The 237,049-nt window shown below is 36.9% G+C and overlaps 46 protein-coding genes, 3 long non-coding RNA genes, 1 other non-coding gene and 3 pseudogenes across 60 annotated transcripts; 26 read left to right on the forward strand and 27 right to left on the reverse strand.

Annotated features, from left to right (window-relative positions):
* Window positions 1-9,642: 9,642 nt before the first annotated feature.
* LOC106357276 (mini zinc finger protein 1) lies at window positions 9,643-10,264 on the reverse strand. Its single transcript, XM_013796959.3, has one exon. It carries the CDS (start codon window positions 10,149-10,151, stop codon window positions 9,867-9,869), a length of 285 nt encoding a protein of 94 aa, XP_013652413.2. The 5' UTR covers window positions 10,152-10,264; the 3' UTR covers window positions 9,643-9,866.
* Window positions 10,265-16,623: 6,359 nt separating this feature from the next.
* On the forward strand, window positions 16,624-21,424 carry LOC106404451 (isochorismate synthase 1, chloroplastic). The gene is made up of 15 exons (XM_013845172.3): window positions 16,624-16,870; window positions 16,971-17,159; window positions 18,656-18,903; window positions 18,987-19,104; window positions 19,180-19,296; window positions 19,380-19,526; window positions 19,600-19,674; window positions 19,751-19,819; window positions 19,917-20,035; window positions 20,142-20,199; window positions 20,297-20,407; window positions 20,550-20,634; window positions 20,746-20,843; window positions 20,945-21,037; window positions 21,131-21,424. The coding sequence occupies exons 1-15, from the start codon at window positions 16,754-16,756 to the stop codon at window positions 21,185-21,187; spliced, it is 1,701 nt and encodes a 566-aa protein (XP_013700626.2). The 5' UTR covers window positions 16,624-16,753; the 3' UTR covers window positions 21,188-21,424.
* Window positions 21,425-21,523: 99 nt separating this feature from the next.
* Window positions 21,524-22,559, forward strand: BNAC06G35550D. The gene is made up of 2 exons (XM_013845185.3): window positions 21,524-21,949; window positions 22,068-22,559. Exons 1-2 carry the CDS (start codon window positions 21,806-21,808, stop codon window positions 22,509-22,511), a joined length of 588 nt encoding a protein of 195 aa, XP_013700639.2. The 5' UTR covers window positions 21,524-21,805; the 3' UTR covers window positions 22,512-22,559.
* A 314-nt stretch (window positions 22,560-22,873) lies between these two features.
* On the reverse strand, window positions 22,874-25,695 carry LOC106404454 (calcium-dependent protein kinase 30). Its single transcript, XM_013845174.3, has 7 exons — window positions 24,739-25,695; window positions 24,516-24,659; window positions 24,141-24,293; window positions 23,944-24,059; window positions 23,695-23,862; window positions 23,383-23,613; window positions 22,874-23,309 (listed from the first exon to the last, which is right to left on the reverse strand). The coding sequence occupies exons 1-7, from the start codon at window positions 25,394-25,396 to the stop codon at window positions 23,136-23,138; spliced, it is 1,644 nt and encodes a 547-aa protein (XP_013700628.1). The 5' UTR covers window positions 25,397-25,695; the 3' UTR covers window positions 22,874-23,135.
* A 4,451-nt stretch (window positions 25,696-30,146) lies between these two features.
* On the forward strand, window positions 30,147-33,592 carry LOC106404448 (annotated as a pseudogene).
* On the reverse strand, window positions 33,532-39,344 carry LOC106404444 (zinc finger protein BRUTUS-like At1g74770). The gene is made up of 12 exons (XM_013845162.3): window positions 38,729-39,344; window positions 38,154-38,372; window positions 37,893-38,087; window positions 37,487-37,812; window positions 37,173-37,401; window positions 35,157-36,838; window positions 34,783-35,004; window positions 34,554-34,688; window positions 34,249-34,483; window positions 34,100-34,159; window positions 33,884-33,955; window positions 33,532-33,778 (listed from the first exon to the last, which is right to left on the reverse strand). The coding sequence occupies exons 1-12, from the start codon at window positions 38,993-38,995 to the stop codon at window positions 33,677-33,679; spliced, it is 3,744 nt and encodes a 1,247-aa protein (XP_013700616.2). The 5' UTR covers window positions 38,996-39,344; the 3' UTR covers window positions 33,532-33,676.
* A 1,424-nt stretch (window positions 39,345-40,768) lies between these two features.
* On the reverse strand, window positions 40,769-43,319 carry LOC106410111. Its single transcript, XR_001282264.3, has 3 exons — window positions 42,760-43,319; window positions 42,515-42,681; window positions 40,769-42,386 (listed from the first exon to the last, which is right to left on the reverse strand). It is a non-coding gene; the product is annotated as an uncharacterized LOC106410111 (long non-coding RNA).
* Window positions 43,320-43,575: 256 nt separating this feature from the next.
* Window positions 43,576-45,017, forward strand: LOC106404466 (HIPL1 protein-like). Its single transcript, XM_013845187.3, has 3 exons — window positions 43,576-43,803; window positions 43,889-44,046; window positions 44,190-45,017. Exons 1-3 carry the CDS (start codon window positions 43,710-43,712, stop codon window positions 44,298-44,300), a joined length of 363 nt encoding a protein of 120 aa, XP_013700641.1. The 5' UTR covers window positions 43,576-43,709; the 3' UTR covers window positions 44,301-45,017.
* Window positions 45,018-51,889: 6,872 nt separating this feature from the next.
* On the forward strand, window positions 51,890-55,174 carry LOC106404449 (HIPL1 protein). Its single transcript, XM_013845170.3, has 6 exons — window positions 51,890-52,315; window positions 52,406-52,563; window positions 52,701-53,474; window positions 53,792-54,187; window positions 54,257-54,498; window positions 54,588-55,174. Exons 1-6 carry the CDS (start codon window positions 52,222-52,224, stop codon window positions 54,991-54,993), a joined length of 2,070 nt encoding a protein of 689 aa, XP_013700624.1. The 5' UTR covers window positions 51,890-52,221; the 3' UTR covers window positions 54,994-55,174.
* An 85-nt stretch (window positions 55,175-55,259) lies between these two features.
* On the reverse strand, window positions 55,260-58,754 carry LOC106404450 (hydroxyproline O-galactosyltransferase GALT5). The gene is made up of 7 exons (XM_013845171.3): window positions 57,763-58,754; window positions 56,834-57,066; window positions 56,474-56,764; window positions 56,270-56,398; window positions 56,019-56,192; window positions 55,829-55,936; window positions 55,260-55,733 (listed from the first exon to the last, which is right to left on the reverse strand). The coding sequence occupies exons 1-7, from the start codon at window positions 58,595-58,597 to the stop codon at window positions 55,521-55,523; spliced, it is 1,983 nt and encodes a 660-aa protein (XP_013700625.1). The 5' UTR covers window positions 58,598-58,754; the 3' UTR covers window positions 55,260-55,520.
* A 115-nt stretch (window positions 58,755-58,869) lies between these two features.
* Window positions 58,870-62,180, reverse strand: LOC106404453 (probable myosin-binding protein 6). Its single transcript, XM_013845173.3, has 2 exons — window positions 60,040-62,180; window positions 58,870-59,943 (listed from the first exon to the last, which is right to left on the reverse strand). Exons 1-2 carry the CDS (start codon window positions 61,526-61,528, stop codon window positions 59,753-59,755), a joined length of 1,680 nt encoding a protein of 559 aa, XP_013700627.2. The 5' UTR covers window positions 61,529-62,180; the 3' UTR covers window positions 58,870-59,752.
* A 250-nt stretch (window positions 62,181-62,430) lies between these two features.
* Window positions 62,431-63,840, reverse strand: LOC125589144 (transcription factor MYB1R1-like). The gene is made up of 3 exons (XM_048761452.1): window positions 63,481-63,840; window positions 63,140-63,348; window positions 62,431-62,999 (listed from the first exon to the last, which is right to left on the reverse strand). Exons 1-3 carry the CDS (start codon window positions 63,725-63,727, stop codon window positions 62,724-62,726), a joined length of 732 nt encoding a protein of 243 aa, XP_048617409.1. The 5' UTR covers window positions 63,728-63,840; the 3' UTR covers window positions 62,431-62,723.
* A 1,212-nt stretch (window positions 63,841-65,052) lies between these two features.
* Window positions 65,053-68,484, reverse strand: LOC106404446 (pentatricopeptide repeat-containing protein At1g74850, chloroplastic). Its single transcript, XM_013845166.3, has 4 exons — window positions 66,489-68,484; window positions 66,026-66,340; window positions 65,842-65,949; window positions 65,053-65,765 (listed from the first exon to the last, which is right to left on the reverse strand). The coding sequence occupies exons 1-4, from the start codon at window positions 68,315-68,317 to the stop codon at window positions 65,429-65,431; spliced, it is 2,589 nt and encodes an 862-aa protein (XP_013700620.1). The 5' UTR covers window positions 68,318-68,484; the 3' UTR covers window positions 65,053-65,428.
* A 2,964-nt stretch (window positions 68,485-71,448) lies between these two features.
* On the forward strand, window positions 71,449-73,993 carry LOC106404458. Its single transcript, XM_013845182.3, has 4 exons — window positions 71,449-71,628; window positions 71,836-72,012; window positions 72,605-73,408; window positions 73,660-73,993. Exons 1-4 carry the CDS (start codon window positions 71,614-71,616, stop codon window positions 73,711-73,713), a joined length of 1,050 nt encoding a protein of 349 aa, XP_013700636.1. The 5' UTR covers window positions 71,449-71,613; the 3' UTR covers window positions 73,714-73,993.
* A 998-nt stretch (window positions 73,994-74,991) lies between these two features.
* On the forward strand, window positions 74,992-76,673 carry LOC106404460. The gene is made up of 3 exons (XM_013845184.3): window positions 74,992-75,235; window positions 75,565-75,631; window positions 75,714-76,673. The coding sequence occupies exons 1-3, from the start codon at window positions 75,158-75,160 to the stop codon at window positions 76,454-76,456; spliced, it is 888 nt and encodes a 295-aa protein (XP_013700638.2). The 5' UTR covers window positions 74,992-75,157; the 3' UTR covers window positions 76,457-76,673.
* LOC106404467 (NAD(P)H-quinone oxidoreductase subunit O, chloroplastic) lies at window positions 76,597-77,675 on the reverse strand. Its single transcript, XM_013845188.3, has 6 exons — window positions 77,396-77,675; window positions 77,266-77,321; window positions 77,136-77,201; window positions 77,028-77,069; window positions 76,863-76,922; window positions 76,597-76,768 (listed from the first exon to the last, which is right to left on the reverse strand). The coding sequence occupies exons 1-6, from the start codon at window positions 77,610-77,612 to the stop codon at window positions 76,739-76,741; spliced, it is 471 nt and encodes a 156-aa protein (XP_013700642.1). The 5' UTR covers window positions 77,613-77,675; the 3' UTR covers window positions 76,597-76,738.
* A 234-nt stretch (window positions 77,676-77,909) lies between these two features.
* LOC106404464 lies at window positions 77,910-79,744 on the reverse strand (annotated as a pseudogene).
* Window positions 79,745-80,440: 696 nt separating this feature from the next.
* LOC106404455 (pentatricopeptide repeat-containing protein At1g74900, mitochondrial-like) lies at window positions 80,441-83,789 on the forward strand. The gene has a single exon (XM_013845175.3). The coding sequence runs from the start codon at window positions 80,718-80,720 to the stop codon at window positions 82,149-82,151; it is 1,434 nt and encodes a 477-aa protein (XP_013700629.2). The 5' UTR covers window positions 80,441-80,717; the 3' UTR covers window positions 82,152-83,789.
* On the reverse strand, window positions 82,192-85,294 carry LOC106404456 (mannose-1-phosphate guanyltransferase alpha). 3 transcript variants are annotated; one of them, XM_013845177.3, is made up of 15 exons: window positions 84,869-85,294; window positions 84,602-84,699; window positions 84,417-84,517; window positions 84,262-84,340; window positions 84,107-84,167; window positions 83,987-84,033; window positions 83,812-83,904; window positions 83,632-83,722; window positions 83,478-83,526; window positions 83,287-83,400; window positions 83,033-83,180; window positions 82,875-82,967; window positions 82,726-82,794; window positions 82,590-82,632; window positions 82,192-82,498 (listed from the first exon to the last, which is right to left on the reverse strand). In XM_013845177.3, the coding sequence occupies exons 1-15, from the start codon at window positions 84,927-84,929 to the stop codon at window positions 82,398-82,400; spliced, it is 1,248 nt and encodes a 415-aa protein (XP_013700631.1). In that variant the 5' UTR covers window positions 84,930-85,294; the 3' UTR covers window positions 82,192-82,397. The 3 variants fall into 3 exon arrangements, with proteins under 3 accessions (XP_013700631.1, XP_048617408.1, XP_013700632.1); XM_013845178.2 differs by having other exon boundaries at window positions 82,202-82,498; window positions 82,590-82,626; window positions 82,722-82,794; window positions 84,869-85,234; XM_048761451.1 differs by having other exon boundaries at window positions 82,590-82,794; window positions 84,869-85,234.
* A 2,053-nt stretch (window positions 85,295-87,347) lies between these two features.
* Window positions 87,348-88,244, forward strand: LOC106404646 (ethylene-responsive transcription factor ERF018-like). The gene has a single exon (XM_013845348.3). The coding sequence runs from the start codon at window positions 87,473-87,475 to the stop codon at window positions 88,064-88,066; it is 594 nt and encodes a 197-aa protein (XP_013700802.1). The 5' UTR covers window positions 87,348-87,472; the 3' UTR covers window positions 88,067-88,244.
* A 1,009-nt stretch (window positions 88,245-89,253) lies between these two features.
* On the forward strand, window positions 89,254-90,516 carry BNAC06G35740D (FCS-Like Zinc finger 13). Its single transcript, XM_013847617.2, has 2 exons — window positions 89,254-89,955; window positions 90,127-90,516. The coding sequence occupies exons 1-2, from the start codon at window positions 89,453-89,455 to the stop codon at window positions 90,284-90,286; spliced, it is 663 nt and encodes a 220-aa protein (XP_013703071.1). The 5' UTR covers window positions 89,254-89,452; the 3' UTR covers window positions 90,287-90,516.
* On the reverse strand, window positions 90,112-92,667 carry LOC125589145. The gene is made up of 2 exons (XR_007325324.1): window positions 90,741-92,667; window positions 90,112-90,703 (listed from the first exon to the last, which is right to left on the reverse strand). It is a non-coding gene; the product is annotated as an uncharacterized LOC125589145 (long non-coding RNA).
* Window positions 92,668-94,948: 2,281 nt separating this feature from the next.
* LOC106406454 (protein TIFY 10B) lies at window positions 94,949-96,790 on the reverse strand. 3 transcript variants are annotated; one of them, XM_048761453.1, is made up of 6 exons: window positions 96,682-96,790; window positions 96,291-96,571; window positions 95,945-96,113; window positions 95,571-95,845; window positions 95,425-95,482; window positions 94,949-95,329 (listed from the first exon to the last, which is right to left on the reverse strand). In XM_048761453.1, exons 2-6 carry the CDS (start codon window positions 96,442-96,444, stop codon window positions 95,245-95,247), a joined length of 741 nt encoding a protein of 246 aa, XP_048617410.1. In that variant the 5' UTR covers window positions 96,445-96,571; window positions 96,682-96,790; the 3' UTR covers window positions 94,949-95,244. The 3 variants fall into 3 exon arrangements, with proteins under 3 accessions (XP_048617410.1, XP_013702581.1, XP_013702580.1); XM_013847127.3 differs by lacking the exon at window positions 96,682-96,790 and having other exon boundaries at window positions 96,291-96,572; XM_013847126.3 differs by lacking the exon at window positions 96,682-96,790 and having other exon boundaries at window positions 95,945-96,119; window positions 96,291-96,572.
* A 1,436-nt stretch (window positions 96,791-98,226) lies between these two features.
* On the reverse strand, window positions 98,227-102,282 carry LOC106406010 (3-oxoacyl-[acyl-carrier-protein] synthase II, chloroplastic). The gene is made up of 14 exons (XM_013846588.3): window positions 101,675-102,282; window positions 101,046-101,254; window positions 100,749-100,952; window positions 100,557-100,667; window positions 100,365-100,460; window positions 100,240-100,285; window positions 100,064-100,143; window positions 99,810-99,878; window positions 99,575-99,659; window positions 99,338-99,492; window positions 99,147-99,227; window positions 98,973-99,032; window positions 98,663-98,828; window positions 98,227-98,518 (listed from the first exon to the last, which is right to left on the reverse strand). The coding sequence occupies exons 1-13, from the start codon at window positions 101,994-101,996 to the stop codon at window positions 98,712-98,714; spliced, it is 1,635 nt and encodes a 544-aa protein (XP_013702042.1). The 5' UTR covers window positions 101,997-102,282; the 3' UTR covers window positions 98,227-98,518; window positions 98,663-98,711.
* A 2,182-nt stretch (window positions 102,283-104,464) lies between these two features.
* On the reverse strand, window positions 104,465-105,460 carry LOC106406295 (30S ribosomal protein S9, chloroplastic). Its single transcript, XM_013846921.3, has 2 exons — window positions 105,021-105,460; window positions 104,465-104,876 (listed from the first exon to the last, which is right to left on the reverse strand). The coding sequence occupies exons 1-2, from the start codon at window positions 105,366-105,368 to the stop codon at window positions 104,589-104,591; spliced, it is 636 nt and encodes a 211-aa protein (XP_013702375.1). The 5' UTR covers window positions 105,369-105,460; the 3' UTR covers window positions 104,465-104,588.
* Window positions 105,461-105,680: 220 nt separating this feature from the next.
* LOC106405457 (E3 ubiquitin-protein ligase RMA1H1) lies at window positions 105,681-107,593 on the reverse strand. Its single transcript, XM_013845996.3, has 2 exons — window positions 107,205-107,593; window positions 105,681-107,076 (listed from the first exon to the last, which is right to left on the reverse strand). Exon 2 carries the CDS (start codon window positions 107,066-107,068, stop codon window positions 106,679-106,681), a length of 390 nt encoding a protein of 129 aa, XP_013701450.1. The 5' UTR covers window positions 107,069-107,076; window positions 107,205-107,593; the 3' UTR covers window positions 105,681-106,678.
* A 3,155-nt stretch (window positions 107,594-110,748) lies between these two features.
* LOC106403132 (elongation of fatty acids protein 3-like) lies at window positions 110,749-112,041 on the forward strand. The gene is made up of 2 exons (XM_013843977.3): window positions 110,749-111,426; window positions 111,500-112,041. The coding sequence occupies exons 1-2, from the start codon at window positions 110,893-110,895 to the stop codon at window positions 111,791-111,793; spliced, it is 828 nt and encodes a 275-aa protein (XP_013699431.1). The 5' UTR covers window positions 110,749-110,892; the 3' UTR covers window positions 111,794-112,041.
* A 43-nt stretch (window positions 112,042-112,084) lies between these two features.
* On the reverse strand, window positions 112,085-116,383 carry LOC106403224 (protein ACCUMULATION AND REPLICATION OF CHLOROPLASTS 3, chloroplastic). 2 transcript variants are annotated; one of them, XM_022705006.2, is made up of 15 exons: window positions 115,921-116,383; window positions 115,764-115,822; window positions 115,516-115,580; window positions 115,097-115,231; window positions 114,899-114,947; window positions 114,693-114,805; window positions 114,546-114,617; window positions 114,321-114,431; window positions 114,033-114,226; window positions 113,640-113,953; window positions 113,220-113,557; window positions 113,012-113,116; window positions 112,787-112,924; window positions 112,442-112,608; window positions 112,085-112,356 (listed from the first exon to the last, which is right to left on the reverse strand). In XM_022705006.2, exons 1-15 carry the CDS (start codon window positions 116,316-116,318, stop codon window positions 112,293-112,295), a joined length of 2,322 nt encoding a protein of 773 aa, XP_022560727.2. In that variant the 5' UTR covers window positions 116,319-116,383; the 3' UTR covers window positions 112,085-112,292. The 2 variants fall into 2 exon arrangements, with proteins under 2 accessions (XP_022560727.2, XP_022560728.2); XM_022705007.2 differs by having other exon boundaries at window positions 114,033-114,211; window positions 115,921-116,382.
* Window positions 116,384-118,965: 2,582 nt separating this feature from the next.
* LOC106406764 (pathogenesis-related protein 5) lies at window positions 118,966-120,324 on the forward strand. The gene is made up of 2 exons (XM_013847493.3): window positions 118,966-119,089; window positions 119,449-120,324. Exons 1-2 carry the CDS (start codon window positions 119,041-119,043, stop codon window positions 120,129-120,131), a joined length of 732 nt encoding a protein of 243 aa, XP_013702947.1. The 5' UTR covers window positions 118,966-119,040; the 3' UTR covers window positions 120,132-120,324.
* Window positions 120,325-120,823: 499 nt separating this feature from the next.
* On the forward strand, window positions 120,824-124,345 carry LOC106403056 (pathogenesis-related protein 5-like). The gene is made up of 3 exons (XM_013843897.3): window positions 120,824-121,304; window positions 121,600-121,998; window positions 123,406-124,345. Exons 1-3 carry the CDS (start codon window positions 121,256-121,258, stop codon window positions 124,086-124,088), a joined length of 1,131 nt encoding a protein of 376 aa, XP_013699351.1. The 5' UTR covers window positions 120,824-121,255; the 3' UTR covers window positions 124,089-124,345.
* An 8,130-nt stretch (window positions 124,346-132,475) lies between these two features.
* LOC106405229 (pathogenesis-related protein 5) lies at window positions 132,476-133,960 on the forward strand. Its single transcript, XM_013845808.3, has 2 exons — window positions 132,476-132,982; window positions 133,110-133,960. The coding sequence occupies exons 1-2, from the start codon at window positions 132,934-132,936 to the stop codon at window positions 133,799-133,801; spliced, it is 741 nt and encodes a 246-aa protein (XP_013701262.1). The 5' UTR covers window positions 132,476-132,933; the 3' UTR covers window positions 133,802-133,960.
* A 38-nt stretch (window positions 133,961-133,998) lies between these two features.
* LOC106404750 lies at window positions 133,999-136,228 on the reverse strand (annotated as a pseudogene).
* Window positions 136,229-137,505: 1,277 nt separating this feature from the next.
* Window positions 137,506-138,861, forward strand: LOC106402664 (protein BRASSINAZOLE-RESISTANT 1-like). The gene is made up of 2 exons (XM_013843443.3): window positions 137,506-137,955; window positions 138,065-138,861. The coding sequence occupies exons 1-2, from the start codon at window positions 137,611-137,613 to the stop codon at window positions 138,719-138,721; spliced, it is 1,002 nt and encodes a 333-aa protein (XP_013698897.1). The 5' UTR covers window positions 137,506-137,610; the 3' UTR covers window positions 138,722-138,861.
* A 130-nt stretch (window positions 138,862-138,991) lies between these two features.
* Window positions 138,992-141,665, reverse strand: LOC106402665 (DNA-3-methyladenine glycosylase-like). Its single transcript, XM_013843444.3, has 4 exons — window positions 141,208-141,665; window positions 139,786-139,927; window positions 139,571-139,712; window positions 138,992-139,499 (listed from the first exon to the last, which is right to left on the reverse strand). Exons 1-4 carry the CDS (start codon window positions 141,569-141,571, stop codon window positions 139,212-139,214), a joined length of 936 nt encoding a protein of 311 aa, XP_013698898.1. The 5' UTR covers window positions 141,572-141,665; the 3' UTR covers window positions 138,992-139,211.
* A 980-nt stretch (window positions 141,666-142,645) lies between these two features.
* Window positions 142,646-145,739, reverse strand: LOC106406718 (J domain-containing protein required for chloroplast accumulation response 1-like). Its single transcript, XM_013847441.3, has 9 exons — window positions 145,179-145,739; window positions 144,348-144,820; window positions 143,886-144,277; window positions 143,696-143,798; window positions 143,545-143,594; window positions 143,377-143,442; window positions 143,209-143,286; window positions 142,957-143,133; window positions 142,646-142,863 (listed from the first exon to the last, which is right to left on the reverse strand). The coding sequence occupies exons 1-9, from the start codon at window positions 145,616-145,618 to the stop codon at window positions 142,825-142,827; spliced, it is 1,818 nt and encodes a 605-aa protein (XP_013702895.2). The 5' UTR covers window positions 145,619-145,739; the 3' UTR covers window positions 142,646-142,824.
* Window positions 145,740-145,988: 249 nt separating this feature from the next.
* LOC106402606 (cytochrome P450 734A6) lies at window positions 145,989-148,385 on the reverse strand. The gene is made up of 4 exons (XM_013843380.3): window positions 147,707-148,385; window positions 147,082-147,326; window positions 146,639-147,005; window positions 145,989-146,577 (listed from the first exon to the last, which is right to left on the reverse strand). Exons 1-4 carry the CDS (start codon window positions 148,193-148,195, stop codon window positions 146,164-146,166), a joined length of 1,515 nt encoding a protein of 504 aa, XP_013698834.1. The 5' UTR covers window positions 148,196-148,385; the 3' UTR covers window positions 145,989-146,163.
* A 340-nt stretch (window positions 148,386-148,725) lies between these two features.
* LOC106402866 (FK506-binding protein 5) lies at window positions 148,726-152,962 on the reverse strand. Of its 5 annotated transcripts, none has more exons than XM_013843678.3 (11): window positions 152,018-152,962; window positions 151,881-151,935; window positions 151,697-151,796; window positions 151,353-151,599; window positions 150,957-151,099; window positions 150,100-150,700; window positions 149,880-149,979; window positions 149,740-149,792; window positions 149,486-149,638; window positions 149,138-149,401; window positions 148,726-149,037 (listed from the first exon to the last, which is right to left on the reverse strand). In XM_013843678.3, the coding sequence occupies exons 1-11, from the start codon at window positions 152,834-152,836 to the stop codon at window positions 149,032-149,034; spliced, it is 2,541 nt and encodes an 846-aa protein (XP_013699132.1). In that variant the 5' UTR covers window positions 152,837-152,962; the 3' UTR covers window positions 148,726-149,031. The 5 variants fall into 5 exon arrangements, with proteins under 5 accessions (XP_013699132.1, XP_013699134.1, XP_022560586.1 ...); XM_013843680.3 differs by having other exon boundaries at window positions 151,368-151,599; window positions 152,018-152,961; XM_022704865.2 differs by having other exon boundaries at window positions 149,156-149,407; window positions 152,018-152,961.
* Window positions 152,963-153,482: 520 nt separating this feature from the next.
* Window positions 153,483-153,570, forward strand: LOC125589476. The gene has a single exon (XR_007325663.1). It is a non-coding gene; the product is annotated as a small nucleolar RNA R16 (small nucleolar RNA).
* Window positions 153,571-161,223: 7,653 nt separating this feature from the next.
* Window positions 161,224-161,826, forward strand: LOC106404558 (mitochondrial import inner membrane translocase subunit TIM13). Its single transcript, XM_013845272.3, has 2 exons — window positions 161,224-161,278; window positions 161,367-161,826. Exon 2 carries the CDS (start codon window positions 161,388-161,390, stop codon window positions 161,646-161,648), a length of 261 nt encoding a protein of 86 aa, XP_013700726.1. The 5' UTR covers window positions 161,224-161,278; window positions 161,367-161,387; the 3' UTR covers window positions 161,649-161,826.
* Window positions 161,827-164,098: 2,272 nt separating this feature from the next.
* LOC106406226 (phosphatidylinositol transfer protein 3) lies at window positions 164,099-165,997 on the forward strand. Of its 2 annotated transcripts, none has more exons than XM_013846847.3 (5): window positions 164,099-164,296; window positions 164,722-164,819; window positions 164,895-165,071; window positions 165,151-165,495; window positions 165,569-165,997. In XM_013846847.3, the coding sequence occupies exons 2-5, from the start codon at window positions 164,751-164,753 to the stop codon at window positions 165,845-165,847; spliced, it is 870 nt and encodes a 289-aa protein (XP_013702301.1). In that variant the 5' UTR covers window positions 164,099-164,296; window positions 164,722-164,750; the 3' UTR covers window positions 165,848-165,997. The 2 variants fall into 2 exon arrangements, with proteins under 2 accessions (XP_013702301.1, XP_013702302.1); XM_013846848.3 differs by having other exon boundaries at window positions 164,144-164,296; window positions 164,742-164,819.
* A 17-nt stretch (window positions 165,998-166,014) lies between these two features.
* On the reverse strand, window positions 166,015-167,792 carry LOC125574897 (uncharacterized protein At1g01500-like). The gene is made up of 2 exons (XM_048761455.1): window positions 167,178-167,792; window positions 166,015-166,533 (listed from the first exon to the last, which is right to left on the reverse strand). The coding sequence occupies exons 1-2, from the start codon at window positions 167,775-167,777 to the stop codon at window positions 166,303-166,305; spliced, it is 831 nt and encodes a 276-aa protein (XP_048617412.1). The 5' UTR covers window positions 167,778-167,792; the 3' UTR covers window positions 166,015-166,302.
* A 984-nt stretch (window positions 167,793-168,776) lies between these two features.
* On the reverse strand, window positions 168,777-170,616 carry LOC106402759. The gene is made up of 4 exons (XR_007325325.1): window positions 170,377-170,616; window positions 170,224-170,293; window positions 169,231-169,322; window positions 168,777-169,062 (listed from the first exon to the last, which is right to left on the reverse strand). It is a non-coding gene; the product is annotated as an uncharacterized LOC106402759 (long non-coding RNA).
* A 356-nt stretch (window positions 170,617-170,972) lies between these two features.
* On the forward strand, window positions 170,973-173,622 carry LOC111206972. The gene is made up of 2 exons (XM_022704481.2): window positions 170,973-171,263; window positions 173,347-173,622. Exons 1-2 carry the CDS (start codon window positions 170,973-170,975, stop codon window positions 173,605-173,607), a joined length of 552 nt encoding a protein of 183 aa, XP_022560202.2. The 3' UTR covers window positions 173,608-173,622.
* A 2,778-nt stretch (window positions 173,623-176,400) lies between these two features.
* LOC106406197 (cilia- and flagella-associated protein 251) lies at window positions 176,401-177,285 on the forward strand. The gene has a single exon (XM_013846818.3). The coding sequence runs from the start codon at window positions 176,631-176,633 to the stop codon at window positions 177,030-177,032; it is 402 nt and encodes a 133-aa protein (XP_013702272.1). The 5' UTR covers window positions 176,401-176,630; the 3' UTR covers window positions 177,033-177,285.
* A 336-nt stretch (window positions 177,286-177,621) lies between these two features.
* On the reverse strand, window positions 177,622-180,610 carry LOC106406196 (S-adenosyl-L-methionine-dependent tRNA 4-demethylwyosine synthase). Its single transcript, XM_013846817.2, has 8 exons — window positions 179,675-180,610; window positions 179,476-179,591; window positions 179,195-179,370; window positions 178,743-178,933; window positions 178,559-178,645; window positions 178,303-178,460; window positions 177,999-178,209; window positions 177,622-177,910 (listed from the first exon to the last, which is right to left on the reverse strand). The coding sequence occupies exons 1-8, from the start codon at window positions 180,503-180,505 to the stop codon at window positions 177,755-177,757; spliced, it is 1,926 nt and encodes a 641-aa protein (XP_013702271.1). The 5' UTR covers window positions 180,506-180,610; the 3' UTR covers window positions 177,622-177,754.
* A 1,581-nt stretch (window positions 180,611-182,191) lies between these two features.
* Window positions 182,192-186,339, forward strand: LOC106405142 (5'-nucleotidase domain-containing protein 4). The gene is made up of 16 exons (XM_013845740.3): window positions 182,192-182,276; window positions 182,944-183,263; window positions 183,353-183,430; window positions 183,509-183,729; window positions 183,823-183,915; window positions 183,998-184,081; window positions 184,377-184,493; window positions 184,664-184,769; window positions 184,860-184,976; window positions 185,060-185,117; window positions 185,209-185,285; window positions 185,379-185,449; window positions 185,515-185,575; window positions 185,668-185,727; window positions 185,814-185,876; window positions 185,965-186,339. Exons 1-16 carry the CDS (start codon window positions 182,192-182,194, stop codon window positions 186,085-186,087), a joined length of 1,734 nt encoding a protein of 577 aa, XP_013701194.3. The 3' UTR covers window positions 186,088-186,339.
* Window positions 186,340-186,576: 237 nt separating this feature from the next.
* LOC106406666 (sugar transporter ERD6-like 6) lies at window positions 186,577-189,875 on the reverse strand. Its single transcript, XM_013847365.3, has 17 exons — window positions 189,405-189,875; window positions 189,256-189,318; window positions 189,096-189,185; window positions 188,940-188,999; window positions 188,793-188,858; window positions 188,656-188,721; window positions 188,485-188,560; window positions 188,345-188,409; window positions 188,171-188,263; window positions 187,999-188,082; window positions 187,841-187,925; window positions 187,653-187,762; window positions 187,510-187,569; window positions 187,358-187,423; window positions 187,220-187,279; window positions 187,017-187,131; window positions 186,577-186,935 (listed from the first exon to the last, which is right to left on the reverse strand). The coding sequence occupies exons 1-17, from the start codon at window positions 189,591-189,593 to the stop codon at window positions 186,823-186,825; spliced, it is 1,461 nt and encodes a 486-aa protein (XP_013702819.1). The 5' UTR covers window positions 189,594-189,875; the 3' UTR covers window positions 186,577-186,822.
* An 8,745-nt stretch (window positions 189,876-198,620) lies between these two features.
* LOC106403030 (zinc-finger homeodomain protein 5-like) lies at window positions 198,621-200,402 on the forward strand. The gene is made up of 2 exons (XM_013843869.3): window positions 198,621-198,997; window positions 199,202-200,402. Exon 2 carries the CDS (start codon window positions 199,242-199,244, stop codon window positions 200,139-200,141), a length of 900 nt encoding a protein of 299 aa, XP_013699323.1. The 5' UTR covers window positions 198,621-198,997; window positions 199,202-199,241; the 3' UTR covers window positions 200,142-200,402.
* A 2,731-nt stretch (window positions 200,403-203,133) lies between these two features.
* Window positions 203,134-204,411, reverse strand: LOC106404734 (protein RADIALIS-like 6). Its single transcript, XM_013845417.3, has 2 exons — window positions 204,115-204,411; window positions 203,134-203,322 (listed from the first exon to the last, which is right to left on the reverse strand). The coding sequence occupies exons 1-2, from the start codon at window positions 204,375-204,377 to the stop codon at window positions 203,298-203,300; spliced, it is 288 nt and encodes a 95-aa protein (XP_013700871.1). The 5' UTR covers window positions 204,378-204,411; the 3' UTR covers window positions 203,134-203,297.
* A 3,490-nt stretch (window positions 204,412-207,901) lies between these two features.
* Window positions 207,902-209,920, forward strand: LOC106404653 (caldesmon). Its single transcript, XM_013845355.3, has one exon. The coding sequence runs from the start codon at window positions 208,082-208,084 to the stop codon at window positions 209,714-209,716; it is 1,635 nt and encodes a 544-aa protein (XP_013700809.2). The 5' UTR covers window positions 207,902-208,081; the 3' UTR covers window positions 209,717-209,920.
* A 383-nt stretch (window positions 209,921-210,303) lies between these two features.
* On the forward strand, window positions 210,304-211,827 carry LOC106402809 (isoflavone reductase homolog P3). Its single transcript, XM_013843605.3, has 5 exons — window positions 210,304-210,562; window positions 210,640-210,777; window positions 210,858-211,101; window positions 211,260-211,463; window positions 211,560-211,827. Exons 1-5 carry the CDS (start codon window positions 210,377-210,379, stop codon window positions 211,724-211,726), a joined length of 939 nt encoding a protein of 312 aa, XP_013699059.1. The 5' UTR covers window positions 210,304-210,376; the 3' UTR covers window positions 211,727-211,827.
* A 5,697-nt stretch (window positions 211,828-217,524) lies between these two features.
* On the forward strand, window positions 217,525-219,318 carry LOC106406400 (isoflavone reductase homolog P3). The gene is made up of 5 exons (XM_013847058.3): window positions 217,525-217,823; window positions 217,921-218,055; window positions 218,195-218,438; window positions 218,538-218,741; window positions 218,833-219,318. Exons 1-5 carry the CDS (start codon window positions 217,638-217,640, stop codon window positions 218,997-218,999), a joined length of 936 nt encoding a protein of 311 aa, XP_013702512.1. The 5' UTR covers window positions 217,525-217,637; the 3' UTR covers window positions 219,000-219,318.
* Window positions 219,319-219,782: 464 nt separating this feature from the next.
* LOC106406791 (isoflavone reductase homolog P3) lies at window positions 219,783-221,669 on the forward strand. The gene is made up of 5 exons (XM_013847523.2): window positions 219,783-220,157; window positions 220,243-220,377; window positions 220,450-220,696; window positions 221,055-221,258; window positions 221,349-221,669. Exons 1-5 carry the CDS (start codon window positions 219,972-219,974, stop codon window positions 221,516-221,518), a joined length of 942 nt encoding a protein of 313 aa, XP_013702977.1. The 5' UTR covers window positions 219,783-219,971; the 3' UTR covers window positions 221,519-221,669.
* Window positions 221,670-237,049: the final 15,380 nt, after the last annotated feature.

A 237,049-nucleotide genomic window follows, 5' to 3' on the forward strand; every position in this document is an offset into this window, starting at 1 on the left:
GATCTCTATTTGCTGAAATATATAGGATTTGGTCCCACACATATCCTCTTTTCGACACATTTGGTTCACCATAGATGAATGAACCAAAGAAGAAGTTGCCTTTATGAGTAATTTCAGTATCAATTACATTCTTATTAGAGCTGAGAACTGTGAGATTTAGATCATTCTTCCAAAAGAGAGCCAAGCCACCACTATTTGGTCTCTCGGGGAAACAAGAATGCGCTTATACTGATCTAGGAAGTCCAATTCTTTCAGCATGAAATCATCTGGGTTCTTGGTTTCCATCAAGAAGAAGACATCAGGAGATATTTGTTTGTGAATCTCCCTGATGCGCTGGACTGTTTCGGTGTTCTCCAGTCCGAAACAGTTCCAGCTGAACGTCACTAAGGTAGATGGGGGGGTTCCTCGGGAAAATCCAACTGAGGACGTTTATTTGCGTCCGCATTTGTATTGCTTGATGGCCCTGCAATTGACTTTCCGGTTTGCCTTTGTTGTGACTGTGCTCGCGACGCTTGCCTTGTAGTTCTTGGAGTGTTTCGAGTATGGGTACTAGGAGATGATCTTACAACATTCAGAGTCCACCTCCTGGAAGATAGACTTGTAAATACTCGAGGACTGTTCTGAATAGCTCGCGTGGATCGGGGTTTTGGTGGTCGTCCTCTCTTTTTTGGTACATTGGTGCTTTGTGTAGTCGGACCCTTGTCTTGATCCTCCGAGGGGGCTAGCACAGACGGAACAGATAGACTTGGCATGAGATTTACAGTATCCACTGAGTGTTGGATGATGCCAGCGACTGTAGCTTCAACTGATCCATTTATTTCACTTTGAAGGATGCGATGTTGTCTTGCTGCTCTTTCAATAGGATCATCCACATTTAAGTAGCGTAGAGTCGCTTCATTTATGTCATCTAAAACCTCTGCAGCTGTAGGGACTTGTCTTACCGGAAAGTCCACCTCGTCAAGGTTGCGCTCAAGAGGTCTTTGTGTAGGTGTTATCTGCGACGATGGGCCTATAACTTGGTCTTCCACCTGATTAACCATATTTTGTTCTTGTAGTTTTGAAGTAGCTTCGTCGTTTGCATACGGGTGGTCACCAATGCGGGAACCTCTACGGCCTGAATGGGGAGAGTTGGTGTTCTGTGGTAGAGTCATTTTTGGACGATATTCCATGTTCCCATACTTTACGTATTGGGGGTTCGAGTGTGCCGCAATCTTGTTCTTGGGACCTTGAGCTCTATTTGCGTGAGAAACTCTGTTACCGAAAGGATTGCCATATCTGTCCCTCCTGCCATTAAAGTTTGTTTGCTTTCCAGCGATATCCTCTCGGTCTCTTGTAGTTCTCATATCGTCGTGGCGGGTGGGAGGCGTGCCGGCGCGGGTTGTACTCTTAGCATTTTCTTCTTTTGGCTTCTCGGGACATTGAGACTGGAGGTGTGTCAGGCGATAGCAGTAAGAGCAGTGATTACCTAGCTTCTCATATTCTAGGGTTATCAAGCTCTCCTCGCCAGAGTCAAACTCAAGAATTGATTCCATTATCAGCGGTTTGAGACCATCGACAACACAACGTATATGTGCACTAGACTTTGTGACTTCATATGTCTCCAGTTCACCAAACTCGAGACCAATGTTGCTAACCACCTTTTCATGCCAGTAGTGAAGGGGAATTCCTCTTAGGGAGATCCGGAATGGTATTTGTGACGGAAATGATGCAGAGATTATCGGCTCCCATCTCTGGATGAGCACCATCCACCGTCCATAGTTGTATGGTCGATTGTGAAGTACCGTTTGGAGGTCACCTTCCTCCTGGAAACGGAAGTGGAAAACATCGTTTCCAAGTTCTGCACCGACTGTTTTTCCCACGAGGTTCCATACTTTAGGTAACGCCGATAGAACTACTGACATCCTCTGTTCTTTGGGGTCGTCCTACCAACGTGAGCAGGTTATCTTTGATGAGCTCTGAGGGATCAAAGTCTGGGGCTCTTATGCGGATTCGGGGTTTGCTTGGGTCTCTAGTAATCAATCCTTTCCCCTTTTCTTCGGCTGTAAATCTCCTCATCTGGAAGACTTGAGGGAGAAGTAATTGATAATAATAGATAGCGGGCAAACTTTTGAGTTGGAGAAGAGCACTTGGATCAGAAAGTAACTGTTGCAGGCGTAACAAGCGTGTACCTAGAGGAGTACCGTCGACTCTAGGTTCTCTGTTCAGCGGAGGGTGTCTGATCTCAGACTACGGGGAAGGAGGAGGTGTATCTGAACCAAGGCAACAGCACTCATGGTGGTATACCGACCGGAGTCGCGGAGGACCGACGATGCTCGCCAATCGAGGTAGTTTGAGATTTGAAAATTGACTAAAAAGGGAAAGTGAGGCAAGGTTGGTGAGATGTTCAGAACAGGAGCAGAAGGTCAACCATCATAAAAACGGAAATAACTGATGGTTCAAAGGAAACCAGGGGCCACTACTGAAAAGATCAGAAAACTCTCTTGAGAAACGTGTCTGGGAGAGAATATCCTTTTGCTAGAAAACCAAAAACGATTTTATAATGGTTAATCCACTAATTTAGGGAGTATATGAAATTTTACTAAATTAATTTCAAACAAAATTTAACGAGACTCATATATCATGAAAGAGAGTTTAGCATGCATTAATAAAAATGTAGAATGTGGTTAGAAATTTTAAAACAACACTAAAGATTATATGGTTCAGTATATAAAGCGTTTACTGAAATTCAATATTTTTGTGAGGTTTGCACGTAGATTTTGAGAAAATTTCAAAAAATATGAAAATATTGTTTTAATGTGTAGTTGCATCATGCACTAACATATGATGATGTTGAAAGAGGTTTGGAGCCTTTGTTGTCTCCGTTTTTCAAGAAAATAAGAATTTTATAGTGGTTATTCCACCGATTTAGGGAGTATTATGAAGTTTTACTAAATTAATTGATAAAAAAATTATAACGATTCTCATATACCATAAAAGGGTGTTTAACATACATTAATACAAATGTAGAATGTGGTTTGAAATTTTAAAACAACACTAAAAAATTTAGGCTTCAGTGTATAGAGCATTTAACGTAAAACGTTTTATTTTCGTAGGAGTTAACACATAGATTTTGTGAAAAATTCAAAAAATATAACAATATTGCTTTAATACGTAGTTGCCTCCTGTACTAATATATGGTGATAGTCAAAGAGGTTTGGAACATTTGTTGTCTCAATTTCTCTAGAAAATAGCGATTTTATAATAGTTAAACCACTAATTTAGGGAATATATGAAATTTTACTATTTTAATTTTAGAAAAAATAAACGATGCTCATGTACCATGAAAGAGAGTTTATCATACATTAATACAAATGTAGAATGTGGTTAGAAATTTAAAACAACACTAAAGATTATGGGGTTCAGTATATAAAACATTTACCAAAATTCAATATTTTTGTCGGGCTTAGCACATAGATTTTGAAAAAAATTCAAAAAATATGAAAATATTGTTTTAATGCATAGTTGCATCCTACACTAACGTATGATGATGTCGAAATAGGTGTGGAGCCTTTGTTGTCTTTGTCTTTCAAGAAAGTAGGAATTCTATAGTGGTTATTCCACCGATTTAAAGAGTATTATGAAGTTTTACTAAATTAATTGATAAAAAATTATAACAATTCTCATATACCATAAAAGAGTGTTTAACATACACTAACATAAATGTAGAATATGGTTAGCAATTTTAAAACAACACTAAAAAGTCTAAGCTTCAGTGTATAGAGCGTTAAACGTAAAATTCAATATTTTCGTATGGGGTTAACATAGATTTTGAGAAAAAATTAAAAAATATAACAATATTGCTTTAATGCATAGTTGTCTCATGTACTAATATACGATGATGGTCAAAGATGTTTGGAACCTTTGTTGTCTCCATTTCTCTAGAGAATAGCGATTTTATAATGGTTAGTCCACTAATTTAGGGAGTATATGAAATTTTACTAAATTTTTTTTTTTTAAATTGAACGATGCTCATGTACCTTGAAAGAGAGTTTAGCATCATTAACACAAATTTAGAATGTGGTTATGAATTTTAAAACAACACTAAAAATTATAGGATTCAATATATAAAGTATTTACTGAAATTCAATATTTTTGTAGGAGTTAACACGTAAATTTTTTAAAAAAATCAAAAAATATGATAATATTGTTTTAATTCATAGATTAACACACGGTGATGTTGAAAGGTTCCAAACTTCCTCTGACTACGAGCATTTAAAGAATAAATGGTCTCGCGTTTCCTCGTGAGACATATACAATCGTGAAAAGAAATTAGACTAGTAGAGTAGGGAACTTTTTTGACTTATTAGAATAGAATCTAGTGTTGGCAAACAGAATTTTCAATATGATTTAATAGGTACAACTTGATAATATTATTTGTTAAATTAGAACCAAGTAATCTTTGTGTTAACGTAGAACTTAATAATCTTTAGTTATCTTATATAAACCTTGTCAATATATCACAATTTCGAATAGATTTTAGTTTTGTAGAAGTTGCTCCGATAAACAACGAGACCTTTTTTATATTCATGTAGACTTATGAAATTGATAGAACAAAACCTGTCCCAATATCAAATTAAATTGATCAGCAAAGTCATAAATCATAATCACTGATAGTCCGTATCTAACGTGTTGGTCATATTATGGTACACAAAATCAGCGTCATTGACTTTGTAAACAACAAAATACTCTTTAGTTACTAAAGCCCATTTAAACGCAAGCCTCTCTTTAGTTTTTTTTTTTTTGATTAAACCAACTTGTATTGAATTTAGAAGAGTTTACGTCTCCATGAAAGGAGAGTACAACAAAGCTACAAAGAGCCCAATGGAATACGAAACAGGTAAACCTAAGATAGAATGAAAATACAAATCACAACAAGTAAACATTAGAAATCGCATCACAACGGTTTCATGAGTTTCTTGAACGATTGCATCTCGGGTAACTCTGAGAATCACAACCACTGCACTAAAGGCAGGGAAGAGCGTTAGCCGGGAGGAGAATCCTTGCAATACCAGCCACACATGTTCATCCAATTCACTCCATACATGAAGAAATATTGGGAAAAGAGACTGCTCCAAACAGGAGCCAAGCGGACAATCAATACCCGCCATAACCATATTCACCAAGCAACAAATCACAATGATTGTCTCTTTCAACTGCCACCAAGAAGAGAAACACGCAGAAACTGCACCACAAACCAGGTTGAATACAATAATAGGACTGCATACTGCAGTAGAGAGTTGCATCAACGCAACATAAAAACCACTAAGAGGCACAAAGATATAACCAAAGGACACTGAGTCCATCAGTACACTACCAAATAAAGCCAGAACCCACAAATCCAAAGTCACCCACACATCTAGCATTGCATCCTTTCCAAAAGAATAGGAGTAAACAGAGAGTAAGGAGCTAAGGTGGACCTGGACGTCTATAAGCGGATTGATAAAATGAAAGTTGGAATAAGAGCCGGGAGAAGACCCATTCCCGAACTGACAAAGATACAACCTGTATACCACAGGAAAAGAACGCCAGTTGACAAAGATGGTGTCACCAGTGAACACAAGAACAACACCATCATCACTGAGCTTACTTGAAACCCTTGAAAAATTAAACATCAGATCTATGACTTGAGTAGCTTGTGGAGAAGGGCTGGAGGAAGTGAAAAGAACGAGGCTGACGGAGACGTCTGGTGGGTCTGGAGGTTCTGGTGGCTTGACGGGAGGAGTTTCAATCGGAAGATGCTTGTTCCGCGCCGGATCTGAAGGAGGCCTGGGCTGTGAAAGAGGAGGAAGGCCTGTCACCATCATCTTCAAGGAGGAAGAGCAGTGCTGCATCAGGAACGACGAGGGCGGCGGATCTGGAGGGGAGTGGAGCCACGACGGAGGAATAGTCACCATCATGTCCATGGAGAGGAGCATGGCTGTTTCAGAGAGAGGAGGAAAGAGCGTCGTGGTTGGAGCAAGGAAGATCCATCGAAACGGCGCCTTGGGATGCGGGCTCGAGAGAGTTTCTCTCTAGGCAGATTTCTTTTATATAATTATTTAGCTATTGCCTCTCTTTAGTAAGCATCAAGAATAAACATCAAATTAGAGAGTTTAGAATGATGTTGTGTCGAGAATCAAGATGATAGTTTGGTAGCCTAGGAGGTGCTAAGCCGTGGCCTCCACCAGAACCGTTCCAACGTTTAAGATTGCCGGAAGCGATAAAAGTTTACAAGTCTGAGTTCTTTAGAAATGTTCAACAGTAAAAGAAACCATCTTAATCGAACATGATAAAAACATAGAGAGCAAACCTATTTTCTTTTGTTAACCAACATACTGTATTATATAGAGAAAATCTCTTTGTTTATCTATATCTTTAGTAATTAGCAATTGTCTCCATGTTTTGTTTGGTTATTTAAAAACCTATGCTTTGCTTACACTTAAAGCTAACGAGTCAAAATTTTATGGTTTTAATTTGTAAGTAAATGAAACTAAAAATAACCTTTAACTTTTCTTTTTTAAAAAATAGATGCATTAGGCAGATGTTTTTTTTATTAGTTAAGCACGATCCTGGCCTCCACATTCGCGTCTTTCGCTTCCGCCGACCATTTGAAAGGTAGACATCACCTCTTGAACTTTTTGCAAAGGTTTAACAAGCCGATTTTGTAAGATTTTCTACATTGACATTTGCAGTCATACTCATATCCACATATTTCTGAGGAGACTTTTTGACTGAAACAGCTGAAGATGATGCCAACAACTTGAGATTTTAAAACGAAAAATCAATCGATTGTTATCATTGACCGAAATCATACAGAATAGAACCATTTACAGCAATAGATGTGAGATTATTTTGTGGTGCAGTATCAGCAATATCGACCAATCATCTACAATATCCCTAGTTGTTAACTTGTAAAGATAATATATTGTATAAATGTTTTAATGTAACTAGTTAAGCTATCATCAACTTTTAGTGTTCATATATATGCATGACCGGTTTTACTAGGTAAGAGTAAACTGAAAATCGAAAGTCCAATGTTACATTGAATTTCTCTTTATTTTTTGTCTTCTATAAGAAAATCATTCTTTCCATGCTTCAAGCATTTTTGATGAATTGAATAGAGATTTTTAGAAAGGAAGAAAGAATGTTAATGGAGGATCCTAAGGACAGAAGCATGTGATCTTTTAAGTGCGGGCCTTTGGAAATCACATCCATCGGTTCGATCCTATGTATCTAAAGAACGACCATCTTCACTTCAATCATTTTGGCAGCACACATCTAAGCACACATCTCTCCATTGTTATATAAGCCAAAGGTTTCTTTTCGTTGTCTTGGTCCACTGGTTTTGTCATTTTTGGCGCCTTTTGTTTATTCTTCAATAGGGATTGATTCTTTCTTTTTAAAAGTAATTGCATTGTCATTCCACAATATATCTTTAACTTCATTCAGCATGTCCACCTTTTGTTTTGTAAGTTTTGTACCTAAGTTAACGCTAGAACTGAAGTTGAGTTACGTTAGAACTTGAGTGATACCCTTATTTTAATGAACAAAAAATATAAAGAAAAGTCATCAACCATGGGCCTAATAGCTTTTGAATGGGCACTAGAGATCTCCACATCAGTCCATCAGTAACAAAAATAAACAACCAACACAAAGAAAAAGAAAGTCCTTAAAGATAATCATATTAATTAGTGAGTGGGTCTTCTAACCGTTGCACATTTACGAAAGAGCCAATCATCAACCAAAAATGCCTATTGTTCACCCCAAATAAAACAACTTTGACTAGCTTTAATATTGGTGTTTGAGTGACGGATTGATTTGCCAATAATGGGCCTTCACCAGTCACAACTTAGCTCTCCATGACAATTGCATGCCACCTAATTGAAAAGATGTTCCGATACTTTGACACACTCCAGAGCTTTAATTTCTAATGTGTATTTTCTCCGGTTTCGAATGGTAACAACGGATTTAGTGGTACGGGATAAGCGGTACAACTGCGGTGCAGTTCTAACAATTATAAAAACGTATAGATATATGGTATATGTAAAGATTTTTGTTATTGTTGACTGCGGAGCGGATTAAAACATTCGAAACCTTAGTTTCACACGCTTCAAGCTCTCTGTTAAAGTAGAAAGAGAAGACATTTGGCAAATTAATTTACTTAAGCTTTTATTTGATTAATAGTCATTCTTTCATATATGCTACTGAAGTACATTACCTAGACGAGTCAAGTACTTACTTTGTTGAGAGATCCATAACCATAATACACAAACCTTTCGTATATAATACATACGTGTAACATAATGCCTGTATATATACTCCGGTAATCCAAATTTTTCTTTATTTATATGATACTCTCTCTGTTCCTGAAAGTAAAATTTTCTAGAGTATACACGTTTATTAAGAATTTAATAAATGTTTATAATTTAATTTATTTTTTATTTTATTATACACTTTCCAATAACTTTTCACCAATGAAATTTAATCAATTCAAATATTTTCAATTAATGTTTCTTAAAAGTATAAAAAAGTACCTTAACAATATAGAAAATTTATCTTTTTAAAACAATAAAAAAATCTAAAACATGTTACTTTCAAAAATATATTAAAAAAAACTGTATACAGTTTTGAGATTCACGATAGGCTCTAGTTTTAAAGGTTCGAATATTAAAAAAATAAAGCTCTTTCCGTTTCAGATAATATACATATTAAACTACAGTGGTCTTTTCCAACAAATTCGAGTGGCTAGATAATGGAAAAAGCAGCCATTACGTAATATTTTAATCACAAACCAAATCTTTTTTCCATGGCCATAGATTTACATTAATATTTTGTTGTAGTTGCTTCTGCCTCTTCTTTTGATTCTATAGAGTTTAATAAATAAACAAAACCCATTAACCTAGACGATAGAATACATGATTAGATATGTGGACCGTGTGTGATATTAAAAAGTTGCGTACATTATTCTACAAAGAAACTTCACGCTTTCAAACACACGTATTATATCATAAATGTAATTAGATTCAAGAAGCCAACAAAAATGGAATAGATTCAAGTCATTCAACTACTTTCGAGTTAAATGGCTTATTCCTCCAGCTACTATCATCAACTTTCTCATATTTCCAACTCATTTAGTCTTTTGTGTTATAGGTCGTGGTTACATATAGTACGACTCCAGAATGAATGCTAAAAGTACAACAATATTTTTCTTTTGTAGAATTATTACATGTAACATGGCTTTTTAACATTCTTTGAAACTTGTCATTTTTTTCTTCTAAACTTCTCTCTGAAACTTAATTAAATAGAAACGTCTCATATTTTCCTTTTTGTTGTCGAATGTAAATATCTAATGCATGTTATACATTTTCCTTGTCAAAATAAAAACTATATACACATTTCTACAATCTTTTTATTTACACATTTAAGCTTCAATCATAGGTTCAATATTCAAAGAAAAAGAAGAGATCAGAAGGCTACACATATGTATTGGAACTTGTATTTGATTTTTAGACATGATAAAACTAAGTTCCGTCCCTTCACAAATTATTCCATATCTCGTGTGATATTCTGATCATATGCTTCTTACCTGTGATATACTGAATTGTGATCCTATAAGCTCGATGAACGAACAAAATAAAATCAAATATCATTCTCCAAATCAAAAACAAATCTACTTTCGATCCAACAATACTTTAAATATCACAAACAGAACCATTTATATACAATTTTTTTAATATGCAATACACATCAATAATCATATACAAATATATATATAGATATATATATATCACTTCTCCTTTGAAAATCAATCGATAAATCCAAATACAGAGAAACAAATCCTCGAAAAATCAAGCGTTAGGTGGAGAGTACTCACAAACAACCTCCGTATCGACTTCCTTCCGGTGAAAATTCCGATGACAACCACAAGCGGCGCATCTCAAAGCTTCAACGGTTCCTTCATTGCCAGAGGCCATAAACTCACGGCAACCGTCGACGGCGTAGCCTCCGATGTTAGCAGCGTGATTCTTTTGACACTCCACGTAACGGATGTTACTGATCGCCGATGAAGTAGTTGTCCAAGATGACGTGTTAGATTTTCTTGATTTTTGTTTAATTACCATCTGTCTCTTCATCACGATCTGTGTGAAACCCTAGTATTTATCGATTATAATGATCCTTGAAAATGAAAGTGGCTCTTTGGTCATACAAAAGACTCTTTATGAAAACGAAGTGAAGACTAGAAGGTGTGTACTTGCCCCCTTTATAGATTAGTTAGGCTTGTTTATTATCTAACCCTAGAGGGGACCTACGGTGTCGACAAAGTAGCTTAAAACGTGGGTTACTTTTTTTTTCTTCCCTATAACTCTATAAGTTATTTTTGTAATTAAATATTTATTTATACCCTAATAAATTTTTATATATACATGGGAATATACTGTATAATTTATGTCTAACGGACTTGTTCCCAGCAATAGACAATGACAGGTTAAATTGGAATGCAATCACATTTCCAATCACCTTCACTTATTCGGATTTGATTAAATGTTCATTTGATATCTCGTTAGCATTATTTGTTCGTGGGTTATACATTTCCTCGCTAGATTTCGTTACTACGTAATTCTTTTAAATTCTATCGATTTAAAAGCTCTAAAAAAAGACCTTAAAAATAATAAAGATGAATTCATACGAGAAAGGGCACACAATGATTATTAAACAACTAAGAATAATGGTTATCCAAAGTTAATTAATATTTAAGAAGCTAAACATCGAATCTACTTTTCCGAATGTCTCTCTGTCTGCACTTGCTTCTGAATTTTTTTCTCCTTAGGGCTCCGAATGGTGACGAACCGCCTCACACCACACCGCCGTGAATAGTAACAAAAATATCTATATATACCTATATATCTATATATTTTTGTTACTAATACAACCGCACCGCACTTGTTCCGCAGTTGTCCTGAAAGTTGTCCCGCACCTCATCATTCGAAGCCAAAATATAGCAACCTTATTTAATTTAAGACAACCTTACTCGAGATTTGGAGTACTTTACTTTGTGGTTTTTCAAAAACAACCTTATTATTCATTAAAAATGTTGTATCTTAATGAACTAAATATGAAAATCACAGAAGTAACCAAACTTAAAAAAATTATTTAGTTGATTATGCTACTCTCTTTTTTTTTTTATCATCTGAAATATGTATTGCAATAGGATGGGACAATTACATTGGGGACCTTCAAAGGGAAGGATCAAAAACAATACCAGGCAAAGCAAATTGCAGCCAGCCTATATAACCACCATGATCAAGGGACATACTCTCGATCATATAAAAGCTAGTCTAAACAGAGGCCACCAATTTCTCAGAATCAAAAAAATTAGATAGCCAACGAGTACAGCCCGAAGCTACGTAGGATCTCCAATTACGAGGATTGAGAGCACTTTGCAAATGAGAAAACGAATATTAAGGCTTCTAGTGGAAAAGGTTAACTGTTATAGGCCTATAAGCCCAATCATGAAAAGATAACTAATTTATTTGCCATGGAAGCAAAAGGCTTATAAGACTTATCCAACACACTTTCTGCTCAATTTCTAAAGAGAGGTTTAAAGTCAGCAGAACGAAAAAAATCTCTAAGGAAACTAAAGTGTTCATATATTTTGCTAGTGTGGATTGCCAATGTATGTTGCGACTAGAGACGTATACAAAATGAATCCTCCAACGATTGTAGTGCCTAAATCCATTAATGAATGTGTCGAGAGTTTGTTCGAGGTTCATAGAATATTAGATTATTCAGAGCTAAGCACAATCTTGTTGGCTTGGACATAGGTAGTACAACCTCTAGCATCCATTTCAGCCCAATATTTGGGGTTTCTTTGTGGGGTTTTGTTTTAACCTTGGGTTTATTTGAGTAAATTCACATGGAGTTTTCTATATCTTCCTGCTATTCTTTGTCTTCATTGAATTGACATTCTTGTGGGGGAGAATGTAGGGTACATTATGTAGTTTATTCAACTAAAGACAAACTCCAGAGTACATTGGCCTTTTCTGGATATAAGCTTCAAGGCTTCAGGTGCTGAAGAGTTCGTCTCTAGTTTCTCTTAAATTGTTTGTCAGATGTTTAATCTTACGTAGGTCTACACAGAGAGAGTAGTTGTGCAATAGTCTGTCCAAAATATAAGCATGTTTAAGATAAACGTTGTATTACGCATGTTAACATTGTGTACCCTTGTTGTTGAGTTTTTATTATGTGATTTGCTAAATAACTATATCCGTACTAGTTTTAGTATTGTTGTTCACGTGCTCAACATGATTCAATAAGGTACTGATTTTAATTATGTGAGACATACAGTAGTATATTTTCGGTTTGTGCCGCGTAAAGTGAGTTTTTTTTGGTTAATTGAATTCATATTTCCATGCAAATCTCTTCTTTTTTTTTTGCTTACCACCTATATTAAACTGGCATGTGTACAATTATTTAGTACTTGACAATGACCATTCAGGACTTGTTTATGTAACCCAGTTCAATTTTTTTCAATGGAAGTGTGAACATTTGAATTTTAGGTTTCAGTCTTACAGTCATGCTTATAGCCTTCTGCTTTCGACGTATTCTGTTAGCTCTTCAGTCTTCACTAGTGGGTATACTATCATTAATATTTTTGACGTTGTTAAAAGTATTTGCATAAAGTAAACAAAGTATTGATAAAACTAGGTTTTAGACATTTTAAGAACGTGATTATGACATCATCGTGAGACACGTGATTTCGTAAAAACTGTTTAGCTACGCGTAGTATCATCATCAAATGTGTTTAAAATTTCGATCTATAGCATATGCGGCATGAACCTTAGGAAAAAGTGAAAACAAGTCAACAAAACTGACGAAATAAGGATGAATCTGTAGCATCGGCAACAACAATTCAAAGTCTTGAATAATAGAAAACAACTATGGCCGCGTCCAACAGTTCATGACTGCCTTAAAGTCACTATACTTTAGTATCGCAGGACCGTGTGTATTACTCGCAGTTTATTCAGTTTTACATCAACCAATTATGCTACTTGAATAATTATTGGTTGCTTTCATGATTTGAAAGACTTCCTATAGGTTTTAATAGTGCAGCATGCCATAAATTATTAAGATATTAAAAAGCAACCGAAAATAAATATACACATATATAGTATATAATGTTTTATACTTTTACTGTAGCAATGTCCTAAGATTAAATTTCAAATCCTAAATTTTTTTAAAGCAGTTGTTTGCAACCTTATGTAGAAAGGTTTTGTATTTTTGTAAAGAATCTTAAAATTTGTGATTTAGTAAATATTATATATAGCTAATTACTTTTATTTTGGTGAGTGTAGGCTTCTTTTTTTTTGGAAACGGGTGAGTGTAGGCTAACAGAAGGGTATAAGCTAATTGTAGAATATATAAGGTTCAGACACTTTTAAGGTTAATATAAAATAACTTAGCTAGTTAATTTCATGCAATTTTTTGACATAAATTAATATTTTTAAAATCGAAATTTTCAAATACTAAACTTTGGAAAATTAGAGATTTAACCAAGGTTCAGAATTTTTAAGGTTAATAAAAAACAACTTAGCTAGTTAATTTCATGCAATTTTTTTTAATTCCTAACCACCTTTAATGAATTGGCACGCGTACAATTATTTAGAACTTGACAATAACCATTAAAGACTTGTTTATGTAACGATTACTAAGTTTAATATTTTTTAAAAAATGGGAGTGTGAACATTTGAATTTTAGGTTTTATAATCTTACAGTACGGCTTAATTATAACCTGTTGCTCTAGACCTATATTTGTTTTTTTCTTTCTCTTGGCTCTTGATTAAGATGTATAATATCATTAAAAAATTTGACGTTGTTAAAATATATTTGCATTAAGTAAACAAAGTACACTAAACCCCAGGTTGTAGATATTTTTAAACAGGTTTTAGACACTTTTATAACGTGACTAGGACATCATCGTGAGACACGTGATTTCATAGAAATTGTTTAGCTTGGCGTAGCATCATCATCAAATGTGTTTAAAATTTCGATATATAGCATATATATGGGACATTAACCTTAGGGTAAAATGAAAACAAGTTCATAAAATTGACAAAATACGGATGAATCCGTAGCATCTTCGACAACTATTCAAAGTCTTTTGTTCAAAAGAAAATAGAACACAACTGAACAGCTCGTGACTGCCTTAAAGTCACACTATAGTATAATATCGTAGGACAGTGTATATTCGTTCCAGTTTATTCAGTTTTACATCAATCAATGCTAGTTGGATTATGGTTTTGTTTCATTATAATTGGCTTATTTGAAATTCTTCCCTAGTTTGAATAGTTCTTTTTTTTAAATGAATGTAAAATTTTATTCAGTCAAAACTTTGTACATCTAGTGCATCTGATTTTGTAGAGAGATGAATCTATACTCTAAGAGCTAAAAGAAAAAAAATTCCTCATGGTGATTACTCTCGAGTAGCAAACCAAGTGGTCAAACTCTCTTCAAGGTATTTATGTCCCAGCTCCTTCACCGATAGCAGCTTTAGTTTGATAGTTTTATCTACAAACTTGATGAGGACATTAGCAGGCTGCCACTGCTCTCCATGTCCGCGGGCATTCATCTCTCTCTACAGCGGGTGAACCGTCGCTTGGAAAGTGTAGCGAATAAAAAACTGCTTCGTGGGTGGCATTCTTGCATTCGAGATAATCTCAATTTGACTTTTATAATCTTATAACGTTATTAAGCTATTCGTTTTGACCACGAGGACTCCATTTGATAGAAAAATAATCGGTCTCTCAAAGTAGCTGGTGAGCCGTCGCAATCATCGTATGGACTTGGACTCAAATGTGTGTGTTTGGTTATTTCAGGGAAATTTTGGGGAAGTTGCTACACCTCTGCACTGTCCATTCTCCTCTCATCATAACGACATGGTGATACTCCACATGGAAAATAAAATGAAAACAATCCCTTTTTTGTCATCATGAAAACAATTTTTATATTAGGTTATGTTACCTTTTACCAGTGTTTTGAAAACCGGATCGGACAGGCCGGTCGAACCGGTCGGACCGTGACTCAGTCTTCTAACCGATTCCGAATTGTACTAAAAATCGGATTTGAGTTAAACCGGCAAACCCGGTAAAAAACCGGTCAAACTCGGTAAAACTGGTGATCCGGTTCAATATTAAAATCCGATTTTCTCAATTAAAATTAAAAAAAATTAAAAAAAAATTACAAATTTATAAATATTTCATTTAAAATCATACTTTTAAAAGTATATTTCCAAATAAATTAGTTTTCATTATATTTTTATATATTTTTAAGTTTTTATTTATTTATGTATCAATTTTAGTTAGATTCTAGAAATGATATAAATTTTTATAAAAATAATTGTATATATATATATATTTAATTGTTTAAATTTGATTATAATTTAAAACCCGGTTGAACCGGTCCGACCATTGACCCAGTTACAATACCGAGTCAATGTCCGGTCCGGTTTTCAAAACATTGCCTTTTACCTAAAACAGCACCATTGTGTTACATGTTCTTTCCTACCGTGAATCTCAATGGGTTTTAAAGAGCGGTGGTGTTCCTACCAAATAAGATGATTCTATTGAATTGAATCCTCAAATAATCTAAGAAGGGTCTGAACGGGTTTTAAATTCTAATTAAAACATCGATAAAACAATTATGTAATTATTTCTTTCATTTTATATTTAATATATTTCATGTTTTTACACATATAAAATATATTTTAATAATTGTTAATTTTAATTTACAATAAATAAATAATAATTTAATGAAATGAATTATGTTATTTATAATTCCTTATAATTTATGTAATTAAATTTATGAAACATAAATTTTATTTTATAAAACAATTCTATATATATATTATCTTCAAAAATAGAGAAAATACTATTTAAGGATCTCTATTATTTTTGTTATTAGTAGAAAAAGGATCTCTATATGTTCAGCCTATATCCATATATCCCTTCAAAAACACTGACCTAGTTGCAATAGATGAACGGTATGATCCGTACTCCGTAGTGCATGATGGTATACAAGACTTTTTTGACATTTTCTTTGATTTACGAAGACATCTCCCGCAATAGTTGTCAATTTGTCATAAATCAAATTTATTTGATAACCTTAATTTTATTTCTGTAAATCCTTAGCTCAGCAGTGTACTATTAAAGTTTCATTAGTCCTAATCTAACTTATTGAATTGCAGATCAAATGAAACAAAGTGCACCAATTATCTGGAGAAAAAAATTCTTCTGTGGACTGCATTTTCTATTGAAAATTACTTTCAGATCTTTAATATGTACAGAATAACGCCAAGTTAATAGAAAACTATAACAATTACCATCAATCATTACGTACCTATAACTTATCTATGAAATAAAATGACAAGTTAAGATAATAAACTGTTATTTGGATAAAGAAAATAGAATGAAAGAAAAGTAGTAACAAGAAAGGTAACGAACATTTCTGAGCAGTTTACAAGAAATTCTGAGAAATTTAAGTTTATAGGTGAAAGGAATATTCAATTTTAATGGGCCCCAATCCCATCTTATTTAAGACGTGCCCATAATCACATTTCTGCAGATAACAAGAAAAAACAAGAAAGCATCTATAATCTCTTGCTACGAACCCCAGCTAAAACAAAATATTTTTACAAACTCACTCACCATATCCCTTTGATACGTTCTCTAAGCTATCTCCAATGGCCTCACTTCAACTTTCTTCTCATTTTCTGGGCACAAACACTACAAAACACAACTCCATTTCCATCTCTCATAACTATTCCCAAACCCCATTCACCAGATTATTCTCCTGCAAGGTTTGTTTTCTCTCTGTCTCTTTTTTTTGTTGTGTTCTTATCTTTTCCGAAGGACATCATTGTTTGATTATCTGAGAAATGTCTTTGGACAAAATTGTAGAAGTTTATGTCGTGTTCCATGTCTATGAATGGATGCGAGGGCGATTTCAAGACGCCACTTGGTACGATTGAGACAAGAACTATGGCGGCTGTTTTATCTCCGACAGCAGCCACTGAGAGACTAATCTCCGCCGTCTCTGATCTAAAATCTCAACCTCCGCCGTTTTCCTTCGGCGTTGTCAGGTTACAGGTACATGACTTTCCTCTGTTTCTGTCAGTGAAAGATCAGATATCGCCACGTGGTCCTTCCGGATTGGGTTATGATGATATCGTTCTCTAGATCGTTCCTCAACGTATCGTTATGCCTAATCATTTAAATTTATTTTTTATAAGAGTGGAATCATTTCGTTTTTAAATAAGAATGCACATATCATTTTCCACTCGCTTTAGCTCAGTAATTACGTAGTTTCTTTTTTCCATTTTCATTGACGGGTAGTGTCAAATGACATCGGTTTTAACCTCATCATTAGTACAAATTCTGGTTGATTCTGGTTATGAATCATAAACAATCTCTTAAAGACAGTCGCTAATAATAACCAAGAACGAAAAAGATATAACTACTATTCCGTCTGTTCCTAAATATAAGATGTTTAGAAAGAAACATACATATTAAGAAAACTAATTTTTGTCTATAAAATATCATTAAAATTATAAATTAATGGTATTCAACCAATTATGAAATAGACTATTAAAATATGATTGAATACACAGTTTTTAATAAAGTAAAAGTTATCTAGAAAAATGAAAACATCTTATATATTCGAACATAAAAGTTTTGTAAAACATTCTACATTTATGAACAAAGGAGTATTAAACACGAACTCTAAAGTTGAGTCGTACCTTTCCTTTTTAAGTCAATTAAATGTTGACCAAGTACAGAGTTGACCTTAAGCAGTCTCATAAGTAACAAGGACATTCGAGAAAAGATTAACGGACTGTTCTAATCAAAGTTCAACACTGTGTAATTAGATTTGATGACTACTTATGGACAAATCTCCAAAATAGCATATTTCTTAGTTTATATCACAAAAATAGCATTCAAAAACTAAAATGACCAAAATAGCACCTTTCTAAGTTTATCTTTTGAAAATTTTAATTTTTTTTATTTTTCAAAATTTGAAATCTTATCCCCAAAACCTCATTTCCCAACCCTAAACCCTAAACCCTTAACTCTAAACTCTAAACCCTAAACCCTAAACTCTAAACCCTAAACCCTAAACCATAAAACCTAAACTCTAAACCCTAAACTCTAAACCCTAAACCCTAAACTCTAAATCCTAAACCCACCATTTAACTCTAAACCCTAAGTTTGTGACTTTTGATAAAACATTAAATGCTATTTTTGTGACTTTTGACTCTGAGTGTTAGTTTGAGAACATAAACTTGATTTAGTGTTATTTTTGTCTTTTTCTCACTACTTATCGTCTAAAAATATTAAGCGGGAGGAAAAGTAACGGATAATGATTATGAGGGAAAAAGAAAAAAAGGAAATTAACGATTAAAGACTCATTCACACATTAATTAAGACCATAATTAAACTCAATCTCTTAATTGAGATTCTTAGTCTCGGTTAAAAGACGGTTCTTGATAAAAACTAAGAACTGTCTCTTATAAACGGTCATATATTTTTCCCGCGCAAATTTTAAGGAACCTTAATTTAATTTGGTTTGGTTCGGTTCGGTTCAGGTGCCAATTGACCAGCAAATCGGAGCAATCGATTGGCTTCAATCCCAGAACGAGATCCACCCTCGCTGCTTCTTCTCTCGCCGCAGCGACGTTGGTCGTCCCGATCTTCTCCTCGACTTGGCCAGCGATAACGGTAACGGAAGAGGCTCATCGGATAATGATCTGGTTAGCGTCGCCGGAATCGGATCCGCAGTGTTCTTCCGTGACCTAGATCCCTTCTCTCACGATGACTGGAGATCCATCCGAAGGTAAAGTAACAAACTTTATACGAATCTTCTCGTTTCGCTTATCGGTTATCTGATTGGTTGAGTGGTTTAACCATTTTTTGAAGGTTTCTGTCGTCTTCGTCGCCTCTGATCCGCGCCTATGGAGGCATGCGGTTTGATCCCAACGGCAAGATCTCTGTGGAATGGGAACCCTTTGGCGCATTTTACTTTGCAGTGCCTCAGGTAACTAAAGTTTTGATTTCTTTTTTTGTCAAGAGAGTGTATGGAGCATTGACTAATTGGTTACTTCACGCTCAGGTTGAGTTTAATGAGTTTGGGGGAAGCTCGATGTTGGCTGCAACTCTTGCTTGGGATGATGAGCTCTCTTGGACGCTGGAGGATGCTATTGAAGCACTTGAAGAGACTATGCTTCAGGTTATCATTAAACAAAGTCTGCTTTTGAGTTATTGAATGGTGTCTTTAACTCTTTATGCTAATGAGAATTTTGTTTGTGTCAGGTTTCTTCTGTTGTGATGAGGTTACGAAGGGAGTCTCTAGGAGTATCTGTTCTTAGCAAGAATCATGTTCCAACAAAAGGAGCGTATTACCCTGCTGTTGAGAAGGCTTTGGAGATGATTAAGCAGAAGAGTTCATCGCTTAACAAGGTAGTTTAGTGACTAATGTCTGTATCTATTTATGGTTTCCAGCTTAACTGGTGCTTTCTGTTTGCGAAACCAGGTTGTGCTTGCTCGCAACAGCAGGATTATAACGGATACTGACATTGATCCCATCGCTTGGCTTGCACAGTTACAGGTGTGTTTTTGTCTGTGGATACTATATTTAGTTTTGGAGTAAAGACTTGAATCTCACTCAACTTATTGTTTGACAGAGTGAAGGGCATGATGCTTATCAGTTCTGTCTGCAACCACCTGGTGCACCAGCTTTTATCGGCAACACGGTATGTTATATAAGTAGCATGTTGGTGCATTTTATTCTATTTGACATATCTGGAAGAAACTGTTTGTAAAGTTATGGCACACCTCTTTGTGAACCAGCCTGAGAGACTTTTCCAAAGGAATCAGTTAGGTGTCTGCAGTGAAGCTTTGGCTGCAACTAGGCCTCGTTCTGCTTCAACGGCACGTGATATGGAGATAGAGCGTGACTTACTAACAAGGTCATTTTTTTTTTTACTTCACTGTTTTGAACAATCGTAAAGTCCATTTTTTTTGCATTGTAATTTTCGGATATGCATACTGACTTGGTTTACTAAACTGCTGCAGCCCCAAAGATGACCTTGAGTTCTCAATTGTAAGAGAGAATATAAGAGAAAAGTTAAACGTAAGTTTCAATTTTTACTCTTTAACAAAAATGTATTAAACAGTTACAACAGTTATGATTGACATGTGTTCTTGTTATGCTTTCGTCTGCTCTGCAGTCTATATGTGACAAGGTGGTTGTTAAGCCCCAAAAAACTGTGAGGAAGCTTGCAAGAGTGCAGCATCTATATTCTCAATTGGCAGGGAGGCTCAGGAGAGAAGATGACGAGGTGAGATAATAGTATATGAATAATTTCACATCACATGATCATCTAGATAGCTTGAAGTTAAGGGTGGTTGCAAATGTTTATCTCCAGGCTATTCTTTTCTTCACATTAGGTTTGACTCTTTTGTGTTATGTAATATCTACAGTTTGACATCTTGGCTGCTCTGCATCCAACTCCAGCTGTTTGTGGGCTTCCAGCTGAAGAAGCCAGGCTTTTGATTAAGGAAATAGGTAAAGATAATCTACATTTTTCTTTGCTTCTTTCAACCATCTCCTAGTAACTATAGATGTCTATGCATTGTTTTTCAATTTATCCGTATTTAAACCTTTCTCGTCTCCCAGAATCTTTCGATAGAGGAATGTACGCTGGACCTATTGGATTTTTTGGTGGTAAAGAGAGTGAGTTTGCAGTTGGGATCAGATCAGCTCTAGTCGAAAAGGTAAAAGCTTTGTTTGCTCTCGCTCCCTAGCACAAAAAAAAAAAACACAATTTCCTAAGTTATACAAACAGGTCTAAATCATTTCTTTTGAATGATTACAGGGTCTTGGAGCATTGATTTATGCTGGGACAGGGATAGTAGCAGGAAGCAACCCAACCTCAGAGTGGAATGAACTTGATCTAAAGATATCTCAGGTGTGACTTGTTTAGAAAAAATTTATCTAACACTGCGCTTCTTCTGTTTCAAAAAAGCCTTAACTTTATTTATTTGTGTGGTTGTATTTGCAGTTCACCAAGTCAATCGAGTATGAGGCAACAACAACAACGCTGCAGACAATTAATTGAAGAAAGAGTAACAACATTTGTTTCTTTTTTTTATTCTTCTTTTAATTGTATGGGAATGGGTTCAGGTTACAATAGAAAATCAGTGTGTTTGTTTGTTAACGTTGTAAATTAAAAAGGAAGAAGAATAATTGCTGAAATTTATAGGCTTTTTCTTGATTGTTATTAGGCTGGCCTGAGTCTTTCTTGGTTGTAATTAAACCGGGCCTAATCCGATTATTAATCGACTGTCTTTTATTATGATCTTCATCCATTAACCTTCCTCGCAAAATCTTTTCACGCACTGGTCTACCAGAACAAATAAACAACCGGATAGAGTACAATAATAAAATCTGAGATAATTTTGTCTTTGTTGTTTTAATTTTGACAAATCCTTTAACCATTATGAAATTCTTGAATTGTTATTACATGCTTTAGTCACGAGTCTGATTATTTAAAACAAGTGAACACCCAAGATAAAGCGCTAACGAATATGATTGGCTGAAGCCACAAAGACATCATCTGACGTGGCACTTTCTCTGTCTCCAGAGATTCCACATAGTGTGCTGAGGGGGAAGAAACAACAACACACGAAGACATCTCCAAAGAGTTTTGCCTTTTCATCGCTTCGATCTTTTTCCAATGGCTGTCAACGCTCCTATATCGTCTCACCCGCGAACACAGTTCCTCTCCAATCCCGTTCTCCCCCGCTTTCAACGATCATACTCCACCGTAAAAGCACCAGCATCAGCCTTCTCCGTCGTCTCAATGGCTCCTCAGAAGAAGGTAACTTTAAAAACTAATCTCTTCATTTTCATTACATGCCTTAGTGAACAGTTTAATAGACACCACAGATTCTCAAATTCTTCAAAGGAGTAAACAGATCTTTGTATATGTATATTAGGTGAACAAATATGATGCCAAGTGGAAGAAACAATGGTACGGAGCGGGGCTATTCTTCGAAGGAAGCGAAGAAGTAAACGTCGACGTTTTCAAGAAGCTTGAGAAGCGGAAAGTGCTCAGCAACGTCGAGAAATCTGGCTTGCTCTCGAAGGCAGAGGACTTGGGACTCACGTTGTCATCTCTCGAGAAGCTTGGTGTCTTCTCCAAAGCAGAGGAGCTCGGTCTTCTCAGTCTCCTTGAAACTTTAGCAAGTACATCCCCTGCTGTCTTAGCCTCGGCCGCACTCCCGGCTCTGACGGCTGCTATTGTAGCTATAGTGCTGATTCCTGATGACTCAACTACTCTGGTGGTTGCTCAATCGGTTTTGGCAGGTGCTCTTGCTCTTGGAGCTGTTGTTTTGTTGGTTGGTTCTGTTGTTTTGGATGGACTTCAAGAAGCTGATTGATTCTTTCCATATGTAAACTAAACATAAATAAACCTTTTGTCCAATTGATTTATGTTAGTTTGCTGAAATCATCATAACTGTAAGGTTGAGTGATTTTGTAACATCCATGTTTGTGATATATCGTAGGGTAAATGTTAAAAAAAATTGATTTCGCTATATATGTCATCAAAGTGCACTTATTTTTTTAGTCACACATCTAAAAAACTCTATAGTTAAGTATGTTTGAGCTGAAGCGATGTAATGATGGATGAACTATCGTGAATGATATTGACCGCTTGCACGAGATGGAGTCCACGAGGCCGAGTAAACATATGAGGTCCATTAGACGTGGGTGTCTTATAAATTCATGGTAGACTATGTCATAAGCAAGTCAGAAAGAAGCTTTATAACAATTAAACAAACATTACATACAAAATACATTCATTCTCCAGTGAAGAAAAAGTCTAACTAAGCCCATAAATTACAAATTTTCAACTTCCCAAACCAAAAGAATCACTAGAAGCAAAGTGAAGTAATACAAAATTACACATGAAAAAGCTCAGAAAAGAAAAACCTTCTTCTTGAACAGAGGAAAACAAAGCCATCAGATTGCTTCTTGTTTTGGTAGATAAACAAGTGTAAAGATCAAACAGCAACAGATTGTCCAGTGAGTGCATCGTGTAGATGCAATGATCCATCTTTCATCAAGTTTATACTTAAGCTCTTGAATCTCTCTCTTGAGTATTGTCTTGATGCCTTTCTCCAGTCAGTTCCAGCTTTCATCATCACCACAAACTCATCATAGTTTATACGCCCATCCTGAAAAATCAAATATTAGTATGTAACATCTTTCTATAAGAACAGCCTTTAAGGGTCAAAGAGATTATGTGACCTTGTCAGTGTCAACTTCACGCATTATGTCAATTAGAACACTGTTGTCTGGTTCACCTAACTCATCTGTTAAAGCTCTTCTTAGTTCATCTGATTCAATGTATCCACTTCCATCTTTGTCAAAGAACATAAAAGCTTGTCTGAAATGTTCATCATTCTCCATCTTCTGCAAGTGTATTATCACTGCTACAAACTCTCCATAGTCCAGGCATCCATTTCCATTAACATCCGCCTGCATCAAAGAAAATACATGAATGTTAGTACTAGAGAAGACGACCATTGTTGAATCTTTTGATTAAGAAAAAAAAGTTACCACTTCCATCAACATTTTGATCTCTGGTTCACCTAGTTGTGAACCGACTTTCTTTAGTCCAGCTCTGAGTTCTGGATACGTTATTTTACCGTCATTGTCATCATCCATCAGTGTAAACATGTCTCTAATGACCTCAACTTCTTGAATAGACAAGTGCTCAGCTATCACCTGGAAGCATCACATAGAATAAGTATTAAGTGACGAAACCAAACAAAAATATAAACTCAAAAGAATGAGAGGAACACTTACACGTAGAGCTTTCTTTTTCAATCTATTCATCATGGAGAATTGCTTCAACCTTGACCTAACGATATCCCCTAAAGGAACATTTGGAGCTTTCTTCGCATTCTGTATCCAAGGGTGATCTATAAAAAGAGGTAACAACAAAGACCGTCAAGTAGAGCAGAGAGAACATGAAAAGATCACAAGATCCATCCTTCATTTACCAAGAACTTGCTGAGCAGTCAAACGCTTAGTTGGGTCAGGGTTCAGCATCTGCTTCACAAGGCTCTTTGCGCTTTCAGATATCTGAGACCAAGGATCTCTCTTAAAATCAAGAACTCCCCTCAAGATTGCAAGAGCCACACCTTGTTCAGTCTCTGCATTCAAAACCATGAATCACTAAGTTACTCTTCATCAGTACAGATCTACGTAGGGCCGGATCTGAGATTTTAGCGGTTATAAACATTTTTTAAGAACTTTGGTAAAATATATATTTATTTCATAATTTGGAAGCTAATATCTGTGTAAATTTTCTTTAAAAAAAAAAACAAAACCAATATTTCATATCCGGATCTTAGAGGAAACAGAACAGCTATTACCAGCCCAAAACGGAGGAACACCACAGAGCAAGATGTAGAGGATAACTCCAGCACTCCACACATCAACCTCTGGTCCATAATCTCTCTTCAACACTTCTGGTGCCATATAATATGGACTGCCCACAATCTCTGTAAACCTCTCTCCTGCAAAAATTTCTAGATTCAACCACATTCTAGAACAATGTGATCTGAATCTCAAAAGTTTCTATTTTAGGAAAGTTACCAGGCTTGAAGAGCACGGATAAGCCAAAGTCAATGGCCTTAAGCGCAGAGTTCTCCTTCTTATTAGCAAACAAGAAATTCTCAGGCTTCAAGTCTCTATGCATCACACCATTCATATGACACATCTTCACGACCTCCGCGATGGTCCTAGCCACGGTGGCCGCCGCGCGCTCCGTGTAATGCCCTCTGGCGACGATCCGGTCAAAAAGCTCGCCTCCTTCGCAAAGCTCCATCACAAGATGCACGTTCTCGTTGTCCTCGTACGTCGCCTTGAGTTTCACCACGTTGGGATGATCGGGTATGGTGGACATGATCGTGACCTCGCGGCGGACGTCCTCCACGTCGACGGCGGTCCGGAGCTTCCTCTTGGAGATCGACTTGCAAGCTAAGGCTTCGCGTGTCTCGCGGTCCGTGCAGAGGTATGTGATGCCGAACTCTCCGCGGCCGAGCTCTCGTCCTAGGATGTACTTGTCGCTGATCTGAGTCCGGTGGCTCATGGGGACGTCGGGGAGGACGCGGATGGGACCGTGGGATCTCAGACCGTCGGGATCGTGGTTATACGCGTTTTGTTTCCGGACATGTCGTTTCTTGGTTTGGTTCTTGGTTTGTTTTGAGTCTGCTTCAGGGTCAAAGTTGACGCAGGCGATGCAGTTACCCATGTCTGAGTTTTCGAACTCAGTAAACCGAAGTTGGTTAGTTTCTGGAGATTTGACGGCAACGGCTGTGTTTTTCCGGCGAACGGTGAGTTTGTAGTCTTTGGGGGAGAAGATGAAGAAAGGTTCGTCGACCTTTTGTGTAAATTTCAGTTTGGTGATGATATTTGATATTTAAAAAGTTGTATCTATATAGTTTAAATATTAAGGGGAAAAAAGCAACTTGATTTGTATCTGCAAATACAAAAAAAAAATGCAAAGAAACTGTATTTTGAGCGGTTTTGGATTTAAAATAGATTTTTCTATATGAATTATAAAATATTTTTTCAGTGATTCAGGTTAGTTATACTTACAACATCTTTTATTACTCTTTCGTGTATTTAAAAGATGAAAAAAGATGAGTAGGAAAAATACTAGCCGTCGATTTGTTGAGGTGGAGAGATGAGATGAAGTCAGGTGGAGTTGTTGACCATGGAAGTGGATATGGTGACATACTGACATTGTCAAAAAAGTGTGACGTTGGTTTCATTTGAGTTGTTGGTATTAACCAAAATCATTGTCTGTTTGAAATCAATAGAATTGATTAATGTAATTAAACTTGTGAGAGTTGTTTTGTCGTCTTGTCCCTCTGATTACTTTACCTAATAAGTTACTAGCTTTGGATTTACAGAAACATTATAGTGTATTTTGGGTACCATATATATATTTTATAGTCTTTCCGTATGAAAACAATCTCACGTTGTCAGAACATTGAAATTTAATTTTTTCTCGAAATAGGGATATACTTTTGTATATGGTTGATTTGAAAGTTTCTGCAACAAAAAAATATTTGGTGAAGATTATTTCAAAACCTATCAGATAATGTAATCAGGATAGGAGAGATTAGGTGTAGACTTTGTCAATACAACTATACAAGGATCAATCAATCGTACTTTATTTGTGACATAAGGAAAATAAAACGAAGAGTAAATATGAAGATTCCACTGATCAAAGTCAACAAAAATGCAAACAAATGGTAACGTCTTCTTCTTCTTCTTTTCTCTATAGTAAATAATTCAATTCCCATTCAGTTGTCGCCATGTCGTATCCTTATTCGTTTGCTTACAACAATTTAGGTTTACATTGTAGAGATAAATAACCTAACATATGTCATTTTTCGCAAACAACATTGTCATATTGTGTGCATATTATATAGTCATCAAATTCATACTGTAATAGGTGAAAAAAGGTCTTAAATTTATTTCCCGGTTGTAATTCCAACCGACAATTATTGCAATTGGCAAAAAGAGAGTGAAAAAGTAGAAAGTCACGCAATGGGTCTCCTTTGTAAAAAAAATAATATGATGTAGAAGCCCCAACAAATTATGTTCTCGTACTCTAATTTATACATTAGCTTCCATAATATATATATATATATAGAGAGAGAGAGAGAGACTAATGTGGTATTAATTTAGTTCTACAAATCCATGAAAATGAAGAAATTATGAGTGGGCTGATGCCAATGAAATTGATTGTTATATTTTTTTAAAAGGAAATGATGGACCATGTTTTATCTTGTGCAACTTTTAAGCTGGCAAATTATTAATTTTTTTTTTTTTAATTATTAAATTTTTTTGAAAAGGGACTTTGTTTGATGAGAGGAAAAACATGAGATTGTGTATGAAATGATGGGCTCAACTCAAATGCTTGAGATTGCATGTGTATGTGGCGTTGTCATGCCAACTATTCAATTTATTGTAGCCCCATCACTTTTTTGCATAGCACTCCCTTATCTATAACCTAAAACTGTATATTTAGAATATGAATGAATTGAATCCCAAGTGATTGTGTTTCAACCAGAGAAGACTGTAATTATTTATTGTCTGCGTTCGGTGTGGTTGTTTACCATCCGTAGAATTTGATTGATGATCTCTTGAATTTAGTCTTTTTTTCCTTTTACCATTGTAAACGTTTTAAACTTCTACCTAATAAAATAATTAAAGTTTTTAATGATCAAAAGTATCTAAACCAAAACCTAGTTAATCCACATTAGGATTAGTACTAACAATTATAGTTTTACCCCCTAATTTTTGATGAGACTTAAAACAATATCGTATATTTGTTCAGCCAAGCAACATTAACTTAGTATTGTCATAAACGAGTTTACACTCAAGTCTAAGCTAACATTTATTAGTCTGGCTTGGTTGGAAACAACAACTAAAGTTTGTCTAAGTTTATCGAGTAGTCTAGTTCTGATATATTTTGTTTCTCTAAAGCACAAGAAGACAGCAAAATAAATGTGAGTATACACGGATCAAATGATATGTTTTCTTTTGAACCGCAATGAGTCAATGACTAACTTTGCACTGCCTATGTTACAGAATTTCAAACTATCGCAACTATTCTTAATAGTATAAATCATTATGTCTTAGTAGATCATCTCGATCATTTTGGAAGAAAAAATTGAATTTTACATCAGCTCTAAGGATCGTATAAACGAACAGGAGAATTATACTCCTCGTTGGGCTCACAAAAAGATAAAAAGAGCTAGAAGGCCTAACTATTACAAAAGGCCCATTAGCATATACAGAGACATCCGAGGAGGGCAAAACCCAAACGTTGCACAAAGGGGAACCAAAGTAAAGACGAAGAAGTTATTAAACCCTGCCGTTTTATAGTTTTCTTATTATTACAAATCTACCACTAACTTTAAAAAATAACAAATTCCCACTACATGTACACTACTCCAAAGTTGACAACGAAAATCGATTTATATTACAAAGATGCTACTTTTAATAAATGACTGCTAGCTTGAACATGCATCTTCTATATTATTTATTATTAAAAGAGAAGTACCCATTAAAAAATACTCCTAAATTTTCTAACTTATTTACACTTTCGTGTCACTGAAAATTAAATTAAACTATATATTTTAATATTTGTCTTTTCCAGTTAAATTAATGAGTTTTCCTTAATCAAATTTAATTTAGTGTCATTAAATGAACCTACCTATTTTAATGTTTGTCTTTTCCAGTTAAATTAATGAGTTTTCCTTAATGAAATTTAAACTTAATGTCATTAAATGAACCTAAAAATACATCATATTTAATGTAGCTTATTACCAACGAGTACGGCCCAATAATGAACTTGAATTTTATTTTTACGAAAACGTGAATCACTTGACTTATGTAATATTTAAAATATATTAATTACAATATAACAATAACCTACCTATACTTTAGTTTGAAATGATCATGCTCAAGTTTTATATAGTCAACTTACATCATGCATCGATCGATGTACAATAGTCAAACCACCTATAGTTTTCGTTTTCTTTATAGGATGTATCAACCAACCAATCATCCCACTGATTTTCTAAGCTTTATAAAAAAACAAATCAATAAATACAAACTCAAAATCCAATATCTTCTATTAATCAAAACAGAATATCTTCAAAGTCGTATCTTTAATGTACCTATTAAATATAAAAACTGTAATCATAATTACACTAATTATAAGAATAGATTTGATTCCAACCAATTGATCTCGGTAATTGATTTGCTTGCAGAAGAGGAAACAATAAATTTAAAATTTATAAGAATATAAAGATATAGAGATTCCAACCAATTGCCTATATTTGCTTATGATTTTCGCATAATAAGCTTCAAATTGAACATTGAAAAAGATAGAAAGATTTTTTTTAATCTTTTACCGACACAGAACTTAAACAAAAAGAAGAGTTAAAGGTAATTTTTTTTTGTTACACTTCCCGGAAAAAACGGTTACAACATGTGCTTTCATAATATGACCTTTTAACATATTAATGCTATGAACATTTAATAATTATCTTGTCGAAAAACAAAGACTATAAATAATTTATTATTAACAAAAGTATGAAATTATTAACAATTTGATGACTAATTCATCACCCTTTTTTATATGTTAAATTTTTCATAGAAGTTTAAAAATCATTTTATTTTCTTTAAACATGTATAACTAATTTATAATCTTTTATGCCATACTAAGTCATGATATAATATTTCTTCATATTTTACGTTAATAACCATTGTTTTTATATATCATCTACAATTCTCTAATTACGTCTATTTGTTCAATTTTTTATATGATATCGAATATTCATCGTAAATAGATGGTTTAAGATACCAAAAAAATTATTTACTTGGTGAATATAATACATCAAATATTACAAATACATTATTTAGTTAAATAAATAACCAAAAACCGAAAATTTAAACTCGCACTGGCGCGCGGATCAGGGTCTAGTATATATTAAAACAGAAATCACAATTTTGATTTATGTGTGTTTTTTTTTTTAAAATGGACTTAATGGACTTATTCCTAGAAAGTCATGTTACATTTAATCTCTAATCTTATCATTTAATTTTTGGGCCTAACATAAATTTTTATTGGGCTATCAATAATTGGATTTAAACAATAGATGATCCATTGAATGTATAAATAGTATAAATTAAATAGATATAATTTAATGTTGTAATACTATACCTCCATATGCTAATTATTTAAATATTTATCGATGTTAACTTTTAAAATTATAAAGATTTTTTTTTAATAACAACAATCTTTATATATATAGTTACAATTATAATAATGAAATAATAATCCAAAAATATATATATACAGAAGAAGATACAAATACATATGAAAGTTTGAAACAATTTATTCAATGAAAAAACTTATTATGTTTTAAAAATTGATAGATATATATATATTATAATATATACCAATTTAGAATTGAAAACAAAATATTTATATAAAAATAAATGAAAATAAAAACATGCGCGGTTACGCGGATCGAGATCTAGTTAACATAAATTAAAACACTTTTTATGGAATAGTTCAGACAAGATCTTGAATGGCCTAGCTATCCTAGGAAAGCATGGATCTTGATGTCACATATACTAAATAATAATTATACAGAGGTATATGCTTAGGTAGGTTAAACGAAAACTGAATAAAAATCAATAAAAATATAAAGAAAAAGAGACAATAAAAGCAAGAAGTCGTTAGCTTTGCAAAGTTGTAAGCTTCTGACCAAATTTGCTTGGATAGCAAAACAAGCTCGAAGCTTTCCTACATTTGACGGCCAGCCAAAACAAGCTTGAAGAAGGAAGTCAAGCTACACGCCATTTTTAAAGGTAACTTCGTTGTTATTGTTGTTTCCGGTTTATGAGAGTTAGTTCTATAGCTACTTGTTTGATTACTGTAGTTGATCAATTTGTTAAGGTTTGAATGTGTGGAAACTCTTAACAATGCACAATGCGTTTGAGAAGCTGATACTTTCTGGGTGATTCTGGAGAAAAGCTGAAATGAAAAATGAAAGGCTCAGATTTTTTTTTTTTTGTTTCTTTGAAATTATTATATAAAAGGGTGACTTTGAATAAGTAATGTACATTACATAGTTTCATTTAAGGGACAGAGAGGTATACATGATTTTGGGAGAAAGGAGCTAGATGAGATGGCTGATACAATCTATTTTTGTTGAACTTGTGGCTTGGTTACACGACCCAAGCGTTGAACCTAGTTACTGCATTGGTGAGAGAACTCAGGTAGTGTATTAGGTTGCCAATTTAGTCTAAGGTAACACTCTCTTTTGTTTTATTTTTTCTTTGCTTTATATTTAAATCTTTTAAGCCTTCTCTGAGGAGCTTATGATTCTTTTGCCAATATAGTATAAGGGAACACTCTCTTTTGTTTTTGCTTTATATTTTGAATCTTTTGAGCCTTCTCTGAGCTTGTGATTCATGTTGTTTTCTTTGCAGACAGACAATGATTCGTGCAAAGCAGATCAGTAATCTTTCAAGTTCAGCAAGATCCTTCTTTCTTGGTGGAACAAGATCTAGTGCAGCTGATGGAAACTCTTGCACATCATCCGCAGAGGATGAAAGCTCCGTCTTGAGACGCCACCAAGCTAGGCCTGAAGCTGTACACACTGGGAACAGAGTTTTCACCCGACCATCTCCTCTTCCTCTCCATGTTTCTCCTCCTGTTTTGCCTGTGAAACCAGATCCTGCTAATAATCATAAGATCCCACTATCTGATGGAACTGAACTCTCTATGGTCGATCCTACTCTTCCTATTACTAGTGTCAAAGCCATTGGGAGAGAGCATCTCGGTAAAGTCTACACTACCTCTGCTTCCAAAGATTCATCAGAGGAAGCTCCAAGAAACGCCTCTCCAGGGACTAAGCAAGCTTCAAATGATGTGTCTCATGATTTAACCAAAACTACCGTCTCTGGAAAGAGGAAGTGTGGCTATTACCCCTCAGGGGAAATGATGAGAGTGACACCAGCACCTAGACACGTCATAGAAAAAGTTTCTAGCATATTGCGGAGATTCAAATGGGGCCCTGCTGCTGAAGAGGCTCTTCACAACTCCGGTTTCAAGATGGACGCATACCAAGCAAACCAAGTCCTTAAGCAGATAGATAACTACGCAAACTCTCTTGGCTTCTTCTATTGGCTGAAAACACAACCTGGTTTTAAACATGATGAACACACTTACACCACTATGGTTGGTAACCTCGGCCGTGCAAAGCAGTTCGGCGAGATAAACAACCTTCTCAACGAGATGGTTAGAGACGGTTGTCAGCCAAACACCGTCACTTACAACCGACTTATCCACAGCTACGGCCGTGCGAACTACCTCAAAGAAGCTATGAATGTTTTCAACCAAATGCAAGAAGCTGGATGTGAGCCTGACCGTGTAACGTACTGTACACTCATAGACATCCACGCTAAAGCTGGCTTTCTTGACGTTGCCATGGACATGTATCATAGAATGCAAGTGGCGGGGCTCTCTCCTGATACTTTCACTTACAGTGTGATAATAAACTGTCTTGGCAAAGCTGGTCATTTAGTTTCTGCTCATAGGCTCTTTTGTGAGATGGTTGGTCAAGGCTGTACGCCTAGTTTGGTGACGTTCAACATCATGATAGCTTTGCACGCAAAGGCGAGGAACTACCGGAGCGCGTTGAAGCTATACCGAGAGATGAAAGGTTTCGGTTTCGACCTGATAAAGTGACTTACAGTATAGTCATGGAGGTGCTTGGACAGTGTGGGTTTCTTGAGGAGGCAGAGGGTGTATTCACTGAGATGGAACGTGAGAATTGGGTTCCTGATGAACATGTGTACGGTCTTATTGTGGACTTGTGGGGCAAAGCTGGTGACGTGGAGAAAGCTTGGCGGTGGTATCAAGCAATGCTTCACGCTGGTGTGAGACCTAATGTACCTACGTGCAATTCTCTTCTCAGTACTTTGCTTAGGGGTCATAGGCTCTCTGAAGCTTATAATCTATTGCAAAGCATGATGGCGTTTGGTTTGCAGTCTTCCCTGCAGACATACACATTGCTGTTGAGTTGCTGCACAGAAGCTCGTTCAAACTTTGACTTGGGATTCTGTGGGCAGCTAATGGCGGTCTCAGGCCATCCTGCACACACCTTTCTCCTCAAAATGCCGCCTGCAGGTTCAGATAATGGCCAAAAGGTGCGTGACCACGTCAGCAGCTTTCTTGATTACATGCACAGCGAGGACAGAGAGAGCAAGAGGGGACTCATTGATGCAATAGTGGAGTTTCTCCACAAGTCAGGGCTTAAAGAAGAGGCTGGCTCGGTCTGGGAAGTGGCTGCAGTCAAGAATGTGTATCCAGATGCATTGAGGGAGAAAAGCTGCAGCTATTGGCTTATAAATCTCCATGTGATGTCAGAAGGAACTGCAGTGACGGCACTGTCTAGGACGCTTGCGTGGTTTCGTAAGCAGATGTTGGTTTCAGGAGAGTGTCCTTCACGGATTGATATAGTAACTGGTTGGGGAAGAAGAAGTAGAGTCACAGGCAGTTCAATGGTGAGACAAGCAGTTGAGGAGCTGCTCAACGTCTTCAACTTCCCGTTTTTCACTGAGAATGGTAACTCAGGCTGTTTTGTTGGATGCGGAGAGCCTCTCAAGAATTGGTTAAGTGAATCATATGTTGAGAGGATGCATTTGCTTTAGTTTTTAGATTAGTAGTCTTGTTATTATTCTTTGGCTGAAGCTCAGTCACTTGGTTTTGTATGAGATAATAAGTTTTAAGGTTTTAAGCCTTAAAGGTTAGTGAGGACTGGAGTGGAGTGTCCAGCTCAAGATTTTTGTTGTCAAACATTATCTCCTCTTGCAATGGGGAGTATATAAATCAATATTGACATTTGTTTTATTTTTGTACAACATCAAATGTTACAAAACTGTTTCCTTACCACAGGCCATGTGAATATAAAACTAAAAATTGGAGGAAGGTCTAAAGGAGCCTTGAATTGTAGGAGCCACAAGATGAGCATTTGTGGTATAGCCAATGGTAAGGAGCCTCTCCTTTTCTTCCACAGTCATTACACAGTATCACCTGCACCAAACCATATTTTCATTCAGTTTATTCATGGATCAGTTGAGAGAGAGAGAGGTCCTTTCCCCTATGTAAACAATATGGAGACAGAGAGACATCTATTACCTGAGTTTTGTTGGTGTATTCATCAGGCATCTTTTCTTCTGCAAGCAATGCGTCTAACATACTAAAGTAGACCTGTTTGAAAAAAATCCTTTGTTTAGTGATTGAGAAGTGTTCATTGCTTCAATAAAGACTCAAAACACTTTTGGCTTCAGACGAAAATCAGAACTATATGTGGTCTAGGAACACAATATTCTGTCTGAAATTGATGAAACTGACCTGCATATCTCCTAGAGACTTGCTGCAGACAGGACATGTGTAATGTGAACAAGTGTAATCCTACCACCAGAATCAAAGAACAAAATCTTAGCAACTTATATAAAGTTTTCATTAGTACCCCAAAAAGATTAAAAGAGGTAAGTAAGTACCTTAAAGCATTTAGAGTGCATCAAGTGACCGCATGGAAGAGCCTTCACCGGGGAGCTGGAGGTGAAGATGTACTCATGGCAAATCGGACAATTATCTTCTAAGCATTTTTCTCTGCAAACATGCTCTTTTAAGGAACGTGCCATACAAGCATTGCATTTCATGCAATGGAAGTAGTCAATGCCCAGTCCTTTCCCTACCCGGCAGAGATTGCAGTAGGGACAATGATAAATTTTCCTGTTAAGAAAACATTGGCTTGTTAGTCTAAGAGACACACTTTAAGCATCAAAGTAGAGGAATAGTTTACCTTTCATCGTCATACAATTTGCATATCTTGCAGAAGTACTTTCCCATTGACGACTTGCACAGAATATTTGAGCAGTTTGCACCAATTGGTTGAATCAGGAGACATTTCATGCACATCATCTTTTTGATCTGTTTCCTGCATAAGAAGTCAAGAGAATCAGAAAAACATTTGAGTGTCAAACAAGATTTTGTTGAAGTTTCTCATATGAAAGTAGAGGATGCTACACTACCTATCCACTGAGTGATCAGTCTCCTCATCATGACATCTTATACAAGTGAAGAGCTGGTCACAGCAAGGAGCAAGAAGCTTGCAGTTCCTCTTGTAGTGCTTGCAGCCAAAGACCAAACTGTGAGGATCTCGATAAGATGGATGCTGACCTTGAATTGTTTCTGTATTTCTTGAGACAATAGATGGTTCTTGATTATATATCCGCTGTGAAATAATCCAACGGCTGAAAAAAGGAACATGACATAATATTAGTCTTGGCATAACAAAGGAAAAATTTAATAAATGATCTTAACCATCTGTGGTCACTCTTGTAAGCTTATCTGGATATGTTACAACAAGATGTTTTCATAGAAAAAGAGAGGTGACATGGCTTACCTCATTAACAAGTTCTGCTTGAGGTATGATTTCTTCTGAGGATCAAGGGAAGAGTCCCATGATATTTTTCTAATCATAGCAGCCATTTCTTCTTGACTCATTGTTAGCAAGTGTTGATATTTATTGGATTGACCAAACTGGTTAGCCTTCTGAGACATTGTGATATGACAATTGCAGTCAGTTTGTTCTTTGTCCTCCTTTTTGTCAGCTCCTCTACGTATCTTTTTAGTATCTGGAAGTTCCTGATCTTTGTCCTCTTTGTTATTAGGAGCTGTCTTTCCAAGTGGCTTATCCACTTCCATGTCTGTATCTGAAAGCTCCACAAGTTTGCCACCAATGCTCTCTCTGTCCCCATCAGAAGCTCCTTCAAATAGATACTTCCAAACAGTCTCCAGTGGATCTGAATCCCCAAATGGATCATTGTGTGCTTCTCCTGCTTCCTCTTGTACAATATGACCGTTGTACCATTCTGTTAGCCACTCCACAAACATTGTTTTCCTTGTTGCTTGTCGCCACAAGGACATTACAACATGTTGTTCATCAGATTTCAAGGAATCCATCAACCAAGGAATCATATCCTGCAATATCTCCCCACTTATTCTCCCAAGCATGCATCCTATGATCTTCTCCTGTTCTTCAATAGCAAAACAGTCCCTGAACAGACCCCAGAGCTCAGTTTCTTCGTGTTGGAAATGCTCTGACAGTATCTTGTGCATGGATTTGCATATCTCCTGGAGACTCAGACACAACCGCTCATACTTCATCTTTCTGTGGTGGTCGGCTGCACTTGAGACAAACATGTTCAGTTCTAACATCTCATTCAAAATGAATGATACTTTATCAAAGTGCTTGATCTCTAGCTCATGATCAATACTGAATGAGTGGCTAATATTCTGCAGCTTTCCCTTTGCCTCCAGTGCTGGAAAAGCAATCTCATCCTCTGCATCAGAGTGTATCTGATACAAAAACTTTATAAGATGGAATCTCTGTTGAAACTCCCCAAGGAACCGAAAGTCAGTTGCTAATCTAGCTGATCCGCTAACAAGGTAGTCCAAATCTGCTTTCATTGCCTTGTGGAAGAAGAAAAGAAGATCAATTGGTTTAACATCCATCATGAATGGCTCATCAACATTCTTCTCACCAAAAAACTCTGGAAGATGGAGAGGAGGAGGAGGTTTAAGTTTTCCAGAGAATAGCATTTGCTGATTCATCCTACTAGAGTAAGGTGTCTGGTACATGTCTCCAGCAGCTGGCAAGAGGAAACATGTTGAAGACTTGTTCCTTTTCCCAGGACATATAAACAAATCAGCTTCAGTTTCTTTGCATAGTTGGAGCTGTGATTGATGGGAGAAGGATCCAGAAGCTTCTTCAGTGGGTTCCTTTTTACAGAAACATCTTATTTTGAACATTACAGACAGTTGTTTCCAGAAACTCTCAACAGATGTTTTGCCTGAGTAGCCAAAGCGTAGCCATTGCAACAAGAGGCGTGGAAATGATTTTTGAGGAGAAGAATCTTCCAATGTTAAGAACTGAAGAATTGACTGAGACTCCTCTTCTGATAGATGAGCTGAGAACCAGAGAATGACACACTTTAGCAATCCAAGAGGTAAGACATGCATGCTTGTGTACAGGAGCTGCCTCTGCATTTCATGGTTACAGTTCTTACTGATGATTGGGAATACCTAGAGAAACAACAATGAATGGTGAATACATTAGTTCTTGAAATGCTTCCATTAAGTTTTAAAAGTATCAAATATTCTCTATGTATACGAAAGATTGATATTATTAAAATTTTCAAGCATAATAAGAAAAGTTAAATACATTCTTTTGTTTATTATTTTGGGGTATATCAATAAATTTTCACCACTTGTATTTTTACATTTTAGTTTATGTTTTAATTTAAAAACAAAACATTAATTATACTTTAAACCGTCAATTTTTCAAATGCAAAAAAAAAAAAAAAAAAGAAAAATCTAAAACATCAACCATTCAAATATGGAGGGAGTAGTTGTTTACCTCTCTTCTCTGTATGGAAAATTGCTTTGTTACTTGAACTATAAGAGACTCAAGTTCCTCCTGAAGTTTCAGTATAAAACCTTCTGTCCTCATCTTAGGATCAGCACTCGAGTATAACCGTCTCTGAAAAGTCTCAAGACATCCATCTATGGTGAACTGATTGGCACTTGAATAGCATCCATCTGCTATTTCTTCCAACACCGGGTGAAAGAACTTCTTAAATGCATTGCTGCAACAAACAAAAAAAAACAAAGTATTCATGTAACCTACTCAGAGAACAGACATGTTTCAAGAGACCTTAACAAATGATTTACCTATAAGAAACAAGAACATCAGCAAGAAAGTTAAGCCGAGCCATGAGTACATCAAGGTCCAGAAGAAGGCTTGGGAAGCTCGCTTGGCACAATCCTTCTTGAATGTTTCTCAAATCTTTTTCAACTGCATTTTGAAAAATCTGAAGACCATGGATAGGGCTGTGTCCTACATTTGGAATAAAAACTGGCTTTTTACTCCACTGCCAAAGCCGTTGAAAACATCCACTCCGAGATAAGTTCTTGGTATCTTTAGACACATCTTCATACTCTACTTGTTTCAAGATCTTTGTAGAAGCCCCACAATCCATCAGCCAAGAGCTTATGACCTTGAGAAAGTCTTTTATCTTATCAGAAACTACCAAAGATTAAATAGAAAACAGAAATGAGAAAAGGATATTATTTATACCTGTTGTGATGAGTCTTCAGTTGGGACAACATCTTTCATGCAGTTCACAACTTCAGTTCTCTCCTTGTGAGAGAGATAAGACATCATCCATGGCAAGAAGTCTTCCAACACCATCACTGGAACACTACAAATGAATTGCCATACAAGTGATGCTTGTTCTTGGAAAGTGAACTTCTCAATTAACAAAGGAAAGACCTGCGTGGAGGAAGCATGGCAGGTTAAGACATACAGAATGTCTTTTTAACTGAAAAAATGATATACCTGCCGCTCTTCTTTAAGCATATGCTGACATACGGATGACTGAATGGTGCCTATGCATAGTATAACTTCACGGAGTACATCAGATATGTTCCCTAACTCATGTTCAAGAACATTTAGCCAATGGAAAATTGAGGTGAAGAGATCATCTGTGCCATCATGCTCTAGCGAATAGTTAGAAACAATGTTCTTCACACGTGAATCAAGCGCCAAAAAAATAACCTGCCAGTACAAAAATAATCATTTCAAACACTTTCTTCCAGAAACTGGTTAGCACCAATCTTAAACTATGATCAAGAATCTTGATTCAAGATCATTCTGGCTAACCTCGACATGTACTAAATCTATTCCAAGAAGATTATTAATACTACAACATCCAGCTAATAATTTGAAACAAGAAATGTAAGACGTAACACGCAAGTAATAGGGTTTCTAGAACTGTTATTGTATTTGCGCAAAAAGAGAAGTAACGTGACATATAAGGCATGAGTTACCAAAACTATCAACAAAGAACACTTTTATGGAAAGTTTCCTACTTTAAAAAGTTGGGACCACTATATGTAAAAGACGAATCTAACCTCATCTTCAGCTGCGCTGTGATACTTATAGACAAGTTTCAAGAACTCAAACTTCCGGCATAGCTCACCGGCGAGGTCGCCGCTAAACGAACCGGCTTCAGCGGAGTCTGTAGCTAAACGACGGAGCTCCACCAGCTGAGCACGGAAAGCCTTGTGGAAGTAAACGAAGAACAGAACCGGAGCATCTGCAAGCTTGGTGTTTTCGACGGTAGCCACCTCAGAAGCATTTTCCGGCGGGAGATGATGAAGATGACCTCCGTCTGCCATTTACAGGCAGCAATGAAGGAGAAAACGAGGAAAGTGTTGGAGAAAAGGGAAAGAAGGACACGAGTTGACGAATAAAGAAGGTTTTGTAAGGCATTGATCATCATCATCTTCGTAGTCGTCACTCTCTGCTGAATCTACACAGCTTTATTTAATCAATTTGGGTTTAACGCTTAATTAATCATTTTAATCCCTTTGTTATATCAGAAGTGACAGAGACGTTGGAGCTGAAAACCAACAAAACTTATATCATACTTGTTGTGGCGGGATTTATTTATTCGTCTCTATTATTTGTTAACTAGCTATTTTTTGCATGTTATAGTAAGAAAAAAACTAATTTCTTTTAATATCTTGTCTTGAGAGTTACTTTCCCCGTTTTTAATTTCTTAGAGAAATTTCATTTATAATCATCTTTTTATGGTCAAAACTATAATCATCTTAAAACATTAATATTAATATATACACGAGTGGATATTTCAAATATCAAATAACAACTGCTGGCAAATTTGGCAGTACTGACACCTTCTAATATATAAATAAATAAAATTCTCAACATTAGAATTATTCATTCACTTTTGTATTATGATTATTTTGTTAGATACGTACAAATACAAAATAAAGATACTCATAAAATGTATGAAAACGTATCTATTTTCATTACTAATATTTTTTTTAAAAAAACAAAGTTTACAATTCAGAAAGCTTTTAATTAGTACCTTCAAAAATTGACTTCCTGGTATTAAGATTAATTATTTAACACGAATGGAGATAAGTTATCATATTGCTAAGTACGATTCAATCAACATTAATACTACTACTTAAGAAAAAAAGAAACAATTAACCTTTTCGTCAGCTGTTCAAAAACTAGCTTATTTCTCCAAGGTCGTCGTTGATGATGATACACACACAGTATGGAGCCGAACACACATTAATTACAAGTTTAAGTACAATGCGTGATCAGAGAATAACATTTAGATTTAAGAGAGATCAATACTAAACACAAATGATTTGATAGTACTAGATTTGTTAATGATTTGATGATGTCTTTTAATAATGTTGAGTTTATTTGTATATATTATCGATAATTTTTTATATTTGATCATGTTATTTATACATATATAAATTTTTTTCTGTTATTATATAATTTTATAATTTTTTTTCTGATGGGCCAGATCAATTTTTATTAAAATTGTCGAACTAAACTATAATTAATATATCATAGATTGATCGAATTGGACATTAAATAAATTATGATAAAAAATCTTATTTTTTTCCACCGAACTCATTCTTGAAAAAAAATGAACAGTATTATTTCCACAGTTGAATTAATTTTGACATTTATCTTCCATATGGTTTCAGATACATGTCATTTTAATGCTTTTAGTCGTATGCTTAACAAAAACTTACATTTTTGTAATTGAAAGTCTTTTAAAAAAATTTAAATATCATATAAGAAAAATCTAACATATAAGAAAAATATAACATATAAAGTTTCCTCATTTTTGTAATTTAAAGTAATTTTAAAAAATTTAAAATACAACATATTAAAAAAATCTAATTTTTTTTATTATAAGGTTAATGTAATTGTTTAATTTTTTTGATAAAATAAAATTAAACAAAAATAAAGAATGATGCAAAAATTGTTATCAAATCTTTATTAATCATAATCATTAATTGCCATATATTCCCTCTGTTTCTTAAAGTTACATATTCTAGAGAAAAAAATTGTTTAAAAAAAAATCTATTTTTTACATTTTCAATGCATATTTTATTAACTTATTGCAAACTTCAAAAAACTTAATTGCTCTAGTTGAATTTTTATTGGCTTAAAATTATGGAAAAAAATAAACACAAAAAATATGTAAATTTAATGTGTTTTATTAAAACGTGTGAAAAATCTATAATATGTAACTTTAAGGAACGAAGGGAGTATATGTCAATCATATTAGATAATTTCGTAATTTTTTTTAAGGAAAGAATACACGCTTTTATATTTTGGGTTAATATAATGTTTTCTACTAATTGGATTTGGACCAACATTTTTTACGATTGATTTTTAAGCTGCCACATAATCTAAATTGTCATTCTAATTAAGTGACACCTGATGATTTCTTTTTAATCAGTACAAACAGTTACAGGGGATTACGTCCGAATATGAAAATTATCATGATTTGCGGGCGATTAAGTTGAGTCAGCCTCGTGATATTAAAACGATTGGTCGATTTTCACATACGTTATGAATAAATGGCATGACTATGGCCGGCCGTACAGTTGTCTCCACCCCGGAGACCAGTCAACGCTGACTCCGTTAGTTTATTCCGTTGTGGGACATCCCGTTCCATCTTGTCTTCTCCACGAGCCGCAGTGTGCCTGTCGTGTGCTCTCCTGTGACTCCACGTGACTCGCCACTTTTTCTCAGTTAATTGGGCTTATTGAATCAATACTACGCGTTCTTAAAAGACATGGGCATAGCCCAAAATATTCGGCCCATTAATAATAAAATAATATTAGGAAAGGCCCATTAACAACAGAGTTCGGTGTAGGTTCTGTGATATAGTTGGCGTTTGTTATGGTTCACTGATGCGGTGATCACCTCTGAACTATTCGGGTTCGCCACATGGGAAGCATCTTCAACAACTTATCTGTTGGTAGTCCCATTGGTTCATATATCTTCTGTAGGAAGGGGAACAAATGGTATTGGCTCTCACTGCTTCAAACTTTCCTTTGTTATTATGGGGCCTGCCAGGCTGTCACCTGTGTCGTCTTCTTTGGGTTTCTTATGGCTATTTGTACCACGTTCAAATCTAACACTAGTTTCATGGACTTTATCCTAGAGCTGGCAAAACGTTGCATCGTCTGGTGAATATGATACTTAGGAAAATGAATACCCGAGCTCATGAATACTAGAGAGACATCTCCTCCCAATGAGTGTTGAAATTATTTAATTCATATTTGTTGTTAATTATGCATTCAAATAATAATTGCAGGCCATAAGTCTGTCTCATTCATTCATTGTTCAGACTAATCACAAACCAATCACCATTCGAGAAAGGAGGCTGCTTACCTAAGAGAAAAAGGGAGCACAGGAACCGGAGAAGACGTGATGAAGATCACGCACAGCACAAGATGGGAAACGGTTATAGAGATAACCGAAGAAGACGATGGAGGGAACATCGCAACAAATGATTCCTATATTCGATAGGGATGAGTACGATAACCTATTCATGGGGATTCCGTAAATATTCCATTCAAAAAAAAAAAAAAATTGGTTTTTCTGGCGTACAGATGACGAGCATCTCCACACCAGCAAACTGGGAACGGTGGTGGAACAAAGGATTCAGATCGACCGTTGATGTGATGTATGTGAGAAAATACACAATCACGTGAAAGCCTACTGTTGAAAAAAGACAAAATAAGGCGAATCAGCACTAATGAGAGTGGTGTGGAGTCTTTCGTTAAAGACGACTAGACGGGAGAGGCCGCATGTTGGAAGAAACAGAGCAAGCCTAAGGATATGCTTACCTATAAGTGAAAGGAAGCATTAGCGGTTGTAGAGACAACACCGGAGAGGACGTGAAAAAGATTCACGCACAACAGAGAAAAGAATTTAAGGAGGTGTGAAGATAGAGTCACATGAAACTCGAAGGAGACATGTAGAAGACTAGCGGGAAAAAGGATCCTAAGAGTCACTACATCAAGAACAAAAAAAAAAAACAATTGACAAGAGAGTGTCAGTGGTGCAACAAACAAGAAGGTAAGAGAATTACCTGTATGGTGAACGAGAGTCATCAAAGAAAGTGTAGAGGCTGAGTAGGATGGACAGAGTTTCCATTCGCAACCATCTGCACAAAAAAAAAAAAAAAAACGTTGGTTATGAAAGCGATGCTCAAGGATTTGGCTAAGGAGAATTCAAGATCAAATTTGTGCTAGATGATATTGAGAAACCAAAGAGACTACGGTTTAGGCCAAGTTGATGGTTATGTAAAACCATACAAACACAGGCAACGAAGACCAAGGTAAGGTTCGGAAAACCAAGAAGACCAAGGTTTAGAGAAGACCGAGTTAATGGTCAAGAGAAGACAAAAGAACTAGGGTGAAAAAGGCCGAGGTGATGGTTCAAAATTCGTGTGGTACAAATTGATATCAAAGAAGATTAAAACCAAAGAAAGAGTAGAAGAAAAGAAGCGATACGACGAAGAAGAAAGGCAAAAGCATGAAGTTGAAAATTAGAGCACCAAGTTATGAAGAGCAAAAAATGATCATTGGTTTAAGACCGAAACTCAATTAAGGGGGGGGGGTGTTAGTTTATAATTGAGTTTGGTATGATAACATAATTAAATTATAAAGTAACTGTAAACCCAATGGATGCGTTTGTAAAGACGTGACGTGTGGGAAAAGTCACAAGTAGTTTTTTACGGTTACATAAAGTGACAATGTTGTCTTATGTAAATTTTTTCAATAATTAAAAGAGAAATTTTTCAAATGTATTTTGTTCTCTTTATTTTGTTCAACAGATATGGTTGTTGGTAGTCATTGGAAGACAGTTAAAGCCATCGCAACTGCATTTATTCTGTCCGCAGAGCCAAACAAACTAAGCTGTATTATTTGCCTGGCTATCTCTTGGTCCTGTCCTGAGAATCAGATGTATAAAATACAGACTTCTTTTCTTTTCCACTGTCATTATCCATACCTCAAGATCTGTCTCTTGTGAGACTAGATGATGTCTCTTCACCGATCTCTTGTGCTCTTCTTCTTGTTCATCTCATGCTTAACTCTTTCTTCATTGGCTCTTCCTCTTTGTTCTGATTCAAGTGAGTTCCCTTCTTTTTTTGGTATCTTCTCATGGTTTTGACTTTTAGTTTTCTTTGTTAATGTTTGATTTTTTTTGTTTTTCAGGAGCTCCTTTAGAGGGGAATTCAACATTGAGCTTTTGTCCTTACAAAGGCAAAACATGCTGCGATACAAAGGAAGATTCAAATCTGAACAAGCAGTTTCAGTATATGAACATTTCAGACATGGGCTGTGCTTCTGTTGTAAAGTCTATTCTTTGTTCTGTAAGTACAATCTGTCTTTTTTTTGTCTCTAAAGATTCTGTAATGATCTTTCTTTGACTGCTTGGAACCGTATGTGCTGTTCTATTTTTGGAAAGAATCAATAAGAGATGAATTGTGTTTTAAGTTTTCCCTTTTTGTTACAGAGATGTGATATTTTTTCATCAGAGTTATTCAGAGACCATTCAGATCAGCTATCTGTTCCACTAAGGACTTCTGCTCTGAAACATGGGAGACATGTCAGAACATCTCCATAACAAGCTCTCTTTTCGCTCCCTCGTTACAAGGCCAAGCTGGAGCGCCAATGAACACCAACGCCTCCAAGCTTTCTGATCTATGGCAGTCCAAAACCGATTTCTGCAGCGCCTTTGCTAGCTCCAATGAAACCATTTGCTTCAGCGGAGAGCCAGTTACTCTTAATGACACTACTCCAGAAAAGCCTCCTCCTGGTCTATGCCTACAGAAAATCGGAAACGGATCTTACCTAAACATGGTTCCTCACCCTGATGGCTCAACCCGCGCCTTCTTCTCTACACAACCTGGAGTAGTGTTCTTGGCTGGTTTACCAGATCATGACTCGGGTGGGGTGTTGGATGTGGATCCATCTAGCCCCTTTGTTAATTTGACTGATGAAGTTCATTTTGATATTTCCTTTGGAGTGATGGGTATGGCTTTTCATCCCAAGTTTGCTCAGAACGGGCGGTTCTTCGCTTCTTTCAACTGTGACAAGTCCAAGTGGCCTGGCTGTACTGGAAGATGCTCTTGTAACTCTGATGTGTGATAATTTGTGGGATTATGAGAGCTTCTAAGTGTTTTAACCGTGATGAAGCACACGAACAAAGTAAAAAAGGAGTGAAGTAACCGTAAGTATTTGAGAGAGAAGAGAAATTTGAGAATTTAAGAGAATGAGAGGATTTGTGAGATTGAGAAAATGAAAGAAATGTTTGTATTGAATTGTATGTTTAATTGTGTAACATACATTGTGTATTTAAAGGAAACAAAAGCAATAAGCACTCAATGGTGGAAGAATAAATAACTAGTAGTGGACTAGCCACTCCTCCCCATTTGGTAAGTGATATGGCCACTCCTCCCACTTCATCCACTAACTAGTAGTGGACTAGCCACTCCTCCCCATTTGGTAAGTGATATGGCCACTTCTCCCACTTCCTCCACTACTTCCCTTTGTTTAATTCTTCATGTTAACACTCCCCCTCAAGCTTGACAGTAGTGAGTGTCAAGCTTGGAAAGCCATGAAGTATTCCCTCATTAAAACCTTTTCTTGAAAAAACCACTTGGGATAAAAACCAAGCAAAGGAAAAAGAGTAGAATACTCCACGGTGAGGAGATCATTGACATGGAAGGTTTATGAGTCCAAGTCTTGGAAGAATGGACTCACAAACTTTGCTACTGGCCGCCTTGGTGAAGATGTCAGCCAGCTGATCCGCACTTCTTGTATAACATGGGAGAATCACTTGCTGCTCCACTGCTTGTCTGACCTTGTGGCAGTCTACTTCTATGTGCTTTGTCCTTTCATGAAAGACTGAGTTGGATGCAATGTGTATTGCGGCTTGGTTGTCACAGTGCATGGTCATGGGAGAGGTGATCTCAATTCCCAAGTCGCCTAAAAGCTCCTTTATCCAGATAAGCTCACTGGTTAGCTTCCTCATTGATCTGTACTCTGCTTCTGCGCTTGAACAAGATACTACTTTCTGTTTTTTGCTCTTCCAAGTGACAAGATTCCCTCCAATGAATGTACAATAACCGGTGGTTGACCTTCTGTCTACTCTATCTCCAGCCCAATCTGCATCACAGTATCCTATCACCTCAGTGTTCTTGTTGCAAGCCATCCATACACCTTGTCCTGGCGCTTCTCTTAAGTATCTTAGAATCCTCTCCACCATGTTCCAGTGATGAACCTTGGGAGTTTGCATGTGCTGGCTCACTTGATTAACTGCGAAACACACATCTGGCCGAGTGATGGTTAGATAGATCAGCTTCCCAACCATCCGTCTATACTGCTTGACATCTTCAAATGGAGTGTCTTCATACTCCCCCTCTCGCAATACCTTGTAACCTTCTTCAAGTGGTGTCTTGGCATGTCTTCCTCCAAGATCTCCTGCCTCCTTTAATATGTCCAGGGTATACTTTCTTTGGGACATGAATAATCCTTCCTTTGATCTGCACATCTCAATGCCAAGGAAGTACTTCAGTTCTCCCAGGTCTTTGATGTCAAATGCGGCCTTGAGAAATGTCTTGGTTAAACTGATCCCCTCCTTGTCACTACCCGTGATGATGATGTCATCCACATAGACTAGAATTACCGTAATTCCTTGCTTGCTGGTGAGAGTGAAGAGTGTGTGATCCGCTTGAGACTTCACAAATCCCCTTCCATTCAATGTAGTGCTTAGCTTGTGGTACCAAGCTCTTGGTGATTGCTTCAAGCCATAGATTGCCTTTCTGAGTCTAAGGACATTCCCTGGTTTCACCATTTCTTCCATCCCCGGAGGTGGTTTCATATACACTTCATCTTCTAGTTCTCCTTGCAGGAAAGCATTCTTCACATCCATTTGCCAAAGGTCCCATTCTAGGTTCACTGCTAATGAGAGTAGAATCCGGATTGTATGAAGCTTGGCCACTGGTGCAAAGGTGTCTAGATAGTCCTCTCCATACACTTGTGTGTATCCTCTTGCCACCAGTCTGGTCTTCTTTCTTTCTGGCTTCCCATTTGCAAGATACTTAATGGTATGTATGAGTCTGCTGGTCACGGCTTTCTTCCCTTTTGGAAGTTCTGTCTCATACCAGGTGTTGTTCTTCTCCATGGCCCTCATTTCATCATCCACCGATTTCCTCCATTCATCATCTTCCATAGCTTCTGCATATGTTCTTGGTATCCATTCCAGGTCCAATGAACTCATAAAGACTTGATGTTCTTCTGGATAGTGAGCTAGGGAGCATAATCCACTTTCTGGATGTGCCACAGCTTGAGCATTGTAGTAAACAAAATCATTTTTAACCCAATCTGAGGCTGGTCTTCTGATCCTTGTACTTCTCCTTAGGACTTGTGTCTGCTCAGGTTCATTACTGCTGCTTGGTTCTCCTTCTTGAGCTTCAGTGTCTGGTTGTCCCATCTCATCTTGATCATGAGATAATACTGGGTTTTCTTCAGGTTGAGCTTGCGCCGGTTGATCTTCATTCCCCCCTTCATGGTCAGGATGAGAGTCTTCAGTGTTATGAACCATGGTCTCTTTATAAGGAGTAGTGTCCCGGCCTTTCTCTGGTTCCTTTTCTAGGTTAATGCCGAGTCTTTCCATAAGAATCTTCAGGTTGTTAGCTCTGTCCGAGGCAGAATGAGATAGATCTTTGAGTTCCTCCCAACTCTTCTCATCATAATAGGCCTTGGATTCCATGAACTTAACATCTCTGGATACTAGGACTCTCCTTGTCTCTGGTACATAGCATTTGTACCCCTTTTGGTGCGTAGAGTATCCAATGAACATTGCCTTTGTGCTCTTTGCCTCCAGTTTGTTTCTTAGTTCTCCTGGAATCAAAACAAAGCACACACACCCAAACACACGCAAATGATCAATTGATGGTCTAGATTTGTTTAGTACCTCATATGGGGTGGCATCAAAGAGGACTCTTGTAGGTGTGCGGTTGATTAGGTAGGTGGCTGTGACTACTGCATCCCCCCAAAACCGCTTGGGTACATTTGTATGGAACATCATACTCCTTGCCACTTCCATCAAGTGTCTATTCTTTCTTTCAGCCACACCATTTTGTTGGGGTGTGTAAGGACAGCTGGTTTGTTGAATGATTCCATGTGAGGCTAGATGTTGTTTGAAGGTTGTGCTAGTATATTCACCACCATTATCTGATCTAAGAATTTTAATCTTAACATTGAAATGGTTAGTAATATAGTTCTGAAAATTTTTAAATGCTTCTAGCACCCTATCCTTAGATTGCAACAAAGTGATCCATGTGTATTTAGATTTTTCATCAATGAATGTCACAAAATATTTATGTTGTTCTCTAGATACACATGGAGCAGTCCACACATCAGAGTGAATCAAATCAAAGCAGTTTTCATATTGGGTTTTTGATTTAGGAAACACAGTTCTGCAATGTTTTCCTAATATACACGCTTCACACTCATTTTTAAAAGAAATACTAGGCAACAGGATGTTCAAGGCACGAGAATGGGGATGTCCTAGTCTAGCATGCCAGATTTCATCTTTAGGGAATTCAGAAACAGAATGAAACACACACGATAATTGAGATACAGGTCTTGTGTCCTCAAGTAAGTACAAGTCTCCCTTGGTAACACCTTTGCCAAGCAACTTACTAGAATCAATATCCTGAAAGTATACACTGTTAGGCGTGAAAGTAACTTGACAATTGAGATCATTAGTTACTTTTTTAACAGACAGTAGGTTTGAGGCAAATGTAGGCATATAGAAAGCTTTAGATTCTTTATCAAACAATCTAAGTTCACCTACACCTTTTATTGGAATTTTATCTCCATTTGCTATCATCACATTTCCTAAAGCCGGTTCTATGTTCTTAATCAGTTCTAAATCACTTATCATGTGATGAGAAGCACCAGAGTCTATAACTAAGGGCTTAGCCGATTTAAAATTATTCATAGAACCATTTGCATTGTGAGAAGCATTAAGGGAGATACCAAGAGTTTTAGATATACCAGATTCCTTGAGAGCCTTGATGAGAGCGGTTAAGTCAGACTTCTTGATGGTCTCATCTAGATTGGCTCTTGGCGTGGCATAGCCTGATGTGGAGGCAGTAGCTCTTCCCACACCTAGGTTGCTTATACCCATGGTGATTGGTGTTGTTGGCTCAGCACCATCAGTTGAGAAGTTGGCTCTTGCATCTTGGTATTGAGGGCGGTTGTCCCTAAATTTGTTGGGCTTGAGGTGCGGATGTAGTATCCAGCATTTGTCCTTCATGTGGCCCTTCTTCTTGCAGTGATCGCAGGTCAAGTTTTTCTTCTCATCTAGCTTGTAAGCTGCCTTGTTTGACACGGCTCGTTCAGCTTGATGTGCCATGTTTAAGTCTCCCTTGCCTCCAAATAAGCCCACAGAGCCTTCTTCCTTCTGAATTTGAGCGCATACTTCATCCAGGTCAGGTAACTTGTCAGCTCTCAGGATGTGCTTGATTAAGCTCCCATAAGATGGATTAAGCGTGAGCAGTAGTCCAAACACTCTGTCCTCTTCACGCCTGGTTAAGAGAGTGGCGGGGTCGGTAGTATGTGGTCTGAGTAGTTCCATCTCTGCCCAAAGAGACCGGAACTTGCCAAAGTGAGGCTGGAACTCCATATCTCCTTGGTTGAGGGTATTGATAGCTCTTTTTACTTCAAAGACCCTTGTAAGGTTGGAGGTATTTCCATACACTTTGTAGAGTGTATCCCACAGCTGCTTGGTAGTTTCACAGTAGGAGTAAGACTCCATGATGGCGGGTTCTAGGGAGCTAAGGAGCACTGTGAGAACCATGAGATCTTCCTGAGCCCATTTGTCTTCATCAGTAGCTACCACAATCTCCTGTCCATCTTCTCCTTGGGTGGTTTGTTTTGGAGCTGCTTCTGCTGAGACATGACTCCACAAACCCTTTCCTCCAAGGGCAATCTTCACCATCCTGGCCCACAAGAGGTAGTTAATCCCCTTCAGGGTCACAGGTATGCTGATGCGGTTGTTGTTATTGTTGTTGTTGTTCTCCATCTTGGGGATTTACTTGGTCAGAGGTAGAGTTTAAGAACTAGAAACAGAGTTTTGATTTTGCGGAATTTAGAAAGGTTTCAAGATTGTTGCTGCTCTGATACCATGATAATTTGTGGGATTATGAGAGCTTCTAAGTGTTTAAACCGTGATGAAGCACACGAACAAAGTAAAAAAGGAGTGAAGTAACCGTAAGTATTTGAGAGAGAAGAGAAATTTGAGAATTTAAGAGAATGAGAGGATTTGTGAGATTGAGAGAATGAAAGAAATGTTTGTATTGAATTGTATGTTTAATTGTGTAACATACATTGTGTATTTAAAGGAAACAAAAGCAATAAGCACTCAATGGTGGAAGAATAAATAACTAGTAGTGGACTAGCCACTCCTCCCCATTTGGTAAATGATATGACCACTCCTCCCACTTCCTCCACTAACTAGTAGTGGACTAGCCACTCCTCCCCATTTGGTAAGTGATATGGCCACTTCTCCCACTTCCTCCACTACTTCCCTTTGTTTAATTCTTCATATCAACAATGTGAACTGTGATCTTTCCAAGATAACTCCTGACAGTGGATCTCAACCGTGCCAGTTCCAAACTGTAATAGCCGAGTACTCAGCCAATGGTACCTCTTCAGACCCTTCTAAGGTATTTTACTACTCCAACCCTTTCATTTTAATTGTCGTTTTAGATTTGGGTACAGATTAAGAAAACATTTAATTTTTTTTATTTACTAAATAAAAACATCATTAATAATACACATAACCACATTTCAACCAACAGAAAAATAGATTAAAATATAAACTCAATAAATTTTGCATTGAAATTATAAAACGACAAGACAACTAAACTGAAACAGATGAAGTAAAATTAACTTTTTTCCAACGTTGTACTAAACCAAAAAGAACATGTTCACTGTCTTTGATCCTAGCATGTGTAGCTATGGAGAATCCTTATAAAGGCCATAAAATGTTTCATTTCTATGAAGAGAGAACAAAAATTTCCATTTATATGAAGAAATTGGTTTTATACATATGAAAATAAATTATCTGATTGAAGTGAATAAACAGTAAGACTAAAATAATATTATGAAAGGCCCATTAACAACAGAGTTCGGTGATCAAGGAAGGAAACCTCTATGTAGGTTCTGTGATATAGTTGGAGTTTGTTATGGTTCACTGATGCAGTGATGCCTACAATCACCTCTGAACTATTCGGGCTCGCCACATGGGAAGCATCTTCGACACCATATCCGTTGCTAGTCCCATTGGTTCATATATCTTCTGTAGGGAGGGGAACAAATGGTATTGGCTCTCACTGCTTCAGACTTTCCTTTGTTATTAATTATGGGGGCTGTCAGGCTGTCACCTGTGTCGTCTTCTTTGGGTTTCCTGTGGCTATTTGTACCACGTTCAGTTCTCTAACAGTTAGTTCTTTAAATAATATCCTACAAATATAGATGTACTTTGGCTCCTAAAACACTAGTTTCATGAACTTTATCCTAGAGCTGGCAAAAGGTTGCATCGTCGGTAGAGTTCTGGTGAATATGATACTTAGGAAAATGAATGCATGAGCTCATGTACATCAACTACTTTACCTGTAAGATTTTTGTTAACTTATGTTTGTATCAGTTATCTGGGTTTAGAGATGGGAACCAAAAACAGCTGAGATCTTTGTCTCCTTTATTTGTAGTTTGTGTATAGAGAGACTAGAGAGACATCTCCTCCCAATGAGTGTTGAAATTATTTAATTCATAAGTATTTGTTTTTAATTATGCATTCAAATAATAATTGCAGGCTATAAGTCTGTCTCATTCATTCATTGTTCAGACTAATCACAAACCAATCACCATTCACCAGTATCTTTTCATTGCCTTTTATAGTTGACAATTTTCAAATTATTTTGATAAAAAAAAAGTTTTGGCTTTTTGTAGCCGTAAAGAGAGAACTTGTACAATGTTCTCTGTCATCTTTTGTTTTATTAACTTATAACCTACCTTTTTCTTTTAAACGGTAATAAACTTCCTAGAAATCGCCAAACCAGGCATAAAATGTCAACTACTTTGACTTTCTTACCTCAAGAGGATAAGCTCGTGAAGGAGAGAAAAAAAGAATCAAAAGCTAGCAAAGCAAAAGAAAAAGAAAAGACAGGAACTTATTGTTCAGTGTCTCTCTGACACGAGAAAGTTGAAAAAATCAACGCAACATGATGATAGTATTCATTAAATAATATCAGAGGAGAGATTTCTGGGGATATGGTTGTTGGTAGTCATGGGAAGACAGTAAACGCCATCGCAACTGCATTTATTCTGTCCGCAAAGTCAAACAAACTAAACTAGTTCTCTATTATTTTGATTCCTTGTCCTGTCCTGAGAATCAGATGTATAAGATACAGACTGCTTTTCTTTTCCACTGTCATTATCCATACCTCAAGATCTGTCTCTTGTGAGACTAGATGATGATGCTTCATCGATCTCTTGTGATCTTCTTCTTGTTCATCTCATGTTTGACTCTTTCTTCATTGGCTCTTCCTCTTTGTTCTGATTCAAGTAAGTTTTTTTTTTTTTTGTATCTTCTCATGGTTTTGACTTTTTAAGTTTTCTTTGTTTTATGTTTGTTTTTTTGGTTTTTTTTTTCAGGAGCTCCCTTAGAGAGGAATTCAACATTGAGCTTTTGTCCTTACAAAGGCAAAACATGCTGCGATACAAAGGAAGATTCAAATCTGAACAAGCAGTTTCAGTCTATGAACATTTCAGACAAGGCTTGTGCTTCTGTTGTAAAGTCAATCCTTTGTTCTGTAAGTACAATCTCTCCTTTTTTTTATCTCTAAAAGATTCTGAAATGTTTGTGCTGTTCTATTTTTGGAAAGAATCTATAAAAGATGAATTATGTTTTAAATTTTCCTTTTTTTTCTTTGTCACTGTGATGTTACAGAGATGTGATCCTTTTTCATCAGAGTTATTCAGAGACCATTCAGATCAGCTATCTGTTCCAATCCTCTGCAGCAATACCAGTTCAGCTAATTCCACTAAGGACTTCTGCTCTGAAACATGGGAGACATGTCAAAACATCTCCATATCAGGCTCTCTTTTTGCTCCCTCGTTACAAGGCCAAGCGGGAGCCCCAGTGAATACCAATGCCTCCAAGCTTGCTGATCTATGGCAGTCCAAAACCGATTTCTGCAGCGCCTTTGCTAGCTCCAACGAAACCATTTGCTTCAGCGGTGAGCCAGTTACACTTAATGACACTACTCCTGACAAGCCACCTCCTGGTCTATGCCTTGAGAAAATCGGAAACGGATCTTACCTCAACATGGTTCCTCACCCTGATGGCTCAAACCGCGCCTTCTTCTCTACACAACCTGGAGTAGTGTTCTTGGCTGGTTTACCGGATCATGACTCGGGTGGGGTGTTGGATGTGGATCCATCTAGTCCCTTTGTTGATTTGACTGATGAAGTTCATTTTGATACTTCTTTTGGAATGATGGGTATGGCTTTTCATCCCAAGTTTGCTCAGAACGGGCGATTTTTCGCTTCTTTCAACTGTGACAAGTCCAAGTGGCCTGGCTGTACTGGAAGATGCTCTTGTAACTCTGATGTGAACTGTGATCCTTCCAAGATAACTCCTGATAGTGGATCTCAACCATGCCAGTTCCAAACTGTAATAGCTGAATACTCAGCCAATGGTACCTCTTCAGACCCTTCTAAGGTATTTTTACTATTCCCTCCGTTTCATTTTAACTGTCGTTTTAGACTTGGCCACACAGATTAAAAAAATATTTAATTTTTGTATATTTACTAAATAAAAACATCGTTACCAATACATCTAACCAAACTTCAACCAATAAAAAATATATTAGAATAGAAAGTCAATAAATTTTGCATTGAAATTATAAAACTACATTTATTTTGAAACGAGAAATGTTACTCTACAACAACAACGGAACTGAAAGGGAGGGAGTATTCTTGACTGGCTTCTCTGCATCTAAAGATCTTTGTTGTTAAGAGCCTCTACTTGTTGTTTAGGCCAAGAACGCTAAGCCAACAGAAGTGAGGAGGATATTCACAATGGGACTTCCTTTCACATCACACCATGCTGGACAGATTCTCTTTGGTCCTTCAGATGGGTACTTATACTTTATGATGGGAGATGGAGGTGGAGGAGCAGACCCTTATAACTTCTCACAGAACAAGAAGTCTTTGCTAGGGAAGATCATGAGGGTTGATGTGGATAACATTCCTAGCGCTTCCGATATCTCCAAAAGGGGTCTGTGGGGAAACTACTCTATCCCTAAAGACAACCCTTTCCGTGAAGACAAAGAGCTTGAACCTGAGATATGGGCTGTTGGATTGAGAAACCCTTGGAGATGTAGCTTTGATTCTTCTAGGCCTTCTTACTTCATGTGTGCTGATGTTGGACAGGTAAATGAATGGTTTGTTTCGTCTGTTTGTTCTGTTTGCAATATTCTTGATATGTTTTGTTGTTGATAGGACACATATGAAGAGGTGGATCTTATTACCAAAGGAGGAAACTACGGTTGGCGTGTGTTTGAAGGCCCTGAACTTTTCCAACCTGAGTCATCTCCTGGTGGAAACACATCTGCTGAATCAATAAACACTATATTTCCTGTGATGGGTTACAACCACTCTGAAGTTGACTCAAGTGGAAAATCAGCTTCAATCACTGGAGGATACTTTTATAGATCAGAGACAGATCCTTGCATAGATGGAATGTGAGGCCAACAACACACACACTCTTCTTTTTTTCTCTGCTTTCTCATATCTTTGTAGCTACATTGCAACTATAATGTTTCTTTTGCAGGTACTTGTATGCTGATCTTTATGGAAATGGAGTGTGGGCGGGGATTGAAACGCCTTCTAATAGCGGGAACTTTGTGTCCCACAGAATAACCTTCAGCTGCGCCAGTGACTCACCAATGAAATGTGATGATTCTCCTGGAACTTCAGGGTTGTCTTTAGGATATATCTTCTCATTTGGTGAGGACAACAACAAAGACATCTACTTGTTAACAAGCAATGGTGTCTATAGAGTGGTTAGGCCAAGCCGCTGCAATTTGACTTGCTCCAAGGAGAACTCCACAGTAGCTAGAAGAAACCCTGGTCCCTCGGTTTCTCCTTCTTCGTCGTCTTCTTATTATATGCATATGAATGGTTTCCATGGAATCTTGGTGTCTTTGTCTTTGATTCTACTGGCTTTGTTAGTGTAAGTGTATGTGGAGAAGGTCTATCTTTTTTTTTCATATGTTTTAAAGAATATTTGTGAGTTCTGTTATTCAATTTGTATGATCAGGATGTTCTGAGAGACTGCACACATACATGTATCAGAAATGAGACAGGTTGAAGAGATTTTTACAAATGTATGTTATTTGACATTGTGAATGTTGTTAATCTCAGTGTACAATTAACTCTTTTCCAACGTTGTAGCTATGGAGAATCCTTATAAAGGCCATAAAGTGTTTCTTGTTCTATGAAGAGGTGAACAAAAATTTCCATTTATATGAAGAAATTGGTTTTATACATATGAAAATAAATGAACTGATTGAAGTGAATAAACAGTAAGACTAATTTTCTCTCCCCTACTCTTCTCTGCATTTTCTGAAGGCTTGAAGCTTGCAGACCAATCAAAGTGAAGTCCAGAGTCTCTCTATGGTGAGCTTGCAAAATTGGCTTTCTACAGCACGCTTGAAAGGCACATTATACTCGGAAAACGTTAAACTGTTTCCCTCGAGAATCATCATCTCATATTACAACACTCTGGTTTGTTCTGTCTTAAGAGCTTGTCCCATAAGCATATCATCTGTCTTGGAGACTGGTAATGAGCTGTGTAGTAGTTCTCAACACAACCGAACTGGCAAAATCTAAGACTGTGTCTGTAGTCCACTGGGTTTGATGTGTTTTTGAAATGCTCCACCCACATTCCTACACTCACGTCCTCCATCTTGAACAGCTGGTGTTACCACAAAACAAAAATAAATTGGATATACAACTGAGAATAAACAAGAGGTGTTTCACAGTTAGTTATAATTCCTCTCTTCTGCTTACCCGTAGTTTGTGTCTCTCAAACTCTTCAACAATGAAGCGTGCAATGTCAGAAGACAGAACATATCCAGGTCCATTTGCATAGGGTGGATAGTCTTCCTCTGGCCATTCCTGATATATAACAACCACTCAAACACCATTTCACTATATCAAACAACACAGAGATGGAGTGTGATGCAGAAGTATGTTATACCTCGTAAGTGACAGCCCATTTACCACCACGGAGAGGTTTGTGGTAATAATTCATGTTACCAATATACAAGCTTCTACCTTCGGGTACTTTCTTCACTTCATTGATCACTGCGCCAAGTTTCACAAATGTATCATCGTCACACTTCATTATATACTTTGCAGAGTATGCAAGAGCCTGCACCAGTCAACTCCTCATCAGAAACATTTCATCAAAGAACGATTCATGTGGAAACATGTCCTAATATAACTCACTCCGTGTTCACATATGGCAACAGTTTTGAGGACGACAAGATCATAGCTATCCATGTAAGGAACAAGCACAATGTCCCCAAAATACTCTGCTTCTTTCTTCAGTTCCACATTCACCTCTTTCCTCCCATGCTGTGAAACGCACACGAGTGCCCCTCAGTTATCTATCGTTCAAAGAGTTATACTTGATGAAAAAATGTAACTTACGAGTGCCACAAAGAAACGAGCAACAACTTTTGAAGATGTGATAAGAACATGCTGCATCCACGACTTCCTCACAGCCATCCGTTCTCCGAAATGATTCCCTGCCGAAAGAATACCGATAAAAAGCTCCACAGGCCCATCGGGTACTAAAGGAGCCTGCCATCTTTTCGACAACTCGAGATGCCTCTGGGGAGCGAAGCTGGGATGCGATGTTGGCAGAGAGGCAACAACCACAGAGTGAACATCAATGTCTCCGTTCACAGTCAGTCCTGTTGCATCCTCTAGTGTGAAACCCTACAAAGAATTCATTGGTACTTATCTGAACACAATGATGTAGAAATGGAGTAAGGTATATATACTCACGGTGCGGTAAGGGAAAGATGTAACGTGCTGTCCATCAACATTGATATGGTAACCTTCTAAACCAGCGCTGAGAGTGAGAACAAAGAGCTTCTCTTCCACAAAAGGAAACGGCCATTCTACTTTGACTCTTTTCCTCCTTCCTATGAGTCTGTTCAGCCACCATCTCGCCCTCGACCCTTCTGAGTAGTTATCATCATCACGGATCCACTTCTCACACTTCACATGACTATCAACTGCAAACAACACACTAAAGTATTACTCCCTCTGTTTCTCAAAAGTGTCACCGTTAGAGAATTTCAACGCAGTTTCTACTTACTTTCAGCTGAATTTTAATTGTAAAATGCATTGATCTTTATTTATCTCAAATACTATTGGTTAAAGAAACTTAGTTAATGAAAAAATAAAAGCATTTCCATCATTTTCTTCATAGGTGCGAAAAGCAAGGTTCTAAAACTCGGTCTAGGTGGCGCCTAGACCCCTCCTTAGGTGGTAACTCGGTCCTATCCGAAACGATTTCCCAAAAATCCTATTTATACTGATTTTTATGATTTGTATCGGTTTAAGTTGTTCTAAATCGGTTAAAATCGATCTAAATTGGTCTAAATATGTCAAATTAAACAATAAAGTTAGTATAAATCCACAAAACTTTCTAATTTCTTTTGTTTTGTATATCTATTTTAATAATTCATCACAATAATTTTATAACTAAAAATCAAAAACTAAAATATCTCATATAAATGTAAAATATATATAAAATAAATCAATAATTCGTTAAAGCCTCAGGCGCCTAGGCTCCAAATAATCCGCCTAGGCTAGTTACCGCGTACCAATTTCTTGAACATTGGTGAAATGTGTCCAAATGACACACTCTGTGAAACCCAGGAAGTACTAAAGAGATACCAAATCAGAAAAGAATAAACCTCACTCACCAGTCTCTTCCTCAGCTCTTGACCTCCACCCTTCGCACCGCTGCGAAGAACCCCACTGCATCCTATAACAAGTGTTCTGCTCAATCACCGGCCTTCTGCTCCAATCCCCCTTAAGCCTCGGGTTAAAATGCAAGATCCGAGGAGGATCCTCTCCATCAACAGTCTTCAAACCCTGAAGCTCAATCACAAACTGAGAAACCAACATAGACCCGTCTCCATCTCCTCCTTTAGGATAACTCTTCCTCGGCCTCCCGACCAAAGTGATATGCGAGCCCAACGTCAAACCACAGGGAAGCTCCATCAGCTTATTCTCCCGGTTCATGAACTCAGACCCGGTTAACGAAACAGAGTGCGGACAAGAATCTGTCTTATTCTCGGGCTTCTCCACTGACTTCTCAAGCCTCCCTGACTCGAGCTCCTTCCACAGCTTCCTCCCTAGCTGCCAAGCCTCCTTGGCTGACTTGTGAAGCTCCACTGACCCGTCTTTGCTACTCGGGTCGAACGTTTCCGAGTCGAATCTAAGGCTCGAGAGGAGACCTCTGTGGTGTTCACGGTTAAGGGTCGGTTTAGAATCCGGTTTAGGAGGTGGATTAGAGATGATCTCGATTTGGGGCGGGTCTTGCTCTGTTTCGAGCTTCTCGGGTCTGGAGAGAGAATCGATGGAGACGGAGGTGGAGGACCAGGATTTGAACACGAGGGGTATCTCGACAGTGACCATTAGGAGATAGAGGAGCCCTATTGCTATGATTACGCGGAAAGATCTCTGCTTCCATAGTGATGAGAAGAGATCGAGCTTGTCGATTTTTTCGGGTTTTGACGATTTGGGTTTCTTCATTTTTAAATGAATTGGATAAAAAACCTAACTTTGCATCCGAAAGTGATGGAAAGTTGGAAACTTTGTTCACTGGACAAAGAATGAAAGTGAATAAAAAAGCAGAGACGGTGATGATGATGACGAGAGATGGAGAAAAGATATCTTGGTTCTTAAGATACGCATAAGTTGTATATTCTTTTAAGGCGTAAGTTAGTATAAATCTTTTCTTTTTAATTAATTATTTTTCAAATCTCTCTTTTTTTTTTTTTAAGATAAATACATAACTATTTTATTGTTGTGTTATATTATACGAATTTAAATAAATCTAATGTAAGTGTATGTGTCTCAAATGTGACGTAAGACCATGATTAACCTAGGGTTCTTAGATTGAGGTTCTTAGCGGACTGTTTCTTAACTTTTAACTAAAAAAAAGTAAGAACCGGTTTTTAAAATCCTTATTTAAAAACCGGTTTTTATCATTTTTAGTTAAAAATTAAAAAACAACTGCTAAGAACCTCATCTTAAGAATTCGGATTAATCATGCTCTAAGCCCATAATGTCTGACAAGTAATCTATTTATATGTAGTAGTGGACATATATGTCAAAGTTTCTATTTATATGTCCGAGTATCATAAGCAAGCTCTACTATATTTATTTCTACAGGTTCAGACACACGTAATGGGACTGCATGATTGGAAAGAGGCTGTGAGCCTGTGATGCAGTGTGTAAGGAGGATTAAAACAGTACTCGAGAGAGAGAAGAAGGTTTTGTGGACGATGTTGTTGTTGATGATAAGTCACCATGCTTATTGTTAGATTATATAGCCTTAGAAAACTGGGTTGTCTTGGATCAACCCTATGACTAGATTGGATAAGGTAAGACGTGTCTGAGGAAGACACATGAAAGATTGAATTGGGTACAAATTGGTGTAATACTATTGGTTTTCATTTAGGCCGAGTAAGTTAGGTTTGAATGTAACTAAATTTTTGGTTTCATGGACAAAAAGAAAACAAATTTGCGTTTCAACCAATCAGGCCTCAATTTACGTTCATGGAGAAACTTTAAAAAAATTTAGTAACTAATAATAATAAAAGAAATGTTTTCAAGTTAATACAAGGGGGTTTTAGAAGCTGTCTTGTTATGCAAGAAACAACAAATGATGTTATTATTACAAGTTCATGATTCTGAAGGCATGGCAACAAAACTACTACGAAGCATGTGCAAGTTCTGAGATATTTGCAATATCATTGCTTCTCCTTCACTAACATCTGCAATATGTTTCAACAGTTCACCATCTGACTGAAGTGCACTTAGCCTCTCTGTGATCTCTGATAGCTCTTTTACTATCCCTTCTTTGCTTACACTTCCTGCTCAATTTCACCACAACAACACAAACATAAAGAAAAAGGTTTTCTAATCAGAATAAATAAAGAACACAAAGTAAAATTCTTATAAACTCATACCTTTCTCTTCCTCTCCAGATGCACCATTTACTTCAGTAGACTCTTCTGAGCTTTTTTTCATTTGTACCAAAAGTCCAGATTCTTCGGATCTACAAGACCTATTTTGATCAATGTTTTCTACATCCTCCTCATGATTTGAAGAACAATCTTCAAAGTCAGAGTCTGGTTTGGTTTCTTGGCAGTCGTCATCTGCTCTAGCATTACCGTGTTCCTCAAGAAACTCATCTCCTGAGGCTCCATCATCTGCTCTAGCGTTACCTTGTTCCTCAAGAAACTCATCTCCCGAGGCTTCATCATCAGTTAAACATCCATATCTCTCTCTGTAAGCCTCAAACTCAGCTTCAAGTTCCTTAAATTCCTCTTCCTTCTTCGCCAAGTCACTACTCATAGACTGCAAAGCCTCTTGGTCATACTCAGCCTGTTCATCCATCATTCTTTGGTACTGCAAAGCCTCCATTTGAATAGCCGATTTTTCGGCTTGCAGCTTTGTGATCATAGCCATCGCGTTGTAGGCTGCAACAGCTGAAGCACTCCTCTCTTCATCTAACTCCATGTACAGATCTATCAGTGACTTCTTGTCCAAGCGAACCTCTTTCTTGAGCTGATTAAGGATGGATTCACCGTTGGAATCAGGTATCTCAATCTTATCCAAAGAGGGTTTCCTGAGAGATCGAACGGACCATCTTGGACTGTTTTGCGCTGAATCAGACAGAGGGACCCCAAAGAACTTGTTGCCTCCTCTTACAAAACTCGGTGTTCTCTCCTCCACATCAAAGTCCTTAAACTCGGACTCATTAATTTCAGACAGCTTGTTGTACGAAACCCTAGGAGAAGGAGCAGGAGCAAGGAAAGAATTGTTCTTCTTTAGAAACTTTTCAGATTTCGTCTTCAATAATTCTCCACAACACGAACAATGTTGTTTCAAGCTATCTGTCTTGTAATCTATCAGATGTGTTGTTGTCTGAACAAGATCGTCCTGTTTCTTGAGCCCCAAGGGAAGATCTCTTTCATCGTCTATAAGAACCTCAAGATCTTTATGTAAGATCCCAATGAGAGACTTATACGTATCACAATCAGATTCTTTCTCTGTGGCGAAAGAGAGAAGACATCCTTCGCACATGTGTTTGATCTCGGAGAGTTTCTTGTGGACGTGGCAATAAGCAAGGGAAGAGACTTTCTTCTTGTGAGAGTCGCAGATCGAGTCGTTGTAATAGAAATGAGGATCCCTAGGGACGAGAACGTGGTCGATTCTGGTGCAGAGGAGACAAGGAGCGTTGAGATCGAAGAATCTGGCGTATTGGTTTGATAGAAAGGCGAGAACGCCGTCGACGAAGAGGGCGGTGATGAGGATCCATTCGAGGACGGTGTAGATGAGGAATTTAGGGAAAGATCCGAGTTCTTGTTCAACGAAGGTCTTAAAAGAGCGTTTAAACATCATGGTTGCTTGTAATAGAAGAAACAAGAAGAAACAGAGCAATTGTGTGATCATGCATGTGAGATCAAATTGGTTAAATAAATCAACAAGAAACAGAGATGGTGATCTCTATCTGTCCCTCTTTTGTGACTTGTGTTTCTATTTATGGGTTGTGAGACTCTAAAACAGAGTAGATTAGACTGGAACGATGGATTGAAATTGACAAGTTTAGAGATACAAGTGTCAAGACAAGAACTTTACAACCATACACGACCAAAACAGAGGATATGCCAACACACACATGAGACCATCTATACTACTATTTACCAAAGAATTTTTTTGTCATATATAGAAAATTAATATTTAATTAATATTAATTATTTCAAACGCATGAATATTTCCAAGTTTATTTACGCAATAATTATTTATACTGTGCTGGAAAAAATATTATATATTAAAATTTTGATGTTTAAAATTTATTTTAAAATATTTTAACCTTATCAACAATAATTTATTTTGATGGTCTTTGAATTGGTGATACATCTACTTATAAATATTTTAAAAAATATTATGAATGTATGCGCATGCAAAACATCTAGCGAATATGAATATGATGTTGTTTGATTGGTTGGTTAATGAATGGGGATCATGTTCTGTGATTGGAAGATTATTGCTTACGAAACAGGTAATGTACCTAATCATCCCACACCAAAATTTTTTTTTAAAAAGAATCTGGATTTTGATGGGACAACAAAAAGCTCCACTATAATGGAGGCAACCAATAACATGAGACATTATTGGAATCATTAAAGATAATGACATTATTCCACGAACCCTACAACACCTTGTCTCTGTATGGACATTAGATATTATAATATAACCCTGAAACCCCCCATGAATCACCAAGTATTGATAGAGATGGCCACCACATGAGAAGCAAGTACGACTCTGTTTTTAATATATATTGCAAGAACATGAATGAAACATAACGTTAATATAGTTTTTATAAGTTTTGATATAGATCCACACGAATGACCAGGTAAGTAGTATTACAACAACTTCCAAGCATGGAAGGAAAAAAAGATGATGATGATGATGAGACCCTAAAAACCAAACTTAGAAACTATTCTCCAAACTCCTCTGTCTATTATTCTTCTTTTGACACAGGTCTCTTCAGCCAAATACATAATAAAATCTCAAGACCTATCTGTACAACAGAGAAACAAACAAGGTGTGTTGTGTTGCAGATTCAACCTTTTGGGGGGTTTCTCTAAGCAACTCCAATCGTGTTGAATGCTGAGTGCCTTGAGGAAGACGGCTCATTAAGATTAGATGAGGCTAGTGTGAGGCTGAGAGAGATGGGTTCAGGCCTTGCTTGAAAAGTAAATGGTACCAGATGGTTCCTCGATGCATTATCACCAGATGTTGGTACCGGAAACTCAGGAAAGATTTGCATAACCGGGTGTATCTTGATTTCAGGTACAAGAGAAGATGGTTGTGACATGTTCTCATGCATAAGCATCTGATCTTTTTCCATGGGCATGACCTGATGATCAAACAAATCAATGTTTGTTTGTTATGCTTAATATTTTATTAACCAATAGTCACCATATATAGATTCTCTGTCTTCAAGACTTCTTTAACTAAGTTTTGTTTTAAACATGACTTAATCAGTAGAGAAGTTACCGTGTCAGTTGTCATGTCAAAGAGGCTAGATCTTCGCCGGCGACGGTTGAGATTACTTCGCCGGAGGAAGTATTTCTGAGCGTGACTAGCTACTTGCGTAGACGTCCTGCTCTTGACAAAGTTTTTAGATATTCCTTTCCAATCTCCTTTCCCTACTTTCTTCAGCCCAAGCAAGAACAGCTTGTGCTCTTCCTCTGTCCATGGAACTCCTGTTTCAAAAAAACAAGACAAAAGTCAACATTAAGACAAATCTCTAATCAATATAATCAGACAAAAGCATGTTTTCTTTTTTTTTTCTTTGACAAAAGCATGTTAAGTTACATCTAAATCTAAGACAGTACCTCGTTTCCTCTCTCGGCTAGAAGAGATCGGAACAGCGTCGTCCGCGGAGGCGTAACCAGAGGAGGTTTTGTTCTTTTCATCCTCGGCGATGATGATCTTTGGGATCTCCTCCGTCTGCTCGTACTCAGACAAGTTGTTCAAACTCACACTCTTTCTCATCGGATCAAGAACCACCCTGACACCAAAAAGCATGATCTCTCTACTGATGCAGCCTGAATCCGACGAACAACTACTACCATCCGCCATGTTATTACCCCGGAGCTGGTGGTGTTTTCCTTCTTACAACGTTAAGGAATCAAAAAGTACAGAGCAAATGGTAATGGAGTGGTGGTGGTGTTGAGTAGATCTGTGCTTTGCATTTTATAAGCCAAAAACCACGTGCTTCTTTCTTAAATTATTGCATGTTGTGGTTGCTGGTGCTGGTATCATATGACACGTGTTCAATTATTATTCGTCTGTATTATCTCTCTATCTTAACCTGCCTGTCTCTCTACCTATTTTTCGTTCGGATAGACTTTTTTTATTTCGTTGCTGACTAGATATCATAGGTTTATTAAGGTCTCCAGCTATTCTTTTAGCTCAGGATATCTTATTCTATGTATCAAAAAATGTTACAATATGCAACTTTTTATGTAATATATTACCCTTGTAAATTATTTATGATAAAAATGTAGGGTTGTAATTGTACTATACGAATCTGGTCAACTCAATGTCCCTTCCTAAGCGCATGCAACTTGATGTTAGAAAAATAGTCAGCTTCTGAATGATTCTGTACTCTCTTCTCTTATAATATCAAGTTACAGCTACAACCTAGTACTTTATTTTATAAACAACTATATCTTGTCTATCCTTGAGTAGATCTCTAAAAAGACCGTGGAGACAGGTAAATCCTTTCTGAATTTATAATAACCTATACAGAGTACAAATATAACAAACATTATTTCATCTAACTAAATTTTTTTGATAGTTTAGTTGATTGTAAGATTAATTTTTAAAATGGAGTTTGGACCTAATTTGACTATAAACATCAAGAGCATCATAAGGTGTTTGATCATCATTCATTGATCATTCACAACTGCAAGTTTGCAACATTAACTAAAGAGGTGATACTTAAAGAATGTTAGGATAAGCGAAATGATCACAATAATATAATGTTGTTTATTTTTTGAGATTTATAGGGGAAAAGAAACTAAAAAGTATACAGATAATTTTGGTAAATAGTTTTGGAAGACAGCAAAAACACAGAAGGCACTAGCATCGGATAGAAAGCAAAGACACCATTATTTTTATGCACACAAAGTGCAGACCTAAGAGTAGTGTGTAAAGCACTAAAGAAGAGCTTTCCTTTCTCCTTTATTTTTCTTCTTTTTTTACCATTTCGATGAGAAGCCTGTTGTGACTTGCCTGAATCAGAAAGAAAGCAGATGAATCACACAGACGGAGAATCTTGCACATCAACTAGTTAATTCTTTATCTTGGGTGGAGTTGTTGTGTTCCAACTTAAACTCAGACCACTTGGTCATGGTGTGTAATAAGTTAGATTTGGAGATAGTGACGGACCATCACAGATGTGACAAGCAAACACTAGATCTTTGATATATTACAACAGCATTTAGCTTCACAGTAGTAACCAGAAAGACATGAAAGAAAAACATAAATCTATGGCTGCAAAATCATGGATCTGACTAACAATTCCATCAAAAGTATGGTTTGCTACGTACTTCTACATTTTGTAGCATCACTTCTGCATATAAACTAAGACAACCACTTATCTTCTTCCTATATGGACTCTTCTGTCTATCAGAGGCTGACACTACTGTTTGGCACGACAACATATTAGCATGGACGTGGAGTGCAGGTGAATGACTAGAAGCACGGTTTTCACCAACCAGTCAAGATCGAGAAAGACTGAAGAGGCCTTTGGTTGCTGGAAATTACCAAAACCGGTTAAGCTGGGCTTCCCGCTAGTTCTTTTTTCATCTTAGTTCTTCTTTGGGAAGGGTTACCGCTGCTGTTGTTCGTGTCACTGCTTGTTGAAGTTCTTGTTCCAGCAGAAAAGATTGGCGAGTTTGTTAAAGCGACTAGGCTACTTTTTTGGGACTCTTCTGAAGTTGGTTCTTGAGTAGAAAGTAACTGCTTGAGCTGAGATCGCTGGCACATAATGCGACCTCCGTTCCATCCCGTGAAGGAAAACGACGACGAGACATTATCCTGCAAGAAGGAGAAAGCAGCTTTCGTGATGGGAGATTCTCTTGCAGCGGAGCTTTTCTCCAATTGTCCTCGTCTGCTAATTTCAGAAAGTAAAATAAGTTACAGAAGGAAGCATCCTGCAATGAGCTAGCCAACATCAAAGTACTTACACTGAAACAACAACAGCTAGTTGAGGAAGATCTTGTCCCTTTACAAGCATATCACTCAGATCATTTAGCCAAACAGATAGCGCCGTGTACATGCCACCCTCTGACATTCTGCAGAACATCGAAAACTAATAATTAGATTGACTGGAACTCAACCAACGAGGCCAGCGTAGGGATCTTAACCTACCTATGCACATCAACAGACCACACAAGTTTGTTTCTCCGGAATAACTCAGGGAAAATTCCACGTTTTGTTGCCTCATTGAGTACCCTTGCAGCTCGCTCTTTCTGGCCCAGCCACCACAAAGCATCTAGAAGAGCATTGTAGAACCTTATTCCCAAACCACATCCTTCTGAACTGAGTTTGTCTAAGACATATTCCACTATCTGCCAATTTGAATCATCATCATAATCTCCCTTGATCATTTGCCCGATAACTTGATGAATATTTGATACTCTGTTTGAAAGCATCTCCTCCAGCAACTCATTGGCATCGTCCCACCTGAAAACAAAAAAGTGGAAAACGCAAGTTAGTTGCAAGAAAAGCAACAAGGGTGCTATGTTACAGTGGCATGTCTCTCCCATGCCTGGCCATGTAGGAACACAAAAGACAACATAAGATAGAGCGTCATACTGGTGAAGGCACTAACCTCTCCGTTTTTCCATAAACAGACAACATCATACAGTAGCACATGATACTGGGTAATATATCAGAAGCTTTCATCTCCTCGAACTGCTCCCTGCACTCATCAACAAGTCTTGCACAAGAATACACATTCAAAACAGCCTCAAGCGTCCTTTCATCAGGATCACATCTTGACTTCTCCATATCTACATATGTCTTCACGGCCTCTTCAAATTTGCCTCCTTGTTTGTAGGCTTCTATTGTCGCATTGAAGGTATCTCTGTTCCTGGGAATACCAGAATCCACCAACCTAGACAAAATCACCTCCGACTCCTTGAACAGCCCTCCCCTTGCAAAAGAATATAACAGCGAGTGGAACGTCTCGATACTTGGATTGCTTCCCACTTCATGCATAGTGTTAAAAGCAACAATCGCTTCTTCATACAAAGCAGCCTGCCCAAACGCTTCAATAACCCCAGTGTACGCCTTGGAACTTGGCACCACATCCTTAGCCGTCATATACTGCAAAATCTTCCTCGCATCTTCGTGTAATCCTCCCTTCCCACAAGCAAATATAATACCCTCGTATGTCTCCATATCAGGTTCAATATTCTCCTCCACCATGTCATGGAACAAAGTCACCACCTCCTTGAAATACCCACCTTCCCCAAAAACATCTATCAAAATGTTGTACGTAGCGGCATCAGGATCCGTATTGCTAGATTTCATCTCGAGAAAAAGCTGCCGAACATCATCATACCTCCCACTCTGTCCAAACAAATTCAGCAAAACACTGTAAGTATTCGCGTTCGGCGTACACCCTGCCGCCTGCATCTGATGGAACACCCCCATCGCCTCCTTAATAGAACCAGACTTAGCATACGCCTCCAACAACACATTGTAAGAAGTGATATCCGGCAAATTCCCCCCTGAAGCCATCTCATTCAATAAATCACACACTTTCTCTAACCTCCCCAGCTTCCCAAACGTCTCAACGAGATGACTGTAAGTCGTTAAATCCGGAACAATCCCACCGTCATTCATCGTCCTAAACACCATCTCAGACTCATCCCCCAATCCTCTAATAGCACAAGCGCCAAGCAGCGTGTTGTAAGTCACGATATCAGGTTGTACCCCTTCATGTCTCATCTCCGCAAACAAACCTAACAACCCTTCCCAACCCAAACCCCCTCTAGCACAAGCATTTATCACAGTGTTATAAGTCAATATACTAGGCGATATCTTCTCGCTCTTCATCCTCTCGAGAAGCTCGAGAGACGTCTCGTAACGTCCGTTTCTACCGTAAGCGTTAATCAACGCCGTGTAAGAGAACACGCTCCTCGCCACGCCTTGGCTAGGCATTTCGTCGAACACCTCGAGGCACTTGTCGAGCAAGCCTTCTCTTCCCAGCAGCGAGATCATGATGGTGTAGATGTGCTCGTTGGGCTTGCACCAGATCTGCCGCTGCATGTACTTGAAGAGGCGGAGGGACCTCTGCCAGTCGCCGCGGCCGGCGAACTCCTTGAAGACGAGCGCGAAGTCGTTGAGTGAGAGCTTGTTTTTGAATATGTCGAGGCACCGAGCGATGCTGCCGCGCGGCGGGAGGCTGCTGAGTTTGTTGATTAGGGATTCGACGTCGTAGGTGTATTTTCCCTTCTCGACGGACACGGAGGGGTTCCCGAGGACGAGATCCTTCGTCTTCGCGTTGATTTTGGCGACGGAGGAGGGCTTTTTCGCGGCGGAGAGGAAGCTGAGGCGGTTGGGGTTGGGGAATCTGCGGTTTCCGGTGAAGGTGGGGTTTTGGATGAGGAAGGAGAGGTGGTGGGAGTTGGGATTGGGGATTGCGAGGTTCATTTTCGAAGTCTGTGGAGTTGCTTGGAGATTTGAGATTAACGGCTTGCTCAGTAAGTTATTAGATGAAGAGAGGTTTTTTTGAAAGACGAGTTTTCCTTTCTCACCCCAGAAGAGGTTTCTTCTCTCGGTGAAATGGCGGACGAAATGGAAGGAGGGGGAGGGCGCGCTTGAAGAAGACACGTGGATTCTTATTGTGGATAACAGTCTCGAGGAACCAACTGGTTATTTACTCGGTTTATATGATGCTTGCCGGTTTACATTTGGTTAGATCGAAATTGGGTTGACAAATTTGGCGCTTAAGTTAAGTATCCACAATAAAATACTTAATGTTTTAACCCATGATTCACCTTGTTATAAATTATAAAAAACTAGGACGATAAGCATATCACAGTCTCTTTATTATATATCAAGACGGATACCTGAAGACCTCATTCATATGACAGATAACGAGAGTGGACTAAATTGATACTATAGTTCAAGGTCTCTTCATAGGATGGCTACATCCATGGTGACATTGTGCAGCGACTCATTAGACATGTAGTTATAAAGAAGAAGCTTATCTTCTTCCACAAAGAAGAAGCCAAGAAGTGGCGCTAAGTTAGGTGATGCAGCTCCCACAAGTGCTTCACCGCAAGTGCCGAACCATCAAGAAGAAGCGCCTTATATCTTGTCCATGTCCTAGTGTAAAAGATGACGTTCTCAGAGCTGAAACCATTTGGTGCAGCCATCAAATCCCCATGTCTAACCTTAACCAAAGGCTTCTGAGACAAAGAAACTTGAGCAAGCTTATGGCTACTAATTTCTCCTTACGTTAATATACTTCTCTTTCTCTTTGTCTACTATGTTCTCCTTATTGTTCCAACAAGACAAAATTGCAGAGGAACCCAAGAGTGATGTTTGCAAAGTTCCATGATTTAAGAACTCCCTGAGGATCAGTGATAAAGGTCTGGGTTCCTCGTAAGCATCTTATGTCATCTTCATCAGCAACCATCGCAGGACAGCAACAGAGGAAGAAGATGAACATAGTAGTGATGATTAATAAAGGTAAAAGCTTTGTTAATCTATTTTGAATGAGATCTAGACCTATAGACTTGTTGATTGTTTTGTTTGAACATCCTAGATTGAACCTTGATCACCTTATATCAATTTTCTTTGCCCGTGGATCCATCCTTAGCATTTGATTGAATTCTTGCACTTATTTCTTGATTGGATTTGATATCACCTTGTTTATATTCGTAGGATATTAGCTTGTTACAAATCATCAATCTTCTTGTTTGCTTAGATTAGGAAAGTTTGTGTATTCTTGGTGTTATAGATCACTAGTTCCTTGTGGATTCGATCCTAAAATGCTACAATGACATACCATTCGATTGTGGTATTGTTGGTACATTAGGTTAATTGGTGTGTGCTTAAACGCGTAATCATTCAACTTATTGTATTCGATCATATTCATCAATAAAGTCCATTTTTGCCTACTGGAAACTGTTAACATCGTTGTGTTCTAAAGATATCGTTGCCTACATCTTTTGTCTTCCCTAGATCAAGCTCCCGATCACTATCAAATACTTAGTGTAGATTTTAGGTTCTACACATTTCACAAAAGGCCTCTAATGTTATCATAAGAGAAAAAAGTTTGTTTATCCGCTATAATGGATTAACTGGGGTCTTTTATTGTGTTGCAGCTTACACTCATGAAGCATCTCCAACCAAAAGTTGTGCAGGACTGTATATATGTCACTCTTCTCTGAATGAAGAACGTCCTCAGCGAAGAATATATGCATGATGCATCTAACCTATTACAAAGCTTAAAATGTTACAGAGCTGAATACAAAAAATCACATGTACTAAACTTTATTAAGGAGAAAGGGTATTACCAGGCAATTTTGACATTAAATTGAACCCATGCTCAGGCCCGGCTCTGGCCCTGTGCTAGAGGTGCATTTGAACAGGGCCCACATTTTTTTTACTTTTTTCAGCTAAGCTTAGGGTCCTAAATTTAAAAAAAAATATTGTATGAAGAAATGGACCTCAAAATTTTTCTAGCACAAGACCCAATTTATGTTTGAGACGGGTATGCCCATGCTAAGAACGTCCTAACCAAAGAATGAACATATGTATTTTACCCGTAACTTCAATCCAGCTCTGTCCCCGAAGCTTTTTAACATCATGTCTTTTCATGGAGCTCCTCAACAACGCAGAATCTTCCTAAGTTCCAGAAGAAGTATGTATGCCACAAAGCAGTACATGAATTGTAGAGTTAAAAAGGATCAATCTTTGGAATGATATGCACAACTTTTTGAGTAAGATCAATATTTCCTTGATTTTTACAGACATAGAGTAGAGTCTTCCACACGACTACATCAGGTTCCAACTTCATTTCATTGATGAATTTATCAGCTTCATCTAAATTTCCATCACGAGCTAGCAAGTCGACTAAGCAAGAGAAATGTTCTTTTGTCGGTGCAGTCCCGTGTTCACTTTGCATGAATGATCAAGCCAGCTTCCACTAATCCAACATGATTACATGTAATAGGAAAACCGAGAAAGGTTACATGGTTTTGGTTCCATGCCTGAACTTTTCATTTTCTTGATAAATGTGAGAGCTTCTTCTCCAAATCCAAATTGTGCATATCCAGTTAACAAATTGCTCCACGAAACTATATCTTTAAAAAATTAAGACGGCCATATAATTACATAATCTAAAAAAAATATATTTAACAACAGTACGAACCGCAGACGTGCCCCTAGTTGAATATATACTGAAATATCACATCCCAACCCAAACAAGACCCAAATAGTCACATTTTCTTTCATGTAGTTAGTTGATGATGCAACAAATTGTTGGAGTGTTTTCAGGTGAAATAGAAGGTTTAAAAAATCAAACGATGCCATTACATGTCAAAATAAATTTAATGAGGTAATAAATTGAACTGTGGGCAAGTAAAAAAAGCATTAAAAACATATATAAAAATAGTTATCGCCTAAAATGTGATAGCGATTACGAACAGATTGGCGCAAAAAACGGGAAACCGCACCGCCGTTTGCAGTTTACAAAAGCAGAGGGGGTGACGTGACGTTTCCGTGGCGTTTGAGTAATAAAGTGGACTTTGTCATGGGTAAATTCGTCATTTTAGACTTTCTGTTCCTAACAGACAGACGCTTCAAGTAAAAGAGAGAAAAAAAAAAAAAGAACCAACCTTTTTCGCCTTTCTTTCTTCTTGGCGAGTCTTCGACCTTGGTCGGAAAACAAAAAAAAATCTCATAATCGCTTCTCCGCAACCGCATTATCGGCTCTAATGGGCGACTCCGAGGTATAATTACCTCTTTACCCCTCAATCTCCTCCCTCTCTCGAGCTCCTTCTTTCGATTCCCTGTGATTTTTGTCTTCTTCTCGTTGAGTTTCGTCTGACAGACATAACCTTTGTCTCTTGCTCTAAGCTCCGTGTTTGGTTGATTTTTTTTTATTTATAGGTTTGCGTTGATTTTGTTTTTCTTTGTTTGTTGGTTGGGGTTGGCAGACCTTAGCGGCGTTGAAGAGAGCCTACGCGGATACGATACTCAACACGACGAAGGAGGCGGCGGCGCGTGTGTTGTCTTCTGAGAAGAAGACGCGCATGTATCAGCAAGAGATTGTGACTGTTAAAGACGAAGCTATTACTACGTTGCTTAGGCTTAAACAGATGTATGATTCAAAGGTACGACAACTGTGTAGACCTTTTCTTGATTCTCATGTTTGCTTTCTTGCCTGATTATGTTTTTGGACTTAAAGAAGATGGTTCCCTTCGACTCCGAGCTCCATTGAGAGAAGCATTGCATGATGATACTTGAGTATTTTGATTTGTTTTGTTGCTTAATGTTAGATCGATTTTGAAAGCAAGTTTCTTAGCCTAGCTAACATGGTGTTGATGCATAGCGAGTGTTGGCTATGTGTGTGATTGTGAGTTTGGTTTATTCAATCTTTCATATTTCAAGTAGCTAGAAGATGTTCTTTGAGCAGATTGAGCTGTGTTCTTCATCCACTAACTATAATATTTGATGAAGCTGATTGTAAGTGAAACCAATTGAGTAGCTTAGCGTTAAATAGATGATCTCTTAGCAACATGTTCTGTGTATCCACCACTCATTTTGAGTTGATTCTTTTACAATTGTGGGGTTGTAGCTGTTTTTATTTTATCTTAGAGACTTGAGGAAGACCTTCCTCATTGTGTTCTATCTTTCTGTTGTGGGTGACTTTGCATTTGCGCCTCAACTCTTTAGTTACCAAACTACTCTTTGTGGTTTGTATAGGTGAAGGAGACAGAAGAGATGTCCTTGAAGCAGCAACAAAAGGTTGAGGAACTTGAAGCTCAGCTTGGAGAAGCTGAAGATATTGTAGGGGAGCTGAGGATGGAACTTCGAGCACTTCATGATGAGCTCAACAAAGTTACCAATGGTAACACATCATATCTTAAAGGTGACCAGGAAGTCTCTTGTCGAAAAGCAAGTGATGCAGCAGTTTCTAGCAGTCAGGAGCGATCAGGAGCTGTCCCAGTTGAACAAAGTGGTTCGGTGGTGGCTAACGGGATCACAAACCAATCTTTGGCTCGCATAAGTAGTATCAAACGGTGTTCTTCTAAAGATAGCATGGATCGTTGTCACCACACTCTTCCGTCTATATTGACAAAGCGCAGGGAGGTTGAAGGATGTACACAGATGATTCACGCAGTAGATAAGAAGAGTATGGCCAATGGAGATGGAAAAGACCCAATGGTGTCTCAAAACACATCTCCGAAGGAACATGAAGAGAACATAAGGACTGTGATTAGCGCAACAGGGGCAAGGAAGGAAGAAAAAGAGATTTTGGCATCTTCTATGTGTGAAGAAACTCCAGTTTTGGCTGCTAGCAAGAACCGGTGTATCAAGTACACATTCAAGAGGAAGAGAAAGAAGGAGGCTTTAAGCAATCTTGAAGGAGATTCCACCTCTGAGGAGAGCAGGAACATTAAACAGAAGACTGGGGAGAAAGACGATGGTTATTTGGAATCTCTGAAGCCTAGCTTCACCGGTGAATCATCTAGGGATAGTCTCTGCGTAGCACAGGTGGCTCGGCAGGTTAGTAAATATTAGCAATGCATCTAGTTCTCTATATACATACTAAGTTAATTATTGTTTTTTGGACAACTTGTGAAGAATCTGGTTTGTTACTTTTCCCTCTTGACATGCAAGTGTTTGGTCTGAAAACTGATTTTCACTAGTAATGGCCCTTCATTGTTAAACTCTTGTCCCTTTTGGTGGGTGGTTTATTATTTATATGATGATGACATCTCACTGTCTCTTAATTGATTTTGTTTTCTTGACCGCAGCTTGTACCATTCTCGAAGAAGAATAGTTTTGCAGCAGAACTAGTCAACCAGTAGGATGCTTCAAGTGCAGTTTTATCTGTCCATGGTTGATCAAAAGAATGCCAGCTTTAGCGTTACTAGTAAAGTATTATTGCTCTAATATATATATAAAATGTTACTTTTGATTTTGAGTCAAATTAAAGTTTTATGTGATAACTGATAAGGATAGATGGGAAGTCTGAATTCTTACGCCTGGATTGGTCAAAGAGGTATCATTGTATGATATCTCAAAACCATTTTTATGTTTTACTTATACGTGAATAATAATATCTAACGAAGAAGTCTTTATCCCTCACTTGGTCAAAGTTATTTATTGGAAATATGGACTGAGAGACCATGGACCATCGTCTGCCTAAAAGAGGCAACCTTTATGTGACTTGTCATCAGTCGTCTGTTTTAAAACTAGTGAATAAATTGACCATTCAAAATTCTACCGGCTTCAATAAGAGAAGATTTATTTTCCCATGCTGTAATTACTCCAAGGAAGACTTGTTCAATCAAATATTTAGATTCGAGTTTTATTAATTAATAATAATTATAGACTCATAGTAGTGTTATTCTTAAAAAAAAATATTCCCTCTGTATCACTTTAAGTGGTTTTTAAAGATTTTGCACATGGATTAAGAAAACACAATAATAAAAAAAAAAATTAAGTATTTTGTAATTGTTCATAAAGTTCAAATGATATTAAATTCTACATAAAATGATGAGAACATCAATTATTTTGAAACAAATTTTTTTTTCTAAACACCAGTTAAACTGAAATGGAGGGAGTAATGGTTTTCATTGTACTTTAATTTCTAACTCTTTAGTTAAAATAAAATTTAAATCCATGATCATAAACAACATGTATGGATGAATTAAGAAAACTGCTTATTTGCTAAGAAATCCAAAATATATGAAATATATCAATTTAAGAATCACAAATCTTAAGTTGACCTAAAATAAATTGTTGAGTTATACACTATACTAAATCTTTGATTAAAAATTTATTCACATATATTGAAAATGTGTTCAAATGTAGTACCTAGCAATTAATAATTTAGACCAAAAATATATAGGTATTGCTTTACCTGGTCCACCCATCCATCTTTTGCTAGTTTTGTTTATGGAAACAAAATAATAATAATTTATGGCAAAGTTGAATAATATGCCTTGCAGTCCAAGGTTCAAACTCAGCACTCTCAGCGACTCGTCATAATAGTGACCAATCAAAAAAAAAACACCAGGGGTAACGTGGTAATTTAACTGAACGAGCATTAAGCGTATTTAAACACACACACACAGGCTTGGGTTCTTCGGAGAGTGAGAAATACAAGGAACGTTGCAGAGCAGTTTCCGATTCTCATCTCTCTCTCTCCCCCCACCGATTACGGTTTGCTCTCTCTCTTCTTACATTACTCCCCCGTGTGTGCGTGAGTGTCTTCCTTGACCTTGCTTCCACGAAGAGAGATTAGTCATGGTTGCTGATTCCGTCACAGACTCTCAACTCTTCCATGAGTCTCCGATTTCGAGAGATTTCGTCAAGAAACGTAAGGTGAGCTTTCTTCGAATCCACTCCGTCTCGATCCGATTACGTTCGTTTCTTATATCAATTAACAATGCGTGATTCCGTATAACAACCATGCGTGATTAATATAGACAATAGATCTCAGATTATGACTGTGATTGTGGATAACGTTTAGGCATGTTAGATTCGGGTTTATTTTATTAATGGCTTTCAATTTAAAACTAATCGGTGATTAGTGGATTGACCATAACCCTTTATATATTAGATGAAGGCAAACTCTTGCTGATGAATCGTCACGGATGTGTATATAACCTATGTAACGTTTATTTACGTATACGTTGAATCTATGTTTGCAGGCGAATTGGTTTTGGAAGCTGAAGCAGTGGAAGATCGATGCTCGTCGCAGGCAATGGATTTACCAATGTACAACACGTGGCATCTTCTCTTTTTCAGTTTTTTTTTTAATCAATTTTATTAATGATGAATTTTTGTGAAAAATGGTCAGGGAAGAGAGCAAGCGTAGGTGAAGCAGGGATGAGATCTTTGCGTGACAAGCTGACTGATAGAAAAACAGTAAATGATAGAGTTTCTTACCTTGAATCTTGGAGTATTGATGATCATCATGATGGACTACGATGCTATGATGATAGTGATGACGATGAGACTGATCTCTCTGCTAGTAGCCCCACTAGTGTCCTCAAGAACAAAGATTCCGATACTAATAAGAGCGTGCACGGCTGCTTCTGCTGTTCTAATCAGATCACCGAGGAAGAGGAAGAAGACGCTTTTGATGATGCGTATGACAACTGGGAAGACTTTAGCGATGCCTTGAACAGCTTTGAGAGCGACGAAGATAGCCAGAGGAAGAAGAAGTCTTCTCCTCGTAAAGGCAAGTGCAAGCAAGAAGCTTCACCAGAGAAGGCGATTCATCACAAAAAGAAGAATAAGAAGAAGAAAAAGTCTGATCAGAAGAAAGAAGGTGACGGTGGTGATGAAGAGATAAGTGAATGTCCTATTTGCTCTGAAGAGATGGATGTAACGGATCTAAGCTTCTTACCATGTCCTTGCGGGTTTCGGCTGTGTCTCTTCTGCCATAAGCAGATCAATGAGAACGATGGACGTTGCCCAGCTTGCAGGAACAAGTATGAGCAGACGAGTAGTCACAACAGCAGGGAAGTTAGTTTCCAGCAGCGTGGCCGTGGCACAGTTCGTTTGTCTCCATCGTTTAAAGGACTTGACATAGCTTAAGAGAGAAAGAGTTTTCATGAAACGTTGACAAGCCTTTTCTTTTACTTTTTGTTTACTTTAGTATCTCAGTTTCTCATCAGGAACAACAGTTTTGTTTTAGATTGTCATCTCAGGGAATAAAGGAGTGTTAGACTGGTATAGGGATGCAACTACGGTAGATGCATTATTGTAAAACTCAAGTCTCATTACATTTTTTACATTACACAACAGTTTTTTTTTTTTTGACTATGGTAACATTATGATACTTGTTAAACTCTTGAAGACATGATCTTCTTGAAGACTCTATAGTCTCTCGTAAACAAGTTTCTCAGACTGCACAAGGAACCAACAACACATAAAACAATCATGATTTTGTTATAAGGACAGTGTGACTTTTTGTTGATGTGCTCTCATAAATTTTAAGTACCTTGATGAGCATATCTGTTGGTAGCCAAGCCGGTGCGGTTGGGATACCAACCCATCCAACCTAATATCACCCATAAAAAAATTCGTGATTCATTAGCTTATAAAACTATTTATGTGTATGGCTAATGAAACAGAACAAACAATGTGTGTGGCCAAAGCAACTTACAAGTGCATACTCTCCTGTCTCAAAGACACGAATGTCTAGTACCTGCAAGATTTAGCAAGACTGAGTTAAAACTTCTTGGCGATAAAGGGGATTGGATTCGAGTTATACCTCGCCGCGATCTTCGTAGATGTAATCAAGTCCTTTGTAGAAAGGAGGATGACCAACTGATAAGTACTGTGACAACAACAAATGAACAAAACATGATTTCGATCAAAACAGAGAAAAAATTAGACCCTACATTGATGCTGTTGAGGTACTTCTCCTTGTCTACACGAACGATTTGACCCTTCTTCACTGTTTCAAAAATTCAAAAACAAATATCAATGTTTATTGGATTCAACATTTGAAATACAAGTGAAGAAACTGACTCGAGTAAACCGGTTTCTTGGGAAGAGTTTTAGGGGTTTTGGTTGCAGCTGGTGAAGCTTCCCCTTCGGATTTAGCCTGCGTGCTCTGTTTCTCTGCCTCTGCTTTGACTCTGAAATGAGTCTGAGATCGAAGAGGGAAGATTCTAGAAGAAAGTGGGAGTGAGGAGGAGATTGTCGAAAGAGAAGAAAGCTGAGACAGAGTTGCTGAGAATGCCATTGGAGAGACCACCAAGAAAATTTCTCTGTGTGTTGTTGTTAAGAGTTTGGGGATAAGACCGCAGTGGTCTATTATAAGATGCTCAACGGTCTAAAAAAGACATAACTGAACCAATCATAAGATGCCACGTAAGTGCCACAAACAAGCTTCCTCTGCTTGAGGATTATGTTTTGTTGATTAGTGGATTATCTTTCCAGTAAAGTTATTTTTATATAATGTTTTTTCTCGTCTGATGTTTGATTTTTTTTATTTATTTAATGAAATACAAGTGAACGCGTGTATGGCATGGAAGCTCAATCATATAGAAATCTTCCACGTTTACTTGATTGATTAAAATAACAAAGAGAGTCATATGGTGAGAATCAGGATCTAAACATTGCATATACCCAAAACAAAAACTTATCTAACCAAGAAAAAAAAAGAGAGGAATCTTAGCTCAATCATGAACTCTAGATTCTCATTTCACCGTTTTGGAAGATGAGTGTTATCTTCCGGATAAGAAACAATATTAGGCGATGAAGATGACGATGATAGTGATAATAAAGAAGATGTTGAAGAAGAAATTGTTTTGAAGGATTCTCTTAGGACTACTAATAATAAGGTTACTGGTTTTCTCTTGTTCAGCTTCACCACCTCTCATTATGAGTTCTTTAAGCCGCTTCACATCTGCTAATTTCACCGGTTTTAGCAGAAAATCCTCTGCTCCTTCTGTCATGCATCTGCCATACACAAAAAATTCTCAAAGTCAAATAACAACGTTTGAGATTTATTATTGTAATATCATAATTAACTAACAGCCACTTACTGTTCTATACGAGGTTGTATGTTCTCAGACGACATTATCACTACTGGTATTTCTCTGAATGCTGAAGACTCCTTGGTTATAAAATATTTAACATAGTTTGTGTTAAGTAAAGCTTTATTCAATATCTTCTCTCGTATAATGAAAAAAAAAAATTGGAAAAAGAATAATGGTTTACTTTGATCTTTTTGAGTAGTTCATATCCTGTTAGTCCCGGCATAGAGTAATCTGTCACTATCAAGTTCACCTTCAAATCCTGCAATCAAAATTTTGCAAGAACTGGTCATATAAACCATACATCAAAAGCGCAAACCCTTAATGATACACACAGGCTCATTTTTTAAATAAACTGATCTTTCATTTAGACAGGTTAAATCCTGTGATCCTGATTGTTTCAACTATTAGATTTCTTGGGAGCCAAACCACCAGGGAAGAAAACACCAAATATTTCAATCTTGAGTTTGTTTGGTCAGAAAACTGAGAGGTTTTGAAGAAAGAAAAATAGAAAACATTACCTTAAGACCAGAAGATCCTTTGTCTCCATCTAGACCAAGATACTGAAGAGCCCTCGTCCCACTCTCAACAGTCGTCACTGTATATATATATATATATATATATATATAAACAAAACCCGTAATTTTTCAATCAGAAACCGAACCAGAGACCAAACAAAGAGAAACAAAAGAAAGAGAATGAGTTAGTACCTTTACAAGCAGAGATCCTAAGTAACCTCTCAATAACCTTACGATCAACAATACTATCATCCACAGCGAGAACATGTAACTCCGAGGTAGAAGAAGAAGATAAATCTCCTAGTGCCATTGTTTACTCTTGAGGAAATTGAAAGAAGCGTTGCGGATGGATATTTAACAAGAAGGACACAATAAATCAATGTGAGGGTTAAGACAAGGAGTTACATAAATAAGAGAGAGAGAAGGGAGGTGATGGACTCTTTTTTTGATCAACTAGAGGATCTAGAGGATCGGATTTTGTTTTGTGAAGAGAATCTAATAGATCTATGAGTGTGATGTGTTCATGTGTTGTCAGGTAACGTAATCTGGTGTCATCACGGTCGAAAATCTTTTTTGAGGGACCTTTCCATTATATTTACAATCTCTTTGTCTGCTCTTTTTCTCTCTTATCCGACAACGACAACTCTCCTCTCTGTAGTAGTCAGTCAGTAAATTTACAACTACTGTTGTCTATTGATTTCTTTTTTACTTGTCTTTTCTATTAATGTTGATATGAGCAATTAGTGGTTACTAATGTGTGTTTATGTCTTGATAAAGACAAAAAACATTAATGTCGTTATCGTATCGGGGGGCTCCATAAGACTCTTTCTCTCCATCCGACAACGACTCTTCTCGTATATTACTTGCTTCTACTTACCTTTCCTCTTAAACATCTAAAAAATTTTGACAGAAAATCCAGTAAATATTTGAGAAGAAAATTTAGTTACTCTCATAAACCACCAATAAGGTGAGAACATGTTTTTCTTTTATTCCCTTGAAATGGAGAAAAAGTGTACACACATATTTACTCTAGTATGCACATGAGTAAACTTGTTTACCCCAGTTTTCTCTCTTTCCCATTTCCACATTTTCACTCTTTTTCACTTTTATAAATTTTCCTCTCATTTACTCTAAAAATACCAATCACAGCAATAGTGTATTATTACAAAGTATTACATATTCTTGGAACAAAATCTTGATGGAGCTTAGATGTACTTTTGTAAATGATGTATCCCAGTTTGATTGATTCATTGACAAAACAAGGATACGAACTCTACACCCTTAACCATCAGCCTTTTAAATTTATTTTTACTTCCTCTGTTTTAACATGTATGATGTTTTATGAAATATCCAACCAAAACTAAGTAACCTCTAAATCTGAAACTACATCATTTGAATTTTAGATTTCTGCAATATAGTATTTTCTCAGCTCAACTAACAACGCTTAATCTCGAGCTCCATTTATGTCCACAAACAAAAAAAAAAACTCAGAACTCATTTCTTTGTTTAAATTTGTTATGTTTCTCTCCACTTTTTTTTTTTGTAAATGTTTCTTAATTTTTCACTTTCAAACCTTCTATTAAACACCCAAAGATCCTAAAAGAGAGAGACGTTTAACGGGTATATAGATCATATCACATTAAACTCGGAGTGAAATTAGTAAATACGAAAAACTTCATAGCTATTTCCGTAATTATTTGAAATCTACTAGTAGTCACTGAGAAACTGGTAAGCGAACCAAAACCACTCACGTGTGAGAGAAAAAAAAATAAACCAAACCGAACCGAACCAATGAATCGTCTCTTCATCAAATCGCTCTGCACTTCCTCCGCCGCCGCCGCCAACCTAAAACCCCCACCGCCCGATCCCGCCGCCATCTCCAACCTCATCCTCTCTTCCCCCATCCAATCCCCACTCCCCTCAAACACCCCATGGACACCACACCTCGTGAACTCAATCCTAAAACGCCTCTGGAACCACGGCCCGAAGGCCCTCCACTTCTTCCACCTCCTCGACCGCCGCCACCGCAACTACATCCACTCCCCCTCCTCCTTCAACCTCGCGATCGACATCGCCGCCCGCCTCCACCTCCACACCACCGTCTGGTCCCTGATCCGCCGCATGCGCTCCCTCCGCATCGGCCCCTCCCCGAAAACCTTCGCGATCGTCGCCGAGAGGTTTGCCTCCTCCGGGAAGCCCGATAAAGCCGTGAACCTCTTCCTCAACATGCACGAGCACGGCTGCTCTCAAGATCTCGCTTCCTTCAACACGATCCTCGATGTCCTCTGCAAATCCAAACGCGTGGAGAAAGCTTACGAGCTCTTTAAGGATCTTAGAGGAAGGTTTAGTGCTGACGTGGTGACTTACAATGTGATTGTGAACGGTTGGTGTTTGATCAAACGAACCCCAAAGGCTTTGGAGGTTTTAAAAGAGATGGTTGAGAGAGGGATTAGCCCTAACCTCACCACTTACAACACAATGCTCAAAGGCTTTTTTAGGTCAGGGCAGGTGAGGCAGGGATGGGAGTTTTTCTTGGAGATGAAGAAACGTAATTGTGGAGTCGATGTTGTGACCTATACTACGGCTGTTCACGGGCTCGGCGTCTCTGGGGAGGTGAAGAGAGCTAAGAAAGTCTTCGACGAGATGCTTAGAGAAGGAGTGCTACCTTCTGTAGCCACGTACAATGCGTTGATCCAGGTCATGTGTAAGAAAGATAGCGTGGAGAACGCGGTTTTGGTGTTTGAGGAGATGTTGAGGAAAGGTTATGAACCGAATGTGACGACTTACAATGTGCTGATAAGAGGGTTGTTTCACGCCGGGGAGTTCACTCGAGGAGAGGAGATGATGCGGAGGATGGAGGAGGAAGGTGGGTGTGAGGCGAGCTTCCAGACGTATAATATGATGATACGATACTATTCGGAGTGCGGCGAGGTTGAGAAAGCGTTGGGGCTGTTTGAGAGGATGGGGAGTGGAGGTTGCTTGCCGAATTTGGATACTTATAATATACTGATAAGTGGGATGTTTGTGAGGAAGAGATCGGAGGATATGGTGGTGGCTGGTAAGCTGTTGGTTGAGATGGTTGAGAGAGGGTTTGTACCGAGGAGGTTTACTTTTAATCGGGTTCTGAATGGGCTTCTTTTGACTGGGAATCAAGGTTTCGCGAAGGAGATCTTGAGGTCGCAGAGTAAATCTGGTAGCCGGCTTACTAGGAAGTTCAGGCTTTGATTAGGGAAGACATTGTTCAGAGAGCTTCGTGGGATAGAGCTAAGACCAAATACACAATTGCTTTATTATCATGAGCCAAAAATTCAGTGCGTTTTACTGAATATAGATGATGGAATCTAATACAAAGTTGGCAATTTTGATGTAAATAAATGATTCATTTGAGTTACTTCCCCAATACTTGTTCCTGTGATTCTATAGTCCACAGGGACATGGTATGGATCCACAAGGGTTGGTTCGTTTCTTCAGTTACAAGATGATCTCGTCTTGAACACTGACGTTGAGTGTCTTGTTTGGAAGAACGATACTGCTGATCACCACAACCTCGTCTTCAACTGCAACCGAGTCTCCTGAAACCATTATGTTTCAGGTTAGTTTTCTGTCTAAAGAGAGATTTTACTGTCTTTCTGTGAAGAGAAGGTTAGGATAAAAACAGTTTACCGAGAATTGTGACTCCGAGTTTGGAGTTGTAGACTCCCTCAGCCTGTGATCGACAAAGTATAGAGCCAGGTTCATGATTGTTTAAGGAAACCAAACAGAAACATTTAAAGGTCAGGCTCTTAAGAGAGGAACATGCCTGGACACGTGACCATCTCCCGATAGAAGATTTCCACCCAACAATTGCGTTAGTCACAACTGCATTTTCCTTGAGCAAACAGACACTAAAGAGTCAATCAAGAGAAACTTTACTAGTTCTTCTTTAGACTCTGATGTAAGAAGACATACCATGATCTCAACGTCATCAAGGATGATACAGCTGATAAGCCTGACACCCGGTCCAACACGAGCATTTGCAGAGATTGAGACGTTGGGACCAATCTGGTAATAGCCGAAACATAATAAGAAGTTGCTTCAACAAGGGACAGAACCAGAGGGTTACTTACCTTGGCAGTTGGGTGTACTTTTGCAGAAGGATGTATGAAAACATCACCAATCACTATGGCACTCTTTGTTCCATCACCACTAGCCAGCACTTGTGGTGAGGTCAACCTGAATTGAGAAAGATAGAGTTCCGAGCACCTCAGCGACATTCTGCGCAAAAGTCAACTCACAAGTCAGAGACATAGAGATTCCCTGTTTCAGCTGCTGTCTCTCCATGCAAGATTAAAAGAAATGAATGAAAACACAAAAGGCATACCCAGGAGATTTAATTTGCTCCCAGAAATCCTTAGTCTCGTAAGTATATAGCTGTTTCTTCCCAGCTAGAGGTGAAAGGATGTCTTGATCCAGTCTTACAAAATCCGTGGAGTTCCTATTCGAAACATATAATTTCAAGAATATGATTCAGAAGGCTATCTCAGTTAATGTCGGAAGAGACACTGGACAAACCTTGTTGCCGGTTGAAGAGCTTCAACGCTGGAAACACGTCTCAGAGTTGCTACAACAAAGCGCAGAGGATATACATGAGAGGGACTTTGAAGATGCAGTAAACTAAGAAGAGAAAACACACACTTTGTTGTAAGATCTTTGTTACCACTGTTACCTGTATCTTTCGTTTGAGAAGAAACTTCTCTTATGGCAGTAAAAATGTCAGGTGTAAATACATAAACACCGCAGTTAATACGGTCACTGACCTGTGTTTCCATGATTAAAAGAAAACATTAGAATCAAAACTTGTATATGCTGAAGAGTTTTGAGTTATGTCAGTGATATGTGAACATACAAAAGTTTCAGGTTTCTCGGTGTAATGAAGCAGCTCATTAGTAACTGGATCCGCAACCAGTTCTCCAAACTGGCTGGCTGATTCGGGAGAGACCTTGAAAACAAAACACATAAGCAGCCTTGGTAAAACCGACCATAAACAAAAACAAAACTCATCTCATGCTCAATTTACATACCTTGATCACAAGAAGTGTTCCAATTCCACCATATTTCCGATGAGCCTCTGTGTAACAAGATCAAGATGGATGTTCAAAACCAAAAAAAGAGGAATCTGCACAGAGAAAATAAGTACATACCGAGCATTTCAGGCAAAGGGAAACTGCAGCAAACATCACAGTTAAGCAGGAAGATATGAGACTGCAAGGAAGTAGAGACAAGAACTTAGATGTGAAGAAAAGAAACATTAAGAGTTCATAGAACAACTGAGCACAAATATAATTTAACTTCTAACCGGGTCATCTTCCATGATTAGATTTCTAAAGTGATACAGACCACCAGCAGAACCATGTGGCTTGTCTTCTCTCAGATATCTAATAACCAGAAACCCAACAAACAAGGATGAGAGCCATTGGATTATGCAAAAAGGAGGAGGGATCTAATCAAAACCTGACAGGAACTTTGAGTTCGTTGGAGATGGCAGAGACATAAAGTGCAAACTCCCTTTCCTCATAGAAACCAACAAGATAGATTTGAGCTAAGTTTGGAATCTGCAAGCAATAAAGGATTGCTCTCATCATCATCATCCATTGATCTAGAGTTGAAAATTGAAATTGGAGTGAAATAAAACATACCCTTTTACACGCTGAAATTGGATGATGCACCATTGGCTGTCCGGCGATAGGAAACAGAGGCTTTGGAATATTCAGGGACAATGGTCGGAATCGAGTACCTGTGGTGGATCCAAGATTCGGACAGAATCAGAAACACATAACCATTCGGACCAGAGTTGTCGGTGGATAGGTAATGTAATAGATGTTTCTCAAAAAAACACAAATCCAAAACTAACGTATTCGTTTGAGATTGAAGGAGAAAAGCGAACATCTTTTGGGAGAGATTACCTTTGGTTGGACCACCGACCATGATCACAGCAACCACTTTCTCATCCATTGAGCTCCCCATTTCAGACAAGAAGAACACAGATCTCTAACTTCACCAGTGTTGTTGGGTCACGCAGAACAGAGAATTCAGCAAGACAAAACTAAAAAGATTTGTTTTTTTTCAGGGTGTTTTGAAGGGAAGATCTAATGGGTCGGAGAAATCGACAAGAAAGGAGAGGTTTTTAAGAAGATGAAGTGTCAGTAGTAAGTTGTGGTTATAGATAGAGAGATCTAAGCAGAGCTGTAATGGTCTGGTCTGGTTGATGGGTCCTAAGTCACCTCTTTCCTTTTAAAAGGATAAGCGCCAGAAAATCTCTCCCACACACACACATGACATGACACGACACGCCTCTCTCCTCTTTGTTTTATCTTTTTCTATATATTACAAAAATGCCACTAGTCTCGCCTGATCTCTCATTAAACGCAATATTTTTCTAATCAAGTCCTTATTTTGTATTAAATGCCATGTGAGTTTTTAAACTTTCCTGTGACTTGAAGGTGACATAAAATGGTATGCATGTTGGCTGCACCAATAGCCCCTAGGATGGTGCCCCTAAATGCTTTGACCTTTTAGCAATAACAAACGTATCACCAAAGCTGACTTTATTTCATATTGTCTTTACTGTTACTTAAAAGGCTCTTACATATGACTAGACTTGACAGATTGATAAAAAGCACAAAGCTAATATGGTTTTACATCATTACTTAGTAGTAGGGGGATTGGTACCACCACCCCCATGGTTCGTCTGAAATGTAGCGAGTCACTTGCTTCACACTCAAGTAGTTATCAAGTCCCCCGAATTAAACACAAGCAACTCAACAAAAAACCAAGACTTAGTTCAGTATAAGCCATCAAGATTTTACATGTTCTTTGCTGACAACGGGAGCAAGCCTGTATCGAATGTTAATGTTCTTGGTCCATTCCACAAGCTTTTTTTATGAATTCAGATGCGATGTTTTCCTAAAACTGATAAACGTCTTACGACATATTCAACATAAATTAGACAGGGGTCCTCAGATTCATCTTATTGTCTAATTTGGAATATTCACTTGTCGAGTTATGAAACAAGCAGAAGATGTGAAAGTAATTATTGGCGCACTTACATGAACAATTATCCGGGAAGTTGGATTGTAGATGACCATTTGTCCAGAAGCAACGGAAGAGAGCCCATTCAACAGCTATTCAGATCATTTGCAGGCGTCAAAACTTTCATTTTTAAAGCTTAGCCGGATCCAAGACATGCCTACTAAACGTAAAAGCAATCAATACCATATCCCTTAAATTACTTATTGTGACACTCAACTTTGTCAAAATCAACGTCATCAAACACAATGAGAGGGCTTTTCCCACCAAGTTCCATAGAAACAAGCTGCAGCAAGGCCATGAGTAATGCGTCATTGACATTGTTCAAGAAAACTAAAGAGAATAAAATAAAATAAATATATAACAGTACCTTAACCAACTCAGCAGCAGCTTTCATGACTTTGCTTCCTGTGGCAGAACTTCCAGTAAACGCAATCTGCCAAGAAACCATGCCTCATGCGTTTTAAGCTTCTTAATTAGTAAAGATAGATTGTGACTGCGTCTGGTTCAGTAAGTCCAAGAACATTTGTTACTGGAGCATCAAATCAATCTGGACTTAAACCAATATGAACTATGGTGAACATTTTCAAGTCTTATAGTCTAAATGTTGGCACTGTATAGAATAAATTCGTACTAATTAATTATATCACCTTTTTTCATTTTTTTGTAAACGAGGCGTTTCAGATCCTAGCTAGCTAGGTCCATGGTTTTCTTGAAGCCGCAGGGATGAGAGCAAGGTATAGACTAGTCTCCACCACAGCTGGTAGAACTCTCCAAGGCCAACCTTACCAATGTATAAAGTTACTTATATCATTTGGTTTTCAAATGAAGTCAACGACTATGGCATCACGTAAGGCGGACATGGACTCATGTAAGACAATGGACTCTTCTCGCTCAGTTAATCAGAGATTTAAACAAATTCGGGCATATACAACAAAATTTACATATATTTTGTAGTCAGTTTCATGTTAGTTTGTAAGAACACCTGCTAGACAATGATAGTTACAACCAAATATATTCATAAACTTGTGTGTCCAAATCTGTAGTATTCAAACGCCTAATAATCTTACGCAAAAAAAAAAGAAAACAAGTAGTCGTTAAATTCTTCTAGAAACAAAAGTCCCCAACGAATGAAGTTTCAGTCTTTTAAACAACGTGTCTAAACAAATAGAGATAAATCCATCATCAGATAACGCAAAAAGACAAGAAAAGTGAATTAAAATCACGTGGAAAACAAGAAACGCGACAGAACAATACGGTCTCACTGTTCCCGCGTGTTCCACTTTCGTACTTTTTTCCACGCGCCAGTCAGCGTTCCTCACTTCCAAGTTCACTCTCTCTCTTCTTCATATATAAATCCACTCAGCCGCAGACTCAAATCAAGCAGCGATAACAGAAATAACTGCAAACTAAAATCTAGAACCGGAACAGATCTAAACCAAACCAAACCGAACCGGGTGTCTTTGTTTGTAACTCTCCAAATGGTGAAGAAAGCGATGAAGGAGGAAGAAGAAGCAGAGATGAGAAACTCGTCGATGCAGTCAAAGTACAAAGGCGTGAGGAAGAGGAAGTGGGGCAAATGGGTTTCGGAGATCAGACTTCCCAACAGCAGAGAGCGAATCTGGCTAGGCTCTTTCGACACTCCCGAGAAGGCGGCGCGTGCCTTCGACGCCGCCCAGTTTTGTCTCCGCGGCTGCCAATCCGGTTTCAATTTCCCCGATAATCCGCCGTCGATCTCCGGCGGAAGGTCGCTGACGCCTCCGGAGATCCGGGAAGCGGCTGCTCGATACGCAAACGCTCAGGACGACGATATTATCATCACCACCGGAGAAGAAGAATCGGTTTTGTCCGAAACCCGACCGGAGTCTCCTTCAACAACCTCCGTGTCTGAAGCAGATACGTCGCTGGATTGCGATCTATCGTTCTTAGACACGCTTCCTAATGATTTCGGGATGTTTTCTGTGTTTGATGACTTCTCCGACGGCTTCTCCGGCGATCAGTTTACAGAGGTTTTACCCGTTGAAGATTACGGAGATGTGATTTTTGATGAGTCTCTGTTTCTTTGGGATTTTTAAATGTGTAAAGAGTTTTGAATTGTTGTTTATTCGGGTCATGGAGAGTAATCTGGATATTTTTGTAAGTCGGAGCTCCAGCGACCCGGGAACTTGATCATTCTTGCTTTGGTTGATGATATCTATCATTCCTTCATTTTTTGTTGTTATTAATGAAAATATTTGGATAAAATAGCAATTACATTAAATGTGATTTTTTCTTTATTATTTCCGAAGAATATGAGGAAGATATTCGAATCAGAAGATATTATTATTCGGCCCATAATATTATAGTTGGGCCTAGGTCTTTAATAGTCCATTTTTTAAAGTGAGTCTAGTGTGTTTTAGCCTTGTAGGTAGGCCATAAGCGTAAGCAACTGAAAACAGATAATGATGATAACGACAAAGGGGTTTTTTCTATAAATGAAATAATGAAAACATCTTCCAATCCGTATGTTTCGATATTATTAATGAAAAATACAATTTAAAATCAATAATTAAAGTGGGGGAAAAATATACCTGGAATTTAACTCAAGAAGAGAAACGGTGGACATAAAAATTTTTTGACATACTAAAATACAAATAGTTAGTACGAATCCGCAGAATGATAAATAATTCCAATCCAACAAAGCACGGTGGTATTAACATATGATAATGATTTTAAATCTGGAAAATAACCAGGGAAATAATGATTTTATGAGAAAATAAGAAAGTTAAAGGATAAGATTCCGCAATAATTTACAAATTGCCACCTAATTTTCGGCTTAAATTTTTAAACAATCACTTTCAGAAAAGTAAAACCACTTGTCTGAACCAATACAAAAAAACCACTATCTAAAATAATAATCTAGGTGCCAATAAATACTAGAAAACAATCCACACTTCAAGTACAGATGAATTGGTCTATATTTATTTTTAAAAAAAACTACATTTACATAAAATATTTCTCCCTTATGAAAAAGTCTTGGATTCCCAAAGAATAAAAATAATTATTAGAAATAGACATTTGAATCTTGATGAAAATAGTGGGTCCTAGTGTTCTATTCACCAATGAATACTAAAAAAAAAATCATTTCTTAAAATAAATAAATAAATAAATTCTGAGCCTGCTCATTTCAGTAATGGTGTAGAAATAAAAGTAAAATAAACACAGAAAATAATAATAAATGATAAATAAATGGTAGGCCGTTGTATATTTCAATCATTGATCACCTCACAGAAAACTCCAAACTTCCAAGCAAATCAGTGGGCTCAAGGTCTCTCTCTACCTTTCTCTTCTTCACTCAGATTCTTTCCTATAAGCTTGCGTTTCCGTGTTTATTGTTTTCATCTCTCTGTCTCTCTCTCTCTCAGTTCTCTTATTTGATTCTTATTTTCATCTCTCTCAGTTCCTCTTTTTAATTCTTGATCATGATACTAAGCAAGAGACCTCATCTAATGATCCGTAAACTGTCAGAGATGTTGGTTCCAAGAAGCCGGTCTGCCATCAAACCGGAAGATTACTCGGCGAGTCCGAGAAGTCCGTTGGATATGAAGTTTCCATCGCCGGTTAACTCAAAACGTTACGGTTCAGGCGGTGTCGGTTTGGGTATCGTGGCTGCGTTGGAAGAAAGTAGAATTGGGATTAACCGGTACGATCCGGTTTGTTTCTCCGGGAGATTCCGAGGCCCTGAGATTGATCTGTCGGAGGAGGAATACACTTGCGTGACGAGCCGTGATGGGACGACGAAAGTGTATTACAGCGACGACGGGTTTGAAAATGGGTCGGGGTGCGATGATCGGAGAAGGCATAAACCGGTGGTTCAACCACCGGTTATTAAGAGACGGGTTTTTAGGGATAATCCGACAGAGTTTCTGAACTCGTGTTGCTTGTGTAAGAAGAGACTTCAAGGCAAAGACATTTACATGTACAAGTAAGCCTCTTCGCATTATAATTTTTTTAAAAAAATCGGATCAATAATTAATAACGAATCTTTATCAATGAATCTGAATTAAAAAAATAAAATTTGTTAACTCGAGACAAATCCAAGATTGTAAATCCCGAGATTTCTAATTTTTTTATATTTTTGTTGGGTTGTGTGCAGAGGAGAGATGGGATTCTGCAGTGCAGAGTGTAGATCAGTGCAGATAATGAACGACGAGCGAAAGGAGCAATCTAAACAGCAAGTTTTGAGAAACGTCGACGTTTTGAGCTCTCCATATGCCGGCGAACAGAGTTTCTCCGCCGGGATATTCGTATTTTAGGATAGCGTAATAATTTACAGTAAAAAAAAGAGTGATCATCGTTCTATTTTACATGAAGACAAAAGTTAAGAAAATGAAAAAATGAAAATTTTGGTTAGATTAAAGCAAACTGTATAGAAGCTTTGCTTTTGGTTTTGATTTTTGAATAACGATTAATGTCTAATTGTCTATATGTTTTGCTTCTGAATCAAATAAATCAATAAAAAGCTAGCGATGATTTAACAAAAAAATTATATGTATATACAACCGATGTTCACAAACTTATGTATCCAAAATATTTCCATCAAGTGAAAGTGAAAGACATGCGTCTTCAACTCTATGACTAGAAAACTCGAATTCTTTATACTCCAATCTCCTATGGATTTATTTCTGGTTTACCAGTCAAGGTGATTATAGAGATATCCAAACTACAGCTACCTTATTAATTTTTTTTTTTTTTTTGCTAAAAAGCTACCTTATTAAAATTGTGATAATGTATTGAAATATCAATGTCACTTTCAACTTGATTACAAACTTGAATAATTCATAATTCTAACTCAAAATATCTCTGAAAATAATATCTCATCCTCAGTTTCATGTTAAAATAATATCTTTGAAAAATAATATCTCTGAAAAATAATATCCCATCCTCAGTTTCATGTTAAATATCTTTGAAAAATAATATCTTAATTCCAAACTTGAATAACTCATAATTCTAACTCAAAATATCTTTGAAAAGTAATATCCCATCCTCAGTTTCGTGTTAAATGACGAAACTATAAAAAAGCGTTTTTAGTAAAAGCAAGGGGTAAAAGTAAAGACTTTAGCAAAAAGAAGAAAGAAAGGTAAAATAAAATATATTACGCAATCAAATAACTGTTTCTCTCTCGCAAGCGACACAAAAGGCGAAAACAAACAACAGTTTCTCTACAACAATCCCCGGCCGGCGTCGGCTCCGGCGTCGGTTCGTACTCTTGTTATATTATTGTTTATATGTTTCTTAAGCTTTTAGTTCAAATAAATTCATTGTCGTTGCTTAGTTTAATCAAGCGACGTGATCTATCGTCACACCATCTCTCCTCTTCCTGGTGCCGTCGCATGTCTTCGTCATGGGCAAACAGTTTTCTGTTTCTCCACTGGTTCGTTGAGCAGTTAGGAAGTTTGGATCAGAGCTTTGACGAGTCTTTTTTCTCCCTCATAGGTGAGTCTATTATCTCCATTATTGTTGAGTGCAATCTCCCAACAATCAAACCATGGTGGTTTTGTATTGTCCGTGTATTTCCATGGCTTGTTAGACATGGTGGTCTTTTCCATCCAGAAAATTCTTTGGAAGGATTACTAGTCCTATGGAACAAAAAAAGGAATCTTAAACCACCATGGCCATGGAGAAGATTGTGTACGTCATGTTATTTTGACATTCTGACATGGACGATGGTGACTCCATTAATTCAGAGAGATGTGTTTAATCTCTATTTGACAACAAGAGGAAATACGTCATGTTTATGTGAAGACATGGAGTGGGAGACGATGGAGTTAAGTGCTTATCTTTGTCAGTTTGAGGGATTATTTATGATATGGATAGAGACTACAACAAATCATGTTATCTCCTGGAGCGGGAGTGTATGGAATGGGCAGCGATGTAACAGATGGATCGCACCCATTGATCTGTTAAATGACAAAAGGCGTTGGATCACAATAAATGATAGCCGAACACAAGATCATATAAGACCGAGAACAAAAATAGATAAAGTTAGCGAATCAGTCTATCCTGCACAAGAGTTAGGAAGCATCGTGTTATTACTTTTCTATTATCATGTTTTATTTAAAAATGTATTTGTTGTATGTTTGGATTCATGTACTCTCTTAATCTTCTTTTGATAATAATAAAGATAAGATGTTATAAAAAAAAGGTAAAATAAAGACCTGATGTGCAATGAATCCATTGTGGCCCCTTGGATGTGCAACTTGCTGTATCCGGGCCCGTTGTCAAAACTAAAAAAAGTGAATTGATATAACGTCTCCACGCTATTATATGATAAGATGAACTTCGGGCCCGCTTCTGCCCGATGTACATGTACTTCTAAAATATGTTACTGCAGCGAGCTTGTATTTCCCTTTTTTACAAGATTCTCCAGTTTGTACAATTTCATTTTTTTTTTTAATTTCAAATCTAAAAATCAAATACTAACGAACAAGGATAAGATATTGCGCGGAATTAAGTTATTATTTTTATTATATTTTGGAGAATGAAACAATAGTTTGGCTTCATTTGGATTAGGGGTGTTCAATCCAGATATCAGATTGGTTTCGGTTCGGTTCGGGTTTTTTCGGTATTTTGGTTAGTAAAATATAACTACTATTCTAAATCCATATTTACTTTGACTTTAATCTTTCACATACTTTTGAAAGATTTCAACTGGACAACTAAATTGATCAGCCAATCTTGTTGTTTTAAATCATTAGTATTTATATATATATTATTTAGTTTGAATATTTATTAAATAAAAATTCATTTGCGTTATATTTTATGATCATTTATAACTTATTATAACAAAAAAAAAATCTATTGATCACAAAATTTTCAGAGTGAAAATCTTCAAATTTCTAATAATATATAGACGTTTTGAAAAATTCAAAATATAACATATAAGAAAAAATATAAATGTTTTTATTATATATTTAATGTGATTTTTTAATATCTTTTAATAATATAAAATTTTAAAAAAGAACTAAGATACCAAAATTGTTATCAAATATTTATTATTCATAATAATTAATTTTCATATATACGTTAATCATATTAGTTAATTTCGTAGCTTCTAATTAAGGAAAGTGCAAAAACAAAATTTGGTAGATTATTTATCAATTCGAATATTCGATAGTTAGTTTAATAAAAAATATAATGTAAGTTAAGATGGATCAGCCTATTTTTTTAAGAATAGTATATTTTATATAGTCATTTATTAAATGAGAATTTATAATCATACAGTTCTATGATCATTCATATCGTTTTATAACTGAATATTTAAATCATCGATAACAAAATTTTCAATGTGAAATCTTTAATAAGTTTATAATTTATAAATGTTTTTGAAAATTCATTGAAAGTTTTAATATTAAAATATTTATGTAATCTTAGGGTATATAGTTTAATCTATATATATATATGTTTTATTATTAAATGATATTTTTTGCTCATATGGTTTTAAAATCATGTGTATCTTCTTATAATATTAAATAAAAGTTCATATTAATACAATTTTATGATCATTTGTAACTTATTATGACAAAAAAAATAATCTATTGATCACAAAATTTTAAGAGTGGGGATCTTCAAATTTCTAATAATTTATAGACGTTTTGAAAAATTCAAAATATAACATATAAAAATATATAAATGTTTTTATTATATATTTAATGTGATTTTTAATATCTTTTAATAATATAATTTTTTTTTATTATATATTTAATGTGATTTTAATATCTTTTAATAATATAGAATTTTAAAAAAGTACTAAGATACAAAAATTGTTATCAAATATTTATTATTCATAATAATTAATTTTCACATATATGTTAATCATATTAGGTAATTTCGTAGCTTTTATTTAAGAAAAGTGCAAAACATTTTTTGGTACATTATTTATCAATTCGATAGTTAGTTTAATAAAAAGTGTAATATAAGTTAAGATGGACCAACCTATTTTTCTACGAATAGTATATTTTATATAGTTATTTATTAAATAAAAATTTATAATCATACGGTTCTATGATCATTCATATCATTTTATAACAAAATATTTAAATCATCGATAACAAAATTTTCAATCTGAAATCTTTAATAAGTTTATAATTTATAAATGTTCTTGAAAATTCATTGAAAGTTTTAATATTAAAATATTTATGTAATCTTATGGTATATAGTGTTTAATCTATATATATTTATTTTATTATTAAATGATATTTTTTACTCATATGGTTTTAAAATCATGTGTACCTTCTTATAATAAAAATGTTAAACCATTGATCATTAATTTTTAACATAATAATTTTAATAGTTTTAGTCATTTATTGTCGTTTTTAAAAATTCAAAATATAGCATATACGAAAAAATCTAAATTTTACTTTTATTGCTAATTTGATTGTTTAATTTATTTTAATAATATAAAATTAAACAAAAAAATGATAGAGGAGATATAAATTGTTATCAAATCTTTATTATTAAAATCATTAATTGTCATATATGTATTAATCATTTATGGTAATTCCGTAGGTTTTATTTAAAGAAAGAAAATAACATATCATATCATTATATCATATAGTTTGACCAACTTATGTATCTAACAACATATAAAAATCGAATGTGGACCTACTTATTTTTCAATTGAATGTAATTGACTACCTAATTAAATACCACCTATGCATTGGAGCCTATTTTAATTAATACAAAATTGAGGTTATGTTTCTAATTAATATATAGGGGATAAGCCCACCACCGTATGTCAAATATAAAACTATGGGCAAATATTTCAGTATTTTAAAAAGAGAATGAGATTTTGGATTTCTCCTCGGGTTGGGCTGAATATGGAAGAACCCAAAACGTTTTAAATTTAATTTACTCTCCGTAACTGGAAGCTTCAGCTCTCTCATTAAATAAGCAAAGAAAAGAACAAACTTCTTGGATTAATTAAAGTAAAGATGATATTAATAAGGTGCCGTCAACAACAACAACCAAAAAAAAAAAGAAACTGATGTTTCTTACAAAAGTTGCAAGCCAATGATCTGAGAACAGCAGAGGTAAAAGGTCTATATAACACAATGGTTTAAACCCAAAAAATAGCAAAACTATAAGGATTAGTTTCATACTGATATACTGAGTTTTTTTCGGCGCATTGAACAAACAAACCCACTAGGAGTGAAAAATCAGTATATATTAGTAAAACGATGGGAGCATCAACAAAAGGATCTTTCAGAGAGATTTACTGGGAACCGAGCCAAGCTGTGTTAGGCTTGGAAGATGCTTCGGTTGAACCGTCTATCTGGTACGGTGCCTTTGACGAAATCCTGTTAGAGATTGAGTGATAAGAAACTCGCTTCGGACAAGAAATCAAAATATGGAGATAAATAACATAAAAATAATGTATTATTATTAGTATTACCTATCCTTTCTCTTCTCAAGGAAACGATGAAGTGAAGCTCTTCTAGCAATTGGGAGTTCTACATATCAAAAAACAGAGAAGAAAGTTAAACCAAAGAAAGAACCCCCCAGAGATTGAAACCAAAGAGGGCATGTTATAACTCTTACCGCAAGCTAAAGAGGACTTGTGGGTCTGGATAGGCTCTGGTGCTGCTGTTTTCACAGGACTAGGAACTGGAACTGGGGTAGTGGAAGCAATCTCTTTATGAGTATAAGCACTCTGGTTACGGTTCATTTCAGCTGTGAAGCTTTTAGCACTTACCTTGTGAGCCAAGTCAATGACTTGCTTGGCTTTCTCAGCAGGAAAATCATCAAACACCATAACTTGACCACCGTAGAATATAGTCAACGGAGCAGAAGATTGAGACTCCACCTTCACTGATCTGTTCAAAGGTTAAATACAAACCCCACACAGAAGTTAGTCAAGCTGATGGACATCATGATTCTTTGTAACTATTAACATATAAACAAAACATACTTACTCATTCTCTGTGATCTTCTCAACTTCTTCCTTGGCTCCAAGGGAAGAGGAGGAAGAGAAGCTTGATTGCCGAGGAAACACATCCTCGTTCTTCTGTTTTACGTCCGAAGAATCTTCAACAGGGAAGAGATTCATCATCGTCGGCTGCTGACGTGTCACACCAAAAACTCCTGCAACTTGATCCAAACCAAACATAAAATAAAAAAAACCAAATTGATTCCCGGTTCTCATATATGATTAAGTTTCCGGTTAACATTTAACCGATTTTCAATCGCTTGTTTTTTCGAATCGAAAAAAAAAAAAACAGATCTAGGTCATGTAGAGAGAAAGGGGTTTGATTGGTTTACCATTGCAAGTCATCCCCAAGCTCAGATCTCCGAAGCTACCCTTCTCCTTGAGATACCGACTCAACCGACTACATGTCTGCGAGAAGCTCGGCTTCTTCTCGAGCAACCTCTTCCTCTCGCCGGAAAACTCCCAACACTCGGCAGACCTCGACATCGCAAGGAGGAGAAGAATCTAAAATCTTGGTGCTTTTCTTCTTCAATTGTTGTTTGTTCTTCTTCTGCTGTGATGAGGAAGAAACGTGAACCTCTCTCTCTCTCTCTTTATTATACTTTCTTCGCCTCTACTTGCAGATACCAAACAAATATTAAATTAAATTAAATTAGTAATTGAAGCATATAGAACACGTGTTTTAATTAAATGCCCCAACTTTATTCTAACGGCAAGACAGACCTTCCGTTCGAGTTCACCGTACACCCCACCCCACCCCACGTCTAATATTTTAAAACATCAACATGCGTTATTAAAATAGTGACGCACTTCTAAAAACAAATCTCAGTTTTAATTAACTATCGTGTGTCTCGAAGGCCCTCTAGTAGTATTGTAATAGTAGGCAAGTGGCTTGCTGCTGAACCCGTGTATCAAACTCCACTGTCCATTTTGATCCATAGATCACGTTTTGTGATTTTGCCTTATTAATCAATTCTATGATATTTTGCACGTTAATAGATGCGGGAAGCTCACGTCTCCTCCACAAATGCTGACCTTACGCGTGTCCATTTTAACTACACATATTAAACCATTATTGCTCTTCTCGCACACAATGATGGATGATACAAGGGCCTTGAGGTGCGATCAACAGCTATCTGTCTTTGATCTCTTCCATTATTTAATAGTATTCTTTCGTTATTATCCCACGTTTAGCCTGTTAGGTACAAACAAATATTCACAACTCTATATAACTTAGATCTGTTGACAAAAAAAAAAAAAGATAACTGAGATCTTATCCAACACACGGTAAAAATATTACTTTTGAGGACTAAAAAATAGATGAAACAAATATTAAAGGTCTATTCTGATATAATATAAAAACCATGCAAGTTGTTTAGATTTATTACTAATCTAAAAATACGAAATTGTCCCGAAACTCCTGTCATATTGACCTCTGATTGGTCCTTGTTTATGATCTGTCTTCTGGTTGATCCATATTCACAGTTCTCATCTTTTAGCTGCTCCATATTTATGTATTGGCCACGCCGGTCCTGAAATTTTAAAGGCTATACATATTTGATAAAGATTTTAATAGTTTGAAGGCTTGATTTTTTTTTTTTTCAAATTTGGAGATCTGTGTATAAAAAATTAAAGATCTGAATCGAATGTTTATCAGGTTTGGCCAATGACCGGCCCTGGCCCTCGGTTTGTTCTGTAATTGTGGTCTCTTGTAGATGTTAACTCACTAAGTAAGAGTCGGTGATCTAATTTGTATACACATACCCAGCTTATACAAAACTATTGACATCAGGACTATATAACCAAAAGCACATAAAAGACATCAGGGTTTGGATATTATTCGAGTATGCAGCCAAAAAGAAATAAAATCAAGTGGGGGATCTTAGTGGTCACGGCTATGCAAGAGGGGTCACAAGAATAATAGAACATAAAGCTTCAGTTGCTAAAAAAAAAAAGCTTCAGTTACTAGAGGAATAATAATCTTTTCTTTTACTGTAGAAACTTTTATCTAGTTATGGTTCTCTTACACTTATAGTGCATGTTCTGAGCTGAGACATGAGAAAGTTTATCCATTTATCTGGTGTATAAGTTGGATTTTTTAAAAAAATCAAGTTGGTTTTCACAGTTGATTCCTCCTTTTTTTTGTCTGCTTTTCTTTCACACGTTTTCAACAGTAGAAATAGCTTACAAGGATAATTTGGGCCACTAGAAGGACTTTTTAACAGTTCAAATGATGATTAGTTTCCTAAGATAAGCTTAGAAGAAGCATTGATAACAACTGTGTAGAGTTACTAAATTTAACAGAGAATTGGTTTGGCAATTTTCAGATTGTAATGATTAACAAATAGAAATGAAACACTACAAAAAAAAAAAGGCTACAAAGATCCCACTCGAAAGGTATCACACGGAAGCTAAATCCAAACTCTGCTACGTTTGCTCTTTGTCCAAGTTCTCTGGCACAATCGGATCTTGATCCTAAGGAAACTTAGCTTAGCTCTTGGTAGTTTAACAAACTGTGTTGATTCCCACAACAACATAACATGGGGAGTTCTTGTAAACACTGCACAGAATAAATACACACTTCAAAACTAAGCTTCATCACAGAACAAAGGTATCTTGTGTATCTAAAGCCATCCCCAAATCATTAACTGTGTTTCTGGACCACAATGATGATGCATCAGAGAACAATGGATGGGTAATGTACCTTACAGCAAGTTACACAACCAGGTTTGGAGTACAGGCAATGAGTGCTTTCACTTGTAAGGAGCAAAAATGATGCTGGAGTTGTGCCCACCAAACCCGAATGAATTTGACAAGGCTGCTTTAATGTCCAGTCTCTCCTTCTCAGGACCCACCAGCAAATTTGTATCCTGCTCCAGTTTCACCACATAAGGTAGTAGAATTATTAAAATCTCACAGGCGAACAGTTTGTTGTGGACATTAAATGTACTAGTATCCGTAACTATGATCATCTTGGAATATAAAAAATGCCAAAACAAAATTTACAAACATACCACTCCATTGTCTGGACTCTCAAGGTTGATATTTGGATGAACCCATCCGGTCCTTATTGCCTGTTAGAAAACAAGCGAAAATTAACATGAAAAAGTTGTGAATATTTGTTTAAACATCAGTTCTTCCCCCTCATAGATACGTTGATTTGTTTGTCTAATATTAAATGTGTTTACCTGCACGGTGGCGACAGCTTCAACGGCCCCAGCAGCTCCCAGCAAGTGCCCAATCATAGATTTTGTGGAATTTACTTTTATCTGCAACATTGTGCAAGAACAGTTAAGGAAAGCACACGGAAACTACCTTGAAATCTTGTAACAACTCCTAATAAACTGAACTCGAGGAGGCCTGAAGAAGAGAACGCTACCTCAGGATTTTGGCCAAAACAGTGAGCAAGGGCTTGGTACTCCTTAAGATCTCCAGCTGGTGTTGAGGTTGCATGTGCATTTATATAGTTGATCTGTTCCTTTGAAATCCCAGCATCAGCTAATGCTCTCTCGATACAGAGAATGACACCAGCACCTGTGGTTATAATCACAAAAGAGATTTAAAACTTGCAGTTAATTAGTAAAAACTAATATGAAAGAGGGGAAAATGAAACTACCATCAGGGCGAGGCTCGGTCATGTGATAGGCATCACATGTGAAACTCCCACCAAGGAACTCTGCGTAGATTGTTGCTCCTCTTTTCTGAACAACAAAAAATAAATCAGAATACACAAGTTCTGACTATTTTTTCCATAAGCAAGAATGAACAAAAAGCTTGGAGGTACAGTTTCATTTGTGAAAAATAATACACATGAAACAACGAACAGCAACAAGAACGAATGAGCTATATACCTTAGCATGTTCAAGCTCTTCCAAAAGCAAAACTCCAGCTCCCTCTCCCATCACGAAACCATCTCGGTTCTGTTATGCAATCAAGACCACCAAATTAGAAGATTATCCATCCACAAGCCACACGTTTCCTCACATTAAAATTTTTTCAACATTACATACATGTAAGGGGAGTTATTGTTGGCAAAAACTCAATAAAAGGGTATTGCAACATGCCAATGGAAAAGAAGACAGAGCAAGAGATTGCTGAAACTTACGCTATCCCAAGGGCGAGAAGCTTTTGTGGGATCATTATTCCTTTGAGAAAGAGCACGGCATGCAACAAAACCTCCCAACCCTGCATTGGTACACACAAGATATTAAATTAAAAATCATGTAGCTTAGAATTAAAAAAACAGAGCAAACAATGTAATATAAGAGAACGAATTTTCACCTATTGGAATAATAACTGAATCCGAGCCACCACAGAGCATTACATCCTGAAAGACATAGTCTGATAAACTTAGAACCAGAAGTCTACCAAACAGTCGAACTTCCAAGTGCGTGGAGAATACTTACAGCTTCCCCTTTAATAATGTGGTTTGCCGAATTCAAAATGCAAAAGTTGCTTGTTGCACAAGCAGTTGAGATAGAATAGTTTGGCCCCATCCATCCCTAATACATTAACCACAAAGAAAGGTTAAGTTAAGTTCCTGGTGGTGGTGATCCATATAAATATTACATAACATATAATTTGTTTTTAAATCAGACCAGATCCAAAGCAAGCATAGCAGAACCCATGTTTGTTGTGGCGAAAGGCACACAAAAAGGGTTCATCTTCTTGTAAGAGATCTTCATAGCTTCAATAGCATCTTGAAAAACCTGTATCAGAAACCTCGATCTGAAACTCTTTTCATCATACTCTCTAAAATGCTCAAACACGAGAATCAAGAATGTACGTACCTTCATGCCTCCCATTGCAGAGCCAATCAAGACTCCGCATTTGGCTTTGTCAAACTCTGCCATTACTTCTTCGGTTACCCCACCATCAACCAAAGCCTTCTTGCCAGCAGTGAGAAGATAGAGCATGAACTTGTCCATCCTCTTTGAGAGTTTCGGAGCAACCCACCCCTCAGTTGAGAAGGATTTGATCTCTCCAGCAATTCTCTTCACAAAAGTAAAAATAAATAAATATATTCAAGTAAGCAACAAAATCAAATGGAAAAAGCTTTAAGAAATTATGATATAATATTTGTTTACCGTGGGAAAAGCAGAACAATCAAAATTCTCAATCTGGCTAATACCACTGTTGCCTTGTAGGAGATTCTCATAAAAGGTGTCTGGGTCATGACCTAGTGATGTTTCAACTCCCATGCCTGTCACCACAACACGGCGCTGCTCCGTAGGGGGTTTGTTGTCAACCTTGGCTTCCTTTTGCATATCCATCGCAACAGCCATGGCTCCTCCACCTAAAAAACCACAAAAGACACATTATAGATTGATGAGAGATCAGCTACTACAACAGAAACCACATTCACAGTTGATGATAGATTAACTTAATTAGCCACTATCCAGAAACCACATTTGAGTTCCACATACTCCTTATCTAAACTCACAGAAGTGTGCTTTGCATATTACACACACAATACAACAAAGAGTCAAACTTCATATTTAAGCTGAGATTCCAAATCAGCATACTTTCCCATTAAACTTGACCTCCAAGTTGAATCATTTGACCAAGTAACATAAACACACATAACAGCATCGAACTAAGACTTGTGTAAGAAAACATAAAAAAAGAGAAACTTTACTAACAAAAACAAAGCTTATCAACTCTACAAACAATACCCATAAATCAAAAACCCAGATTAGTGAAAATGTTTAATTACCGGAACTAGCAGCAGCCAGATTCAACCTCCTCTGGTTTCGATTGAGAGAAACAGAGTTCGATCCGAAGAGAGAAGACAAGGCATTGTAGTGATTGCAAGGCCCAAAGGAAGTAGTGACGAGAGCCTCCTGAACGCTACCGGATCCAGAAAGAGCCAAGCATTTGGTGAGCTGTCGTCTGCTTCGACGACTCCGCCCGGTAGATTTGAGGGAGACGGCTTGTCGGGAATCTCCGCCGCCGTGGGAGACGGACATGCAAGCAGCGACGAACCAGGTGCATAGCGGAGATGCGTAACAGGAAGAAGACGCAGCACCACCCACCATAGCTAAAGAGAAGAGTGCTGTGAGAGAGCAGAAGACGACAAAAAAATAATGAGGAGAAGGAAGGGCGAGAAAAGGGTGAAGAGAGAATCTAGCGGTAAGGGGAAATGAGATTCACGAGAGAGAGAGGGAGGAAATCGATCTCGATCTCGATCTCGATCTCTCTCTTCTCTCTAACGAGGCGTCTGGATGCGTAAACTCGTACGTGGAGACGTCAAAAGATACATACATACAAGCGAGAGAGAGCACTTGCTTTGCTTATAGAGTTATATCAAATCGACACTTCCAAATCTCAGAAAAATATCCATGTCCAGAATAATTCTTTTTATTTCATTTTATTTAATCCTGAATCTGAGAAAACAAATTAATAAAATTTACAATTAACTTTTTAACTATTTTTGTTGACAGAAAATTTTCCCCTTTTCAACCCCTCCCCAAGAAAACACCTTCTTGCTTATTTAAATTAGTGTAAAAATTGAAAACACAGTAAATTCTGATTAATAACTTACAATATTTTATTTTATTTATAAAAAAGTAAAAAATATAATCCACTGAGTATTTGTTAAGTTTGTTAGGTCTAAGCTACTTAGATTATAGTAATAATCACAAACTGAAAGCATTTTTATCTTGTTATCTTAGTTCACAAATAATTTTTTTTTTATTATTTGTTATAAAAAAAAATCTAATTACTTGCAGCAATTGAAAACACAACTAACAACTATTACAAGAAAAGCTCCGACTTCCATTTTTGTTAGAAAATAATCTATTTGTTTCATAATAAATATCATTCTAACATTTTTTTATTGTTAGATAAAAGTGACTTTTATTTTATTACCACTAGTGCAAGAAACACCGGCTCTTGTATTTTCTATGAAAATATTAAGTTAGATGTTTTAGAAAAAAAAATTTGTTTCACAAATATAGATCTTTTGTATTTTCTATGAAAAATTATGATTTTCAAAAAAATTAATTAACTTTATTGAATTACTATTGGTTAGAAATTATAGAAAATTACATAAAACGATATATTTATTATAGTAATTTAATGTATTTTATTTATATATGTGTAAAAATACTAAAGAAATTATCTATGTGAAACGGAGGGTATAGTAATTAGAAACGCCCTATTCCAACATATTGGAAAAGTTGTCAAAATTAACTGTGGTCGATGCTCACTTATTCCACTTGATGATGAAACTAGAAGTAGACAATTTGTTAATGGAGATAGATTTTTAGTTTTATTTTTAGCTTCATTGAAAGTATGTTTTATAGAGAAAGATCTGTTCACTTTGAGCATAAACAAAAAATGAATAATCATCACTCATTCGTCCACTCATATATTTCCTTTTGTTTTTTTACATCTTACCATTTTTAAGTTAATAATGCTGAGTTATATACGTATACACGTACATACAGATTTGGTGACCTCGGTTTAATCGAAGGAATGACACTTGGATACCAATATCTTATTGTTGTAACTGTGGCAGCGAAGTGCTACAGTAGGTGATAGCGATATGGCATTGGCACCACTGTTTTTTTTTAACATTTACATCATTTTTAATACGAATCTTTCAGAAATACATATGTTCAATACGTTTTACATGCACTGATACAATAACTTCACTTGTGTGTCTTTTTATGAATCGTGACGGTAGTAGTAGATCCAGAAATATGAACATTGATAAAAGTCATGGATTCGATGTGATATGTGTCATGAGCTGACGATGAGTAACGTAATAAAATTATTTAAGAAAAAATAAACACCTCAAAATCATTAAATTGTTTACAAATTAATGTTTTGTTGACTATATATGTAATCAATACATCTATAGGACCATACACGTGATTTGTTTTTCTTACTGATGTAAACATATCAACTTGCTCTCTCTATTATATATGATATATAGTATTGCATAAAAACAAGTTGCAGTATCAGACTATTGGTTTATGTTGGCTGAACACCCAAGAGTTCAGGTTATGTTTGTTTTCTGTTTTCCTTCAAGTGATAGATTAATAAAACCTTATAATGATAGTGGCAAAACAAAAACATAGAAAAAAAAACAGAGGAAGTAGAAAAGAAGGCAGTAAGAGAAAGAAAGTGCATGGAAAGAGTCAAAGTGGGTAAGCTCTATCGTACCTAACATTCCAAATTCGCATCAACATTCTCAGCTAAACCAGCCTACTAACCTCCGGTTTTCATATTCCATATCCATCAGACCATCACTGTCTCACTCGTGGCAAACCGAGACCAAGTCCAAGGATTGAGAAAGAGACCATGAGTGTCAAACACAAGCCACTTATGAAATTTTAAGGTATTACATCAAACAGAAAGAACTACATATGTTTTAGAAAAGCCTTGTTTCTTCTTATAATGAATTGTTTTCAAATATTTGGCTAAAGTACTTTCTTCTACACGAAATTTTCAAGAAAACCTGTAACAAACAATTCATCACGATCGATAAGTGCATACGAGTCACAATCATAAGCATTCTATTCAATCAACAACACAGAGATTGGTTCATCTACACAAACTTGAAAGAAAGGAGTGTACTTAGAAGAGTTGATATCCAACAACAACAAAAAAAGCTCTCTCTCTTAACGCTTGGAGAATTGTGGTGCTTTACGCGCCTTCTTGAGACCAACCTTCTTCCTTTCAACGACTCTCGCGTCTCTAGTGAGCAAACCTTCCTTCTTCAAAGGCGATCTATGGTCAGCACTCACCTTGAGAAGCGCACGAGCAACTCCGAGAGTAATCGCTTGAGCTTGACCAGATAAACCGCCACCATGGGCTTTCACAAACACGTCGTAGCTGTTCTCGTAGCCCAGTGTCACTAACGGCACTTTAACGTACTGAAGCCACAACGGGTTCCCCTGAAGGTACTCCTGCAAAAAAGATTGATTCAAAAACATTTCAAGATTCACAAAAAAGTAACAAAGAGCCTTCTTTTTCTTTTTTTTTTTTCAATTCAAGATCCCCCAAAAACCAAAAGGTCTCTAAGCAAAAAAAACACATTCAATGTTACTAACCTTGGCGTCGCGATAGTTTATAATAACTTTGCCGGTGCCTTCTTGGAGAACGACGCGAGCGATGGCGCACTTGCGCCGTCCCGTGCCTATGATTTTCTGAGCTGCGAAGCCTCCCGGAAGCCGAGATTTCACGTACTTCTTCAGCTCCATCGTGTCGTCCTCCGATACCTCCGCGGGAGCAGCTACCGTGGCGGTGATTGAGAGAGAAGCGCGACGAGGTGATTTCGCCGGAAGTGAGAACGCTGAATTCGACTTGGGGAAGGAGAGGGTGGTTGGTCCGTGAGAGACCTGGGAAGAGAAAGAGAGCGATGAGAGTGAAGAGGCGAGGCTTGAAACCGATAACGCCATTGATTGTCGCTGGAGGAAGCAAGAAGATAACGAGGAAGACTGAAGATGAGATGAGGTTCGGTCTCTCTATCGCTTCGTGAGCTGTCCGAGTTATTGTAATAGGCCCATTAAAGACTTAAATGGGCTTTATTATACACTTTTGTGTTAAAGTCATTTCTCTGAGATCAATCATGTGTTTAGTTTTTCTTCCATGCAGGTGTCTAAGCGAAGACCCAATTAATTAATCTCTATAGAAACAGAATCAGCGAATAATCCAGTTCATATTTTTAAATGAAACCTAAAACATGGTAATGTGATGTCTGGGCCAAACGATAGAAATTTTGTTCATGACATAATTCCAATTCATAACTAATGGATTTGCATCTTGTCCTAAGTCATATTTTTTTCCTACCAATCTACCATCGCTTGGTTGGTTTATCGAGTTAGACAATGACTTTTATGTTGTATTGAAACAATTATTTGACATAAGGTCTCTAGGGTAATTAGAAGCAGGGCCGGATCTCTGAGAATATGGGGGCCTTAAACATTTTTTAAGAACATTTATAAAAAAAAAATTTGTGATGATTTGGGGGCCTTTACCCATATAAAAATTGTCTAAAATTTTTGGGGGCCTAAAGCCAATGTTTCAATGGGCTTGGTCCAGATCCGGCCCTGATTAGAAGTCCGTTAGTCTAGTGATTTAAAAGTTCATTAATGTTTATACGCTAGAATATATGAATTTCGAGTTTCAAAAAAAAAAAGAAGCAAATTATGCACATAGTTTTAAAAAAAATGATTTACAAAAGATTTTCAGCATGACACAAAAATACAGTCGAAATGGATTTCAAAGCACGACTCGGATAATGCATTCACAAAAAAGATATGAATTAAAGCAAATTAATGAAAATACAAGCAAATTAATGCTTCTACACTAGAATATATGAATTTCGAATTCAAGAAAAAGCAAATTATGCACATAACTTTAGGGAAAAAGATTTACGAGAGCATGACACAAAAAATACAGTCGGGATGGATCTCATAGAAATGCATTCAAATGTGAATATAGAAATGAAAAAGGTCTATGGGCTCCTGGTATGTAATCAACATTCATGTAGAGATCAATATGCACATATAACACGAGAGAAAGAGCTTATGACGAAGACCGAACAATCAAATATCTCAAATTAATTCAAAACTTTATTATACGAGAACATAAGATGTAGAAAAATGGAGCTCAGAAACAAAATTTGTAACCAATGTGTAGTTTTATAAAAACATTAATTGTCTAAAACAGAACACCGTGACTACTCGGCTTCGTCAAGATACGTACTCTACAACAAGAAGTTCCCGAACCGTGCACCACCTGGAACTGAAGCAAACCCTCCAAAGAAATTAGACTCATGATGATGTCTTTGTCGGAGCCGAGGACGAGCGGTTTCAAGCCTAGGTGCAGCAGGTCGATCAGGGATTGTAGCTGCGGGCTTGGATCTCGGGTCAGAAGATGGCTTACCGGATCCATACAAAGGAACCAAACTGTCTTCCTTGACGGGAGCTTTGCAAACGGGGCAATGCTTCGACTGGGAATGGAAATGGATCCATTTGTAAAGACAAGGCCAACAAAACAAATGACCACATAGTGTCACGATCGGTTCTCTCGCCATTTCAAGACATATGTTGCATCCAAAGTTGCTCGAGACGTCTTCCTCGTTGCTCAAAGACATATTGGTTCCTATAACACACGCAATCAACGAAACGAGATTAAAACAATTGAAACCCTCAAATGGTTTGGTATCAAACATGCAGAATTGATCAAAATTCCAGTGAAAATGATTCAAAGTCTCTATTTGTTTTTTTTACCTAGCGAGACGGAGAGAGAGGCTTTCTGATGTGAGATGGCAAGCGAGAGAGAGGGACTCGGCGAATGAAAAACGGAAGAGAGTTATGAATATACTTGGGGAAGATTTTTTTTTTTTTTTTGGTCAAAATACTTGGGGAAGCTTCCTCCTGATTTTATTCCAAGTTTTAACTTTTAATTGTTTTTAAAAACTATTTTCTAGTACAGAATAATAGGGTGTTTCTGTTATTCGGCCAACAATTTTTTTGTTTTTTTTTTGTTTTTTCTGTTGTTACAAATATACATTTGTCTCGTTCGGTTTCGCGAAATGAACCTTGTACGGGCCCAACTACCCAGACATGACCCAAATTAATGGCTGAAATTAATTTCTAATCACCTACCTGGACTAGTGACTAGTAATACCAACCTGTCTTTGGACTTCGACGCTTGAGTGGCGACATCATGTCATCTTCCCTATGTTTATGATGATTAGTAGTATTAACATACTGATTTGATTATACGGTCAAACAATTTATTAAATAGCACTAGGGTCGGCCCGTCCTACGGGCGGGATATTAGTTAATTTGATATTCACTAAATGTTCGAGTTGAAATTTGTTTTAAGATTCAAAAATTTGGTTATCTGTTATGTGTTACTTATTAGTATGCGGTGGTATAGTTGTTTTTGGATTATTCTTGCTTTGATATTGTATCAAATTAACTAATTGTCAAACTCATAATTATAGATGTACAAATGTGGATTTGTGATAAAGTTTGATGACAATACTGTTTTTTCTTTTTAATTCTTATTCATAGTGGAGTGTGCATGTGTCAGAAAGATGCCTATAACAACTTTTATGTTTTTGTGTATGGATTTTAAATATATATTATTTTGTATAATGCATACTTGCTCTACAACATTTGCTTGTACACTAAAAAAAACTGTTTTCTATATTTTTAAAAGAGAAAATATTTAGTATATAATATAACATGGACATTAGTATTGACTATATATAGAAGTTGTGTGTTATTTTAAAATGACATATGTATAGAGGTTTTTACACCATTACTTCACTGGCACAAAACATTTATAACTGTAAATATCTTTTTTTTAAAGCAAAACTAATAAAAACGTGTACAACAAATGTATTTTGATATATATTATATGCATCAAGTTATAAAAGGTTGGAAACATTGCAAAACTGTTTGGAGCAAAGTTTTTAACTTCACGATCTTCATCTTGACGTCAGTTCAGTGTCGGCCCTGGCCACAAGCAGAAGAAGCATGGCTTCCAGCCGACACGATAATAAGTATTTTCGCGGCCACATATTTATAAAAAGTAACTTCAGCCTAGTGGTTCTAAGAGAAATTACCAGTGCTAGAGGTGCTGGGTTCGATTACCCATGATTGCATTCATTTATTTTGGCTCCAAATATAAAATGGGACATGTGTCACTCCCATAACGCACGACTTGATGACGTGGCTTCACGGGAGAGAGGCGAACATTTCTTTATATATATAGATACCTTAAATCGTGTTAAATGATTAAATGATAACAAGAATATCTAGTTTTTTTTAACATATAGAAACAGAACTTTGCCAATAACGAAACACAAACATTGAGAATTTTAGTACTCAGATTTTTGAAATCTCTTTTTTGTTTCACAATATAAATTGTTCTAAGAGTCCAAATACAACAAAAAAGTAATTAATTAAATCATCCTTAATTAAAAAGTTTAAAATATGATGATATAATTGCCTATTCCTTTTCTTTAGTTGGTTATTGTTAAATATTTTAATATGCTTGTTTTACAAACTGAAATAGAGGGAATACTAGTTTTTTTTTCTTTTCTGCTCTTTTTTCTTGCTGCAGTTGAGTCTTTTATTATTTTAAGAAAATTAATTTAGAGAATTCCTTTTCAAACAAGCAAAAACGTCTACATATTCGACAAAAGGGTCTACGTTCGGTGGTAAAACCATAATACCTTGTGGGAGTTTTAGATGGTTTCTTAATTATAGACTAGATCTCGACCTTTATTTAAATTTATTCTTATATAAACATTTTGGTTTCAATTATAAATTGGTATATATTATAATATATACGTGTCTATCAATTTTTAAAACATAATAAGTATACAATATATTTTTCATTGAATAGATTGTTTCAAACTTTCACATGTATTTGTATTTTTTTTAATATATATATTTTCGGATTATTATTTCATTATTAAAATCGTAGCTCTATATATATATATATATATATATATATTATTAAAATATTGTTTTATTGTCATATTCAAAAATATTGTAACATTTCACAAATTTAGAAAAAAATTAAAAAATAAACATTTCGCTTCATAGATTTATATTATCGAGAAAATAATTAAACATTTAGTTTTTGTTTAATTTTTAAAATAAACTATATAGTTAATTTTTTTTCATTGGTTTAAATTAGTAAAGATTAATCATTGTTAGATAATATTATTTTTGTTATATAAAAAAAAATATTTATAATTTTAAAAGATAACATCGACAAATATTTAAGTAATTAACATATGGATGTATATTATTACAACATTAAATTATATCTATTTAATTTATACTATCTATAAATCTAATGGATCATCTATTGTTTAAATTCAATTATTGATAGCCCAATAAAAATTTCTGATAGATCCAAAATTTAAATGATAAGATTAAAGATTAAATGTAACATGATTTTCTAGAAAATAGGTCCATTAGGTCCATTTTTTTAAAAAACCACACATGATTCAAAACTGTGACTTCTGTTTTAATATATAAAAAGATGTTGATGATCTAATATAGGGAATATTGCTTATGGAGTTGTATAATGCTTTACATTGCTACACGTTTTAAATGTTTCATGAAGTGACAGTGTTTACGGTTCAGAGTAAAAGATCCAAAGTGTACTACAAATTTAATCCACGAATGTTAATCGTTTATAATAGATCTAGAAGAAGGTATTATATTAATTTATTCTTCTATTGATATGACGGACGAATCAAATTGACCGTAACTATATGAAGGTTCGAAATGGAAGATGATCCAACCGATATCATACGTGGATTAAACTATTTGTTTTATATAAAAATGATTTGATCTGAAATCGAGGATAACAATGCATAATATTCAATATAGATATGACTTCTGGAACAAAGGATTTTAATTGGTTTTAAACTCTTGTTTCTTTGCAAGTAAAAATCAACTTTCGTTATCCTATGTAAAACATATATATATATATTACACCGAATAAAAATGCTTGAGTTCAAATGGCGGCTAAAAATACTCTAATGTAACTTTCAAAATTACGTAGTTTGGATAACATAAACATTTCAAAAATTTCCAAATGAACAATTAGATAGTAAGTCTAAAATATTATAGCCACACGATGTATATATTAACCGGAATTATTTGTATAAGAATATGAAATGTTATATGAAAACATAAATTATTTGATGGAACGTTAAAGTAATATGTCGACTTTGACGCTGACGTTTTCAGTGTCGTCTTATAATTTTATTTCTTCCACACACACAAAAAATAAGCAGCATATAAATAGAGAGCCGGTGAGAAAAAATATCAAACGTCACAATAAAGCATCTCTCATTTTCCCACCTGATTCCTCAACTGCTTCTTCCTTTCTCCATTACATACCACACGACAGTGATTTCGATCTCTGTACATCGATCAAATGGCGTTACAGACCGTGAAATACTGGCTAACGGAGCATCCTAACATCGTTAACTTCCGTTGGAGTCCAACTCAATCATACGCCTCCACGTGGTTTTTCCTATTCGCCGCCGTTTCATCATACGTCATCGCCGCCGTCTCTCTCCACATCCTCCTCGCAGTCACCCGACGCCGACGCGGCCTCTCCCTCGGCCCTATCCCGGCCCTGCACAGCTTAGCCATGGCTCTGATCTCCGCCGTGATCTTCGTCGGAATGCTCCTCTCCGCCGCCGCGGAGATCAGGGATACGCGCTGGCTGTGGCGGCGAACGCGCACCACGGCGCTCCAGTGGTTCCTCTGTTTTCCCGTGGGAACACGCGCTTCGGGACGCGTGTTCTTCTGGTCGTACGCGTTTTACCTCTCTCGGTTCCTTCATTTGTTCCGAACCTTCTTCGCGGTGATACGACGTCGTAAGCTCAGCTTCTTCCAGCTCATCAACCAGTCTTCTCTCCTATGCATCTCCTTCCTCTGGCTCGAGTACTCCCAGTCCTTCCAGGTATGTCATTAACCGGTTCGGTTAACAATTTAAACCGATTTTTTTTTAATTCGAACCGTCCGTGTTTGTGCAGGTTGTGGCGATACTGTTAACGACCGTTTCTTACGCCGTCGTGTACGGCTACAGATTCTGGACGGCGATCGGGTTACGTGGCGCGTGTTTTCCGTTGGTCGTTAACTGTCAAGCCGTGTTGTTAGGGTGTTTGACGGTGTGCCACGTGGGCGTGTTGTGCATACACCTGGTCAAACGCGGAGGTTGTAACGGTATCGGTGCTTGGCTGTTTAACTCCGTTCTAAACGCCGTTATCTCGTTGCTCTACTTGAAGTTCTACGTCAAGACGCGTTCGTTAAGCCTACGTAAACAATAATTTTTTTTTTTTGTATTATTAAGAAAAATGAATATATTATATCAACCGGAAAAGAAATCTACTTCAGGAAAAAAATAAATAAAGACTGGAGATTAAGATTTTTCTTCTGTTGTTGTAATGATAATTAACGTGAATGTATAGTCTCTACGTAAAATCCATAATGGGATTCTGATAATGATATTTAACAACTGAGTAATTAAAGTTACTCTTGAGAGAAAACTATCAATGAATTTTTTAATATTCAGATACTTTTAATCTTTTGAAGTTTCGTCTCTTTCCCCAGGTTGCACGTTTACAAAAAAAAAGTCCGGTAGATTTGGTATTGGATTCGTTACTTTTACAACATCTGATCAAAGAAAATTAAGACAACGTGCAGAGTTAAGTCAAAGCAATACCTTTCTACGAGTTTTGTAATAATAAACCTGAGAAAAAAGGACAAAAAGTCGATCTGCACTATACATATTACAACACACTTTTTTTAAAGGGTGGTTGGGAGAAATCAATCTCCGGCGTCCATTTGTTTCCGGCTAATAAGAACACCGTCGTCCCAAGTTTCAGAGTATCTGAGGGAAAAGGGCATTAACAATTTAATTTAAAACGTGGGATTGTTCTTTTATTTAATAAAGAGTTTTGTAAGGGGTCACTGACCTTGTTCCATCCACGTCTATACAGAGAAACTGTCCGTCACGCCATCCATCTTTGAACTGTCCAAAGAATATCTCACCGGACTTTGAATAGAACCGTCCTTCCCCGCTTGCTTTTCCTTTCCAGAAATTTGCAAACCATCGATCTCCTCTGTGGAAATAAAACCACCCCTGAAAGAAAAGAACCAAACAAGTTTTGTCTGTCTGATAAAAATCTTTATTTCGGTCAGAATATAAAGCCATTTCAGTTGTCTTAGGGACTTGTTGACACTACTAAGCAATTTGTGCACAAGTTTGGTCTCAATAAGCTAAAACCAATTTGAAAAGATCAAAGACTATTATAGTTTACCTTTCCGTGTATTAAATCTTCTCTCCAAGTGCCTTGGAACACGTCACCATTCTTGAAGTAGAATGTACCAAGACCAGATCTTTTACCGTTGTGCCACATTCCATCATATATGCTTCCATCTCCAAGTACCAAACGACCCTGTGTGGGCAACATTCCAGCCATTACTTTTTGGGATCAATTAAGAAAGCTTTGTCTCGAGCATAAAGGCCAGCAACTAGAGTTTACCTTTCCTTCAGGAAGGCCACCTTGGCATCTTCCTTTGAACAATCCTCCTCTGTACTGCATCTCTTGAATAGGACTCCACCTTTTTGATGAATCTCTTTCAGCTTCCTACATGGAGAAGAAATATTCAAAATGACTCTTGATCATGAAATCAACTCACTACTAAGAGAATGAATGATTTTATATCACAGACTGCTACATTGCTACTTACCAGCATAGACGCTGCACGAGCGGATAAGTTTCTTTGCTTTGTAAAGTCAGCATATTTCTCAGAGAGCAAGGAAGATGCAGTATCACCACTAGAGTCTTTTGTCGAGCTATTAAGGTTAAAAAATGATTCATCTCTTGAACCAGCTTTCTTAGAGGGTTGACTAGCGACACTGAGACCACTGTTCGGATTCTTTGAAGGTCTCACACCAACAGGAAGGTTAACAACACCCAGGCTAAGCACTGCGGTGTCTCCAGAATCAGCTGCTCTATTCTGCTCAGTCTGATATCCCGGATCCACACTCCAATTAGCAATTGGCTCCCTCTGGATAGCACCATAATCTACAAAAGAGAGGTTCTTATACTCACTTCAATCTCCTATGAATAAACAAGAAATGAAGCATAAGTTTTTTAGATTTTGTACCTTCTATATTTTCATCTCCAAGAGCCAGGCGACTGTTTCTAGATGGTTCCTCCTCTCTTACTAGGTATTCACTATCACCACCACTCTCAGAAACTTCTAGGAGTTCCTCGGAGTCAATTTCAAATCCTTCAACACTCTGATTAGATACTTGTACGTCAGAAGAGGCTGCTGAATTTTCCACTGCAACCGGGGCTTCTCCAAGTCCACTACTTGTTTCCTTCTGGAGCTGTGAACGATATTTCTTGAAGATATTCAAAACAAAAGGCAAAACACCAGAAAAAATGTTGCCTTTGCTGGAAGTTTCTTCTTCAGAACTGTGATGAATAAGAGGCTTGCATTAATGCTTATCAGTGGCCCAGTAGAAATAAAAATCTAAACATAAATATCACCTACCTTAGGATAAAAAAAGTTGTGACGAGGACTTTAGGCTCTAGATCAGGTTCATGAACAGTCGATACTATGATGTCTCCAGTGTACTCCATTGTTTGACGAAAAGTGCGGAGAATTGTTCTCACGTCCTTCTTCTGAAGATCTACCGAGCTAGCCACGATGCATATAATGGCCTTTAGATCCTGCATAGTAGATAACTGAGATTACGTTAGAAGAGAAATAAATCAAACCGAGAACTTAAGTAGTAGGAATGAGTATTCTATGAACTGTTCTTTAAGAGATTAGACATACCTTTACACCAGGGCGAAAGAAAGGGCAGTCGTATATAGCTTGTAAAATAGAAGTCTTAAAGTTGTGACCAACTCCAAAACCAACCTTTGCCTCTTTGTAACTTTCTAAAATCTAAATATAAGAGAGTTGAAGGATGTGAATACAAGCCTCAAACTAAATTACTATCCAACGAGATGGAAAAATATTCTCTTCATTATGTTAAACCACTGAAAAAAAAAAACTTACCGTTGTGACTTCTGAGCCTTCAAGTTCTTTAAGATCTTTATGCATCACGTCGATAAAGTTTCCATGCATCCCCTGTATAAAACCATATATGAAAAGATGACTAAATTTTTTGGGTATACCTACTCTGAGATGCAAACGTATACTTACGCTTATCAGAGCAGATGCTGCATTTATTGCCTTCGAGACAGCATTGTTTGCATTTCTTAGCGCCTCGTCCAAAGTTACCAAATCCTTCTGTAGTAAAATCTCAATGTCGATATCTAGAAAGCCAAAGTTAAAGTCAGTTCATTGCCATCAGGACAACCAGAACAAAAGGTAGACAAGGCAATTTATCATACTGCTAAGAGAAGTACCTATACAAAAACTGGTGTGTTGCTGCAGTTTTTTCGCCAGTTCGTTAACCTGCAAACAACATGGAAAATTAGAAAAGAGAGAGAAAGAAAAGAGACTCCAAGTCTTAGAGATAGTAAATGCAGTTGGACTTGTTTGATGGACTGTTTTTAGCTTGTTTTATGAATATGAGATAGTAGCAAAGCAACAAGGAAGACTACCTCTTCAAGACGCCTTCGCCCTTCAAAGCTGAAAGGTCTTAATAGCACAGCAACAGCTAAACTACCCCCAGATCTTACTGCACTAAGAATATTAATAACTTCAACCTGATCAGAACCATATCCAGCACTAGCCACCTGGTCAGGATAAAGAGTTTAAGCAGAATCAGATGCACAAGCAAGTACACTACTATTCCAAGAAGAAGAAAAATTGAAAACCAGTAGCATTTCAGTAAGAGCCAATGCAAAATTCAGGAAGCATGGTTGTTGATTTACAAAATTGCACACTCTGTATCTTGTTTTAGTTATATTATAAAAAAACTAAGAATCCTAAGTGGCAGACATGGAGATGCAAAAGGCACTGAGATAAGAGTATAGCATAAAACAGAAGAGAAACAATGGTAGGCAAGAGAAGTACAAACAAGGATGAAGGCCTTTGGAGGTGACTGTATAAGCTCAATTGGATTCATGGTCTTGGAAACATTATCTGTAAACATAAAGAGATAGAGAGAGAGAGGTAACAGGATAAGAGAACATAATGAAACACCTTGCTCCCTAATCTATGATTTCTATGAGAACCTTAGTCACTGAAGTATCTAATTTTCACTATAAAATGCTTAAAAAGATCCAAATTTCAAAACTCAAATAAATAATAAAAGTAATGATGGACCTTGGTGATGGAGCCTCTGCTGCAAGACTGAATCTCCAGAGCTGTCTCTGCTAATACTCCTGGAAAAAAAGGAGAGAACTTTAAAAGTTAAATTTGGTGAATTTAATGAATGAGTAAGGAAAGCTGCAAGCTTTAATGAGGATTTGAGTATTATTACCAGAAGCGGAGAGGAAGAGAAGGGAAAGGAGAATCCAAGCAAGAGTCCATGATAGACTCCTTGCGACTACCGATGACGAGGACCTCAATGAACTCAGCTCCGTGTTCCGCAGAAGCCGAATCTCTCGCCAAGCACATCACGCAGATCCTTCGACGCGCCTTTCGAGCGGTGCAATTCAATCGCGATGTAGCAGCAGCGGATGGAAATTGAATGCCGAGAGAAGGAAGGAGAGGTAGAGGAGGAGAGAACAATGGTGCTCGGAGGAGAGTGGAGAAGACGGGAAGAAGCTTCACAGAAATCGTCATTGCTCCTATGGAATCACTTGGAATGTAAACGAATTTAGGTTGATTGATAGAAGAAGAGATTCGGACAAAGGAGAAGATCGGAGACAGGAGCATGTCTGAGAAGTTTGTCCCGACAAAATGATTCCGAGCGAGAGTAAAAATATCCGCCGGAACTGTGAGTTAGTTAATTGTGTATTAAGCCCTCTTATTTTACTATTATATCTGTTTTAATCCCATGTTATATTAAATTACATATGTACCCATACTGTACGAACTATTCATTTTACTGACCTTGTATTTGGCATAAGCTGGTTGAAAGTATATGTTGGTCTAAGCTTTCGCATAAGTGTGTCTTTTTGCTACTTTTTTACACGTTCCAACCCTCACCTTCTTTTGGCTGCTGTTGTAAAGGAGAGAGATTTTTTGTAAAGATGTAAAAACCCACTAAACTCTCTGTTGTGCATACAATTTTTTCTTTCCATATACAAACAAATGATATCAAGAATTTATAGGCAGAAACGATTCCCGAGCTGCTTTTTTTTCCACTGCTACTTCTTAAATCTACACTCTACAGCTACTAATTGCATTCCATGTTGTTTCGTTCTCTAGACACTCGCATATTCATCTGACTCTTATCTTAATTGCTTTGTTGTTGCGTCAAGCTGTGTTGTGTGTTGCTAGTTTCACTGCTTTCATTTCGCCTTCCAAACTGTCATAGAGCTACAGAACTTTGCAACTCTTGTGTTTATCAAGTTAGAAACAGATCACACCCCTGTTGATGTTAAAAGATGTTCTATGTAACTTCTGATTCAGTGGGTAAAAGAAAGTACCTATTAGAACAAAACCTGAACAACTATCCACACCGCTCTCATTTTCTTTGCTTTTGCTTAACGTCTCCGTAGAAGCCGAATCTCTCACCAAGCAACATCACGCAAATCCGACGCGCCTTTCGAGCGGTGCGTTGCAACCGCTATGCAGCACCAAATTTGAATTTTCTCCACCTTTTTGGCTGGGACAGACTTGAAAGTTGAAAACACCAATACCAGACATCTTTTGTAGATACATTTTGATTCATCAAATCTATTTGTAGAAAGCTATGAACTAGCCGTTCTTGTTTCAAATAAATCTTACAGCTAGTAATCTCTGATAAATCTACAGCCATAGAAAAAAAAAATAAAGGGCCCAAAGCTATGTAACAAGTTCTAGGTGGAAATGTAACTCTGAGTAAGGAGACTAATAGAATTCTGGTTATTTGACGACATTGACCCATCAATGAAAGGGCCTTAGCTAAATGTAACAAGTTCAAGGAAACCCATCTTATGGCAGGTTTTAGTTGACTCAGTTAATGTTTTCTCCCACACAAAGTTGTTTTAAATTAATGACTGTCTAAGTCAGCCTTCTCAACCCATTAAAATTCAAGATCAGTCTCCAATATGTTTTCCATTTCCAACCAGAACAGAAGATTAATCGTATTGCCACGGCAGGTACAAGTTAAGCCAATAACTCTTTGATCACACACAAAGTTAGTTTAATTCATGGACTAGATTCTATTTTCACGTTAGTCTTCTAAACCCATTCCCTGATTAGATACCTTGATGGAATGTGCCCACCGTGAATTATGGGTCTTTGTTGGAGAAGAGGTCTTTGATTTGATTCCTCTTTCGAAAAGCATGTTCTTTCTGCATTATTGTTATTCATGAATCCGCCAAGTAACAATATTGGACCTACAATAGTTTCTCTCATTCGTCGAATTGTTTCTCCTCCATTCGTACATTTTGCCAGCTTCAAAATACGTAGGAATATTTGTGTCCATACAACTTGAACTAAGCCGATAATTCGATCCTTGTGGTGGACCAAATGATATCTTTATTTCACACATCCAAATAATAAATGTCCGACTGACTCATTTCGAAAGATATATCCGACATTATACTTGTAGTGAATACTATCAAAAGTCCTAACCATTTGTTCACATCCTAGATTCCACGGTTTGCCTAAACGGCATGGAGGACATTTTCATTAGAAATGAGCTCGCTACATGAATTCTATATGCGACATATAATTCATGGAAGCGGTCGCAAATAAATTGGTTTGAGAATGCATTCACAAATTCTCATATGGATATCATATGGGATAAAGTGATAAACCTTCAAATACAATATTTTTTTCCTATAACAACGAGAAGTTGACCTATAATAATAGAATTTTTAGATCACCTAGTAAAGGTGTAAAAGGCCGCATATCCAGTTCTTGTTGGGAGAACTTTACTCTCCTAAAAAAAGTTAATTTAACATGGTTTACACCTCACCACAGGAAAATGTAACCCAAAAATTTCTAGTCATTCGTAAACGAAAAAATCTATAAACTGATATTCAATTAATTCTTATACTGCATGGGCTAGATGACGTAACATCTCATGAACCCTAAAGTTCCCGTGTGCATCAGCCACATGGCTGAGTCAAAACTGAATCTAACGTTAGTATTTCCTTGAGTATGTCTATTTTGATAGTAAACTAACGTAAGAAAAACCATGTAGGCAACTAAAATTCACAGAAACCAACGTAGATGCATGGGATTCTGTAAACGACATATACTTACAAAGAAAACCAAAAGATATAAAGTATAGTACTATACTATAATAATAATTACACATGCAAAAAGCATATATTACAAGATACAAAAAAAATTATTACACATGATAACACTACGTCACTATAGATGACCGCATAAAAGTGAAAAATACTACGTCACTACCTCGAGCCTTCACTTATAAATGTGGGATCGGTGCCATTCATCACCTTCATCATCCACATCACTAAAAACCGAGTAACAAACAATGGAGAACCTCTCCACTTTTCACATTCTCTTCTTAGTGTTCATCACAAGTAATTACAAAACACTCTCTGTTTCAGTTTCGGTCACCTTTCGCTATTACATTCTACATCATTTCACCTCCTATGTTTTTAAAGTAGCATAATTATCAAATGAAACATTGGTCTATGTATAAGTTTCAAAAAAAAAACATTGGTCTATCTATACCCTTCAAAATTTAATAAACAATTTATATAAATATATGTCTCCAAAAAATATTATTAATCTTTTTACTAAATAGTTTCTACCCCCTAAAATTTCAGGGACGTTTTATTTGCTGTAAATATGTTTCTCGGTAATTATAATTAATATTTCGTCGTTGGTCAGTAATTTAATTTATAAATGTTTTTGGTTTGTGTTCTGAATAACGCAGGTGGTGTTGCTGTTTCCACCACTGAATTCACTTTGCAGAACAATTGCCCTTACACCGTCTGGCCCGGAACTCTCACAGGGAACGGCGGAAACATCCTCGGCGACGGCGGATATCAGCTGAATCCAGGCGCTTCCGTACAGCTCAGAGCTCCTCCAGGATGGACAGGCCGCTTCTGGGCTCGTACCGGCTGCAACTTCGACTCCTCCGGCAACGGTAACTGCGTCACAGGAGATTGCGGCGGCGTTCTAAAATGTGCCGGCGCCGGCGGGGTTCCCCCAGTCACACTCGCCGAATTCACCGTAGGTGAAAAGGATTACTACGACGTGAGCCTCGTCGACGGCTACAACGTCAAGATGGGGATAAAACCGCAAGGAGGGTTCGGAGACTGCGATTACGCAGGCTGCGTTTCCGACCTCAACATGGTTTGCCCTAACGAGCTTCGTGTCATGGGTCCGCAGAACAACGTGGCGGCGTGCAAGAGCGCATGCGCGGCGTTTAACAAGGAGGAGTACTGCTGCACCGGTGCTCACTCCACGCCGCAAACTTGTTCTCCCACGACTTACTCGATGACGTTCAAGAAAGCTTGCCCTGACGCTTATAGCTATGCTTATGATGATGAAACTAGTACGTTCACTTGTGCCGGAGCTAACTACTTGATCACTTTCTGCGCCACCGGTTCTTAATATATGGAGCTTCGGTTTAGGTTCGGGTCGAGTTTATCTCCTTTAATCATGTTTGTTTTGGTTGCTTGCTATGTACGGAAGATGAATATCTTCTTCCACTTCTATGGTTTTACTTGTGTATTCAGTTGTTGCACTCAGCTGATTTGCATTATGGCCTACAAATAAAATAATGATCATGATTTCTGGAGACAAATATTTTTATGTTATATTTCATATACCGGCATTGTTAGAAGATCATGCATTTGTACGAGAAATTTTAAGATTTATATTCAGATAATGTTTAGTAGGAGTGTGTAGTTTGTCATTCTATATACCAACATCTATTAGAAGATTATGCATTCTCATTCTATATACCAACATCTATTAGAAGATTATGTCTCCCCTGCTCAAAAGGGCCACCAAATGGCATTTTTATTAACTGTTTGTTTTCATTCTCTTTCGTGCCTAAATCCAATTGTGTATTCTGACTATATTTCAAATTAATAAAATTCTAACTGTTTGTCGTTAGAAGTATTTAAAAGAAAATCTAAATTGTTTGATGTTTGTATTATGTAATGAATGATAACCGTGTCAACTATCATGTTTTCTCATGAGATGCATTCAGCAAGTTCAAGGAAACTCATCGTCACGGCAAGTTTTAAGTAAGGCAACTAATCTTTCCTTCCACAAAAAGTTCCAAATTTCTCTATGTCTTTATGTCTATTTAGCCAGTCTTCTCCCTTGATGGAGTCCCCCCCCCCCCCCCATGAATTATGGGTCTTTGCTGGAGAAGAAGTCTTTCACCATAATTGGTGGTATTAATGAATCCGCCGACCAATAAAGACCTGCAATACTTTCTCTCATTCGTCAAATTGTTTTTTTTTTCGTATAGACTTATGTGACATATGGTGAGTTACCAAGTTTAGATTTGTCATTCTCAAATTTTCTTTTTTTCTAAACAAATACATACGAATTGAAGTAAATCCGAGAGCCTCCCATTTTCAAATTATTTATTTCGAACCAAATACACACAGTAATCCTTGTTTTCAAACAAGTTGAAGTAAGCTGAGAAGCTCTAGCTACTCGAAAGGTCCAGATTAATATATACTTTTATTTCACACATCCATATAATCCGATCAGAAAGCATGGCAAATCTCTCCAGTTTTCACATTCTCTTCTTCATGTTCATCACAAGTAACTACAAAACACTCCTCTGTCTTATCTTTCTCATTTCATTATTAGATTCTACATCATCTTATCTCCTCTGTTTCTAAAAGAGGACAATTCCATGTCAGCTTCCTTTTGATGATTTTTTCGTCTTCTATAATAAGTACAGTATGTTTCAATTCATTGCACAGTAAATATGATATTTAGTCGTTGCACATATAGTTCTCGTAATTTCTTTTTTGTCGGCAAATAGTTCTCATAATTTTTTTTTTTTTTTGGTATGAATAGTTCTTATAATTATTATTCTTTCTTTTGACGGCAGGCGGAGTTGCTGCTTTCGCTACCGAAGACAGTTGTCCATCCACCGCTTGGCAAGGAACTCTCACAAGAAAAGACGATAACAACCTCGGCGCCGGGGGATTTCAGTTGAATCCAGGCGCTTCCGTTCAACTCACCGCTTCTTCCGAATGGTCAGGCCACGTCTGGGCTCGTACGGGCTGTAAATTCGACTCATCGGGCCACGGTAACTGCGTCACCGGAGACTGCGGCGTCGTTCGTACATGTTCTAGCAGCGGCGGAGATAGTTCAGTTGCAATGGCAGAATTTACTCACGGAGAAAAGGATTCCTACGACGTGAGGCTCGTTGACGGTACTAATGTCAAGGTGGGAGTAAAACCCCAAGGAGATAATAACTATTTGGTCACTTTCTACCCCGCCACAGGTTCTTTTTATTGGTTTTTAGTTTTGGTTTATGACATACCGTTCAATTTAGAATTTGAAATTATTTGGTTTTCATTAAGGTGTTGTGTTATTCAATCGATTTAAAATCAAATTGTTAAAGTTTTAAGGGGGAGAGGGTTATTGGTATTTAAGTTTTGAAGGAATTATAAATTTAAAGATTTCATTGTTAATGGTTTACGAATTCTTAAAATCTTATTAGAATCTTTTGGTATTGGTCTATGAACTTCTAAATTCCACGCAAAATCTTTTGTTATTCGATTTATTTTAGTTTCTATTGATTTTGTAATAAATTCTCTCTAATTTTACTCATAATATTCAATTTTACAAATATCATCTATACTCATAAGATTCTTAAAATCTATGTAACAAAAACATAAACACAAAAAGTTTTGTATTATATTTTTATTGTCAAGTGAAAGATAATTGTAAAAAAAAAATTAAATAAACAAAATTATTATTTTAGAATCATGAGAAAATTCATGGGTTGATTTTTGAAAACTTTAAAACAAAAATCGACAAATCAAAATGTTAAAATATTTAAAAAACCAGAATATTATTTTAATATCAAGTAACTATATATAATGGAATATTTTTCTTTCCAAACTTATTATTCTATTTCCAATAGGCCCCTTATAATCAATTAAAATTTAATATTTTAAAATAGTTATAGTTGATAAAGTCGAAAATATTCAGTATGTTTTGGATTTTGATTTCACTATCATTTGTTCATGTTCATTAGAATCCATAATAAATGATTTGAAATCAATTTTAAAACACAAATAACTTTAAAATCTTTTAAAAATTGAATAACACTAAATTTTAATCATTCGTCGAATAACACCAGATTTTAAATTAGATTTATAAATATCATATCTAAAAACAATTGATTTAAAAATAAATGTAAAATCATCATTCCAATAACATAAATTTTGATTACATTTAAATTCTATTAAGACACATGATTGAAAACCACCCCTAAGTTTTTTTTTGTTAAACCATACTAAAATATCATTTATTTATTTTTAAAAAAGATTTACGTTTTATTGTTTTAAGTAATAAACTCTACGGAAACATTTTAAAATGATTGCAAAAAGATAAAATAAAATAAAAATGCACAACTTAAATCCCTCCACAACTTAAAGCAATTGTACTCCCTACACCTCAAAGATACCCTATTTGCAATCCATACTCTAAATCTCTTCATTTTTCTTCCCCCATTACTACTATTTTCCCACATTTGTATGGTATCCCACTCTTACAAGTATATTGAGCTAATTAGCTATTGTTTATCAGTAAGAAATTCAGCAAAACTGGATTTCAAATCTCCTAGTTGGCTTGTTCTTTTAATTCATTTTAATAATTTTGGTTTGTGTGATGAAAAATGCAGGCCACATTGCCGGTTCCTCCACCGAATTCACTTTACAAAACAATTGCCCTTACACCGTCTGGCCGGGAATTCTCTCCGGCAACGAAAGCAGCATCCTCGCCGACGACGGTTTTCGATTAAGTCCAAACGCTTCGGTACAGCTCACCCCTCCTTCGAGATGGTCAGGCCGCATCTGGGCTCGTACCGGCTGCAACTTCAGCTCATCCGGCCAAGGCAAATGCGCCACCGGAGACTGTGGCGGCGTTCTTAAATGTGCTGCCGCCGGCGGAGTTCCTCCAGTCACATTGGCCGAATTCACCATCGGAGACACTGATTTCTACGACGTGAGTCTCGTCGACGGCTACAATGTCAAGATTGGGATAAAGCCTCAAGGAGGTACCGGAGACTGCAAATACGCAGGCTGCTCCTCCGACCTCAACTCGATTTGCCCTAACGAGCTTCGTGTCATGGATCCACAGAACAACGTGGTGGCGTGCAAGAGCGCCTGCGAGGCGTTTGGCAAGCCGGAATATTGCTGCACGGGAGCTTTCGATAAGCCGGAAACTTGTCCTCCGACGGATTACTCTAGGATCTTCAAGAAAGCTTGTCCTAACGCTTACAGCTACGCCTATGACGACGCAACAAGCCCCTTCACTTGTTCCCGGTCTAACTACTTGATCACTTTCTGCCCCACGGGTTCTTAAAAATCCGGAGCTCCGGTTTAGACTCGGGTCGGGTTTGTCTTCTTGCTATGTTAGGAAGATGAAATTAAAGAACGTGCTTATAACTCAAATAAATGCTGGAGATAAAGAGAATAACTACATATACAGATTTCTTCTTTTCTCCTAAAGGGCTAAAAGTGTTTATTGAGTTAAAAATAAAAAACTACAATAGGTTATTAACTATTATTATTGTTGGCATATGATTTAGTCGGTAATAGAACTCATCTTTTCAGGTAGCATCTCCCTCTCTTGGTTTCTTTGCATGCGTTTTTCTTGTTCATATGTCACCTTATCTGATTAGGTGCAACCGTGCAAGTGAGATCAGTTAATGAATCATAACTGTGTCATCTATTCATGTTTTCTCATGAGATGCGTTCAACTTATTAATAACATATGCCAAAGAAGATGGGCTTAACAGCCGTATTTATATATTTTTTGATTCATAAAGAGATAAAGAAGATTGAATACTCTAATCTAACGCGTGTATATCAGATCTAGTAAACTTACTGAGTACTGGAGTACATCATAATAGCACAACCAAGAATACTAAATCTTCTAATGAACAGCACTTCAGTATATCCTTGACAGTGTCAGTAACCGTATATCCTTGACAGTGTCCACATCACATGAACAAACAAACAAACAAAATCGATTAAAAATGGCGGGTACTCACATTCTCTTCCTCGTGTTCATCACAAGCAGTAACGACAAAAACAACTGTTTTCTATTATCGTTTCTTTCTCTGTTTCACTTATGTCTTAATCTTCCTCCTTTGGCTATTACAATCTGAATCATCTCCTTTTGCAGGCTGCATTGCCGTTACCGCCACAGTGTTCGTTTTGGAGAACACCTGCCCATTCACCGTCTGGCCTCGAATTATCTCCGGCAACAGCACCACCACACTCGGCGACTGCGGGGTTCCCCTCACTCCAGGAGCTTCCGTACAGCTCACCGCTCCTCCGGGATGGTCAGGCCGGTTCTGAGCTCGCACCGGCTACAGCTACGATTCCTCCGGTCGCGGCAGCTGCGTCACCGGAGACTGCGACGGCGTTTTAAATTGTAACCGCGGCGGGTTTCCTCCGGCCACTCTAGCCGAGTTCACCGTCGGATCAGGCGATTCCGACATGGATTTCTACGGCGTCAGCCTCGTCCACGGTTACTCTTAAAAAATGTGCGGTCAAATTTTAAGGTAAACCGAATTTATGGGAGCGGGAAAACACACACAAAATTGTTAACGGAGTTCAGCCAATATTGCCTACGTCTCCGGACCTACTACAAATCTTTTATTATTAACCTGAGAAATTTTTACAAGCTCTCAACTCACACCAAACCCCAAATATACTCAAAAAAATTATTACAAGAGAATTTTTTTCTCACAATTTTTTTTTACTCAATCTCTTTTCTTCGTGTTCTCTCTTTCTTTTGGGATGATACTGAACGTGAAGCACCACCATGTATTTATAGGATGAGTTTGAGAGGTAGGTGAGAAGAGTTGTTGACAAACACAACAACTCTAGCCATTCTTTTCTACTTCACCGTCCATCACCGGCCAACACAAAAACGTGTTTTCTGACTTACAATCTCCCACTTGAAGACTGATTTCAATCTGTCTTCACATCTTGATCAATGTAGCAAGTCTTCCCAGCTTGTTACTCCAACAAACTAACTGAGGTTGCACACAACCTCAGCTTATCATATGACACGACTTTCGTCAACATGTCTGTCGGATTCTTGCTTCCAGGGATCTTCTCAAGCACCAACATTTCATCTTACAACGCCGATCTGATAAAATGATACCGACGATGTATGTGCTTCGTCAGAGCATGGTAAACCAGATTCTTTGCCAATTCGATGACACTTTTACTATCACAGTATAACACAATTTTTTCTTGGTCATGGCCTAGCTCTTCTAGAAGAGACTGTAGCCATATCATCTCTTTTGTTGCCTCCGTTACTGCAACATACTCAACTTCACAATTTGATAGAGATACAATTTTCTGCAACTTTGAAACGCAACAAATTGCAGTACCGCCAAAAGTGTAGACATACCCGGTTGTGCTCTTCGTGTTGTCAATGTCACCTCCAAGTATTCAGTTTTTAACACTCATATCATTTGCATTGTTGCATTGCATACAAAGAAATAGTATCAAATAATTTGCAGACAAAAGATATTTCTAGTGATGCCATTTTCATCGTTAGTTCTTTGTAACTTATCAATCGTACGTATTACATGTTTTCTTGATTAACTCACATGTTAGTTAACTAGTATCTAGACGACAAAAAAATAGGGTTAACTAGTATCTTAATTTCATTTAGGTTGCGTCAATCTCTTTGTGTCTTGCGAATCCCACTGTTAACCTTTCTTGTGTAAACGTGAATCTCTTTGTGTTCAATGAATTAGAAACAACACCATTTCACTAGCCTTTATGTTGTCAGACGGAAGAAGCATACATCATCTTTCATTAATTAACTGCTCCATTAGATCAACTTTTCCAGGAAGAGCATATATATATAGCATCTCCTGTTTTATTTACATGACCCTGCTTGGTCACATGTCATCTTATATTCTTATCTTCTTACCTAGTTGTCTGAGTAGGTGCAAGTGAGATCAGGTTAGTTTCTTTAGAACCAACTTTGAACCTTCTATACCTTTTTTTGTTGGGAAAGAGTCGAAGAAACTCAAAACCAAACCATGTAATAGATACATTTTGCTTGTCATAATTCATCAAACCCACTTAACTAACCTACAAACCGTTCTTGTTTCATAAACCTTTTTTTTTTGCTTAAATTCTTGTTCATAAAACTCCTACAGCTATCAATGCTTGATAGAGAGAGAGAGAGCTACAGCCATGACCGCTAAAAATGCTTAAGATCGTGTAGACAATGTGATCTCGAGTGAATAAAAAGGAATTTTCGTTATTTAATATTGACCCATTAACATATGTATACCACTATCTCAAGGAAACCTAATCGTCACGATTTTAAACCAACTCTTTTCTCCTACACAAGTCAAGTCTTCTCAACATATTTGTTACGATATATGATCGTATAATATCATATCTCGTCATATCTTCCATTATGAAAATGTGTATATTGTACAATTGCCTTTACTTGCTAAACTTCCATATTTGTAGGAAGCTAGGTTAGACATGGTGTAATATATAAACAGGTCGTTGACCTCAAAGTAACAACAAGAGAAACATTCTTCGATATCATATTCTCTTGACATGGTATCAGAGCAGTAATACGATTCTACTGTTCGATTCTAGATCAAAATTTCATCCTAAAGTTGTTTTCATATCAATACGACAAAGATGGGAAGCAACGATGGCAAGAACGAGGAATCTGGTGTGAGTTCTACGACAAAAACTCAGACTGGAGGAAGACAGAATGTCGAGATTAAAAGAAGAACCATATCACCGTATGATCTATCTTCAAGTGATAATCCGGGTTCATTGATATCTCAACCATTGCTTAGCGGGACGAACTACAATGAGTGGGCCGGAAACCTGCGTATGGCACTTAAGGCCAGAAAGAAGTTTGGGTTTGTGGACGGATCAATACCGCAGCCGAGTGATGACTCTGAAGATTTGGAGGATTGGTGGACAAACAACGCACTTGTCATGTCCTGGATTAAACTCACGATCGCTGAAAATGTGCGTTCGAATCTCTCTCGTTTTGAGATTGCGAGTGACTATTGGGAGCATATCCGACGTCGATATTCGGTGAAGAACGGTCAGCGAGTTCAGCGCATCAAAGCGGAGCTGGCGACTTGTCGACAACAGGGTTCTTCCATTGAAGAATACTATGGGAAGCTTATGCAGCTATGGACGTCTCTGTCTGATTTTCGACAGTCCAAAACCTGCAACTGCCTGATTGGAGTTAACTTGGAGAAAGAACGTGAAGAGGACAAACTTCATGAGTTCTTGAAAGGATTGGATGAGTCCTTGTACGGCTCAGTGAAATCGAGTATCTTGTCTAGAGAACCGTTGCCTACGCTGGATGAAGCGTACAACATCCTCCTGCAAGATGAAGATGCAAAACACACATCTCGTGTTCTCAATGAAAAAGTAGACACAATGGCGTACACGGTGAGAACAAATCAAAACAGTGGAGCTGCTCGTTCATATCCTACACGAGAAGAGCGAGCTAAGATGACGTGCTCCAGCTGTGGGAAAAAGGGGCACTTGTCTGACTCTTGTTTCAAGACAGTTGGATACCCAGAGTGGTGGGCAGATCGCCCCAAGGGACAACAGACTACTGGAAGAGGACGTCGTGTTGGAACGACACAAACTCGCAATGATACTCCGCGAGTAAATGCAATGCAGACAGTACCACAGTCAGCAAATTTGCTCACAGCTCAGGATCGCACGGGCATCACGGGGTTGAATGATGATCAGTGGAACACATTGGTCAACTTTCTGAATGAACGCAAGCAGCCAGCCACGACAACGTTAACAGGTACGCATTTCTTAGGCTCTTGGATTATCGATTCTGGAGCAACGAATCATATGACCAGTTCAGTTGGGTTTCTGTCTGATGTAAGAGACATAGTACCTGTCTCAGTAAAGTTGCCTGATGGGAGGTTCAGCTCTGCTTCGAAACAGGGCACAGTAAGCATGAGCTCTGTGCTTGTTCTGCAGAACGTACTTCTCGTAGATGGCCTGCAATGCCATCTGATTTCTGTGTCTCAGCTAAACCGAGAAAGTCAGAGTGTGTTTCAGATTACTGATAAAATTTGCTTGATCCAGGACCGCATTACCAGGACGCTGATTGGAGTGGCTGAGATGGTCAATGGCTTGTACTTCCTGCGAGGGATGGAGTTTGCTGGAGCTGTGCAGAGTACGGACTCAGTATCTAGAGATGTTTGGCATCATCGTCTGGGACATCCTTCGTCAAGTGTTTTAGATTTACTATCTATTTCAAATTTTTCTAGTAATAAGGAGTTGCCAACTAGAGCATGTGAGACTTGTGTACGTGCCAAGCAAACTCGATGTGTTTTTCCTACAAGTTCTAATAAAACATCAATTCCATTTGAGTTGATACACTGCGATTTGTGGGGACCATATCGAATTCAGTCTCACTGTGGTGCAAGATATTTTCTCACAATAGTTGATGACTTTACTAGAAGCGTTTGGCTATACTTGCTTCCAGCCAAGCATGAAGTCTCACGAACACTTAGAGAATTTGTTGCCCTGATTGAAACACAGTTTGCAACAAAGATAAAAACTCTGAGAAGTGACAACGGAACCGAATTTATCTGTTTGTCAAGTTATTTTCAAGAAAAAGGAATAGTTCATGAAACTTCTTGTGTGGGCACACCACAACAAAACGGACGGGCTGAGAGAAAACATCGTCATATCTTGAATGTAGCCAGAGCTCTGCGATTTCAGTCATCACTTCCTTTGGAATTTTGGGGCGAATGCATTTTAACGGCGGCGTACTTAATCAACAGAACACCTACACCACTGTTGCAAGGAAAGACTCCTTTCGAAAAATTACACAACAGACCACCAAATCTTCATCACTTGAGAGTGTTTGGGTCTCTGTGTTATGCTCATAACCAGAACCATAAAGGAGACAAGTTTGCATCTAGAAGTATCAAGTGCACATTCATCGGTTATCCAAATGGGAAGAAAGGTTGGCGAGTATACAATCTTGAAACCAAAAAGATATTTTCCTCTAAAGATGTAGTGTTCTTTGAGAATGATTTCCCCTTCGCAACGTCAGAGAACATTGAAGCTCCTCTGCCAGTTCATCATCAGCTAGAGAAAACAACTTCTGCGAATCTGAATCCACTTACTAGTAGTTATCAACTACCAAGAGCAGTCGACTCGCCAATGCCTATTCTAGAGGCTGATAAAGAATCTGAAACAGAGTCTGAAATTTTCTATGACTCAGAAGAGTTTGAAACTCCTGACATGAACTCTGGAAATGAATCTCACGAAACAAATCCTACAACATCTGCTCCAGTTCCTAGAGATGTTCATGATTCAGACAAAACCACTTCACGCAATGACTCTACTGCTCAGACGACAACACCAGAGATCGCACGTGACACAATATTGTCTGAATTTTCAGCTTCACCAAATTCTGATACAAATGATAACTCCCATGTCTCCACTATTCCGACACCGGAAGAAGAGGTTATACAGCTGGGTCGTGGTCATAGGCAGAAAATATTACCTACTAAATTCCACGACTATATGCTCAACACTATGTTCGCGGAAGCAAACATTCCTCCAACGGCTCTGTATTCTATCTTAACCTACATTGATTGCTCAGTCTTCTCAGAGAATCACTGTCAGTTCATGGCAGCCATCACTATTGCATATGAACCGCGTACATTTAAGGAGGCAATGCTTGATGAGAACTGGAGACATGCTTCACGGTACGAGATAGATGCGTTGGAAGAAAGTGGCACGTGGGATGTAGTCACTTTACCTGAAGGGAAGCGTGCACTGAGTTGTAAGTGGGTATTCAGACTGAAGTTTCGCGCTGATGGAACTCTTGAACGTCACAAAGCTAGACTAGTGGTGTGCGGCAACAGACAAGTTGAGGGCGATGACTACAACGAAACGTTTGCGCCAGTTGCTAAATGACTACGGTTAGGAGTTTTATGCAACAGGCAAGTTCATTAAACTGGGAAGTACACCAGATGGACGTGCATAATGCATTTCTCCATGGTGATCTTAAGGAAGAAGTATACATGAAATTACCACCGGGGTATCGTGGAACTGATAAGAATCAAGTATGTCGTTTGCGAAAATCTCTATACGGCCTCAAACAAGCCCCTCGATGCTGGTTTGAGAAACTGACTTCGGCGCTGTTAGAATATGGATTTTCTCAATGTTTATCAGACTACTCGCTGTTCACACTAGATCGAGGTCAGGATCGACTTCATGTGCTGATATATGTAGACGATTTGGTCATAGCAGGAAGCACTCCGACACTAGTGTCGACATTCAAAACTTATCTAAGTAAGTGTTTTCATATGAAAGATTTGGGAATTTCTAAATACTTCCTCGGAATAGAAGTAGCCAGGAGTCCCTCAGGGATTTATCTCAGTCAACGAAAATATGTTCTGGATCTTCTTAAGGAGACTGGACTTACGGCTGCAAAACCAGTGGAATTTCCATTGGAGCAAAATCATAAGCTAGCTCTTGATGACAGTAATCTTCTCACTGACGTCGCGGCTTATCGGAGGTTAGTAGGTAAGCTCATTTACTTGACCAACACTCGTCCAGATCTTTCGTATGCAATACATATCCTATCGCAGTTTATGCATAAACCGCGTAAAGGTCACTGGGATGCTGCGATCAGAGTTGTACGTTATCTCAAAGGCACACCTGGTCAAGGCATCCTGCTGCGAGCAAACACTGATCTCACCATGACTGCTTGGTGTGATGCGGATTGGGCTGCATGTCCGCTTACACGACGATCCTTGACTGGTTGGTTTATACAGCTCGGAGGTTCACCTATATCTTGGAAGACAAAGAAGCAACCTACCGTATCATTGTCTTCAGCTGAATCGGAGTATCGAGCAATGGCATTTACTCTGAAAGAAATACTGTGGCTCCGTAACCTTCTCACATCGCTTGGCATCAAGTTTATAGCTCCAATTCCGTTGTTCTGTGATAACCAAGCGGCGATTCACATCAGTGCTAATCCTGTTTTTCACGAACGAACTAAGCACGTGGAAACAGATTGTCACTTTGTGCGTGATGAGATTATAAGACGCAGCATTGTTACACGCTATGTCTCTACCAAGAACCAATTGGCAGATATCTTTACAAAGGCATTAGGCAGTCGGGAATTCAAGGCTTTCATTGGCAAGCTGGGCATACTTAATCTCCATGCTCCAGCTTGAGGGGGGGTGTTACGATATATGATCGTATAATATCATATCTCGTCATATCTTCCATTATGAAAATGTGTATATTGTACAATTGCCTTTACTTGCTAAACTTCCATATTTGTAGGAAGCTAGGTTAGACATGGTGTAATATATAAACAGGTCGTTGACCTCAAAGTAACAACAAGAGAAACATTCTTCGATATCATATTCTCTTGACAATATTGAATCTAAAATAAATATCTCGTCTCCAACTTTGCTACTTCTGAGCCTATTCATGAATTCAAGAATTTTGTACATGTTAGTTGTTTGCTCTTTCCCAACAAAACAGATGATATGTTTTCATGTTTTAATGATCGGAACTCATGGCATGTTTCCTAGAAACTATCGGAAAAATACTGTAAATAAATAAATTAACTAATAAAAAGAATAATGAAAACGTTAAAAATAAAAATCGAACAACAGGAAAGATGGCATCATGGAAAGACAGTTTCTACTTCCGCGGGATGTTGTGGGTTGTTCATTCGTTCTTATTTAACGAAATTTCATGCGAACGTGTGAAAATGGTTAATTTGCTTAATACAGTGAGCAGTTAATAGGGCATGCTGTTTCACCATTACTGTCCACTTGATATTCATTTATTTTGTTGAATCAACTTAATATTCATGAATCCGTAATAATGACCCACTTTATTTTCTTTAAACCGTCAATGTAAAAATAAATTCATAGCAAATTTAACACCAAAATAAAGAAAATTCAAGAGCTAACAAAAAAAAAAATCACCACAATCACTTTCTTTTACCATAAACTGTAATTAACTCATCAAAATAATAATTAATGAAGAAATGATAGCACTACCCTCGAACCAGCACTTATAAATAGAGGATCGGTGCGAGTAACGTACATTCATCATCAGCATTACAATCAGATTCATAATCGCTACCATCCACATCACATATAAACACACAAAAGATGGCGAATTTCTCCAGTGCTCTCATTCTTTTGTTCGTGTTCATCACAAGTAACAACAACAACACTCTCTGCTCTGTTTCACTTTATAGTTTTAAGAAAGTTTTCGCTTTTGTTTTTGTTTTAGTCGTATTTAACCGTTTTTATTCATTTTTGGTTTCTGTATTTCGAACCCGCAGGCAGCATTGCTGTTTCCGCCACCGTCTTCACTTTACAGAACAGCTGTCCTTACACAATCTGGCCCGGAATCCTCTCCGGCAACAGCAACACCCTCGGCGACGGCGGATTTCCCTTGACTCCAGGCGCTTCCAAACAGCTAACCGCTCCTCAAGGATGGTCAGGCCGGTTCTGGCCTCGCACCGGCTGCAGCTTCGATTCCTCCGGCAACGGCAACTGCGTCACCGGAGACTGCGGCGGCGTCCTCAAATGCATCGGCGGAGGAGTTCCTCCGACAACTCTAGCCGAGTTCACCGTCGGAACGGGCGTTTCCGGCAAGGACTTCTACGACGTGAGTCTCGTCGACGGTTACAACGTCGAGATGGGGATAAAACCGCAAGGAGGCTCCGGCGACTGCAAGTACGCCGGCTGCGTCGCCGACGTCAACGCGGTTTGTCCTAACGAGCTTAGGATAATGGATCCGAAGACCGGAACCGTCGCGGCGTGTAAGAGCGCTTGCGCGGCGTTTAATTCGCCGGAGTTTTGCTGCACCGGTGCTCACGCGACGCCGCAGACTTGTTCTCCGACGCGTTACTCGGCCGTGTTTAAGAACGCTTGTCCTAGCGCTTACAGCTACGCTTATGACGACGCGACAAGTACGTTTACTTGTGCCGGGGCTAACTACTTGATCACTTTCTGTCCCACCCGGTCTTGAAAACCGGTTGTTCCGGTTTAGATTCCGGTTTGGTTGCTGTTTCATGTTTCTTTTATGTACGGAAAGATGATGATTTTTTTTTCTAAGTATGTAGTTGTTACGCATCTCATTTGCATTGTTAATTTCATTAGTATTCTTTTGAATGATTGATTTTGAAGACATTTTCCAGTACTTATTTACATGCTAACATCAATATATATATGGACAAATAAAGATGGATGCTTTGATTAAAGATTAGAGGGCTTCTTTTGTTTTTAGGTCATTGCTGCTTTTGATATACTTACATGAATGAGCAATAACAACATCTACTATTAACACATGAGACAGCTTTAACTTACTACTATACTCAACGTTTAAGCCATGGAATGGTTAAAACTCAGATTGGATAAGGTCCAAAGGAGGTGGGGTTTGTTAGCCTATCTAGGAGCTTGTTAAGATCAGTGTTTCTGATGTTCTTTTGATTTCCACCTGCAAGCCTTCTTCATTCCTTTTGCAGCTTGAACGAATCCCACAATAACCTGAAGCTCATCCATTTCCTATAAAGCAGAGAGGAGACAAATATCACAAAGATATTGTAGCTTTTTGGCCTTTTTGATTTCAAGAATGTTACCTGAGCCATGAAGTGTCTTTGAACAATGTCAAGTAGTTGCTCCTTTGATGGATTAGGAAGTGCATCCACCTTTCAAAAAGAGAGTCACATCTTGTCAAAAAAACAAAAACCCTCTTTTACAGCTTTACCAGTAACTAAGAGAGTAGAACAAAAAAGGAGATTGTTACTCTTGACTCACGAGGTTAAAATGTTGTATATATCTCTGTAACGCAGGCATATCCAATTTGCTAAGATCAACCTTCTGCTTTAAAACCATACATTTCCTCAGCAAGTTAACAAAAAACATTCAAATGCATATCCCACAGTTTCCAAAGGCATATATTACCATGTTAGCACGAGGAGTAATACTCTGCCTTTTTGAGTGTGAGTCACAAGATAAGGCCCTGCACATTGTCTTTTGTGATAACCGTGCTGATCTGTATCCTCTTTGCTTCGCCTTATGAGTCTTTAGACTGTCATCAGATACTGCAAAAAACAATCAAAGAACATGTCTTAACACACACACAAGAACATGTCTTTACAGATTTCCGACAAGGAAACTAAACTCACTCATATGAGAGGGATTATTCCATTGTATATGCTCGACTTCAATATCATCGTCTTCTTCGTTCCCTGTAGGAGCTTCAATGACACTAAGTGCATTCCTCTGCAACTTCACTTCGATTCCATTTGTCAAAACCTATAAAATGTAAAGCATGAGGAATGGGATTAAAAAAGATTACAATCAGTCAAACAAGTCAAAAGCTTGAGACTTTTTTTGAGAAATGGGAGACAAGAAAGAACTGGTGGTTATGAAGAAAACGTCTTAAACTAAAACCGGAGAAACGGTGAAGTGAGTAATGATCAAAGAAAGGAATTTATAATTATTGAAAACTAATTAAGCATCCTAATGGAATTGAGAACATCTATAAAAGTGACTGAAACCAAAAAAAAATCAGAGGTGGGTGAAAATGACCCATCTGAAAAAGAGCCGTGATTAATATTAAATCAATTACAAGTAAAACAAATGTTAAAGCCAGCTTGAACCCACAAAAAGATGAAAAAAAAGGATAAGGATTCACACGAAATTTTAGATGAGAACAATGGAAAAGAGAGAGAGTTAAAATAATCCCATCGGTGCGATTTTAGAATAAAGTTTGTATTTTTACGGACAAATCAATCCCATCGGTTCGGTCTTTTCGCTTTTTTCTCTTTTTAGCTGAGTTGATCCGTTTCGAATCAGCAACATCATCAAACTACCATTGATTTAGTAGCATTATCGAGCATAAAGTTCGAAGCTTGATTCCAAATCGAACTCAAAGTTGAAATAAGACAAAACACAGTTACTACAAAAGAAGGTGATTGATTGTTTCTCACCAGCCAATGCCAGCCACCGAGTCCGACGGCTTTCTTAACGACTCCTTGAAGACCGACGAGAACTGATTTCGTACGGTTGTTTCCGGTGACGACCACTTTCGTATGACGTGGAAGCACCGTTAGTTCCTCCTCGCTGCTGCAATCTCCGAAGCAGCTCTGTAGCTGAGAGAATCCTCCTCCATTGATGACCTTTGAGTTATCAGCATCACCTTCCAGCATTCTCTTTTCTTCTCTTAAGAACTTAGAACAGAATCCACCAATCTCGATTTTCACGATCTCCGAAATGGAAGCTGATGCATTATCTTTTTCTGATTGTCTGAGGAAGAAAGAAAGACAGAGTAGTGAGGGAGGGAAAAGCAGTGACTATAGTAAGAAAGAGAGAGAGACAAGGACGATAGCGACCGCCTTCCTAGCTCAACTACCATTGATATTCCGCCACGTGGTTTGTTTCTTGTTCTTTAATGATTTGGTTACACCGAGATGTGCTTAATCAAATCAAAAGTGTTACATGCCATATGTCTACTAAAACACACAATTTGAATGAAACGGTCATATGACATAGTACACTAATTAGTTTTTAGGTGTGCTAATTTGTATTGGAATCCGGAAAATGGATCCTTTTGGTTAAATCCTTTTGAACATTTTAGGTACTAATTTGCATTATGTATGCTTTTGCAATTGTTAAAAAGAAAGAAGAAAACAACGAGGGCCACACATATAGTAATTTTCTTTGTGTGTAATGTATACACGCGATCGACGTGAATCTTGAATGGTCGGCTGATATTTGTGTAAAAAGAGACTGGCCTAACGGGGGCCCATGCATTCGAGTAATCACGATAGTACCCCTCAACTTTTTTGAATCACTCACCCACGTCTGAATTTAATACTTTGCATCGTATAATGTCCATATAAAACGATTAACTAGAACCAAGAGTGTCTATAAATGGAGTGATTCCTAAGACAGATAGCGAGGTTTACGAAAGAGGTAAAGTGATGATTTAATCAAAGTTCGATAACAAATGAGACATCCAATTTGCTAACATCAAAGTCGTTGTAGTATAGTGGTAAGTATTCCCGCCTGTCACGCGGGTGACCCGGGTTCGATCTCCGGCAACGGCGTTTATATTTTTCTCTTTTCCCTATCTATGTCAAATGAACTATACAAATGATATTTTTTAAATAAATAAAGAAAGAATCCAGCGATTAGTCCAGGTTTCCAAAATTTAGAAACTAGATAGTATTGCAGTTTCAAAACGGGCATGTAGAAATGTACATAAGAAATACTGACGGATCCATATTTTTGCTTTGTATCATTGGTGAAAGTAAGAAGAAGGTTACAAAAGTCAAAAGCAAGTGAATAATTTAACCAGCCAGGACAAAAAAGTGATCAATTCTCTATTTGGAGAGTGAGATTTCCATTCCAGGGAAAAATGAATTAAATAATAGTATCATTATCTTAAAACACGGCTTTAATCATTTGTTGTGTTCATAATAAACTTATTTCATTGGTTTGGATAGAAAAGAAAAGGGGAAAGAAAAACCAATCAAATGGTGTGTACATTGTCTTCTCTGTATTATTATTATTTTGTTCATTAGTCATTTATACACAGAGCAACTAGTTTGACACTTTGACTGTACACATACATACATACACACGCACGCGCTCTTATCCTCTACCGTCAACCACACCTCTTGCTATGTACACATTAGCTATCTCAGGACAAGTGGACAACCTTTTGTAATAAGGAAATAAAATGTGAACTCACAGTTACGTGAACACACGACCAAAAATCAAACCCTTAATAAGTTAATTAAAGAGATTATTCTACTTCGATTCCAGCGAATGAAAAAGCGTATTATTCCTCGTGAGCACTACCTTCTCCTTCTTCTTCAGTCTGCGTTCACACAATCTTCACCCATCAAAGAAAGCTGTTTGATGACGTCGGATGGGGCTACAACATCCATATCAGCAGCTGCTGCGGCGAGGAGGAAACCGTCGTGGAGGGAGAGGGAGAACAATCGGAGGAGAGAGAGAAGGAGAAGAGCCATCGCAGCAAAGATATACACAGGGCTAAGAGCTCAAGGTGGTTATAATCTTCCAAAACATTGCGATAACAATGAGGTCCTCAAGGCTCTCTGTTCTGAAGCTGGTTGGCTCGTTGAAGAAGACGGCACCACTTATCGCAAGGTCAAACCTTTTTTTTTCTTCCGATCTGAGTTTTTAAATCTGATGACTTTGTTTGGATCTGATTCTTGGAATCTTGAGTTATTGATTCTGACATTGTTTAGTCACACAGGGATGCAGCAGGCCGAGTCCTCTCTCTTCGGCTTTTCAAAGTCCCATCCCTTCTTACCAAGTCAGCCCATCTTCCTCTCGTGGTGAGCCCAACAACAGCACCTTCTTCCCTTTCCTCAGAAACGGCGCCGTTCCTTCCCTCAGAATCTCAAACAGCTGTCCCGTTACTCCACCCCTCTCCTCTCCATCTTCCAAGAACGCTAAACCGTTACCTACATGGGACTCTATCGCTAAGCAGTCCATGGTCAACGCTAATAAACAGTCAATGGCGTCCTTTAACTATCCTTTCTATGCGGTTTCTGCACCTGCTAGTCCCACCCGTCGTCAGTTCTATGCTCCTGTTACAATACCTGAATGTGATGAGTCTGACTCTTCCACTGTTGACTCTGGTCATTGGATAAGCTTTCAGAGGTTTTCTCAACATCAACAGCCATTCTCTGGCTCTATGGTGCCGACTTCTCCTGCGTTTAATCTTGTGAAACCTCCTCCTGTGCCTCAGCTGATGTCTCCAAACGCTGCGTTTCAAGGGATGATTGGTCAAAGCTCTGAGTTTGAATTTGAGAATAGTCGAGTTAAGCCGTGGGAAGGGGAGAGGATACATGATGTTGGTATGGAGGATCTTGAGCTTACTCTTGGAAACGGCAAGGCTCGTGGTTGATTTGTGAATTTGAGGGAAAGCTATTCTTCTTTATAGAGTATATCATTATCTTCTTTACTTACTATCCAAACATGGAAAGCATTGGAACTTGGGAGTGTTAGTGTTTTTTGTTTGTTCAATTCATGATTTTTTTTTTTTTTAAAGCATTATTTGTAGATAAGACTGTTATGTGCCCTTACAAAGGCTTGTGTCTTGTCTTGTTGATTAATCATGTATCTGCTTCTCAACATCAAAGATCCAATTTTTGCGGAACATGTGTGTTTTACAAAATGTTAAAATTCTTTTATTTCCTTGCAAATTCAATATCTTTTTTTTTTGGGTCAAAATCTAATCATATCATCATTAGACAAAGCTAGCTAGAAGAAAAAACACAACCAATCAACACAACTCAGCTACAAATGCTACATTTCATAATGAATTACAAACAAACACTGGTAATCATCATCATCTTCTTAATATTCCAGTAGTTAATGTTGCTGATTTAAACAAGTCACATGATGGAATGCAGATCCAGTTCGGTCTCAGTCTCAGCATTACATTCTTGGTATCTGAAGCAAGTTGTGAGATGATCATTCACAATGCCAGAGACCTGCAAGAAGGAATAAATAACAGTAGGACCAACGCAGCGGAACCCTCTCTGCATCATATCTTTGCTAATGTACTCTGCCTTTGGGGATTTAACAGGGACTTGGCGACCATAGCGGTATCCATTTCTTAGTGGCTTGTGGTTCACAAATCTCCAACAGTAGTTGCTGAATGATCCAAACTCTTGCTTGACCTGGTTTTCAATTTACAATCTATTTAAGTCAACGTTCACAACTTATTTAGCCCAAAAAGAAGACAATCTACCTTGAGAACTGATTTTGCGTTATCGACAATGGCTCGCAGTTTCTGTTCGGACAGAACAAGACATCCGTTTACTTTAAGAGACATCAACCTCTTCTCAGTGAATTCTGATATAGCTAAAGGATCAAAATCTTCAAAGAGCTTCCTGCAAAAAGTAAACCAACAAACTTATGCTCATCTCTCTCTCTTTTCCATAAAGTTAGAATCATAATATTTACCTAAAGGCATCTCTTTTGTGTAGAATCGAGGGCCAGCTAAACTCAGCTAATGCTTGTGAGAACACAAGCAGCTCAAAGAGTTTCTTGTCGTCACGAACTGGAACACCCCACTCCTCGTCATGAAACTTCACGTAGATCGAGTCTGTTCATCAAATCATTATTACTATTATTATTAACCGCCCAAGTAAAAAACTTCGTTTTTGTCATTATTCTCAACTACAACACCTAGTTATTGCAGGGTGCAATTAATATGTTGTTGACATGTATGAAACTGATTGTTACCAGTAATCTTTCTAACTCATATACTCAATTTTTTTTTTTTTCTGTCAATACTCAAGAAAACAATTTACATTTCGAAATAACATACAAAAGTAGGGCTGGACAAATAAACCGAACCCGAAAACCCGAACCGAACCCGATCCGATAAAAATGAATCCGAACCGATCCAAACCCGGCATAAATACCGAATGGATCTTGTTTTATGGTATTTCGGGTTATGGGTATTATCCGAACCAGAACCCGAACCTAACTGGATACCCGATAGAACCCGAAACATACAAAATTTTCAAAAAGAACTCCTACCAAACATGATCTCAATTCCTAATATGTATTCAAAATATATTGAAAATCTAAAATAATTATCTATTATATGAAAATTGATGGTTGAAAGTGGCGGTTGAAGGTCGAAGTTTTTAGATTTTGGTTTTGTTTTCATTGAATAATGTTTTCATTTCATGAGAACTTGGTTTTCGTTTTATGCTTTCATTTATTTGGTTTTCTTTCGATCAATAACTATGTTTACCTTTCACTTGATTTTGAATGATCACATTTGATGTTCATTTCTTTTTTTTCGAACCAATTTTATTTATGTTTTGGTTACAAAATAGGTACAAATCAAATATTTTAAAACCGAAGAACCGATTTTACTTACTTTTTGGTTACAAAGTAGATATAAATCAGGTACATCTAAACCGAATAACCGATTGGGACCCGAACCCGAAAGTACATCGGGTTGTACCGGTTCTTTGAAGATTTACTAACACCGACCCGAACCCGATAGAACCAAAACCGGTCCCGAACCGAATTTTCACATAACCCGAATGGGGCTGATTTTGATAAATCCGAAAAACCGAAACCCGATTGGATTAAACCAAAACCCGATTGGAACCCCGAATGTCCATGCATGTACAAAAGATTAAATGTGCAAGAGGGACAAAAAAATCTCTACTTTGGGTAAAATGTTTTTTTTTTTACAAAGAACAGAAAAAACAGCACCTCCTCGTTATTCACGAAATTATTGAGTTATTTAAAAAAAAACAGTATTTTTTTTTTTGGCAAAATAAACAGAGGAAAAAATGTGAAAATTTTAAATTAAAGTTAAATAAGGCAAAGGAGGAAAAAAAGTTGTTAGAGAAAACAGACCTGAGTTAGGTGTGATCCAGTGGCATCTCTTGACCGGTCCCGGACTCTCAGGAAGAATGTCTCCAGCGGCGGCGACACTGTTGTGCTTCGTCACTGACCCGTTCCGTTTCGACGGAGTTATCAATTTCTTAGACTCTGCCGTCTTCACCGACGAACGCTCCGAGGAAGATGTTGTCGAAGATGAGTCATCAGTCGAGGCTGAAAAGTTGCTCTTCGCCGGAGATTTCGCCACTTGTGGCTTCTTCTTCTTCGCGGCGATCTCTGTTTTCGAAGGTTTGACTCTGTTCCCGGTTGAACAGAGGATTGCTCGTGGCTCAACAACCATCGGTTTAACCGGAGAACGAAGCTTAGTGAGTGCAGACATCTTTGATGAAATGTGAGGGTACAATGGGAAAGAGAAAATTGAGATGGGATGAGAGAGAGAGAGAGGTGGAACAGAGTATGAGGTTTTTAAAAACAGAACGGTAACAAGAGAAAAGGACTTTAAAGATGTTGGATGTAATGGAACCGGTAATAGCCGGTGAGTGTTTTGATTGCGTGTCGGTAGTTTTTATCGTTTGCTTCAGAAAGAGACACCGAGAAAATGGTTAAAGGGCGTGAGAATTACGTTTTTTTGTGTCATTAATGAACTGATTAAGTTTGCCGCGCTTTGTCATTTAGAATTAAAAAAAATAGAGTAGTGGGGGTTAACTGTAGACTTTTTAGGGAATAAAAGGGGGTTAAAACTTCAAAAACGTGTGTTTTGGGGGATGCACCAAATGCTTTAAGTGTTTGACCCCATATACAGTAGAAGTTCAATGAAACAAGTACATTTATTTTTTACTCCAACCTCTAATTAACTGCTCCAGTCGCTCGTACTCAATCACAGCTTTTGGCTTCGTTGAAGAAGAGCAAGTACAATGATTGTAAATAAACTAATTTGATTTGACCCCTCTCTCTCTCTCTCTCTCTCTCTTTTGGGTCGTAAAATTGTGTTATTATTACTTTGCGATGTTCATTATTCATTATTTGTACATTATTTATTCCAGTCTTTCTTTCGCAGTGTTCACCGGTTAATAGTTGCCATATAACCTTGTAGCATATATAACTTCTCTCTTTGATGGACTAATAGAGTGTTTAGTGGTTATTAAGAGGTTGGCAGAGAGTCAGGCTCTGATTTGGTGAAGTGTGGTGTTGGCACACGAGTAAAGGGCGGCACAACGGGAATTTGAAAAAGCTTTAAGTAGAAGTTAAAAAAGTAGCTTACCGTTAAGTTAAAGAATCGTAAAAGTCATCTCATCTAAACACCAACTCCACCTCAACCTCACCCTGTGGTGTGGCCTGCCGTTTCTTTTACCTTTTCTTTCTAACGGCTAACCACTAACTCCTCTTTAATGGGCTTAGCCCAACTAATTATGCGGCCCTAACTCCGTACTTAACTCTTTAAAGCCTTCCATGATTAACAAGAAGATATATCTCTCCTCAACAAACAAACAAAAATTGATGCAAGTAAACCTGTGGATGCTGTGTGACAAATTTAATTTCTGCAACATTTTTTGTATTCAGAACCACAACTGTACACTTTTTAATAACGCATATAGCCTTTGTGTAATAACTAAAAGACTAAAACATTTGTCTTTAAACCGGTCCGAGAGTGTTGAAATGGTCCCATGCTTCCTAACAGATTGAAACCAAACAAACAAAGGAAAAAGGACTTTAGACACCAAAAGATAATCATCGTAGAAACACTTATTAGCTTGTGAGCCAAACCTGTAACAACTCGAAAACTTTCTCAGCCATGTATTTCTGGTTTGCGGATGCACCCTTTTGTTGTAACTTATCTGGATGAAGGATTAGTAAAGCTCTCTGGTACGATTTTCGAACTGCGTTTCCTTCGATCATGTCCATGAGAGGAACCGCCTTCCATCCACACCCGGGCCATAGAATCTGTAAAGTTAAACTGTCCATAACTTGTCCAAATACATATAGTCTCAATATGTTAACCTGTAGTTGAATACTTACATATTGCAGTGTGGACAGGAGAGACCGGATGTTTCCACTCTTTCCGCTTGACCACTTGCGGATTTTAGCATCGATGTTCTATACATTTTTTGCATTTTGTTTTGAGTTTTTTTTTTTTTTTGAATAAAAGATTATATATCTTTGCAGTTGCAGTAGTATTATTATTACCTGGAATTCTACAGCATCATTTCTGGTTTCTTCCATTTCGTTCTCATCTTGTGTTATATCCTCCACCTGCTCATCACATTAGACGCTCCACTCCATTTATTGAGAGAAACATAACAGCTAAGATTGAAGTTGTAGTAGTACTACTACATAGTGTTGTTATGTTTTTACCAGGAAATTTACATGGAAGGGCTCGTCTATATCCTCTGAGGTAACATGTGCTGACAGAAGAAGAAAAATAAAGCAGATGAGCTCAGATGATATTTTAGTTATGTAGTGTGAAAAGAAGGTTTTAATCAGATACACCAATCCAAGAACCTACCTGTGCTAGGTTCCTGTCTCTTCTCTTGTTCAGTAACACCACTAGGCTTACTACTATCTGCGACCTTTTTATGAGTTGCCTGTGAAGGTTTCTGATCCTGGTCCTGCATGAGTATTTGCAAGCAAGGAGTAAAAAAACCACAAAACACAGTAAAACATATAGGAAGATCTTGATTTACAAAACCACAAACCATGGCGGGTGTAACTGGAGTTGATTTCTTTTGTTGATCAGGAGCCTTTACAGTTTCTTTGGCCTTAGCACCGTCTTTATTGATATCAGTCACAGGATTTTCTTTAGCTCTCCATCTAGAGCTTTGCCCAAGAGGTTCCCCACCTGCTCCAGCTGAAGTTCCTTGACTAAAAATCTTAACAAAGTCCATCACTTTCCCTTTGGCTCCATCTTTGCTAACTTCTGGTACTGAAGATGTACTTGCCAAGTTGGATTTATCAGGCATCGGGCTATCCAAAGGACTTCTACTACCTTGTGCTTTCTTTTTGCTTCTTGAATCTCCTGCAGAGCTTCTCATACTCTTCGCTTTGCTTTTAACTTTTTTCTCTTCCCTCTCTAACACTATATCCTCACCTGCAATGACAAAAGAACTTAATAAAGTCCACAAACCAAATAAACATACCTATGTCTTAAAGAAACCAACCTTGTCTCTCGTCCTTATCATCTAAAAACGAATGTAGAGGTTTCACCATAGCCTCATCAGGAGCTTTAGACACATTGCTAGAGAAGGCTTGTTCAGACATCTCCTCTTCTTTCTGAACACCAGGACGATTGTGTGAGCTTTTTCCTTCTGCTTCAACTGAAGTAGGACGCAAATCACTAGGTGTCGTCTCTTCAGCTTTAGCCATAGAGCTCAACCTAGAACTGCCCCACATGGCAACAGGAACTCCTTTATTAGGCCACTTGTAGATAGAGAAGTGAAACTGCCTCACTTTCCCATTAACAACCTTTGGAGCAACATAACCATCTGAAGCAGTAGACCCCACCATATCATCAGCTTTGCTTGAAGTTCTTGACAAAGGAGAACTTGAAGCAGCTTCCTTGTTCCTGCTTAAACTCCGAGCAGCTGAACCAAACGTAGGCATCTCTGTCCCTTTGATTAGCTTTGCAGGAAGACTGAGAAACAAAGTCAACACTCAAAGTCAAAAACATATCATATTTTGCATCAAGAATTTAGCAAGTAAAAACACATGACCTGAACTAGGCATGCACACGTTTATCTGAAACCGAGAAACCGAACCGTACCAAACAAAAAAAACCGAAAGCAAACGAAATTTCTCAAATATTTGAAAGGGTTTTAGAACCTAAAAACCGAAATCGAACGAGAATCGAATGGATAACCAAATTTTAAAATACAGTTTATGTATTTACTAATATAGTATATTTGGTTTACTTGAATTAACCTAAATTATCGGAAAATCAAAATCGAACCGAACCGAACCGAACCGAACCGAACCGAACGCTCAGGACTAACCTGAACTGTGCAGGAAACGAAGTCCCAGGAGGAGACTCGACTTTGTGAGGGATAGGACGAGCCGGGCTAAGGATCCGAGAACCCGGAAGTGATGATCCGAACGTTTCTTGCTCGTTCTTTATCTTCCTCTGCGGCGAAGATGATGATGAAGATTCATTCACTCTGAAGATATCGTCAAAGAAATCATCAGCAGTGAAACGACGACGGATGGATGACGGGTCTTCCCCGAACACAGGCTTCTCGTCTCGGAGAATCAGCGCGCTGTTGTCGACGATGACGTCACGCCGCCTGATTTCACTGAAGCTATGTCTACCGGTGGTTTCAACAACTTTGGACCGTCTTTTAGGCGGACCACCGAACACGTCCCTGAAGTCTATGTCCACGTCATCGTCCCCGCCGGGACGACGCAGGAGAGGTGGTGAGTTTGGTAGTGTCTGCATAGTGTGGCACAAAGGAGAACTTTGACAGAGCCAAACACACAGAACATAACATTGTAGGTTTGGTTGTTTCAGACAGGATGTAAGGTAAGGGTGGGGTCCATTTGATTTGAAGCCACAAACAAAAGAGTGTTTGAGTTATTACAGAGAGGAATCTTAACGTCTTCTTTGTTGTGGATAAAACACATATAAGTCCAAAGCCTAACACTCTCTCCTCTCTCTTCTTGCTTTCTTTTTTTGTCTCTCTCTCTCTGTAATTTTTTTTTGTGTGGTCAGAAGATAATGCATGTTTGGTCAGTTAGGCAAAAGACCATAAGGTTACAAAAATATTCACAGAACAGAAAAATTATAATAATTAATGAAATTAGACAAATTCGTGAATAATTATAATAATTTCATAATTTAAAATTATAACCACAGATGAAACCAGACTAGCTTGTTTCTTGCATAACAAGCATTATTAAAGGCATAAGCCATAAGGAAGATTCAAAGGAGTCAACACTCAACACTAAACCGGTACAATCTTCATAATCATTTTTTTTAGAACTTTAAATCCTACTAAAGAGAAGATGAGCACCTTTTTGAGGCTGCAAGGTCACAAACAAAACAGGAGCATGGACATAACTTGGAGACAACCTGAAACTGTAATGCCTCAAGATCGTGGCAAGAACTGTTTTGGCCTCAACCACTGCGAGGTTCTGTCCCACGCAAGTCCTCACCCCTAACCCAAACGGCACAAGCAGAGCTGATTCTTTCCTGGTGTCTTCAAACCTACCCGGGTTAAACTCCTCCGCGTCTTCTCCCCATGCCTCTCTGTCGTGGTGCATCGCGACAACCGATAAGTACAGTTGAGTTCCTTCAGGAATCTCGAGGCTTCCTAGCTTAGCTTTCCTGAGTGTGTCACGGTTTAGTGTCATCGCTGGAGGGTAGAGCCGAAGCGTCTCATTGATTATCATACCTAACTGTTATAAAGATTAGGTAATCAGTATCTCTTACAAAACCATTGTTAAGTTAATGACTTACTGTCTTGAGGTCTTGTAAGATGTCTGGTGTGGGAAGCCCGTTAGGTCCAAGGACACGTATAACTTCTTCTCGAGCAGTGCTTTGCCATTCTTGATGCATAGCTAAGAGGACTAACACCCATGTCATGAGATCACCAGTTGTTTCTTTGGCTGCAAAGTAGAAAGTCTTGCACTCATCTATAACTTCTTCAATCCCAAGCTTCTCCTCTTGACCATTCTGATTGACGTAAGGAGACATAAAAGCCTGAAGCAGGGTTCCTGCTATCTCCGCGTCTCTTGTCTTGTTTTTCTCGATGAGTCCCAGGATAGAACCACGGATTTGTTTCTCAATACTCCATATCTCTCTATTAGTCTTGGAAGGCAAGAATCTAAAAACCAGAAGCATTAAGTATAAAAACTTGTTCTCTCTATAAACTAGCGGAGAATGTCTCTAGAAGACTTTACCTGTACCCGGGGATGTAAATGCTCCATCGGACTAGGTAGAAGAGACGCATCATACGCTCTTGCAACGCAAAGATTCGTTTTCCTTCTTCTACGTTGTTACCAAAAGCTGTTCTTGATAACATATGTGCAGACAAACTGTGTATCTCTTTGTGTACATCTAGCTCAACCTCCTCTTCTCCATTTCTCATCTCCTCCCATTTCTCCAGAAACATCAAAGTACTTGCCACCATTTGCGGCACCCACCTCTGTAATAAAAATCTCAGCTTTTAATCACAAACCTATAGTGTAACTAGAATCTTTATATAATATTAGGCAGGGAGCTAGGCATTATCGAATTATTGATTTATTTTATATATATATTTACGGTTTTATAAAATATTCTAGTGTTTGAGTTTAATTATAAAATTATTTCAATGAAGTATAAAATTTAAATATACAACACAAAATAAATTAAACAATTTTGTGGATTTATATTAATTTTAGTGATTAATTTAACAAATTTAGACATATAATCGGATTTTTTTTTTAAATAGTTTCGGTTAAAGACAGACTTTTAGAACACTGAAGCTACACTAGTAGATTGATTCCACTGTCGAGATACAGAGCTTAGAGATTGATGTTGTACCTTGACTTTATCCATGGTGAAAGCTTGAACAGCGATTCTTCTATGGAAAGCCCATTGATCACCTCGAAGCCCAGGAAGACCCTGAGCGTAAAGAAGCTTAGACAAAGGGTTATGTCCGATACGATCAAACGACTTGATCTTCAAAGCTTCCCTGATTAGTTTCGGATCCGACGTGGCAACCACCGGTTTGGTACCGAACCAGTAGAGGAAAGTCTTCCCGTAGGCGCGTGACCAGTTGTGGTAGTGAGGCGCCACACGGTGTACGAACTCGTGAGGGTTGTTGTCTCCGGAAGGTATCGGCTTTGACTTCGCTTCTGCTGTTAGACGGGTAACTTCCGACGAGTTTCCGGTGAATATCCGGTAACGAGGTCCCGTTAAGCGAAGCTTGTTGAAATGAGATTGGAGTCTCCATGGGATCCATAGGTTAGTGTAAACGAATCTGAAGATGAGAAGGAAGAGAAAGAGGAAGAAGACCAAGGGCACTGCCATAGTTGTCTCTCACTCTCTCTCTTTCCTTTACTTTCATTTATTGAATATTGAAATTATAATATTGAAAAAAATCATTTTCGATCAATCTTGAGATTTGCCACAAGAATATTACAGTAGGATTCAGACAGATGTTTATAAAAGTTTAAAAAAAATTCCAAGCTTTGACCGTTAACAAAAAAAATATGTCTTTAACTTTGGTCTTAGTACCAAACAAAGCTCTCTCTTCTATTACCAAACCCCAGCTGAATCAAGCCCTGGCCCACCACCATACTTCATCTCCCGGGACCTGTGGTTCGTACGTAGTGTACGCAAAGACTTTCTCTTGGCTGGCTACAAGATAGCCTTTGATTGCTTGTAACGCTACAGGCTCCTCTATTTGAATCTTCTCTTCTTTGATCTCACTCTACATTTGAAGTTCATGATGTCACCATGAAGCAATAAGTGAATGACTTCGCCTTCGAATTGTTCAAACATCTGATGAAACTATTGATGTCAGTTCTTGAATAACTGTTAGACCTTTCAAAACAGTATTCACTGGAATATATTTAAATATATAAAACAAAACTTTAGATAGTAAATCCAATCCAACAAATTCGAATGACTACACTGGATGATCTAATCTCCCACTATAATCACACTCTAGTTACAGCAACAAGTTATGTACTTTGGAGAAATGAAGACTTGAATCTGATTAAGACAAGGCCAAACCGCACGGTCCTACCACCATCGTGAGTAGTTACCACATAAACACAAAGCGACATGATCCAGTGATTCACGTTCATCACACGTGCAGATTCATTGCCACCGTTCTCTTTAAGAAGACGTTATAACTGACTTCATCTCTGTCCCCGTTAAATAAATATTCGTTAGATTAAAAACAGTAAAAAAAATTAAGAATTGCTTTTACAAGAATAGATTCGACAAGAGGAAGAGGGTGTTTACTTGTGGATTTGACTTAACTGGTTTCGTATCCAGTTTGAAGGCAGCAAAGATAGACTCAGTGTGGCTGCTACTTATCACCGTCTCGCCTGTAGTGAAGCTAGTTTTCTTTGAAGACATCTTTAGAATCTCGTACAAGGTTGTTCGCTGCCTCGTGCTCTTCTCCTCCTCTACAGTCGTCGCCTGTGATGTTGTTGATCTCTCTTGTGACTGTGAGGCGGTGAATTTTGCTGGAGCTCTTCTTGGTCGGCTCTTTTCTTGAACAATCTGCAACTGTTATGGCGAAGATATTTATGTGTGCACCAGAGACCTTGATGGGATGTTGTGACAATTTAGAAGAGAGAGGTTTACCGTCTCTGGAACTGAAGGTTCCTCTGGCACTGAGTTTAAGCTTTTGCTGTTACTGTCATCACGTTCGAATATATAGCCACGGACAACGTTTGATCCGCGCTTGCGAGATCCTTCCGATATAGAACTCTTTGTAAGTTTACCCAAGAACGATGACTGCAAAAGATTCATGGCATAAGATGCAACACTTCTCAAACAGTAACCTCTCTACGAACTTTATTGGTACATGAAAGTAACTAAAGAAGGTTTATATATACCTTGGATGCAGCGGGGTTTTTGTTTATTCCCATGAGTGCCCTATCTTTAAAAGCTGAGGACAGTTTAATCAAAGTGGTTATAAGCAATATAACTCAACTGATGACTACTTATAAAGGGAGAGACTTGAGTGGTATCTTACAAGTTTTTGCTTTCTTTCCTATCTCAGGCTTCTTGATGTGGCGAAGAATTTCCTCAGAGTTTTCATTCCCGGTAGATGATGAAAGCTTGGCCTTTTGCTCCTGTGCCAGACAATAGTTTTAAGATTCATGGGGAAGCACAAGCGACAATATTAAACAAAGCTTTTCAGTCTTCAGAATATAGAGGTATGATGGAAAAGTGATAAAATGTGGAGCACCTACCAATCTTTTCTTGTACAATCGCTGCTGTATGAGCTTCTTCTCCGTTTCCTCATCGTCAGATGACACATAAACGTCATCTTTATCTGTGAACATTAACGGGATCATTTCTTTTATTTTCTTTATCCTCATTCGCATGGAAGTTGCATGACTCGGATCTTCTTCGTTTTCATCTTCACTGGCTTCAGGTTTTGTCACTTCTTCATCATCAGCAGCCTCTTCAGCCATCTCTTCACCATCAGCGTCGTCGTCTTCATCTTCAAACAATGATGTTTCGTCCTGCTGCAGACCTCGTTTTAGCTTATGTAAGAGCTTCTCTGTCCCTGCAGCATCTTGTTGCTCAAGCCACTTCTGATGCAGTTCATTACGTTTATATTTGTCACTTGGATCTTCCTTAAATTGACTGGCAATCATATCCCTGAGATCATCATCTTCTTCATCCTCTTCTTCATCATCATCATCATCTTCAAACCGGAGTAAATCGTTGTCACTGTCATCTTCCTCTTCAGCAACCTCATCAATAAATTTTCTAACAGGGTCTCCAGGAGATGAATCATGGGTCTCAGGATCATAACTTTCCTTAGTGTACTCTGCTTCTTCAGAACTGCAGATGTGAATTAGTTATTATATAGAAAGAAAGCATAAGAATACACTATACAACTGAACTCTACAAGACAATTGGCTTTGCTGATTGTGGCACAAAACACGAGTGATTCATGTACTCTAACTAACATCTGTCCGTTAAATATTATGAATACAGAAGACTGTTATATGAAGCTTTCAGTGTCTGACTAACGAACATGTACAGTGTTATATCTAATTATATTTCCCCATGTAACCAGATCTAAAGAGAGACTCACTTGTCAGGGGCTGGAGATGGGTTTCGCTTGAGGTTATTGGCAGGTACTGATGGTGGTGCCATCACTTCTTCCACGGATCTGGTTGATGTCTTCTCTAGAAGTTCTTCTCCAAAATTAGTTGTTTGTGAGCGCAAGGATGGATCCTAACCCAAAAAAATAACTGAGTCAGCTTTGATCTGATTTTTAAAACTAGCTTTTGAACCACTGCATAAACTTAGCATTTGTAAATTGGGAATGAAATGACATGTTACACATTATTATGCACGTAAAGAGTTAACAGAGTAACATGATTTTGCAAGTTTACACAGCTACAGGTCACATCCCCAAAGGTTTGAACTTAGCACGGAGGAGCAATCAGCAAACATTCAAATAATGCACACAACTTCAATCAAATACCTCAAAATCATTCACCTGATGAGTAGAGTTACTTTCAGCTTTTTTGTTAGTTGGACTGTCTGACTTCCCCAACGGACCTGCAGAGTCCTCCAAGCAATCCTCCCCGTCAGGGTTTTGGTTGCTTGTAAATTCCAAATTCACATCTTCGTTCTCCTCCTCGATTACAACTTCCTCAAAATCATTCACATCCTCACCATAAGGCCCGTCATCTATGTCCTTAGAATTGGATTTCTTCCTGCTAAGGAATCTGCCAACAGCGTAAACGATTAGCACTCAAACGTGGTTACTAACTACGAAAGCGATAAGTGGGACAGTAGCCAGGGAAAAATAAAAGTAAAACTCACTGCTTAGAAATCTCCTCTTTTCTTAGTCGAATCTTCTCCAAGACAGAAGAAATGGGCTTACGCACCAGAGGGACGGGTTCAAAGGCAGCATCTCGTGTTTCTATACCAGCACCAATCAAGAGACAATCGTCACAAAAACAGTTCAGTTCTATGATAAAGTAGTGTATTTGATAAGAGTCTTTACCTCGCAAGAGTCTCTGGTTTTCTGCTCGAAGCTGGTCAAGATACTCTCTTCTTTCCTACGAGAAGAGGAAAAAAAAAAACATTAAATCAAGGAGAATGAAACAAATAATCGAATACTAAGAAGCTATAGAGAGCTACCTTCTTGGTCATGTTCATAGAAGCAGGCAGCTCATCAAAATCAACAGTCTTCTTCTTGCTCCTCTTCGCCTCCTTTCCTTGGCTATCACTGGCCTCGAGAACAACTGATCGCTTCTTTCTAACTCCCTTCGATCCCCAAACATTGATTATTTCCTCTTCTGTTTCCATCTCAACGACTTCTTCATCGCCTTTCTCCCCCGATTCCTCAGATTCACTCGATTCCGAAACCCTAGTTTCCTCTCTTGTTTCCAAATCAGAGATCTCCTCTTCAATTTTCTCTCCCAGATCTTCAATCGCGGGATCAATCTCAGGTACGCTCGATTCCGAAACCCTAGTTTTCATTTCAGGGATCTCCTCTTCGCCTCCCTCGCTCATTTCCTCAGATGCGGGATCGATCTCAGGCACACTCGACTCCGAATCTCTTGTTTCCATTTCACAGATCTCTTCTTCGATTTTCTCTCCCGATTCCTCAGATGCGGAATCGATTTCAGAGACCCTAGTTTCCTCTCTCGTTTCCATTTCAGAGATTGCCTCTTCAGATTTCTCGCCCAGATCTTCAATCACGGGACTAAGCTCAGGCACTGAATCGAAGTCGAGAGCCTTCCTCGCGTTAACTCCTTCCTCCACACCCAAACCCTCTAAATCAGATCGCATCTCGTCTTTTTCGATTCCATCCTTCTCCAAATCTTCACCGTCGGCTTCTCTAGAACCAGGACATAGATCGGAGATTGATGTAGCCTTCTTCAATAGCCTAAGCATCCTGTTCGGAACCGGGACACTCGATCCTCCGATTGGAGAAAGCTGCTTGTCGGTGACCATCTCCGATTTGTTAACCTCCGGCTCAAGTGATTGAGAAAATTGTAAACGGTGGCCAATGGATCTGTGTTGGTTCGAAAAGGAGAAGTAGAGATATCAGATCGACGATTTTGCCGCCAAAAGAATTTGATTTTCGCGCCGCTATTTGTCTGTAAAGAAAAGTCTATTCTCCGCGGGCCTTTAAAAAGTATCCTAATGGGCCAAACTTAAATTATTATCCGGCCCATTATAATGATACACTATGCCGGTTTAAGAAAAGCGAAACCCTAGATCACGAGAAACAAAAGGATCTCCGCTATATAAATAACGATAAACCCCAATTCTTACACAACAGGCAGCCCCAGTTCCTTTTTCCTCCACTTAATGCGTTTATTGATTCGTTTGGTTTCTTTGTGTGTTCATGAAACATCGGTGTGTTTATATGTTTATTTTTTTTTGAAGTTTTTTCCCTAGTTTAGTTGATTTAAGTGCATTTGTTTACCCACGTTTCTACCCATGATGAGTAAAATCACAAAGAATGGTAGAGATGTTAAGAACGGGTGCAGAGATTGAGATGGTTATCTTACCAACCCATTGCATAATTTTCTCTTGCTTTGGCGTCAAATGAATCGACCGAAATCTCTCTTTTAATTTAGGGGTATTTTTATTTTGTGGCAGATGATGAATTGATTAATTTATGCTTAAAACACAGAATAATAGTGTTGACAAACAATCTCCGCTTATTATCTGATGCCATGATTCTTTTTAATCGAATTTGAATAGTTTTTTTTTTCTTGTGGTTTGTATTCGGATCATACAGTGATGAGATAAGCAGACGGGCGGTCTGAATTGATGCCATGTAGACATGTCTGCCTTCGCTATAACTATGTAGCTTCTCTGAGTATTGATCTTTTTGTTTGATTTAAGTACAGCTTTATATTGCGATGATGAATTTGCTTCTATTTATGTCTGGACATATGAGATTATTAAATCTTTGATCTGACTGGTGCAAAAAATTCTGAGCTATGTATTTTTCGCTTATATTCCTGTATTCCTGTCGGTAATGCAATCCTAAATCCTAATCAGCTGTAACTAGGGTCGTGTATAAACTGATATTGTAAACGTATTGTTATATCCGGAAAGTCTAGATAGACCATTGACCCGTGAGCTTTTGATTTCTGGTTTGTCCGCTGATTATTTTGCAATTTGATCGGAGAAGATTGTCCAATGGATATGATCATTATAACTGTTTAGATAAACTACCATCGTTTTACTATCGTCTTTTACTTTTCGTCTCATGTATTTTAGGCAAAGGACCCCTTTTACTAGGGAAGTAACGAACTACAAGTTATCTTCACTATATAATCAAATATTTAAGCTGCCTTAAATGGATAGAAATATTTATACTGCAACAAAAAGTTACACAAGGCGATAGAAATGGCATAAGATGACGATAAGTCATGACCCAGTGTAACCAATATGAACCAAAGCAACATATTCAGATAGACATAAGCTACCTTAATAGAAAGGCAAAAGCACGTTAAGAGAAACATGTTAAAAGGACTTGATTGACGATAAGTCTATTAGTTCAAGCGAAGCTCTACTCAACAAGGAGCAAAACGACAGCGCCTCGGTACTGAAACCACAAGAGTTCAAGACAAATCAGGCCCATTCCGTATCTCAGTCCAAGCCCACTCTGCAACAACTTCCAACGGCTCTATCACATGAAGACAAAGTCAAAGCAAGAGAAGAAAAGAGCAGAGGAAAAAGGATAGTAGCTGGCGGTACGGAAGCACGCTGTGCTCTTGCATTATACAACCAGATTGCGGCCCTCAGTTCCTTGAAAGGCATTGGATGTTGACACCTCTCTTAGTAACTAGGGTTTCCTGTGTTTGAACTCTCCCTATATAATCTTGTAATGCTACGGCTGTAAAACCTAAGAGAGTGAAATCAATAACAAAAGCATTTTCTTCATAGTCTAGATTCAATTTACATGGTATCAGAGCCATGGAAGCTGTTGAACTCTATACACCTCCAACCTTAGACATTGTGAACTCTGTCACAGTAAAACTCACCGAGAGAAACTACCTTCTTTGGAAAAACCAGTTTGAAGCATTCCTAAATGGGCAGCGTTTACTGGGTTTTGTCAACGGATCTACACCACGACCACCTCCAACCATCAGTGTTCCTGGCATCAATGGTACTGAGACTCCAGCGAAAACCCGGATTATCACACTTGGTTTCAAACAGATCAAGTCATCAAGTCTTGGCTGCTAGGGTCCTTCTCCGAAGACATCCAGAGCATGGTGGTATCTTGCTCCACTTCTCAGGAGATCTGGCTCACACTCGCCAAGTACTACAACCGTCCAACTTCTTCACGACTCTTTGAGCTGCAGCGAAAGCTTCAGACTGTAGCCAAGCAACAAAAGTCCATGACTGACTATCTGACAGACATCAAGCTTGTGTGTGACCAACTGACGTCAATCGGAAGTCCTGTCTCTGAGAAAATGAAGATCTTTGCGACTCTTCAAGGTTTGGGCAAACACTTTTTTTTTACGCTGAGTAACACATTACATCATCATATAATCTCTAAATCTATTACATATGATGGTCAACTACCTGCAACATATGCGATATTGATGAACAGCTCCACGAATAATGATTCCACGATGAAGCTCTCCCCGAAACACTTGAAACTACGGACGGTTCTGCATGTACAACATCCTCGATGGACAGGCTCTCAGTACAACAGGCGACCACAACGAACGGCTCTGCTTACAGTACTCTGGAACCTCCGAAAGCTTTGCATCCTATAATCTGCAAGAAATTGCATAGTCTGGGATTTGAACCTCAGACCTGGGTGTAGAAGCCTTTAAACCTTAACTATGAGCCCCTCATCACAAGCATCAAAGGAGCCGTGGACATGATGCCAAATCCAACCCTTGAAGACCTTGTTCCTCGACTTCACAGCTACGATGCTCGTATACAGAGATACAATGTCTCAACTGATGTCTCACCGCATCTTGCCTTCAACGCAGAGAGAGCAAACTACAACTCTGGATACTACTATCAACGAGGACGAGGACAGTCAAACAGAAGGTTCGGTGGTGGAAGAGGACGAGGAAACTTCTCTACAAGAGGTCGTGGATTTCATCAGCAACTTTCATCTGGTGGATCTCGTTCAGGATCCTCTTCAGCCTCCTCTGTTTCATCTGAAGACAGGCCCTCTTGTCAGATTTGTGGTCGCTACGGTCACTCAGCTTTGCGATGTTGGAACATGTTCAACAACAGTTATAATGAAGAAGAACTCTCGGTTGCCTTAGCCGCAATGCGTATCACTGATGTCACAGATAACGGAGGGTCCGAGTGGTTTGCCGATTCCGGAGCCAGTGCTCACATCACCAACTCTACACAGAACTTGGCATACACGCAACCCTACAGAGGAAGTGATGCAGTTCTCATAGGAGATGGCAACTTCCTACCGATCACTCAAGTTGGGTCTGCTGACATAGCTTCCACATCAGGTACTCTACCCCTTCGAGATGTCTTAGTGTGTCCAGATATCACTAAATCTCTATTGTCAGTATCTAAACTTACTCGTGACTTCCCATGTTCCTTTGAATTTGATGCTGATGGCGTTTGTATTAAGGACAAGCAAACCAAAAGGGTCCTGAGACAAGGAAGCACCCGTGAGGATCTCTATGTGCTACCGGAACCAAAGCTTCAAACCTTCTACTCCACTCGTCAAGTCTCTGCCAGTGATGAAGTGTGGCATTGAAGGCTGGGGCATCCACACAGTCAAGTCTTGCAGTTTCTGAGTCAAAACAAGTCTATCATGGTCAATAAATGTACCTCGAAGATGAGTGAATCATGTCAACTAGGGAAAAGTAGTCGCTTACCTTTTGTTGCTTCTAGTTTTGTTGCATCAAGGCCTCTAGAGAGAGTCCATTGTGATCTCTGGGGTCCCTCTCCTGTCACTTTTATTCAAGGATTCCGCTTTTATGTTATCTTTGTTGACAACTATTCCCGTTTTTGTTGGTTATATCCCCTTAAACACAAATCAGATTTCTTCAACATATTCACACAGTTTCAGAATCTGGTTGAAAACCAACTGTCAACAAAGATAACTACATTTCAGTGCGATGGAGGTGGTGAATTCATCAGCAACAAGTTCCTGGCTCACCTTCGTGATTGTGGAATTCAACAACTTGTCTCATGCCCTCATACCCCGCAACAAAACGGTTTGGCAGAGAGAAAGCATCGCCACATCACAGAACTCGGTCTGACCATGATGTTCCAAAGCAAGACTCCACAGAGATACTAGGTAGAAGCTTTCTACACGGCAAGCTTTCTGAGTAATCTCCTACCCTCCTCTGTTCTAGATGATAGAAGAAGTCCTTATGAAGCCCTTTTCAGCAAAGCACCTGATTACTCATCATTGCGATCTTTTGGATGCTCTTGTTACCCAATGCTTAGAGAATATGCGGCTACAAAGTTTGATCCAAGATCTCTTCATTGTGTCTTTCTCGGCTACAATGATAAGTTCAAAGGTTACAGATGTTTGTATCCACCTACAGGGCGTGTATACATCGCAAGGCCTGTTCTGTTTGATGAGTTGAGCTTTCCTTTTGGCAGTATATATTCTAATGCTCATCCACAAGCGGCAACTCCATCCTTAGCTGCGTGGCAGAAAAGCTTTCTATCACCTGAAGCTCAACCATTTATGAACGAGCCATTGTGTTCCTCTGTCTCAGTCTCTGTACCAATCACAATACCAAGATCAGTTACAATGAGTTAGCCTCAGTGTGCTGCTTCGCTGTTTACTGATGATGACTTTCCGCCGCTTCAACAAAGCTCCCGATTAATCAGGTCGGTGTTGAGTACAGGCTCAGGATCATCTTCTTCTCCTTCAGTGTCAGAGACCATAAGCAGCAACAATATAGCTGCTTCATCAATCAACAATCATGAAACTGGCAGTACTGTCTCAGAGGTCCACAACGTTCCAGGTTCTTCATCTCAAGACTCCATGATCACTCGTGGGAAAGCGGGAATCAGGAAGCCAAATCCCAAATATGCGCTTCTCACTCACAGAACAACAAGTCCAACGCCTACTACACTTGCAAAGGCTCTCAAAGACTCAAGATGGTCAGGAGCAATGGGAGAAGAGATTGAGAACTGCGCCATCACAAACACATGGTCATTTGTTCCACGAACAAAAGATATGCATGTTCTTGGAAACAAATGGATTCACAAAGTTAAGTTGAATGCTGATGGAACAGCTAAGGGTTATAGATCAAGATTGGTGGCTCAAGGAAACAATCAAGAGGAAGGAGTGGATTACCTCGAAACATATAGCCCGGTGGTGAGAACAGCTACAGTTCGGATAGTTCTTCATCTTGCCACAATTATGCAGTGGGATGTAAAACAAATAGACGTCAAGAACGCCTTTTTACATGGGGATCTCACAGAAACGGTTTATATGAAGCAGCCTCTGGGGTTTGTAGACAAGACTAAACCAGACCACGTCTGTCTCCTGCACAAATCTCTCTACGGACTCAAACAATCTCCACGGGCTTGGTTCAACAAATTCAGTGACTTCCTCATTGAGTTTGGCTTTGTATGCAGTGTCAAAGACCCCTCTCTGTTCATCTACTCTAAAGAAGGCAACATCATCATGCTATTGTTGTATGTTGACGACATGGCCATCACGGGAAACAACTCAGTCACACTTAAAAGATTGCTCGATGAGCTGAACTCAAAGTTTCGCATGAAGGATCTCAGGCGGTTACATTACTTTCTCGGGATTCAGACTACATTCTTTGAGCAAGGCATGTTCCTGTCTCAAAAACAGTATGCGACTGATCTTCTTATGACTGCAGGCATGGAGGAATGTGCACCGGTAAACACTCCACTGCCTCTCCAGCTCAACAAAGTCCCTGATCAAGATGTTCCCTTCTCTGATCCGCAATACTTTCTGAGCCTAGCAGGTAAACTCCAATACCTCACGCTCACTAGACCGGACATTCAGTTCGCAGTGAATCACGTGTGTCAGAAGATGCATGCTCCGTCTGTTTCTGACTTTGCGAACCTCAAGCGGATTCTTCGATATGTAAAAGGAACCGTAACAATGGGAGTGTCTTTATTAAACAACACGGATTGTACTCTGCGGGCATATAGTGACAGCGATTGGGCAGGTTGTCCAACCACTAGAAGGTCAACAGGGGGGTTCTGTACTTTCCTAGGGCAGAATCTGATCTCCTGGTCGTCGAAGAAGCAACCCACAGTATCAAGAAGTTCAACGGAAGCAGAGTATCGCTCCTTGTCTGAAACGGCTTCGGAGATGGCTTGGATAAGCATATTGCTTCGAGAACTTGGAATTTCTCTTCCGGTAACACCAGAGCTGTTTGGAGATAACTTGTCTTCGATCTATCTGACTGCCAATCCAGCCTTTCACAAAAGAACCAAACACTTTGAAACAGATTACCATTATGTGTGTGAAAGGGTGGCTTTGGGTTCTCTCGTCGTGAAACACATTCCGGCTCAGCTCCAACTAGCAGATATCTTTACCAAGTCTCTCCCAACAGACCTCTTCCGCAGCCTGAGATTTAAACTAGGCGTTGACGTTCCTCCCACGCATAGTTTGAGGGGGGATATTAGTTCAAGCGAAGCTCTACTCAACAAGGAGCAAAACGCTAGCGCTTCGGTACTGAAACCACAAGAGTTCAAGACAAATCAGGCCCATTCCGTATCTCAGTCCAAGCCCACTCTGCAACAACTTCCAACGGCTCTATCACATGAAGACAAAGTCAAAGCAAGAGAAGAGAAGAGCAGAGGAAAGAGGATAGTAGCTGGCGGTACAGAAGCACGCTTTGGTCCTGCATTATACAACCAGTTTGCAGCCCTCAATTCCTTGGAAGGCATAGGATGTTGACACCTGTCTTAGTAACTAGGGTTTCCTGTGTTTGGGCTCTCCCTATATAATCTTGTAATGCTACGACTGTAAAACCTAAGAGAGTGAAATCAATAACAAAAGCATTTTCTTCATAGTCTAGATTCAACTTACAAAGTCATGATCCAGTGTAACCAATCGGGACGTCGAAAACCAGTAGTACGAGCTTAGTTTGAGAATGCGCTTATGGTGTAGATGATGTCAAGTCAAGTGCTTCATGTCGTTCTTTTGGTACCAACAGCTTGGAATGACATGCAATCTCGGCCTAGGTTTTTTCTTGCGGGATTAGTGAGTGTCTCCGTATCATTGAGGTCTAATTTAGGGGTTGAAAGAGTCACATTACATTACGGATTGTGGGATGTGTCGTACTCATTGGGGCTTAATGTACAAGTGGAGCGTTGAGTCCTTGGAAGTGTCTCAAGGTAATACTAGAACATCTCCTTGTATAAGTGGTTTAATCTCTCATGAGGTTTCAAGCTGTTGTACCCTGTCACTTGGTGAATATGAAGTTGAAGTTGAGACAAAAGAGAAATAAAAATGGATTGATTGGATCCTCATGTTTCTCATAAGCTGGTTCAAAGTAAACCTTCACCTCAGTGTGTAAACAGCGACGCATCTGTTGTATCCATGTAGTCCGAATGATTTAATACAAATGTGGTCTTTAAGACTTTGTCCTAGACCACTAATATTTTGATATAACTTATCCATCATGTGTCGGTTTTGCAAAATAAAATTCTAGATATCTAAACTCAATAAACTCACTTAGAAAATTCTTTAAATCACACAAATATTGACGGTCAAATCTGCCTCACTTGGTTCGTTAGCACGTGGATTAAGCAATCTTCTTTATTAAAATTTTGACCCATATATTTCACAAAATAAAAAATATTCTCACCTCGTCAAAATTTGCGGATAACAGATAATAGAATAATAATATATATATTAGTTTCTATAATTTGTTTATTTTTCTTAAAATAATATAAAATATAATTTTATGATTATTTTTTTTATAATTTTTATTTTACATATTACATTGCTTTTTTCAAAAAAAAAAAAAATTGTGGGTTGATGGATATCTGTAATTCTTATTTAACAACATGCGCACCCACTTTGCATGAGATATACTCAATATGCATCCCTAATTTGAAATTTTCAGATCGTTTGACCCGCATTCACCTCACCGCGGATCAAACGGGGCGAAGTCCACTAACATTGATTATTTTTTCTAGCTCTACTATTTAAGAGCTTAATTTTTGCTCCAAAATTGCTAGTTCCCGAACTTTTGTTGCGTAAATTTGAAAAAAATTGAGCAAAAACGTCAGATTAAAAAAAAAATTATATACTAATTAAATCGAAACAGGCCCAATAACCTATTATTCGACTCACATAAATATTTTGGGTAAGCCCGTTAAAAAGCGAAACCCTAATAAGGGGATAGAGAAAACATCTCCTCCGCTGGTCCTGACAAAAACCTTCAACAACAAGTCGGTCTACCTCCACCGCACTCTTGTCTTCCGGTATCTCTAGATCTTTGTCTCATTTTGTGTACTTAAAATATCGATTTATTCTATTTTTGTTTGACAAACTGTTTGGTGTTTTGTTTAGTATTTCAGTTGGAATAAAAAAATGGACTTTTCATCTCCGTCGCCGCCTATGGGTAGTGGTCAGTCTCCGGAAGCATTGATGGAACAGGTGCAGGCGCAGCTACAACAAGCTTACGCGGAGGAGTTGATAGAGACGCTGAGAGGAAAATGCTTTGATAAATGTGTAACAAAGCCAGGATCAAGCCTTAGCAGTGGCGAGAGTAGCTGCGTCTCTAGATGCGTTGATCGTTACATTGAAGCCATGGGTATCATTAGCCGTTCTCTCTTCTCCCAACAACGTTGATCAGCACTCTCTTTTAAGCTACTACTGTTGTTTTGAGTCTTTGTCATTAAGACAGACAATCACCAGCTTTGGTTTCTTTATGTGGTGATATAACTTTATTACAATGTTGACGACAATAATCTCCGCTTGACATTTTCATGAAAAGTTCTTTGGAAATCAAATATGTTTCTTGATGATATTTCGATTTTGAATTTGTTTCGTTTTCTGTGAGCTTTTTAGTCGATCGATAAATGAGTATGAGATGTTTAGCAATGATTGATGTTGCGTAGATTTGTCTGTGATTTGTTACGGGAGCATTCACCTACTGTGTTATGCGAATTGTATTTGGTTGTGCTTGTGACGAAGTTTTCATATTGAAATGTGAGTGTTTTAATCCTCTTATTATATAGCGCCTATCAGATATATAACCGAAGTGATGATTGTTTGGATGGTTTTTATATTTTAGTTTTTGGTTTTTGGCTTTTGGTTTTTAGTTTTTAGATTTTGGTTTTTGATTTTGCAGTAGTTTTTAGATTTTGAAAAAACTCGAATGTCAATTTTGGTTTTTAGCTTTAGGTTTTTGATTTTACTGTAATTTTAGTTTTTAGTAAAACACAAATGATATTTTTTTCAGGTTTTAATTAATTTTAGTATATTTTATTTAATTATTTTCTGTTATTTTTTAAAACGTTAACTTATAATTTAATTTATTTTTTAAACAAACTTAAAATTACTATAAGAATATATCACAGTTTTCAATAAAATAACATCAATAGATTATTAACAAAACATGCAAACTTTACATAAAAGTAAATTTAAATAATTAAATTAATTTTAGTGGCAAATTTAAAAGAATGTTCTTAATATATATTATTTTGTATTATATATTTTAAACAAATTCTCATTACTAAAACTTATTTGCTCATACTTATAGTAGTTATCATTTATTTATTTATTCTTATATTAATGCACAAATGTAACAAAACTTTTAAATTAAAAAAAAAAAAACAAGAAAAAACATCGTGAGATCACGATGTAGAAACCAAGAAAATTGAGAATTTGTTTTTTCTTTAAAAAATGACAGTTATTTGAAAAACTAGTTTTCAAAAAATGTAGGGAATCTATTTTCTTAAAAACTTGATTGTCTAAAAATTGGTTTTTCCAAAAACAAAAGCCAAAAACTACTTTAAATCTGTAAACAATCAACCTCCTAGTGATTCCTGGTTTTTGAGAATGTGAACATATCGAAGTCATCATACACTTTCAAGTGAGAGATGTCAGGATTTGCGAACTAGTGTGCCTATTCTGAACACTGAGCTTTGCCTTGTACATTTGTCTGTCAATCTGGCGCATGTTAGTTACCTTTGCGTGTCGTGTCTCTTAGCGGTAGTTGGCTTGGTTATTACTTATTAGTAATGAGCGTAATTTACAATTAAAAGTTACTCAATTGTGAATAATCGCCATGGTTTGCCTCCCAAAGACTCATGGTTGTCCAACTTGAGAAGACCCAAAATAAATGTGCATCTCCTAGGGTGTTATTTATGGACCTGATGTAATCCCCTTCAACAATAAATGTAATGAGAAAACTCTTCACACTTATGCATGAATGATACTTTACCAAACAAAATAATAAAATCCTATGATATAGATGTGTATGATTTTTAGTATAGACTAGTATATTTTTTATAAAATTGGTTAACGTTTCAACGACCGTAGCTAAATCTTTAAAGAGGTTTGATCATCTCCAACTATAATTTCTTTGGCCTGCGTGGTTGACACGGTGGTAATGTGTGAAGCTTCAGCCAATACTTCTTTATAGGGTTTGAATCGAATCGAATCCATCCAGAAAAACAGTATCGAATCTGAACCGATATTATTAGTAACAGGAACCGAATCTGAACCGAAGTAATTTGGATATTTCAATGTTTTCGAAATAGATTTATATATACTAATTAATTTTAAGATTTAACATATAAAAATATCTAAAATATATATGATATTTTTTAAATTGTCCAAAATAATTAAAGAATATAGTACAAATTAGTCAAAGTAAATGTCTAAAATAACAAAAAAAATACTCAAAATACCAAAAATACTTAAAATATCTATTGATTCTCTATCTACGTATTCAAGTCAAACCAATTTATATGTTAAGTTTAGATATTTTGACATATTTTATTCAAATTTATGTATAATATATTATTTCGTGTTTAGATTTTAAAAATTTTAAAGTATATAATGAATTTAATTTTCAAAAATAATTTAAATAGATTATACCCGAACCTACAAAGATTCGAACTGAATCCGAACTGATATTTATAAAAATTCGAATGGAGCTAAAATTTCTAACCTTGAAAACTCAACTCCGAACCGATCCGAACCGATCGGAGCCGAACCTAAGTATCCATTCTCCCTTTTTTTTTTTTTTTTTTCTTTCTTACAAGACATAAACGTGAGTCGTACGTGCCGTAGATATTTTAGACATATTTTTGTTTCTGTCCAATTGTGATTTGTCCTAAAGCCGCTTTTGAAGAAGAAGACTACTAGTACGTTTACTTTTCTCCATTTTAATCAGAGCTTCATACTCAGCTCTCACTCACCACGAGGACCTCTCTCTCCCGATCTCTCTCGCTATTCCTTTCTGCTCCTTCTATCGTCTTCACTACTGCGTACGCTCTTTCCTTCTCCTTTTTGTCTCTTAAAGTTTAGATCTTTGGTGGTGTTGTGTTTGTGAAATTTTTATTCTTCTGTGGTCCAAAATTCCCGAAAATTTGATGGAGATTGAACAACATCTTTACTCAAAAATCAAAATAAAATGCTCACCCTTTCTCTGGTTTGATCCTTCTTCCAACGATCCCTTTGCTTCACAAGACTCAATTCCACCTTTAAGTGAATGTTAAAGGGAACTAAAAACTTTCACTTGTTTCTTAGTTTTTTTGTTTTTTGCCTAGTGTTAGCCAACTAGTTAGTTAGCTGAGTCATGCTTTGTCTGTGTGATTCAAGTCACATGAATCAAGTGAACCTTTTCTTGTCTAGTGTCCATTTGCATGTCTGTGACTTCTCTGTTGTGCTGTTCTTCCCTCATGAATAATAGATTTTGATACTGCACACTAGTGATTCAAAATGTTTCGCCGCAAGACTACTTCGCAAGCTGAACAAGAGAATAACGAGGCAGCTCTCAGAGAGGCAAAGGTAAAAACTTTCCATGACTCTCACTTAAACTGATTCTTGAAAGATCATTTCTTTACTGATCTTAATGATCCACAGATCAAAGAGGTCAAGACTCTCATAGGTGAGCTCTCTGGAAGGAGTTCACTCTACTGTTCAGATCCCTGTCTTAAGAGATATCTTGAAGCTAGGAACTGGAACGTTGGCAAAGCCAAGAAGATGCTTGAAGAGACGCTGAAATGGAGATCAACCTTCAAACCTGAGGAGATCCGTTGGGTAAGCCATCAAACACATCTTGGATTCCTCTGAAAACTCACCAAGTTAAAAAGGCTTCCTTTGTTTTTTTTTTTACTAGAATGAAGTCTCAGGTGAAGGTGAGACTGGTAAAGTCTACAAAGCTGGATTCCATGACAGAAGTGGAAGAACTGTTCTCATACTCAGACCAGGTTTGCAGAACACCAAGTCTTTGGAGAACCAGATGAAACATTTAGTGTATCTCATTGAGAATGCTATCATGAATCTCCCTGAGGATCAAGAACAGATGTCTTGGCTCATTGATTTTACGGACTGGTCGCTGAGCACCAGTGTGCCTATCAAATCCGCTAGAGAAACTATCAACATACTGCAGAATCACTACCCTGAGAGACTAGCTGTCGCTTTCCTCTATAACCCTCCAAGGCTCTTTGAGGCATTCTGGAAGGTTAGAGGCAAAACATTAGCTAATGATGTTTGTCTACACAGTAATGAATGATGAGCATTTTGTTGTTGTGCAGATAGTGAAGTACTTCATTGATGCAAAGACATTCATCAAGGTGAAGTTTGTTTACCCGAAGAACCCTGAAAGCGTGGAGCTTATGAGCTCGTTTTTCGACGAGGAGAACCTCCCAACGGAGTTTGGAGGGAAGGCTTTGTTGCAGTATAACCATGAAGAGTTCTCTAAGCAAATGAACCAAGACGATGCTAAAACTGCAGACTTTTGGGGACTGGTTCACAGCAGCAGTGAATTTTCCGGAGCTGAGATTGCTCCTGAGCCAATCCAAACCAACCCTTGAAACTGGCTTTGAAAGGCTATGTATTGTTGTAACCAACCCTTTTTCATATGGGGACTAAGATAAAGATATAGCTCTTGATGCTTAGAGGAGAGACGCAGAGATGTAAGATTTAGACTCGGTATTTGATTAAATAAAAGGATTTGTGTGTTATAAGCAGGTCTTGAAAGTGAATCCAAAAACACTTTACACTCAAAAATGCATTTATTTACAGGAAGCAGACAAGCTTTGTTTCTTTCAGTATCATCAATCTCAACAAACCAAAGAAGAAGAGAATGGTTTCTTTCAAAATTTGAAGGCACAAAGAGAAAAAAAAACACACACACATGAAGAAAGATTATCATACTACACAAATGTATTAGCTATTAAACTCTATTAAGTTTAGAGATTTGCGTTGGAGTGGAGTTAGAGAGAGACAGAGAAGGACAAGAAGCTTGAGGCAAGTTTAAGTGAAACTACTAGATGACTCTTCTTCTGAAGTTTCTGGTGGTTGATTGATAGGTTCGCACCAGAAGGCCAACACCAATGCCGAGACCTACACAGACGCCAAGACCAATTCCAACACCAACCCTCACACCAGCGTTGAACCAAGACATTTCGCCATCTTCAACATCTGCGTACTCTCTTCCCATATACATGTCTCCGTATTCTCCTTCATAGTCTTGTTTATACCTTCCGTATTCTGTTACCTACACACAGTAACACTCTCACACTTAGGACAAAAACTTTGCAAAGAACTCAGCAACAGAGAGAATCCTTGTATGTAGTAGTAGTTAATGCCCCTCTCTGAAAAGAAAAACAAGAAAGATATACATTCATAGAGGTAATCAACTAAAGACACAATGGCCAATGGTTTGTATGCATACTGGTGTTTGGACACTAATATATAGTTTAAGGGAAGCTATTAAACCTACAGTGAGATCAAAGAACCATTCCCAAATAGGTCAACTGCAATAAAACCTTCAAGCATAAGCTAATCTTAACACTGACTTTTCAATAGGTTAACAACTTCCCTGGTAAGTAGTCTATGCATAAACTAAAGTTGATATATTGTGGCACTAATGTGATAACCACAATGAACCACATAAGAACTGAATGTAGCAGACAGGAGGATAAGACTTCAGATATTAAGATCACATGACAAGAGGCAAGAGAGAGAGAGAGAGCTTTCTATGTAATACTATAATATGTCAGGCCCCATACATCACATGATCATATATCACTAATTGGTCCACTTCAATATCTTCCTTAAGGTACCAAGAAACAAGAAGGATTCATATCCTAAGTTAACGCATTCAATGAGTTTAAGTGAAACAGCAAAATGAAAAATTACCTGAAAATCAAGCTCAGACGAGTTGCCTTTATGAGTCTCGCCGGTCTCATACTCAGGAATCGAATCTAACGCAGCCACTCTATTGACCTGCTTCTTCCTAAAACCAAGCTGAAGCGTCTTGGTCAAGATGATAGGTGTTCCAGAGAAGCAACCAGTGACATAAACTTCAACAGTCGGCAACAACGGAGATGATGACATCTCAGAACAACCAATGTGTTTCTTCTCCTTCAAGAAACCACACCCTGCAGTGATCTCAGCTTCACAGCTCATCCCCCACCGCTTCACGCTATGCTTAACAGACTCCCCTGTGAAGCCATTATTACTACCAGACAACTCCAACGTCCCAGACAAAACCAGCTCTTCTCTGTCATACACCTCAAACCTCACGCTACCGGATAGCCTGATGCTGTCTGTGCTGATGTAAGTAACGGCTTCAGATCTCTTATCAACACGGTCTCTCCTCAGCTGAGAGGAAACTCCTTGAGAGCATCGAACACCGTTGATCTCGAGGAGCGAGTCTGGATCCAGAGGGATGTGGGTGAGGGTAGGGATGTCAAGTTGGGCGGCCCACACCCAAATGGGTGTGTACAGTTGGGCCATTTAACACCAATACCCAAAAACACTCACACCCATTTAATATCCATACCCAAAAACACCCACACCCAAGTTAGCCCATACCCATTGGAAATAACCCAAGACCACCCATTATTATTCTTTTTAACAATTAGCTCAATTTTGTTCATAATCAATTATTGTAAACTCAATTTACAAATTTATATACTTATAGAAAATAAAAATTATAGAAAATTTGTATAAACTCAATCTAAACTCAATTTTAATGTCATTGAAAATTTCTGAATACAAATGTGATATAAATTAAATTCAATAGACTTCAGTTTTTCATAACTCTCTGTTTTATGTAAAAAAAAAGTTATAACTCTGATATCATGATTCACTTTGCTCCAGCTTCCAGCTTCTTTACTTGTCTTCAGCCTGCAAGAAGGAAAAAAGATAGCAACTTGGAGTTATTCAATGATTCTCATAACTTGTATGTAAGGGCAGAGACATCAACACAAGCATTAACATTTCAAGCAAAATAACTGTGTTGTATGGAGACTTACGTAGGGATGCTGACGTTGAAATGCACATATTGATCCCCAAATATTGTTGACTTTCTTGCTCTAATACCTGTTCGTAAAAGGATGTGATTTGATAAGTAAACACACAAGAATATACTCAACGTCAACGCTTGATTTTCTCACTCTCTCCCAACTTCTAAATGGATTTGATAAGTAAACACACAAGAATATATTCTACGTCAACGCTTGTTTTTTTTTTTCCTGTCTTGCACTCACTAAATTGGCTTGTCACAAGCAAAAGAATAAAAGCTCAGTGTGAACAAAGATAACAAGATCAGTGTGAGTTAGTCAAGTTCCTTTCTATACTAACTCAATACTAAACCCACAAACTAAACCCACAAACTCAAATGAGTTACTTGCAAGACTGATCAATAGCTAGAACATTTCAATATCTTATCCAAAAGTACAAGATCAGTACCTCAATTCAAGTCTATAGATTCTCCACTCTCTTCTTCTTTCTCCTTCTCTTTCTCCTCTTCTTCTTTCTCCTCTTCTATCTTTTCAACAGACTCATCACCTACCAAAAAAATAATCCCATGAAGATTCTGAAGCAATTTATTATATGAATAAATTATAACCAACACTTACCAAAGATCACCAAAGCTTGATTCTTCTCTGAGTTTTGTTCCTAAAGCTAGTAGATACCTGTCAAAGATTACGGTCTGAAGGGTTTTTCTGCAGTTTCAAGAGGTGGAGGTATCCTTTGCCGAGCAGAGTATTGCTTTGCTACAGTCTAACTCAATAACCTACACAAACAACCAGCAAAGAATCACAAAGCAAAGTTAAAAGGCCATAACCAAATTATTATCTGAATGACTGCAAGTAACAGGTAAAGAATAACTGTCAAGTTACACACATAACAAGGAGCTGTATAAATAAGTACACAATTCAAAGAATATTCCCCAAATACATACACTTTAGAGTGCAATGAAGACCTCTTGTACTCCAGAAACTCTGAGTATATCCATGCTATGAAGACAGGGATGACTCCGAGCAGAAACGAAACCTGCATTTAAAGAGAAATACAATACACGTCAACCCAAAACCAAATCTCAAGTGTGCATCGTTTCTGAACCCAAAACAAAACAATATTCTAAACGATTCATCATCATCATCAGAACTAGAGTAAACAATGGAAACGAGATTATCATCCACAAAACCCACAAAACCCACAAAACCCACAACACCCACAACACAGAAAGTAGAGAAATCGCGAGATCAGAGCTAAAATCGAATCATACCTGAAATTGTAAAGAAATGAAGAAGGGAATCGATGGGAGGGAAGAGAGAATCGTATGGATTGATGAACACAAGAACAATAGACGAAGAGAAATCTGAGAGGAGAAAATCGTTGGTTGCAGAAAGAATCGGAAGAGAGAAGAAAATAATCGGGTAAAATTATTTCTGATTGATTTTTTCCCAAATTCTCTAAACACTAGAAATTAAGTTTTTGGGCCAGCCCAACACCCATTTGGTTTGGACCAGTTAACCCATGGGCAAAGTGGGTCTTTAACCCAATTGGACCATTAATTATTTGGGTATGACCATCACCCACCCATGTTTGTTTGGAATGGGTTAGCCCATGGGTGGCCCAACCAATTGACACCCCTAACTAGAATCAATCCCTATGTGATAGAATGTGATGTTGAAATAGAATCATTCATTAACCAAATCGTAACGAAATAAATGTAAAAGATTCAAACTTTAATTACTTTGCCAAAAATACAGATGTGGAAATCACATCTTAAGTTGAAAACAAAACAAATTAACAAACTTTCAAGCTTCTATCAGAAAGGAACTATCTTTTATTTTTAAAAACAAAAACAAAAATAGAATTTTCTATAAAAAAAAAGAAATTCAGAAAAATCCGCAGAAAAGAAAGGAGAGAAAGGAAAGAGGAAGCTCACCCAGAAGATGGTTCCACAATCCGATGATATTGCACAAACTAGTGATTAGCATTGATCTTCCTCCTCCTGTCTGCGTCTCCAAAATTAAGGAAGCAAAAAAAAAAAAAGTGTTAAAAATAGAAACTTTATGTGGCCAAGTAGGATTTTGATTACATCTCTCGTAGATCATAAGATTTCCATTATATTGTGAGCTCGGCGCGTGGCAGAGGATTAACGACGAACCCAATTACGGTTTTGTTTTGTCTTTATGGAGAATTATTTTGTATTTAATCAGGAGAAATAGATTAATCAGGGGAAAAGATTTATATATAATGAGAAGAAAAAAAAAATAGAAAGAGTGATGGGAAGGGGTTTGAGATGTCTCGTTGTTATGATCCAACAGGAAGAAGAGGAGATGGGCTCTTCTGAACAACTTTCTATCACGTGATCATCCTTATCCTCTTCTCTGGACCAACAAGCCTAGTCACTGTTTACGAGACACACCGCGTTGGTCGCTTTCGCTAAAACGACGCGATTTGTCTTGACGATCGTTAAAAACGGTACGTTATTGGGCTTTTTGGTCAAGTGCTGGGCTTTTAAACTAACAACTTTCTTGATAAATTCTGGACCTCGTGCCGTTTTTTGTTTAGTAGTCATAAATTTTGTTGTAATTAAGAACGTAAGAGCATCATTATCGGCGTCCTTAATGGCGTCCTTCAGTATTAAAACATTTAATTTAAATCGCAATTCCTTAAAAACAAAGAAAACGTATGTTAATTAAGAAGTTTTGGAATCACGTCCTTAAGGGCACCTGTCATCCTGCGAGGGAACCAAGGGAAAAGGGGTTTGTGAAAACGGAGTTTATCGTTTCGAAATCATTTTCATCTTCTCCCTTCTCTCTCGACGGCGAATCTCACCGAATCTCTCTGCCAATCTCTCCGCCAATCTCTCCGCCAATCTCTCCGCCGATCTCTCCGCCGATCTCCGCCGATCGCTCCGCCAATCTCACCGAATCTCTCGCTCACTCCACCGATCTTTCCGCCGATTCGAATCTAAACCAGGTATTGCTCAATCCTCTGTCCGTCGTTTTGAGATTTAGAGTATTTATTTGTCGATCTATCTCGTCTGTATGCTTGGTGTTTGTGATTGAATGCTTCGTGTTTTTGAAAATAAAATTGGAAATTAGGGTTTTTGAATGGGAACGACAATTCTGAGAATCCTGTTCTTGATGAGTTTAACTCTGGTTTTGTTTTGTAACTGGGTGATTTTAACTCGTAATGACTCGTGATTTACAAATGATTGGTGATTTCTTGGTGATTATAACTTGATGAGTTCTCAGTGATAAAGATGTTTATGTTTGTGTGTTCACTCGTTCACTCTTTGGATTTGAATATATAATCATCCATTCGTTCACTCTTTGGATTTGAAACTTGATGAGTTATTGATTAAGTTAAGTTGAGTTGATTACAGCTCAAAAATGTTCTCAGTGATAAAGAATGCATTAACCTACACGCTGAAATGAAATTGATAACCGTGATAGGAGTTAAGTTTGTTCTCAACCAAAACTGAATAGTGAGAAGTTTGTTTGATAACTGTGAGAGGAGCTTACTTGTCGTGTCTTGTTGCATTGGTGAGAGTTATGTTTGATTGAATTGTAGTTTGTTTCCGTAAACTAATGTTGATTGAATTATAGTTTGTTTGAAACCAAATCCCCTATTGAATTTAATGAACTCGTTAGTTCCAGTTGATAGCTTTTTAGTAGTGTAGTTTGTAATAACTTCTGATTAGACTTTGGTAGTTTATGGTTGAGCATTAAGACTGGAACTTATTACATATTAAACTTTCACCTATTTAACTCCAACCATCCTTTGTTAGTCATCTCTCGGCTTAGCTAAAATCCGAAACCAAATTATTTTTTCTTCTATAATCCCTTCTCAGTTCTAATTGCTTTGGATTCAAGGAATCCATATAGTCAGTCTTCTAGTTATCTAGGTCTTCTTCACAGTCAACAACCAAGCGTTGTCCATGAAAATTTTCCTTATGAAAGTTTTCATTCTAGTAGTGTTAACCTTGGAGAATCAGAAGTCCCTCCTTTCAGTTCACAAACTGACGCTCCAACTCAACCCGAGGTCACACCAGTGGAGCATAGGGAGAGAAAGAAATGGACCCCAGCTGATGATGAGGTTCTAATCAGTGTGTGGCTTAACACATCTAAGGATGCTGTTGTTGCAAATGATCAAAATGCACGGACCTTCTGTAACCACTTGGAGAATACTATGCAGCAAGTCATCATGCTACAGAGGGTGACAAGAGAGCGCATCTCCATTGTAAGCAGAGGTGGCACAAAATAAATGAGCTCACCAACAAGTTCTGTGCCGCATTTGCCTCTGCAGAAAGACAACATGCCAGTGGCCAGAATGACACTGATGTTCTGAAGCAGGCTCACGCGATCTACTACGCTGATCATCAAGCGAGGTTTACTCTTAATCATGCATGGTGTGTGTTAAGGTATGAGCAGAAATGGCTTAGCCTTAACACACCTAAACCCACTGGCAGTTTAAAGAGAAAAACGGGTGAGACAGGTTCCCAAGCGTCAAGCTGTGAAGCTGGTGATCATGAGAGCCGGCCTGAAGGTGCTAAGGCTGCAAAAGCAAGAAGGAACACATCTAAAGGGAAGGCTCTTGATGAGGTTAAGAGCATTTGAGAATTGAAAAAGGAGGATTTGGTGATGAAGGAGAAACTGTCAAAGCTGGCAATCCTTGACACCCTCCTTGCAAAAAAAGAACCATTAAGTGAGGCTGAAGAAGTGGTGAAGAATAAGCTTCTTGTCCAATATTTCTGAGAATGATGAAAAACTTGTCTATGTTTCCACTCTATGTTTGAACTCGTCTAATAACTATGTCTGCTGCTTTCTGTTTTATTAAGAACTTTGTATTATCTTCTTTATGATCAATGTAGTTTGCTTAAATATGGATGTCTTTATGATCAACTCGTATTTGTGATGTTTGCTTAAATATGGCTATCTTTATAGTCAACTCGTATTTGTGATGTTTGCTTAAATATGGCTATTTTTATAGTTTTTGCGGCTGTTGTTTATGAGAAGCTTAAATGTGTATCTAATCGCAACTTGGAAAATTTCTGCAGGTTAAACTCATGGGACTTGACTACAGCTACAGCCAGCCTTCGGAGTCTGAGGATTATGGTGGAAACTCAGTCGATAGTGGCTTCAGCGAAACGGAAGATCTAATTCGACGTGACCAAGCTGAGATAAGCTATAATGCTCGTTCACCGGTTCAGTACCCTCCGCAACCCGAGGTTGACTCTGGATTCCCGCAGACATGCTACTGTGGTGCTCAGCCTCTACTTGCAACATCTAACAGTAGGAATGATCCATGTAACATCTAACCTATGTACCAATGATCCAGGTTTCTTTTGCTTTCATCTAACAGTCGTACTGATAACCACAGGTAGAAGATACTACACTTGTGAGAATGTAGATGATGGAGAGTGCCATGTTTGGAACTGGTGGGATGTGGCGGTTATGGAGGAGATGAGAGCCAGAGATAGACATGTTCTTCAACTGGATGAAAAGGTAGATAATCTTACCCTTTTGAGTGACTATGAGACTCATCAGAAGTTGGTCAGGGTAGAGAAGATAATGGCCGACTTTGCTAAGGAGAAATCAAAGTTTAGCAATGGGTTTGAGTACTTTGTAGGTGTAACGGTTATTGTAATAGTTTTCATAGGAATGGTGGTTATGTTTAAGTAAATCAAGATGCTGTTGTGTTATGTGTAATGTATAATGTATTAGTTGATCTCACTATGCTGTTAGTTATCAGCTTTATTTATGTATGAAATGAATGACGAGTACTTGGGGAACAAACAAGCAAGACTAGTACTCGTGAAATACCGAAGCAAGACTAGTGATCTCGTGATCTCACTACACTACAAACACATTTTAAATAAAGCTAGTACAATTTAAAGAAAGTTGTGTGCTCGTGATCCACTTAAAGAAAGCTATAGTATCACAAGATGTACTTCAAAGTCACATGGTTTGTTTCTTTGTTCCAAATAGTCACAAGATGTACTCAAGAGCAACTATAGTATCACAGGAGATTCATAAAATAGTCATAAATTTTCCATGTACTCAAGAGCAACTATAGTATCACAGGAGATTCATAAAATAGTCGTAAATTTTCCATATAAGTAAGATACTTCTTCTCCTTTTAAAAATATGCTACGTATCCCTCTTCTTTCATTACATTGTCTCTCTTTTATAAATTTTCAATGGCTTCTTCTTCCCATTATCATTACCACAAAGATGATGATAATGAACTTGATTCCATATTTGATGATTTATTTGAAAACCCTGATTTTATTCCACAACCAATAGAGCGAAAAAAACATAATTTTATCGAGAGAAACCGGGAAGAAGACCACAAGAATCTTTGGAATGATTATTTTAGCGAAACTCCAACATACCCGCACAATTTATTCCGGCGACGGTTTCGAATGAACAAGACATTGTTCTTGCGTACTGTGCATCGTCTCTCTATAGAAGAAGATTATTTTCAACCGAGCGAAGATGCAGCCGGACGGTCTAGTCTATCTCCGCTCCAAAAATGTACCGCAGTAATTCGTCAATTGGCGTATGGTGGTGGGGCTGATACAGTTGACGAATATGTCCGACTTGGTGAAACAATAGCTCGAAAATGTTTGCACCATTTTACCGCCGAAATAATCCACTTGTTTGGTGATGAATACCTAAGACGTCCCACATCCGAGGATCTGCAAAGGCTACTATATATTGGAGAACAACGTGGATTTCCAGGGATGGTTGGAAGCATCGACTGTATACACTGGGAGTGGAAGAATTGCCCCACCTCTTGGAAAGGAATGTATTCACGAGGAACCGGAAAACCAACAATTGTGTTGGAGGCGGTAGCTTCATATGACCTCTGGATATGGCACGCGTTTTTTGGAGCTCCAGGTACTATGAACGATCTCAATATTCTTGATCGATCACCTGTTTTTGATGACATTATTAACGGCATAGCGCCACAAGTAAGCTTCTCTGTTAATGGTAATCTGTACCATTTGGCATATTATCTAACGGATGGTATTTATCCGAAATGAGCGACTTTTATTCAATCTATCTGACTACCACAAGGTCAGAAGAATTCATTATTTGCCAAAACCCAAGAAGCTGTGCGAAAAGATGTTGAGCGTGCCTTTGGAGTAATGCAAGCTAGATTTGCCGTTGTCAAAAATCCATCTAATTTATGGGATAAAGACAAAATAGCAAATATTATGAAAGCATGTATCATACTCCATAATATGATTGTCGTAGATGAACGATCATCATTCACTCAGTATGACGTTGATGAATTTCAAGAAAGAGAAGAGGTGGATACATTTTCCGTCAATATGCCTTCAAATCTCGGCAATACATTTGATCGTCAAACGAGCGTTCGGAATAGACAAGACCATCAACAATTAAAAAATGATTTGATTGAAAATATATGAGCTAAATTTGGACATCTTCCAAATAACATATAATTTATAAGTTTCTATGAATTGAATAAAATGTTAGTTTGCTTTTATTTATTATGATGTTTGTAATGTTTTTTTTTTTTGGAACTTTGTAATTTTCTTAAGTTTTTAATTTTAATGTTAAACTTCTCTTTTATATGTTTTATTTATAACTTCACTTTTACATGTCATTACTTATTAAAATAAACAATTAATTTATTAAGAGACAAGAAAAGTCCTACCATTATAATCTACAATTTTTGGATTGTCCTTAGCTTTATCTCTTAACACAAAAGTAATAATAAAATATGTTAAGGACTTACAAATTGTCCTACCAATAATGATGCCCTAGCAATATCAAAAATACTACTTTTCATTAGAAGTCAAACCTAACACACAAATTGCAGCTAGCAACCAGTAGTGATAGTCTTGCAAGTATTCTTCACTAAGTTACATATTTTTAAAAAAGAAGCTATACAATCTTCTTCTTATTTTAAGAAGCTATACAATTTGATCTTTGACACATATAATATATGAATACATAGAATTACTATAGTACACACGATGCATGAACCCTGAGGATATATAATAATTATATATCATATTGGTGTATATGTCATAGATGTATTATATTGATGGATAATATTAGAGCAAGAAAGATAACCAATGGACAAACATAAAATCTACTTTTTTCTTCTGAAAGTTTTATCCTAAAGAGTGACTTTTGATATTGAAGACTGTTGTCTTTTGTTTCTGTCTGTATAACATTAAAAAACAAATAAAGCATGAGAAAATTTGATTGCCCCGTGAAGATATTTTTTTTTTTATAACTGGTCTTGAAGATATTAGAAACAAATAGGCTATTCAAGAAAATAGTACTGTTGTAAAATAAGCTGATGGGTAAGAGAAGGTTGCAGAGAGAAAAAGAATCGTCAGTGAGGGCGACGGTAGGAGAAGCTTCATCTCTGTTGGAGTCTCAGATGGCAAGGAGACGAAGAGGAAGGCCGAGGAAGAATCTTGAGAGTCCTGAAAATTTCAAGAAGGAAGAAGACGAAGATTACGAGGAGTACGAGGACGAAGAAGAAGAAGAAGATGAGCAAGTTGAGATTGTTAACAGAGAGAAACTGAAGAAGAAGAAGGTTAGAAGTAGCCCTAGCGTGGAAGAAGGGCAAAAGTGGAAACTTGAAGAAGTATCTAAGCCTGAGGAGGAGGAGAATCCGGATATGACGGTGAAGACGGTTGCACCGCTGTCATATAGACGGTCCAGGAGGAAGAACACACCGGTGAAAAGCTGGTAAACTTAATATCACCAAACCAGGGGAGAGTCTTTGATATTGTGTTGTGTGTTCATGATTAACTATCGTTGAGTTATAAATTAATTAAAAACCCTCATGGAAAGACGACCTTTTAGTTTTTAGATTATTGAATCGGTTAAATTCAAAACAAGAACACAAGTTTTGGAAAGTTTTAGATAATCAAAGCTATTGTAATGGGAAAACAATACAAGTTAGTGGCGATTTCTGAAATTAATTAAAATTAATTGTGTCGTAATGATGCTTTATAGGGTTTTAGTTGTAGTAGGTTGCTTATTTTTATGTGTTGTGTAGTTGATGGTTACGTCGCTTTCGGATTTTTGTAAGATAACAAAAGATGCAAATGCACATGGTTAACAGATAAGTTAAGAAACCAATGGCTATTGCTAGTGAAAACGACTTGTCTATTACTCTAAACCCACAACAAAGCTATATATATACTTAAATGCGAACCTTGCTGTAGTTAAAGTAAAGAACCTAGCAAGTAGAAACTAACTAATTTCACGCAAGACATTATGGGCCCTGCAAGTGTTCACGTGCAAAACCATCTATGTCCCAATATTAACATCGAAACTTATCAAAATTCAAAAACTTGATTATTATGGTTTCAAAGCCTTAACGTCTTTCCAGGAGTAACATGTAACGCTGAAGTTGACCAAAAAAACAAAGGCTTTATAACAAAAAAAGACATTAGCTTACTTCCTCTCTTAAGCTACAACAGCTTGTGGTTTAGGGTGATGATGCCTTTCCTTCTTGTAACGCAACTGCTCTGGATCAAACCCACCTTCCTCTGCTCCATAAACTGCCCATGATGGTGTTTCAGCCATATAGTCCCTGCTCGTGAATGGTTCTCCAGACGCCACCTATACGGATTCATTCACAAGTGTCGGTAATAATTAGCATGGAGTTTTGAGATTGATAAGTGTTCTGGATTTGGTTTAACTAACTTACCAGATCATGGAACTTCTCATAGTCGATCCAGGTGAACCACTTTCCATCCACCTTGAACTTGTCAGTTCTCCCTAGAAGAACACAGCAAGAATGGGCGTGCTCGCAAGCAACCTCGTACTCTCCATTGCTCTTCACAGACAGAGCTTCTGAGAATGCTTTAACGTCAGCGTGCCACGGTACGTTCTCCATTGTCAACTTTGATGTTGCAGATCTGTTTATGTTTCCACAAGATTAATATAAGTAATGTTTTGTACGTGATAGAGAAAGAGAGAGAGAGAGAGGATAACAAGTGAAACACACTCACGATCCACAATATGTGACCCCTTTGATCTCGATGAAGTCAGGTTTCCCAATGCTGAAGAGATTGAAATAAGCTTCTAGCTCTTCTGTGTTCCATCCTTTGACAAGTGTTAAACGATAGACTGTTCGTTGCTGCTTCTCTTGGAGAGCTTTCAAGGAGTCCTGAGATACAAATGGAGCAGATATTATATACATTTACCGTAATTCAAATTTCATTTCGTAGGTTTATTACATAAAAGACGTTATTTTAAAATACTCACAATAAACCGCTCCCAGAAGTCTGCAAAGAGAGGCCTATCAATAGCCTTCAAGCTCTCTTTGGTGGCAGCATCTACACTTACGTACAACTGTAGATACCATTACCAAAGATAACGAGTTAGACAGTTAAGTGCATGAAGAGCCTTCAAAGCTGGAAAAAACATGTACAAAATCGACACCACGGACCTGGGTGATAGGCTTCATCATCAAGATCTTTTCGGGGAATTGTGCATTAGTAACCAAGAACGTGGAAATACGCTTTCCATGAAGCTCATCCACAAGGGCATTGATCTCTGGATACATAATTGGCTCACCAACAAGTGATAACGCACAATGCCTTGGTGTTAGACCTTCTTGTAACTTCTCTGGAGTTACACCTGAAGAACATATTCCCCCCAGTAAAACATCAGCATCTGATAGCCACTTAAGTGGTGGAACCAAATCAATCAAATAACCAAAACACGCACATTATTATTGACTTTCAAAGTTCCAATAGTGTCTAGCAATGTTTTGGTGCAAAGATCTAAACGACTTTCATGATATGTATAAACTATGAGATATCTAAATAGGTTTCAGACGCTAACTTGACCCACGGATTCTCATAAACTATCAGAATAAGGAGGGAGATATAAGCAGACCTGGAACTCCTTTCATCTGTTTAATCATCTTTGTATGAAGATCAAGAGCACCATTCACAATCTCTTTAGGATCGTCCATCTTCCACTGCCAGCTCTTCCCCACGGGATTTGTGTGATGCCTCCAACAGAAGACACATTTGTTCGCACAAGCTAAACTAGGTGTTGTCTCCATACACCTTGCATATTCCAAAACCCAAAAATACATGTCAACATAAGAAATCACAACATACAAAGCATAAGGCTAGATGTAAACAGAAAAGGGCAGAACTTTCAAATCGAACCTGTGACTCTCAATGCCATAAAAGGAGTGCTTGTAACAACCTCCCCTCCCTCTAAGCTGTGACTTCGTCCATCTACAAATCTTAACCCCACTATGCGAACCAATGATCTTATACCCCTGCAACAAGTCACACATAACTTCAGAAAACTCTGTAGTAATCAATATAACAACCCTGCTTCAAATCTCAAAGCAAGAACTACCTGTTTCGTTAGGCTAGCTCTAATCACAGGTGTCACCATCTCCTTCTTCCCATCACCACGTTTCGTAACCTTAACCACACCGTTCTTCCTAGAAGGAGCTTTTCCAGCAATATCTTCGAGATCAACAATATCATTATTATCATCTTCCTCCTCTTCATCTGTTGTATCAACGTATTCGTCTTCACTCTCAACGACACCGTTTTGAGTAATCTCATTAGTTTCTCGAGCAGAGCCTCCCTTGAGAACTCTAATCACTCCATCACACCACTCCTGAAACGCTCTATCTAACTCTCCATCGTCCACGTCACCTTCTCCCAACGGAACCATCTCCGCTCCCCCCAACCCCACCATCCTCCTCGACATCTCCTTCGCCACCGCGTTGTACTCCTCGCCGTAACCCCGGCTCCCGACGCCGAAGACTCCGAATCTGCAACCGGAGAGAAGAAGCGATCCGACTCGAAAATCCTCCGCGCTCTCCGATAGCCAGTCGACGAGAAACTCCCCGTCCTTGGGCGGCTTCCCGCCGTCCCACGTCGACGCGACGAAGATGGCCAGCGTCTCCTTGGGGAGATCCTCCGGCTCGTAGCTAGTTGGATCGACGAGATCGAACGCGATGCCGTTCGATTCCAGGAGCTTGTGGAGACGCTGAGCTAGGGATTTGGATGTTCCAGTTTCGGAGATGAAGAAGATCTTTCCCCTTCTGGTGCTAGGGTTTAAGGAGAGGGTTTTGAGACGTTTCAGGCGGCGATATTTGTGGATGCAGTAGAAAGTAGTCGCGGAGAGCAGAGCTACGAGAGCTAGTCGAGCGTGAATGGAGGACGACGAAGCCATGGATTGAGCTTACAAAGAGGCGGCGCGTGGTGTTCACGCGAAAGCTATGAACCGGGATAGGTTGTTTAGCGAGGTTTGATACGAACGGGGAAATGGCGGAGACGGGGAAGAAGTATAAGGTTTACATTATGGTTTAAGGCCCGGTTTGTTTAGATGTAAGGCCCAGTTTGTTTAGGTTAAAAGCCCACAACCGCGCTTTTTTTCCCTTTGATCTGTATGCCACGTGGCAATCTATTATTCGGCAATACCTCGTGTTCACGCGAAGCTATGAACCGGGAGCAGAGGTGTCAGATGTGCGGACCGTCCAAGTCCAATGGTAGCCCATGTCCATATACAAACGGGCTTAATATGGACAAATTCATTTTTTCCATTGGTTTTTATTGGACAAAATGTGGAAGACCATTAAGAAAATGGTCTTTGTTGGTTTTAGGCTTTATGGACGTGGACTGTCCAATGGTCACAAAACCAAAGATTTCTAAAATTTAAGGTTTTCCGCTAAAATCGTAAAATCGATTTTTTCGCTTAAATTTTGATATTAAATTTTCCCGCCAGAACCAGAAAATCGAGTTTTTCTGTCAGAACCGCAAAATTGAGTTTTTCTTCAAAACGCAAAATCGAATTTTCCCGCCAAAACCGGAAAATCGAATTTTTCCGCCAAAACCGGAAAATCGAGTTTTCCTGCCAAAACCGCAAAATCGATTTTTTTCGCCAAAACCGAAATTGTTGTACTTATGAACTTATGTATTATTGTACTTATGAATTTATGGATGAATTTTAATTTTATGAACTTGTATATGTAATTGTACGCTTATAAATTAAAATTTTCTTATATGGTCATTATGGACCCCATGGCAAAACCGAAAATCGAGTTTGTCTGCCAAAATCAGAAAATCTAGTTTTCCACCAAAACCGCAAAAATGAGTTTTCCACCAAACTGCAAAATCGAGTTTTCCCGTCAAAACTGCAAAATTAAGTTTTTCCGCCAAAACCGCAAAATCGATTTTTCCCGCCAAGACTAGAATTGTTGTACTTATGAACTTATGTATTGTTGTAATTTTGAATTTATGGATGAATTTTAATTTTATGAACTTGTATATATAATTGTAGGCATATAAATTAAATTTTAAAATTTCTTATATGGTCATTATGGATCTCATGGCAGTCCATGAAAATATGGGTGTTAGTGGGTATGGTCCTTAATGGACATGGTTCTTAATGGACATGGTCACTTTCTGTCCGCAAACAATAAATGGACAAATAGATATGGGCTAATGGACGTGGTAGAAATGGCGGAGACGGGGAGTAAGTGTATAAGGTTTACGTAATGGTCTTTATTTTTAAGGCCCGGTTTGTTTAGATTTAAGGCCCGGTTAATCTAGGTTTAAAGCCCATTAACTCTGTCCGAGATCAGAAAGCCACAACCACGACTTTTTTCACTTTGCTCTTTATGCGCCACGTGGCATTCTCTTCTTCGGCAATACCTAGTTGAAAAAAACAAAAAACAAAAAACAAAAAACAAATAAATAAAAGTGAAACGGAATGAATATTCTTGGTGGATTATCGGTAAATGTTGAGTGTTTATATTTTGAATCCTACTTTTTCTTGTTTGACGCCGTATTCTCTCTGGGGAATATTAGTCGTTTCCTTTTCCATGCCTATATTATTTATACCCTATCATCCACCAGCATGCTTCTCAACAAGCGTCATTTCTCTCTCTCTGTCTCTCTGTTCTCTTCTTGTGCACAAAGACAGTTACTCAATTCTTCTGCTGGTCAGTATATTATGTTTGTGTTTAATGGAATTTTTGTTTCTTTAAACTTTGTGTTGTTATTTTTTTGGGTCTGATTTAACCTAAAAGTTCATCGATTTCACTATGATTGATTTCTCAACAATGTGTTTGGTTCCATATTCTGATAGTAGTAAATTTACGTCTTTAATTAGTTAAAGTTGCAAATATTAATTAGGTCTTAATTTCCTGGAGCATATGCCTTGGGAAGAAACATAGATCAGGAGTTTACGTGGTGCAATTTTTGTTCTATGTTAACGAGCTAAGGTGTTAGGTTTGTTTTTACAGGAGGTTTTGTTACTTCTTTTTTTTTTTCCTTTTCGGTGCTAGTGGATCAAAGTGGTGCAATCTTAGTGTTGTATGACCCGTGTTGACTAATCCTAAACTTTTGTATTGTTGACTAATCCTAAACTTTTGTATTCTCTCTAGAAAACGTGTCATCTAAATTTAGCCTTAGTGGGTTCTGACTAACCAGTTGCTTCTTCCGTGATTGATTTTATATATTATTGCTATCATTTTTTTTTGGATAGAGCATGTACATTCTCTATGTTATTTATACCTTGTTTGTGTGTTGCATCTATTTTTTATATATTGGACGAGTTCATTTGAATGACAACATAAATGACGCTTCTTTTACTTGATCAACTCTCAGGGACAAGTCATCTCTGTTTTAAGAGTCAAATGGAAGAACAAAGAGCTAGTGGTCTTACGGACAGGGTGGTGCAGTTTCACAATGTGGGATCAAGGGACGGATGTGAAGCTCCCCATAAGTGGTCAACCTCTGGAGGAGGAAAGAAAATCGACGTAAGAAACCAGATCTTCTGCAATAGATCTTTGAACATGAAGAATATCATTGCCGTAGGCTTTGATATGGACTATACTCTGGCCCAGTATAAGTCTGAAACTTTTGAGTCCCTAGCGTATGAAGGCACTGTGAGGAAGTTGGTATACGATTTAGGGTATCCAAGAGAGGTTAGTATACTTCATTGCTGTTTTTAAATTTGTTACCGGTAGAAAAGTTTGATTAAATTTTTTTACTCGTTGTTGTTTACAAAAAACAGCTGCTGGAATGGACATTTGATTGGAACTATATGGTTAGAGGGTTGGTTCTAGACAAAAAGAAAGGAAACATCTTAAAGGTAGATATTGTGTATTGGATTGGACTCTTATAATAATTATTGCCTCGTTTCCTAATTGACTGTTGTCTCATGTTGCAGATGGATCGCCATAAGTATGTGAAGGTGGCTTACCATGGGTTTAAGGAGCTCTCTAAGGAGGAAAAAGTTGATGTCTATGGGACTAGCCTAGTACGAGATTCTTTTGATGAGCCTGACTACGCTCTCATTGATACTCTCTTCTCTTTGGCCGAAGCCTATCTCTTTGCCCAACTCGTTGACTTCAAAGATAACAACCCTGATAAAATCCTCAAGGACGTTGAGTAAGACAACTTCCATATACGTTACTGTTTTGTTACACTATACAGCCTCCAAGGAAGCATATGTTATGCTCATGATATTCTATATTCTTTTAGTTATGGTCGCATGTATAAAGATGTCCGGTCTGCTGTTGATATGTGCCACCGTGATGGAACTTTGAAGCAGATGGTGGCAAAGGAACCTAATAAGTAAGGCTGATGTGTATGTTCATTACTGTTTCTTCCCTTTTTCCATTTTTTCATCATAGGTTTTCAACTTGCCATTTTTTAGGTATATCAACGAGGATGCTACCATTGTACCTCTGATAAAAATGATAAGAGATTCCGGACGCTCAACATTCTTGGTGACCAATAGGTAATGCTAATGACAGTTCTTCAAACTTCATTGTATTATCGTAAAAGTTATTGTGCATGCATGGCTTTTGTAGCTCTGCATGCAGCTTATTCAACATCATATTTAAAATGGCAATATGCTCTAAAATTCCACTGTAACCGTTCCCGGCCTGCCCTTGTAATAGAAATGTGAACATAGGGAGTTACAGAAACCTTTGTTGGGAGACAAACTTTCATTACTAGTGATTTGTTTTGTTCTTACCTGTCTTTGTATAATTAGTTTTTAAAAGGAATTTTTTTTGACGACATTCTTGCAGTTTGTGGGACTACACAAATATTGTGATGAACTTTCTCTGTGGAGGCCGCACTGTACATGGTCCTGATACTTGCAACTTTGATTGGCTCCAGTACTTTGATGTTGTGATCACTGGCAGGTATTGTTTTTTCTTAGTTTCTTTTTTTGTCTAATGATCTGAACGAAATCATGGTGATGAACAATAAGATATGTGCTATTATAGAAGAATTTTAGTTTCTTGCATTATTCCTTCTCTTTTTTTTTAAATCTCGTTTGTTTGTTATCTGAATTGGATATATGTTTGTGAAGTGCAAAACCTGGTTTCTTCCATGAGGAGAGTCGTGTCAACCTTTTTGAGGTGGAACTTAAGTCAGGGATGCTGATCAATACTGACAATGGAACACCTATGGCTCAGGTTAGACTTCGCGAGTTGTGACATTCATTCAGTCTTTCACATGCTACTTATCCAAATGTTGCAACTTATATTTTTTTTTATGCTTGACAGATTGGAGATCCTTCGCCAAAAATTCCACTGAAGAGTAAAGACAAAGCGTGTCGAGTTTTCCAAGGTGGGAATGTTGGTCATCTTCACAGTCTGCTCTCCATCCAGTCAAGTTCACAGGTACTGTCACACTATAAACCTCTATAGTAACTGGATGTACCGTGCCATGTCTCATTTATCAGTCACTTATTCGATCTTATTAGGTCCTTTACGTTGGCGATCACATATACGGTGACATCTTGCGCAGCAAAAAAGTACTCGGTAAGGTTTTCTTTTCCAGTTATAGATTTTTTCTTCTTTTTTTTTGTTCTGTGAAGTTAACTTGTAGTTGAATTTTTTTTTAATTCTTCAGGGTGGAGGACGATGCTTGTTGTTCCGGAACTTGAAAAGGAGGTTGAACTTCTGTGGGAGCTTAGGGACGCGCGTAAGGTGAATGGACCCTCTCTTCGTATATTGTATTATAGAATATATGATTTTGTGAAATAGGCTTTTTCCTTATCTGATAAATTTTTGGGTTTGCAGGAACAAATTTTGATGAGGAATGAGCGTGACTCAGTGGAAGATAAGATCCATCGCTTAAGCTGGTCTTTGAAGTAAGTCTTCTTTAAATCAGGATTTGAACCAAAGGAAGCTGTTTAACCAAATCATATCGTGTCAGGTTTGAAGATATCAACGAGAAAGACAAGCAGGAAATGCTATCAGCGGTTAAGAACTTAGAGGTATGTTAGAATTTGTACGGACTCCTTTAATCTCCAATAATTTGCATATTCATTCAATAATTAATGTTTTTTTTTTGGGTGGGATTCAACAGTGTAAAAGGGATGAAGTACGACTAAATCTTCAAGAAGCTCAAAGAGACAGTCACAAAAAGGTAAAAATTGTAGAGTGTGTCAGTGTAATACAACTAGTTTTAATTTCCAATGCTCATGTTGTTGGTTACTTTTTTGATTACTGCAGTTTCATAAGGTCTGGGGGCAATTAATGAAAACTGGTTACCAGAGTTCTAGATTTGCTCACCAGGTAATAGAACGTTATATAATATGTAACGGTTATAGTGTTGTGCCTTTATGAGGAATTTGATTTTAATTAATGTTTTCTTTCAATGTAGGTGGAGAGATTTGCATGCCTGTACACGAGCCAAGTATCTAACTTGCGCTTGTACTCCCCAGAGAAGTACTACAAACCAAGTGAGGACTTCATGTCCCATGAGTTCCACCTTCTCCCCCTTTGATTTGATCCGATCAGTGAGATAGCTAAAGAAAGTCCATCTGAAGTCAAGAGAGTATTTATCTAAGTTATTGTTTGGTTTGGTTGGGTGCTTATTCTTCTTGTTCACAAGCTCCCTTTACTCATTGCATTTTCAGTTTCACTTTGGTACGAACTATAAGTTTGGGATTCTATTTTAAACCTTTTATTTTATCTTGCGGCAAAGTTTGTGTCTACAAAACTCATTAATCTATTATCATTTGATTTTTTTTCTTAGTTACATTCCTCCTGATCACCTCAAATCTCCTTTTACTCAGTATATTGAACGTTCTAAAGCCTCTACAGTTTTATGAGAAGAAACTTAAGTTCCCTGAAGCTATGCATTCAAAAACAATCAGTGGCTACTGCTATAGCTTCACAGAGAAGAAGCAGAAAATGTCTTGTTTGGTGCTAACATTAATACATCATTGTTCATTTCTGGCAGTGTTGATGTTCAGACTTGTCTCTCTCTGTGTTGGCATAATCTTTACTCTTTGAGAGAAGAGTTTTGATAAAATTACAAAAAAAAAACTTGAAGGTGTGTTCATTTACACATAACAGAAGGTTATTGACGCAACAAACAAACAAACAAATCTTCCTTCGTAACTTCTCAGCCTAATTAAACAACAGCTGGAAAATCTCTTTAACATTTCTTTGTTTCTTGGCCAAAACAGAGATGTGGTGAGAGAGGGAGACAGAATGATATTACTTTGAGTTCTTATCATCTGAACAAGGCTTGAAGTTCTTCAAGCGTTTTCCCTTTGGTCTCAGGAACCCATAGAGTTACAAACACCACTGTGAATGCACAAACCACAGCGTATAGAGTGAAAGTTCCTGTCCAACATTAACCAAAACCCCATTAAAGAAAAATTATCCCATCATGGCGACAGAGAGAGAAGAGTCAAAGAGAGAAACCTCCACTGCTCCAGGCTAAGAGCAAGTTTGCAGTCATGGTGATCAACCAAGAGAAGAACCAATTTGCTAAAGTCGCTATACTTCCAGCTAAACCCTTTATGTTTACAGGAAGAATCTGTTTACCACAACAACAACAACAAATCAATCAAAAGGCAGTTTAATAAAAGTTCTTACAACACTTAGTTCTAACTTCTAATCGATACCTCAGACATAATGAGCCACGGAATTGGTCCCATTCCTAACGAGAAAGAAACAACCATTGCCTGTAATGATTCAACAGAGTTAAAACAAATATAACAGCTCATTGCATATCAAGAAAGTTTCAATACATAGCAACTAACCACTACTCCAACTACTGACAAGATGCTCAGCATACTGTACATGTCTGAATCATGAGACACAAATCCCTAAACAAGACATGTAATAACTCAAAAACGTTGTTGCAGAAGTTAAAAAAATGATGTTTAGGGAAGTTACAAAACTCAAAAACTACCTTAAGGTAGAAAGCAGCTGCAACGATTACTAAACTTATCGTCATCCCAACCGAAGAGATCTACAAAACATTTCCATTTTGCCTTATTAGTTACTCTTGGACATGTCCTGAATCCTAAAGAAATGACACTAATGAGTACTCACGGTAAGCAGAAGGCGACGACCTGCTTTGTCCACCAACCATGTTGATATTGCAGTCGCCACTACTTGAATAGCACCGACCCCAAATGTTGCTGCATTACTCGATGTAACTCCTACAGACGCAAAAAGTTGAAGCTATATAAATAATCTGAAACAAGAAACGTCATGTCTTCTTAGAGGAAGGGACTTACCTGCAGATTCAAAGATTGTACTGGAATAGAATAAAACGCCATTGATCCCACCGAGTTGTTGAAGTACAAGCAACCCTATACCAACCTGTTACACACACAAAAACAGTTTTAAGATAATGTTTCTTTATGGTAGAGAAAGCATATTCAATGTTTTGTACCATAAGTGGGAAATAGTATCTCCTCCGCTTGAGATCAACAAACCGAACTGTAGATGACCGCTTAGTAGATGATGCCACAGATCTCTGCAGAAGATATGAAAAAAGAATAAGCGTTTTAAAATCATTTATATACCTTTAAAGAAGGAAAGATTCTGAGTGGTAATATTATTACCTTGATTTCATTAACCTCAACGGTAATATCAGTCTCAAACCCTCTGAGAACTTGTAAAGAAGTTTCAAAATCATCAGTCATACCCATTTTCGCCTACAAAATTAAAGTAAATCATCCCATAAGAGTGGATTGACCAAAATATGAACTTGACTCAAGAAAAATATATTAACTTACAAGCCAGCGAGGGGATTCAGGAATGAAGAAGAGTCCTGGTATCAATACTATGCATGGCAATGTCCCTAAGGATAAAGACGAGAGAAAGTGATTAGCTCATGTGGATGAATCATTAATCAGGAAAATGGTTTCAGGCTTACCCAAAACTGCAAGAATCCTCCATGGAACAAAGAGGCCAAGTAAATAAGCCAGCATTATTCCAATTGTCACAGAAAGCTACATGCATATAGTTAACCAACATCTAATGTTTAGCATTAAGAATCTGTTGGCAAAATGAAAAAGAAGAAACAATCAGATAGGCAATATCAAACCTGGTTCACTGAACCTAGTCCTCCCCTCATATTCTGTGGAGCTATCTCAGCGATATACACAGGCACCTAAAACCACAAACCAAGTTGCATAAATTTACTTCCATTAAACAAAACAATTAGGTGAGATCAGTATTTACTGTGTAAGAGATGATCCCAACGCCAAAGCCTTCTAAAAGTCTTCCCATGTAAAGAAAAGAAGTATCCTACAAAAACCAGGATGAAGTAAAGTCAATCATAACATTTTCAGATCAAATAAAGAAACTAAAAAACAACAAAAGACTCACTTTAGCAAATGATATGCAAAGCCAGCCAATGATATTTGGAATTGCAGCAATCATCAGAGACTGTCCAAGACAACACACAAACAATAAAAGGGTCTAAGTAAAGCAAGTAAAGATGTCATTAGCTGGATCAAGATTCAAAATTAGACAAAGCTATACCCCTTTTCTTCCAATGTATTCTGCAATCTGACCACTGGCAATTGCACCAACCATAGCTCCCACATTGGATAGAGAACCAAACACAGAGTACTAATACATGGAACAAGAGATCAAAGTCAGACCACGGTAAAAAAACAAACAGAGATTGGTTTATTATTACCTCGGATACAGTTAAACCGAGATCTTTAGTGATTGCAGCTTGTGTCGGAGAAGAATAACCACACTGAAACCCAAAAAAGATACAAATCAGTCAACAACTTTCTACAAATGGAAAAAAAGAAAAAAGGTTTGAGACTTTCTTCAACTTACAGTGAAACCGAATTGAATAGGGCCAAGAGCAACGATCAGGACACAAGCAAGAACAGAGATTGAGCTGTCTCTGATGACTTGAGACGAACCCATCATGCTCGATTGTCTTGAGCCCATCCGGTACCAGCTTCCCGTGTGTATGAAAGGTCGTCGCAGATCATTATTCCTGGCCTCCTCTGTATCACTCATCTTTCTTATGTATATCAAAAGCTTCAAGCTTTAGCCTCAAGGCAAGAAAGAAACCTCCTTTTGGAGTTTTTTTTTTTGCTCGGTTTAGAGGATCTAGAAACTGGGTTTTTGATGACCAAGCTGCTTTGGATAAAAAGGGATTTTAAGAGACGCCGTCTTGTTATGAAAAAAGTCGAAAAAGGAAGATAATTTGGGTGTAATGCAGTGATTAATTGCTGGTGAGACAAGAGGAGACTTGTTCTGATAGTTCTTTTTTTTTTTTTTTTTTTTTAAGATCACAACAGGTTGCGTCGTCGCATAAACCAAATTTGGACAAAATTAAAGGTTTTTTTAGATAGCGGATAATTTATTTTTATATTTTTTGCTAAAACTAACAAATATTTAGACAAAATAAAATATAATATTTCTTTGAATAATGTGTCATATGGTAAAGATAATTATTACACAATGTTTTTGGATGATGAATAATTTACTACGTAGATCTTTTGCTAAAACTAAAAACATACTATAGTCATCAGGATTTGCTAGAAAGATAATGCAAATTTTGAATAGAATATGTTGCCAATAAATATGAATTATTTTATGGTGTTTTGGATAATTTATATCCATTTTTTAATGACCAGCTAGTATTTTTTTATTTTTTTTGGTATTTATCAATTTTGGTCAGTAATTCACCACTGTTAACTACCTGATTTTAATCTGGGGAATGATATATAATTACTACAAAGTACAATCAACACACTAATTGATCAAAATTGGAAGCTTGTTCTTTTGGATAAGACATCCACAACTTACTTACATCATTAATACTAAAATAAGTAATTTTATATTTAAGCTTATTATTTGTATTCATTCTTTTTATGAAATATTAGAATTACTTTTGGAAGTTTGTTCTCTTATTTTTTCTCATCTTTGATGTCCGCGAACGCACCGCACCGTACTCGTACTATCAAAGTCCAGACCCTTATTTCAAATATTAATTCCATTTAAGTCTTCAGTTTGTATTTTCGCATCCATATAAAAAGCCAGATTATCAACGATGGTCTATACTTTAGACTAAATCAAATTGTTTTCTTTTTAATTGCCGTTTGGTACGAAATAGAAGAGTGAAAAAAAAAACGAGAAATGTGAGGGAAGAGGTGGCCAGAACACAAAAAGACAAGAGTATCATATCATACCGAACACGTCTTCGTGATCTGATATTCCTGTCTCCATTTATAACCCAACTTATCTTCTTGTTGACCACAAATTTTATATATCTGCACTCTACATAACATTGATTAAAGTATTTTGTTGTTACCACCTCGTTTCTCACATGTACAATAGTTACAAACAGAAGAAAAATAAACATAATCATTTACCTAATCAAATCTCAAATTGTATGAAAACAATTGATCAAAGACCGTCGGTATTATTGGGCCCCAACTGGAACACCCAGGCAATTCAGTTTGGGCTTATTAAATAAATCAACCTCTATTATTTTATTAAAGGCCCATGTAGGAGAACGTCGGAGCGTGAGGGCCACTCTTGGAATTGTTGTTAAGATAAGTTTTAGTTTTAAATTTGCGTATATAATACTTGTATCGAGCTTACAAGTCACATGAGAAGATGAGAAGATATCGTACGTAGTTTTGTGGACCTTAGGATGTTCATGAATAGCATCTACGTAGGGAATCTGTATTGAGGTTGGTTATTATGGCTGGAGACTGGAGTAAGCTTATTGAGCTTTGATATCGATTATGATTTCCCATGTTGACTCTTTTTGCTTAAACATTTTGAGTTAATTTGATAAGAAATTTTTGACAATTTAGAAGCCATGCGACTATATATACTAACTCTTTAAAATTTATTGGCAAAAATGACGATAACCGATAATGTGTACATCACCACAAGCAAAGGCGAGAAAACTCTAGTAAACAGTGGTTGATATCATTAGTCTTCTTATCGTCTTCTAACGGGGCATGGGAACAAACATAGTTGTCTTTCATGGCGTTATATATATGGATTCTAGTCCGGTCGTCAGGTACTGTCTGATGAAAAAGTTGATTGTTCCGCATACAGCAGAAACCCTCAAGCTAAGTGAAGAGTATGTAAGATTTAGTTTAGCTAATGAACTTTCAATCTTCGCTCGTTGGAGACTTAAAACTGTTGTTTATATTCTCGTTGCTAATCGGAAAAAAAAACTTAATGTTTTGCTAATGAGGAAAATTCACAAAAAAAAACTCATGAACGGAGGAGGTTATGCCATTGTTTTGTTGAGTTGTCAAAACACACTCAACAAAACGTACTCTCATGGAAGAAAAAAATAAGAAACACTTTTGATGATACATCGTTCTTGGGATCTTCTATTATAAGTTTGAGGACAACAGAGTCGATGAAAACACTACTGTTTGGTTTCTTGCCTCTGTCATTGTAACAGAAACACACCAGATTCATCATTTCTCCTCCACACGATTTTAAAATAGTTTTAGTAAATAGAGAGTTGTGTATGGTAGTAAAGTATGGGAGAGTGATGAAGACGTGAGAGGCAAACAAAACTCATTAGTAGAAAACAAACAAAGCAAAGTGTTTTGAAACAGTGAAGTAAGAGTTGTTCTGATTTTGGCTACAAAACAAGTTGGCAACACAAAACTCTTAAGTTTTGTTTTTCAGAAAGAATAGAGAGCTGATAAGGACAACTCAAACCACTGCTTTCCCTTTCATTCATTTCATTTTCCAGCTATTTTTTCTTACATTTTACATTGCCTAGGAATATTCAACGAACTTAATCCCTTGAATAACATTATGCAACTCTTCTGAATGCATTTAACTAACCGGAGATCGGTTTAGATGAACCGATTTAAATTGAATACTTTAGTAGTGAAAACCAAGTTGGTAGAATTTGGAAATTCCAAATCCCAAAATATCCCTACAACACCATAGAAGCTACACTTTAGGTGTAAAAAACTATACACAAGAAGAAAATTGAAAAAAAAAAGTTAAAAGAGAGGCAAAGTAAAAAGGGTTGTTGCGGGGAAGCGTGGAGGGTGGCAGAGAGAGAGAGATTCAGACATTGTTTAGTTATACAGTTGTTACTTCAAAACTGCTTTTTGGGTTTTGATTCTCTGTCTGAATATAGACATTTCATATCTTCACAACTTCACCAGTTCCTTATTTCATATATTGGTTGATTCTTTTTTTTTTAAATACATTGATTAATTAACTCTATTTGTTACTTTGTTACTACAAATATAAATGTTAATCTTAGTAAGCATGATATTTTTATTTGACTTTAAAGTGTTGTGTTGAATTTTGTTGCTAAAGAATACTAAGACATGATGATTTAGAACCTATCAGATATATACAGCTTCGGTTTTTGTTTGGATTCGTCAGAGAAAGTATGATGCTTCCAAGATAATTAAGTTGGTAAAATCTGTGGTCGCCCTGGTGGGTGAAGTTGTAAAGCAACTTTCGTATTCGTGGGCAGTGGCTTATATCACCGGCACACCGTCTTTTTATGTTTTAAGAACATTAACAAATAGTCAAGTCTGTAATAAAGGTTTTGTAACAAAAAAAGACTGTAATAAACGTTCATCAAACCAAGTGCGGTTAGGTTCTGGCTGTTATATTTTGCAAGATGGTAAGATGGAATAACAAAGTTTTTAGCGATCTGGATATTGATCCGAGGGAAACACTCGAATTAGCAGAATTGGAATCATCACGCTGGACTGAGACATAGGTAGTAAATGATCCAAGGAGGGGGCATCAGGTACATACCACTTCCACATTAGCAACGTCAGGACGATGGTGCTTCATAGATGGATCATGGAAAGATAAAGATTTATTTTCAGGGCAAGGCTGGTATAGCACTTTACCGGGTTTCGATGGTTTATTAGGGGCAAGAAATGTAAGGGCATGTCTCTCACCCCTTCATTCGGAGGTGGAGGCTTTAATTTGGGCAATGGAATGTAAGAAGAGTTTAAGACAGTTTCAGGTGACGTTTGTAACGGATTGTTCTCAATTGGTAAAGATGGTTTCGGAACCAGAAGAATGGCCAGCATTTGAAAGTTATCTGGAAGACATTAAGCTTTTAAAAAAAAAGTTTCCTCAACTCAGACATCGTTCATGTACCACGGACGGAGAACCTACGGGCGGATAGCTTAGCACATAGTGCTAGGAAGCAACCGTCTTTCGTCGTTCACATGGATGCGGAGTTACCAAATTGGTTTACAAAGTCAATATGAGTCTGTAAATGTTTTGTTTGCTGTCAAAAAAAAAAACGTTTATCAACTGATAATCCAAAGTTTTAGACATTTTGAATATAAATGATATAGATGATAGTATATATAAACTGTTATATATATGACCTGAGAAATGGCGTGCAGTTATTTTGTTAACCATTTCTCACGGATTCCTCGAAAAAATGATTTACAAACCTCAATTCAAGAGTTAAACCAGAAAACATTAGTTTGGGTTTCAAGTTCGATTTGTTTTTAAATTAAAGTCAAAATAAATTGTTAGAAAGAGAATGAGGTCATAATGCTAAAGGGGACAAAAACATGTTATGGTAGATAAGTAATTATCGTGTGACAGGCTGTGTCCATGGAAAATTCTGCAGAAGCTATGACGATTACTTTTATTTTATATTTTTTTTATCAAATTAAATTAATTACGGTAATTTTTTTCATTTTTGCAACCTTTTATAACAGTTATTCACACGCATGGATATCTTACGGCTTCAAAAAGTACAGTATATTACGTCACGCGTGAATGAATGAATGGATATCTAATTGCATATCAGGGTAGTAAATAAGATAAATGGGTTAATATTAAAATAGTTTTGTATATTAATACGGATGTTTTTACACGTGGTTTTGGTCTAGTGGTAAAGGGCTGAAAGCTGTGAATATCATCATGGATTCGATTCTTCTTAGCCACTCGGAGCACTTTAAATGGTAAGAAAATGCAAATCTTGCGGATTTCGTAGTAATTAGTCATTGAATATAGAAAACCTCTCGAATGGTTATAAAAAAAAAACATGTTGTTTCGTTAGACTCATAATGTCTTTTGTGCTTGAAAAAAGCTTCTAACTAATTTATATATTTAAAATGAAAAGTAAAAAAGATAAAAGGTAAGATAGGAAGACACACTTTGTATGTTCTCATGTATTGGGTTGAGTAAATGAAGTATGTTTTGAGTTTTTCTTTAGTTTAAATATGATACAACTAAGCAAATAATAAAAGTAAAGTAAAGGTAGGGTGAAAGAGGAAAGAAGAAAAGATATGAGCAAGGGTAAATGGTGTTTCAACAAATTAGGGTTTAAGGGTTTGAAAAAAAATCAAGCGAGAGAGAAGAGAGTAATAATAATGAAGGAGAGAGAGAGAATGGGCGGGGCCCATAATGTGGCAGGGCATGTGGCTGGGCTTCCAACTTGACCTTGTCGGTTGTTCTCTGCACTGCCCTTCTCTGCAACCCACACACTGTAAAGCCTAATTTCTTTTTATTTTTAGTTAATCTCTTTATATTTTCTTGCACATTCGAAAAACCAATATGGTAATTATTTTTGTTTTTGAGTTGAGTTTTTTTTTTTTACGGAAGTTGTACATTGTTTCAAACTTTCAATACTATAGTTCTGCACTTCTATTCTACTGAAACAGTGTTATGTACTCATAGCTAAAAATTACAATATATATTTAGCATCGGTCTTGGGTAAAAGGTAAAACGCGGTGTAATATTCGCCTTACCTTCCAAGTTTTAGAAGTTATTATACCTCCATTTTAAGAAATTTAAAATAATATTTTTTAAAAAATTTATCTTAAAATATTTGTCTCTCCAAAATCTCAAAACCGAGGATTAGATATAATATAACCGAATTTATTGACTGTTAAAGATATATTTACACTAATTGACAATATATTTTCAGAGAATTATTTTAATAAATTATATTTATATCCAAAATAAGAAAATTATTAAAAATATTGATTGCATGAACTAAGTTATGATTAATTATTATTTATATTTATGTTTAATTTATATCCAAAGTAAGAAAATTATTAAAAATTATCCCAACGATTTTTTAAGCCCAATGACTAATCACTATGAGATCCGCATGATCCGCGTTTTCTTACCATTTAAGGCGTTCCGGATGGTCAAGAAAAATCGAATCCAGGACGGTACTCATAGTTGTGAGCCATTTACTAATTTACTACTAGGCGAAGACCATTTTGTTTGTTTAATTTTATATGGATGTAGTGTTCATTGACTTAGATTTTGACCTGTAAACCATATGAACTTTTCTACATTCAATAGTAAGCAAAAACACAAACGTTCAAATTCCAGTATAAAACAATAATTCATTGACTTATTTTAATGAATTATATTTATATCCAAAATAAGAAAATTATTAAAAATATTGATTGCATGAACTAAGTTATGATTAATTATTATTTATATTTATGTTTAATTTATATCCAAAGTAAGAAAATTATTAAAATTATCCCAACGATTTTTTAAGCCCAATGACTAATCACTATGAGGTCCGCATGATCCGCGTTTTCTTATCATTTAAGGCGTTCCGGGTGGTCAAGGAAAATCGAATCCAGGACGTTACTCATAGTTGTGAGCCATTTACTAATTTACTACTAGGCTAAGACCATTTTGTTTGTTTAATTTTATATGGATGTAGTGTTCATTGACTTAGATTTTGACCTGTAAACCATATGAACTTTTCTACATTCAATAGTAAGCAAAAACACAAACGTTCAAATTCCAGTATAAAACAATGAAAGACCTTGTTGACCCCCCCCCCCCCCCCCCCCCCCACCCACCCACCCCACCAAGATACAACTAAGATCTGTGCCGAGTTGGTTAAAGTTCTCAGGTAGATTACGTAAGATCGTTTGGAATAGTTGACCCCCTCAAACGCTCTTAATTCTATTAATGGGGACGCAAACAATGCAGAAAACAGCACTTATGCATAATGTCCACAGGAAGTATAGATTGAGAGTTGTAGCCTTGTAGGTAAACTTGAATATTGTATACTACTACTTGTTATCTAAAACCGGAGGACAATAAATGATAGTATATATATCTAAAACAAAGATTACGTAATAAGATCACCCGATTACCAATGTAAAATATGATCCACTGGCACAAATTACAATGCTCTGAATTAACTATTCTTAGTGTTTATTTAATCATTATTATAGTTGACTATATAATTATTTATTAGTATGCTCAAAGGGGATTAACTGACGGAACGTACAGACAACAGTCCCGTTTCAGGCTGATTAGCGATTTAGCATTATGCAAAACAACAGAAATAAAAAATGATACGAGTAATTAATTTTAATTATGTATTTAATATTGTTTTCAAAAATATTTTTAACAGTTTTAAAGGATCAACGTACGCACTAATGCCTTACTGTACACGGTAAAAAAGCGAGCTCATTAAAACTTGCGGTCAGAATGTCAATAATTGCATCAATTTCATGCGAGTTACAAATACTATGAAGTTCGAGCTTCAAGTTACTATAGAATCGTGATGCGTTTAGAAATTAACTGAAAAATTTCAATTACCTTTGTTTAATTCTAGTTTCATTCTAGTTTTTTTCTTTGTTACACAAAAAATGTCATTTTACAATTTCAATGCAAATTATATTTACTTTCAACTGAAAATTAATTACAAACTGCATTGGTTTTATAAATAATTTTATTTATCTCAAATACTGTTGGCCAGAAAAATGTAATTAATAAAACAACTTACATATATTTCTACTATTTTTTAGTCTGTGTGAAAAGTGTCAAAATGACACTTATTCAGAAACGGTGAGAATATATAGTAATGTTCTCATCTGCAGTTTGGATCCGCCATCAGATAGATAAACCGGCGATTCAGTCACTTTTTTTTTTTTTTGCTTAAGAATTTGGTCACTAGTTTGATTCTGATATAATGCCAAATCAGCTAATTTGAAACCTACTGCTAACATTAAAAAAAAAAAAACCCCAACAAAATCTGACTTAACCCATGATCGGCTAAGTCTGCTTAAACCCTTCATGTTTTAAAATGTATATTCTGTTATACAGTTTGTAGAATTTAGCAGAATAGTGATGAAAATAACTAAAATAATTGATGTAATACATTGTTAGTTTTTTATATACTTTACAATACACACTATTTTAATGTTTCTCTGTGGTTTAGTTTGTAATTGATATTTTCAGTCACTTTATCATTATTGTTAAGACATCATATTTAAAAGAAAAATTTCCTATAATAGTCATTTTTAAGTTTTTGTCACAAATATAGATTTCAATGAAGAAAATGACCAAAATAAGTTTTATTAAAAGGTAAAAATACATTTTTACCCTAGGATTAATTAATCTAGATTTAGGGTTTAGAGTTAAAGGGTGGAGTTTTGGGGATATTGTTTCAATTTAAAAAAAATAAAAAACAAATATTAAAATTTTCAAAATAAAAAGAAGCTATTTTAGCCATTTTTTTTGTTTTGGAAGCTATTTTATGACAAAAACTTAAAAAATGGTTATTTGAGAGAATTTTCCTATTTAAAACTATCAGGTTTTATTTTTATTCTATAGTTATAAACTTAACATATATAAAATATTAATCAATTAATTTATGATCCATCCGGATTATTTTGTAGATCCATTGACCTGAAAATCGTTGAATCTAAAATATTGATGTAGAGTCAGTGAGTTAGCCCTTTTTTTTTTTATTTCTGCCCATTGTTTTAGTTTGATAAAGTGTTATGATACGTTTTGAATAAATTATAAATGGTGTCTTACTATACAAACTACTTAAATTATAAGGATCAAATTCAGTTAAAAGTTATGTTCTGTTTTCACACTTTTATAAGTTTGTACATTAGTTCAACTCAATGTTAAAAATAATAATACTAACTTTAAAATAGCTTTTGGATAGATTGCTGATCTGAACATATTTAGGGGTCAAAATATTAAAGCAGCTATAAAAGAAAATGCAAAAAAATGAGAAAATACCTTAATAAGTTTTCTAATAAGTATGATAAACATATATAATAGTATAATATATAGTAGGGTATGATATTAGTCTCATCTCTCAAAAAACAAAGGGGATCGTCTCTTATCTCTTTCTCATGGCCTCACCACACGCAACCAAACTGTCTCTTATAATCAGATCTCAAAGGTTGGCTTGTTGGGAGCACTGAGACATCAAACATGGTTTCTTCTCTCTTTCACCCTTAAAAACCAATTAGACCTAAAAATCCCTTTTACAGTATTAATCTTAAAAGTTCCTCTCTCATCATCTCATATCTCTCTCCATTAAAACCATTCACAAGCAAAAAGCTTTGAGCTTTTAATGAGTTTAAGATCCTCTTCGGTTCCTCCTGCAAAAAACTGGGTTGTTCCTCGTGTACTTGCTCTTATCTGTGAGTCTCTGGATCTCACTGTCTTTAATTTTCTTTATTTCCTTATTAGTAATCTCATTATTATGTTCTTTTTCAGACATAAAAAATTAAGCAAACTTCAGTTCATAAGCTTATGTAATAATATCTCCATGAAAATTCAGAAAATTAATTAATTAGCCATTTTTCTTTTGTTAATCTCCTTAATTGCAACTAAATCATTTTCAGGGTTCTAATTTTAATCAAACTCCAAGAAGAAGAAAAAAAAATGGATATGAGAAGCCATGAAATGATAGAGAGAAGAAGAGATGACAATGGCAACAATGGTGTTGGTAGCATTGCAAATGAAGATAATGTCAACGGTAATCACAACAACACTCGTGTCTCTTCTCAAACCCTAGATCATCACCACCAGTCCAAGTCTCCGTCTTCTTTTGCCATCTCCGCCGCCGCTAAAACCGCCGTACGGTACCGGGAGTGTCTCAAGAACCACGCGGCGAACGTCGGCGGAAGTGTACACGACGGATGCGGCGAGTTTATGCCGAGCGGCGAAGAAGGGACGATCGAAGCTCTCAGATGCGCTGCTTGCGACTGCCACCGTAATTTCCACCGGAAAGAAGTCGACGGTGTGGGAAGCTCGGATGTGATCGCTCACCACCACCGTCATCACCACCATCAGTACGGTGGAGGAGGAGGAGGAGGGAGAAGACCGCCGCCGCCGAACATGATGCTTAACCCGCTCATGCTTCCTCCGCCTCCGAACTACGCGCCGATGCACCACCATAAGTACGGGATGAGTCCGCCTGGCGGTGCGGGAATGGTGACGCCGATGAGCGTCGCTTACGGTGGGAGCGGAGGAGGAGGAGCTGAGTCGTCTAGTGAAGATCTGAACATGTACGGACAATCAAGCGGAGAGCACGGAGGAGCAGCGGCGGGACAAATGGCGTTTTCGATGTCGTCGAAGAAACGGTTCAGGACGAAGTTCACGACGGAGCAGAAGGAGAGGATGATGGAGTTCGCGGAGAAGCTAGGGTGGAGGATGAACAAGCAAGACGAAGAAGAGCTCAAGAGGTTCTGCGGTGAGATCGGAGTGAAGAGACAAGTCTTCAAAGTGTGGATGCATAACAACAAGAACAATGCAAGGAAACCACCACCATCAACAGTATGAGGAACTCTCTAATGGTGAGATTATGTAAGAGATTATCTTTTTAATCTATTGTTTGTTGTTGTCTTTTTAAAAAATGTTTTCTAGGTTTTTGTAGCTTGTACGATCTTTGGATCAATCAATGGATGTTTTGTTTGCGTAGTTAATGTTTTCTTTTTTAATTTGGTTTGTTTTTATTTTATTTGTCTGTGTTTTGTCTTTTACCCGGTTCGTACTTGTAATCAGCTTCGTTTACTTGTTAGTTTATGTTTCTGTCTTTTTTTACGTTTAAGCTTAAACTCAAAGATGCTGTGTTGTTACAAAGTACAAACTTAAATATGCCAAATACGATCGACATTGTTATTAACAGTTTGATACCAATCTTACTAAATATATAAACTAATGCAAACATTCTAAATTTGTATTCCTTAGTTTGGATATACATAAACTTGTAGATAAACATTATTTGCTGTCAGCCAATAAAGAAAACAGATACATAATGTAAACACAACAATTTTAGCAGTTTATATATATATATATATGAAGATCTTTTTTTGTATGAGACCCCCAAAAATTGTTATGTGATTATGGTTAAATTTTGGGTTGACCATAATATTTTCATGTTTGTAATTTAATCCATATTATATCTCAAAAATATTAATTAATCTATATTTACTTTTCTCAAGAGGAATACAAAAACAAAATATTTAATGTTTATATAATGTCTGAAATTAGTTGAAAAGATGAATCCATAATTTTAGAATTTTTGCTATATATGATAAATATATGCATACGCAAGTGTCATATATGATCAAAGCTGAGCACTTTATATGTTTGATGTGAGATATGTCCACAATTGTGACCATATGATTTGAGTATACTGTAGATCTGTCACATTCCAGTTTTGTACAAAAACGAAAAAACATGGAAGAAAAAGAAATCTAAAAACAAAAATTGAAGATTCTCACTGTTGAATATAACACAGATGAGGCCAAATTTATATAACTGACGACTTATGTATCTTTTCTTTTGTGTCGTCAAGACCTATGCATCTAAGCTGCTATATGTAATAATTGGCTTTATAAATAATTTTCGAGTTTCTATTTTCTTTTGTGACAATTATGTGTGGGGAACTGTTGATAATTTCTAATAATAATATACTATTATTCTCGTCGAAGTTATGTTTCTTCCTTTGAGAAAAGAAAGTGGGCAAAATATTATACGAAAAAGCTTCCCATATCAAAGTCCAAGTTATATAAAACACATAAGATTTTCTTCTTCAGTCGCGACGTCGTTTCAGTTTTTTAATCATCTATTTGGTTCACCTTTCAAATGGGTCGGTTCGAAGATTTAAAGGCCTCACTTATTTATAACAATTAGCCCCGGAAAGCTCATAAGAATCACGCAAATGTATTATATAAAATATAAATGTTTCCGGCAAAACGATTGGTTTTATTGGAGTTATTAAAGCTCATCATGTGTTTTCTTATTTTTGTGACTTTTCTCAAGTTCAGACGTATCAAAACAGTATAACCTCTTTAAATTACTACTTTATAAATTAATATATACTAAAAATTTCTATAAAATAATATAATTTTATAATTTCAAATTGAATTTTTAGTTCAATTAATATATCGATAAATTAATATCTTTATAAATTAATAAAAAATTATAGTTTTGATGTAGTTTCAACATTATTAATTTATAAAGATTTCACTGTACAATACATGGAAGATAAAATTAAAATATTTGCTCAGTACAAATGATGTTTAAATATAATCCTCAATAAATGGAGGAGAGACAACAAAAATAAATAGATATGCTAAATTAAACAGAACTCGCTTGATCAACGATGACCAAGTCGAAGACGGGACATGCATCAGTCTGCAATAGACTATTGTGTATTCTTCGGAATACATTTTATTTGGAAGAGCAAGTCTTAAGGTTCTCTCTCCTTTTCCTTTGTTCCCTCTCTAAAAATCTTTCGCAGGGGAAAAGTGATGAGATGAATCCTCTTGTTCTCGCCGGTGGTGTTCCGGTTTTGACTCCGGCGTCGCATCTGCCCCTTCGATGGTCGTCCGGCTTCTGCCTCCGGTGCTCTCCCTTCCTTGTCGGTGATGAGCATCCAGCTTCCGACTCCGCATCACATCTTTCACTCGGGAGTGCTTGAGCGGTGGTTAAGATGTTGAATCTCCTATAATTCCAATACAGTCGTTGGAGGTGGTTTTTCAGTGTCGTGGTTAAGTTCCCGGTTGTTTCCGGTGGTCAAGTGCTTTGGATGGTCCGGTGATGACTTCAAGTCGTCGAATTCCGGTGGAGGCTCCTGTTTCCGGTGTGATTCCAGTGGAGGTCCCAGCGGCAATTTCGAGAAATCTGGTGTTATTAGATCGATTGCATGCTTATGAAACTTCAATCTGATGAAGCGAGGTCCTTTGGCTATCCTTGTTGGATTTGATCTCTCGGGTTTCACGACCCAGTCATTTGGGCGTTTGTTGTTTTGGATCATAGTCTCTCCGGTGAATCGGAGCTCCGATGACGATCTCTGACTCGGCGGTAGTAAGAGGTGGATTCTCGTATCAAGGGCATGTGTCTTCTCCTCGCTTCGCGATCGTACGCGTGTTTTCGAGCCTCCGTGTGGTCGATTAGTTTTTTCTGTTTGGGTCTAGCTTGGGTTATAGGTTGTACAATGTTTTATCTTTTGGTTGGGCTTGTTGTATGCCTCGATCCTTTTTCTTGTTCTGAGTTTTTGAAATAATATAAGACTAAGGCTTTGAATGGTGACTAAGGAATGAAAGGAAACACTGAATTTCTTATCATTCCAAAAAAAATCACCTTAGTTTTTTCTTCTTGTTTCTTCCCATTTTTTTTGTAGAAAAATATAGAATGATTAAGATATTAATTAAGCCAATTCCTCGGCACACTTTTTGTATAAATCACTCTTCCCCATTTGCTAAAATAGGAAACACAATATTCTTGTCGGCTTTCAAATGTTTATTATATTCTCCAGTTGATTTAATAATTATAAAAAAATATTTGACTGAGTTTTACTTTCTTCAATTCTTTAATTATAGTAGTAGACAAACACACAATATGAAAGCAAACGATCAATACAAACATAATCAATAATCAGAAGAGTCACATAGTCTTCTGAATCCTTACAATTTAACACGATAAACTTCATTAGATCTTCAAATTTTTCATTAGCCTGTCAAAAAAAACAATACACTATCAACCAGAGCATGTGTAATTAAATTATCGGTTCATGCATGTTGATCAGATTCCAATCACATATTTAATTAGCAACTTGAAGATATCGTTAATTAAAGGTTTCCCAAACTCGAGTTTTGCTTAATTAACTGCTTGTAATATAAATAAACACTATGTCGAGCACCGACCATGGACAGAAGTAGAAATAGCCAAAATATCTATTTATGTACATCTTATCATCATATAGTGTTATGGGCTTCAAAAATATTAAAGATAATTTGCATGTGATCAAGTACAAGAAGAGATTAAATTTCATGTGAACATATCCCTCTTGTGTTTCAATCGGTGTGTTCCTTATAATTATAGAACTTCTTTTTTTAATATATGTATAGAACTTGATTGTATTAGGTGCAATAAAATTTGATTTAAATTTAAACATAAACCATTTCATTTAAGTTTTCTTATGAAACTAGTTTTTTATTTATTTATAAACTATAAGCGCAACTAATTTTCTTTTATTCCGTTTTTTTGTCAACTTTTTTTTTTCTTTTGTTCCGTTTATGTTTACAATATTGAAAAAAGTAATGTTTGGTAAAAAGAGAAGAAGAAACTATTGTGTTGTGTTTTGAAGATCTAACTAAACAAATTACTGAACATGTAAAGGCAAATCCAAAACGAAGCATTTAATCAATATTCCAAAGTTACATGAATAATTTTTCTGGACAAACGAGACATATATAGGCTTGTTAAAGTGAAAAAACAAAATATAAGTAGCTAGTTAATTATATACCTCGTGTTGAAGTCATTGATGCCTCTGGAGTTAGATTCGAATGTCTTGTAGTTGGGCAAAGGGACACGACCGGTTTCGATGTTGATGAGATCTTCGACGAGGATGTCATAGTGACGCTTCACTTCCTCTGCAGATTTCCCTCCGACAGCTTTTGCTACATTGTGCCATCGGTCGGGTGTGTCCTTGTCGTAAACTGCCAAGGCTCTCTCGAACATCTTGTTCTGCTTAAACGTCCATGACGAGCTTCTAGAGTTTGACGCCATTAATGTTACTTGAGGAGAGAGTGAGAATGAAATAGCAATAGAGGGTTCCTTATAAGGAGGAGAAAAAGAGAGTTCTTAGATTCTACAAGTTGGAGAGTTTTTTTAAATTTTATTTTATTTAATTATTCTTTTCATGTTATACTATCCAAATTTAAATAAATGACATTTTGTGACACATTAACGTTCATATATATGGTATAGATACAGCCAACACTGGTGTAGTATTTTCTGATACCTTTTTAATTTGAAAAGTGGAAACAATGTATCGATATCTCAAGTTTTTAAAGAATGTATTGAATTTTATGTTTTTTTTGTGAAAGAATGATATAGGAAAAAAGTGAGAGCTATGTAATATATAGTCCTATATACTCGTATGTTCGCGCCTAAACATGCATTTAACCGTGGAAGCACCGTAGCCTAAGGTTTAAAAGTTTCTACATCCGGGTTCAAATCTCAGGCTATGCAATTTCTTGCAGATCGCGCATTATAAGAGGTCCATGTTTCAATTCCCGGAGAAAGCTATTTATTAAACAATTATGCAGACTATGAAAAAAAAGGCTTACAAGCGATCTTCAATATGGTGCAAATAAATCCGGTCACGCGTAGGTCTTCGTAGGACGGCTCAGGTGATGCAGTTAGGCGTAGATCCTCATAAGACATGTAGTATTGTCGGTTGTCGAATCGTCTATGTAATCTTTCTCATAATTGTAATACTATAATAAATCAGCATTAAAAAATCATGCATTTAACTAATAAGTGATAGTTTGTAAAATAAAAATTTAAGCAACTGAAAACTAGGATGATGTTATAAGCTTACACGTTAAAGCAAAATTATCGAACTGAACTATCATATCTGACAACCAGTTTATACGTAGGGTTGAAGTTGGTAAATTGAACAACTTGGCCTAATACTATGTGATTATTATAAACAAAAGATTATCGCGATGCTATATTAATATAAGTGCCACTACTTGTTTTCTTATATACATGTATTACGTATATATTATTTCACAGTTTTCGATATCATAATGTAAGCCATCTATATACTTTGCGTGATGATTGATAGGTTTAAGAATATATTAGTAGACAATCATAGTGGAAGTATAATACATCCATAGTATTATTGGAATGAAAAGGTTTTGAAATGGAGACGACTGGCCCATTATAAGAAAATGGTAAGATATGCCAATACTTATATTCTCCAAAGCTTAATCGTATGTTCAAAAATGCTTATGACTAAATAATGATAAGCCATTTTTTGAGCATCGTTTCTGGCTAAGTTTACCATCATATTTATCCAAAGCATATTACAAGAAATCAAGATGTTTGATATGGTAGCTTAAAGTTCTCTATTCTCAGCATCAACTAATAATTAATAACTCCAAAAATGCTAAATTCGAACAAATAAAGGATTCTATATGTCATCATCATCTTCATCACCTTAACCAAAGTTGGTGGATATTTTTTTCCTACAAATCATATTCGTTACCAATTCGAAATGATCAAAGATAAAACATTATTCTCCGGGACCTTGAATCTCATGACTTTATGTGTGATGTAATTAATGGAAGAGAACCATTTGGATGCATGACAAGCAAATTTACAAGAACCACCAAAACTTTCATGCAAAAGAATAAGGACATAAGAGATATTATCGTTTCCTTTTGTGATAAAATTCCTATATCCAAATCTAATCTATTTTCTGTTATATATACTTCATGTCTAATGTCGACCAAATGACAAAATAAATTAATAATTTTCATGTCTAACAATAACGTTAAAGTTGTCCAATTTCATTGGTATCCCATTTTATTAATTAGAGTCAAATGTTTTTTTGGAAGAGAAATATTGGTCATTTTAGATTCGACTCACAGTACAAAAAAGTCAGATATACTCCACGGTAATTAGGGCTTAACACGGATCGGATATCCAAATTTTTTAGAGATATTTGTGATTTGATTCGTATATTACGGATACCAATTTTTTGATTTGCTTTGCTCCGTATATCCGTAACATACGAAGATAAAATTTTAGAGGTATTTGTGATTTGTTTCGTATGTTACGGATATTAAATTTTTCGATTTGCTTTGCTCCGGATATTTGTAACATACTTACAGATGTATCTTTTCGTTTTAGTTAATACAAATAATCTAGAAAAAAATCGAGATAAATTTGTTTTTTAAAATATTTTTACATGATATATAATTAAAAATAAAAAATAAAAGAAGCAATGAATATGTTTGTAAATTTTAAAATTAGTTATAAAAAGACAAACTTAAGAAAAAGTTATAGATATCATAATTTTTTTCCTTTTTAATACTTTTATAAGTAATAATGTGAATAAAATTAATTAAATCATACGTTAAAATAACAATTACAGAAACTCATACATTTAAAATTACATTTAATCAACATATATATATATATATTTATTTATTTATATAGCTGTTAGAGCAGAGCATATATCCAGTTCTTAAAATTTTAGTATTTATGATTTGCTTCGTTTATAATGGATTTTGATTTTTAATATTTGCTTTGTTTCGAAACTTTATGGATATCAAGAATTTTCGGATCGAATCGAAGCAAATAACGGATCGAATCAAATTTAACGGATAAAATGCTCAACCCTAATTGTAACATTACTAAACCGAAGTTCAAAACGCTGGATATACTCTGGGGAGAGGGCCCTTCATCCTCTCTCTCAAAGTTCATCGGCTCAACAACAAGTAAACATGGAATCAGGTCCACTAAATACAAATACGTCACAGAATAGATGTATTTGAAAATAATTATCAAAACAACGCTTTGTATTGGAGAGATAGTAACACTGCATAAAAATAGTTCAAGATAGAATTACGTCAAAATCTCATAAATATTAATTCAGTGCAGACGTAGTAATTAATTAAACGCCATCTTGCAGTTAAGTTATAATATCTATTAAACAGTTTTATGATCACGCCGTTTGATCAAGAACTTCATGTAGATTGTTGCTTTAGAAACATTACACAAATATTTCAAGATCTAGAATTTTGTTGAAACATTTAGGTTCTTTATAAATTAATCACGAGTCGAAATATGGTTAAGGCTCTTATACTGAATGCAGTTCTAAATGAAGAATTTTGATAAAGGTCAGGGCTCATATCTGCAAATATAGAGAGCTAGAACCCAAGTCTCTGTACCATTTTTTTTCTCCCAAATCTGTCAATAGATAGGCTTATATTTTGGTAGGTTTCTTTTTTTGATGTGTACTCTCTGTTAGGGCTAAAAAACATTGAGAAGCCTGAAATATGTCAGTCACCGTTTATCAGAATTATCTAAAAATCTCTTTATGAGAATATTTTTCCCCATTAAGCTATGGTTTTGGTTTGCATTAGTATGTTGAATATCTTAAACACCTGTTTCAAGAAGACTCAAAAGAAATTATCTTGTATTCAGTTTCAAGTTTCCTGTTTGTTCCTTGCTTCTTCACAAAGCTCTCTGTAAACCTAAGGAGCAAACTCACAAGTTGGAACAGAGATACCAAAGATAACTTCAATGGATAAAACGATCACTTTTCTTTACCTGCATGAAAAGTTATCTTTTCCTCTTCACACACAAAGCCACACATATACATACAACCACACATACGAATTAAGACACACCAAATATTTATCTCTACTCTCATTTTTACCCACTTTGACATCTCTTTTACCATACATACTATCATGCCTCCTTTCCGTTTTAACATTCCTTTCTTCTCCTACGGCTCTCCTTCTCGTCCCTCTTCATCAGGGACTTCTTCTTCCCCATCACCACCCCCAACGCCTCCTACTTCTTCCCGCCCTCCTTTCCGTCCTGGTGGCATTGCTCAGCCGTCAAAGCCAGCCACGTCGCAAGAAACAAAGCCCAAGGTGTCACCTTCGCTTTCTAGGGCTAAAAGCAATGCTGGTGCCATTGCAGCTTCTTCTTCTGCATCTCAGTTGCCTTCTCGCGGTGCAGCCACGCCATCGCGGCTGGCGAAACAGAGTAACCAATCTGGTTCTCCGGTGAAGAAACCTGAGTCTGTGAGGGAAGAGGAGCAAAAGGTGGGGATGAATGATAAGTCATCAAGAGAAGTTATAAAAGAAGCTGGTGAGAATAGCAATACGGTAGCAGAGAAGCCTCCGGTTGCACGTTCAGAACAAAAAGAAGCAAAAGAAGCTCAGGAGAAGAGAAGGAGAGAAGTAGAGAAACTTGCGGTGGTAGATAGGGATTCAAAAACAACTCAGGAACAGCAGAAGAGCAAAGAAACCGAGAAACTTGCACCGGAAGAAAAGAAGAAAGGTCTTAGTAAGAATATGGAAGAGAAAACTAAAACAGCTCAGGAACAGCTGAAGAGCAAAGTAGCTGAGAAACTTGCAGTGGAAGAAAAGAAGACGGGTTTTCAAGAGGACACTGAAGAGAAAACAAAAACAGCTGATGAAACGGAGAAACTTGCGATGGAAGAAAAAGAAAAAGCTCTTCAAAACCACATGGAAGAGAATTCAAAGACAGCTCAAGAACAACAGAGGAGAAAGGAAACCGAGAAACTTGCGGATCAAGAAAAGAAGAAAGTTCTTCACAAGGACATGGAAGAGAATTCAAAAGAACAACAGAAGAGCAAACTTGCAGCGCAAGGAAGACATACAGCTCTTAAAACGGTGGGTAGAGAAGATGCGACGCAAAGCAAAACCACACAAAATATCACCGCAGCAAAAGAAGGATCATCGTCAATGAGCAGAAAGATCAAAGAAGACATCAGAGACGGACTTAGCAAGCTAACTTGGGGAAAAAGCAACGGTGACAACGAGAAATCCGTGAGTGTCTTCACTCTAACAGGCGAAAACAGAGGAGCCAACATGGCAATAGGTTCTGAAAAAGACAAGAAAGACGGCGAGGTTCACATTCGCCGTGGATATAAAACTAATCCAGACGAGAGCCCTGAGACCACAGCCACGGAGACCGAAGGAGGAACAAGACCATACCCTAAAGACAACGTTGAAGAAGACGCTAGGGTTAGGGCATACGTGAACGGAAACAGTCAGGGGGTCAACAACTCGATTATATGCGATAGTTCAGTGCAACAGAACGATCCAGGCATTCATATGAATTTGAAGTTTGAAAAATCTATGAAAAAGGATGAAACTGTTAGTCCACCGGAGAATGCGGTGGAGAAAAAACCGGCGACGGAGAAGGTGTTGAAGTATGAGCCGAGGGTGAGGAGGAGATGCTTGAGAGGGTTGCTTGCGGAGACGAGTGAGTCGGATCCGGGGAATCCTTCCAAGCCTAGGAGACATGGTTGCCGCTTTACCTGTAAAGACAAAGATATAGAGAACACTTAATCATGTAAATAATTTTATTAAATTATGTAAATGCTCCATTTGATCATTGGCAAAAGGGAACAGAACATGGAGTATGAGTTCCTACAAATGTTGTTGTTTATTCAGTGAATCGCACCATTGAATGTTTAAAACACCACCAAAAGAGTCTTTGAAACTTGTGTTATCTAGAAGGTTTGACCACCAAAAACAGGATTTTTCTCGCAATGCTTTTCGATTTTTTTTTATATTTCTAGAAAAAGAGTAATTTCAATTATTTAACTAATTTTAGTGAAAGGATCATTGCGTTAAGCGAATACTGCATAGGAAAAAAAAACAAAAATTTTGTTTAAGAACAAAAATTAATGTTCTAGAAAAGTGATTTAATTTGTTTAAATAATTTATCAAAAAGGATAACTGAATAAGCTAAATACTATACATAAAGGAAAAATAGAAAAATCAATCGCATGGCGTGACGTATGAATCGGAAGAGAGAGAAAGTAGACACACTAAACAAAAGTCAAAAGCAAAGACTCTTCAGACAAAGGCTAATTCCGTAATTTAACAAAATGGAACGCGGCACGGGTGCTATATATTATATTGACCCGCCGGCCTAAACGTGACCATAATAATTCAAAAACCCTTTACCAAAAACAACACAACTCACAAAGAACAACAACATCAATGGCGACGGAGCAAAGCAAGATTCTGGTGATCGGAGGAACTGGTTACATCGGAAAGTTCATCGTCGAAGGCAGCGCCAAGTCAGGCCACCAAACATTCGCTCTCGTCAGAGAATCCTCCCTCTCTGACCCCGTCAAGGGCAAAATCGTCCAGAACTTCAAAGATCTCGGCGTCACGATACTATACGTAAGATTCTTGGTCTCTAAATTCTATCAAACGAGCAGATCCATGATATGTATTAGTCAACCATATGTTATACGCAGGGAGACTTAAGCGACAAAGAAAGCTTGGTGAAGGCCATTCAACACGTTGATGCAGTCATCTCCACCGTTGGTCTCTCTCAACTCATGAACCAGATTAATATCATTTCTGCTATTAAAGAATCTGGCAAGCATATTAAGGTCAGTGGTGTTTTTATTTCAAGATTGTAAACAATACGTTACAATATGTTTTGTTGATGTGTTTGGTTACGAGTTTACAGAGATTCTTGCCTTCTGAGTTTGGCAATGATGTGGATCGAACGGTGGCGATTGGACCAGCAAAGTCGGAGTTCGCAATGAAGGCTGAGATCCGCCGTGTCGTTGAAGCTGAAGGTGTACCTTACACATACGTGATCAACAATTGCTTTAATGGATATTTTTTGGCTACACTTGCTCAATGTGAAACGAGGCTGACTTCTCCTCCTAGAGACAAAGTCACCATCTATGGCGATGGTAACGCTAAAGGTAATATATTGAGAGAACATGAAAATCTGATTGACAAATAGAGTTTGTTAGTTGTTACTAGAAATCGATCTAGACGGCAAATCAGACATAAGCGAAACGCCTAATTACTCTAATTACCGTCTAACGATTTTTTTAACATTGGTTAAATGAAAATGCAGCCATTTTAAACAAAGAGGAAGACATTGCTGCATACACCATGAGAGCTGTCGATGATCCAAGGACTCTCAACAAGACTGTCTACATAAACCCTCCGAAGAACATTGTTTCGCAGAACGATGTAGTTGCCTTGTGGGAGAGCAAGATTGGTACAACTCTGGAGAAGACTTACGTTTCAGAGGAAGAACTCCTCAAGAAAATACCACGTGAGAGAGAGATAATTTCACAATTGTTTTAATACAATGCATACACAATCAAGATAATGAGATTTGCTAATGCACTTGGAAACGTTGTTGATGCAGAGTCACCACATCCTCTGGATCTTCTGTTGGCTTTGAATCATGCCATCTTTGTGAAAGGAGATCAAACGTGGTTTACAATAGAGCCTTCCTTTGGTGTGGAAGCTTCTCAGCTTTACCCTGATGTCAAGTACATAAGCGTCGATGAGTACCTCAACCAGTTTGTGTAAGAAGTAAAGGAAATGTCTTCGCCTTGTGGCAACTATTTACTGTAATGAGAGATTATGACCATTGGTCTGTAATGCCAAATTTAATAAGACATAGTTAATGATTGTTGATTGCATCAAGAGGTGAACCAAACTCTTATCAAAAACAATGACACACGGGTATCGCGCATTTCATTATAAGGTGAACAATAATAGTCTTTCTAAGCAACATAGCTCGAAGGGTATGGTCCACTTACTCGTTCACATTCCATGCGCAACCCGCGACCAGAAACTCTTTCTTAGCTTTGGCTTTCTTGAATGACACTCTCGGCTTAGCTACGTACATTGGTCAAGCTCTTGTGAGCCGCACACATGACCAACCCCAAGACATAGCTGTTTATGTACGGTGCAGTTCATTTTTATTTCATGCTTTATGAATCGCATTTGGATCGCACCACTAACCCCAAAATACGGCTGCTTGTATGTTTTATGAATCGTATTTAAACGGCACACCAACCCAAAAACAGGGCAATTTAATTTTACAATCTTTTAAAAAAATCATATTAGTTGATTTTATCCACTTATACAATTTTAAAAATTATATTCAATCCAATTAATATTTTTATTCAATAATTATACAGTACTTCTTGTATTGACTGATTCAGAATATCAAACTGTTTGTGTTGTTTTATTCATTCAATCGACTTGAGTCTTTATAAAACGTTAGAGATAAACTCTAGTCCTAAATCTTAGGAGATAACTCTTATCGTTACAAGTCTATCTTTATCTCAAGAATATTCTAGCTTATCGCTAATACTCCCCCTCAAGGTGGTGCGAAGAGATTTCGAACGCCCATCCTGTCAAGTAGGTAGTGAAACTGTTGATTTCCTAATGGTTTAGTTAGTATGTCGGCCAATTGGTTTGTTGTTCGAACGTGCCTTGTAACTATCGAGCCATCTTGAACTGCATCGCGAATGAAATGACAGTCGACTTCAACGTGTTTGGTTCGTTCGTGAAACACCGGATTCGCTGCAATGTGAAGAGCAGCCTGATTGTCACAGTACAGAGAAGTAGGAGCCAGTTGTCGAATGTCCAGACTCTGCATCAGTTGTATAATCCATTTGAGTTCACAAAGAGTTAAGGCCATAGACCTGTACTCTGCTTCGGCTGAGGAGCGTGATACGACGCCTTGTTTCTTTGTTTTCTAAGACACGAGCGACCCGCCTAACATGATAACGTACCCGGTTAGTGATCTTCTGGTGATAGGACAAGCAGTCCAATCTGAGTCGCAATAGGCAGAAAGAGTAAGATCATTATGAGCGCTTAAGAAGATGCCTTGGCCGGGATCCTTTTTGAGATATCGTACAACGCGGAGAGCTGCATTCCAATGTCTCAGTCTTGGCTTTTGTAGGAACTGTGCTAGAGTATGAACCGCATAGCTGAGGTCTGGTTTCGTGACTGTTAAGTAAACTAAGCGCCCAACTAGTCTCCTGTACTTAGTTGGTTCAGAGAAGAATTCGCCTTTGTCACGAGCCAGTGTTTGATTTTGTTCCATTGGCGTGTCTATGGGCTTGGTTCCCAGAAGACCACATTCAGCTATGATGTCAAGCGCATACTTCTGTTGTGATAGATAGATGCCTTCTTTGTTTCGGGAGACTTCGATGCCAAGAAAGTATTTCAAAATCCTGAGGTCCTTCATGTGAAACTTACGGTTAAGATACGCTTTGAATTTAGAGATGAGATCAGAATCGTTACCACCAATAATCAGATCATCGACGTAGACTAGTACGTACACGATTGACGAACCTTTCTTCAGGGTGAATAAGGAGTAATCAGAGTAGTTTTGTTTGAAACCAAAATCTTTCAGCACTGATGATAACTTGGCGAACCAGCATCTCGGTGCCTGGCGCAGACCGTACAGAGACTTTCTTAACTTGTAGACTTTGTTTGGAGAAGATGCCGAGAACCCAGGTGGAAGTTTCATATAGACTTCATCGTCCAGATCACCGTGGAGGAATGCGTTGTGTACGTCCATTTGAAACAACTCCCAACCTTTAGCTGCTGAGATTTCAAGGAGAATACGTACTGTGGTCATCTTGACTACTGGCGCGAAAGTTTCTTTATAATCAACGCCCTCCTCTTGTCGATTTCCCAAGATAACTAGGCGAGCTTTAAAACGTTCAATAGTGCCATCTGCTCGATATTTGATCCGAAACACCCACTTGCATCCAATAGCTACTTTTCCTGGTGGTAAGTCAGTAACGTCCCAAGTGTGATTTTTGTCGAGTGCATCTTCCTCAACAAAGACGGCGTTGTTCCATCTTGGATCGCGAATGGCTTCGTTGTAGCTGATTGATTCATGTTCGATAGCCACTTTTGCGAGATAAGCCTGATGTTCAGGAGACAAGCGATGAAACGATACATAGTTAGTTAAGGGATAAGGAGACTTACTTGAGGACAATGATGCTGGGTCGGAGTCGAGAGGAGCGTAATGGGGATCTTTAACTTGTGCTGTGTAGGTTACGTATGGCTTAAGTAAGACTGACGTCTGTTTCTGTCGTCTTTCTCGACCAAGTTCTGGATCATTGTTTGGAGCAGAAGGTTCTGGAACTGTTGTAGTGTCAACTGGAGGCGTAGCTCCCCCTGAAGGAGGTACGATCGGCGGCGTAGCTCCCCCTAGAGGAGGTACGATCGGCGGCGCTTGTTCTTGTACTTGTTCAGTCTCAAAGATTGCCGGATGAGGGAGTTGAACATTGTGTTCATTAATATCGATGGCCTGAGGTGGTGTTTCAATAAAAGGAAACTTGTCTTCGTGAAATACGACGTCGCGGGAGACAAATGTTTTCTCTGTTTCTAGATCAAAGACAAGCCACCCTTTCTTTCCCATAGGGTAACCAAGGAAGAGACATTTGGTGCTCCGGGTATCGAATTTGTCTCTGTTTCGTGTGATGTTTCTAGCAAAGCAGATGACGCCAAAGGTTCTCAAGTGGTCGTAGATGGGAGCTTTCCCGTGAAGGAGTTCATAGGGCGTCTTGTAGTTCAGTAGCTTGTTTGGTGTTCGGTTGATCAGGTATGAGGCGGCTAAAACACTTTCTCCCCAAAAACGTATCGGGAGGTTTGCTTGAAACATCAATGCATGCGCCATGTTGATGATGTGTCTATGCTTGCGCTCCACTCTACCGTTCTGCTGTGGTGTTTCGACGCAAGATGTCTGGTGAACGACACCTTGTTCGGAGAAGTAGCTGCGAAGGCATGTGAACTCAGTTCCATTATCGCTTCTTACTGTCTGTATATGTTTCTTGTACTGTCGCTCAACATAGGCAAAGAACTTTTTGATAGCTGTTGGTGCTTCTTTCTTTTCGAGCAACAGTATAGTCCAAACTGCTCGAGAATGATCGTCTACTATTGTTAAGAAGTAGCATGCGCCGTTGAGAGAAGGGGTTTTGTAGGGTCCCCAGAGGTCGCAATGTATGAGAGAAAAAATGTCATCAGCTTTATTATTACTTTGAGGAAAAACACCGCGGGTTTGTTTAGCCCGAACACAAATGTCACAAGACTTTTCAAAAGCTCCTATGTTATGAGAAAAACTGCCAATATCTGCTAAACTAGAAAGCACAGCTGATGACGGATGTCCTAAGCGACGATGCCATAGTTCACGTGTTTGGAGTCGTCCAGCAAGACCTGCGATTACGCCAGTGTAGTGGTAGACCCCATTACGCTCTTCACCCGCACCAATCAAAGTCCTCGAAGCTAGGTCCTGTATCACACAAAACTTTCTAGTAAATAACACATAACATGCGATATCACGTAGTAACTGAGCAACTGATATAAGAGTGATAGAGAGATGTGGCGCGTAGAACACGTTTGTAAGAACAAGACGTTGTCCTAGCTGTAAGCTGCCATGTTTTGTTGCCCAAGTGATATTGCCGTCTGGTAATGAGATTGGACAGGCTTGTATGGTGGAGATGTTGGTAAGCAATCCGATGTCTCCAGTCATGTGGTGAGATGCACCGGAGTCTATGATGATATCATGTTTTCTGTCTGTACCATACAAATATAGTTTGTTTCGCTTACCAGAAAGTTTTTCAGTAGAACTCTGCTTCTGGCCGTTCAAGAAATTTGCGAGTGCTGCTAATTGGTCTGCGGTGAAGTTTGGAATACCTGATGGTTGAGATTCAGATTCACGAGTCGTTGCATTGTTTGCTCGAAAACCTGAGCCACGGCCACCGCGTCCTCGTCCTTGTATTGTTTTGTCTGATCATCTGCCTCCAGTTAATTTGCTTTTGTCGGTCCACCATTCGGGAAAACCAACGAGTTGGAAGCAGTTGGTTGCATTGTGTCCCGTTTTTCCACAGTGTGTGCACGCTGTAGATGGACGTGTAAACCTTGTGGCTGATGCTTGTTCCAGAGGACGAGAATACGTTGTTGCAGATAAACCCACTGCAGAGATTCGTTCCTCGTTAACTTTCATAGAGTTCAAGTGTCTTTCTTCTTGAATTATCTGAGAATACACTGTTTCAAGTGTCATATCGGTTTGTCTACTGAGGAGGTTTGATCGAACTGTCCCGAATCGAGAGTTATCTAATCCCATAAGGAATTGATGAACTCTAACTTTCTCCTGACTCTTTTCGTATTTCACCATTGAGCTTCATTCAGCGTTTTCACAGCAACATGTGAAACCTTTGTCCAAGTCAGCAAGGTCGTCCCACATGACTTTGAGTCGTCCGTAGAAGATTTCAACTGTGTCACCATCTTGCTTGCATGCTGTTATATCTGCGAGGAGTTGATGAAGTCGAGTGTCGTCGTTGACTGAGAACCGTCGCTGAAGGCTTGCCCACATAGTTTTAGCACTATCAACGAGAGAGATGGAAGGTCGTAGTTTTGGTTCATTGCTACTATATATCCATCCGATGATCATTGAGTTGACCATGTCCCACTTTTCTGCATCGTCAGAATCTTTGGACGGTCGTTTTAGAGTTCCGTCAATGAACCCTGTTTTTCGTTTGGCACGAAGAGAATTGGTCATCAGCTTCGCCCATCTTTCATAGTTTCCACCGTTGAGGAGGATCGGTGTCTGTACTTGCCCAGTGTTATCGGCTGGATGCAAGTAATATGGCGACGCAAGTAATATGGCGACGCTAACTTGTCAGTTGCTGCGACGCTAGTTTGTTCGCTGCTCATGATTTCTTATCGAGATCGAGAAAAAGAAAAGAGAGAAAAAATTTTGATATTAAAAGTCAAGAGGAGGCTCTGATACCATATCAAACTGTTTGTGTTGTTTTATTCATTCAATCGACTTGAGTCTTTATACAACGTTAGAGATAAACTCTAGTCCTAGATCTTAGGAGATAACTCTTATCGTTACAAGTCTATCTTTATCTCAAGAATATTCTAGCTTATCGCTAATACAGAATGTATCGTTTAGTCTAAATTATTATCACCATTTTTTGTGTGTAAACATTAAAATTCTTAGCTTATACAAAATTTAGGCCTAATCATGACATCAAGAAATATGTTCCCTAAAAATTTATCACATCAACAAATAAATGTCTTAGAAATGAAGCAAATGTTTAATTATTGTAAACGCTAATATGATTTTAAAATTTTAGTTTTAAACAATTTAAAGTTACTAGGAAAGACTAACAACAACAAAAATAAGACACCGTCCAATAAAAAAAGGTCCGGTGAGGGTATTATCTTCAACCAACCAATGTGATTCTAAATAATTTCAACGTAAAGATTAGAGTTTGAGGTAGACAGACGACTAGAAACATGGAATACAATATCTTAGGATTGAAGCAAAAGTTTCGTAAGGTTATGATCGTAAATCAACCAACCATTGTATGGTCCATAAATTGCCATTCATTCACTCACATTCATAACCTTTCTCTCTGTAGCATTCAAATCGAACTATACTCACTTATTATCAAGAAACATGGCGACTGAGAAAAGCAAGATTCTTGTCATCGGAGGAACCGGTTACATCGGGAAGTTTATCGTCGCAGAAAGCGCTAAATCTGGTCACCAAACATTCGCTCTCGTTAGAGAAGCTTCTCTTTCGGACCCGGTCAAGAGCAAAACCGTACAGAACTTCAAAGATCTCGGCGTGACAATACTACAAGTACGTGTGAAATTCTATTTTCTCTGATAGTTAATGTAATGAAATGTTTTCTTGTGTTAAAAGTTTCCGTTTTAATTTGATCGTTTGGTTTGTGCAGGGAGATGTGAACGATCACGAGAGCCTAGTGAAGGCGATAAAACAGGTCGATGTGGTGATATCGAGTATTGGAAGTATGCAAATCTTGGATCAAACCAAGATCATTTCTGCTATCAAAGAAGCTGGTAACGTCAAGGTTGGTATATGATTCAAACTCATCACATATAATTAGCATATGACGTTATGAACTGATGAAAAGGGTTTGTTATAGAAAAATTTAATCGTTACATAGTTTCATACTATATTTGTTTGTTGTTGCTGCTGTTGTTTTGTAGAGATTCTTGCCGTCTGAGTTTGGGACGGACGTGGACAGAACAAGTGCGGTTGAGCCGGCGAAATCTGCTTTTGCAGTGAAGATTCAGATAAGGAGAGCCATTGAAGCAGCAGGAGTACCATACACTTACGTTGTTAACAATTGTTTTGCGGGTTATTACTTGCCTACGTTGGTTCAGTTCGAGCCTGGTCTCACTTCTCCTCCTAGAGACAGAGTCACCATTTTGGGAGATGGAAATGCCAAAGGTTAAAAAATTTATGATATGTCTTATAGACATATTAGATCTCCTTTCTATCAAAATATTTATTTCTTACAATGATACTACTTATGTTTTTTTTTTGCAGCTGTGATCAACAAGGAGGAAGATATAGCTGCTTACACAATCAAGACGGTGGATGATCCAAGGACTCTTAACAAAATCCTTTACATTAATCCTCCTAAGAACACTTTATCGATGAACGAAATGGTCTCCTTGTGGGAGACCAAGATCAGCAAGTCTCTTGAGAAGACTCACATTCCAGAGGAGCAAGTCCTTAAACTTATCCAAGGTTTAGTATCATTTTTAGATTTTTTTTTAATACGACATTTTCTATTTACCAAACTAAAAAGATGTGCTATTTTGTGTGTGTGTGTGTGCAGAGTCTCCAGTTCCTATCAATGTTCTTCTCGCCATAAACCACTCGGTTTTTGTGAAGGGAGATCAGACTAATTTCACTATAGAGCCTTCGTTTGGTCTTGAAGCCTCTCAGATTTACCCTGATGTCAAGTATACGAGCATTGAGGAGTATCTCAGTCACTTCGCTTGAAGAGATTTCTTAAGAAAAACACCTAATGTACCACGTCCAAGTGGCGAGTTTCATATATGTAAAAAATAAAAGTTCATTCTTGTAATGGTGGAGTAATGTGTGTTTATGGTTGTGTCTTTGCATGTGTGTGTCCATGATATCCAATTTTATGGAGTTCCTGAGATCAGAGATGGCATCTATCTACGATTAGAGTCCATAAGCTTGGTGGATCTATTAGGAAATGGTTTTGAGTCCTTTTGTATTAAATTGTGCTATTGATTGAAAATTAAACTAATGACGCGATATAATTAAAAGTTTGTTATAAAACATACTTTCCGTATTTGTATACGTACTTCATATTATCTTTGTTAAAACAGCCTGGTTAACATGTGGTAGAGTTGTCAATTGGCATTTCTAAGGATCTTGATGGCATGTTGGCAAAAGGTTGATCATGAAGTAAGTTTAATTTGAAGAATGTTTTGACATGCTCAAACGGTTACTGAATCCTAGAAGATAGCTTGGATAACTTGCGGAACTAGAAGGGTGAATTGTGATAAGGTCCCAAAGCAATCATAAGAACAAGAATTTTCTTAGGCATATTTCTTCTTTGTTTTTTTTTTTTTTCACTCTTCTTTGTTTTCTTATTATTTGATTTTTGTGAATGATTGGAATGGAATCTCAGCACAACAACAACAATAATATTTTCTCACATTTCACATGTTTTTTGCATGCATATGATGGATCTGATAAGTCTTACTGGTGTATTTTTGTATTTTAATGGCAGAACATCTATCATGTCGGGAGGAAAATTTTTTGGTACACATGATGTCTATTCACCATTATCCTGCACGTACAGCATGGGTTAGGTGAGGGTATTATTGTAAATAACTTACTAATGTTATGGGTCCATAAATTGCCCTGCCAAAGCCATTCCTTCACTCACATTCAAATCACTCTCTGGACCATTACATACTCATTATCACCTTTCAAACAATGGCGACCAAGAAAAGCAGAGTGCTGGTGATCGGAGGCACTGGTTTCACAGGAAAATTCATGGTCGAAGGGAGCGTCAAAGCAGGAAACCCGACATTCGCTCTTGTTCGAGAAGCTTCTCTTTCAGATCCTGTCAAGGCCAAAACCGTACAGAGATTTAAAGATCTAGGCGTTACAATACTACATGTACGTGTGAAGTGAACTCTCTCATTTTCTAAGAATTTTACTTAAACTCATAACCGTAATTAACCTAGTTATGTAACTTGGTCAGGGAGATTTGAATGATCATGAGAGCTTAGTGAAGGCCATGAAACAGGTCGATGTTGTGATATCAACAGTTGGGCGCGTACAACTGTTGGATCAAACCAAGATCATTTCGGCTATTAAAGAAGCCGGTAATGTCAAGGTCGGTCTTAGGCTGAAACCCTTCACTTATCCATTTGCTCATATAGTCTCAAAAATGGATTTGCTTTTGCAGAGATTCTTGCCTTCCGAGTTTGGAACAGACGTGGACAAGACAGGTGCGGTTGAGCCAGCAAAATCATTAGTTTTTGGAGCGAAGAGACGGATCAGGAGAGCCGTAGAAGCAGAAGGAATACCATATACTTACGTTGTTAACAACTGTGCCGCGGGTTTGTACTTGCGTACGTTGGTTCAGTTTCAGCCTGGTCTTACTTCTCCTCCTCGAGACAAAGTCACCATTTTGGGCGACGGAAACGCCAAAGGTTAAGGACCCTTACAAAAACAGTTTAGCATATTAAACAAAAACAAACAAGATTTCAATATAAAAAGAGAGATATCATTAGATAGCATTAAATCAATTTTTTTTGTTCAAAAATAGTATATAAATAGAAAAACACTAAAAAAATAATTAAATTTTAAACAACATTTTTGGGTTTAAGTTTAGTGATTATGGTTTAGTATTTAGTGAGTGTGGTTGAAATTTATGATAATTTAGTATTTTTGTGATTGATAAATGTTATTTTGGAAAATTTATTTTGAAGTATTATTTTTGTGACAAAAACATTTAAAAAATGTTATTTATGAAATTTCCCTAAAAAACATTTTGTTTTGTTTTTGTAGTTGTGTTCAACAAGGAGGGAGATGTTGCTGCTTACATGATCAGAGCAGTGGATGATCCAAGGACTTTAAACAAAACCCTCTACATCAGTCCTCCTAAGAACACTCTATCAATGAACGAACTTGTCGCCTTGTGGGAGAAAAAGATTGGCAAGTCACTTGAGAAGACGTATTTGTCAGAAGAACAAGTGCTCAAAACCATCCAAGGTTTTTAAAAGATTAAAACCACATCACTATAGATATGTTCTTTTTTTTGTTAGCTGAATAATAAAAAAAGGATATGTTATTTTTTGGCAGTGTCTCCGGTTGTTCCGGCGACTATCCTTCTGTCGATAAACCACTCGGTGTTTGTGAAGGGAGATCAGACCAATTTCACTATAGAGCCTACGCTCGGTGTTGAAGCCTGTGAGCTTTACCCTGATGTCAAGTACACGAGCATTGAGGAGTATCTCAGTCACTTCGCTTGAGAAATTTAGCAAAACGCTTAAATTAAATTACCACGACTATAACCTGAGTTTCATATTGCCACAATAAAATGTGATTCTTTCTAATGATGAAGAAACGTGTACGTGTATGCGTTGTTTGTGTCTTATCAAAGAGTCATACGATCTTTTGTAAGACTTTGAGAAAATTACTTAGATTGACACACATTCATCGAGATATTATTAGACTAGTAGTGACGAGGATGGCGGGTTCCCCGGGACTCCCTCCTCTTGAAGCATACTCCTCTCTTGGCTGGCTTGACTATGGTGATGGGTGCATTTTGGGATTTTGTGACGGGAATCATAAAGATAATGGAGGAGGTAGGGTTTTGGGAGTAAGCTCCCATCAGGCCGTCTAACAGCATGAGCAAGTGGAGCGGTTGAATATAGCCCAAATTTAAAAAAAAATTAAAAATTAGAATTTTTGAAGATAAATATAAAATTATGGTCTAAACTTTAATTTTTTTTAGATATACTAATATAACTAGAGCTTATAAGTTCAAAAGAAACATCAAATATATATAAGTTAAGGTATAAACTTTTAAAACTACTTTATTATATCTTAAAATATACCGTTTAACATTTTTCTGAACATGGTCCATAAATAATTTGAGACGGCACTGGCTCCCATGGCCACATGACACCTCTGAATGTGGTTTTTTTCGTTTTTAGCTTGTTTATCAAAATTTTAAATGTCTTATTTCCACTTATCGGAGCCACTGTAAAAATTCTGATTCACCAATTTTTGAGGTTGGTAAATATAATTATTAAATAAAAAGAAAAAAGTTCAACACAATTGCACTGTCTTGGTTTAGTTAGTTGAGTTCTGTTTAGCCACCATGGTTTGAACCGGTTTTATACGGAATTACATTAATATGTGCTCAAAATAAAATAAATAATGGCAAAAGGAAAAATATTTATTAGACATTAGTTAAAATAATCCAAAAATATATGGGAAACAGATAAATCTGTGAAGAACTAAATAGATCTACTAGTATTAAGTAAATATGTGGCTAAAAGTAAATAAATTTATGTAAATTATTTACTATGTAAGTATTTGGTCAAAAGAGTCAAATATATCAAATTTTAGTCGATTCTGTCAAAATTAAATGTGAATCTATCACAAAATAAAACAAATTTTTGTAAACCAGTTGTGAGAATCTTAAAATCTATCTGTCAAAGATATAAATGTCCCAAAAAGTTTATATAAATATGTTTTCTCATGTAACTTTCTAATAGTTTTTTGGAATGCAACTTTTTAATACTATAATAAGTTGCTTACACTTAAGTAATTTACATTTATGTTTTGTAATAAATGTTAAAAGTAAATATGTGGCTAAAATAAATAAATTTTGTGTAAATTATTTACTATGTAAATATTTGAACAAATTTGTAAAAGTATTGTGAGAATATTGAAATATATCAAAATTAAATAAATGTATATCCCAAAAAGTTTGATGAAAAAATGTTGTCTTATGTAACTTTCTAATACTTTTTTTGGGTCAAATGCAACATTTTAATACTATAATAAGATATTGTTACCAAAGTAATTTACATTTATGTTTTAAAATAAATAACTAAACACGTTACTAAATAGTCAATAAGCAGAGTCAAAGGATATATTCAAATACACAAATAATCTAATTAGTTTTTGACTAACTTAAACTAATTTGAGATTTCCCAAGACCATTTCAATATAAAAGGAGCCGTTGTTAAGATCCAAGTTCACAACATCTTACTTATCAATTGACTCTTGTACCAAAAATAATTATCAATGGGTGTCCCAAAAACCTTGATGACTTTTCTTCTCCTTGTCATATTAGGAGTTTCGCTATCCAACCAAATTGTGTTTACCTCAGGTATTTCTTCAATTTTTGCTATAGTTATATGCGGTGCACTGATAATGATCATGTATATATGAATCGTATATTTTATATATATATATATATAAAGCTTCGATGAAAGAGGGAGAAAACTATTGTTTGGACTCGCATATATTTTAATATGATGTAGGTGCAGAGATGGAGGGATTTGCGGATGCTCATTCCTCCAATATATGTGATGGGGAAGACGGATCGTATTATTGCGCTCTGGACTGTATTGACAAGGGATTTAAATATGGTGAATGTGGTGCTGATCCAACTAAAGGCCCATCATTCTATTGTGCTTGTACTAACCATTAGTTTTTTTTCTCAATAAAAGCATGATCGGGATATTCAAGCTTGACATGATCGGAAGTATTTTATAATTTGGGGACTTAAAAGATGATGTCATTATGTTGGTTTGTAATAAATTCGGCTAAACATCGTCATATATAAAATATAAAAAACACACACACCATAACTACCATCGTTTCACTTTTTCATACGCATGATCATAGCCATAGCCCGTGAGATAAACGGCGGCTTCTGTGTGTTTTCACATCTTTGTTTTCGATCTCTCCGGCGTTTCTCGGTGCGCCGTGTGAAGCTCTCCTCTCCCATATCTTATGGATCGCTCTTCATCGACAGAAGAGGCAATGATCTGTTGTTTTCTGGAGGCTCATCCTCAACTTATTCAGGTAAGTATTTTTGCGGTGAACCTCCATGAGAGATCCGGATTCTGGTGGTTCTTCGGTATCGGCGGTTGGCAAGCCCTGTTAGAAGACGATGTAGGAGCTGCCGCAAGTTAGCCATCGGGATTGAGAGTTTTCTTTTCCAGTGACGGCGGGTCAATCTAAAGCAAACTCCTCTTTTGGCAAGATTGACTATGGTGACGGCGAAGCATAAAGGTAATGGCGGAGGTAAGGTTTCGGGAGTTGGCTCTTCCCCTTGAGCCTGGTGTTTGTGTCCGCATGACACTTGTGAAGGTGATTTGACGGTTCATCATGTGGGGATCTCTGAACTGGTCTTGGACACGCAAGCCGTCGAGAAGTCGCAGCAGGGCCTAATTGATGGATGCTTGTTTTCGTCGGAGTGGGAGCATTCTTCTTTCCCAACGCATACTACACCCAATCTATTGTTTTCTTTCTTTCTTAGCTTGTTCATTGAAATCAGATGTCTGTTGTTTTCCGGTTACCGGGTCCACTATAACTATTCTGATTTTCCCATTTTTTTGGGCTATCTATACTATTATTCGAGAAGTGAATTTGCTTATTTGTCATGTTTTCCATGATTTTAGAACCAATCATTAGTTTACTTAAACAATTTTAACTAGACTGATTAAATTCATTGATATTTTAATGTATAATTATATAATTAATTGTTTAACTGATTAAAAATTAATATTATAAAATTTATCTCAAAATAATGGAAAACGTGTTTGGAAAAAGAAGATAATTTCATATATTTATTATGTTTTTATCTACATCTTTCTATCTTATTTCTTATTAATTTTTATGATTAGTATTATATATACACATATAATAATTAGATTTATCATTATACTAAATATTTAAAATAGGCTTATAATAATATTTTAGTATAATAAAGATTTATTTGTTATTATTTAGTTGCAAGAACAACATATATTTGATATTTAAGTTAAAATTTAATATGTTTTTTTCAGCAATATTTATTTGTTTTTATTTTTCTAAATATTTTTATTGGGAATGGAATTATCTTTTAAAAATATTTTCAAAAAACAAATCTGGTTGTTTATGAATGCTACCAGGTTGTTAGTTGATATTTTAATGTATAATTATATCATTAATTATTTAACTGATTAAAAATTAATATTATAAAAATTATCTCAAAAAATAATGGAAAACGTGTTTGGAAAAAAAGAAGATAATTTCATATATTTATTAATTTTATCTACATCTTTCTTTCTTATTTCTTATTAATTTTTATAATTAGTAGTATATATGCACATATCTGCCTCCAAAAGAGAATTTTTCATAAGATTAATTTTTATTTAAATCAAGTACCTTATAAAATTTGAAAATTAACTCTCTTTACTTTTATTTTTTTCAAGAATTTCACAGAAATATAACTTTGTTTAAATTTATATTTCTGTGAAAAAAATTATGCGAAGAAAAATGAGATTCTATTTTTTTTGTTGTAAAAACTGTATTTTCCAAAATGATTTTTTGGTTATAATTATTAAAGAAATACTATTATAATAAAGAAATACTATTTTATAGGAAAGCAGCATTTTCTATTTTATAGAAAAAATAGAGATTGACTATAGCATATTTTTCTTTATTATAACATTTAGAAATGAATATAAGAATAAATAGAAAATGTTTTTATCTTCTACATTACATATTAATATTTTTTTTGTCAACATATTTGGTCTGTTTGAGTGTTTACTTAGTTATTATATGAGGTATTTCACAATATAATTATACATATATCAATACTTTCATTTAGTTTGATTAATATAATATGTAACACTGAGTTCAGGTTATTTTTTTGTTCTTTTAATTTATTTTGAGATTTTGTAGGTTATGATAATTCTAAAAATTTGGTTTAATAACATCACGTTATATTAACAATTATATATTTGTTTATTTAATTAGATAATTGTTTATAAATTAATATAGTAAAAAATATTTATAAATTATAAAAAAATATTTATGTTGTTATCTAAAAAATAATGTTTTTAAATCAATAAAGTTGAAAATTAAGAAACTGAAAGACTGATAAAACAGTATAAATTGAATGAAAATTAAGAAATTGAAAGACTAATAAAACAATATAAATTGAATGTTTGATTTAAATTTTTTGACCTTTAATAAATATTTAGAAAAGAATTATGCCCGCATGTGCGGGATAAACACCTAGTTAAATATAATTATTAATTAAAGAAAAAGTTCCGCACAATTGCACTGTCATGGTTTAATCACCATGGTTTGATCCGGCTTATACGGAATTAGATTAATTTGTGTTCAAAATAAAATAAATTTATGGTGAAAGGAAACAAATAAATTAGACATTATAAAATAATCGAATAGAAACAGATAAATTTGTGAAAATTTAATAAATCTATACTAGTATTAAGTAAATCTGTAGCTAAAATAAATAAACATTGTTAATATGTGGCTAGAAGTAAACAAATTTGTGTAAATTATTTACTATGTAATTATTTGGTCATAAGAGTCAAATATATCGAATTTTATCAAAATTAATGAATCTACCACAAAATAAAATTAATTGACTTTATTGAATTACTATTGGTTAAAAGTTATTAAAAATTGAAAATTACAGAAAATGATACATTTATTATGGTAGTTTAATGTGTTTTCTTAATATATTTACAAATACTAAAAAGTCTATCTTTGTGGAACGGATGGAGTATTTGTCAAAATTATATATATATATGCACGCGCGCTTCTCAATATGCTGTCTCATTTAATTTTCTAATACTTTTTGGTCAAACCCAACTTTCTAATACGATAATTAGATGTTGTCACTGAAATAATTTACATTTATGTTTTCAAATAAATTTTAAATTATATATTTGGCTATAAATAAATAAATTTGTGTAAATTATTTACTATGTAAATATTTGATCAAAAGAGTAAAATATATCAAAATTAATTAATTATGTCAAGATTAAATGAATCTATCAGAAAAGAAAACAAATTTGTAAAAGTGTTGTGAGAATCTTGAAGGATATCTTCCCTAAATAAATATATGTCCCAAAAAGTTTGATAATAAATATATTGTCTCATTTAACTTTCAACATTTCTTTTTTTTTTTGGTCAAACGCAACTTTCTAAGTAGAGTCAAAGAATATGTTGATGTCATTAAAGTAATTTACATTTACATTTCTAATACTTTAATAATTTGCTGTCATTAAAGTAATTTACATTTATGTTTTGAAATAAATAACTAAATATGTAATTAAATGGTCAATAAGTAGAGTCAAAGGATATGTTCAAATACACAAATGAATGTAATTAATTTTGTGCCCAAATTGATTTTTGACTAACATAAAAGACATAAATTAATTTGAAATTTCCCAACACCATTTGAGTATAAAATGAGCCTTTGTTGAGATCCAAGTTCACAATATCTTACTTATCAATTGACTTTTGTACAAAATAAATTATCAATGGGTGTCCCAAAAACCTTGATGACTTTTCTTCTCCTTGTCATATTAGGAGTTTCGTTATCCAACCAGATTGTTTTTACCTCAGGTATTTCTTTAATTTTGATTTCGCTATATGCTAACTAGCATCGATAATGATCATATCTATATATGGATTGTATAAAGTATATATATACGTATATATATGTAGCCTCTATAAAGGAGGAAAAAAACTATTGTTTCGACTCACATACATTTTTAATATGATGTAGGTGCAGAGATTGAAAAATTTTCGTATGATCATTGCTCCACTTTATGCGTGGAAGGGAAATACGGAACGGATTATTGCTTTCACGACTGTATTGAAAAGGGATTTAGAACTGGTGACTGTGCTTCTCCAAAGCGTGAAGGCCCATATCGGTGTTGTTGTTATAATTAGTTTTTTTTTAAATACAAGCATGATAGGGATATTCAAGCGTGACATGATCGGGAGTAGTTTTTATAATTTGGGGACTAAAGATGATGTCATTATGTTGGTTTGTAATCAGTGTGGCTAAACATCGTCATATATCAAATATAATAAAAAACACAATAACTAGCATTTGATTCCAACGTCTTGGCTATTGGTTATGATTATACGTATGTTGACCTTTGAGAATCTACCATCATTTAACTTTTCTATATGCATGATCATAGTCATAGGATCCTCTTTTCCAATATAAGTAGGTATAACATCGGCGCAGCAGAGCGAAATAATTGATTAGATTATTTATTATATATTGTAATAAAAGATTTGTTGTATAGTTATTCCGGAGATATGTATTCATATATATATTCATTCAAATTTAGTTAATCTATTCGGGTTTCAGATTTTTAGAGTTAAAAAATTTAAAGGGGTTTTTGCCAAAACTAACCCACAATTTGATTTTAACCCCAAACCTATACCCAAACTTGAATCAAATGCAAAACTAACCTAAAAGCCTAGTAAAATTACAGCTCAGCCTCTTGTGACCAAACAAAAAAACAGAAGCCATTTTTACGAATATATCCCTAGTAAATCGTCTGAGTCGTCTGAGATGTTGGAAGTTGTCTGGACGACTGAAGTGTAAGTCGTCTGGTACAGGTTTATTTTAAAAATAATTTATAAATCTTGTAAAAAAATATTTTGATGTGTGAAAAATAAAAATCAAGTAATTATAAACAGTTTTAAGTGATATAAATTAAGATATGATAAAATTGATTTGTTTTGAAAATAGATGAGTGGAAGTAGTGAATCATGAAATACTTTGGTTTAGGAGTTTGGCAAACATATGTTGTAGTATTGTATGTATTGTTAGGGTTAGATTTTGGAAAACTAAAATGTTTTTTTCAAAACTTAGTTTTCACTTATATGTGTTTATTTATGTGTATAGTAAACACTTTTCAAGTTTGATTTGATTTTATGAAGTCTTTAATTAGATAATTAAGTTTAGGGGTTATGTTTAGGGTGTGGACGACTTATATTTCAGTCGTCTGTTGAATAATTTACTCGAACGACGTATATTTCAGTCGTCTGTTGAATAATTTACTCGGACGACTTACATTTCAGTCATCTGGTGAAGAAATTAAAACAGACGACTTACATGTAAGTCGTCCAAATATTCCCGCCTAATTTTTTTTAAAAAAATTATTTTCCCGCTTAAATAATTTAAACCAGACGACTTACTTGTAAGTCGTCTGGAAAGTCTTCTATTTTAGTTTCCCGCTAAAAATATTTAATTTCCCGCTAAAAATATTAAACTCTTCTGGACGACTTACATGTAAGTCGTCTGTTTTAATTTCTTCACCAGACGACTGAAATGTAAGTCGTCCAGGAAGTCGTCTGAGTCAAAAATATTTAACCTAATTGGATTTTTTGTCTCCCTATATAAAGAAAAATTTATAGATTCTCTCTCTTCCTCTCAAATGGCTGCAACAAAAATGTAATGTTCATCATTCTAAAACTCTCCAACCTCTCTCTAATCTCTTTGACTTGAAAACACCAAACTTTATATGAATTTTTCAGTTTTGTCTCATGTATTTCTTACTAATCTATCTCTTTTGCAGGTTTTTAATCAAATGGTACTCATCTTCCACTAATTTAAAGGTAAATCTATTAATTTTATATATGTATTTCTGTGTGTTCTATAAATGTAGATTTATCTAATCTTCCACTCATTTTCTCTATTTTTAAGTCATTTGAACGTTTCTGGACATGCAAGTTTTTCAGATCTGGATTTGATATGCAGGTTTTTCAGATCTGGAAGACTTCTTGGACGACTTACCTGTTAGTCGTCTGGAAGTCGTCTGGACTTCTTGGAAGTCTTCTAACAAAGTCGTCTGGACTTCCAGGAAGTCGTCTGGACTTCCAGGAAGTCGTCTGGACTTCCAGGAAGTCGTCTGGACTTCCAGGAAGTCGTCTGGACTTCATGAAAGTCTTCTGACGAAGTCTCCCTTTCATAATAGATCTGAGCGTTTTGGTAAGTTCTTATGTCTGATTTTTCTGTATTTGGTAACTTCTTGTTGTATAAAGTTCTTACTTTTTTCCCAAACTAAAACTCTTCAAACCCACTTTAATCTCTTTGACTTGAAAACACCAAACTTTATATGAATTTTCCAGTTTTGTCTCATGTCTTTCTTACTAATCTATCTTTTTTGCAGGTTTTTAATTAGATGGTACTCATCTTCCACTAATTTAAAGGTAGATCTATTATTTTTAGATATGTATTTTTGTGTGTTCTGTAAAGGTAGATTTATCTAATCTTTCACTCATTTTTTCTGTTTTTAAGCCATTTGAACGTTTTTGGATATGCAGGTTTTTCAGATCTGGATTTAATATGCAGGTTTTTCAGATCTGGAAGACTTCTGGGACGACTTACCTGTTAGTCGTCTGGAAGTCGTCTGGACTTCTTGGAAGTCTTCCGACAAAGTCGTCTGGACTTCCTGTAAAGTCGTCTGGACTTCCTGTAAAGTCGTCTGGACTTCCTGTAAAGTCGTCTGGACTTCCTGTAAAGTCATCTGGAAGTCGTCTGAACTTCCAAAAAGTCTTCTGACAAAGTCGTCTGAACTTCCTGGAAGTCGTCTGGACTTCTTAGAAGTCGTCTGGACTTCTTAAAAGTCGTGTGGTCTTGTCTACTCAAGTGGAATCCAAACTTGTCTTTGTAGAGAAATGATCTATAATAGTTTTGTTTGTGGTCTGTTTTGTATATTGCATGTCTACTCTTTTAGTTGTGAATTTTTTGTAAAATCAGTAATAATGTTTTCCAAGATGTATTAAATGTGCTAACAATGTGTTTACACATTTACAAATCAATGAAATAATAGACTTCAGTAGCCTTTTTCTTATCTTTGGATCTCTCATATGCAATAATAAACTCCAATGGTCTTTTTCTCATCTTAATAAACAAGAATGTTGGTAGCTTTATATTGATACAACATTTTAAGAAGCATTTTAACCCTTCTTCCAACTCATAACAATAGTCATCATTATTGTCTATAACAATAATACTTAAGAGATGGAAACAAACAATAGTAACTAGTCAAAGCATATCATATTTTATTATAAGTTTGCGTTGAAAAACATAGTCAAATTTAGTAAAGCTAAGGGAGAGAACATATTTTGTAAATATGAGTTTTACATATCTTGAAGTTACTTATCACTCTTAAAAATATAAGTTATTCAAAAACTAACGTAGAAGACTTAAAAACTAGCGGAGAAGACGCGGACGACTTCAATCTAAGTTGTCCAGAAGACTAAACTATACGTCGTCTGGTCAACGCAGAGGTTATTTTTGCAATTGACTTTGAAATCTGTTATTTCGGACGACTGAAAAATAAGTCGTCTACTATTGTTTGGCTAAAAAAAACTCCAAAAAAGCTAGACGACTTACATTTCAGTCGTCATAGGTTAGTTTTGCATTTGACTGGATTATTTCAGAAGTTTGACTTTTCTGGACGACTTACATTTCAGTCGTCTAGTGAAAATTAAAATAATAATATTTTTTAAAAAGTAGACGACTTACAGTTAAGTCGTCATAGGTTAGTTTTGCAATTGAAAAAAAAAACTTCAAGATTTAATTATATACAGACGACTTATAATTCAGTCGTCCACGAGACGACTGAAATGTAAGTCGTCCAGGATTTACGAGGTTTGACCAGAATCTCGGAAAAAAATCCTGGACGACTTACAAGTAAGTCGTCTCGTGGACGACTGAATTATAAGTCGTCTGTGTATAATTAAATTTTGAAGTTTTTTTTTTTCAATTGCAAAACTAACTTATGACGACTTAACTGTAAGTCATCTACTTTTTTAAAAAATATTATTATTTTAATTTTCGCCAGACGACTGAAATGTCAGTCGTCTGGGGAAGTCAAACTTCTGAAATTATCCAGTCAAATGCAAAACTAACCTATGACGACTGAAATGTAAGTCGTATAGGTTATTTGGAATTTTTTTTGAAACCAAACAAAAACAGACGACTTAACTTTCAGTCGTCTCAGGTTACAGATTTCAAAGTCAATTGCAAAAATAACCTCTGCGTTGACCAGACGACTTCCAGGTAAGTTGTCTACAGCCAGACAACTTCCCAAGTAAGTTGTCTGACGAACAGATCTGTAAAAAAATTCGATGTCATACCTTAAATTGGTGAGATAAGTTCCTTAGCATACATAAGGCTTCTCCAAGCACACAGAATCACAAACGAAAGTAACCCACCCAGAATCGTTAGCTTCTATGACTCTATGAACCATAAAAAATGTAGAATCAAAATCTTGGGTTTTTTTAGCTCATTGTGGAGAGAAAGTGAGAGATATGTTGTGTTTAGTTCACAAGAATGGAAAAAGAAGAAGGGTAAATCGATTTTGGGAGCATTAAGAGCTTCAAATTGGTTGTTCATGGTGGTTGTGGTATTGATGACAATGGTAATCTTGTAATTACTTGAAGATGATGAGGGTGAGAGAGTAAAAATGTCATTTTCGAAGAAAAAAAGAAAAAAAAATTGATGGCATTTTCGTAAATTATATGAACTTGTGGGGTGAATAGGGCAAAACCAATTTTCAAAAAAAAAAGGAGGTTAGTTTTGTGTTTGACTTTAAGTTATAGGTCAATTCTGCAAAAAGCCCAAATTTAAATCGTATTCGAATATTTATAAATTTTAGTTTGGATTTGGTTCGAATCATTACGAGTTTGGTTAGCCATTTTAATTATGTATTTTTTAACAAAAATCCAAATATACTTTAATCTTTAAAATCCGAAAATAAAATAATATAAAACATAAAATTTTGAATAACGTAACACTAAATATTTAAATTTACATAAAAATGAGATCAGTTTAAATATTTGGATGGAGAACAAATAAATATTTTCAATATAATGAACATTTTCTGCTATTTTTAGATATTTACTTGTGACTATGTTGATAATTTTTAGATATTTTCATATTTTTGAATATCTAATAGAAATGAAATTTAAAATAATTAACATATATAAGTATATAATTGTGATTTAGATATTTTTGGTATCCAAAATATTTTAGTATGAATCAGATTCAAGTCTTGTATTCTGGACATTAAACTTTTTGATCTACATGAGTACTTTATCAATTTTAGTTTGTGTTTGGTATTACTTTCAAATCTAGTTTGGTTTGGTTAGTCAAATCATATATTTTACCCATACCTAGTTTTTCTACTAATGTAAAGCAAAATAAAATAAATATTTTTAAGCTTATTTAACATACATAATTATTGGACTATACTTAAAAATATCAATAAAATAGTTGCCCGTCTTATCAACATTGTTGGGCATGTTGCAAAATTGATGTAATCTATAACCAACAACGAGTACATTTTTTATTAAAAAAGTATGATAAATATTATAAAAACACGATACAATCGAGTGAAAAAGTGTTAGAGTTGCATGGAAAAAATGTGATATTTTCACTCAGCACATTGATCTGATAAAAATCCTTAAAGAAAATTAATATTTGGCTAAAATCGAGAATTCTAAGAGACATTAAGTAATATATAAAGGGTTAGGGCCAATCCACTAATCACCAATTGGTTTTAAGTTGGAAGACCATAATAAACTCGAATCTAACATGGTATTAGAGCTAATATCCTAAATACCCTAAACTCCTAATTAAAATTAAAATTAAAAATTAATCCTTCCGACCGGATATAAAGATCGTGATTAACCCTTCCAACCGGGTATAAAGGTTGTGTTAAACTCGCTCGACCGAGAATAAATGTCATACAGTTCCGATATTTCTGACCGATAAAAGCCATCATCTCGAGGAGAGGTATTAGGGATATATATCCCACATCGGGAATTTTAAGAGACATTAAGTAATATATAAAAGGTTATGACCAATCCACTAATCACTAATTGGTTTTAAGTTAGAAACTCATAATGAACCCGAATCTAACACTTTTCTAATTAGTTTTTGCACCTATATATTAACATCAAAGAGAACACATATTTGTTACTGATCCAAACTGGTTAATGAAGATGCAAGGTTACCTATCTAGTAAGCTCGCTTGTAGTATGCATCGTAGTAACCCGCAGAGAGTGCATATGTTCCCACTAAAATTCTTTTTTTCACCTACAAAATACACAAAAAATGTAATTGAAAATTGCGAAATGATGGAAGTAAGTGCAGATCTCAGGAAAAAATCAACACCTTCTTCAAGCTTCTCGTGAATGAGACCACCTTTCAATCCCTTTAATGGTTTATATTCAAAGAATCCATAGAAAAAAACTATGATTGGAACTCAGGCACATCCTAAACAAAGCAAAGATACTTTTTAAGTCAAAAGCAAAGACTTTACTTCTGTCTCATTACAGTAAACCAAAACCCAAAAGAGCCTACTTTTTTGCTACTCGTGGTCAGGCCCGGTCCAAACTCTCGTGGTGTCAAACCTATCATACCCATAAATAGTTTTGATTGATCCGACAGCAGAGCATCAACTTAAAGCAATCGTTAATCACCAATTTTGATATTTAGATCGACGCCTACTCATCTCAAACCAATACCCAAAATCTCAACTGAAATAACTCGTAAACCCAATTTTTAGAATCAGAAACACAAAATCACAGTGCATGTTCATCTCTGTTTCAATCGTTAACAATCTTTAGATCAATCCATTACAAAAAAATATTGATTTTACAACAAATCATGAGAACAATGAGAAAGAGAGGAAGAAGATGGAGAAGGTGAGAACGACAACCATGATGTTAATAAAATTAAGAAAAAAATATAAGTTAAAATAATATTATTAGATTTGTATATTAATTATTTTGCAGTGCATGTATATTTAGTCACAACATATTCAATAGGTTTAAAAATAAACAATGTCAAGGTAAATTTTAAATATTACTCTGTTTTAATAGATAAGATAATCCAAAATATATGGGGAAACAGACAAATTTTTTATGGAGAAGGTGAGAACGACAACCATGATGATAATAAAATTAAGAGAAAAATATAAGTTAAAATGATATTATTAGATTTGTATATTAATTATTTTGCAGTGCATGTATATTTAGTCACAACATATTCAATAGGTTTAAAAATAAACAATATCAAGATAAATTTTAAATAGTACTATGTTTTAATAGATAAGATAATCCAAAATATATGGGAAACAGACAAATTTTTGAAAAACTACATATAATCAATAAATAAATTTGTGTAAATTATATACTATATAGATATTTGGTTAAAAGAGTCAAATATGTCAAATTTTAATTTATTCTGTCAAAGTTAAATGAATCTATCACAAAAGTAAACAAATCTGTAAAATAATCATGAGAATCTTAAAGTCTATCTGTCGAAATTAAATAAATATGTATCCCTTTTTTTTTGTTCAACAAATAAATATGTATCCCAAAGAGTATAATAAATATGTTCTCTGTAGTTTTCTAATACTTTCTTTTGGTCAAGCGCAACTTTCTAATACTATATTAAGATGTTGTCACTTGTCACTAATGTAAATTGCATATTTATTTTTTGAAATAAATGTTAAAGTAAATTTGTGTCTAAAAGACATATTTTTTTGTAAATTATTTGACATGTAAATATCTGGTTAAAAGAGTCAAATATATCAAATTTTAATTATTTTTGTCAAAGTTAAATGAATCTATCACAAAATTAAACAAAATGTAAAACAATTATGAGAATCTTAAAGTCTATCTGTCAAAATTAAATAAATATGTATCCCAAAAAAAAAATGTTCTCTGTAATTTTCAAATACCTTTTTTTTTGTTCAAGCGCAACTTTACAATACTATATTAAGATGTTGCCACTAAAGTAAATTACATTTATGTTTTGAAATAAATGTTAAAGTAAATTTGTGGCTAAAATAAATAAATTTGTTTAAATTATTTACCATGTAAATATCTGGTCAAGGGAGTCAAATATATCAAATTTTAATTATTCCTTTCAAAATTCACAAAAGAAAACAAATTTGTAAAACAAATTGTGAGAATCTTGAAGTCTATCTGTCAAAATTAAATAAATATATGTCCCCAAAAAATTGATAATAAATATGCTGTCTCATGTAATTTTCTAAATTTTTTTGGTCAAACGCAACTTTCTAATACTATAATAAGATGCTGCCACTAAAGTAATTTACATTTATGTTTTGAAATAAATTACTAAATATGTCACTAAATAGTCAACAAGTAGAGTCAAAGGATATGTTCAAATATACAAATAAATATAATTAATTATTTGCCCAAATTAGTATTTAACTAACATAAAAGACATTAATTAATTTGAGATTTTTCAAGACCATTTGAGTATAAAAGGAGCCCTCGTTAAGATCCAAGTTCACAACATCTTACTTATCAATTGACTATTCCAAAAAATAGTTATCAATGGGTGTCCTAAAGACCTTGATGACATTTCTTCTCCTTGTCATATTAGGAGTTTCGTTATCCAACCAGATTGTTTTTACCTCAGGTATTTCTTCAATTTTTGTTTTCGCTATATCCTACTAGCATCGATAATGATCATATCTATATATGGATCGTATAAAGTATATATAAAGCCTCGATAAAGGAGGAAAAAACTATTGTTTTGGACTCGCATACATTTTTAATATGATGTAGGTGCAGAGATTGAAAAATTTTCGTATGATCATTGCTCCACTTTATGCGTGGATGGGAAATACGGATCGCATTATTGCTTTGAGGACTGTATTGAAAAGGGATTTAATACTGGTGACTGTGCTTCTCCACATCGCGAAGGCCCATTTCGGTGTTGTTGTAGTAATTAGTTTTTTTAATAAAAGCATTATCGGGAGTAGTATTTTATAATTTGGGGACTTAAAAGATGATGTCATTATGTTGGTTTGTAATCAGTGTGGCTGAATATCGTCATATATAAAATATATAAAAAAAAAACACAATAACTAGCATTCACTTTTTTTTTACACAACACAATAACTAGTTAACTAGCATTCGATTTCGACTTTTTGGGTATC

Source organism: Brassica napus, chromosome C6 (assembly GCF_020379485.1).
Source record: "Brassica napus cultivar Da-Ae chromosome C6, Da-Ae, whole genome shotgun sequence".
In the NCBI taxonomy this organism is placed as follows: Eukaryota; Viridiplantae; Streptophyta; class Magnoliopsida; order Brassicales; family Brassicaceae; genus Brassica; species Brassica napus.

What these genes read in the sequence shown, in the direction of transcription:
- LOC106357276 (XM_013796959.3), bottom strand. Translation starts at nt 10,151, where the DNA reads ATGAAGAGACAGATGGTAATTAAACAAAAATCAAGAAAATCTAACACG.
- LOC106404451 (XM_013845172.3), top strand. Translation starts at nt 16,754, where the DNA reads ATGGCCTCACTTCAACTTTCTTCTCATTTTCTGGGCACAAACACTACA. An exon ending in TTTACTTTGCAGTGCCTCAG is followed by an intron (nt 19,105 to 19,179) that starts GTAACTAAAGTT and finishes CTTCACGCTCAG; the next exon opens with GTTGAGTTTAATGAGTTTGG. An exon ending in TCAGGAGAGAAGATGACGAG is followed by an intron (nt 20,408 to 20,549) that starts GTGAGATAATAG and finishes TAATATCTACAG; the next exon opens with TTTGACATCTTGGCTGCTCT.
- BNAC06G35550D (XM_013845185.3), top strand. Translation starts at nt 21,806, where the DNA reads ATGGCTGTCAACGCTCCTATATCGTCTCACCCGCGAACACAGTTCCTC. An exon ending in CAATGGCTCCTCAGAAGAAG is followed by an intron (nt 21,950 to 22,067) that starts GTAACTTTAAAA and finishes TATGTATATTAG; the next exon opens with GTGAACAAATATGATGCCAA.
- LOC106404454 (XM_013845174.3), bottom strand. Translation starts at nt 25,396, where the DNA reads ATGGGTAACTGCATCGCCTGCGTCAACTTTGACCCTGAAGCAGACTCA. An exon ending in ATCCGTGCTCTTCAAGCCTG is followed by an intron (nt 24,660 to 24,738) that starts GTAACTTTCCTA and finishes AAATTTTTGCAG; the next exon opens with GAGAGAGGTTTACAGAGATT. An exon ending in TCAAAATGTTGATGGAAGTG is followed by an intron (nt 23,614 to 23,694) that starts GTAACTTTTTTT and finishes TCTTTGATGCAG; the next exon opens with GCGGATGTTAATGGAAATGG.
- LOC106404444 (XM_013845162.3), bottom strand. Translation starts at nt 38,995, where the DNA reads ATGGCAGACGGAGGTCATCTTCATCATCTCCCGCCGGAAAATGCTTCT. An exon ending in CTGAAGACTCATCACAACAG is followed by an intron (nt 37,813 to 37,892) that starts GTATAAATAATA and finishes GACTTTCTCAAG; the next exon opens with GTCATAAGCTCTTGGCTGAT. An exon ending in GATGTTCTTGTTTCTTATAG is followed by an intron (nt 37,402 to 37,486) that starts GTAAATCATTTG and finishes TGTTTGTTGCAG; the next exon opens with CAATGCATTTAAGAAGTTCT.
- LOC106404466 (XM_013845187.3), top strand. Translation starts at nt 43,710, where the DNA reads ATGATGTCTCTTCACCGATCTCTTGTGCTCTTCTTCTTGTTCATCTCA. An exon ending in TCCTCTTTGTTCTGATTCAA is followed by an intron (nt 43,804 to 43,888) that starts GTGAGTTCCCTT and finishes TTTGTTTTTCAG; the next exon opens with GAGCTCCTTTAGAGGGGAAT. An exon ending in TAAAGTCTATTCTTTGTTCT is followed by an intron (nt 44,047 to 44,189) that starts GTAAGTACAATC and finishes TTTTTGTTACAG; the next exon opens with AGATGTGATATTTTTTCATC.
- LOC106404449 (XM_013845170.3), top strand. Translation starts at nt 52,222, where the DNA reads ATGATGATGCTTCATCGATCTCTTGTGATCTTCTTCTTGTTCATCTCA. An exon ending in TAAAGTCAATCCTTTGTTCT is followed by an intron (nt 52,564 to 52,700) that starts GTAAGTACAATC and finishes GTGATGTTACAG; the next exon opens with AGATGTGATCCTTTTTCATC. An exon ending in GATCCTTGCATAGATGGAAT is followed by an intron (nt 54,499 to 54,587) that starts GTGAGGCCAACA and finishes TTTCTTTTGCAG; the next exon opens with GTACTTGTATGCTGATCTTT.
- LOC106404450 (XM_013845171.3), bottom strand. Translation starts at nt 58,597, where the DNA reads ATGAAGAAACCCAAATCGTCAAAACCCGAAAAAATCGACAAGCTCGAT. An exon ending in AAGAGCTGAGGAAGAGACTG is followed by an intron (nt 57,067 to 57,762) that starts GTGAGTGAGGTT and finishes TGTTGTTTGCAG; the next exon opens with TTGATAGTCATGTGAAGTGT. An exon ending in AATGGGCTGTCACTTACGAG is followed by an intron (nt 55,937 to 56,018) that starts GTATAACATACT and finishes GTTATATATCAG; the next exon opens with GAATGGCCAGAGGAAGACTA.
- LOC106404453 (XM_013845173.3), bottom strand. Translation starts at nt 61,528, where the DNA reads ATGATCACACAATTGCTCTGTTTCTTCTTGTTTCTTCTATTACAAGCA. An exon ending in ATCTGGAGAGGAAGAGAAAG is followed by an intron (nt 59,944 to 60,039) that starts GTATGAGTTTAT and finishes GAAATTGAGCAG; the next exon opens with GAAGTGTAAGCAAAGAAGGG.
- LOC125589144 (XM_048761452.1), bottom strand. Translation starts at nt 63,727, where the DNA reads ATGGCGGATGGTAGTAGTTGTTCGTCGGATTCAGGCTGCATCAGTAGA. An exon ending in TAGCCGAGAGAGGAAACGAG is followed by an intron (nt 63,349 to 63,480) that starts GTACTGTCTTAG and finishes TTTTTGAAACAG; the next exon opens with GAGTTCCATGGACAGAGGAA. An exon ending in TTGACATGACAACTGACACG is followed by an intron (nt 63,000 to 63,139) that starts GTAACTTCTCTA and finishes TTTGATCATCAG; the next exon opens with GTCATGCCCATGGAAAAAGA.
- LOC106404446 (XM_013845166.3), bottom strand. Translation starts at nt 68,317, where the DNA reads ATGAACCTCGCAATCCCCAATCCCAACTCCCACCACCTCTCCTTCCTC. An exon ending in GTTTATGGAAAAACGGAGAG is followed by an intron (nt 66,341 to 66,488) that starts GTTAGTGCCTTC and finishes TTTTGTTTTCAG; the next exon opens with GTGGGACGATGCCAATGAGT. An exon ending in TGGTCTGTTGATGTGCATAG is followed by an intron (nt 65,950 to 66,025) that starts GTAGGTTAAGAT and finishes GATGTTCTGCAG; the next exon opens with AATGTCAGAGGGTGGCATGT.
- LOC106404458 (XM_013845182.3), top strand. An exon ending in AACAGATGTATGATTCAAAG is followed by an intron (nt 72,013 to 72,604) that starts GTACGACAACTG and finishes TGGTTTGTATAG; the next exon opens with GTGAAGGAGACAGAAGAGAT. An exon ending in TAGCACAGGTGGCTCGGCAG is followed by an intron (nt 73,409 to 73,659) that starts GTTAGTAAATAT and finishes TCTTGACCGCAG; the next exon opens with CTTGTACCATTCTCGAAGAA.
- LOC106404460 (XM_013845184.3), top strand. Translation starts at nt 75,158, where the DNA reads ATGGTTGCTGATTCCGTCACAGACTCTCAACTCTTCCATGAGTCTCCG. An exon ending in ATTTCGTCAAGAAACGTAAG is followed by an intron (nt 75,236 to 75,564) that starts GTGAGCTTTCTT and finishes CTATGTTTGCAG; the next exon opens with GCGAATTGGTTTTGGAAGCT. An exon ending in CAGGCAATGGATTTACCAAT is followed by an intron (nt 75,632 to 75,713) that starts GTACAACACGTG and finishes AAAAATGGTCAG; the next exon opens with GGAAGAGAGCAAGCGTAGGT.
- LOC106404467 (XM_013845188.3), bottom strand. Translation starts at nt 77,612, where the DNA reads ATGGCATTCTCAGCAACTCTGTCTCAGCTTTCTTCTCTTTCGACAATC. An exon ending in AGTACCTCAACAGCATCAAT is followed by an intron (nt 77,202 to 77,265) that starts GTAGGGTCTAAT and finishes TTGTTGTCACAG; the next exon opens with TACTTATCAGTTGGTCATCC. An exon ending in TCTACGAAGATCGCGGCGAG is followed by an intron (nt 77,070 to 77,135) that starts GTATAACTCGAA and finishes TAAATCTTGCAG; the next exon opens with GTACTAGACATTCGTGTCTT.
- LOC106404455 (XM_013845175.3), top strand. Translation starts at nt 80,718, where the DNA reads ATGAATCGTCTCTTCATCAAATCGCTCTGCACTTCCTCCGCCGCCGCC.
- LOC106404456 (XM_048761451.1), bottom strand. Translation starts at nt 84,929, where the DNA reads ATGGGGAGCTCAATGGATGAGAAAGTGGTTGCTGTGATCATGGTCGGT. An exon ending in CCCTTTGCCTGAAATGCTCG is followed by an intron (nt 84,034 to 84,106) that starts GTATGTACTTAT and finishes CTTGTTACACAG; the next exon opens with AGGCTCATCGGAAATATGGT. An exon ending in GAACACTTCTTGTGATCAAG is followed by an intron (nt 83,905 to 83,986) that starts GTATGTAAATTG and finishes TTTGTTTTCAAG; the next exon opens with GTCTCTCCCGAATCAGCCAG.
- LOC106404646 (XM_013845348.3), top strand. Translation starts at nt 87,473, where the DNA reads ATGGTGAAGAAAGCGATGAAGGAGGAAGAAGAAGCAGAGATGAGAAAC.
- BNAC06G35740D (XM_013847617.2), top strand. Translation starts at nt 89,453, where the DNA reads ATGATACTAAGCAAGAGACCTCATCTAATGATCCGTAAACTGTCAGAG. An exon ending in AAAGACATTTACATGTACAA is followed by an intron (nt 89,956 to 90,126) that starts GTAAGCCTCTTC and finishes GGTTGTGTGCAG; the next exon opens with AGGAGAGATGGGATTCTGCA.
- LOC106406454 (XM_013847126.3), bottom strand. Translation starts at nt 96,444, where the DNA reads ATGTCGAGGTCTGCCGAGTGTTGGGAGTTTTCCGGCGAGAGGAAGAGG. An exon ending in CTTGGGGATGACTTGCAATG is followed by an intron (nt 96,120 to 96,290) that starts GTAAACCAATCA and finishes GTTTGGATCAAG; the next exon opens with TTGCAGGAGTTTTTGGTGTG. An exon ending in GAGAAGATCACAGAGAATGA is followed by an intron (nt 95,846 to 95,944) that starts GTAAGTATGTTT and finishes ACCTTTGAACAG; the next exon opens with ATCAGTGAAGGTGGAGTCTC.
- LOC106406010 (XM_013846588.3), bottom strand. Translation starts at nt 101,996, where the DNA reads ATGGTGGGTGGTGCTGCGTCTTCTTCCTGTTACGCATCTCCGCTATGC. An exon ending in CTATGCTTGCTTTGGATCTG is followed by an intron (nt 100,461 to 100,556) that starts GTCTGATTTAAA and finishes TTAATGTATTAG; the next exon opens with GGATGGATGGGGCCAAACTA. An exon ending in AAGAGCTTGAACATGCTAAG is followed by an intron (nt 99,660 to 99,809) that starts GTATATAGCTCA and finishes TTTGTTGTTCAG; the next exon opens with AAAAGAGGAGCAACAATCTA.
- LOC106406295 (XM_013846921.3), bottom strand. Translation starts at nt 105,368, where the DNA reads ATGGCGTTATCGGTTTCAAGCCTCGCCTCTTCACTCTCATCGCTCTCT. An exon ending in TAAACTATCGCGACGCCAAG is followed by an intron (nt 104,877 to 105,020) that starts GTTAGTAACATT and finishes TCTTTTTTGCAG; the next exon opens with GAGTACCTTCAGGGGAACCC.
- LOC106405457 (XM_013845996.3), bottom strand. Translation starts at nt 107,068, where the DNA reads ATGTCTTTGAGCAACGAGGAAGACGTCTCGAGCAACTTTGGATGCAAC.
- LOC106403132 (XM_013843977.3), top strand. Translation starts at nt 110,893, where the DNA reads ATGGCGTTACAGACCGTGAAATACTGGCTAACGGAGCATCCTAACATC. An exon ending in AGTACTCCCAGTCCTTCCAG is followed by an intron (nt 111,427 to 111,499) that starts GTATGTCATTAA and finishes GTGTTTGTGCAG; the next exon opens with GTTGTGGCGATACTGTTAAC.
- LOC106403224 (XM_022705006.2), bottom strand. Translation starts at nt 116,318, where the DNA reads ATGCTCCTGTCTCCGATCTTCTCCTTTGTCCGAATCTCTTCTTCTATC. An exon ending in CTCCAAAGGCCTTCATCCTT is followed by an intron (nt 115,232 to 115,515) that starts GTTTGTACTTCT and finishes TATCCTGACCAG; the next exon opens with GTGGCTAGTGCTGGATATGG. An exon ending in ATAGACGTGGATGGAACAAG is followed by an intron (nt 112,357 to 112,441) that starts GTCAGTGACCCC and finishes CTTTTCCCTCAG; the next exon opens with ATACTCTGAAACTTGGGACG.
- LOC106406764 (XM_013847493.3), top strand. Translation starts at nt 119,041, where the DNA reads ATGGAGAACCTCTCCACTTTTCACATTCTCTTCTTAGTGTTCATCACA. An exon ending in CTTCTTAGTGTTCATCACAA is followed by an intron (nt 119,090 to 119,448) that starts GTAATTACAAAA and finishes TGAATAACGCAG; the next exon opens with GTGGTGTTGCTGTTTCCACC.
- LOC106403056 (XM_013843897.3), top strand. Translation starts at nt 121,256, where the DNA reads ATGGCAAATCTCTCCAGTTTTCACATTCTCTTCTTCATGTTCATCACA. An exon ending in CTTCTTCATGTTCATCACAA is followed by an intron (nt 121,305 to 121,599) that starts GTAACTACAAAA and finishes TTTTGACGGCAG; the next exon opens with GCGGAGTTGCTGCTTTCGCT. An exon ending in CACTTTCTACCCCGCCACAG is followed by an intron (nt 121,999 to 123,405) that starts GTTCTTTTTATT and finishes TGAAAAATGCAG; the next exon opens with GCCACATTGCCGGTTCCTCC.
- LOC106405229 (XM_013845808.3), top strand. Translation starts at nt 132,934, where the DNA reads ATGGCGAATTTCTCCAGTGCTCTCATTCTTTTGTTCGTGTTCATCACA. An exon ending in TTTGTTCGTGTTCATCACAA is followed by an intron (nt 132,983 to 133,109) that starts GTAACAACAACA and finishes TCGAACCCGCAG; the next exon opens with GCAGCATTGCTGTTTCCGCC.
- LOC106402664 (XM_013843443.3), top strand. Translation starts at nt 137,611, where the DNA reads ATGAAAAAGCGTATTATTCCTCGTGAGCACTACCTTCTCCTTCTTCTT. An exon ending in ACGGCACCACTTATCGCAAG is followed by an intron (nt 137,956 to 138,064) that starts GTCAAACCTTTT and finishes TTAGTCACACAG; the next exon opens with GGATGCAGCAGGCCGAGTCC.
- LOC106402665 (XM_013843444.3), bottom strand. Translation starts at nt 141,571, where the DNA reads ATGTCTGCACTCACTAAGCTTCGTTCTCCGGTTAAACCGATGGTTGTT. An exon ending in CTGGATCACACCTAACTCAG is followed by an intron (nt 139,928 to 141,207) that starts GTCTGTTTTCTC and finishes TTTGATGAACAG; the next exon opens with ACTCGATCTACGTGAAGTTT. An exon ending in ACGCAAAATCAGTTCTCAAG is followed by an intron (nt 139,500 to 139,570) that starts GTAGATTGTCTT and finishes ATTGAAAACCAG; the next exon opens with GTCAAGCAAGAGTTTGGATC.
- LOC106406718 (XM_013847441.3), bottom strand. Translation starts at nt 145,618, where the DNA reads ATGCAGACACTACCAAACTCACCACCTCTCCTGCGTCGTCCCGGCGGG. An exon ending in TGATAAGGACGAGAGACAAG is followed by an intron (nt 144,278 to 144,347) that starts GTTGGTTTCTTT and finishes TTGTCATTGCAG; the next exon opens with GTGAGGATATAGTGTTAGAG. An exon ending in AAGTTTTCGAGTTGTTACAG is followed by an intron (nt 142,864 to 142,956) that starts GTTTGGCTCACA and finishes TCAATCTGTTAG; the next exon opens with GAAGCATGGGACCATTTCAA.
- LOC106402606 (XM_013843380.3), bottom strand. Translation starts at nt 148,195, where the DNA reads ATGGCAGTGCCCTTGGTCTTCTTCCTCTTTCTCTTCCTTCTCATCTTC. An exon ending in ATTTACATCCCCGGGTACAG is followed by an intron (nt 147,006 to 147,081) that starts GTAAAGTCTTCT and finishes TCTGGTTTTTAG; the next exon opens with ATTCTTGCCTTCCAAGACTA. An exon ending in TCTTACAAGACCTCAAGACA is followed by an intron (nt 146,578 to 146,638) that starts GTAAGTCATTAA and finishes TCTTTATAACAG; the next exon opens with TTAGGTATGATAATCAATGA.
- LOC106402866 (XM_013843677.3), bottom strand. Translation starts at nt 152,836, where the DNA reads ATGGTCACCGACAAGCAGCTTTCTCCAATCGGAGGATCGAGTGTCCCG. An exon ending in ATCAGGTGAATGATTTTGAG is followed by an intron (nt 151,100 to 151,352) that starts GTATTTGATTGA and finishes TTTTTGGGTTAG; the next exon opens with GATCCATCCTTGCGCTCACA. An exon ending in CCATCTCCAGCCCCTGACAA is followed by an intron (nt 150,701 to 150,956) that starts GTGAGTCTCTCT and finishes TCACATCTGCAG; the next exon opens with TTCTGAAGAAGCAGAGTACA.
- LOC106404558 (XM_013845272.3), top strand. Translation starts at nt 161,388, where the DNA reads ATGGACTTTTCATCTCCGTCGCCGCCTATGGGTAGTGGTCAGTCTCCG.
- LOC106406226 (XM_013846847.3), top strand. Translation starts at nt 164,751, where the DNA reads ATGTTTCGCCGCAAGACTACTTCGCAAGCTGAACAAGAGAATAACGAG. An exon ending in CAGCTCTCAGAGAGGCAAAG is followed by an intron (nt 164,820 to 164,894) that starts GTAAAAACTTTC and finishes AATGATCCACAG; the next exon opens with ATCAAAGAGGTCAAGACTCT. An exon ending in AACCTGAGGAGATCCGTTGG is followed by an intron (nt 165,072 to 165,150) that starts GTAAGCCATCAA and finishes TTTTTTTACTAG; the next exon opens with AATGAAGTCTCAGGTGAAGG.
- LOC125574897 (XM_048761455.1), bottom strand. Translation starts at nt 167,777, where the DNA reads ATGGCCCAACTGTACACACCCATTTGGGTGTGGGCCGCCCAACTTGAC. An exon ending in CGTCTGAGCTTGATTTTCAG is followed by an intron (nt 166,534 to 167,177) that starts GTAATTTTTCAT and finishes TACTGTGTGTAG; the next exon opens with GTAACAGAATACGGAAGGTA.
- LOC111206972 (XM_022704481.2), top strand. Translation starts at nt 170,973, where the DNA reads ATGTTAATTAAGAAGTTTTGGAATCACGTCCTTAAGGGCACCTGTCAT. An exon ending in CCGATTCGAATCTAAACCAG is followed by an intron (nt 171,264 to 173,346) that starts GTATTGCTCAAT and finishes AAATTTCTGCAG; the next exon opens with GTTAAACTCATGGGACTTGA.
- LOC106406197 (XM_013846818.3), top strand. Translation starts at nt 176,631, where the DNA reads ATGGGTAAGAGAAGGTTGCAGAGAGAAAAAGAATCGTCAGTGAGGGCG.
- LOC106406196 (XM_013846817.2), bottom strand. Translation starts at nt 180,505, where the DNA reads ATGGCTTCGTCGTCCTCCATTCACGCTCGACTAGCTCTCGTAGCTCTG. An exon ending in ACTTCTGGGAGCGGTTTATT is followed by an intron (nt 178,461 to 178,558) that starts GTGAGTATTTTA and finishes TTTGTATCTCAG; the next exon opens with GACTCCTTGAAAGCTCTCCA. An exon ending in GGGGTCACATATTGTGGATC is followed by an intron (nt 178,210 to 178,302) that starts GTGAGTGTGTTT and finishes AAACATAAACAG; the next exon opens with ATCTGCAACATCAAAGTTGA.
- LOC106405142 (XM_013845740.3), top strand. Translation starts at nt 182,192, where the DNA reads ATGCTTCTCAACAAGCGTCATTTCTCTCTCTCTGTCTCTCTGTTCTCT. An exon ending in CCATCCAGTCAAGTTCACAG is followed by an intron (nt 184,977 to 185,059) that starts GTACTGTCACAC and finishes CGATCTTATTAG; the next exon opens with GTCCTTTACGTTGGCGATCA. An exon ending in CAGCGGTTAAGAACTTAGAG is followed by an intron (nt 185,576 to 185,667) that starts GTATGTTAGAAT and finishes GGGATTCAACAG; the next exon opens with TGTAAAAGGGATGAAGTACG.
- LOC106406666 (XM_013847365.3), bottom strand. Translation starts at nt 189,593, where the DNA reads ATGAGTGATACAGAGGAGGCCAGGAATAATGATCTGCGACGACCTTTC. An exon ending in AATACATTGGAAGAAAAGGG is followed by an intron (nt 189,000 to 189,095) that starts GTATAGCTTTGT and finishes TGTCTTGGACAG; the next exon opens with TCTCTGATGATTGCTGCAAT. An exon ending in CTGAATCCCCTCGCTGGCTT is followed by an intron (nt 188,264 to 188,344) that starts GTAAGTTAATAT and finishes TTAATTTTGTAG; the next exon opens with GCGAAAATGGGTATGACTGA.
- LOC106403030 (XM_013843869.3), top strand. Translation starts at nt 199,242, where the DNA reads ATGGATATGAGAAGCCATGAAATGATAGAGAGAAGAAGAGATGACAAT.
- LOC106404734 (XM_013845417.3), bottom strand. Translation starts at nt 204,377, where the DNA reads ATGGCGTCAAACTCTAGAAGCTCGTCATGGACGTTTAAGCAGAACAAG. An exon ending in ATCAATGACTTCAACACGAG is followed by an intron (nt 203,323 to 204,114) that starts GTATATAATTAA and finishes TTTTTTTGACAG; the next exon opens with GCTAATGAAAAATTTGAAGA.
- LOC106404653 (XM_013845355.3), top strand. Translation starts at nt 208,082, where the DNA reads ATGCCTCCTTTCCGTTTTAACATTCCTTTCTTCTCCTACGGCTCTCCT.
- LOC106402809 (XM_013843605.3), top strand. Translation starts at nt 210,377, where the DNA reads ATGGCGACGGAGCAAAGCAAGATTCTGGTGATCGGAGGAACTGGTTAC. An exon ending in TCGGCGTCACGATACTATAC is followed by an intron (nt 210,563 to 210,639) that starts GTAAGATTCTTG and finishes TGTTATACGCAG; the next exon opens with GGAGACTTAAGCGACAAAGA. An exon ending in AATCTGGCAAGCATATTAAG is followed by an intron (nt 210,778 to 210,857) that starts GTCAGTGGTGTT and finishes ACGAGTTTACAG; the next exon opens with AGATTCTTGCCTTCTGAGTT.
- LOC106406400 (XM_013847058.3), top strand. Translation starts at nt 217,638, where the DNA reads ATGGCGACTGAGAAAAGCAAGATTCTTGTCATCGGAGGAACCGGTTAC. An exon ending in TCGGCGTGACAATACTACAA is followed by an intron (nt 217,824 to 217,920) that starts GTACGTGTGAAA and finishes TGGTTTGTGCAG; the next exon opens with GGAGATGTGAACGATCACGA. An exon ending in AGTCCTTAAACTTATCCAAG is followed by an intron (nt 218,742 to 218,832) that starts GTTTAGTATCAT and finishes GTGTGTGTGCAG; the next exon opens with AGTCTCCAGTTCCTATCAAT.
- LOC106406791 (XM_013847523.2), top strand. Translation starts at nt 219,972, where the DNA reads ATGGCGACCAAGAAAAGCAGAGTGCTGGTGATCGGAGGCACTGGTTTC. An exon ending in TAGGCGTTACAATACTACAT is followed by an intron (nt 220,158 to 220,242) that starts GTACGTGTGAAG and finishes TAACTTGGTCAG; the next exon opens with GGAGATTTGAATGATCATGA. An exon ending in GGGCGACGGAAACGCCAAAG is followed by an intron (nt 220,697 to 221,054) that starts GTTAAGGACCCT and finishes TTGTTTTTGTAG; the next exon opens with TTGTGTTCAACAAGGAGGGA.